Source organism: Schistocerca piceifrons, chromosome 8 (genome assembly GCF_021461385.2).
Source record: "Schistocerca piceifrons isolate TAMUIC-IGC-003096 chromosome 8, iqSchPice1.1, whole genome shotgun sequence".
Lineage (NCBI taxonomy): Eukaryota > Metazoa > Arthropoda > Insecta > Orthoptera > Acrididae > Schistocerca > Schistocerca piceifrons.
In genome coordinates this window covers 323,002,624-323,290,981 of record NC_060145.1, presented here as the reverse complement: position 1 = coordinate 323,290,981, position 288,358 = coordinate 323,002,624, and the positions used below count along the sequence as shown (strand labels likewise).

Sequence of the window (288,358 nt, the reverse complement as noted above, 5' to 3'; positions counted from 1 at the left end):
TACGTCTGTTTCTATTGTGACTGTCGGCGTCCTGTCCTTCTAAGAAGTATCGCATTGTTTTCCGCCATCGTTCGAGGTCTCAACATGCTTTTAACTAAGACAGCTCTCATTGCTGCAGCAAGCGTCTGCGAGACAAACGCAGGACGCTATCAGGCAGTCACGATCCATCCCTATCGCATGTCGATCAATTCCTTCCCTTCCCCTTGAAGTTCAAAAATTCACCATCAACCTACTGCACCTTAGCCTGCCTCCACGAACTCAGTGTTGCACCAGTTAACGTCATTTGTGGAGGCTAATTACTAGAACCAATTATTTTACACTCACGTGATTCCGTTTTTCAATGTGCGAATGAATGGTGACAAAGCGTTGTAACTGTTAATATCCACACTTCTTCAACACACTTCAGGAACCTATGAAGAGACTTCAAGTAATGAGCTAAACTTACTTTTCTTAATCTATTGATTTTCGGAATGTGTCTACACGGTCACATAAACACAGGAAATGTTTTATTACAATTGGTTTTGACAATTCATAGTAGACACTATTTTAAGTTGCACTCCGGTAACAAGATACATAGGCTTAACAAAGGACTGATTCGACATAAAACAAGATTTACAATTATAATATACTAAAACGAGTAAACAAGGCGAAAATGGAACAGAGGATAGACAGCTGTAGTATACTATAAAAACTCCACTGGTAACAAAAAGTATTAACGTTACATGAAGTACCGAAGTGTTTCAGCTCTCCTGCTTCTACTCGCATCCTTCCCTCTCGGCCTGTATGACAGGAGCAGTTCACAGGAGCAGACTCACGCGCCGCCCATCCAGGCGGGATACAAAATTGTACATTCACGACTGAATGTATTGCAGCACTCGATTCAGAACATTTAGAAACAGAAAATTTCCGTATTTGAAGTATTAACTGTCTAAATTAAAGTTTTCAAATATCTAAATTCAAGGAAACGTGAATATTTCGCGCCATTAAGTGTAAAAAAAAAAAAACTGCTGAACATGACTTTGATTATCAGTCTCTTAAGGAATTTGACGTATCAGTATTAACATTTCGTGACGCTTCAGTAGACTATTTACATTCGTGGTTACATGGAACATCTGAGGTTTCTATAGTCTCACAGATGCTGCTCACTGAATCTCCAGAATGATCAGTAGGTGAAATTTCTATAATGATGCCAAAATAAAAGTGCATTCTAGTAAATGACAGTCTCATATTTGAGGAAACAGTTCCTATTCAGTCATTTTTAAACCAAGAATAGCAAACAGAGAGTGAGCACTGGAATCAGGTTTGGCACATGAAAAGTAGCATAGGTTTTTCAATTTTTGCAAGTATAATGAACAGAACAGAGAATCGTGTAACATAGCATAATAATTCTATTCACTCCATGCCCACACGTCAGAGTTGAGTTTTCCGCTTACTATGTCGAGATGGGCAGATGAGAGGAATATATTTAGCCTAGTGTGAGGAGTCTTAAGTATATTTTACTAACCTGTTTCAACTGTAAGATGGCAAGAACTATGCCCCTTACATGAAGTCATTAAAGATCACCTAACTCATTTTGAGCGAACAGTAGGGCTGAACAAAAATGACTGACAAGGCACAATGCATATTGTAGAGGGTATAGTATGGACATATTGGAATAATTTATGTCTGCTGATGGTTTTAAAGTAATTCACATGACATGAAAACTTTGTGGAAACGCGTCGATTTACTGGAGGCTAGTTTATCCCAGGGAAGTATTCCAGTGACTGTGGCCGGCGGGGGAGCGGCGAAGGGAAGCGACAATAGGCAGCATAGTGCGGCTCAAGCTCTGAGAAAGCGGTAACGGGGCACGGCCTTCAGCTGCCTTAAGATGAGTGACAGTGAGTGGGTGGTTGACCCCATGCTGGTGTACCAGGAAGCAGACAGAGAACTTGTACACCTGTTGATAAATGTCCGTCATCCCGTTTTCAGTGAAACATGCGAGAAAGCCATGCAAAACTACAGTGGAGCGGTCAGCAGAGGCCAAAATATGCATGTACATGACTATAGCAACTTCATGCTGGGTCCACAGAGTCTGAAGTAAATCAGGTGAAGAGCGACAGAATGAAATACGCCGCCCTCCAATGGGAACGTAAGACCAAGGAATTTGAAGTACTCTCCTGGGAGTCAGAATTACGGAAAAATTGGTGTTTTGTGCAGACGCTAACCTTGATGGGTGGCCTGGGAGGAACTAAATAGCAGAAGTTGAGAGGAAGGGAAATTTTGTGGGAATTTGTTCACTTCCCAGAGCGGGCATTGGTTGGCACTGGGAAGCGACGCATATTTAATGCGACTTGCGCTGCAATTGGCGTAAGTGATTTTGCTGGAGGGGAAACCGAGGCGAAGAGCGGACTGGGAGAAGTATCCGTAGTGGTCATCCGTTCCCAGCTTGCCTAGAGTGCGGACGTGGCGTTCTTTACCCAGCTTGCCTGAGAAAGAGTGAGCATCTCTGCAGTTTAGGACTTAGCAAATGGAACGATTGAGCTTGGAGATAGGAAGTTTTGGTTCAGGTATGTACTGAGCAAGATAGCTAGAAGTGAATACACGAGCGCAGCCTTGCAGCACCACGAGGTCAGCCGATGTCTGCACAACGATGCCGCTCCGCCATGCTGTATTCGGTGATATTGCGCCCGCGCCGGCTACTGATTAATTTGTTGGATCACGTCGGCAAAGTTTCCATGAGGGTTTCATGGGGTGTGTATTGTAGAATTCTTCTCGCACTTTGCATTACATCTGGGTCAGTCGATACGAATTACTTTTGATATATCGCGCTTTACTCCACGCAAACGCAATTTATTACTACTGCCTGTTAGGAGAGTCATGTAATGTGATGATTGAAGGTTATGAGTTAAAATAAATCTGTGCTAATCGACTGCATCTGTTTTCCATCAAGTAGTTGAAATCCCAAATAACTTTCTTAAGTAAATTTATGTTCAACATTTGCATCTGGTGTTCAATAGCTGAATATAACATCAATGTGCACCACTTTTTAATTTAAAGGGATCAATTCTGCCAGCCGCGGTGGTCTAGCGGTTCTAGGCGCTCAGTCCGGAGCCGCGCGACTGATACGGTCACAGGTTCGAATCCTGCCTCAGGCATGGATGTGTGTGATGTCCTTAGGTTAGTTAGGTTTAAGTAGTTCTAAGTTCTAGGGGACTGATGACCACAGATATTAAGTCCCATAGTACTCAGAGCCATTTGAACCATTTTGGATCAATTCTGAATCAATTAATGTCAACACCTCCACCGCAGTTCAATCAGGAGTCAAGGGCGTTATTACTCTCCTTGCATTATCTGACACTGTGGCAGTTTTGCACTCTCTGTTGATCTGTTAGTCAATTACCTGGGGTGAAAACACCAAAACCTGATAAGCGATGGGTGGGGTGTTACACAGTTTCAGCAAGTACTATTTTACTGGTTTATGTTCACACCTATTAGGAAAGCATGAGTTGCTAGATAAAATTTCATCTTGGAACAAATAAGATTAGAGTATGTAATCAACAAGAATATGAACAAATTCCTTATTCTTTCAAAACTTATATTTCGTAATAAGTAAATTTCTGAAAGCTTGAAATGCTCTTCTTTAGAGTTTTTCCATTGCTTAGTTTCTCATATAAAACATGAACATTAATAAAACTGACAAATTGCAGAGACGGATTATTGACTGGAAACGGACGGAAAAGGTCCTATGAACATGTGTCAGGAAACGATTTCTTGCCACTGTAGATGGCGCTGATGAATGAAAGTGTCTCTGACCACGTGCTGCGTCTGTAGCCCACAGATGACGATTATGCGGATTGATGATGCCACTTCTAGTAATGGCTACTTTGTTGGTAAAGAGGAGTGTTGACAGAAATCCCATAATTGTGATGGTCTGGAGCAAAAACTATGGAAAAACTCCTTCCCATAGACGGAAATCCGCAACTGATAATCTCTGCACTAGCAGGCGATAGGAATAGAAGCGGTTATCATGCGGGGTACACATAATCATACTACACCTCCCCCATGCAGATCCTCTACGACCTGATTCCTTTCCCCCATCTGCTCCTTTTCATCGAACATATCCGCGTCCTCTACCCCTCATGCCACCTTGATCCCCCTCATCCCCTGGTTGCTCCTCTCCTCTCCTCTCCAACCCCCACCATCTGCCGCACCTTCACCGTTATGTCCCCCCTATCCTCCAACTCTACACCCTTCATCTCCGTTTCCAAGGTGCCTTCCGTCAACTCCCCCTCCCGGATGATGCCCTCTCTCCCTCCATTTATTCCTTCTATCAACTCTGATCCTCACATTCTACTTCCTTCCTCTGTCCTCTTCCCAGGCTCCCCCTTGCCCCCCTTCCATCCTGTTTTCTCCCCACCTACTCTCTCTCTTTCCTTTTTGCTCTCCCCTCCACTGCCTTTCCCACTCCTTCTACTGTCCGCCCTGCCCCCCCCCACCTCTCCTTTTCTATGTCCCCTCTATCCATCGTCTCCCCCGTTATTCTTTTCCTCTCCTCCCCCCCCCCCTTTCTCTCTCATCGGTGTGGTCCCCCCCTCCCCCCCATCTGCCACCGTGGCGCCTGTATAGTGCTGTTTTAAGTGAGTTTTCAGTGTTGTACATCGCCTGTCAGTGTTGCAAACAGCGACCACACTGTCGCTAGTTGTGTTTTTTATCTCGTGCAAACAGAAACCAGCCTGTCACCTTGTTTTTTTTTTAATTGTGGCGCTCTACTTATTGTGTATCTTCATCCACATCGTCACCGCAGTGTTTTTATATTCTAAATTCCACAACTTTACGCCATTTTACAGTTTTTTATAATGTCACCGTTTTATCGCCTTGTTTCTTGTTTGTTTATATTCTCATTACGTTTTTAACTTTTCTGTAGGCTGTAGAGCAGCATATTACGCCGGTGCCAGCCCGCAATAAAGGAAAAAAAACATAATTGTATTTTGGTCTACACGATGTTGACGTGCCACTTGCCTGGAGCTTGTACTAAGGTTCGTCTCAATAGCCTGTAGAACCCAGTCCTCTAGATCTGGTGTACGCACAGTCCGTCACCTCCTGCACGTTCGACTGTCTGAAAGAACCCATACTCACATAAGCTCCCGAGTAGTGCTAGAAATGTTGTGATGTGTTTGGTGTCTGTGAGGGTACTTGTTTTGGTATGGCCGTCCAGCCTTTCAACAGTTTCCATCTGCTTGGCGACTTGTTCCCGACATGAATACCGGACCATTCTGCTGCTTACAGTACGCTGCGGCAGTCACACAGCCTGCAACAAACAAGAAACAAGAGGTACGTGGTCAGAGGAACTTTTATTCATCAGCGCCATCTACCGTGGCATCGATGCATTTCCGGACTCATATTCATAGGACCTTTCCCCTCCATTTCCAGCCCTGAATCCGTCCCTGCAATTTGTCGGTTTTATTCACGTTCACCCTATACAAGGTGAGTCACCTCACATTACCACTGGAAACACCTCCCAAAGCACAAAAAACACTTAATAACCAATTCCGCAGACCGAAATTGAGGAAAGGGCCTGGTGGAATTGATTAATACAAAACATTGAGAAATGAAAACGCACGGAAGTATGATTTTCAACAGATACTTACGTTTTTTTTTATATTGGAAACCTGTTTTTACTCTTAGCTCAACTAAAAATAGTAATAAATATTTAATCGATACCGTTTCTTACATTGTAAAATGTTAATTATATACAAGAGAAATTTGTAACGTAAAGCTGATGCTTGAGTTCAATCGTGTGTACCGGAGAGAACCGATTTAATTAGGGATACAAAAACAACAGTGATGTGACGTAGGTACAGAAGAGACATGAGCAGCGCCTTACGCCCACATGCTAACATTCTTGTTAGTCTTTTCCTCTAAATAATAGAGTACGGTACTGATTTTGTTAAAAGAAAATGTACATTAACGTGAGAATGTAGTTTAAATTACAAATTTGTTTTTTGTTTTCAATTACAGAGTGTAAAAATGTGTGTCCTGGCATTTCAGGCCAATAAACGTTCAAAGTGGCGCCCATCATTTGCTGCACACATTTGCAATCTACCGCGTAATGAATGTCTTACACGACGCAGGACATCTGGTGTAATGTTGCCACAGGCTGCCTCAATACGATGTTTCATATCCTCTGGAGTTGAAGGCATATCACGGTACACTTTCTCCTTTAACGTACCCCACAGAAAGAAGTCTAAAGGTGTAAGATCAGGAAAACGGGCTGGCCAATTTATGCGTCCGAAACGTCCTATGAAACTCCCGTCGAACATTCTGTCACGCGTCAGCCTAGTGTTCATTGTAGAACTTGCAGGAGCACCATCATGTGGATACCACATACGTCTGCCCGTTTCCAGCGAGACATTTTTTAGCAATGTTGGCAGGTTATTTTATAGAAACTCGATGTATTTTTCAGCTGTTTAGGTGCCTTCAATGAAGTGAGGACCAATGAGATGGTCGCCAATTACTCCGCACCGAACATTTACATTCCACGGTCGGTGTCGCTCTACCTGTCGACGCCAGCGAAGACTGTCCACGGACCAATAATGCATGTTTCGTAAATTCACTGCACCGTTGTTTATGAAACCTGCTTCATCAGTAAACAGGTAGAACTGCAACGCATTCTCTGTTAATGCCCATTGACAAAAAATTCGCCGGCCTGACTGGGCGAGCGGTTCTAGGCGCTACAGTCTGGAACCGCGTGACCGCTACGGTCGTAGGTTCGAATCCTGCCTCGGGCATGGATGTGTGTGATGTCCTTAGGTTAGTTAGGTTTAAGTAGTTCTAAGTTCTAGGGGACTGATGACCTCAGAAGTTAAGTCCCATAGTGCTAAGAGCCATTTGAACCACCATTTTTGAACAGAAATTCACTCGATTATGAATTTATCTCCATGTAATTGCTGATGCAGCGACACACGATACGAATGAAATCTGTGACGATGAAGTGTGCGCATAACACTACTTTGACTCAGTGCACTGCCTCTAGTGATGTCACACGAACTCATGTGTGGGTTCAGGGCAACATCAGCTAACACATCAGCTGCACCTGCTTCTCCTGTGATGGGTTTGTTACGGACCTGTTTGCGTGTTACGACCATACCTGTTGCATACAATTGTTTGAGATGTCTTCAAATGTGCAGCGTGTTCGGTGATCTCTGCCCGGGTACCTTTCTGCATTCAACCTACAGGCAGCAGCTGTATTTTGTCTACACTCGCCATAGATGACTATCATCTCTGCCTTTTCAGTCAGAATAAACCATTTTCACAAATCTTAGAACACTGTACTTGCGACCTTCTCACGTTCGTACTGAGCGTACTTCTGTTCGTACTTGTGTACGATACACTATCACAGACGTCCGGTAACACAGTGTACTACAGTTATTCTGAGTACAAGGACTAATTCAGCCGGACGTGTTGGCCGAGCGGTTCTAGGCGCTTCAGTCCTGAACCGCGCTGCTGCTACGGTCGCAGGTTCGAATCCTGCCTCGGGCATGGATGTGTGTGATGTCCTTAGGTTAGTTAGGTTTAAGTAGTTCTAAGTCTAGGGGACTGATGACCTCAGATGTTAAGTCTCATACTGATAAGAGCCATTTGAGCCATTTTTTGAGGACTAATTCAGCAAGCGCTACATGCAGACGCTGAGACAGCCAAACTCGTAAACATTGTCGACTTCGTAAACGTACCCCTACAGATCTTGTTTGTTACAACACACGACTGAACGTGTGAGGTTTGAAGCGTCAACTTTACGTTATAAATTACTCCGGATTTACTTAATATTTTACAATGCAACAAACAGCATTGGTTAAGTATTTGTTTCTATTTTCAGTTGCGCTAAAAATAATAACAGGTTTCCATTTAAAGAAAACATAAGTATGTGTCGAAAATCATACCTCTGTGCATTTCTCAGTGGTCTGTATTAACCAATTCCACCAGCCCCTCTCCTCAGTTACGGTGTGCAGCATTGGTTATTCAGTTTTTTTTTTTTTTTTTTTTTTTTTTTTTTTTTTTTTTTTTTTTTTTGTGGTTTGGGAGGTGTTTCCAGTGCTAATGTCAGGTGACTCACCCTGTATATGATAGAATGCGACGGGCACATAATTTTGTTGTGTAGTTAACCCTATTAACTTTTGTATCAAGGGAAGTATTGAAGCAAGTGTGTTTTTTAAGGGTTCCTTTCGTCATTGCCGGCCGGAGTGGCCGAGCGGTTCTAGGCGCTGCAGTCGGGAACCGCGCGACCGCTACGGTCGCAGGTTCGAATCCTGCCTCGGGCATGGATGTGTGTGATGTCTTTAGGTTAGTTAGGTTTAAGTAGTTCTAAGTCCTAGGGGACTGATGACCTCAGCAGTTAAGTCCCATAGTGCTCAGAGGCATTTGAACCTTCCGTCATTCGGTAAAAATGGAACCCTCACAGCAGGACTCTGTTGTCTGTCTGACTGTCCATCTGTTAAAACACCTTTTTCATCCAAGGGTAAAGATATCAAGCTGAAATTTGTGTCAGATACTAAGGTCGCTTGGCGATATAAGAAATTTAAGCTTCTAAGTCAACACAGTAAAAAGATACGGCCATTTATGTCGCATATTTTGATACTTGGAAATTAACTCTTCAAAAGCAATAGATAGCTGGAACTCGCAGGGCGCGAGACCTGCTCGAACCTGCCCTTTTTGTTATGGGAAGATGTGGAGCAGGGTACACTTAGCGTCGCAACTGAGGAGTTGCTCGTAGAGAATAGTGACACTGGTACGCAAGTCATCGAACAGTCATCGAGTCTAGTACTTGCAGCACGGCGAGTGCGGTGAAGCGTATTTACCGTAAAGTTTTACTGCATTCTGATTGCGCCCTCCAGTGGAAGTGTGGCTGACAGGCGTGCGAGGATCGCGTGATAGCAGCGGCGCCAGATGGCCGCTCCACACACCAGCCACCGGCAGAGGCCACCGGCCGGAAGCCCACGGCAAGTAGCAAGTGCGCCACAAAAGCGCGCCCCAGCCGCGGCTCAAGAGCGCGTGAAAATATTGTCGGAGGAAACAAGGTTTCCATCGCGCCACTCGGGCCGCGCTCTTCCTTCCTGGGAGGGCCGGCGTTTTGTTATTAATAAGCAGAGCGCGGCGCGGCGCGGCGCGGCCGCTTTGTCGTCGAGTGGCGGCCGGGGTCCAGGGGGCCGGGCCGGTCCCGCGGCGCTTCCAAAGGCACGGGCCTGCGCTTCCTCAGCGCTGCGGCGACCTCGCAGTGACTCACTCGGGACGCCGCGAGCTACTTGACAGTCTGAGAGGCCTTCGTGGCACGAGCCGAGTGCGCATCTGTCGTCCAGCAAGTACTGCACATCGAGGCAGTGTTGTAGGGCCGTCACTGTTTACAATATGTGGCATTATAGATCGAGACGACACGTAACGTGTATCCACAGGACATGTGGCCTGTAATTGAAGAAGTGTCATGATGATCTCTCCATTGGCAAAAGATTCCGGAATAGTCCCCCATTCGGAACTCCGGGAGGGGACTGCCAAGGGGGAGGTTACCATGAGAAAAAGATTGCATAATCTACGAAAGGATAACGTTCTACGAGTGGGGGCGTGGAATGTCAGAAGCTTGAACGTGGTAGGGAAACTAGAAAATCTGAAAAGGGAAATGCAAAGGCTCAATCTAGATATAGTAGGGGTCAGTGAAGTGAAGTGGAAAGAAGACAAGGATTTCTGGTCAGATGAGTATCGGGTAATATCAACAGCAGCAGAAAATGGTATAACAGGTGTAGGATTCGTTATGAATAGGAAGGTAGGGCAGAGGGTGTGTTACTGTGAACAGTTCAGTGACCGGGTTGTTCTAATCAGAACGGACGGCAGACCAACACCGACAGCGATAGTTCAGGTATACATGCCGACGTCGCAAGCTGAAGATGAACAGATAGAGAAAGTGTATGAGGATATTGAAAGGGTAATGCAGTATGTAAAGGGGGACGAAAATCTAATAGTCATGGGCGACTGGAATGCAGTTGTAGGGGAAGGAGTAGAAGAAAAGGTTACAGGAGAATATGGGCTTCGGACAAGGAATGAAAGAAAGACTAATTGAGTTCCGTAACAAGTTCCAGCTAGTAATAGCGAATACCCTGTTCAAGAATCACAAGAGGAGGAGGTATACTTGGAAAAGGCCGGGAGATACGGGAAGATTTCAATTAGATTACATCATGGTCAGACAGAGATTCCGAAATCAGATACTGGATTGTAAGGCGTACCCAAGAGCAGATACAGACTCAGATCACAATATAGTAGTGATGAAGAGTAGGCTGAAGTTCAAGACATTAGTCAGGAAGAATCAATATGCAAAGAAGTGGGATACGAAAGTACTAAGGAATGACGAGATACCTTTAAAGTTCTCTAACGCTATAGATACAGCAATAAGGAATAGCGCAGTAGGCAGTACAGTTGAAGAGGAATGGACATCTCTAAAAAGGGCCATCACAGATGTTGGGAAGGAAAACATAGGTAGCTGTGAAGAAACCATGGGTAACAGAAGAAATACTTCAGTTGATTGATGAAAGGAGGCATTACAAACATGTTCCGGGAAAATCAGGAATACAGAAGTACAAGTCGCTGAGGAATGAAATAAATAGGAAGTGCAGGGAAGCTAAGAAGAAATGGCTGCTGGAAAAATGTGAAGACATCGAAACAGATATGATTGTCGGAAGGACAGACTCAGCACACAGGAAAGTCAAAACAACCTTTGGTGACATTAAAAGCAACGGTGGTAACATTAAGAGTGCAACGGGAATTCCACTGTTAAATGCAGATGAGAGGGCAGATAGGTGGAAAGAATACATTGAAAGCCTCTATGAGGGTGAAGATTTGTCTGATGTGACAGACGAAGAAACAGGAGTCGATTTAGAAGAGATAGGGGATCCAGTATTAGAATCGGAATTTAAAAGAGCTTTGGAGGACTTACGGTCAAATAAGGCAGAAGGGGTAGATAACATTCCATCAGAATTTCTAATATCATTGGGGGAAGTGGCAACAAAACGACTATTCGCGTTGGTGTGTAGAATATATGAGTCTGGCGATACACCATCTGACTTTCGGAGAAGCATCATCCACACAATTCCGAAGACGGCATGAGCTGACAAGTGCGAGAATTATCGCACAATCAGCTTAACAGCTCACGCATCGAAGCTGCTTACAAGAATAATATACAGAAGAATGGAAAAGAAAATTGAGAATGCGCTAGGTGACGATCAGTTTGGCTTTAGGAAAAGCAAAGGGACGAGAGATGCAATTCTGACGTTACGGCTAATAATGGAAGCAAGGCTAAAGAAAAATCAAGACACTTTCATAGGATTTGTCGACCTGGAAAAAGCGTTCGACAATATGAAATGGTGCAAGCTGTTCGAGATTCTGAAAAAAGTAGGGGTAAGCTATAGGGAGAGACGGGTCATATACAATATGTACAACAACCAAGAGGGAATAAGAAGAGTGGACGATCAAGAACGAAGTGCTCGTATTATGAAGGGTGTAAGCCTTTCGCCCCTACTCTTCAATCTGTACATCGAGGAAGCAATGATGGAAATAAAAGAAAGGTTCAGGAGTGGAATTAAAATACAAGGTGAAAGGATATCAATGATAGGATTCGCTGATGACATTGCTCTCCTGAATGAAAGTGAAGAAGAATTAAATGCTCTGCTGAACGGAATGAACAGTCTAATGAGTACACAGTATGGTTTGAGAGTAAATCGGAGAAAGACGAAGGCAATGAGAAGTAATAGAAATGAGAACAGCGAGAAACTTAACATCAGGATTGATGGGCACGAAGTCAATGAAGTTAAGGAATTCTCCTACCTAGGCAGGAAAATAACCAATGACGGACGGAGCAAGGAGGACATCAAAAGCAGACTCGCTATGGCAAAAAAGGCATTTCTGGCCAAGAGAAGTCTACTAATATCAAATACCGGCCTTAATTTGAGGAAGAAATTTCTGAGGATGTACGTCTGGAGTACAGCATTGTATGGTAGTGAAACATGGACTGTGGGAAAACCGGAACAGAAGAGAATTGAAGCATTTGAGATGTGGTGCTATAGACGAATGTTGAAAATTAGGTGGACTGATAAGGTAAGGAATGAGTAGGATCTGCGCAGAATCGGAGAGGAAAGGAATATGTGGAAAACACCGATAAGGAGAAGGGACATGAGGGAATGGCTTCCATGGTACTAGAGGGTGCTGTGGAGGGCAAAAACTGTAGAGGAAGACAGAGATTGGAATACGTCAAACAAATAATTGAGGACGTAGGTTGCAAGTGCTACTCTGAGATGAAGAGGTTAGCACAGGAAAGGAATTCGTGGCGGGCCGCATCAAACCAGTCAGTTGACTGATGACCAAAAAAAAAAAAAAAAATAACGACTACTACCGGCATCTCGCAGTTGGCTACGGAAACGCACGTTTCCGACAAGCCTTTAGCAGTCGCGCAGGGACCCGACGGATCGAATGATGTGCACCCGCTGAGCCACGCTTTCAGCGGGTCCGAGTGCCGGAGGCTGCTACGCGGCTCAGTCGCAGTCTTCAATAGTCTTAGTCAGCCTTCGGCAGTTCGCTCGTGCATTAGTAGTGGGAGACTCACACAGCATAGACTGCTGGACTTGTTCTTTTGTAAAGTTTCTTCGCAATTGTAGTAGTAGTAATACTAGTACACAACACAATATACGTAAATGACCTAGCGGAAAACGTCGGACGGGAGGACGACGGTTCAATCCCGCGTCCGGCCATCTTGATTTAGGTTTTCCGTGATTTCCCTAAATCGTTCTAGGCAAATGCCGGGATGGTTCCTTTGAAAGGGCACGGCCGACTTCCTTCCCCGTCCTTCCCTAATCCGATGATACCGATGACCTCGCTGTTTGGTCTCTGCCCCCAAACAATCCAATCCAGTCCAACACGTCGGAAATTCCATGAGGCTGTCCGTACACAATTTAGATCTCTATAGGATGGTTGCAACTCCAGGATACTGGAGGGAAACACAGGAAGACCTGCAGAGGATCAGTGATTGGTGCAGGTGCTATCAGTCAGACCTTGATGTAAATAAATGTAACAAGCGAAGATGCCCACTACCATCCGATGTACAAACAGCTACTGTACAACCTTTTTGTGCTGGGCTTACCAGCACCCTACGTGAAGCTGCTCTTCAAGATTTACAAAGCCGCGCCGTTGTGGTTCGAGCTGGTGAAGTCACATCAATCGCCCCTGACATCAGACTTGCCATACCTCAGGGGTCTGTGCTGGATCCCATACTCCACTCCCTGTACACATCATGTTTACTGGTGACACTAAGGATCACAAGAGCTATCTGATGTGTTCTTTCCTTCGGTTATATCACATGAGACGTTCACCAGATATGCCAATTAAGCAGATTTATTTGCAACACAAGAAATACTCCACATATTTTGGTATGAATGCAATAACTACCTTCTGAACAACACGAAAATAAAATCTTTCTTAACTGACTGTTCCAATAAACTGAGTTCAAAAAGTGACTGTCATAGGCTGAGACCTTTTAAAGTTTGTACGAATGAAATTTGTAATACTGGCACCAAGTCCCACACTTTGCTCCCCCCTTCAGAGGTTTGAGTCCTCCCTCGGGCATGGGTATGGGTGTGTGTGTGTGTGTGTGTGTGTGTGTGTGTGTGTGTGTGTGTGTGTGTGTTCGTGTGTGTGTTGTCCTCAGTGTAAGTTACATTAATTAGTGTGTAAGCTTAGGGACCGATGACCTCAGCAGTTTGGTCCCATAAGACCTTACCACAAATTTCCAAATTTTCCCACACTTTCCGAGTGTAGGAGATGTTTCAAGACAAAATACCAATTCCTCAGCACTCGGCGACATTCCTTTCTGTAAGTCCCAATGGTGGAGAGCAGAGGAGTCAGCCGTGGTAGCGTGTTGTCCAGACGAGGTCTACCTAACGTGTCTGGCTTGCTGGAACTGCCGGAAGCCAAAGCGGTGCAGATGTAAATAGTCATCTCGAGGACTGACACTTCTGTTTGATTGTCTCAAACTTAGTTTCGGCGTAAGTAGAAAATAGCCCAGCCTGCGCGCACTCTTTAAAGCTGCTGCTGGCCCGGCCACCGGCGTCGCCCTCTGTTGATCTGCTAGTAAGCTGGCCAGACTGAACTGGAGTACCGCCGTCGTGTACGGGTTGCTGTTGGCATCTGTTGCACTTGTCGCCATAGCATTACCTGTGCGAACAACACGGCTCTGTTAATGCGAATCAGATGGCCAGAGGACCTTGCCTCGTCGGCGGTGCGGATCTCTGGCGTCGTCCCCTACGCTCCTCGGAGTATGGGACCTCATCAGCATCATCATCAGATGGCCAGAGACTATATATATATATATATATATATGTTTATGGTGAGGCACTTTCGACAGGCCATCTGAATACCTCAGCCGCTTTTTGTGATAGAAGAGAATCTTTCAAACAAAAGCTGCTCGTCTTGAAGGGGGACACAGTGTGGTGTTTACCAGTTTTCCGTAGGTCGAAGGGTAGAGGAGATTTGATAGTTCAACTTTGTTATGGGTTGATGTGTTGTATTAGTTACCTATTAATAATACTTTGAAAACTCGTACAACGCATTAGGTTCTGTTGGGTTTTGTTATGTGTGAGGGTCAGTTAATTATGGAGAATCAGAGAGAATGGTACACTATGTGATTGCTTTAATGTACAGGATGCTTCGAATGTAAGCAACGTTCCACTCACCGCTGGTTTCGTGTGTTTATCTGTTGTATCAAGACCATTAGTCTGTAGAAAGCTGTCGAAGCGAGTAGACGACGTCTTTATAAAGTTATCAGATCTTCACAATGTTGTATGCAAAAGCTGAGGAAGTTGCTATGGTTTTTATTTACGCCGAATGTCACCAATCCATGATAGATATGCTCAGAGATAGCCTGATCGTGCAACGCCTTCGCGATCTACCTTCGCAAATATAATACAAACATTTCAGGAAACTGGAAACCTCTATGACAGAAAACGTAAAGGCTCAAATCAGCAACCGACTAGCGACATGAACTGACATCTTAACAGCTAAACACAATCCACATGTTAGTACAAGACAACACGAAGGAGAGGGTGGAATCAGTCAACGAAGTGTTCTCCAAGTACTGCATTACAACTGATTTTATTCATACCGAGTATCGCTTCATCATGAGCTACTTTCGACAAAGGGTACAATTATCCGAAAGGGAGCCACGGAAACTGCAAACAGATGAAATTTTCTAGAGCAAGATACTATTTACAGATGAAATATATTTTGCAAACCACAGGCACATTAATCTTCGCAGCATGCACCACTGGACATCTGAAAACCCATAGTGCCTGAGAGAAGTGGAGAAACAAAACCCTTGGCCAGTCAACGTGTGGTGCGTTCTTTTAAATAATCGAATTATTGGTCTCTGTTTTATTGATAGGAACTTAAATAGTGAGAAGTATTTTGATTCATTAACAGAAGTACTATCATTATTACTAGGAGACAACTCACTGGACATTCGACGTGTCATGTGGTACCAACACGACTGATACCCTGTATATTCTGCACGGAGAATCACAGATTTTCGGAGCAACCGATTTGGAGATCGTTGGACTGGTTGATCCGGCAGCACAAAATAACCTGTACATTCGCTAGATCTAACGCCTCTCGAGTTTTACTTGTGGAGTACACTGAAACAACAAGTTTACAATGAAAATGCAACCTATTGCTGCGACATGAAAGACCGTGTAACACGAGCTTGTCCTGCTACCAGGTCGGATGAAATTCAACGTGCACTATTGCCCACACCCGGTAGTTTATAGCATGTATGACCCCCGCCATGAACCATCGACCTTGCCGTTGGTGGGGAGGCTTGGGTGCCTCAGTGATACAGATGGCCGTACCGTAGGTGCAACCACAACGGAGGGGTATCTGTTGAGAGGCCAGACAAACGAGTGGTTCCTGAAGAGGGGCAGCAGCCTTTTCAGTAGTTGCAGGGGCAACAGTCTGGATGATTGACTGATCTGGCCTTGTAACACTAATCAAAACGGCCTTGCTGTTCTGGTACTGCGAACGGCTGAAAGCAAGGGGAAACTACAGCCGTAATTTTTCCCGAGGGCATGCAGCTTTACTGTATGGTTAAATCATGATGGCGTCCTCTTTGGTAAAATATTCCGGAGGTAAAATAGTCCCCCATTCGGATCTCCGGGCGGGGACTACTCAAGAGGATGTCGTTATCAGGAGAAAGAAAACTGGCGTTCTACGGACCAGAGCGTGGAATGTCAGATCCCTTAATCGGGCAGGTAGGTTAGAAAATTTAAAAAGGGAAATGGATAGGTTAAAGTTAGATATAGTGGGAATTAGTGAAGTTCCCGGTGGCAGGATGAACAAGACTTTTGGTCAGGTGAATACAGGGTTATAAATACAAAATCAAATAGAGGTAATGCAGGAGTAGGTTTAATAATGAATAAAAAAAATAGGAGTGCGGGTAAGCTACTACAAACAGCATAGTGAACGCATTATTGTGGCTAAGATAGACACGAAGCCAATGCCTACTACAATAGTACAAGTTTATATGCCAACTAGCTCTGCAGAGGATGAAGAAATTGATGAAATGTATGATGAGATAAAAGAAAGTATTCAGGTAGTGAAGGGAGACGAAAATTTAATAGTCATGGGTGACTGGAATTCGAGAGTAGGAAAAGGGAGAGAAGGAAACATAGTAGGTGAATATGGATTGGGGTTAAGAAATGAAAGAGGAAGCCGTCTGGTAGAATTTTGCACAGAGCATAGCTTAATCATAGCTAACACTTGGTTCAAGAATCATAAAAGAAGGTTGTATACATGGAAGAATCCTGGAGATACTAGTAGGTATCAGATAGATTATATAATGGTAAGACAGAGATTTAGGAACCAGGTTTTAAATTGTAAGACATTTCCAGGGGCAGATGTGGACTCTGACCACAATCTATTGGTTATGAACTGTAGATTAAAACTGAAGAAACTGCAAAAGGTGGGAATTTAAGGAGATGGGACCTGGATAAACTGAAAAAACCTGAGGTTGTACAGAGTTTCAGGGAGAGCATAAGGGAACAATTGACAGGGATGGGGGAAAGAAATACAGTAGAAGAAGAATGGGTAGCTCTGAGGGATGAAGTAGTGAATGCAGCAGAGGATCGAGTAGGTAAAAAGACGAGGGCTAGTAGAAATCCTTGGGTAACAGTAGAAATATTGAATTTAATTGATGAAAGGAGAAAACATAAAAATGCAGTAAATGAAACAGCCAAAAAGGAATACAAACGTCTCAAAAATGAGATCAACAGGAAGTGCAAAATTGCTAAGCAGGGATGGCTAGAGGACAAATGTAAGAATGTAGAGGCTTATCTCAGTAGGGGCAAGATAGATACTGCCTACAGGAAAATTAAAGAGACCTTTGGAGAAAAGAAAGCCACTTGTATGAATGTCAAGACCTCAGATGGAAACCCAGTTTTAAGCAAAGAAGGGACAGCAGAAAGGTGGAAGGAGTACATAGAGGGTCTATACAAGGGCGATGTACTTGAGGACAGTATTATAGAAATGGTAGAGGATGTAGATGAAGATGAAATGGGAGATGCGATACTGCGTGAAGAGTTTGACAGAGCACTGAAAGACCTGAGTCGAAACAAGGCCCCGGGAATAGATAACATTCCATTAGAACTACTGACAGCCTTGGGGGGCCAGTCCTGACAAAACTCTAGTATCTGGTGAGCAAGATGCATGAGACAGGCGAAATACCCTCAGACTTCAAGAAGAATATAATAATTCCAATCCCAAAGAAAGCAGGTGTTGACAGATGAGAAAATTACCGAACTATCAGTTTAATAAGTCACAGCTGCAAAATACTAACGCGGATTCTTTACAGAAGAATGGAAAAACTAGTAGAAGCCGACATTGGGGAAGATCAGTTTGGATTCCGTAGAAATGTTGGAACACGTGAGGCAATACTGATCTTACGACTTATCTTAGAAGAAAGATTAAGGAAAGGCAAACCTACGTTTCTAGCATTTGTAGACTTAGAGAAAGCTTTTGACAATGTTGACTGGAATACTCTCTCTCAAATTCTAAAGGTGGCAGAGGTAAAATACAGGGAGCAAAAGGCTATTTACAATTTGTACAGAAACCAGATGGCAGTTATAAGAGTCCAGGGGCACGAAAGGGAAGCAGTGGTTGGGAAGGGAGTGAGACAAGGTTGTAGCCTCTCCCCAATGTTATTCAATCTGTATATTGAGCAAGCAGTGAAGGAAACAAAAGAAATATTCGGAATAGGTATTAAAATCCATGGAGAAGAAATAAAAACTTTGAGGTTCGCCGATGACATTGTAATTCTGTCAGAGACAGCAAGGGACTTGGAAGAGCAGTTGAACGGGATGGACAGTGTCTTGAAAGGAGGATATAAGATGAACATCAACAAAAGCAAAACAAGGATAATGGAATGTAGTCTAATTAAATCAGGTGATGCTGAGGGAATTAGATTAGGAAATGAGACACTTAAAGTAGTAAAGGAGTTTTGCTATTTGGAGAGCAAAATAACTGATGATGGTCGAAGTAGAGAAGATATAAAATGTAGACTGGCAATGCCAAGGAAAGCGTTTCTGAAGAAGAGAAATTTGTTAACATCGAGTATAGATTTAAATGTCAGGAAGTCGTTTCTGAAAGTATTTGTATGGAGTGTAGCGATGTATGGAAGTGAAGCATGGACGATAAATAGTTTGGACAAGAAGAGAATAGAAGCTTTCGAAATGTGGTGCTACAGAAGGATGCTGAAGATTAGATGGGTAGATCACATAACTAATGAGGAGGTATTGAATAGAATTGGGGAGAATAGAAGTTTGTGACACAACTTATTGGTTTGTTAGGACATGTTCTGAGGCATCAGGGGATCGCAAATTTAGCACTGGAGGGCAGTGTTGGGCGGTAAAAATCGCCGAGGGAGACCAAGAGATGATTACACTAAGCATATTCAGAAGGATGTAGGTTGCAGTAAGTACTCGGAGATGAAGAAGCTTGCACAGGATAGAGTAGTATGGAGAGCTGCATCAAACCAGTCTCAGGACTGAAGACCACAACAACAACATGGCTGGTAATTAGCACAACAACGTTACCTGATGTCATTAAATTGCTTACTGTATATTTCATCCTAGTCACATCGTAAGTTTTTGCAAAAGGACTTGTAAAAAGTCAGCACCACGCTCTGATGTAAGCCAATTCTTGTACAGCTTAATGCACTGTCCGCATCTTCAAAGGCATTAATAAAACGTGTTTGTTTTAAAACGAGACAAGTAAATACCTTGAAAACGACGCTGTAGTCGACAAATATCAAGTGTGCCTGTTTTTGCAATTAAGAAACGACGAATTTGATTCTGCATTTCATTTACGATATGTATATAAATTTGTGTGTTCTAACGGTTGATACTTATGTTCGAGTGTTGAAAATGTGATTGTACAGTACAAATAATATGATTAGACATTGAAATTTATGGCAAATAAGCTACTTGCATGGTAATGTAGTTTTCTCTTCCCTGTGGATTCACTGTGGTGAGTCCCCAAACCATCGGAATACTTAATTTCGGTGACCGTCCTTGGACCCTGTCATTGGATTTCGGTGTGTTTTTTCATCCAACTGCCGTAACTATCGCGCTGACCGCTGCGTGACTATAGGTGGAATGTAAAATGTCCATGAAATGATAGTGACAGGGACACCTGACATGCATACTCAGCGAAATCAAGCACCCCAATGATGAGAAGCAAGAGGACTCAATGAAATCAACCATCCAGATGGGAACAGAAAACTATTACATCCACATAATTATTCCTCTGTTTAACATAGTTTCTAGCCAGTCGCTGAAACGTCTAACCATCGAATTTGTGCAATCAAATTTGCAACACTAAAGTAAATTTCGACCATAAATATCAACTGTTAGGACCCAAAAGTGTACTTTTAAATCGTAAATGAAATGTACAATCAAATGCATCGCTTCTTAATTGGAAGAATAGGCACACTTGGTATTTATCGACTACAGCGCCATCTACCAGAAACGGGAAACAATGGTTTGAGTCAATCATACGTATTTTTTGGCGTAGAATCCGACTATGCAATAAATATGGCGGGGAGGGGGCGAAGGGGCAGGAGTCACAATCCCATTTGAAAATATGAAGTTGATCCCGCCACCGCAAGAGAAGTTGTTAGCAGGCGGCCGGTTGTAGCACAGAGAGGTGGCCACTTTACTAGTATTAACTTTTCACTTGAAACTGTTTTTCTCGTACGATGCATCGTTTTCGAGATATTTAATCGTTCCAAGTGTGTGCCTATATAAACTACTGGCCATTAAAATTGCTACACCAAGAAGAAATGCAGATAATAAACGAGTGTTCATTGCACAAATATATTATACTAGAACTGATATGTCATTACATTTTCACACAATTTCGGTGCATAGATCCTGAGAAATCAGTACCCAGAACAAACACCTCTGGCCGTAATAACGGCCTTGATACGCCTGTACATTGAGTCAAACAGAGCTTGGATGGCGTGTACGGGTACAGCTGCCCATGCAGCTTCAACACGTTACCACAGTTCATCAAGAGTACTGACTGACGTATTGTGACGAGCCAGTTGCTCGGCCACCATTGACCAGACGTTTTCAATTGGTGAGAGATCTGGAGAATGTGCTGGCCAGGGCAGCAGTCGAACATTTCCTGTATCCAGAAAAGCCCGTACAGAACCTGCAACATGCGGTCGTGCATTGTCCTGCTGAAATGTAGAGTTTCGCAGGGATCGAATGAAGGGTAGAGCCACGGATCGTAACACATCTGAAACGTAACATCCACTGTACAAAGTGCCGTCAATGCGAATAAGAGGTGACCGAGACGTGTAACCAATGGCACCCCATACCATCACGCCGGGTGATTTGCCAGTATGGCGATGACGAGTACACGCTTCCAATGTGCGTTCACCGCGATGTCGCCAAACACGGATGCGACCATCATGATGCTGTAAACAGAACCTGGATTCATCCGAAAAAATGACGTTTTGCCATTCTTGCACCCAGGTTCGTCGCTGAGTACACCATCGCAGGCGCTCCTCTCTGTGATGCAGCGTCAAGGGTAACCGCAGCCATGGTCTCCTAGCTGATAGTCCACGCTGCTGCAAACGTCGTCGAAGAACTGTTCGTGCAGGTGGTTGTTGTCTTGCAAACGTCCCCGTCTGTTGACCAGGGATCGAGACGTGGCTGCACGATCCGTTACAGCCATGTGGATAAGATGCCTGTCATCTCGACTGCTAGTGATATGAGGCCGTTGGGACCCAACACGACGTTCCTTATTACCCTCCTGATCCCACCGATTCCATATTCTGCTAACAGTCATTGGACCTCGGCCGACGTGAGCAGAAATGTCGCGATATGATAAACCGCAATCGCAATAGGCTACCATCCGACCTTTATCCAAGTCGGAAACGTGATGGTACGCATTTCTCCTCCTTACACGAGGCATCACAATAACGTTTCACCAGGCAACGCCGGTCAACTGCTGATTGTGTATGAGAAATCGGTAGGAAACTTTTGTCATGTCAGCCACGGGCGCCAACCTTGTGTGAATGCTCTGGAAAGCTAATCATATATATATATATAGTGTGTTTTAACTTGAGACATAGAAGCATGAAACCGGAATTTGGTTGCAATAATTACACTTGTGTTGTTTCAGAATGATATTTTATCCAAAATAATTTCCATTCCTGCTTATACATTTCTCCCACCTCTCCTGCTGTGAGTGCCACATTAAAAAAACAGTTCTTCTTTCGAAGCGAACCCGTCACCGAGCCATTTTCGTAATTTTTTAATATGAATACAAGCGTTGTTCATCGAGAGCATGTCTCAATGATGCGAATAGATGATAATCGAACGGAGCCAACTCTGGAGAACAAGCCGCATGCCCCAGTATTTGGCACCTGAACGCCTCCATCGTTTCCCTGACCCGTTCTGCTGTGTGATTGTGCGTCATCATGGGACAATATGACTTACTGTTGCCTTTTTACATATTCTAATCGTTTTTCACGTAATGCTCGATTTAAATCGATCATTTGCTGTTGGTAGCGACCAGTGTTAACAGTCTGACCAGGTTTTAGCATCTCATAATACATGACACCCTTCTGATCCCACCAAACACAGAGCATTGTCTTCTTTCCAAAGCAATTTCGTCTTGCAGTGGATGTCGATGGTTTACCTGGATTCACTCATGATTTAAGAAGCTTAGGATTCTCAAAGTATATCCATTTTTCGTCATCTGTCTCTTTTCGATGGAGACAACTTTCCTTTTTATCTGGAGAGCAGCATTTCATAAGTGGTCTTTCGATTTACTTTCTGTTTTTCATTCAGTTCATGTGGAACCCATTTCCCATTTTTTGCACCTTTCTCATAGCTTTCAACCGAAGGGAAGCGGCTTTCTGCGTCACATTGAATTGTTCCGCGGGTTCCTGTTGAGTTCGAGTATCGTCTTCATCCAATAATGCCTGGAATTCGTTGTCTTCGTATTTTTTCTGTGGTTTCTTGCGCTCGTCGTTTCTCACGTAAAAATCACAACTTCTGAATTTTTTGAAGCACTCGAAATACTGTATTTTCTCAAGAGCATGTTCGCCGAAAGCTTCGACGGGCATTCGGTGGGATTCTGCAGCAGTTTTCTTGAAGTAACAACAGAAAACCAATGTTGTCCGCAAATCATAATTAGTAAGCACAAAACTTGACATGTTTACGGGTTTGAAGCAGATACCGATGTATGGGAACTTGGGTAACCTTGTGTTGACATTCGTTGTCGGCCGTTACAGGAAGCAGATGGCACTGCAGACGCGGTCTCACGGGCCCTACATTGATGATTAACACCATCTATAGGAAAATTCCGGTTTCGTGCTTCTACACCTGGCATACATATACCCGGGGCGGTTGGTAGACCCGAAAACGGGCGCCTGCCCAGGTGGCGGATAGGGGAATGCCTCCTAGATATAGGTGGTACCGAGGAAATGAAATACTCGGGTTGGACCAAGACAATCAATAGCGTCGGTTTCCATAATGGGCGGCTACAAAAGGCTTCTGTATCACATGTTAGTGGCGGTCTCAACCAACCTCCTGATCTGGCAAATCAGGTTGTACTCGGAAACACGACACAAATCCACCAACTAAACATCATGATGGAACAACGAGAAAAATCTCACTACCCTGGGCCCCAGTCAATAGACTTGAACAGTCGTGAGCGTCGGATTCCGGGAGCTCACGGACATCATGAGATGAGTCGGAGCTTGTCAAATTCCCTCAAGACAGAACAAAAACACTACATCGCAGGCTGGCCGGAGTGGCCGTGCGGGTCTGGGCGCTGCAGTCTGGAGCCGGGCGACCGCTACGGTCGCAGGTTCGAATCCTGCCTCGGGCATGGATGTGTGTGATGTCCTTAGGTTAGTTAGGTTTAATTAGTTCTAAGTTCTAGGCGACTGGTGACCTCAGAAGTTAAGTCACATGGTGCTCAGAGCCATTTGAACCATTTGAACTACATCACAACACTCAACGTGGACACACTACTCGAGATGGGCAAGATGAAACAACTCACAGATACTTTAGACAGGTTCAAGATCAAAATTTGCGCACTACAAAAAACAAGATTCCCAGATGAAGACCATTTCAACACAGAACATACAAGGGAAAACCATCGGTACACAGGAAGAACCTCAGGCTCTATGGCACAGGATTCGCAGTACATAGGACGATCCCAGACGCAGTAATAAACTTCACATCACCTAATGAAAGAATCAGCACACTGACAATTAAGTCGGCAAACAGGGCATACACTATCATAAACGCACACGCATCAACAAATGACCGCAACAGGAAGGACCCAGACGCCATTGAAGACTTTTGGACAATAATGGACGAGAACCAAAACTATTCTAGAAGACTTCCACCCAAAACTAGGAAAAGTACAAAAATACTGACACATATCAGGAAGATACACACCACACTATGACAGAAGCCTAAACGGGAGACCCTGATAGAATTCTGCGAGACCCATGACCTCAAAGTCATGTCAACGAACTTCAAGAAACCATACAAAAATTAGCCACATGGAAACTCCCAAATTGCAAGAGAGAATTACAGATCGACCACGTCATAATACAAAGAGAAGCACAGAGGGAAATCCATAACATCAACACACGAACGGGCTTCTTTAACGCGGATCACCACCTACTACAGATAGAGACACGTCTAGTCCCTAAGAGGAAACAACAGAAATATAAGATCATTAGACCGGACTCAGAATACCTAACACTCAACACAAAGATACTTGGAAAAATTAAGATAGGAACAATGCAAAACTGGGAACAGCTATCAGGAAAGCTTCAGGAAACCATGAAATTAGCAGTAGCACCGAGAGCCAGGGAACACCGCTGGTGGAACCACACATGTGACCTAGCAATCGAAAGACGAATCAACACATGGGAGAACTTCAATTGCAACAGGATACCAGAAACCTGGCAAGAATTTCTCAAAACACAGAAACAGACAAGTAAAAATATCCGTAAAGAAAAACGAAACTACGACAAACAGAAACTAGAAGAGATAGAAACGGACCTCACAAGGAACAACACGAGGAATTTCTAAGGGACGTTAAGAGAAAACACGATAAAATAAGAAACACCGAACCTCTGCTTTAGGTGACCAGACGGCATGCTAGAGACCAATACCAAGAACAACTGTAACCGCCTGGTGAAGTACTTCGAGAAACTCCGAAACGCAGAATCATCAACAGACAAACTGGACACAGAGGAAGCCGCACCAAACCCAGATAGTGAACCGCCATTGATAGAAGAAGTAAGAGAAATCATCAAAAACCTCAAGAACAGTAGAGCATCAGGACAGGATGGAGTCATCACGGAATTCTGGAAGCTACAAGACCCGTATCTCACAGAACACATACACAACATCATGAAACACATATGGGAAACAGAAGAGATACCGAAAGAATGGCGCACAGCACTGATACACCCTTTACACAGGAAAGGGGATAAGTCGGACCCAAACAACTATAAGGACACCTCATTGCTACCTGTTACATATAAGATACTTTCGAAAGCACTGCTAAATAGATAAAAGAAGCAAACAGACCACCTGATTGGCGAATAACAGGCTGGGTTTCGTAAATACAGGTCATGCTCTGAAAATATGTGGAACCTTAAGATTATACTGCAACACAAACAGAACATAACACTAACCTTTGTCGACTTCAGGGCGTACGACTCAACAGACAGAGAAACCCGCTTTTAAAATCTTGAAAGGATACAGAGTAGGTAGGAAGACACTAACCATAATTCAGCAAACACTAACAAACACAACAACTAAAGTGAAATTCTATGGAGAGCTCTCAGAACAATTCGAAATCAGGAGTCAGGCAGGACGACGGACTCACGCCATTGCTGTTCAACATTATATTTTTTTTTTTTTTGGTCATCAGTCTACTGACTGGTTTGATGCGGCCCGCCACGAATTCCTTTCCTGCGCTAACCTCTTCATCTCAGAGTAGCACTTGCAACCTACGTCCTCAATTATTTGCTTGACGTCTTCCAATCTCTGTCTTCCTCTACAGTTTTTGCCCTCTACAGCTCCCTCTAGTACCATGGAAGTCATTCCCTCATGTCTTAGCAGATGTCCTATCATCCTGTCCCTTCTCCTTATCAGTGTTTTCCACATATTCCTTTCCTCTCCGATTCTGCGTAGAACCTCCTTATTCCTTACCTTATCAGTCCACCTAATTTTCAACATTCGTCTATAGCACCGCATCTCAAATGCTTCGATTCTCTTCTGTTCCGGTTTTCCCACAGTCCATGTTTCACTACCATACAATGCTGTACTCCAGACGTACATCCTCAGAAATTTCTTCCTCAAATTAAGGCCGGTATTTGATATTAGTACACTTCTCTTGGCCAGAAATGCCATTTTTGCCATAGCGAGTCTGCTTTTGATGTCCTCATTGCTCCGTCCGTCATTGGTTATTTTACTGCCTAGGTAGCAGAATTCCTTAACTCCATTGACTTCGTGACCATCAATCCTGATGTTAAGTTTCTCGCTGTTCTCATTTCTACTACTTCTCATTACCTTCGTCTTTACTCTCAAACCATACTGTGTACTCATTAGACTGTTCATTCCTTTCAGCAGATCATTTAATTCTTCTTCACTTTCACTCAGGATAGCAATGTCATCAGCGAATCGTATCATTGATATCCTTTCACATTGTATTTTAATTCCACTCCTGAACCTTTCTTTTATTTCCATCATTGCTTCCTCGATGTACAGATTGAAGAGTAGGGGAGAAAGGCTACAAACTTGTCTTACACCCTTCTTAATACGAGCACTTCGTTCTTGATCGTCCACTCTTATTATTCCCTCTTGGTTGTTGTACATATTGTATATGACCCGTCTCTCCCTATAGCTTACCCCTAATTTTTACAGAATCTCGAACAGCTTGCACCATTTTATATTGTCGAACGCTTTTTCCAGGTCGACAAATCCTATGAAAGTGTCTTGATTTTTCTTTAGCCTTGCTTCCATTACTAGCCGTAACGTCAGAATTGCCTCTCTCGTCCCTTTACTTTTCCTAAAGCCAAACTGATCGCCACCTAGCGCATTCTCAATTTCCTTTTCCATTCTTCTGTATATTATTCTTGTAAGCAGCTTCGATTCATGAGCTGTTAAGCTGATTGTGCGATAATTCTCGCACTTGTCAGCTCTTGCCGTCTTCGAAATTGTGTGGATGATGCTTTTCCGAAAGTCAGATGGTATATCGCCAGACTCATATATTCTACACACCAACGTGAATAGTCGTTTTGTTGCCACTTCCCCCAATGAATTTAGAAATTCTGATGGAATGTTATCTATCCCTTCTGCCTTATTTGACCGTAAGTCCTCCAAAGCTCTTTTAAATTCCGATTCTAATACTGGATCCCTTATCTCTTCTAAATCGACTCCTGTTTCTTCTTCTATCACATCAGACAAATCTTCACCCTCATAGAGGATTGCAATGTATTCTTTCCACCTGTCTGCTCTCTCCTCTGCATTTAACAGTGGAATTCCCGTTGCACTCTTAATGTTACCACTGTTGCTTTTAATGTCACCAAAGGTTGTTTTGACTTTCCTGTATGCTGAGTCTGTCCTTCCGACAATCATATCTTTTTCGATCTCTTCACATTTTTCCTGCAGCCATTTCGTCTTAGCTTCCCTGCACATCCTATTTATTTGTATTTCTGTATTCCTGATTTTCCCAGAACATGTTTGTACTTCCTCCTTTCATCAATCAACTGAAGTATTTCTGCTGTTACCCATGGTTTCTTCGCAGCTACCTTCTTTGTACCTATGTTTTCCTTCCCAACTTCTGCGATGGCCCTTTTTAGAGATGTCCATTCCTCTTCAACTGTACTGCCTACTGCGCTATTCCTTATTGCTGTATCTATAGCGTTAGAGAACTTCAAACGTATCTCGTCATTCCTTAGTACTTCCGTATCCCACTTCTTGGCGTATTGATTCTTGCTGACTAATGTCTTGAACTTCAGCCTACTCTTCATCACTACTATATTGTGATCTGAGTCTATATCTGCTCCTGGGTACGCCTTACAATCCAGTATCTGATTTCGGAATCTCTGTCTGACCATGATGTAATCTAATTGACATCTTCCCGTATCTCCCGGCCTTTTCCGGGTATACCTCCTCCTCTTGTGATTCTTGAACAGGGTATTCGCTATTACTAGCTGAAACTTGCTACAGAACTCAATTAGTCTTTCTCCTCTTTCATTCCTTGTCCCAAGCCCACATTTTCATGTAACCTTTTCTTCTACTCTTTCCCCTACAACTGCATTCCAGTCGCCCATGACTATTAGATTTTCGTCCCCCTTTACATACTGCGTTACCATTTCAATATCCTCATACACTTTCTCTATCTGTTCATCTTCAGCTCGCGACGTCGGCATGTATACCCGAACTATCGTTGTCGGTGCTGGTCTGCTGTCGATTCTGATTAGAACAACCTGGTCACTGAACTGTTCACAGTAACACACCCTCTGCCCTACCTTCCTATTCATAACGAATCCTACACCTGTGATACCATTTTCTGCTGCTGTTGATATTACCCGATACTCATCTGACCAGAAATCTTTGTCTTCCTTCCACTTCACTTCACTGACCCCTACTATATCTAGATTGAGCCTTTGCATTTCCCTTTTCAGATTTTCTAGTTTCCCTACCACGTTCAAGCTTCTGACATTCCACGCCCCGACTCGTAGAACGTTATCCTTCCGTTGATTATTCAATCTTTTTCTCATGGTAACCTCCCCCTTGGCAGTCCCCTCCCGGAGATCCGAATGGGGGACTGTTCCGGAATCTTTTGCCAATGGAGAGATCATCATGACACTTCTTCAATTACAGGCCACTTGTCCTGTGGATACACGTTACGTGTCTTTAATGCAGTGGTTTCCATTGCCTTCTGCATCCTCATGTCGTTGATCATTGCTGATTCTTCCGCCTTTAGGGGCAATTTCCCACCCCTAGGACAAGAGAGTGCCCTGAACCTCTATCCGCTCCTCCGCCCTCTTTGACAAGGCCGTTGGCAGAATGAGGCTGACTTCTTATGCCGGAAGTCTTCGGCCGCCAATGCTGATTATTTGATTATGAATCAAAGACGCTACCCCTAGACCACGGGTCACCCTGTTCAACATAGTACTGGACAAAATAGTGAAGGAATGGGAAAAGACACAGAAAGGAGTCCTGTTAGGAAAAGTAAGAGTCAAGTGCCTAGCGTTCGCAGAGAATTTAGCCATCGTAACGGTACGAGAAACAATAAGAGCCATAGAGGAACTACACGAAATCGCAGCCAAGACAGGACAGATATACGAGAGAACACAGTTCATGAGTAACCAAAAACAACCATCACTACACACAAAATATGGGATAATACATAGAACAGAAAATTTCAAGTACCTAAGAGAAAAATTACAGATTACAGGAAGAAATAAGGTATCGAATGAAGAGAGAAGAGCGAAACTAGAGAAGGCCTACAAACTGACTTGGAATCACAATAGTAAGAAAGCTATCTCGCGAAAGACCAAGCTACAACACTACGAGACGTTGGTGCTACCAGAAGCACTATATGCAACCGAGACCACAGTAATAGGACAGACACGAATCATATAGAGAAGACGGAACGAAAAACACTCAGGAAAATATTCGAGGACACGCAAAAAGACAGGATAGGGATAAAGTGGTCAGGTGAAGAACTAACCAACACACAGAGAAAATAACACACCACCTCAGGATACGAAGACTACAGTTTTACGGACACCTCAACAGAATGGCGCCACATAGGATAACGAGACAGATCTGGGACTAGGTTAGCACAAGGAAAAACAACAAATGGATGAATGAAGTAAGAAATGACAGGGAACAACTCAACATCACACAGGAAACGATACAAAACAAAACACTCCTTAGGATCCTGATCAGAAGAAACAAACTACAAGAGACACTATACAAAAAACGAACACAAAGGACCGAACAGAGGCGACAAGAACACAGCCAGAGGATAGGACGAACAGCAAAAAAGAGAAGCCGAAGAGAACACAGGGCCTAAAGAACGGAAGCACAAACACGAATGACGGAAGTTTGGGCAGAACATAAAGAGAAAACAACAGGGAAATAGACATGAAGTTTAGTCTAAATGCTCTCTTCAAGGGCATAACACAAATAATTATATATATGGGGGCGGGGGGGGGGGGGGGAATGAGGTCACTATCCGTGCCTGAGAGGCGGACGCTGCTGCTGTCTGCTCGAGATTGGTCGGCCAGCGCACAGAGATGACAGCTGTTCAAATTATCTGGCTCTGATTGAATCAGCAAACCCCAGAGTACCCTCCCTGCGCTAACTAATCACAAATTAATTAACATTCTCCAGTCACTGGCTAAACAGGGAGGAAGGCTGCATACGAGGTAAGCTTTTTGTGTATACATTCGAGTCCCCGGCGTCTGATCAGTTTCCAGACAAACCGTCTGGGGACAGTCGCCCTAGCACGGACACACAAATAAATTGAAAGCTCAAAAATGGTGACTGCGAGTCGGCCGGCAGGTAAATATTAGTTCTGGGCCAGGGTGCGGATCACCCCTTGCGGTAGATAGCGATCTGCAGGGGTTGTGTGCTGGGTGGGGGGGGGGGGGGGGAGGGTGCGCACCCTCCCCGACGTGACCGCCCCCTGAGAGCGTCGGCAGGGCCTGCCAGATTGCAGGGGATGTGCCGCCCGCATTGTGGCCCATTCGTCCCGGAACCAACTGCGAAACAACTACTTGAACCATACCAATAGGGATAATCTCCACAAAACCTTTTGTCAGGTCCAGAAGATATTTCTCGTCTACCACCAAGAACGGTCCAAATGACTGAAAAAAAAAAGGACAGACTACTTATGTTTGTGGGTTGTTTTTGTGATCTTCAGCTCTTCACGCGAGTCTATTCTGTGCAAATTTATTCATGATTCCGCTTCTGCGTCACCTACAACCACCTATATCCGCCTCGGTACTGCGAGGACAGTACAGCAGATAGCTGTTCGAAGGGGTCCCAGGTTCAATTCACGGCCAGGTCACAGATTTTCTCCAATCGGGGACTGGGTGTTACGTTCGTATCGCCGTAACTGACAAAAAAATCGTCTCGAATGCCCTGTCGTACAGTCTCTCCATTTCAGAGGTGGCTGAATGGGCATGGCCTGAAAGCAAATAAACTGAAATAAATCGGAAAATACAACTACTTAAACGTGCTTACTGTGTTCAAGCCTCAAGCTCCCTCTACAATTTGCACCACGCACTTACCTCCCTTACCAAACTGACAATGCCTTAATACGTGACCTATCAGCCTATCCCTTCTCACTATGAATTTCTTTTCTCTCCACTTCATACTCTCAATTAGTTATGTGGTTAGCAGCCTAGTCTTCATTGTTCTTCTGTAGTACTATTTTCTTTACTTTCTATTGTCTTCTCATTCATATTGCTCATCACTGCCCGAACCCTGGAGCCAAAGAAGACGCCAACAGCAACACAATAGAGGTAATTGTACTTAGCTGCAATCATTTGGACTGTTCGCTGTGTGAGATAATGTTCAGGGTTTCACAAGTCGGACAAAGACCTGCATACATGCTTTACAAATCACTCTGAAGTGCATGCCAGAGGGTCCTTAGCATTGTACTCCATGGTAGGGCTTCTTCCCGTTCTAATCGCGTATAAAGAGCGGGAAGAATGACTGTTTAAATACCTTTGTTTGTGCTGTAGTCAGTGTAATTCTAAAAGAAAGTTATTTCATTCATCTTACAATAAGTGAAACGTCCTGAAAACGTTAATGAGATGCGAGGAATGCAACCTATTTGTGATTTATGGACAAAATATATATAGAGAGAGAAAGAGGCTTTAGAGCGTAGCAGTAAAGGCCGCCGCGGAGATTGCCATCCACAAGATTGTATTCATGACCAACATCAAGGAAGTCCCCTCTACAGTCCCACCGGAAGACACCATTTTAGCATAAGTACCTGCAGCCAAGTAGCTAGCAGAGAGAATCTCTGCAAATCAGAGCGAGAACCTACCCATAGACACCATATGCACCAAGTCTAAAAGGGCTTACCACTCCTTCAGCAGTATCCACTCGTCCAAGTGCCTCTCCAGGAACCTCAAACTCCAACACTGCAAATATCTGATTTGAAAATAAAACCGCCGTTTCTTGTTGAAACTGTAATTCATTTCCTCCAGACACGTTTTGCCTTTTTTTTAGTTTAAGGCATCTTGAGTAGCATCTACAACGACACAGTTTTGGTTTCACATATGTTATTTTCAGGTTGTCAAACAGTTCAAGTCGAGGTTTTTTACTGTTTGTTCGCGACTGCGTGTCCTCTCATCTGGTCTGGAGGTCCCATTACCACATCCATTTCCGAAACATAAGCAAATTTTTGTATTCCTAACTTTATCTTTCACACTGCTCACCATGTTTATCCAACTTTTGCGGTGCACTGCTACTCTTTTGCCACTAGTTCTAGATATTTGTTCGAACAGACAAATATCTATAACTAGTGGCAGAAGAGTAACAGTGCACCGCAAAAGTTGGATAAACATGATGAACAGTATGAAAGAAGAAGTTCAGAATAAAAAATTGTGCTTATGTTTCGGAAATAAAGTAGTGGTGCGACCACCAGGCCGGATGAGAGAAAACGTAGATGCCAGAAAACTGTAAGTAATTACTTATTTACATAAAAAACGCGGTGTGAACTGTTTGATACTCTAAAAATAATCCATGTCAAAACAAAACTGTATCGTTCTAGATCCCGCTGAAGATGCTTGAGAGAAAAAAAAAATGCGAAACTCGTCTGGGAGAAATAAATTACATTTGGAGCAAGGGAAGGTGGTTTTACTTACAAAACAAATATTTCTGTGCTTGCTGCGGAAGATGGTCGTGCAAACGGACTTGAAATCGGATGTGGAACAAATGGAAATCTCGTAAGAGAAAACATAACAAAACTGTGGCTCCAGTAAAAAAACCATAGGGATCAAGTGGAAAACTGACTCACAGCCATAAAATGGAGTAATTGAAGAAGAAAAGAATAAACTCCTTACCAAAGAGTAGACATGAGCCCTCCAGTCCTCTGAACGCCGAAAGGAAGAAGAAAAAGTGAATGTGAAAGTGTGTTTGTGTATGAGTATAGGTAGTAAAGCTTACAACTTGCGCGTCATGGGCAGTATACCTAAGTTGTAGAGGAGTAATGAAATATGTAAGGAATACGTACCTAACACACCCCCTCTAAATCTAGAGCCACAGACGCCTGGTGAAGAAATTGGTTTCTGGGAACAGAAAAACAAATGTAGTGTGTTGTATAGTGGTATATTCACATCTGTCTGTCGCTTGATTCTGGAACGTGCTATGAGTTCCAATATCGAAAGCGGAGAGAGAAAGAGAGAGAGAGACATTAGTATGAATTCAGAAAGCATCACCCATGCGAAACGTGACTCATTAATTTCTAGTATAAATCTCGCAAAACAAACGAATAAGCAGGTCCCGTTTTTATAGATTCTCAATACGTGTTCGATCCTGTGCCACACGGTGGACCGAAGCGAAATCTGTGGTCGTAAGGAATACTTTCTTAGGCAGAATCAAATATATGGTGCAGCAGGATCAGAGCTATTCAGAATCAAAAGCAGTGCCGGGAATCTACCAAACATCCTGTTACAAATGGTTCAAATGGCTCTGAGCACTATGGGACTTAACTTCTGAGGTCATCCGTCCCCTAGAACTTGGAAGTACTTAAACGTAACTAACCGAAGGACATCACACACATCCATACCCGAGGCAGGATTCGAAACTGCGACCGTAGCGGTCACGCGGCTCCAGATTGTAGCGCCTAGAACCGCTAAGCCACTCTGGCCGGCCATCGTGTTAACAGATAAGACTGTAGTACCTATAGGAGTGACAGAGGCTGGAATACATCCAGCAAATAGCTGAGAATATCGACTGTAAGTGCTACTCCGGGATGAAGATTTTAGCGTAGGAGAGGAAGTCGGAATCGCATCAGATAATTCAGTGGCTTCTAGACGCAATTAAAAAAAATCGATAGCCGATACCGTAAAGAATCTGGTTTTAAAACGTCCCTAGTTGTAGCAGGGTGACCCACCACCAAAGGAAAATTGCTCACTCGATTCTGGTAACTCGGTCTCACATCTGGATCTGTTGTGCACAGTTTTAACTTGCCAGGAAGTGAGACTTTGACGTGGTGCACGCTACGTTACGAAGAAGAGAAATTTCGTTGCGAACTTACGGAGGGTTTTGTAGCTCACAGAGGGCGGCGTTTGTGATGATAAGAGGCGTCCGAAGGCAGTGACATCTTGTAAAGTGGCGCTGCCGGTTGATGTTGGCGGGGGAAGCGTGCCCGCCACGGGCGGCTGCGCCCCGTGAATGGAGTGGTGCTGCTCCTGCTCCGCTCTGCCCTGCCCTCGCGGACTGCACAGGGACACGTGGATGACGCGGCGCGGCCGCTAACAGCACCAGCTGCCGCCATTCATTCACCTCGCATACTTCCTCCCCTGGAATCGCTTCTGGGTCATTCTGCACAAGCGGCGTGATTAATAGCCCTTCACTTTCCGTTTTAAAGTGTTAAACTGCGCGATGAACTGCGGGCCACCGTGTGCTCAGTAATAGTCTACTCGCTGCTTTTGAGCGAGCGTAGATGTAGTACAGTACGTTCCAAAACTTTAGGGGCGAAAAGATAACGGCCGTTGACGATCCGAAGTGAGAGTAATAACAATGGTGGGTCAAGAAAAACACATTCTTGTTAAGGAACACGTAAGGCACAATTGCAACTGAACACCGCTGTAGGGATATATGTGCGTATATTAGCCATGCGGGATTAGCCGAGCGGTCTCAGGCGCTGCAGTCGTGGACTGTGCAGCTGGTGCCGGTGGAGGTTCGGGTCCTCCCTCGGGCATGGTTGTGTGTGTTCGTCCTTAGGATAATTTAGGTTAAGTAGTGTGTAAGCTTGGAGACTGGTGACCTTAGCAGTTAAGTCCCATAAGGTTTCACGAATATTTATTTTTTTGTGTATATCAAAAACAGTCCATGTGTGACGTCAGTGGATCAAAATGAACAGATATATTTAACGCTCCGGTATATTCGATGCAATTAAGCCTTTTTTTAATACGTTACATCAACCGAGAGACTCTACTTTCTTAGGCCGGCCGCTGTGGCCGAGCGGTTCTAGGCGCTTCAGTCCGGAACCGCGCGACTGCTACGGTCGCGGGCTCGATTCCTGCCGCGGGGATGGATGTGTGTGATGTCCTTAGGTTAGTTAGGTTCAAGTAGTTCTAATTTCTAGAGATGTTAAGTCCCTTAGTGCTCAGAGCCATTTGAACCATTTGAATTTTACTTTGTTATTTGTCTGGGAGTTTTAAGTCATTGGAATTAGTAGAATGAAAATTGTTTTCATGTTCAGAAATCTGAAGAAATTTTTTCTGTTTAACTTTAAAGCCATTCGAGAACTTCTATGCGAAGAATAAACGAAAATTATAATATATAATTACAAAATATTAGCTGACACACCAGGCATTTCTGGGTACTTATTTTCCCAGTTCCCTATTAGAAATGGAACAAAGAATCAACTGTGTTTCTAGCGTAATGTCGAAAAAATGTCATTCCTATGTACTCGTTAAAAAACTTTTGAAATTATGAAATGGTCACACAATGAAATATGCATCATGCACAAATGTATAAGTACAGTTGCTTTCCGCGTGTGCAATTTTGTAACCGTCTGTGTGACAACGCCCCTTTATAGCTCTACAGACGACTATTTTTTTCGACCCCAGCCTTTTGTGCTTTGCAGTTTAAAGCCGACAAAAGCACTGCCAAGTACGAGGGGTTTCCTTAAGTTGGCTTGACTGGAGGAGCTCTTAGTAGTAAAGAACAGGTGTATTAAAACTTCACGCATCATGGGCCTTGCCAACAGCTCGTGGTCTAGTGGCTAGCGTTGCTGCTTCTGGATCACGGGGTCCCGGGTTCGATTCCCGACCGGGTTGGGAATTCTTCTCTGCCCGAGGACTGGGTGTTTGTGTTGTCCTCCTCCTCCCCATCATCATCATTCGTGACAGTTGCTCTACTGAATCGTGTGAAATATTGGACTGTGTAAAAATTGAGACTTTGTATGGGCGCTGATGACCGAGCAGATGACCACCCCACAAACCAAAAACATCATCACGCGGCATTTTCCCACGCATTTCAATGTTTAAGACGTCATATCTCTTGTACTATCTGTCGAACAGTGATGTATAGGTACATTCAGCAACATATGTGCACACTGTCTCTGAAAAATTTTCCGAATAGAGTTAGCAGTCTGGCAGTTCTTCATGCGTCTCGTTGTTTATGACATCATACACTATGTGATCAAAAGTATCCGGACACCCCCAAAAACAAATGTTTTCCATACTAGATGCATTGTGCTGCCAAGTACTCATATTAGCGACATCTTGAGAGAGCAGAATGGGGCGCTCCCAGGAGCTCACGGACTTCGAACGTGGTCAGGTGATTGGGAGTCACTTGCGTCATACGTCTGTATGCGAGATTTCCACACTCCTAAACTTCCCTAGGTCCACTGTTTCCTACGTGATAGTGAAGTGGAAACGTGAAGGGACACGTACAGCCCAAAAGCGTACAGGCCGACCTCGTCTGTTGACAGACATAGACAGCCGACAGTTGAAGAGGGCCGTAATGTGTAACAGGCAGACGTCTACCCAGACCGTTGTTGTTGTTGTGGTCTTCAGTCCTGAGACTGGTTTGATGCAGCTCTCCATGCTACTCTATCCTGTGCAAGCTTCTTCATCTCCCAGTACCTACTGCAACCTACATCCTTCTGAATCTGCTTAGACTACCCAGACCATCACACAGGAATTCCAACTGCATCAGGATCCACTGCAAGTTCTATGACGGTTAGACGGGAGGTGAGAAACTTCATGGTCGAGCAGCTGCTCATAAGCCACACATCACGCCGGTAAACGCCAAACGACGCCTCTCTTGGTGTAACGAGCGTAAATATTGGACGACTGAACAGTGGAAAAACGTTGTGTGTAGTGACGAATCACGGTACACCATGTGGCAATCCGATGGCAGGGTGTGGATATGGCGAATGCCCGGTAACGTCATCTGCCAGCGTGTGTAGTGCCAACAGTAAAATTCGGAGGCGGTGGTGTTATGGTGTGGTTGTGTTTTTCATGCAGGGGCTTGCACCCCTTGTTGTTTTCCAGCCAAGCCTACATTGATGTTGTAAGTAGGCTGTTTAGGTTTTCTTATTGGTAACGCCACGTAGCGCTCTGTGTGAGAATCACTGGCTGTGTTGTGTGCAGTCTGTGTCTAGTTTGCATTGTTGTCTGCCATTGTAGTGTTGGGCAGCGGCAGCTGGATGTGAACAGCGCGTAGCGTTGCGCAGTTGGAGGTGAGCCGCCAGCAGTGGTGGATGTGGGGAGAGAGATGGCGGAGTTTTGAAATTTGTCATGAACTGCTATATATATTATGACTATTAAGGTAAATACATTGTTTGTTCTCTATTAAAATCTTTCATTTGCTAACTATGCCTATCAGTAGTTAGTGCCTTCCGTAGTTTGAATCTTTTATTTAGCTGGCAGTAGTGGCGCTCGCTGTTTTGCAGTAGTTCGAGTAACGAAGATTAACCTATACGTTTCACAAATCGCTTACCTCACAAAAATCTTGGTTACTCGAACTACTGGAATACAGCAGGCGCCACTACTGCCAGCTTAATATCATCATATATATAGCAGTTCATGACAAATTTCAAAACTCCGCCATCTCTCTCCCCACATTCATCACTGCTGGCGGCTCACCTCCAACTGCGCAACGCTACGCGCTGTTAACATCCAGCTGCCGCTGCCTAACACTACAATGGCAGACAACAATGCAAACTAGCCACAGACTGCACACAGCACAGCCAGTGATTTTCATACAGAGAGCGCTACGAGGCGGCGGCGTTACCAATGTAAGAACCTAAACAGCCTACTTACATAGCCCTCATGCTCCCCACAAAAAATTTTACAAATTGTTTTGGGCAGTGGCCAATAATGATTTGATAAAAATTTTCATAATTACAATAACAAAGATATCAAATGCACACACTTATTGATACAATGTTGGTCAAAAGCTAAACTTTCTCACAGTCCATAAAGACAGTCCTGAACATTCATCACAGTAACATTGCAGTGTTTTTCTCGAAGTCTGAGCAGTAAAAGAAAATGCACACGGAAGTAGTGGATTTCCATGCAATCTTGAAGAAGTAGTGTTGTCCTTCCAACGGAAAGACAATGCTGACTCTCGACCTGCAGACAGGTAATGGGCCACAACAGAGCAAACCCACAGCAGTCACTCGAAGTTTTGAAGAATATTGGTAGGTAGGTCATCACAGAGCAGACCCACTGTAGTCCTGCTCGAGATTATGTTATTGGTGGGCCACCAGAGGTGCAGACCCACTGCAGTCCTTGTAGAAATAATGGTACTGGTGAGACAGCAATGGTGTAGACCCATTGTAGTCCTTGTAGAGATGGCCAGCAGCCATCTGTTGTGACTGTGCAGGCACACAATCACCATTGAAGAGTCTTGCAGATAATATAGCAAGTCCATAACCACCACTTGTGCACTCACAAAGTGTTTGGAATTGTCCTTAGAACCAGCAATGCTGTTATCCAGTCCCTTGCTGAATTATTAACACACGTGCAAACACTATAAGTCCCTACTTCTCACATATTGTCCATATACTATGACCAACAGAAACGTGTGCAGTGAAATGTAACTTACAAGTTACTTAATTTGATGAACTGGTGTCAATTACAATTTTATAACATAAGAATACAATTACAAAGGTACAAAATACACCATTAAAGAACATAACAATACAGATAACATTTGTAGTAATAGGGGCTTTACAAAAGAATAGAAATAAACATATACACCAGTGTTACAGGAATTATGACATGAGTACATAGATAAAAGATCAGAATAACTTTCGGAATATCAACTTCACACATGACATTAAAACAAAACAGAATAAATAATGTCTAAACATCTTTACAAAGAAAATAACATATTATAAATGCAAATTATATTTGAGGATAACAGTATTCCTCATCATAGTGAATGTAGCTTAGTACTAGAAGCGAATAAAAATTCTATGAAACAGTACACAGAGACAAGTAGAAAACAAATACACAAGGGTACACAAACACATAGCATAATAATACAAAAGGAAAGGACAGGGTTTGTTTTACTGCAGTATTTTGCAAATAATACTTTCTTTACTTCTTGGAGATCTCCCTTCATTTATCATTATTCCCAAAAAGTCCTATCTATACCTGCTTTCTGTATTCTATTCATATTTCTTTCAAAATAATTATTTCTCATTGCACAATACTCATTTTTGCCAAATCTGTTTCTTATATCTTCTCAATGCATTTCTTCCAATTCATCATAGTTAGTTTCTTATATAGTCTACCCCCTCTTAAGCTAACTTAAATCTACTGAGCTCAGATGCTAAACTGAGGGACGAGGCAATGCAGCAGCACATAAAACAATTAATACAAACAGCAACGATAAAAAAATGGAAATTTGCAAAGCAAGCTACAGTAAATCTAAATTACCAAACAATTCACATTACAACTAATATGAGGCAATGTGCAGGAAACAAGAAAAATAAATCTGGCTTAGCAGAGTAACACAAATTCAAATTCAGTAACACTATGCCTGGCAAACAGCAGCAGAAAATGAAATACCTAAACATGACATAGCTCAAACAGAAAAAATAGTACACTAAAGATAACAGATAAGGGAAATAAGGGAAATGTATAATCACATCTTAATGTCTAAGTAATTAAAGTGGTGCATCACAAGAAGTTATTCTATCAAAAAAGTTACCAAGTACTTGAAAAGAAAATGATATATGCAGTTACTGTTATTAGTCCCTTCTTATTGTTCTTTCCATTCCAAGAGCTCCTTTTTCGAAGAATGTGGGTCATAAAATAATTATTTAATAGATCTGTTGACAGAAAGTGTTCACATTAGCAAATGCATTTAATTTTATTTTATGAAACCAATGCTGCAAGACAGCTGGAAACCAGATATCAAATGAAATAAGGAACTATGTACAAAGTAAAGCATAAAATAATCATTCAGTAGTCATGATGCATTTCATAAGTCAGTAGAAATTCTCTAAATTCTCGTAGATAGACACTTGTCCTAATCAGGTGTGCAGATGTAAGAATGTTTCCAAGTTATGAGCATGTCGTATTTGCGATGCTTTCTACAAAGGAATGTCAATAGCGAGGATAATGGTCTCCCTTTTTTTTTCTCCACCTGTACCTCTGAAAGGCACACGCTAATGGCTTTTTTTTTTTTCAGGCGACTATCGCCCAGCTGGGTGCCCACGATGCATTACGTGCAGGTGGTCACTTAACTTTCTTACCGAAATATTTACGACACCAGTTTCCACTACAGTGATAGTCTCATATAAAGAAATTCACAGGTTAAGAATTAGCATTACAGACGTGTAGAAACAAAATCTTTTTCATTTGCTAACTATCCCTATCAGTAGTTAGTGCCTTCCGTAGTTTGAATCTTTTATTTAGCTGATTGCATCTTCCAACACGATCGAGCACCTGTTCGTAATGCACGGCCTGTGGCGGAGTGGTTATACGACAATAACATCCCTGTAATGCACTCGCCTGCGCAGAGTCCTGACCTGAATCCTATAGAACACCTTTGGGATGTTTTGGATGCCGACTTCGTGTCAGGCCTCACCGACCGACATCGATACCTCAACTCAGTGCAGCGCTCCGTGAAGAATGGGCTGTCATTCCCCGAGAAATCTTCCAGCGCCTGATTGAAGGTATGCCTGCGAGAGTGTAAGCTGTCATCAAGGTTAAGGGTGGGCCAACACCATATTGAATTCCAGCATTACCGATGGAGGGCGCAACAGACTTGTGAGTTATTTTCAGCCAGATGTCGGGGTACTTTTGATCACATAGAGTATCTCCTAAAGTATGATTGGTCGGCTGCTGTTAGCCCCAGATTGATTGGTCGATTGTTAGCTCGCAGTAAGGGATATATGTAACAAGTGTGTTGAAGTCTGTGTTGTGGTTTAGGAGGAGAACTCGAACACACACACACAAATACATTTTTATAAAATATTTGGGTTCTAAGTGAACCCACGTATTGTTGGTTCTACAATATATTCGATGAATCGATGATTTTTTTATTCGAGGAAGCGACTGGTCGAGACTACTTATATATTTGTTTTGTCATCTCAAATCATTTAAATTAGTAGATCAAAACTGCAAGAAGAATAAATGAAGAGGAGATTCTTCTGATGAACTTTCGATTTATTCGAGAACTCCTGTAGGAAGAATAAATGAAAATTACACAATACAATTTCCAATATTTTATAAACTGTCGTGTAAAGATTTGACATTGGTCGAAACATCTGTTCCATCCCAGAGAATATTCTCACAGGCGGCCTAAGGCTTGGATAAAAAACGAAATCGCTGAAGGACAAAATTTTGCTTGCGCAAAGCATGAAAGAGAATTGTTAGGCCAGCCGGCCGGAGTGGCTGTGCGGTTCTAGGCGCTACAGTCTGAACCGAGCGACCGCTGCGGTCGCCGGTTCGAATCCTGACTCAGGCATGGATGTGTGTGATGTCCTTAGGTTAGTTAGGTTTAATTAGTTCTAAGTTCTCGGCGACTGATGACCTCAGACGTTAAGTCGCATAGTGCTCAGAGCCAGCCAGCGAATTGTTAGGACATTTGAAAAACTGTATTTTTGTTGTAACTGTTTTATTTCATTTCCAATGAAAGGTTTTAGACATTACTAAAGTATCCATTTTGATTCAGTTTCAGGCATATCGGTATCTACATCATATCCATATTCAGTTGAGAAACGGCCCATGTACTGGAAACAATACGATATATATTATCAAAAAAAAATTTTTATGAACTCTTCCATGTCCATTTCTATCAATATGTACTCAGTAATAATCTTCCCACTAATTTATGTTTGTGTAAATGTAAAACGGTACGTCTGTAGGAAGCCTCTCACTTAAAGAGGCAAAATAAACTTCGCAACAAATATGCAGAATAACAAAATTTTTACGATTTATTTAGATTCTCGGCACCTTCCAAATGCGTTCTCACATTGTGTAACTGAGATACCATTACTTTCCTGTGCACGATTGGAAGTTGCCTGAAGAATTTACCAGTGTGGTACAAATAATAAAATAGCGCCGTTGCAGGTTTCGAGCCAACAGGTCCATCATCAGACAGCTTCTACACGTCGAGATACATTTTTGTTATTGTTTACGCTTGTTATTCCCCATGCTGTGAAACTTCCTTGGGATGGTGGTGCCCCTCAGTCGAAATGTGAGTAACTATCTATTTAAGTATGACTGAGCCTCATAACAATTTCAGATGATGTAAACAAAAAATTAAAAATGAAAATGTTTTAGTTACTTAAGTCGTTTGAAATTGTTATCAGGCACAGTTATAGTTAAATAGACAGTTTCTCACGTAATGTTTTGATGTAGGGCACCACCACTCAAAGGTATTTCCACAACTTGGGGAAATAACAAGTAAAACCTAATGTAAACTACAACAAAAATGTATCTCGAATCTGTCAGTTCTAAACCGATAAGGGCGCTATTGATGTGAATATATAGTGTTATAAAAAGTGTCTGGTTTCTGTTATCTTCTTTGCGAGAACCAATCTGTATATTTTACACAGTTACGGTCTCAAAATGTCAGTTTTCCACAAAAGATTAGGTAAATATAATAAAATATTAGTTAAATTGTAACACGCTACCCGTCACTTATCTGGTTTTGGCGTGTGTTCACCCTAGCTAATTGACTAACAGATCAACAGAGAGTGCAAAACTGCCACAATATCAGATAATGCAAAGAAAATAATAAGGCCCTGTGACTCCTGATTGAACTGTGGTGGCAGTGTTGACATTAATTGATTCAGAACTGATCCCTTTTTAATTAAAAAGGGGTACACATTGATGTTATATTCAGCTATTAAACACCAGATGCAAATGTTGAACATAAAATTAATTAAGTAAGTGATTTGGGATTTCAACTACTTGATTGAAAACAGATGCAGTCGATTAGCACAAATTTATTTTAACTCACGACCTTCAGTCATCACATTACATGATTCTCCTAACAGGCAGTGGGAATAAATTGCTTTTACGTGGATTAAAGCGGGATAAATTAAAATTAATTCCTATCGACAGACCCAGGCGCAATGCGAAGTGCAAGAAGAATTCTACAATACACGGCCCATGAAACCCTTGTGGAAACTTTGCCGGCGTGATCTAACAAATTAATCAGTGGCCTAACTCAAGCCGGAGCCATATCACCGGGGCGGCATCGTTGTGCGGACATCGGCTGGCCTCGTGGTGCTGCAAGGCTGCACTCGTCTATTCACTCCAAGCTATCTTGCTCAGTACATAGCTGAACGAAAACTTTCTGTCTCCAAGCTCAATCGTTCCCTTTGCTAAGGCCTAAACTGCAGAGATGCTCTCTCTCTTTCAGGCAAGCTGAGTAAAGAGCGCCACGTCTGCTCTCTAGGCAAACAGGGAACGGAAGACCTCTACGGAGACTTCTGCCAGTCCGCTCTTCACCTCGGTTTCCCCTCCAGCAGAATCACTTACACTAATTGCAGCGCCAGTCGTGTTGATTATGCATCGCTTCCCAGAGCCAACCAATGCCTGCTCTGGGAAGTGAACAAATTCCCACAAAATTTCCCTTCCTCTCAACTTCTGGTATTTAGCTCCTCCCAGGCCACCCATCAAGGTTAGCGTCTGCATAAACACCAATTTTTACGAAATTCCCAGGAGAGTACTTCAAATTCCTTGGTCCTACGTTCCCATCAGAGTCCAGCGTATTTCGTTCTGTCGCTCTTCACCTGATTTACTTCAGACTCTGCGGACCGTGAATTCAGCGTGAAGATGCTATAGTCACGAACAGGCATATTTTGGCCTCTGTTTACAGCTCCACCATAGCTTTGCGTGGCTTTCTCACATGTTTCACTGAAAACAGGATGACGGACATTTATCAACAGGCATACAAGTTACGCCATCTGCTTCCCGGTACACCAGCATGAGGCCAACCACCCCCTCACTGTCACTCATCTTAAGGCAGCTGGAGGCTGCACCCCGTTTCTCAGAGCTTGAGCCACCCTAAGCTGCCTATTGTTGCTTCCCTTCATGCGCCGCCACCCGGCCACAGTCAACTCTGAATACTTCCTTGGGATAAACTAACCTCCAGTAAATCGACACATTTCCACAAAGTTTTCACGTCGCGTGAATTACTTTGAAACCATCATCCAACATTAATTATTCCAATACGTCCATACTATACCCTCTACAAGATGCATTGTGCCTTGTCAGTCATTTTTGTTCAGCCCTACTGTTCGCTCAATGTGAGTTCTGTGATCTTTAATGACTTCATGTAGGGGCATAGTTCTTGCCATCTTACAAAATTTATTACAAGAATTGTGAAAAGATTTGCTTAACTTCATATAAGCCATTGCCCCAAGGATGTGCCGAGTATTTACAACCGTCTATGAATATTAGAGCGTCACTTGATGTACAAGTTTGCTACACTCTTCTCTTGAAGTACAAAGTTCAAAATGACAGTCTAATCAAATATATGACTAAAGAAATGTTCAAAGTAGGCGATGCTGTCTGCTTCATCGGAGGTCTACATCTACATCCATACTCCGCAAGCCACCTGACGGTGTGTGGCGGAGGGTACCCTGAGTACCTCTATCGGTTCTCCCTTCTATTCCAGTCTCGTATTGTTCGTGGAAAGAAGGATTGTCGGTATGCTTCTGTGTGGGCTCTAATCTCTCTGATTTTATCCTCATGGTCTCTTCACGAGATATACGTAGGAGGGAGCAATATACTGCTTGACTCTTCGGTGAAGGTATGTTCTCGAAACTTTAACAAAAGCCCGTACCGAGCTACTGAGCGTCTCTCCTGCAGATTCTTCCACTAGAGTTTATCTATCATCTCCGTAACGCTTTCGCGATTACTAAATGATCCTGTAACGAAGCGCACTGCTCTCCGTTGGATCTTCTCTCTCTCTTCTATCAACCCTATCTGGTACGGATCCCACACTGCTGAGCAGTATTCAAGCAGTGGGCGAACAAGCGTACTGTACCCTACTTCCTTTGTTTTCGGATTGCATTTCCTTAGGATTCTTCCAATGAATCTCAGTCTGGCATCTGCTTTACCGACGATCAACTTTATATGATCATTCCATTTTAAATCACTCCTAATGCGTACTCCTAGATAATTTAGGGAATTAACTGCTTCCAGTTGCTGACCTGCTATTTTGTAGCTAAATGATAAGGGATCTATCTTTCTATGTATTCGCAGCACATTACACTTGTCTACATTGAGATTCAATTGCCATTCCCTCCTGCATTTCAGTACAATTTTACATTGTTACAACCTCTTGATACACCACAGCATCATCTGCAAAAAAACTCAGTGAACTTCCAATGTCATCCACCAGGTCATTTATGTATATTGTGAATAGCAACGGTCCTATGACACTCCCCTGCGGCACACCTGAAATCACTCTTACTTCGGAAGACTTCTCTCCATTGAGAATGACATGCTGCGTTCTGTTATCTAGGAACTCCTCAATCCAAACACACAATTGGTCTGATAGTCCATATGCTCTTACTTTGTTCATTAAACGACTGTGGGGAACTGTGGTCACGATCTGGAGTGAGCGATTCCATGCTTGGCTGTATCTCGGCCTCTGTGCCATGGCCCTGCGGCGCTGGGAGAGAGTGCGTGGCTCCGTCTTTTCCTACCATTCGTCAATGCGGACTACAGCGAGGCTTTGCTAACTTCTGTGGTATTGATGCGACATGCTGACTTTGGTGCGCACCGAGATATTTGGACAATGCCATAGACTATAAATATCTATGGAGTGAACTTTCAGATGCCTTGAACGAGAATTCTGGCCACGACAGCTACTGCAGACAACGGCCTTGCCGCGGTGGTAACACCGGTGCCCATCAGATGACCGAAGTTAAGCGCTGTCAGGCTGGGCTAGCACTTGGATGGGTGACCTTCGGTCTGCCGAGCGCTGTTGGCAAGCGGATTGGACACAGACCTTTTGAGGGAAAATGAGGAGCTACTTGATTGAGAAGTAGCGGCTCCGGTCTCGAAACAGGCATAGGGCCGGGAGAGCAGTGTGCTGACCACATGCCCCTCCATGTCCGCATCCAGTGACGCCTATGAGCTGAGGATGACACGGCGGCCGGTCAGTACCGTTGGGCCGTCATGGCCTGTACGGGAGTTTAGTTTTTTAGTTTTACATCTACTACAGCTCAAGTCACGTGATTTTGGAACTCCGCTTAGCGTATTTTGAGTGTTATTACTTCATGCTACAGACAGATCACCTTCAGAGGTACTGTGAAGCTTTGTACAAGTATTTTACAGACATCTTAACTATTTTATAACAGGAGTTGAAGATGGCCTAAAGATGTGAAGAGCGATAGTATTCTGCTTTTTCGCCACAGTACTATAGCTCAGGTTCCACTTTATTTATGTCCTTTCGGTAACGGGATAAAAACTGACAGCCAACAATATTTTTTACGCTTTCTGTAGCACTTATTCGTACTGTCGAATCTCTTTTCTTATTAATTACGTTACGATGCCACTGTAGATGGCGTTGAACTGTCACGAGAAAACGACGTATTCGCGACTATGAAATTGTTACCGTAAATACGATAAACAATTTACACCACCTGCTTGTAATTAAATACTCTGATTAAATGCTTCGCGCTAAAAAATTGTACAATATGTTTAAGTTGAAAAATTCATATATTAAAATAGGCTTCACATCATACTATCAGTACTTCAAAACACTATTTAACTTGAAATTTGGTCATCCTTAATCTGACTGCTGCTTCGAAAATCAAAATAAAGAACTCGCATTTGAGCGACGCAGCGATGAGAACTACTTCCGGTGAGATAATAGTACGTAAGCCGAGAGCAAAGAAATTTTATAACAGATTAAAGTAGGAGTCTCAAAAGAATGAAAATGGAAATAATGTTCATGCTATTTGCCTAGATTATATGCAAAATTTAACTGTACCAGTAATTCCCGTTCAGGAGACATACTGCTTGCGTCAAATTAATGTCAAAGTTTTTGGCATTCATTGCATGAAACAAAATACTGCCAGATATATCTCTATCATTAAGGAGATGCAAAAATGAAGTGTGTTCATTTCTCATGGACTGTGTGAAAAATAAAGTCCCGCAACTGCTGAAGAATTGCATATTTATTCCGATAATTGCTGGGATCAAAATAAGAATAACGCCCTCGCCAAGTACTTCGTGCACTGACTGATACAGAAAGAGTTTTTTAAAGTTGAACACATTTTCCCAGTGAGAATGTACAGCTTCATGCCATGCGATCGAGATTTCAGCTTCATTAAGAGGTCTCTGAAAAGAGTAGATCGTTTGTACACAATGAGAAATATAATACAGAGAATTATTCCTAGCTCAAATAATCTCAACAACTTGATTGTGAAGTGCATTCAGATTTTTGACGTTTACATTTCAAAAGCTGGTGGCCTTACTTTTTTTGCCAAGACTGCAGTTTCAGAGGAGATTAAGGTTAGAATGATCCAGAAGAAAAAATTCATTTTAACATTCGATCATTTTCACATTTGTCTTACAATTCAGAGTTAAAGGGTGTTATCATTGCTAGGCCATTCACTGATGGCTTGAGCATAAACACTTTCAGCCTAGGTGGCACCAGTTGAATGCCATCATGTTTGCCTATAAGCCCTTCGTACCCAGGAGGAAACGTACCTATTAAGAAGAGGAAAATTGATGATCTGAAGAAACTGGTCGAGTTTATACCTGATGAGTATCGGGAATGCTTCATTGAGCTGACTTCTTCACCTACTGTTACAGGAGGAGAAGAGAATGAAGACCATTGTTAGGGGAGGACACGGAAGACTTCGTCTCATTTAAGTAGCCTTCATCATCCTGAGACTATGAGGTTTATTGTATTCCAATATTCTAATAAATAAAGGCTGCATAGAAACTTCGTGTGGTTAGAGCATCACAGCTACATAGTTATAAATTCATTCATAAAGAAAGGTCATCAGCCATAAAGAAATGTCATCGGTCCACAAGATTTAAACAATCTGTATAATTCAGTTATTGATGATAAATTTATGAAAGAAGAAATCTTAAAGTGCATTCTGCATTTGATGGTAACAATTTTTACACTTCTATTATGATACTAAAAAATCCAGATAGTTTTTCTTGATTTCCCAACATAGAGCTAAAATGGACTGAAGCTCTTTCTTTATGAATCATTCGTGTATGGTACTAATTAAAATTGTGTCGATATCCCAATTATTTTGGCGGAAAGGTATTGAACCGACAGTGTCGGAAGGCACTGATAGCTCTTTATATATTTTGGAAGTAGCATGTTCATTACGCTTTCACTTGAACTAAACTACAGGAGTGGTTAAAGGTCTGGGGGAAGCTATAAAATAGTTAGACAGAGCCTGCAGGGACCACGGTATTATGTACCGGAAGTACTGAAGCATTCAGGATCACTATAACACAGATTTACTTGCAAAACGAAACGAACGTATGGCATCGTTGGCCGGGAGGCCCCCTCCGGGGAAGTTCGACCTCCAAGTGCTATTTCATTCGACACTACATTGGACGACTTGCTCGCCGGTGATGAGGATGCAATGATGATGAGGACAACACAACGCCCAGTCCACGAGCGGAGAAAATCTCCAAGCCGGCCGGGAATCGAAACCGGGCCCGCTTGCATGGGAGACGAGCACATTACCACCCAGCTAAGCAGGCGGACATTTACTTGTAACAAATATGCCACGGGGGAGGATAAAATGTAAAGACAAGGTAGTAATTCAGTGTGTAAAATCATGAACGTTAAATTAAAAACTAGAATAAGAAACAAAGGATCACGAAAAACTGTGAATGCAGCAGTCTACACCCGTCAGTCGTAACAATTATTACATATACAAATGGAATTAAAAATACAAGTGTTACGTATTCCTACAGGAGGTAGCATCTGTCAAAAGTAGGAGGAAGTTCGTATAGTTATGCCGGATGGTTATATTTTTTAAAAAAATGGCTCTGAGCACTACGGGACTTAACTTCTAAGGTCATCAGTCCCCTAGGACTTAGAGCTACTTAAACCTAACTAACCTAAGGACATCACACACATCCATGCCCGAGGCAGGATTCGAGCCTGCGACCGTAGCGGTTGCGCGGTTCTGGACTGTAGCGCCTAGAACAGCGCGAGTAGAACAGCTCGGCCACAACGGCCGACAATGGTGTGTACCCAAACCATCAAGAATGTGCAGACGTTATAGCAGAGAGTACTAGCGTATGAGTTGCAATCCGAATGAAGTCAGGTGTATTTGAAAGAGAGTGATTAGCTGCGAAGAAGGGCTGAAAGACGAGTCACGATGCAAGGCAACTACATGTAGCACTGCCTATAGTGTCTACTTCTACGTAACAGACAGATGAGTATGAAAAGAACTTTTCTTCTAGTTTTGAGCAATACTACCTGCTGTAGGAACATGTGATACTTCTTTTATAATACATTGTGTGTGTGTGGGGGGGGGGGGGGGGGAAGGGGAGGGGGCAGATTTCAGGTTAGATTCCCGGTACTGCCAGGGACTAATCGTTGGTGAGAGCATTGGATCGGAGTGCACTCAGCCTCGTGATACCATTTAATGAACTACTTGAGTGAGAAAGAGCGGTTCCGACGTCAGAAGGCCACAACGACGGAAAGAGCGATTTGTTTACCCATACTGGACTCCAATGTCACCATTGGCAGAGGATGACAGGGAGGTCTCCCAGTACTGCACGAAGCTGGTATGTATATCAATGCACAGTGTCTGTTGTTTAGGACGTGTCCGAAAGTTCTTTCGGACACCACGAATTCATATAACTGATTTGACCCGATAGACAATTAATCCACAACCTTCAGTGACGAATCACATTTACTTTCTACCTCCAACGGGAATCTAAAATTAGCTAGCTGGAGGACATGGACTAAGGATAGGTGGCGCTAGGTGGGAGTCTGAGTCAGCTAGGAAGCACATCTAGGCAGTCTGCGCAAATGGATGTAGATAGAGTGCGGGTGGCGCAGTGGTTAACACAACTGCCCAATAAATAGGACGCTTTGGGTTTCTATTCACGCTCTGGCCAATGCAGCTAATATCATTAATGCCTCCCCTTTCCTTTCCTTCCGTTTCCTTTCCTTTCTCCCCCCCCCCCCCCCCCTCTCCGTCGAATTATTGTCCAGGTAAATACGTTTAGAACGGTAGTTTGTATATTTTTCTGAGTCGATGCGCAAAAGAAGGGTGATTTTTCATCTGCATCATTTCCCTCTTGCCGGCAGTCTCAGGGGAAGTAGGAGTGGGGGGGGGGGGGGGGGGACGGAATCGTCGCTGGAGATGTGAGAAACGCTAGTTTTGGAAAGGTGGCGTTTCCACAATATACTCGCTAGCTGCGCTCGATTGGACGCTCGAATTTGACGCGGAAAAGGCGCGAGTGGCGAATGCTGGAAGGGTGGCCCGCCTCGCTGATCCTGGACGAGCAGCTGCGGCGTGGCGTGTCGTGTCCGGATAGCGATCTATGTGGGCCGCAGCGGCGGGGGGCGGCGCCCGACAGCCATGAATCACTGATCAATAGGCCGGCGGCGGCGCCGGGGGCGGGGGCAGCGGCGGCACATCTGGCGCGTGGCCGGCGCGTGGCGCGACGCCGACAGCCCGCCAAGTCGCAGCCAGCAGGTGGCCGCAGCCGCCGATGGCACCTGTTGGCGCGCCGTGGCGGGCACACCGGCAGTTTCGCCTTCCTAGGGGCAAGTGGCAACGGGGGCTAGACTGAAGAATTGGCCTCGCAACCCTAACGTGGGTAACGGTAGCGCCTGTTCCGGACAATATTGGGTGTTCTCCGAGGGAGTGCCCCGCTTATACTTTCAGCGACATTAGGAACCACATCAGAGTAACACTGGACACTGAGGTGACAAAAATTATGGGATAGTGATATTCACCTATATAGATGGCGCTACCATCGTGTACACAAGCTGTAACTGGGTAACCTCTTTTGATGCTAGTCAATTGTCAGGATGAGCAATACTGCAAAGGGCATTTGATTCTACAGCATTATGTCAGGGTGAAAAACACTAAATAAATTACTTTTTCTCTCTTATCAACATAAGGGCAGGGTGGGTTCTTCCTTGGCCCGGGTATGACGTAGAATGAGACAGCATTTTTACGTAAGAAACACTGGAACACGTGAGGCAATACTGACCTTACGACTTATCTTAGAAGAAAGATTAAGGAAAGGCAAACCTACGTTTCTAGCATTTGTAGACTTAGAGAAAGCTTTTGACAATGTTGACTGGAATACTCTCTTTCAAATTCTAAAGGTGGCAGGGGTAAAATACAGGGAGCGAAAGGCTATTTACAATTTGTACAGAAACCAGATGGCAGTTATAAGAGTCGAGGGACATGAAAGGGAAGCAGTGGTTGGGAAGGGAGTAAGACAGGGTTGTAGCCTCTCCCCGATATTGTTCAATCTGTATATTGAGCAAGCAGTAAAGGAAACAAAAGAAAAATTCGGAGTAGGTATTAAAATTCATGGAGAAGAAATAAAAACTTTGAGGTTCACCGATGACATTGTAATTCTGTCAGAGACAGCAAAGGACTTGGAAGAGCAGTTGAATGGAATGGACAGTGTCTTGAAAGGAGGATATAAGATGAACATCAACAAAAGCAACACAAGGATAATGGAATGTAGTCTAATTAAGTCGGGTGATGCTGAGGGAATTAGATTAGGAAATGAGGCACTTAAAGTAGTAAAGGAGTTTTGCTATTTGGGGAGCAAAATAACTGATGATGGTCGAAGTAGAGAGGATATAAAATGTAGGCTGGCAATGGCGAGGAAAGCGTTTCTGAAGAAGAGAAATTTGTTAACATCCAGTATTGATTTAAGTGTCAGGAAGTCATTTCTGAAAGTATTCGTATGGAGTGTAGCCATGTATGGAAGTGAAACATGGACGATAAATAGTTTGGACAAGAAGAGAATAGAAGCTTTCGAAATGTGGTGCTACAGAAGAATGCTGAAGATTAGATGGGTAGATCACATAACTAATGAGGAAGTATTGAATAGGATTGGGGAGAAGAGAAGTTTGTGGCACAACTTGACCAGAAGAAGGGATCGGTTGGTAGGACATGTTCTGAGGCATCAAGGGATCACCAATTTAGTATTGGAGGGCAGCGTTGGAGGGTAAAAATCGTAGAGGGAGACCAAGAGATGAATACACTAAGCAGATTCAGAAGGATGTAGGTTGCAGTAGGTACTGGGAGATGAAAAAGCTTGCACAGGATAGAGTAGCATGGAGAGCTGCATCAAACAAGTCTCACGACTGAAGACCACAACAACAACAACAACAACTTTTATTGAAAGATTTGTACAACGGTTTTCTTACTGGATTGTTCTGGCTGGGAGAGCGGTAGCTGCGTCGTTTGCGAAGCCTTCTGGTGCGTGAGCGGCGGCGTCTGATAACGCCTGGCGTTGTGTATCTCGTGTCGCTGTTTCGCCCAGTTGACTGCAGACGCGCATCGTGAGGTGGCCCGTTCAATTATCGAGAACGAAGTCGTGAATCGGATGGTGATACCTTGGTTGTGGCGTCCCAGTATTTCTCTTCTCTATGTGGCCGCGTGTGTTGTGCGTCGGCCGGCGGAGTGGCGCGGCGGGGGAAGGCCAGTGTCCCGGACTCGAACGACGGACTCCAGCTTGCCAGTCTTCAGCTGTCAGATCTTCATCACCAGCTCACAGGTGACTGCTGGTGTGAGGGCGTCTCCTTCCCGTCCTCACGAGTCACCCGGGAACATAAAAATCAGTCTTCAAATACCTTCTAACTTCTGTCTTCTGGCGGTGAGGCTGCTGCTTGCTATTCCATTACAGCGGCAAACTTGGTGCTTCTGTGTACGATGTAGTCTCCTCCTGCATGACGGTCTTCTGCACTGACTGAACTGTACTGGAACTGAACTCGAACCGAAACTGAACTGAAAACTACTGTCGGGCCCACTGCGTCTCGCATACTTATTTACTTCATTTCACTGGAGGTGACGAATTCACGGTCATTGCCTCTTCCGTCACGTTGAAAAGCTTCTCGAACAATCTTCTTAACGTGGGTCATTGGCTCTTGGAATGCAGGCGAGGGCCTGTGATCACATATGACAATTGAGAGACACGTGAACCAGTCGGGCAATGCCCTGACGGCTGAATCGACATATTCCACTTATGTGGGGAGGACGATAGCTTCTCCTGAACGTGCTGACTTGCAAGCGCCGGCCGTTGCCACTGCTAGTCTGCCCGCTGTTTGCCAGTGTGTAACTCTTCTAAACTAAACTAAGTTTTTCATTTATTTTCTAATTTCTACTTCACTTCACTTTCATTTCACTAATTTATTTACCTATTTTAAGTATCACTCAACAAAGGTATAAAACGGCAATGCATTGGCGTAGCTGTTAATTGTACTCAGTTGATTCGTGTGAATATGTTTAGGATGTGATTTTGGCCACATGCCGGGAATTAACAGGCTTTGAATGTGGAGTGATAGAGCTAGACACATGTGACATTCAATTACGGAAATCATTAGAGAATTCAATATTCCGAGATCCACAGTGCCAAGTGTTACGGCATAAAAACCAAGCGCCGGCTCGGGAACAATAGAGAAGAGATGGCTGTGAGAAGACGTCAGCCAATCACACGCTGACCAACCCCTCTCCAGGACGACAACGCAACAGCAGCGGCCCCCATGCGAAGGAGACATAAGTGCCGCGTCCGACTGCCGTCGCCCTAGTTGAATGGCAGCTTCAAGATTTGGCACTTGGATAGAAGTGTAAACGCTCAATACTTCGCTTGTACACTATGTAGCACAGACTAGGCATTGAAGAAGATTTAATATTTCGTACATCGCCCTTTGCTTCCGACACATTTGTATAATTACAAAGTTAACTATTGTATCCTTTCCTTTTGTAATAAAACTCATTAACACGATTTGTTTGAATATTGTCTAGCGATCCGTATAAACAGGCTTCCTAGACTCCACATATTTGACGAGTAGGCTGAACGTAACACCAAGAGCGCGCCGAAAATACAAAATTGCAGGTATTGCCTCAGACCAATAACAAAGCAGAAGTCGATGGCCTGTAAGTGACGAAAGAGAGTAGCAACGTTTGCTAACAGCCAAGCAGCACTGCAACAGCAGAAATCACTGTGGGACGTACGTCGAACTTATCTCTTAGAACAGTGCAACGAAATGTTGCGTTAATGGGCTATGGCAGCAGAAGACCGACGAGAACGTCTTCGCTAACAGCACAACATAGTCTGCAGCGCGTGTCCTGGGCTCGTGACCATAGCGACTTGATCCTACACGACTGGAAAACCGTGTCCGTGTTAGATGAGTTCAGATTTCAGTTGGTAAGAGCTGATGGTTCAAATGGCTCTAAGCACTATGGGATCTGATGTCATCAGACCCCTAGACTGAGAACTACTTAAACCTAACTAACTTAAGGACATCACACACATCCATGCCCGAGGCAGGATTCGAACTTGCGACCGTAGCAGTCGCGCGGTTCCGGAATGAAGCACCTAGAACCGCTCGGCCACAGCGGCCGGCTAAGAGCTGACGGTAGGTTTCGAGTGTGGCGCAGACGCCACGAAGCCGTGGACTCAAGCTTTCAACGAGGCAAGCTCCTGGTGCTCCATAATGATGTGAACTATGTTGACTTTCAATGGACTGGGCTCTCTGTTCCAACAAAACCGATCATTGACTGCGAATGGTTAAGTTCGACTGTTCAGAGATCATTTTTAGCTATTAATGGACTTCATGTCCCCAATCAACAATACTATTTTTATGGATGAGAATGCGCCAAGTCACCGGGTCACAATTGTTCGCAATTGGTTTGAAGAACCTTTTGGATAGTTTAAGGGAATCATTCGGTCATCCATCGAACATTTATGTGACATAATCGAGAGGTCAGTTCGTGCCCAAAATCTTTCATCGACAAGAATTTTGCAATTTCGATGGCTTTACCGGCAGCATGGCTCATTATTTCTGCAGGTGACTTCCAACGACTTGTTGAGTCCATGTCACGACGCGTTGCTGCAAAAGGAAGTCCCCCACGTCATTAGGAGTTATCCCATGACTTTTGCCAAATCAGTGTATGTGGTGCTTGAAATATTCCAGACTGATACACTATGTGATCAAAAGTATCCGGACAACCCCAAAAACATACATTTTTCATATTAGGTGCATTGTGCTGCCGCCTACTGCAAGGTACTCCATATCCGCGACTTCAGTAGTCATTAGCCATCGTGAGAGAGCAGAATGGAGCGCTCCGCGAAACGTGGTCATTGGTTGTCACTTCTGTCATACGTCTGTACGCGATTCCACACTCCTAAACATCCCTAGGTATACTGTTTCCGATGTGATAGTGAAGTGGAAACGTGAAGGGGACACGTACAGCACAAAGAAGTACAGGCCGACCTCGTCTGTTAACTGATCACCGACAGTTGAAGAGGATGTGTAATAGGCAGGCATCTATCCAGACCATCACACAGCAATTCCAGACTGCATCAGGATCCACTGTAAGTACTATGACAGTTAGGCGGGAGATCAGAAAACTTGGATTTCATGGTCGACCGGCTGCTCGTAAGCCACACATCACGCTGGTAAATGCAAACGACTGCTCGCTTGTTCTAAGTAGCGTAAAAATTGGACGATTGAACAGTGGTAAAATGTTGTGCGGAGTGACGAATCACGATACACAATGTGGCTATCCGATGGCAGGGTGTGGGTATGGTGAATGCCCAATGAAGGTCACCTGCCAGTCTGTGTAGCGCCAGCAGTAAAATTCGGAGGTGGTGGTGTTATGGCGTGGTCGTGTTTTTCGTGGAGTGGGTTTGTAGTCCTTGTCTTTTGCGTAGCACTGTCACAGCACCGGCCTACCGCTGAAGAGCAATTCGGGGATGGCGGTTGCATCTTTCAATACGATCGAGCATCTGTTCATAACGTACGGCCTGTGGCGGAGTGGTTACACGACAATAACATCCCTGTAATGGAGTGGCCTGCGCAGAGTCCTAATCTGAATGCTATAGAAAACATTTGGGGTGTTTTGGAACGACGACTTCGTGCCAGACCACACTGACCGACATCGATACCTCTCCTCAGTGCAGCCCGCCGTGAAGAATGGGCTGCCATTTTCCAAGAAACCTTCCAGCATCTGATTGAAGGTATGCCTGCGAGAGTGTAAGCTATCATCAAGGCTAAGGGTGGGCCAACACAATATTGAATTCCAGCATTACCGATGGAGGGCTCCACTTACTTGTAGGCAATTTTCCGCCGGTTGTCCGGATACTTTTGATCACATAATGTATTACTATCAGACGTCATGGAGCAACGTACCGGTTAGAGATCTGTACACTAGACCGTGTTAGGATGACAACCGGTGTATCTATTAGCAGCAATCATCATCCTAAAATCTGGCAAAGGAGACCTGTTAACGTGAATGAGAGATCAGCCATAAAGAACGTAGAGTCTGCACGTTGTTCCCTACATCTCGGAGCGATTAAGACTGAAACATACGTATCCCAACCGAGGCGTGGTGAACCTCTTAACCCAACACTGACCTTATCCCATTCACTTAAAGAGATAATCCTTGAAAATTTCAAAAAAATGTGCTTTTTTGGCTTAAAATGTTTTGTGGGATGTCTACTATGGTGTTCAACCCACGTTCGCAGAAACTGCGTTATCCAGTTGCAAGGCGATTTGTCTCCCAAAACTATCCACAGCGGGGAAAAAATAGTCCATATCGCGACCATTGTGGCAGCATGTAGTTTCAGCGGCAGCCCAGTAGGCATTATGGAAATTACGAAAGTGATTGTACTTGAGATCGGACCAGGCTGTTGCAACTTTGGCACTAAAGCGGACCAAAAGCATATCGAGAGAGCAGAGTAACGGCTGACAGAAGCTGACAGAGAGGCCCACAGAGCCGCCACCACCACGAAGAAGGTGGAGAAGGCCATCATTTTGGATCTTGTAGGATTTTATGGTCTAGGGATCGCTAACTAGGCGTATATTTAACTACGGGCGTAACTACAAAAAATGCAACCCAAATCTTTAAACATATTTTTCGCAAAACCGCACTTTCTAAATTGGCGGGAAATATAACACGATAACGGTACATACGATTTTGTTCCGAATGTGACGTCAGCATTCTAAACTGAAGTCACCAGGATTATGCAGAGCCGTATTGCAATATCTTCAAAAGTCTATTTTCAGTACTCGCTTTTGCCTCAATATTTAGGGCGAAAAAAATGACATTTTATTGAATACGTCACTACTTTGTTAGAACTCAATACTTTTCATTTATCCTATATATACCGATAGAAAAAAATGTTGAAAATGACTTATACTGTACCATTTTGCTAGAGGTCCAGTGGAAGGCCTTTGGGAATTCCGCCCTATGACCGATGGTCCGGCTGCAATGAGTCCTTCCACCTCGTACAGCGGTCATAGGGAGCGTCCTATGTGGACAGCGAAATGATTTCTTAAGGAATAAAATATTCACAAAACTTAGCATTACTTTCCATTTTACTCAAAAAATCGCGAAAATCACCGATTTTTTATGCTTTCAAAAAGGACAACTTCCTTGAGTATAAGCCAAATTGCTCATGTGGGGAATTAGAAACCCCGGAACTCACATACGTCATCTGCGGCGTGAATTACAGAAACATCAGAAACACATCACAGATATATGACATAAGCACCGAACGTCAAATATATGAAGCTATTAGGCGCGTTGATTAGAAGTCGCCGAAGTGGCGTCAACTAAAAAGACTTGCACCAGGCGACTGGCCTACCCGACGGGAGGCCCTAGCCACACGCCGTTTCATTTACATCAGTGGATGTTTCAAAACACATTAGCAGACGAAATCTCTAAAACTGGTTATAAGTAATATCTACGCACTAGGCCACACAGGCGCAAGTCGATGTGCAGAGAAACCAGAGAATCCTTAGCATAGCAGGAGAAGAAAGAGAGGAAAACATATACACTGAAAAGCGAAAGAAACTCGTATAGTCATGCGTATTCAAATACAGAGATATGTAAAAAGGCAGAATACGGCGCTGCTGTCGGCAACGTCTATGTAAGACAACAAGAGTCTGGCGCAGTTGTTAGATGAGTTACTGCTGCTACAATTTCAGGTTATCAAGATTTAAGTGAGTTTGAACGTTGTGTTATAGTCATACGAGCGATGGGACACAGCACCGACGAGGTAGCGATGAAGTTGAGACTTTCCCATTCGACCATTTCACGAGTGTAGTGTGAATATCGGAAATCCGGTAAAACGGCAGGAAACCGATCCTGAAAGACGACTGAAGAGAACCGTTCAATGTGACAGAAGTCTAACTCTTCCGCAAATTGCCGCAGATTTCAATGTTGGGTCATCAACAAGTGTCAGCGTGCCAACCATTCAACGAAATATCATCGATATGGGCTTTCAGAGTCGACTGGCACACTCGTGTACCCTTGATGACTGCACGACACAAAGGTTTACGCCTCGCCTGGACCCGTCAACACCAGCATTGGACTGTTGATGACTGGAAACGTGTTGCCTGGTCGGAAGAGTCTCGTTTCAGATTGTCTCGGACGGATAGACGCGTATGGGTATGGAGACAACCTCATGATCCTATGGACCCTGCATGTCAGCAAGGACTGTTCAGGCTGGTGGAGGCTCTGTAATGGTGTGGGGCATGAGTGGTTGGGGTGATATGGGACCCCTGACACGTCTAGATACGACTCTGACAGGCGACACGTGTCTAATCACATGCATCCATTCATGTCCATTGTGCATTCCAACGGGTTTGGGCAATTCCAGCAGGAGAATGCGGCACCCCACACGTCCAGAACTGCTACAGAGTGGATCCAGGAACACTCTTCTGAGTTTAAACACTTCCTCTGGCCACCAAACACCCCAGACATGAACACTAATGAGCTTATCTCGGATGCCTTGCAACGAGTTGTTCAGAAGAGATCTCATACTCTTACGGATTTATAGATATCTGTGCAGGATTCGTGGTTTCATTTCCCTCCAGCACCGCTTCAGACGATAGTCGAGTTCATGCCACGTCATGTTGCGGCACTTCCGCGTGCTCGCGGGGACCCTACACGGTACTTGGCAGGTGTACCAGTTTCTTTGGCTCTTCAGTGTAATTATGAACTGCGTGTGATCTCTACACAATTCGACAACAGATATATAGCATATCGCTACATTAGGTTAAATGGTGATTCGTTACTGCAACTGAAAGTTCACTTTAAAATTATACATAAGCAGAAGGTAGTGTTTTGTCAAGTAAGAGACTAAATCCATACATAACCTTAGTTCTATGCGCATTACGACCAACAAGTTAGACCTAGCTTAATCCAGTCACCCTACCACTAACGTTTAATCAAATATGGTGTCTGGGGGTCAATTGCTAGATGATGAATACCGAGGTGTTCATCCCAGTTATCAAGTGGCGGCTCTAACTTCTATCAACTATCTTGGGCCCTGTTTTCTTTTTTTGTAAATTGTCAAGCAGTTTATTTATATTTACATTTCACGATACTAGTATTTGATTTTAAGCAAGTAAAAGGCAGCTTCAGCAAAAAGGAAAAAAGAAAAATAGGTGCATATGGACTCAGGGATTGGTGGTAGCTCCTCCAAGCTCGGCGGACAGACGATGTGACTAAGAGGCCAAAAACGATCCACAATGAGAAATTAGACTGTGGTCGTTATACTTAGCAGAAGAAGAGATAAAATATTCTTCAAGAACCTTGAAACACGTCTGTTTTCACTTCGACTCGTTTCGTTGACAAGTCAACATGACCCTACATTGTGTTGTGCAAAGAGGCACGAATGTTGACAGCCTGTTATCGATTGCGTACTGCATAGCTGTTTGGCCTGGGCGGACGCGTAACGTGTTTCGCAGGTTGCTCTTTGGCATGCAGTGGCCAATTGGAGAGTTTGCCGCGAAAGACGGTACTGAGCTTGGCATGATGAGGATCTGGAGACGCTCGTAAGTTTGCATCCTACAGACACTCTCAGGTAATTAATCACATGTGCACTTAATGTTCTGTAATTTTCAGAAAAGGCAGCAATTCCAAAGTATTTGTGCCGACATAATATACCTAAGTATCCTCCTGGAAGTTAGAATGCTAACGAAATATGTTTACTAATAACGATCAAAACAAAACAGAAATGGGTCATTGTGTTGATTGATTTTAATCTGTTGCTGAAAAGTTATTAACTATGTACTGAAATTTAGCAAAGATGTAGTTCGTAATGAAATAATACAGTCGCCAGTATGGTTAGCAGCAGAAGTTATGAAACTCACCATATTTGGTAAAAATTTGAAATTATGTAACAGTCTCTGAAATTCGTGTATGCTACAATGTTCAGGGAAAGATACAGTTGAGTTGAAAACGAAAGAGCATATAAAATTTTTTGTAAGCCTATTATCATGATACTGAACACTTTAGAGTCGTTCAAAATGAAAAGTAATTTACTAATCACAACATGTAATAAAGTAACAATTCAGAAACGTGACTTCACTATAATGAACAGTGTACACATCACAGTTAGCAGAGGTTAGGAAAGACAACGTGCTAAATACTAAAGCCAAGATCATACTACATATAAATAGATACACAAAATTATATAACACTGTCGAATTATATTAACAACTTTTACTTTGCGAGACGAAATTTCTTTTCGATACTTCATTAGATTCCTTCTCAAAAAGATGTAGTTAAATTTGCAAAGTCGAAATAATGCTTTCAGTTAAATCGTATAAAATTTTCACTAAAATAGCAGAAGTAAACATTTACTTTGTGACATAATGAATTTTCATATTGGACTTTGTTTCAGTGACGTTAGCTATGCCATTAGCTGCATAAAACTTCAATTTATTTTGGAGACTGCTGTGACACACACACAGTCAAGTGCCTTAGATAGAGCGCAGAAAATACAAGCCAGCGTTGTTTTATTATTCAACATGCAAATGGCATTCTCAGTACAGCAACTCATCAGAAATCCAGATTGGAGTTTACTGACGATATTATTGTTGCCCAGGTGACATACTGTTCTAGAATACATTACATTCTCAAAAAGTTTGGAAAAATGATGTCAGTAGTGAAACAGGTCGGTAATTACTGTCATCTCTACTACCACCTTTCTTAAGTAGAGATTTGACAAGGACATATTTCATTTTCTCTGGAAAAATGCCTTGAGTTAGTGATGCATTACATATTTCCTACAAGACCAGGCATATTATATGAGAACAAATCTTTATTACCCTGTTGGAAAACCGGGGGAGCTTTTATTTTAGAAAGTATACATAAGTTTCTTAATTTCGGAAGTAAAAGTTGGTGATATATTCAAATGTCTGAATTTGAAGAGAGTATCTTTTTCAATATACTGGTGTAATTTTTCTCTTGAACTGTGTTTTTCTATACTTTCTACTATATTTAATAAATTATTATTAACTACATCTGCTACCTGTGATTTATCAATTATAGCCCTTTCATTGGGTTCAGTAATGTGGGCCATACCATCAATTGCTTGTTATGTTCACAGTGCCTTGCTTAAAGTTTTGTCACCACAAAGTTCACACACATATTCTGTGTGCGCTTTCTCTCTTACTCACGTCTTATCTTATATTCTGTTAATTTGCTTCTCTGCGCTACGCAGAGATCGCGTGCCAACAATGTTAATACTGTGTGACAGTATTTTTGGTTAGAGACTGCTATACACTCATACATTTCAAAGATCCTTATTTTACCAGCGTGTGTACTACATTCCTTACAACATTGTTTTAAATAGTTTATAATAAGTATTTGGTGTTGACGAAAAAATAATAAAATCTATACTTTTATAACCTGAAAATAATATGGAAAATGCAAAGTAATGCGATTATTATGAAATACTGTGTACCACTATTGTAAGTTAGTTCTATTTCCACTTCTGGTTTTCGTTCTGCCCTGCCAAGTGGTCGCAGGTTGCTGTTCCACATCATGCTGTTACAAATTTGTTGGTGAGTCATTACAGGTTAATAGTTTAAGCAAAGTGTAGCAAATGTGATTAGCTGCATTCATTTAAGAAGAGTTCGTTTTGTGATGTCGTGGTAAATCTTTTTCCACTACTTGGCAATTCGACTGAAAACGTAACATAGTTTCTTTGTGGGTAGGTTAAGTCAAACTTCGTTAGTTGTTTTGTGACCGGAGCTAAAAAACGCTTCTTAATTCATATTCCTAGGAAACAAGGCACAACCCACACTTTTATTATACCACTGAACACACAAGAAAATGTTAAACAACATTTACCGTGGGGGAAAGTCCGCACCATTCTGAATTCGCAAAAGGAAGAAAAGTTCTTGAAGAAGGCTCTACAGTGGGCTATGAAAGTTCGCTTGCCAATTCAGTCCAACAGGGCACATATCACTGAATCTAAGAAACTGGAAGATCACACAATTTTTACGCCGTGCATATAGATCACAGGCTCACCTGGTTGCAATGGTAAATTTCAAAGCGAGATGGCGCAGTAGTTAGCACACTGGACTCGCATAGGGAGGACGATGTTTCAAACCCGCTTCCGGCCATCCTGATTTATGTTTTCCCCGATATCCCTAAATCGTTTCAAGCAAATGCCGGGATGGTTCCTTTTTAAGGGCACGGCCGATTTCCTTCCCCACCCTTCCATAATCCGATGGGACCAATGACCCCGCTGTTTAATCTCCTCCACCAAATCAACCAAGCAACCAATGGTGAACTGTCACATATAAATTCCAGTGCAATTAGAATAGTTCCTTGACTGTAGTGCCGCCTTGAGTGACGCAGCAACCACAGATGGTGATTCACGTTTCCATAGAACTTTCCGCAGTCTGTCTCGTAAATGTGTTGTAATAGCAGCTTGTGTACGCTGGCCATTGTATTTATTCACAAGCGGTGTATGCTGCCCAGTGTCCTGACATCGTCGATGGCCCCTGCGGGCTGGCAACATGCGTTTCTTGGCTATGCTGACGAGCAGCTACCTGCGACCGAGGCACACGCTTAAAAATCTTTCTTTTTCCGTTAGTCAGTGAGTTTCAAGTGCCATGGATCATTTTCTCGTTAAATCATAATGATGTGAAACGTGTCTTTTCATTTCTTTTCTTTTTCTTTCTTTTTTTTTTTTTAACATCAGTCTTCTCAGCAGGTGGTCTGTACACGTCCCCAAGTTGACTTAACCAGCGCTTCAGTTACGGTTGCAGTGAGCCCAGTATCTCCGGACAGGGATTCTATGGAAACGAGTCACCTCGTCGCATGACTGCCTTTTTGTTGTTAAACTAGGTCCATAATCGTTCCCGGATACCCCGCCCAGGCAAACGGCTGCTCGAAATTCCATGGCACCACTGACGCAGGCCGGTGGGGGCAGTAGCGTACTGTGGAGAAAATTCGTGTAGGCTTCTATGAGACCTATGGTAGTTACAGAAGTACCATGGTAGCTGTGGACTGCAGGAACTTTACTGTGGTGACCTGCATCACTCCATGCTTGATACCTTCCCCAATGGCGAAAGCGCTCTACTGTACGATGTTACATGGCCAAAATCGTGCTACAGTGGTTTGAAGAGAATGAGTGAACTCACGTTCGTGTCTTGGACACTAAATTCGCCTGACTGTACTCGATGGAACACCTTCACACACGTACTCCGCAAGCCACCAGGCGGCGCATGGTAGAGAGTACCTTGTATGACTACGAGCCGTTTGCTTTGCTGTTCCACTCGCAGAGCGAGGGGAAAACGACCTTTTATTTGTCTCGGTATGACCCCTGACTTCTCTTATCGTCGCTGACCTTAGGCGAAATGTACGTCGGCGGCAGTAGAAACGCTCTGCGGTGAGCCTGAAATGTTGGTTCTCTAAATTTTCTCAGTATCCTTCCGCGAAAAAAGCGTCGTCTTCACTCCACTGATTCCCATTTGATTTCACGAAGCATCTCTGTAACACTTACGTGATTATCGAAACTATAGTTTACAAGTCTTTCAGCATGCTTCTGAATTGCTTCTATGTCTTCCTTTCACGTAACCTGGTGGAGATCGCAAACCCAAGAATGTGTCCCGCTACTGTTCTATATGGGGTCTCCGTTACAGGTGAACCACACTCTCCTAAAATGAATCGACCGTCGATGCTCATTCCATTTCACATCGCTTTGCAACTTTAGATGCACTGGTGAGCCAAAACATAATGACCACAGCCCACTGCGCTGAGGGCACAGGACGTGCTAAGAGAAGTATATGAGCAGAGACGAATGGGGAATCATTCTAGCGACGACAAGTGGCACAAATGCGGAAATCCTCCGACTTAAGTGACTTTGACAAAAGGAAGACTGTTGGGGCACAGTGCCTGGGAGCGAGCATCTAGGAAAGGCCAAGCTGGTCGGCTGTTCGCGTGCTACTGTCGTGAGTATCTGTGGAAAGTGGTCGAAGGATGCTGAAACCACGAGGAGGCGACAGGAAATTGGACGTCCATACCTCATCACAGGACATAGGGATCGAGGGCTTGCCCACTCTCTGCAACATGATAGGTGGCGATATCTAGCAGATCTGGCGACATAGTACACTGCTGGCGCAGGTACAAGTGTTTTGAACACATCGTTCAGCGCACAGCTTTGAACAGGGTGTTCCGCAGCGGAGGACCCCTATGTGTTTTCATGTTGACCCAACAACTTCGTTAGTTACGATTACAGTGGGCGTAGGATCATCGAGATTGGACAGCGGATCAGTGGAATCGTGTCCCCTCGTCAGATGAATCCCGTTTATTGTTAAACCAGGTCGATGGTCGTGTCCAGGTACACCGTTATCCAGGATAACGGCTGTTCGAAGTATGTAGCACGCCACGGACACAGGCCGGTGGCAGCAGCGTTGTTATGGGGGACGTTCAGCTGGGCTTCCATAAGATCTGCAGTGGTAACGGAAGGCACCATGACAGTTTTGGACAATGTGAAAGCCGGCCGCTGTGTCCGAGCGGTTCTAGGCGCTTCAGTCCGCAACCGCGCTGCTGCTCCGATCGCAGGTTCGAATCCTGTCTCGGGCATGGACGTGTGTGATGTCCTTCGGTTAATTAGGTTTAAGTCTAGGGGACTGATGACCTCAGAAGTCAAGTCCCAGAGTACTTAGAGCCATCTGAACCATTTTCACTACATGAATATTATTAGAGAGCACATGTAACTTCTTACGCTTGATGGCTTCCTCAGTGGCAAAATGGCTCTGAGCACTATGGGACTTAACTTCTTAGGTCATCAGTCCCCTAGAACTTAGAACTACTTACACCTAAGTAACCTAAGGACATCACACACATCCATGCCCGAGGCAGGATTCGAACCTGCGACCGTACCAGTCGAGCGGTTCCGGACTGAAGCGCCTAGAACCGCTCGCATCGCTGTATTTAATCGACGCGGCTGTTCAAGTAGCACCCCACTAATGCTGTGTAGTCGAACACTACAGGTTTGCTTTTCCTACTCATTTGTATCAACATACATTTATCTAATTTTAGAGGAAATTGCGATACATCAGACCAAGTTGAAGTTTTGTCTGAGTCATTGAGCCGTGCGCGGCTCGCGTTGATGCCGTTTCTTCTTTGGCATTGTTAGTGCATCGACCCAATCGGATAGCAGGTTTAGGCATGTTAGGCTTGGAGGATCGTCATAAAAAATTAACCAACGAATTGGGGTTTTTGGTTAATGCATGCGGTTTAAGCTTTTATCTTGCCAAATTGTTTAATCCTCTGGCGGGATATAACTGAATTAGTTGTTGATCGACTTGAGCAGGTTGAAAACTTATTATGGTTGTTGGTTCGTCTTGAGCAACATGCTGCTGCTTTTCGCGTTCTGCACCAAGTAGTTTTGTCACTATTGTACCCGTTAGCTATAGGTGAGTTGAGGAACCTCGTATCCCAGCCATGACAGAAGGGTTTTCCTTCCAGCAATTTAGGGAGCTTGTGATTGACCAGAGATTGACCACCGGAGTTCAGAAACAGCTTGAGTGTCGTTACCTTTGGAAGATGGAGCAGGATAAAGAGGAGTTACATCAGTAGGTGGACAGAGTTCAGATGGCCTGCTTGGCCTTGTTGATCGGTTTGCCAGAACGGGGGTTGGTGTCTATTGTTCTCAAGGGGATGCGAGCGGCGGATGAGTCGCCCTCTGTTTTTCGTGATCGTCCTTCAAACTGGGAAGAGCTTTGTGCCGCTGTTGTAACGATATCTGCGTTGCCGCTTGCGGACGATGTATGTCGTGAAGTTAAGGGTCAGCCCACGGGCGTTGTCAAGGGAAATTTCGAATTGTCTACATCGGCTGAGGCCGTTAGAGGGAACCACGGCGTTCCTTCAGGTGCGGTAGACGGCTCATTTGGTGCGCTCTTGAGTTCAGCCTCGCGCACCCAGAGCCAATAAATGACTCTTAGCTGGTCAGCGACCTCGGGATCGAGCCTTTAGATCTTGGCGTACCCGTGTTGTCGCTCCCTCATCACCGCCCTTGCCGTATATTTGTTCTAGAGTAGGTGGTGAACTTTTTGTGCTCCTTTGGATTCTGCTAGCTCCTTTATGCTATTGAGCTTGGAATGATTTTTTGAATTTGGTCATCTCACGAAACTTTCGTCGGTCCCTTCTCTAGCCAGGTGTTGCCTCTGCATGGTTGGGTCCGAGGTAGCGTATCGGTTGGGGATTTCTCCTGGCCCTTGTCATTAGCCTTGGTCAAGGAGCTGCCAGTCGATTTAATTTTGGGGTGTGATTTCATCAAAAAAACTGATTTAGTATTGGATTATTCCAGGCACACCTTCTTCTTTAAGTTTGCTCCTGCGGAGAAGTTTAGTTTTTGCGAGTGTGCTAAACGTACTGTGCATCGAAATGCCGGAACCCTGGCTGTTAAGGCTGTGCCTAATGAGTTCGATCTTACCCATCTCTCTCCACATCAGGCTTCTCAATTACAGCATTTGTTACAGAGGTTCCCTGAGCTTCTTTGTGACAGGTTGGACATTACTAATGTTCTTACTATATCCATCCATCGGACGATATTCCTGTCAGGCAGTCCTCATATCGTCTCTCGCCCCCTAAGATGAAGATACTAAGAGCTAAAATATCCAAAATGCTTGAGCAAGGGATTACTTGGCCTTCTACATCTGCCTATGCTTCCCCCATATTCCTTGTCCCTAAGGATCACGGGCGGGATTTTAGGCCTGGTGTTGGCTGTCGACGCATGAACACCAAGGTTGTCCTTCAATCTGTTCCTCTACCTGATCTTCATAACTCCTTTCTTGGTTTGCCGGTGCTAATTGGTTTATTGTACTTGATTTCAAACAAGCCTATTATCAGATTCCCTTAGCTGAAGAATGCAAACATGTTACAGCATTTTGTACTGATTGGAATCTGTTTGAATTTAACAGAGTTCAGTATGATTTGGCTACTGGTGCAGCCGTTCTTACTCCTTTGCTAGATAATATCCTTGGCGGCTTGAAATTAGTCTGTGTTTATAATTATTTGGACGACTTGGTGACTTATGGCCGTTCGTTTCGGGAGCATTTGGATCATATACAGCACGTTTTTACGAGATTGCAGGGGACCGGGTTAACTGCTAAACCCAGTAAATTGATGTTAGCCAGGCAGCAGGTGTCCTTTTTAGGTCATCTACCCCGGCCTCCTTGATCCTTGCCTATCCTGTTAATTCTCCCCTTTCGAACTTAAGGGAAATTCAAGATCTAATTCAAATGGTTCAAATGGCTCTAAGCACTATGGGACGTAACATCTGAGGTCATCAGTCCCCTAGTCTTAGAAGTATTTAAACCTAACTAACCTAAGGACATCACACACACATCAGTGCCCGAGGCAGGATTCTAACCTGCTACCGTAGCAGCAGCGCGGTTCCGGACTGAAGCGCTTAGAACCGCTCGGTCACAGCGGCCAACCAATACCTAATTCCGGCAGATATTACCCCTCAGGTCGTCAAGGAGAACTGGAACCGTGCCAGACGTAATATTCTCAAGGCCCACAATATGCAACTTGGGCGCGCCTTTAGGGGAAAGCCAGGAGATCAGGTCTATGTCCGTAATTTTCCCGGGAGACAGGTGCGTGAGGAGAAAACTTTCTAAATGCACTCCTGTTTTTTTGGGCCCTTGTACCATTTTGCTTATTTTAGGCCCGGTTAACCTTCTGGTTAAGGATAACAGCACCTGTAAGCAGTACCGGGTCTACCTTAGCCAAATTTGGTTAGCCCAATTTTTGAGTTACCCCCGGGTTGGTGTTTGAGGGGGGGAAGTTGAGCCGTGCGCGCCTCATGTTCATGCCGTTTCTTCTTTGGCATCTCATCACATCGAGTGGCGTCGTGTTTCTTCCTTACTTACTGGCATAACGAAGTAGCTGGCTTGCTTCCTTGAGAGGCAGCAGCAGCGCTTATCGTTACTAGTACTATTGTACTATCTTTGGTGTGACTGCTAGCATTTCTGGGTGGTGGTCGTGTGTGTGGTGGTCAGTCGGTTGGGACGGAGCAGTGAGGAAGTCTCCACGGTGCGAGACCAGGCCGGGACTGCTGGTGGCATGCGTGCGCTGTCGGATCGTGAGGTGCTAGCCGCGAGAGCGACAAAGATCGTTGCCCACCAAACCTGGACGCTGAAGTTGAGTGATCAGTTAACCTGTTATGAAGCCTCAACTACTGTGACATCTCTTCGTTCATTTGTGGGTTGTTGCTCCCTGGGCCGTACGGGCTAGCAGCAATACATGATGTGTTGGGGTCAGTGAAATCTTGCAGCCATGTTCCTACATTGTGATTAATTATTAAATTGACTGTTACTTACCAGTTTTTCTTCTTCCGTGTCCGGATGCACCAATTATATCTTCCCTTCCCAGTAATTAGCAACGTAGATTGCTTTGTCGTTGACTTTCAAAATATCATCTTTAGTGCATGTCATAGACATGTCTGGGCAGATCAGTAGGTGGTCCAAGTCCTGTATTGCTCCGCATTCACACCTATCGCTATCACTGTAACCCCATTTAAATAGGTTTGATTTGCACCCAGTTACTCCAGTGCGCAGCCGGTTTAATGACCTCCAAGTTGTAAAAGGTAGTTGAAATCCTGCAGATCCCTCCTCAAGTAGTTCCATTGTGGAGTGTGGCACCATTTCTTCCCAGAGAGATAGCCGCCTTGCGACGGGCTTGGTGGCGAGCTCTTCAGTAGTTTCCATGAAACTCCTGCGGGATTTCAGCCGGACACGTTGTTTTCGGTGCATATACATCGGGTGTCGAGGATCATTCTTTTGTTTTGATCTTTCGATCTCGGCGGCTACTTGTCTGCGGATAGTGGGTGGTGCTATGCCTATGATGGGGTAAATGATGTCTGTGGGAGTTGGTTTGAGGCATCCTGTGGCAATACGTACAGTTTCGTTTACGGCGACGTCAACTTGCTTAGCGTGGGCAGAGTTCCTCCAAACTGGCGCCGCATATTCCGCAGCTGAGATACTCAGCACCAGACCTGTGGTGCGCAAAACATGTGGTTGAGCTCCCCACGATGAACCTGTTAGCTTCCGCAGTATGTTGTTCCTGGCACAGACCTTTTTTTTAGTGTTGTGACAGTGCTGCTTAAAAGTAAGTGCTCTGTCCAATGTTACTCCCAGGTATTTTGGGCTGTTTGTATGTTTCAGCTCTTCCCCTTGCCACATGACTCGGAGTTTCCGTTTGGCTTGTTTGCTCCTAAGATGGAAGGCGGATACTTGTGATTTACTGGGGTTTGGTTTGAGATTATTGCCGTCGTAATAGGTAGCAAGTTCTGTTAAGGCTCCTGTGAGATTCTCCTCCACTTGTTCAAAGGTTTTATCCTGTGTGGCCACTGCTGCATCATCAGCATATATGAACATTCGTGTCTGGTGGCTGATGGGAAGATCATTGGTATAGATGTTAAATAATATTGGAGCCAAAACACTGCCCTGTGCAAGTCCATTTTTCTGTGTCCTCCATCGGCTGTTTACTTACCAGTGAAGTGCACCAGCGGTTTTTTCTGCCCTGTGGCTGTTAACGCCCCAGTTACCTGCCCTGGTCGTTAGCGTAGTTTGTAGGCAGTGTGCTTTTCCTCGTCGTGTTGATGCTGTCCAGCACAGCATGAAGTTCGATAGCCTTTTAAGTTGTTTGGTTCATATTTTGCTTAGGGTAGTTATTGATCCCTTGGAAGTTTTAGACGCCAATTTCTGAAGACATCGTGCTGTTCGTATCCTCGTCCTTCAAATGGTTCAAATGGCTCTGAGCACTATGGGAACTACTTAAACCTAACTAACCTAAGGACATCACACACATCCATGCCCGATGCAGGATTCGAACCTGCGACCGTAGCGGTCACGCGGTTCCAGACTGTAGCGGCCACTTCGGCCGGCTATCCTCGTCCTTAGCCATTATTTTCCATCGATGGCTCATTGGTCAGACGGAATTGGTTAAATTGTTTGTCGGACCTTGCGCCGATCCTCGTTTGGGTTGCCATCCGATTATTTAACTTCAGCTCTTGGCTGCCTGTCTCATCTCACATTAAGTTTGATCTACCTTCTCAGGACGACCCTAGGAACACTTCTGAGCACCCCTTGTTCTGTTTGTTTTAGATTGTGATTTACATTTTAGTTTGAAGTATTGTGCGAGGCCTTCAGCCGTGTATTAATTCAGTTCTTTTTAAATTTCACATAAAGGCCTTAAGCCATGTTAAATTAAAATTTTGAAGATTGAATTTATTTAAAAAGAAATTTCCTTAAAATTTGTTCTATCTGAATTTGTTTGTAAACTAGCCCCTAAGCTGTTAATTGTTCGATGACTTATGTGTGGCCTTCAGCCAAAAGATTTACTTGAACCCCTTTTAATAAGGCCTTCAGCTGTGTGTCTTCTTTAAAGGAAAATTTTTTATAAGAAGGAAGGGGTTTATTTTAAATTGTTTGTCTGAGTTGTTGTTCAGGTCTTCATCTGTTGTTTCAAATTTTTTGAAGCCTTCAGCTGTGCAATAAGTTAATATTTCTTTAATTAGGCTTTTGCCCGTTCTGTTGTAAGTTTAAATAGAAGTTTCTTGGTTAGAAAAAATTGCTTATTAATGTGTTTTAATTATAGTTGTCCTTCAGACATGTAGTGTAGGCCTTCAGTCGCTAATTGTTTTCAATTGCATGTTTTTTTTATTTTTACCTCCTGTTTTTAATTGCTTTTGATTTCTAAGCCAGGCCTTCAGCCATTCTTGTTCTTGGTGTGGTTTTGGGCCTTCAGTCCAGAAAGCATCTCAAGTTTTCTTTAAGTAGGTCTTCAGCCGTATTGTCTAATTGTGATCTTTTAAAGCAATGTGTAAATAAGTGGTTCTTAGAAAAATAAAGTTGTGTGTTTGATTGTGCAACTCACAGTAACTGTTTACGGCCCCATCAGCAATCGTAACCTTAGCCTGTGCACTCTGTGAGTACCTGCCAACCAGGTTTCAGTCATCTTGTATCCTTTTGAAGTCACTCAACGACGACACCTGCCCGTACACCACAGCATCACCAGCAAACAGCCATAGACTGCTGCTCACCCTGTCCGTCACATTACTTACAGGGTGTTTCAAAAATGACCGGTATATTTGAAACGGCAATAAAAACTAAACGAGCAGCGATAGAAATACACCGTTTGTTGCAATATGCTTGGGACAACAGTACATTTTCAGGCGGACAAACTTTAGAAATTACAGTAGTTACAATTTTCAACAACAGATGGCGCTGCAAGTGATGTGAAAGATATAGAAGACAACACAGTCTGTGGGTGCGCCATTCTGCACGTCGTCTTTCTGCTGTAAGTGTGTGCTGTTCACAACGTGCAAGTGTGCTGTAGACAACATGGTTTATTCCTTAGAACAGAGGATTTTTCTGGTGTTGGAATTCCACCGCCTAGATCACAGTGTTGTTGCAACAAGACGAAGTTTTCAATGGTGGTTTAATGTAACCAAAGGACCGAAAAGCGATACAATAAAGGATCTGCTTGAAACATTTCAACAGACTGGGAACGTGACGGATGAACGTGCTGGAAAGGTAGGTCGACCGCGTACGGCAACCACAGAGGGCAACGCGCAGCTAGTGCAGCAGGTGATCCAACAGCGGCCTCGGGTTTCCGTTCGACGTGTTGCAGCTGCGGTCCAAATGACGCCAACGTCCACGTATCGTCTCATGCGCCAGAGTTTACACCTCTATCCATACAAAATTCAAACGCGGTAACCCCTCAGCGCCGCTACCATTGCTGCACGAGACACATTCGCTAACGATATAGTGCACAGGATTGATGACGGCGATATGCATGTGGGCAGCATTTGGTTTACTGACGAAGCTTATTTTTACCTGGACGGCTTCGTCAATAAACAGAACTGGCGCATATGGGGAACCGTAAAGCCCCATGCTGCAGTCCCATCGTCCCTGCATCCTCAAAAAGTACTGGTCTGGGCCGCCATTTCTTCCAAAGGAATCATTGGCCCATTTTTCAGATCCGAAACGATTACTGCATCACGCTATCTGGACATTCTTCGTGAATTTGTGGCGGTACAAACTGCCTTAGACGACACTGCGAACACCTCGTGGTTTATGCAAGATGGTGCCCGGCCACATCGCACGGCCGACGTCTTTAATTTCCTGAATGAATATTTCGATGATCGTGTGATTGCTTTGGGCTATCCGAAACATACAGGAGGCGGCGTGGATTGGCCTCCCTATTCGCCAGACATGAACCCCTGTGACTTCTTTCTGTGGGGACACTTGAAAGACCAGGTGTACCGCCAGAATCCAGAAACAATTGAACAGCTGAAGCAGTACATCTCATCTGCATGTGAAGCCATTCCGCCAGACACGTTGTCAAAGGTTTCGGGTAATTTCATTCAGAGACTACGCCATATTATTGCTACGCATGGTGGATATGTGGAAAATATCGTACTATAGAGTTTCCCAGACCGCAGCGCCATCTGTTGTTGAAAATTGTAACTACTGTAATTTCGAAAGTTTGTCTGCCTGAAAATGTGCTGTTGTCCCAAGCATATTGCAACAAACGGTGTATTTCTATCGCTGCTCGTTTAGTTTTTATTGCCGTTTCAAATATACCGGCCATTTTTGAAACACCCTGTATGTACATACATAATGAGTGCGGTTCTATCGCACTTCAACGAAGCATACCCTCGTCTTGGGCCTTTCGCGCCCCAGCTCCGCTCCCACGAAGCACCGGGCCTCAGCTTACTGGAATTGCTTGATCTCTGGGTAGACTGCCGCGTGAGGTAGTCGTGCAGTTTGAGGCGCCATGCCGTTGATTGCACGGCCCCTCTGCCGGAGGTTGGATGCGTTCAAATGTGTGTGAAATCTTATGGGACTTAACTGCTAAGGTCATCAGTCCCTAAGCTTACACACTACTTAACCTAAATTATCCTAAGGACAAACACACACACCCATGCCTAAGGGAGGACTCGAACCTCCGCCGGAACCAGCCGCACAGTCCATGACTGCAGCGCCCCAGACCGCTCGGCTAATCCCGCGCGGCCGGGAGGTTGGAGTTCTCCCTCGGGCATGGGGTATGTGTGTTGCTCATAGCATAAGTTACTTTAAGTAGTGTGTAAACCTAGGGACCGATGACCTGAGCGGTTTGGTCCTTTACGAATTCACACACTTTCATTTTTGAACGTAAACTTCGGCTGCGACATACCTTCGGGAACTTGCGAAGGACTTGTCGAGTCCATGCCACGCAAGGTCATTCAAGAAGTGAACCAAAACCGTATTAAGCAGGTGGTCACACTGTATTTGGCAACTGTTGCCATACATTAAAAAATCAGTTGACAAAGCTTAGTACATTGATCAAATTACTGCACTGAATATGTGTAGCATCCAGAGTTTATGTAACACTCACATTATTTGATATTATTAATAGGCTTCTACTAAAAAAATAATGAATAGGATTGGAGGAGTTGGCCAGTAGTACAGTCTCTTAAATTGAAAGTTGTTAGCACTGAAATTTCGCAGCTGCTGGGCAATTATTTGACTCCTCTCTGGAAAAAATTAAATGTCTTTAAATCTCTATGAAGATAATTACATCTCCTACTAATTTCATGAATACCATTAAAAATTTATTGGGAACAAGTAGTTAGTATCCCCAGTCACTTCAACAGATCTTTGTAGTACGGTCCTTAGTTCATAAATCAAAAATTCCACATTACTCGTCTGCCGAGTTGAGATCCAAAAAGATATTACATTATGCCCCAAAACATGGAACGTAACCGATAAAGGTAGTGTTCCCGTCATCATGTACTTTACACCCAGTTTTCAACGTACTTCCACCTCACTATGTTAATTTAAATTACTGCTGTGACTGAGTTGCTGCTTCGGCTGACCATCAGCGGCGCTAGCAGCGCGTATCGGTGTATTCCCTCTCGTAGTATCTTTTCCCGATTGCTATTACTTCCCGGTCGTTGTCTGTCGTAAGGGAGTTCAGTGTTGCGCGTTCGTGTCTGCCAGTCAGTTGGAATGCGTGTGGAGCGCAGTCCAGACCTGCCAGTCGCTGAGTTGCAATGCGGCACTAGTGCAGTCGGGTTGGACAAGCAGTGAGGTCTGCGTCGACATGGCTAGCCCGACCATTGCCGCCACGCATCAGTTGAGCCGGGCCACGGTCTTGGTGGGTCGTCGGTCGGTCGTCCAACCGGACGACGCTTTTTGACTCGCCGATCGTTCATGAGTCATTTGTGTGTGTGTGTACATCGACTCCCGACTTGTCTACGTGCGTGCTTAGGTCAGGTCTTCGTGCAAGTGTTTGTCAGGTTGTGGTGTAGTTTCTGTGATTTTGATTGGCAAGTTATTTTAAATGTCGTTGTCATACTGTCTCTGACAGGTAGGTCGTCTCATCGGGCGACGTGTAACTGGTTCTCCGAGCGCTTCTGGGCCTCTTCAGTTACCATCTTGTGGAACTTGGGTCGGTCTCTTCCTGGGGCAGGGGTGTCGGGTAGCCAGTGGGCGTGTCTGCTCTGCATGGTTGGGTCCGAGCCAGTATTTCCGCCGTCGTGTGGAAGTGAGTGGGAGACGCACCAGCAGTGCAGGTGCGACGGAGCAGCAGTCGCGGGCGGAGCAGCGGTCAGTCGGTCGGTTGATGCGGACGTGGGAAGTTATCTTCGCGCGGTGCATTCGGTTGGACCCGCTGGAAGCCCCTGCGCAGTGTCGGAGCGTGTGTGGAGCTGTCCGATCGCTACGAGATTCGTGGTTCAGCGACCAAGGACGTCAAAGTTGAGTAGTAGTTTCAGCTACCCAAGCCACGTGCATTCGTTTCTGTGGTTTCCTGTTCGGGAGGTTTCCTACTGCTGAAATTTAGCCGCGATGAGGTGCAATTAACTATTCTGGCTGACTACAATTCGAGTGCACCAGCGGAATTTTCTGCCTTGTGGCCGTTAGTGTTCCGGTTACCTGCCCTGGCCACAAACATAATTTCAGGCAGCGTCTGTTCCTCACCTGTTGTCGCTGTCCAACATGGAGTGTAATTTTGACAACTAATACATACTCCATTGTGGATTATCACGTTTGTAACCTTTTCTGTGTGAGTTCTCACGTACTGATTGACGGGAAGCAAGTCGTTGTGGCTGTCCCCTGGTTGTTGCGACGGATCAAGTGTAGTTGGGCTCACCACCTGTCTCGCCTAAGTGAACGACGGCAGACCGACTTCCCTGGAGGCTTCTGAGTGCCACCGGTGTTTAATTATCTGTTTTCAGCTACTTTAAATTTAAGACTTATGGTTATTTTTTCTTAAAAATTTTGCAAAATTAATTTTTAAATTTATCTTTCAAGCTTAAACACTGCGGCCTTCTGCCTTTAAAAGATTATAGTAATATATTTTAAAATTTTGAAACTTAATTGTGGCCTTCAGCCATTGGTATTGCACCTTGCATATGTCTGTTCTATTTGCTGAGCCTTAAGGCTTTCCACGTAGCCATGATATGTTATTATATTTATTTGATTTGCCTCTTTAATTGCATTTTAATCTTGTTGATTTTTAAGATTTTTTGTTTTTAAACATTCTGGCCTTCTGCCTTTAAAAGTCTATGGTAATATATTCTAAAATTCTGAAATTTAATTCTGGCCCTCAGCCATTTGTATTGCACCTTGCATATGTTTGTTCTATCTACTGTGCTGTGATTTTTTTAAAGTTATTTTATTGCTATCTTAATTGGATTCTATCTTGTTGATTTCTTAAGATTTCTTGTTTGGAGGCCTTCGGCCGTGAAAGACTTGCATTCGGTAAAGGTGCGGCTATGTGCCGCTTTGGTTGTAAAAGTTATTAAATTACAATAAATCACAATTAGAAGGTGAAACTGACCTTAACCTATTTGGCCCTTTCCACAATCCTATTACCTGTTCTGCCCAGCGGCAAACAATGACAATATTGATCCGAGTCCACTGATAAAAGGGTTCCTTCATGGACAGAGGCCAATTATGACGCTTGCGTCACTCGTCGACCGGACAATGTCGAGACTGCAGTGCCTCCTTCGACGACTACGTGGAGTGTGCTGCAACTGATTATGTTGTAGAACAAGCTGGCGAGACAGTTCTTTTTGTGCCCTGGTTTGTAATCCTGGGTATGAAAGCGCGTCATGACTGGAGTGACAGCGGCCGACACGAGAGCTTAGTTGGGGGCACCACGGCGAACGCGCCGTCCCCCCGCTCTTATTTACCATAACCATAACCGGGACGTGTCACTCACCGTGCGCGACGCGACACGCGGCCCGTGTAACATAATCATAACGCGCCCCAGCGGCGGCCGCGGTGCGCGCGGATTACGCGCAAAGTACAAAATTAGATTTGAGAGCGCGCGGGAAAGCCGGGCTGGGAAGCCGCGTTGCTCGCCGGATGGGATTTCACGCTCCATATAGACGGGGGGACCGGATTAGAGCCGCCACAGCCCCCAACAGCGGAGGCTGCGTCTGCAGCTTGTTTGCCCTGTGGCTTCGGCTGGTACGCCACGCTACACGCCAGTCTTGTACAAGGAACCCCTTCAGTGCGAGGTGGCAACTTCAGTCTTTAGTAAGACACATTTGGAAGTGTTGTGTTAACAAATGGTTCAAATAGCCCTAAGCACTACGGGACAACATCTGAGGTCATCAGTCCCCTAGACTTACAACTACTTAAACCTAACTAGCCTCCCGCTCGGGATTAGCCGAACGGTCTAAGGCCCTGCAGTCACGGACTGTGCGGCTGGTCTCGGCGGAGGTTCGAGTCCTCCCTCGGACATGGGTGGGTGTGTTTGTCCTTCGGATGATTTAGGTTAAGTAGCGTCTAAGCTTAGGGACTGGTGACCTTAGCAGTTAAGTTCCATAAGATTTCAAACACATTTTTCTAACTAGCCTAAGGACATCAGACACGTCCATGCCCGAGGCAGGATTCGAACCTGCGACCGTAGCAGCAGCGCGGTGCCGGACTGAAGTGCCTAGAACCGTTCGGCCACAGCGTCCAGCTTGTGTTAACAATTACGTCAGGTAAAATACAGGGTGTTTATAAATGAATACCGGGGTTTTAACGCTTTATAATATTTATTACATTAAAGTTACAGTTATAAATGAAAGAGCAACTCAAACAGTTGTGTTTGGCACCAGTGCGCATGCGCAGCGCGCAATGTCTTTGCCGCAATCCGCTAGACAGCGGTAGTAGCGAAGATGGCGACTAGTGAACAGAAAGCGATTTGTGTTTTGCAGTTTGCAAAGACCGAATTTGTAGTCACTGTGCAACATGCGTTCCGGCTGAAGTTCGGTTGTGATCCTCCAAGTGATAATAACGTTCGTTGATGGTATCATCAATTTGAAAAGGGAAGGGCACAGGACGAACAAGAGTTAGTGAAGAGACTGTTGAGCGAATGAGAGAATCGTTCACTCGTAACCCAAAGAAATAAGTCCGGAAGGCTAGTCGTGAATTACAAGTTCCTTTGTCGACTGTTTGGAAAGTTTTAAGAACGTTACCGTTTACAGTTATTACAAGCTCTAAAGCCGGCATGGATTACGTGCCAACTTCGCAAACGAAATGTTGTTTCATGACGATGAAGATTTTCTGGATCATGTTGTCTTCAGTGATGAATCGACCTTTCACCTTAGTGGACATGTTAACACTCACAATGTGCGCATCTGAGGCTCAGAACATCCTCACGAGGTGGTACAAATGCAACGAGGTTCCCCTAAAGTGACTGTTTTTTGTGCCGTATCCCGGCGGAAAGTTTATGGGCCTTTCTTTTTTGGTGAACCTACTGTAACTGGAACTTCTTACCTTGATACACTAGAGCAATGGCTCTTGCCTCAGTTATAAGAAGATGAGCCAGAGAACTTCATTTTCCAGCAAGATGGTGCGCCACCTCACTGGCATGATTGGTTGAACTTCACTGTACCCAATCGCTGGATAGGCTGCAAGGGGCCCAATGACAGGTCTTCCTTTCATGGCCTCCACGTGCACCCGACCTAACGCCATGCGATTTTTTCCTTTGGGGCTTCATCAAGGATCTTGTGTACGTGCCTCCACTACCAGCAGACCTCATTGAATTAAGAAACCGGATTGAAGCAGCTGTTGCTACAATCACTGAAGACACACTTATCAACATTTGGGAAGAGCGCGGCTATAGACTTGATGTGTGCTGTGTGACAAATGGTGCTCACATTGCACATTTATAAGGTTCGGTAAAACTGTTTGAGTTTCTCTTTCATTTGACATATCATTTATAACTGTATGTTCACTTTAATAAATATTACAAAGCGTTAAAATCCCGATATTCGTTTATAAACACCCTGTATTAGCTGCTAATGACTTACCATGTGCATCAGAAGGACGGCAGAAGATGAGTCTCCGGAAGGTGTAGAGATCAATCTTCTGTGGGATGTATGTATTACACTTCACAAAACAGACATCGTCGAAATTCAAGAAATGTTCAAAACAAACCATTAACCCGCACCGTGAACGCTGCGCCACAGTGATCTCAAAGATTCGCACCATCAAAATCGAAGGCGAACTTCTTGGAACTTAAAAGCCGCGCAGTACTTTCAGCTAGGCATCCACTCTTAAAGACTGCAACAAGGTAATGAGAACTTATCGAATGTGATGACACGCCGCCGAATTTCACATAGTTTGTCGTGGGCTTATTGTGAAACTGTGTGTCCTTTAAAACGTAGCTGCAGATAGTGTGATAATATGTTTCATAGGCACAGAAAAATAAACCATTCAGAGGCTGAATTTGTCTAGTATTTCCAAGTGGTATGAACTGTAACGTCACACACTTTTCAGGAGGGATAGTTTGTTCCAAAGTAGTATGATTTTTATACGCAGACCAAGAAAGCAAAAGCAAGTTATTTTGACCAGCTATTAACCAAAAGCAGAGCTCACACCATAGTTCTAGTTATCCTACGCCCATTTTCCCACTCTTGCTTGCTGTGACGTAAATATTAAATACTGTCCTTGCAAGGTTATCCACGGGAGAAAGAATCGTTGGGAGACAGAGCACCTGCAACTTCTCGCAGCACAACAAATAATGTTCCAACCATTTTGCCATCCAGATTAACAATCGGCATAACTGTATAAGAATGCTTTAAGGGCCTGATGTTAGTTAATCCTGATACAGCTCTCTTGGTACTTGTAATTTCCAGGGTTTTTTTGATATGGATTTCTTCTTCAAATCCAGATTAGTTGGAGCTGAAAACAAATTTCTTACTGAACGATAAGTTTGTTTATCTCATCTACTGATCTTCGGAGCCGGCCGCTGTGGCCGAGCGGTTCTAGGCTCTTCAGTCCGGAACAGCGCTGCTGCTACGGTCTCAGGTTGGAATCCTGCCTCGGGCATGGATGTGTGTAATGTCCTAAGGTTAGTTAGGCTTAAGTAGTTCTAAGTCTAGGGGACTGATGACATCAGATGTTAAGTCCCATAGTACTGAGAGCCATTTTTTAACTAATATTAGGGCCGATTCTGCAGTTTGCTGTGCATCGTAAAGTTGATGCTTTGTTTGAAATTTCGATATCTTATGTCTTCGAATTCTGCAGCACTCTTTGAAGATATGCAAGCATCCACTGCTTCCGTTGAAATCACTGTAATCTATATCGTGGGCAACTTGTGCGTAACGTAGAACGCACATCCTGTAAATTATATCGAGCATCGTTGAAACGCGCAAATATCAGTTTTTATATAAGTGCGCCTTGTCCTCCCTTGAATATTCGTTGTTTTTCTTATGCCCTACACAGTCATATTGCTATGGACGTGTACCAAATCCGTTCATAATTGTTTTTTACTATGTTGCCGATGATCTTCCACGTACGTAATTATGTTTAGTGCCCGCTGCTTGGACACAGATTGTCCTTTACTGTGTTTCACTGGAGACGGGGTTTGTGGCTCCCTCTCCCATAAGGATGACGAACTACGTGGCTAGACACCTGTTTCAGTATAACTTTCACTTATTAAGCACGTATCGTCATCGTTGTACTCCTTATGTTCATTGTCCGCATAGTTGATACTACACATTCCACTGGCTCATCTTGTAGAAACACTAATATTTCATCTGCCACTTCTTTCTCACTCTGTAAAATTCCTTCGGTTCCTTTCTGACGAAATACCAACTTCGGCAACTGTTGCTGTAGATACAATTCAAGGTTTGCTTTGTTTATTCTTACCAATTCCCTGATTTGTATCACCACTACTAACACTGTAGCACTGTTGTGAGTTACTCGTCGACCAAGTAATTCAACTAAGCTCCATAACCTCAATGCTGTACTCTCCATTGGATACCTCCAATCCCGCCCCCTGTTGCCATTAGCACCCAATATTGTGGTTACATGGTAGACTATGTGAGGCATCCAATGCCGTAAATATGACTGGCCCATTGCGACTTCGCACTCAAGGGCTTCCTTGTTAGCATTTCTTCCTACCTTTAGCTCTCCTCTGCTATGATGCACGTACACCAAAGTGAACACAAGCGAACGATTATCGACGAACGAAATTTCTCTCTGGTGTAAGCGGAAGACGAGCGCGAGCAAACTGTATTCGTTAATCTTCGGTTCGTATCCACTTGTCTTCGCTCATGGTCCACTCGCTGTCGATCTTTCACCGAACCACTAAACGAAATTCGCTTCTCCTCTACCTCGGCTCTAGCAACACACAAAGCTTTCGTCTGCTATTTTGTCTGCTTGTGTCTTCGACACGAGTAGCGTTAAGTGACAGAAACATTCACTGGTGCACAGTTATCACGCCATGTAGTCCTTAATCAAAATTTGGCCACTTCCAGCCCATTTTCTGTCGCTTGGTGGAGATCTCCTGCAGTATGGGAGGCTCGACACAGTCGACACTGAAGCGTGAGCTGGATAGTCTGGATCTCTCCACGACCACACTTAATATTGTTTTCTGTACTACAGCTCCATCTTGCCAGATTAATCTTTGATCCATCCACTCCCGATGTCAGCGTATTCAAAGACTTCCAGTCATCCATTCCTCGCCATGCCCTGGAGGCGGAGTTTCAAAGACTCTTTTCCAACCAAAGGGAAGGGATGTCTTATCCCTCTAAAGCTGCACTTTGGCATTTTCAGCAGTGGTAGTAAATACCTTTGATGTTGTAAGGAAACTCTTCCTTGACTTCAATCGCTGCGAATTGGATGCCCATACAGGAGATGCGTCTGTTCTTGTTCCACTTTTCTTTCGTTCCTTATTAGCTGCAGTTTCTCTTAGAATGGGAGGTGGTGCTATTCCTGCAGGGTGGTAAATTCATTCGACAGGAGTAGATTTCAAACAACTTGTTAAATTCAGCTGGTATCGTTGATAGCTACGTGTACGTGTTTGGCGTATGGTGGTTGACAGTATCATAGGCCGCTGATAAATCGACAAATACCACCCCTGTCACATTACGAGCTTCAAACGGTTCAAATGGCTGTAAGTACTATGGGGCTTAACATCTGAGGTCATCAGTCCCCTAGACTTAGAACTACTTAAGCCTAACTAACCTAAGGACATCACACACATCCGTGCCCGAGGCAGGATTCGAACCTGCGACCGTAGCAGCAGCGCGGTTCCGGACTGAAGCGCCTAGAACCGCTCGGTCACAGCGGCCGGCCTTACGAGCTTCAAACCCATCTTTTATGAACTGCACAAGATTCAGCAGTTGTCTAGCGCAGCTTTTACCAGGACGAAGTTCAGCTTGTTGAGATATTAGCAGGGTGTCATCTACAGGTAGGAGGCGATTTAAGATCATTCGTTCCAGTAGTTTGTATAGATGACAGAGTAATGAAATTGTTCTAAATTCTTTGGATTGTTCCCTTTTTTACCAGGTTTCAGCAAAGCAATCACTCGGCTCTTCCGTCATATTTTTTTGGATTTGACATCTGCTCACACAATTATTAAGGAGTTGCAGAATCCATTTCATTGATGTTACGCAAAAGTGCTTAATTTTCTCTGTTCGTAATCATATAAGCCAGCTGATTTTCCATTCTTTCTTTGTTTAATACCCTTACCTAATTCTTCCATGCAAATTGTTCTCCTCTTGCTCTTCTCTTTGCAGTTTTGACTTTTTCGATTTGAGTTGCCTTCCCGTTCAGCAGTAGATGATGTGCTATTTTATTGGCTGTAATGTAATGGTGTATAGCGGTCGAAGATGGATCATTACTTAGATGTTTCAGGAGTCACCGAGCTTTATGACTGTTTCTTTTTAGGCAAGTTTTCTATCGTTTTAATTTACTGAACCCGTTTTATGGGTGATGTGAAGAAAATGCAGTGTTGCTGCTAAAAGAATGTAAATATGATTGGTGCTCCTGGAATCCAAAGATCCCCAGCACAAACGCCAACGGAAAAGGAATATGAACGGATATGTATCTTAGTCGCTGACGAGCCTTCCGAGTTGTATGATCGAAGAAACATTTCGGCTTCTCACGATTCGTCCAGAGCTGTGCTGGACGTCTTCGGAGGCCCCCCTGGAGCTGCTGAGTCTTGCCGATTGACGAGTCGGACGCGGAAAACGACATAAACACTGTGTCATGTGCGCGTGATGGCGTTTACTCGTGATCGGCAGAGATGATCTACGTATGTCTGAGACAAAGCTGTTGATTGTCGTTTGTCAAGGCCAAAACTTATCTGTCGATTCTTCAGAGTCAATGCCCCACGTATCATTGAGTTTCATAGCTTCTTCTTGTCGGTTAAAATTATCGCTGTGCTTGTACAGTTCGATGGCTCCTCTACATAGCCGTGGATAATAGACATAGTAGATAAAATTTTTGTTTGGAAAACTTCATGATTTCCTGACTGAAGAGCATGCTTTGCTACAAGTGATTTGTTTTCGCTGGTCGGCAAAATCCTCTACGTTCTTTCAGTCTTTTATTCACGCTTGTTTTGGTAGTTCCAATGTTGTCCTACCCACAACTACGCGAAACCTTATATACTCCACTTGCTGACAGAAGAAGGCGTTTGTCTGTTACAGATCGGAATTCAGACATGCAGCCATGAAACTCAATGATGTATGGACAGTGGCTCTGCAGAATCGATAGATGAGGTTTTATCCTTGACGGGCGACAATCGACAGTTAAATTTTATCATCGACAAAGATTATATCGGCTAATCAGGTGTTAACATGACCACGCCCATGTTACATAGTATTTATGTGGTTTTCCGACGTCCGACTCGTCAGTTGGCAAGACAGCTTCGACCGGAGTGCCTCTGGAGATGTCCAGCGCAATCCTGGTTGAAACTTTAGGAAACGTAAATTTTCTACGACCACCGCCATACAGCCCGGAAGGCTCATTTGGTCGTAAAAGCCTTCGTTGTATGAATATGAATCTAATACACTGCTAAAAACTGAAAATATACAATAGACCGAATAATTGTGATTGCTTACCTTCACGGTAAATTAATAAACATGGTTTACCCGGAGACACGCTAGGTGCTCTCTAATAACTATGTAGCAGATTTTTACTAACTAGCCTGTGTGACAGATCGTAAGTATAGGGTGATTCCATGATGATGTTATTCTGAGATCAGTTAGTATGGGCCAAAACATGAGAAAATTGTCCAATAATCATGAGCTCTCAAATACAAACCGTAAGAGTTGTGAGCACTTGTTCAGTAGGAGAGATATGTTTCACAGTACCGAAGATTCACAAGTGCTCATAGTTCTTAAGGTATGCACTTTAGAGCTCATGAACTGTTTTTCCTTGTTTTGATCCAACTAGCATCTCTTTGGAAAGCAAAGAGCTTGCAGTAGAAGAGATATGTATCATAGTATCGAAGGTGAAGAAGTGTTTATAGCTCTTAAGGAGTGCATTTTAGAAACCAATGTTTGCTAGGTTTTTTGCTCTGAATGAACGTTCCTGTTATATCCTCTTGAGACACCGTGTATAATAGATTTATGCCACACAGACGACTTGACGGAGAGGTCTTAAGTACAGGGTGCCGCACGAAATGTGTTACCAATTGTTTCTTTCACAATTTACGACGCACATTAGATATCCAGCTGGGATCTCTACAGCAGTACCAGCAGAACTTGGAAAAGCAAATGAGTTACGAAATGACGTGTAATTCACGATACTGCCGCTAGGAGCCTAGTAAGCAGCAGTGCCTGACAATGGAAGACTGGCGACACAGCAACGATCGGCAATTGTGTTACTTTTTCATGAAACGAAAAGCCTTGTTGTGACTCAGAGGCGTTTTCGACAACAGTTTAACACGCGATGGGTCCCTTGCAAGAAGACCATCCATAGATTGTACGATAAATTTGTACAGGAAGGAACAGTACTGGAAGCGGAGCGACCTCGGCCTAAGCCTGTTTGTTCGCCAGAGAATATTGAAGCGGTACGAGTTGCTGCACAGAGAAGTCCCGGGAAATCGTGTAGAAAGGCAGCCAGCAGTGCAACTGGGAATATCCAAACGCTCCGTTCAACGCATTCTTAAAAGTGACCTCCATATGTACCTATCCAAGATGACCTGTGCACAGAAGCTCACTGAAGAACACAAGCAGCAGAGACTACTGTTTTCTCAGTGGGCGGAGGATAGGGAAGAAACTTCCAACAACGTTTGGTTTTCAGACGAGGCGCATTTTCATTTAGACGGTGTGGTTAACAAACAAAATGTACGCTTTTGGGCCACTGAAAACCCACAAGTGCTTCATGAACGACAACATTATGCTCCGAGGATTACAGCGTGGGCAGCAATTTCCAGTCACGGACTTATTGGACTCTATTTCTTTGAAGAAACTGTGAACAGCGAGCGTTATTTGAGCATGCTTCGCAATAGCTTCATTCCACAGCTTCTTGCTACTGCCTTGCCCTTCAACACGCAGTGGTTCATGCAAGATGGAGCAAGGCCACATTCTGCAAACACTGTGTTGGAGTTTTTACACGAGCATTTCGACATGCGGATCATTTCGCTCAGGTTTCCAGGTCGTTTCAATGACGGACAAAATTGGCCCCCCAATAGTCCAGACCTCAATCCATGTGACTTTTTTCTTTGGGGGTACCTTAAGGAAAAAAATTTCCCGAAACGTCCACGTGATTCAATGGAGCTCAGAAGACATTCTTCAAGCTTGCAGTGAAATTACGGAAGACATGTGCCGTAGGGTAATCACTAACTTCAGTGTCCGTTTGAAGGAAGTTAGGAAATGAAATGGTGGCCATATTGATCATGTGCTGAGTTAGAACAAATCTCCATGGACGGCTCTTCATTGTAGTATATGTTCCTTTCAGATTGTATGGACAATTAAGTTTATATTCAAAAACAAAATGGTAACACATTTCGTGGGCCACCCTGTATATTTCACTTTTCAATAATCATGTTTTATAGACATTATGCTTACACATACTTCAATAAAATCCTTGAAGTGCTTCGCATATGTCACCACAGACATCAGAAATCATCTGGTGCACAGCAACTATTAAATATGCGAAACCATCATTAAAGAAATTGCCTCCAATTGCCAATAGCCACAACATAAAAGTCAGCTTTTTTTCAAGTTGTATTGGTATTCGGTAATTAACGTCCAGATTTTAAATTTCCTCCTTAGTTGTAATGAGAAGCCAGCGAAAAGCGACAGTCGACATATGTGCAGAACTGTATAAATCTACAGCTGCAGTTCAATGATACCTCCACATATTTCACTCTTACGTAGAAATTCAGATACCAAAATTCTTCCATTCCTACCCCACTTTGCTTACTTCTTCCAAAAACAAGCTCTCGCCATGTAAAATATCCTCTCTGAACATCGAAGATCTGCAGTGCAGTTCGAACTACACAGTGTTGCATCGTGTGTACCGGTTACTAGCGTCGAAAAAACAGTAATGGCTCTGAGCACTATGCGACTAAACTTCTGAGGTCATCAGTCGCCTAGAACTTAGAATTAATTAAACCTAACTAACCTAAGGACATCACACACATCCATGCCCGAGGCAGGATTCGAACCTGCGACCGTAGCGGTCGCTCGGTTCCAGACTGTAGGGCCCAGAACCGCACGGCCACTCCGGCCGGCCAAAAACAGTAACACATCGTTCATAGGCTAAGCTCGTCCCCTCATGTTGTCTTCCGTTTCCTCTACACTAAACGCTTGTTGGCTGGTACATGTGACTGGCACTGAATACCGGCAAATTTTCTGCAAATGTTTATTTTCTTGTCTTCACTTCCGTTCGCTCCGGTGTAGGCTAGGCTTAAGAAAGCGGGTGGTGAGACTTTGCAAGAAACAAGTGTACCATGTGGCGTATCTGCCAGTAGTATCATTCTGTCGCGTCTACCTGTTGCGCTCGCTTCGGAATGCGGATAGAAGATTTAGTGTTGACTTTCATCTTAGTTTAGCTATGGTGACTATATGTAGCCACTGTAGATTTTGTCATAGGTCTCAATATAACGCTGATATTTCGTTCCCGAGTCTCCGAACGCATTTGCTACAATCCTACTATCTAGTTTCCTGCGCCAATTATAGTAAAGCCTAAGCCAACTAGCCTGTTCTTGGATATAATTAATCGCGCAGAACAGTATAATGGTGCTTAGTCAGAAACGCTGTTGTCCCCACCAAGCATATGATCTATCAAAGTACTGTTTCACTTCCTTTCCGTCAGTTTAGTAATTCTTGTCTGCGTGTTTAACTGAAATCATCGGGGTTCGTACATCTTATGATGGTCAATATGTCACCGCCAACACTATATCTGAAAGTCAGCGGAAAGCAGAGCTCATGCATCCAAATCGGCACCGTGCAGCTGCCCTGTCGAATGGGAGTTAAGCGTATTAACCCGCGTGTGTGCACCCCATGGACGGTGACTGAACAGAACTGAAGAAGGATAAACTGCGACCAGTGAACTCCACTATCGTTTCTCTTTCCAGACACAAAGACGAAATGATGCTTCTCATTCTCCTCCAGACTGGACACTCCAGCTAGATAAACGGTTTCTTGCTCCAGCGGGAGGAACAATTCGTGTTCTGTGTTTGTAAAAAAAATGTTCAAATGTGTGTGAATTTCTAAGGGACCAAACTGCTGAGGCCATCGGCCCCTAGACTTACGCACTACTCAAACTATCTTATGCTAAGAACAACACACACACCCATGCCCGAGGGAGGACTCGAACCTCCGACGGGAGGGGCCGAGCAGTCAGTGACTTGGCGCCTCTAACCGCGCGACCACTCCGCGTGGCTTTGTGTTTGTAAAGTACGATTAGCTGCCATATTTTAGACGAACGTTCCTAGTTTGTACATGACAAAGCAGTAAACACTCTGGACAGATACTTGCTTTTCACTTCAAGTAACGACTCATAGAGTGCAAAAGCCACTTAAATATTTGTCCATCTACCTAGTCTTTTGCATGGAATTTAAATTGCGCCAACCTTTGAGTAAATGAACCATCACCTATTGTTAGCATGGTCACCTCCTCCTCAAACACCTGGTGCTTAGAATCTGCGTGGTACACATCAAGCTGCAGTCTGCAAGGAGAGACACTCCATGTCCGTGCCGGACAGGGCCAATCATCTCGTCGCCAGAGTCCCACAAGGATCTATTCTGGGCCTTCTTTGTGTCTAATTTACTGAGGATGAGGCATTGGCGTTATATTCGGACGACAATGCGCTACTAAGCAAGTATAGGAACCCACATATGCCACAACGCCAACTTCAACCTGGGCCACCGCTAGTCAATGTGCCTACAACCCTCAGAAGACTCCAGTTTCCATTCTCGCTCGGCGACCTCTCCCAAACATCCTCTCACATGTCGAGGTCCAAGGCATACCAGCCCTGTGGATGAAGCACGAGAAATGCTTCGGAATCACGTTCGATACGCGACTGGTGTGGTGCCTCTACATTGAGGATGTCCGCTGCATGGCAATGGGGCGCCTGTACCACCTCTACACGGTCTTAATCCGCGGTCAACACCGAAATGGACTTTGGGCTGACCATCCATAGACATTATGCAGTCGTCATATTGGGTCATACAGGAAGACTTCAGCGCATTTAGAATTGCGTTTTAAATCTAGCTCTAAACCTTCCTCCAGATTACTGACAGTACGCCAGATGGGAGCGATCTGTATTTTAAGAACTGCTTTCTTCGGTAAGGCAGAAAGTTCGCACAATGGAGATATGCGAGAGTTGGGGCATAATGAGCACCAGTGCACCAATACTCATTGACTGACTTGCTATGCTATCGTTTCCTCAACGATCGTTTCAGATTCCTAGCTTCAAAATTACTCCAGGGTGAAACAGAACGTTGGGAAGTTAGATATAACGCTTTCTTCAGGTTAATTTAATCATCCTATTATGGATGTCTTCGACATTTTGAGATCCCAGTTTACTATTCAATTTATAAACCTTTTCTTTATTTTTTACATTCCAGTTTACCAGCTTACACACACTGACTTGACATACACCGGCGCCATGCGCTCCATCCTGTTTCATAATTTCATATACTTGAAGCAAACGCGTCCAGCGCGAGTCGCTTGTTTGCAAAGTTTCGCGTGCTCCGACCGCTTGCCCGGCCAGATGGAGATACATTTGCTCCGCTTTGTGTGTCATATCTCGGTCAGTTCAGAAACTCTGACAGGCGCGGGCCAGTGAGTGTGCAGACCGCTAAATTTTGGTTGAAGCAACATGCAGCTTCTGAGCCTTGGTTGGGTGTAGTTTAAAAGTTCTGGCGGAAGATTGTGGTGTTTTAGTTGTTGAGCGTGTGTGGTACAACCGGTTGACATTGTTGCCTCATGTAAATTCTAAACGTAGAGTTCATTTTCGTTCCCTTCATGGTTTTAGTGTTTTAAATAAATTTTCAAGTAATGTTTATTTAGAATAACTTGTCGTACTCTGTATCAGTCGATCTGCAGCAGGACTTCAATAGGGCTACTTCTTTGTGACCCATTCAAACCCACGTGCATAATCCATTATCCATTTATAATTAATCCGTCTGTGCATATAAATGGCTTGCAGTCTCCCTCTCTCTCTCTCTCTCTCTCTCTCTCTCTCTCTCTCTCTCTCTATCTATCTATCTATCTATCTGTCTCAAAAAGCAAGGGAAACATTTTGTAGCTTTCATTATCGGCTTCATCTACTGACTGTGTGATCTGTGAACTTGTGAGTCACTTGTACTCATGATTGATATTTTCTATGTGGGACTACCATTTCTGTATCATTATTTCGATCACTATGATACTCTGAGACGCCCTGCTAAACCTGCAGGACAGGACAGGTAGTTTAAGTTGTGGAAAGGGGCCAAAATAAGCGGCTGTCAGTTACACTCGAACATACAACCTTTTATTTGATCAAATATTGCAAGAGCCAAGAAAAAATTTAAAAAAACACACACAGCTTTAGTTTTGGAAATTAATTAGCGGCTGAATGCGCAGTACAGTCTCATGCCTTAAGGGCAAGACCACTTTAATTTAAAAACGGCAGGAAGCCAGTAGCTTAAAGTTCAACCAAAATCAAAAATTTAAAAGGCAAAGCCTTATCTTAAAACAGTTCCTGAATTAGGCTGAAGGCTCAAAGAATCTGACACTTTAAGAGCAAAAAATTAAGTTTAAAAATCGGCTAGAAGTACAAACAACAAGAACCAACAAGAAAAGGCAGTACACCCAAGGGCGCACAGAAGCTCCGAGGATTGGCCTGGAATTCGAACACTAATGCTCGCTTAGGTGAGAATGGCCGTCGGCCCAACTATTGTCGATCCGACGACAACCTAATCGACAGACGGTCAACGGACTCACCGACAAGATAACCTGCACTTCACCCGGCCAGCACACAACGGAGTTCAGTGGAACAACGTACAAGTTATTGGCGCCCATAACCAATTATTCATTGAGCTGTCAAACTAAACGCCGTGTTGGACAGCGACAACACGATGAGGAAAATCAGTGCCTGAATTTACATCAACGGCCAGGGCAGGTTACCAGAACGTTAACGGCCACAAGGTAGAAGATTCCTCTGGTGCACTTCAATTCAAATAGCCAAGTACAGTTAAACTCCACTGGAGGGTGGCTAAAATTTGACAACTTGAAATCACGCGTTGTTGCTCACGAGAATATCCCAACAGCCGACAATGAACAAACGACACAATGTGAACAGTCGTGACTTGCTGGTAGATTAAGTCAAAACCCAACTTTCATGTCCAGGATCGGTGAGCCACGAACCTCGTAGCGATGGGAGCAGCACCAGACACGCCGACACAGCATAGAGGCCGACTGTGGGCCCGGCTAAACTACGTGCTGCGGAGATTTCCTCGCTGCTCCACGCCAACTGACGAACTGTCCAGGCCCGGAAACGGTGAAAGGACCAAATATACGTCGGCCGATGAGACTACCAACCAACGGTCGTCCCGCTCCAATCTCCCTCCGTCGGACAGTTCATGTGTGTCGCCAGCGGTCGGCGAGCACTGGCTGTCGGCGCCTTATCGGCACTCCGTCCCCCGACTTCATTGCTGCTGCGTCCCAATTACACTGCTGGTCCGTCCCGAATTAACTAGTCAGACAGAAGATGACCCGGAAATACTATCAGTCGCTCCAGAGATGGTACGACAGTGCACTTATCGATACGTGCTGCTGCTGCCGCTCACGGGCAAGTAAGGCAAGAAGTTAGTGACACCAGTAAATGGAATAAGAAAACGAGGTGGCAGTACCGTAATAGAAGATGACAAACAATAAATGGGATAACCGCGAGCCGTACACGGCTGATATTCGTTACTGAAATTGAGGCTCACATATTTATTTCAATGAAATATACGAGTATATGTAAACACGTGTCTTTGTCCATTTATATTGATACTATGTTGTCTCATACAGCCTAGCTCCATTTTCCTCGTGGTTTGTTTTGAACGAAAAGCAACTGTTCACTTTGTACTGAATGCTCCAGCTATACTGCGTAGTCCTTTTTCCAGAAATCGGCTAAGGATGCAGTGATGCATTTCCTGAGAAACAGAGAGGAGTAGTAGCTTGATAATAGTCAAAGAAGCCGGTTAGAGCAATGGGGGAATCACTGTGCGATTGAATAGAGCGACGCCACTATTCGACTATGCTGGCAGGGATGGGTGAACCGTGACGAACACACCGTCGGGAAGGAAGCGGTCGACCTGGAGAGAAGACACAACGTGAGGACCGAGCAGTCGTCAGAGAGACACTGACAGCTCCTGATTCGTCAGTATCGTCAATCCGATGTGCAACTGGAGCTTCAGTGAGCACAAGGACCATTACCAGACGGTTCACAGATGGGAAGCTGAGCTCACGGTGCCCCTTACGCCGACTACCATTGCCGTCTGTACATCAACAAGCCCATTTGCAACAGTGTAGCTCACTTTCGGCTTAAAAACTCATTGACTGGAGTAGAACTGAAGTGAGCCCCGACTGAGCGAAGACGTGTCTGGAGACGCTTCGGACGAAAGTGGGATGCCAACCTGACTGCCGCCCGGCATACGGTCCGACAAGCAGGAGTGATGGTCTGGGGTACCGTCTCTTTTCATAGCAGAACCGCTTTGGTTCTCATCTGCGACAATCTTATAGCACAGCTGTGCGTCAACAACACTCTATGCTTCATTTTGCTGCCTTCCACGGCAAGCCATCCTGCGATTTCAACCATTCCTTCGCCAAAAAGGTCGCCAGACCTCTTCCCCACTGAGAACGTTTAGAGCATTATGGACCCGGCCCTCCAACAAATTCGGGATTTAGACGATCTAACTCGCCAATTGGACAGAATTTAGCACGATATGTGCACAAAATGGAGCAAGATGTTCGATATTCTGAAAAAAATAGGGGTAAGCTATAGGGAGAGATGGGTAATTTGCAATATATATAAGAGCCAAGAGGGAATAATAAGAGTGCGCGACCAAGAACGAAGTGCTCGGATTACAGAGAGTGTAAGACAGGGACGTAGTCTTTCACCCCTACTGTTCAATCTGTACATCGAAGAAGCAGTGATGTAAATAAAAGAAAGGTTCAACAGTGGAATTAAAATTCGAGGTGAAAGGATATCAATGATAGGATTCGCTGATGACATTGCTATAGAGAATGAAAGCGAAGAAGAATTATATGATCTGGTGAATGGAATGGACAATCTAATGACTACAGAATATGGATTGATTGTATGAGAAGTAGCAGAAATGAGAACAGCGAGAAACTTAACATCAGGACTGATGGTCACCAATTAGATAAAGTTAAGGAATTGTGCTACCTAGGCAGTAAAATAACCAATGACGGACGGAGTAAGGAGGACATAAAAGCAGACTAGCAATGGCAAAAATAGCATTCCTCGCCAAGAGGTCTACTAGAGGAAGAAATTTCTGGAAATGTAAGTCTGGTGTCGCGCGGTCTCAGGCGTCTTGTCACGGTTCGCGCGGCTCCCCCCGTCGGAGGTTTGAGTCCTCCCTCGGGCATGGGTGTGTGTTGTCCTTAGCGTAAGTTAGTTTAAGTTAGATCAAGTAGTGTGTAGGCTTAGGGATCGATGACCTCAGCAGTTTGGTCCCATAAGACCTTACCACTAATTTCCAAATTTGTACGTCTGGAGCACAGCATTGTATGGTAATGAAACATGGACCGTGAGAAAACCCGGAATAGAAGTGAATCGAAGCATTTGAGATTTGGTGCTACAGACGAATGTTGAAAATTAGGTGGGCTGGTAGGGTAAGGAAAGAGAAGGTTCTGCGCAGAGTCGAAGAAGAAAAGAATATGTGGAAAACACTAATAAGGGACAATATGATAGGACATAAGACGTGAGGGAATGACTTCCATGGTACTAGAGGGAGCCGTAGAGGGAAAAAACTGTAGAGGAAGACAGAGACTGGAATACATCCACCAAATAATTGAGGACGTGGGTTACAAGTGCTACTCTAAGATGAAGAGGTTAGCACAGGGGAGGAATTCGTGGCGGGCCACATCAAACCAGTCAGAAGACTGATAACAAAAAAAGCCCGTCAGGAGTACATCAAACAACTCTGTCTGTCAATGCCAAGGTGAATAACTGCTTGCATAAGGGTCAGAGGTGGGTCAACGCGTTATTTACTTGCTCAATTTCTGAAGGTCTTTCTCTTCAATAATCCACCCAGTTTTTCTGAAATTGTGATCTTTTGTTGTCTGTACATACGCATCATATCTACCGATTTCTGTCGCATTCGGATAATGCCTTCGCAGTGCGTCATTTCCATTTTTTTATCTTATAACATATAAAACTCAATCTGTGCTAATTAGAAATGCAGCACAAAAAAACCCTACTGCGAAAGCACTCTCTCGTTGGCAACTAATTTCTGAGTCAGATTCCATTTCCGTGTTTTAAAATATAGTATAAGAATCATGATGAAAATTATTATAAACTTCGATTGAACATTGATGATATGTATTCAGGTTGTATATTAGCTGTTTCCGCGAGAGGAGGCAAGAGCGAGAGCATCGCAGAGATGCTGAACAAACTCCAGTGGTAGACGCTACAGGAGGAGGAGCAGATTACTGTTTAGTGTCCCATCGACAAGGAGGTCATTACAGACGGAGCGTAAGCTCGGATTGGGGAAGGATGGAGAAAGAAAGCGGTCGTGGCCTTTCGGATGGGCCATCCCAGAATTTACCTTAAGTGATTTAGGCAAATCACGGTAAACCTAAATCAGGATGGTCGGACGCGTGTTTGAACCATCGCCCTCTCGAATGCGAATCCCCGCTCGGTGCGCTGCAAGAGACACAGAGGTTTGGTGTTCAAATACCGAGAGCTTGCGTTGCAGGGAGAGTCGGACATAATATTATTTACGATATAGCAGTGCCTGGGTTATTCTGATTACGATGCAAAGTTCTTTGAACAGGCTCTGCGGCGATTACAATCGTTATGAAATACATTCGCAGTTGTCAATGTGGACAATCATCAGCTGTAGAATGGAATGACGACAGTGAAAATTTGTGGCGCGCCGGGACCAGAACCCGGATTTCCCGCTTATCGCGAGCAGTCGCCTTACCATTTGGCTATCCGTGTACGACTCAGACCAGACTCAAACTCCAATGTGTCGTCGTCCACGTGTCTGCGACCTGTACTCGAACATCCAATATTCCCGCACAGGTCAGACGTTATATATGAAAGTCGCTTGCCCGGTATCGTACAAGCCGTAGACGCATGGCGGGGCACAAATTTTCACTGTCGTCGTTCCATTCTACAGCTGATGGTTGTCCTTATTCGCGATTACGAGTACATTTAATGTAAGACATTATTTATCCTCCCAGATACACCTGGCGAAATGCGAGCGACGAGACAGTCAGAGAACTCAGAACTCATACGGAGGTTAATCGACAATCGTTCTTCCAGCGAACTATTCACGAGTGGAATATTAGAAGGGGAAAGTAACAGAGGTGTAGAAATTGCTCTCCCCCACATGCCATAAGATGAGTTGCGTAGATCTCCAGTCACATCTATACTTCGTAAGCCATCTGGTGTAGAGTACTTAGTATATAGCATACCAGTGTCATTTCCCTTTCTCCTGTCCCACTGGCGAATGACTTGCGGGAAGAAGACTACTCTAAAGCCTCCCTGTCGACTCGAATTGCCCTATATTTACTTCATGATCTTTTCGCAAGATATATGTAGGAGGAATCAATGTAGTGATTGACTCTTCTAGAAACGAATGCTCTCAAAACTTTAACATTAAAGTAAAACGTGATATGGAACGCCTCTCTTGTAGCGTATGCCACTGGACTTGACTGAGCGCCATCACGGAGATTTCGCTCTTGATAAATGAACCTCTAACGAAACGTGCTGCTCTTCTTTGATTCTTCTCTGTCTCCTCAATCAGTTTTTTCTAAGTACGGATCACAGACTGATATGCAATATTGAATTAACGACCGAACGAGGGTTTTGCAAGCTACTTCCTTTGTGGGTGGACAACATTTCCTGAGGATCCTTCCAATGAATCTCAGTCTTATATCTGCCTCACCTACCAGTAGTTTTAAGCTATTCGCACCAGCGATTGTTTTGCAATCGTATAATCATACAGTAATGGGTATTTCTACTTGTTTATGCGTCACACTCGTTTACACTGAGGGTCAATTGTCACTCCCTTCACCAAGCGAGGATCCTCTGCACCTTTTTACTGGATTTCGCTAGAGTCTTCTAGCGTTAAGATTTCTCTGTTTACAAAAGTGTCACTGCGGATAGCCTGTTGTGTTTGCTGGAAACTCTTCAAATCAATCGTACAGTTGGCCTGGTATTCCGTACGCTCGTATTAATTATGCTGATTTTTACTTAGCAGCTTGTCATTTGCACACAATTCGTGTAAATGTTGTTCGTTATTCTACATCTACATCATCACTCTGCAATTCACACTTAAGTGCCTACCATTCAACTCTCGAATGGCGCGTTAGAAAAAGGAACACCTAAATCTTTCCATTCGAGCTCTGATTTCTCTTATTTTATTATGATGATCATTTCTCCCTACGTAGATGGGTGTCAACAAAATATTTTCGCAATCGGAAGAGAAAGTTGGTGATTGAAATTTCGTAAATATAACTCGCCGCAAAGAAAACCGACTTTTGTTTCAGTGACACTCTCACCCCTATTGCGCGATAACACGAAACAAGCTGCCCTTCTTTGCACTTTTTCGATGTCCTCCGTCAATCCTACCCGGTAAGGATCCCACTCCGCGCAGCAGTATTCCAGCAGAGGACAGACAAGTGTAATGTAGCCTGTCTTTCTAGTGGGTTTGTCGCATCTTCTAAGTGTTCTGCCGACAACGGACTTATTAACGTTTCTGATGTTAATTTTATGCACTGACTCGTTCCGTGGGTGTAGAGATTTGCTCCTGAATTTCATTTTGCCCGCATCTCGTGGTCGTGCGGTAGCGTTCTCGCTTCCCACGCCCGGGTTCCCGGGTTCGATTCCCGGCGGGGTCAGGGATTTTCTCTGCCTCGTGATGGCTGGGTGTTGTGTGCTGTCCTTAGGTTAGTTAGGTTTAAGTAGTTCTAAGTTCTAGGGGACTGATGACCATAGATGTTAAGTCCCATAGTGCTCAGACCCATTTGATCCATTTTTTGTTTCATTTTGTTCTTCACCTAAAACTTCCCGACTGATAGGTCGTGGTCGAAGTATAAAACTCTCTCCTGACGTTTCGTCTCCGACTGCGGGAGACATCCTCGGAGGTAAAGCGGCGAACTGCGAAGAGAACTCGACGAAGCGCTGATTATATAGGCAGTACAGAGGGCGCCACAGTCGATCACGTGGCGTCGGCTATGAGATTGTCTCTGGTAATGCCAACATTCTCGATTGAAAGTAATCGATCGTCACGCTTGCGGTGCAACGCTGACATCCAAATTTTATCCAGTTTAACACCTTCGTCTTTCCTGTTAAAATTATTACGATGTTTATCAATCTCGATAGCCTCTCTACACAAGCGCGCATAATAATGTGAGGTTTTTGATATGACGCTCGTCTCGCTGAATTTTATTTCATGATCACCTTCCTGGTAAACATGTTCCGCTACGGCCGATTTATCCGTGTGACCGAGGCGGCAATTCCTCTTATGTTCAACAAGACGGGTGTTCACACTTCTCTTTGTGGTGCCGATGTACACCTGTCCACAACTACAAGGAATTTTATATACCCCCGGTGTAGCCAAAGGGTCTCGTGCATCTTTTGCCGACCTTAAAAATTCTTTTATTTTTCTGGTGGATCTGAAAATAGTTTCCACCCCATACTTGCCTAAAACTTTCCCAGTGCGGTCTGTGACCTTACTAATGAACGGAAGAAAAACTTTGCCCTTGGACGACTGTTGTTCGTCGTTACTCCTGATTCTCTGCCTAGAGCGAAGTGCTCGTTCTATATCCTTGCTAGAATGGCCATTCTTGACGAACGGTGACCGTAGATGTTCAATCTCATCTTTTAAATAAACAGGTTCACAAAGTTTGTACGCCCTGTCTACCAAAGTTTTCATTACACCTCTTTTTTGTCTAGGGTGGTGGTTTGATTCTTTGTGTAGATAACGATCAGTATGTGTGGGCTTTCTATGCACCTTACGGCCCAACGTTCCGTCCCGTCTTTTAATCACAGACACAGCCAGGAAGTTCAATTGCCCATTCCTTTCCGTCTCCATAGTGAATTGGATTTTAGGATTAATGCTGTTTAAATGTGTTAGGAAGGCATCCAACTCCTCTGCTCCGTGTGTCCATACTACGAACGTGTCATCGACGTAGCGATGCCATCTGGCTGGTCTCTTACTGGCAGTCTGCAACGCCCGTTGTTCAAAAGTCTCCATAAATAAGTTAGCCACAGCAGGACTGAGAGGACTGCCCATAGCCGCCCCGTCAATCCGTTCATAAAAGTTATTATTGTATTGAAAGTAGGTTGTGGTGAGGCAGTGTCGGAATAATGCCACAATATCGGTAGGAAAAATATCCGCTATGCATAAGATAGCCTTATGTTGGTAGGACGGACAGTCATATTAAAAATTCAGCTCATTTCATTGACAAGTTAAAGGAAATGAGCGTGGGCCCGGATGATATCCTCGTCAGTTTTGACGTTGTGTCGTTATTTACCATGATTCCGGTAAACGAAAGTATCTTATGCATAGCGGATATTTTTCCTACCGATATTGTGGCATTATTCCGACACTGCCTCACCACAACCTACCTTCAATACAATAGTAACTTTTATGAACAGATTGACGGGGCGGCTATGGGCAGTCCTCTCAGTCCTGCTGTGGCTAACTTATTTATGGAGACTTTTGAACAACGGGCGTTGCAGACTGCCAGTAAGAGACCAGCCAGATGGCATCGCTATGTCGATGACACGTTCGTAGTATGGACACACGGAGCAGAGGAGTTGGATGCCTTCCTAACACATTTAAACAGCATTAATCCGAAAATCCAATTCACTATGGAGACGGAAAGGAATGGGCAATTGAACTTCCTGGCTGTGTCTGTGATTAAAAGACGGGACGGAACGTTGGGCCATAAGGTGCATAGAAATCCCACACATACTGATCGTTATCTACACAAAGAATCAAACCACCACCCTAGACAAAAAAGAGGTGTAATGAAAACTTTGGTAGACAGGGCGTACAAACTTTGTGAACCTGTTTATTTAAAAGATGAGATTGAACATCTACGGTCACCGTTCGTCAAGAATGGCTATTCTAGCAAGGATATAGAACGAGCACTTCGCTCTAGGCAGAGAATCAGGAGTAACGACGAACAACAGTCGTCCAAGGGCAAAGTTTTTCTTCCGTTCATTAGTAAGGTCGCAGACCGCATTGGGAAAGTTTTAGGCAAGTATGGGGTGGAAACTATTTTCAGACCCACCAGAAAAATAAAAGAATTTTTAAGGTCGGCAAAAGATGCACGAGACCCTTTGGCTACACCGGGGGTATATAAAATTCCTTGTAGTTGTGGACAGGTTTACATCGGCACCACAAAGAGAAGTGTGAACACCCGTCTTGTTGAACATAAGAGGAATTGCCGCCTCGGTCACACGGATAAATCGGCCGTAGCGGAACATGTTTACCAGGAAGGTGATCATGAAATAAAATTCAGCGAGACGAGCGTCATATCAAAAACCTCACATTATTATGCGCGCTTGTGTAGAGAGGCTATCGAGATTGATAAACATCGTAATAATTTTAACAGGAAAGACGAAGGTGTTAAACTGGATAAAATTTGGATGTCAGCGTTGCACCGCAAGCGTGACGATCGATTACTTTCAATCGAGAATGTTGGCATTACTAGAGACAATCTCATAGCCGACGCCACGTGATCGACTGTGGCGCCCTCTGTACTGCCTTTATAATCAGCGCTTCGTCGAGTTCTCTTCGCAGTTCGCCGCTTTACCTCCGAGGATGTCTCCCGCAGTCGGAGACGAAACGTCAGGAGAGAGTTTTATACTTCGACCACGGCCTATCAGCCCGGAAGTTTTAAGTGAAGACAATACCGGCCGTGTAAGCTTACATTGTATGTTCATTTTGTTCATTCATCATGTAGATATAAGTGCACGTTGACTTAGATGAATTTGTGTTAATCAGCAGATTATCACTTATATGGACGAGGAAACCAGTACAGCCGTTGTCATAATGCGGAAATGGAGCGATTTATCTGACGTCAAAAAAGGCATGACCATTTGCTTTCTGGCCAAGAGTGGAAGCATTTCTGAAATGGCTAAGTTTGCAAACCCTTCGCTTGCCGCCATGGGTAAAGTGAACCACGCTTGGCAGTATTTTTTTTTCATCAGTCAACTGACTGGTTTGATGCGGCCCGCCACGAATTCATTTCCTGTGCTAACCTCTTCATCTCAGAGTAGCACTTGCAACCTACGTCCTTAATTATTTGCTTGACGTATTCCAATCTCTGTCTTCCTCTACAGTTTTTGCCCTCTACAGCTCCCTCTAGTACCATGGAAGTCATTCCCTCATGTCTTAGCAGATGACCTATCATCCTGTCCCTTTCCTCTCCGATTCTGCGTAGAACCTCCTCATTCCTTATCAGTCCACCTAATTTTCAACATTCGTCTATAACACCACATCTCAAATGCTTCGATTCTCTTCTGTTCCGGTTTTCCCACAGTCCATGTTTCACTACCATGCAACGCTGTACCCCAGAAGTACATCCTCAGAAATTTCTTCCTCAAATTAAGGCCGGTATTTGATATTAGTAGACTTCTCTTGGCCAGAAATGCCTTTCTTGCCGTAGCGAGTCTGCTTTTGATGTCCTCCTTGCTCCGTCCGTCATTGGTTATTTTACTACCTAGGCAGCAGAATTCCTTAGCTTCATTGACTTCGTGACCCTCAATCGTGATGTTAAGTTTCTCGCTGTTCTCATTTCTATTACATCTCATTACCTTCGTCTTTCTCCGATTTACTCTCAAACCATACTGTGTACTCATTAGACTGTTCATTCCGTTCAGCAGATCATTTAATTCTTCTTCACTTTCACCCAGGATAGCAATGTCATCAGCGAATCGTATCATTGATATCCTTTCACCTTGTATTTTAATTCCACTCCTGAACCTTTCTTTTATTTCCATCATTGCTTCCTCGATGTACAGATTGAAGAGTAGGGGCGAAAGGCTACAGCCTTGTCTTACACCCTTCTTAATACCAGCACTTCGTTCTTGATCGTCCACTCTTATTATTCCCTCTTGGTTGTTGTACATATTGTATATGACCCGTCTCTCCCTATAGCTTACTCCTACTTTTTTCTGAATGTCGAACAGCTTGCACCATTTTATATTGTCGAACGCTTTTTCCAGGTCGACAAATCCTATGAAAGTGTCTTGATTTTTTTTTAGCCTTGCTTCCATTATTAGCCGTAACGTCAGAATTGCCTCTCTCGTCCCTTTACTTTTCCTAAAGCCAAACTGATCGTCACCTAGCGCATTATCAATTTTCTTTTCCATTCTTCTGTATATTATTCTTGTAAGCAGCTTCGATTCATGAGCTGCTCAGCTGATTGTGCGATAATTCTCGCACTTGTCAGCTCATGCCGTCTTCGGAATTGTGTGGATGATGCTTTTCCGAAAGTCAGATGGTATATCGCCAGACTCATATATTCTACACACCAACGTGAATAGTCGTTTTGTTGCCACTTCCCCCAATGATTTTAGAAATTCTGATGGAATGTTATCTATCCCTTCTGCCTTATTTGACCGTAAGTCCTCCAAAGCTCTTTTAAATTCCGATTCTAATTCTTGATCCCCTCTCTCTTCTAAATCGACTCCTGTTTCTTCTTCTATCACATCAGACAAATCTTCACCCTCATAGAGGCTTTGAATGTATTCTTTCCACCTATCTGCTCTCCTCTGCATTTAACAGTTGAATTCCCGTTGTACTCTTAATGTTACCACCGTTGCTATTAATGTCACCAAAGGTTGTTTTGATTTTCCTGTATACTGAGCCTGTCCTTCCGACAATCATATCTTTTTCGATGTCTTCACATTTTTCCTGCAGCCATTTCGTCTTAGCTTCCCTGCACTTCCTATTTATTTCATTCCTCAGCGACTTGTATTTCTGTAGTCCTGATTTTCCCGGAACATGTTTGTACTTCCTTCTTTCATCAATCAACTGAAGTATTTCTTCTGTTACCCATGGTTTCTTCGCAGCTACCTTCTTTGTACCTATGTTTTCCATCCCAACTTCTGTGATGGCCCTTTTTAGAGATGTCCATTCCTCTTCAACTGTACTGCCTACTGCGCTATTCCTTATTGCTGTATCTATAGCGATAGAGAACTTCAAACTTATCTCGTCCTTCCTTAGTACTTCCGTATCCCACTTCTTTGCGTATTGATTCTTCCTGACTAATGTCTTGAACTTCAGCCTACTCCTCATCACTACTATATTGTGATCTGAGTATATATCTGCTCCTGGGTACGCCTTATAATCCAGTATCTGATTTCGGAATCTTTGTCTGACCATGATGTAGTCTAATTGAAATCTTCCCATATCTCCCGCCCTTTTCCAAGTATACCTCCTCCTCTTGTGATTCTTGAACAGGGTATTCGCTGCTACTAGCTGAAACTTGTTACAGAACTCAATTAGTCTTTCTCCTCTTTCATTCCTTGTCCCAAGCCCATATTCTCCTGTAACCTTTTCTTCTACTCCTTCCCCTACACCTGCATTCCAGTCGCCCATGACTATTAGATTTTCGTCCCCCTTTACATACTGCATTACCCTTTCAATATCCTCATACACTTTCTCTATCTGTTCATCTTCAGCTTGCGACGTCGGCATGTATACCTGAACTATCGTTGTCGGTGTTGGTCTGCTGTCGATTCTGATTAGAACAACCCGGTCACTGAACTGTTCACAGTAACACACCCTCTGCCCTACCTTCCTATTCATAACGAATCCTACACCTGTTATACCATTTTCTGCTGCTGTTGATATTACCCGATACTCATCTGACCAGAAATCCTTGTCTTCCTTCCACTTCACTTCACTGACCCCTACTATATCTAGATTGAGCCTTTGCATTTCCCTTTTCAGATTTTCTAGTTTTCCTACCACGTTCAAGCTTCTGATATTCCACGCCCCGACTCGTAGAACGTTATCCTTTCGTTGATTATTCAATCTTTTTCTCATGGTAACCTCCCCCTTGGCAGTCCCCTCCCGGAGATCCGAATGGGGAACTATTCCGGAATCTTTTGCCAATGGAGAGATCATCATGACAATTCTTCAAATACAGGCCACATGTCCTGTGGATACACGTTACGTGTCTTTAATGCAGTGGTTTCCATTGCCTTCTGCATCCTCATGTCGTTGATCATTGATGATTCTTCCGCCTTTAGGGGCAATTTCCCACCCCTAGGACCAGATAGTACCCTGAACCTCTATCCGCTCCTCCGCCCTCTTTGATAAGGCCGTTGGCTGAATGAGGCTGACGTCTTATGCCGGAAGTCTTCGGCCGCCAATGCTGATTATTTATCAAAATTTAGGCAGTGGCGGGGATCGAACCCGATGACGTTTTGATTATGAATCAAAGACGCTACCCCTAGACCACGGGGTATAGTATTACCGAAAACGAGCGCCAAGGCAACTGTGGAGCACCACGGACCGTGAATGACACGGGTGAACGGCGGCTGCGGAAACACTACTAGCGAATAGACGTGCAACTGTTGAGCAACTGACCGCCCAGATGAACCAACGGACTGTCAATAGTGTCTGCTCAACGACCATTCAGCTAACATTGCTGCATATGGGGCTCCGTAACAATCGTCTGCTTCATGCACCCGTGGCGACTGCTGTTAATCGGCGGCGAAGGCTGGAATTTCCACTCCAGTACAGCAACTGTATGTCCACTGCGTGCCTTTCCGGACGCATCACGTTTTATGGTTCACCTTACAGATGGCCGCTGGCGTGTACGATCTGAACCATCTGAAAGCAAGGGCTCCAGGACGGTTATGGGAGCGTTATGACCTGCGGAATGTTTTTGTGCCATTCTGTGGAACATCTCATCGTTTCGGAAGGCACGATGGATCAACACAAGTATGCACATATCTTTGGGGACCATATCTAACCTAACATGCAGTTTGTTTTTCCTGGGTACGATGGCATGTACTAACAGCACAATGCAACATGTCACGCAGATCACAGTGTACGTGCGTGGTTCTAAAAGCAGCGGGATGAGTTTACTGTACTCCCCTGACCAACAAACTCCCCGTATTTAAACCGAGTCGAGAATCTGCGGCACCATCTCGATCGAACTGTTCGCACCACGGATCTCAACGAAGAAACCTAGCGCAGCTGGCGGCGGAGCTGGAGTGGGGATAGCTCCACATTCCTACCGGTACCTTCCAGAGCCTCAATAACTCTCTGGTAGCGGTCCGCGCTGAAAAAGGTGGCCATTCAGGCCTTTCAGAGGAGGTATGACTGCACAGTGTATTACCTAAGGAAGTGCGAATGGAGAGGATGGCAATATTTCATCTTTTGTGTGTGTCTTTTTGTCCTATTATATCAATATTCGGTTTCTTTGGGTTTCCGAAGCTTCTCTCTGAATAGGTGATCATTTTAACGTCTCTCGTGACACACTTTTGCACGCGAACGGCTCATGCCATTGTTTTGGGGATGAGCGATTTATACTCGTATCTAAACATATTTTCGTGCCGTTCTGACCGAAATCACGGACTTCCCTTGATAGATGAGTTTGTGTTAGTCGTCATACTGCCAGTTACATAGTACAGAGCTGGCTGCTTAGTTACATACACGAAACGCAAATACGAAAAAGGAAGGAGGGGGGGGGGGGGGTAGGGGGTAGGGAAGAGAGCAGATCGAATGCTGATCACGGCGTTGCCTTGGTCCCCTCAAACACCAATCTTCTAACGGTAATTACAGCAGTCCTCATTAATCGCAGGTGTTAGACAGTTATAACGCGAGACTATCTTCAACAGGTGTCCTAGCAGTTATGGCTGTTGATAAAAAATCTATATACCGATCTTTTTCCATAATATACATCGGCCATTTTTTTACCAGGACATATCGACATTGAAAGGGCTATTCCGAGGGACGATATTTTTATTTTCTTTTATATTTTTTCGCAATTTTCGGTAAATATTTGAAATTGTTCTTCTGAAATTGTAGTAGAGTATAATTTCACTTTGAATGTGTGAAGGAGTCTGGGCCGTGCTGCGGCTCGCTTTGGTGCTGTTTGTAGGTTTCCACCCTTTGTTGCAGGCCAGACGGTATCGTTTAGTTGGCATGGTTGCGGTTGTTGGTCTTCGTCTCGTGCTGACTGGCTCCACTCGGTTTTTTAAGCGTTGCCTATCCGCTAGCGGCAGCAGCGGCGGTTATCGATGTGTAGTACTGTTCCCCTATCTTTGGGGCGACGTCGTTGTTTTTCCGGGTCGTGTTAGTGGGCAAGTTAGGTTAGGGACTCAGGAGGAGTCAGGTCCGCTCAGTGGCAGAACACGCCGGGACCGCTGGCAGCACGCATGGACTGCCGGATGGAAGGGCTGTGGTCACGAGGGTGCACGATCTCGTCGTAAACCGGATCCAGGACGCTTTAAGATGAGTGCATTTCAATCCAAGTAGAGAAACCTCCGCCATTCTGATATCTCGCGATTCTCCAGTGACTTGGGTTCGTGTTGCTGCTCGTAGTGTCACCGAGGTGAAGAGCAACGAGTGGAGTGCTTGGGGAAGGCGGATCTGATTAGATTTTGTTGTTCCATCGTTGCATTTGGTTTATCGGACGTCAGGTAGCTTCAGCAAGATTATCATGAGTCATTCGTTAGACTGACACTACTCTGAGTTACCATCTTGTGAAGTGAATGCAACTCTTGGCTGCCTATCTCATTGCGCGCGAAAATGTTTGTTGCTGGACCTTCTCAGAAGTCGATTCCTGGAGCACCATCTGTGGCCCCTTGGTTCTTGTAAGACATGTGTGTTCTAAAGGAGGTCTGACGGCCAATGCTTCAGTGTAATGCGCCTTCAGTCCATGCGTTGTGCTGTGTTTGTGGCGACTTAGCCTTAAAATATTTCAATACCTGTAAGTTGTAAATTGCAGCGAGTTCTTAAACAATTCTTGATTTATTGCCAAACACGGATGCGACCATCACGATGCTGTAAACAGAACCTGGATTCATCCGAAAAAATTACGTTTTGCCATTCGTGCACCCAGGTTCGTCGTTGAGTACACCATCGCAGGCGCTCCTGTCTGTGATGCAGCGTCAAGGGTAACCGCAGCCATAGTCTCCGAGCTGATAGTCCATCCTGCTGCAAACGCCGTCGAACTGTTCGTGCAGATGGTTGTCGTCTTGCAAACGTCCCCATCTCTTGACTCAGGGATCGTGACCTGGCTGCACGATCCGTAACAGCCATGCGGATAAGATGCCTGTCATCTCGACTCATAGTGATACGAGGCCGTTGGGATCCAGCGCGGCGTTCCGTATTACCATCCTGAATCCACCGATTCCATATTCTGCTAACAGTCATTGCATCTCGGGCAACGCGGGCAGCAATATCGCGATACGATAAACCGCATTCGCGATAGGCTACAATCAAACATTTATCAAAGTCGGAAACGTGATGGTACGAATTTCTCCTCCTTACACGAGGCACCACAACAACGTTTCAGCAGGCAACGCCGGTCAACTGCTGTTTGTGTATTAGAAATCGGTTGGAAACTTTCCTCATGTCAGCACGTTGTAGGTGTCGCCACAGGCGTCAACTTTGTGTGAATGCTCTGAAAAGCTAATCATTTGCATATCACAGCATCTTCTTCTCTCGGCTAAATTTCGCGTCTGTAGCACGTCATATTCGTGGTGTGGCAATTTTAATGGGCAGTAGGGCAGCTCTAAAAACGGCAGTATACTTACAATGTGCACTCGATGTTTTTATAGCCGAGTACATCGCTTTTTTTTCCGTTGATGTATCGATTTATCTGTTCTTTTTTCGATATATTGAGAGCATTTAGAGATACTTTTTAAGTATCGATATATTGGATTCCCGATGTTTTTGAAAATGACAACATCCGTACCAGGAGTACGTGGATGTGGTTGGGAGACGCGATGGACGCTGGCGGAATTGAGCGAACTGCCGGCGGTAAGCGGCCGGTGGCTGGACTGGATGCTGTGTTTGTCGCGTGCTCCTCGTGGCGAGTGCTGGCGCCAGGTGGCTGGTTGCGCCCCCTCCCCTGACCCCCCCCCCCCCCCCTCATCCAGCAGCGACTACAATGCGAGTCCTCCGGCTGCGGCCCACTGCCGCGAAACAATGGCCGCCATTTAGCGCACCCCCCGCCGAGGCCAACCCCTGGTTCCGCTGCTGGGGTCTACGTCGGCGGGGCTCGGTGGCTGCCCGGGCAGCCGCGCTAATTAAACACCGAGACCCGCGAGCTGACGAGGCGGCCGCAGCGAGACTCATTTGCCGTCCTATCAAATCAGAACCCAGCCGGGCCAACAGCGGGCGAGTGCTTCAGCGTCCGAGAAGAAGCCGACTTCATTGATCAGAGGCTCGTGTCACAATTAACGAGTCACTAGTTAGAAAATCCAATAGGAGCTTAAGTTTCACCCGTTTTTCCCGGACTGAGTACATGACAGCGGGTTGTGACGACAGCGTATCTAAAAGCTGGGAATTTTTGTATTTCGATGGAACTTCAGAAAGTTAAGTCACACATGTCTTCCCATGTTCAACGTCATTACGTAGCAGGAGTGGCGTATTGTCAGCAGAGAGTTCATGTTCCCGGTTTCATGCCGACACATTTATGATTGCAGTACAGATAAGTGGGGGTAAAGTCCCGCGCTAGGTAAAAAACCGCACCGATTTTTTGAACTGACTGTCATCGATTCGGAAGCTGACTACCAGGTAGCAACTCTGTCTTATTGAAAATTACTGTTCCATGACATTTTTTTCAAGGCTTCAGAGGTGCGTTTTTTAATACTGGTATGTAATTTTTCTGATGTCTTACTTCAACATTATATAATATTGGGTTTGAAAAGAAGACTCAACGAATTACTCGATGATATACATTTAAGCTTCACTTTCATGTAGAAATAATTGCTCCAGTTGGTCCCCAAAACCAACGACGCATTTTCAGAAAATCGTGAAATGGGGCAAATCACCTCTAGTGTTTTGGGGTAAAATCTCGGAGTCCAAATAAGTGACGACAAGTTTTCAATGACAATCAACGTGAAAGGTGACATTCAAAACACAATGCGTCACATTATCTCCACTGAAGATATAATTCCGCTGTCTAAAATAAAGATTTAGAGGAAACTCCGGCAAAGCGTTGAAACTTGTGCTTCTAATGTCTACACCTAATAAAGAACGAATGGGATGAGAATTCATAGGAAAATAAAAGCTTGCTGCTGATAAGGAAAGACGTACCAAAAAAAGAAAAAGGTGTTCTGTAGAAGAAAAACGTAAGCTACATTTCATTACATCAGTGCCACAAAAAGGTACAAAACAGATGAAACAGTCAGTTTATTAGTCATTAGAGCCAGGTTCAGATTTCTCGTACGATGACAGTAACGCAGATGCAGACATGGACTTACTATTTCGTAGCCGAAGAAGAAGAAGAAGAAGAGCTTGGGAGCCTGGAACTTGACAAAATAACCAGAGAACCTAAGAAAGTAGACTACTTGCTAGGTGCTTAGCCTCAGTAACTGAACTGTTTCTGCTGGCCGCTGTGACCGAGCGGTTCTAGGCGCTTCAGTACAGAACCACGCGGCTGCTACGGTCGCAGGTTCGAGTCTTGCCCCGTGCATCGATGTCTGTGATGTCCTTACCTTAGTTAGGTTTAATTAGTTCTAAGTTTAAGGGGCTGATGACTTCAGCTGTTAAGTCCCATAGTGCTTAGAGTCATTTGAACCATTTTTTTGGATTGTTTCTCGTTGCCCAACTAATCTCCCTTTCGTGAAAAGAAGTATTATTTTCGTATACAAATTTTTAAGTATTATGTTCAAATTTACGAAGCGTCTCAGGACAATTACGTGTCGGGTAAATTGGCTGCAATACAACCATGTTAGAAAGGATTGTTTCAAGTGTTTTTATTATGCAGTCACCCATTTTCTCCACGTTTATGACAAATGAGGTATGCTCCGCAATTTTTGTTTTACCTAAATTGTAAATTTCTCTGTATAATTAGTAGTCAGACAGAGCTGGAATATCTCTGCATCTTCATCTTTATACTAATGGTTGCAGGACCTCGGTTGTTCAATACAGAATCTCGAGTCAAAACACATTTCAACCATCAAAATTATCAAATTGTTATTTTATTGGGCAGCCAATTTCGGCGTTATATTACGCCATCTTGAGGTCCCCCGACCGATGTGTAGAAAGATTTGCACCTCCGGATCGGTCAAAACAGGCGCCAGTTTTTAGTGACTGGTAAGCGTACGTTTTTGCACAGCGATCCCTTCGATCATATCCTGTCTCGGATATGGATGTGTGTGATGTCCTTAGGTTAGTTAGGTTTAACTAGTCCTAAGTTCTAGGGAACTGATGACAGAAGTTAGGTCCCATAGTGCTCAGAGCCATTTGAACCTTCGATCATCATTTCAACCTAGTCAGTGAACGCTGGCTCCTATTTTGACTGGACACGAGGTGGGAATCTCCTTACACGTCGGCCAGCAGGCCTGAAGATGGCGTAGTATATCGCTGAATCTGGCTTCTCAATAAAATAATAATCTGGAAATTTAGACAGCTGATCAGGTATTTTGATTCAATATTCTGAGCTGAAATATGATTGTGTTAGAGATGACAACGCAGCCTTCAATTTGAAATCGTGGGAAAATCTACCCCTCATTGATTACAGTACAAGAAAAACTGAAAATTACAGGGCTTTACTCTCACCTACCCTACACCACAGCGTGAGAGCGAAATGGCGCGGCAACTGGAAGCTGAAGAACGCGGGACACTACGATTCTTCTGGGCAAAACATCCAAATTTCATGTAGATTCACAGTGAAATTCTGGCGGTATATGGACCAAATGCATTGTCGCCTCCAGCTGTGGTGAAATGGTGCCAACTATTTGACCAACACCGCACAGAAGTGTATATCAATCCGCCGAGAATTCCAGATCTTGCACCAGGGGATTTCCATCTTTCCGGTAAGCTGGAAGAACATCTGGGAGAAAGATTTTCCAACGATGTCGACGTTCTCTCAGCTGTTCTGTAATGACTCTCTGACCAAGGAGCGGCTTTCTACCCTCGAGAAACCGAGCCACTGGTAGAAGGCACGATCGTTGTTTACGGAGACTCATTAACTACAATGAAAGAATAATGGCATGTACCTGTGTCACTCTGAAGCGCAGTACAGCATTCAATAAAGGTTACTTGACCTGTCGTGAAAATGCGAAACATATTTCTTCTTTCAAATACCTGGGTGCAAATACGCCTGCGAATGTAAGGACTGTAGAACAGTGGTTCCCAGATTGGGGTAATTACCCATTTAGGGGTAAAACGTAATTTTCTGGGAGATAAAAGCAAAGCGATTCAATTTTGTTTCGGTCGCGAAACTAAATTACGACTATTTTCAAAAAAGCCTTACTATTATCACAATTTTAGAAAGCGTTTTGTGATTGGAGCTGATCGATCGGTATAAAAATCTAAAAATCAAATAAAAACAGTCTCAATCGCGCTTTCAGATTTTTGTTTGTTAGCAAGCGTGCTCAGCAGTGACAAGCGAACTTCTATGGATCTCGCTCCGTCTGCGGCCACCAGCAGCCATAAGGGCGGTCAAAAGCCTGAAGAGGGTCTGAGGAAAGGGCCGAAACCGGTTGCTAACAAATAAAAAGTCTGAAAACGCAATAGAAACAATTTTTATTTGATTTTTAGTATTTCGTAAGACTGTAACACTAATTATAAAAGTTACCAATATTCCCATTATTTTTTATTTCATATACTAACATTAACGCGTGACACTAGGTGAAGATTACAGCTTGTGAAACAAGAGTATGAACATCATCTTCCTCCTATAGACCACCCCCTACAAATAGACTCCGTGGTTTGTACTATGCATCTAAGAAGGTGATGGCGCTCACTCATCAACACGTCGTCCAAATTTGTGGCTTATGCAGGGTCTGGCCAGAAATGAAAGTGATAGAAGTGGCAGTTCCAGATGCCAAAGGGTTTATAAAAAATAACATTGTTGGCGGGACTAGGGCGAGGAGGCATCAGCCATTCAGGTGAGCATAATTTCCAGAGAGCGTTTGGCTCACCGGGAATAATGCGAAACGGTAATCCGAGCGTCGTGGAGTCGAGTCCTTACGCGAAAATATTTTATTATCTTTTTCAATTTTTACTTCAGTTACACTGCAAATAAACCGAAGTAATGCTGAATCTGTTGTGCTTATTAGCATTTTCATAAAAGGCATGTAAAGGAAAGACACAGGAAAATTTGGAATTGCAAATAAATTTCCAAGAACTTACAGCGTTCGCTGGAGCTCTGCAAATAACATTTCAAGAAGCGATTATAATTGTAGCTTACAGCCGGCCGGAGTGGCCGAGCGGTTCTAGGCGCTTCAGTCTGGAACCGCGCGACCGCTACGGTTGCAGGTTCGAATCCTGCCTCGGGCATGGATGTGTGTGATGTCCTTAGGTTAGTTAGGTTTAAGTAGTTCTAAGTTCTAGGGGACTGATGACCTGAGAAGTTAAGTCCCATAGCGCTCAGAGCCATTTGAACCATTTTTGAAGCTTGCAGCACCTCGTATTCCGGTAATTCCGTTTTGATCTTGAAGAATACTGCGTCAAAATACATTCCATTATACATCACCGGCTTACCTGGCCAATAACTGCTGAAATGATATATTTTGCGTAGCTGCCTCCAAAACTGTGCGATGAGAGAGAACATTTTTTGGATGTAAAACAGGCTTTTTTTACACAGAAACTTTTTAAAAAAACATGTAATTGTAAAAATGCGGCGTTTATAACGTGTGCAAGATGCCGAGAACGTTATTACGCCTTCTCCTGCTTTTACAGTGAATATCACCCTAGCACGTGTAAATTATCAACTCTAAAATAATACAATTATTTAGTTTTACAAACGAACTTCTTATCTGCTCATTATAATCTCTTTGTGGAAATGTATTTGCGGTCCCAAGTTTTCCTTTACCTTTCCTTTTTCTGTGTTTTATGTAAATATTAATAAATACACAATATTCAACATTATTTCGGTTTATTTTGAGTGGATGAACAGTAAAAATTGAGTACAAAAAAGTAAAAATCTTTCCGTGTAAGTACTGGACTCCAAGACCCTCGGATTACCGTTGTGTAATCTTTCTAATGCGTCAGCCGCTGTCTGAAAGCTGTACTAACATAAACGGCCCATGCATTACCCGACCCGTGCGAAAAGTGCTACTTTTTCGACACAGTTGACCATCTGGAGCTCCTACTGCTGTCACTTTCATTTCCACCCACTCCCTGCATTTACTACGTATCTGGACGAAATTGATGATGAGTAGTAGGCGCGGTCCTGTTGAAAGACAGTAAAATTGAGACACACGAGTACGCATCATAGATGCGTAAATACCCCACGAAAATGCCTGCTACGATTGTAGTTAGTTCCAGCAACAGACCATAAATTGCTCCATTATTTTCTTTGCAACAACGTGAGAATACAACGGTAACTGTGTAATGGCTACGACATTGCTGTATGCTCTACACAGTATTATTATTGTTATTGTCATTATTATTATTATTATTATTATTATTATTATTATTATTATTAGTGGCACAGGTCAAACACTAAACAATGTCAGCCTGAACTCTTCCAGTTTGCCGGCCGAAGTGGCCGTGCGGTTAAAGGCGCTGCAGTCTGGAACCGCAAGTCCGCTACGGTCGCAGGTTCGAGTCCTGCCTCGGGCATGGATGTTTGTGATGTCCTTACGTTAGTTAGGTTTAACTAGTTCTAAGTTCTAGGGGACTGGTGACCTCAGCAGTTGAGTCCCATAGTGCTCAGAGCCATTTCTTCCAATTTCTGGCATTTCAGAAGTAAGGTCCTGCAATCAAGTAATTCATAAACGGTAAGGGTAGGTATAATTCACACGTTTTAATTTCGTTGATTTTAAATGGGGGTGCTGGGTATGAATGAAGCGAGTGTCACTAGGAAGAGGAATGGTTAGAGGAAGCCTGTTCTGTAACGAGTCTTAACTTCAATGTGGATAATCAGCTTTCTTTTCTGGGAAGGACTTGCAAGCAGCACTAGCAATGCACTTAAAAATTGCTTCATAATTTTGTAAGAAAAGGACTATCAGAAATGATCAGTACGAATTGTCTCTATGACTCATTAGACAATGGGTTAATAAAACACCGACAAAACTAAATGTCATTTATCTTTGACTATTTTAAAAATGGAAGCGTTTAAAGAAAACTGTTTTTCATTCTAAAGTTTAGTTAGCAACTCATGTTGATAACGGTGTGGGGGTGGTGAGTAGTACCTAATATCTAATTGCACCCAGGGATAATGGTTTCACAAAATTTGGGAACAATGCAGTAGAAAATATAGAACGAGATATTTGACGATTAAACTCAATCCTTTGGAGTAGTAAGATCACAAATTAAACCAAACCGATTATATACAAAAGCAGTAGTAGAAAGGTCAGGATCTGTAGTTAGGAAAATAAAGAGAGAAAAATATCAACTGGCGTCCATGAAAGTGGGTTACTGCAGACGAAGTACTTGAGTCTCAGGATTAGACCACGTCAGAACTGAAGAAATGAAGAAAATTATGGAAGTAGAATGGAACAGTAAAGCAACCTACTGAAAAGAATGTTGCTATGGCATGGCTGTTCGTAATGAATGAATGGCGAAAGAAGATATTTAGATGGACCCAAGAGAGAAAAAAGTAAATACCATTGCCTAGAATGGGGATGACTAACCTTTTATCTTATCTGGGCCACACTGATAGGAGCATAGGAGTATTTCTGGGTCGCACGTAATATACTTATCAGTAACAATAAGTGAAGAACAAAAAGGAGAAAAGGGGAGGACGGACCAATGAGATAATACCGTCGTATGGCTGGAGTTTCAAATTGAAAGTATTCAGTTTACATAAACGGAATTATATGGCTCTTTTAACAGCTGGTGTGATACGTGTTCTCGTCCGGGGCGGCATTAATACTTGGATTTGGGCCACATGTGGCCGCCGGCCGCGGTTTTTTACTCTCTTGGCGTAGAATATGGGTGACAGACGTGAAGGAAGCTATGGACTCCAGGACTTTGCAGGAGGGGTCCCATAGAAAGTTCAGCTTGGAGCCAGTTGTGAGTTGCAGGTTCATGCGATCGACGAGAGAGTCCAGCTGGTGCAGCTAGCTGACTCGCTCAGTCATTGCCCAATGTCAGCCGAATAGAAATGGCGACAAAACAGCAAGAAAAAGCATTGTGCGTTCTCCGTTCAAAAGTCACAATTACGTTACAGCGGTACGGCGTGATATTCGTCGAAACTACGGCACTGCATGTCCTACAGGATATGGGGTAGGCGAATCGCCTTTTGCGCTGTTGCCCTCCTAGGTGGCCTAATCGCATGGTATGTGATTTCTTGTTCTTGGGGGATTGGTGACTCGAAAGACGCTGTGAGTCCATCTGCCTTCCCTTCCCAAAATATTGGGTGAACTGCGAAACCGTAGACCAACTTTGTAATCAGCAATTCCAGACATGTTTGCAAAAACGTGGGACGAGTTTGAACATCGTCCAGATGTTGGTCAGCGTCCGGTGGAGGCAAAATAGAGCCCGGTGAAAAGAAAGCAAAATTTTCATTCTGAACATGATTGTAAGTAGTTTGTCACTGCTGCATTTGCTTGCATGCAAAAGATTCATCTTTGTAAGATCGATAGTTCTTTCTAAAATTTTGTAATCGAATGCATAAGTTAAAATTCACTTCAAGTTCCTATTTTCATTCTTGTAAAACATCAATCTCTTGAAACACCCTGTACGTTACAGTGAGTATAAACAGAAGCTGCGTGTATCATTTTGTACTGGCTAAACAAGTGCAGACTAAGAATTGAAAGAGAAACAACTGAATATTTTAGCCTTTTAAATTTGGCAAAATCAAGATATACTCACTCCAGTAAATAGAGAAAGTCGAAATAGAACGTTAACAACAGCAGTTGCACAAGGCAGGGGATTTTAACAATAAAGGTCAACACAAGGATACATACTCTGAACGTAAACTGTGTACGATTAATACTTTCAAATAAGCAACATAAACTCAACAATCTGTTTAAAGCAGTCGTCTTCGTTTCTTGATGATTTTGAAATTTTATTCTCTCGAATATTATTTTATTTCTTGACCCCACCTTCGTTTACTTTCTCAAAATGTTTTTTGCAGCGTATTTGTTGTCTCTAATAAGCATCCAAAAAGTTTAGTTTTCCTTTTTGGAATAGTATCAATGACGCTAATTCGGCTACAGATTTCTCTCAAAACATTGCTATTGAACTTTCTTTCTGTCCAGCTGGACCCAGTTATCGCTCTGCGAAGCAAGATTACTATCACAATTAATGTTTTTCTGTCTGTCATCAGCAGCGCCCAGAGAAGCACACTCGTGATGCTTTATTTTTTATATTTTTTAATTTTTATTTTATTTATTTTTATTTTTTTTTTGTTTCTCTTGTCTACATTAAACAACTTGTTCACTAACAATTGTCCTCTTCAAATGAAAGCGCTTTTGCTTTTGCAATTCTTTTTATGGTTTCCAAGCAACATCGGTTTTCTTCTGTGATTGAGCTGCGTAAATAATAATTTTCATTAATTTTTTTAAAATTTCGATTCTTTCCATTTTAACGTCAGGTGTCAACCGACAGTTGGTCCGAAGCCCGGTTGCGAAATGAAGAGAGAGATGCTAGAGTCCCCATCTACGGCCACAGACGATGAAGAGCGACTTTAGTGGCGGATGAAGGTAACAAGGTAGGCGGTAGAGAAGTCGGAAATCCGTTTCATCCAGACGGCGGCAGCAGCCTCACCAAAACCAGCCCAGAGCACACGAGACGAGGACTGCCGCTTCCTGAATTCTGACGGAACGCCTGCCGGCACAGTGGGGGCGGCTGGTCCTCTCCCACCGGCGCTGCCGCGGAAGCGGCTTATTTGTGCAGAGCACAGATTAATTGCGGGGGGCGGACCCATCTCGCTGGCTGAGGTCCGTGAGTCAGCTGAGCGCCGGTCCGGCCTCCCCACAGCTTCCGCCGTGATCGCCCCCCACGCTGCCACAGGGCACTCAGCGAGACTTCCCAAATACACTAGACTCTGCGCTGCAGTGTGATCACTGTAAGATTAGGAATACAGTAAAACATGACCTATCGTGTTTTTATTAATCGCTACCTGAGTACCCGTCGTTGCTCCAGTATGTATTTACTCCAATCTTCTATCAGCCCATCTCCTCTTCCCTTTCTCTCACTCTGTATCCTCTTCCCCCCTCTTTCTCTTCATCTCCTCCTCTTTCCTTTCATCTTCTCTTCTCTGTCCAGTTTCTCTGTCCATTTCCTCCTCCATCTCTCCCTGTTCATCTCCTCCTAGCCCCTCTTCTTGCCTATCACTTCTTCCTCCTGTCTCTCTCCTTTATTTGTCATTCCTTTCTCAACCCGTTTCCTCCTCTCCCCTCTACCTGTCCGTTTTCTGCTTCCCTTCTCCCTGTCCGTCTCCACCTACCGCCTATCTGCGACCATTTTCTTCTTCCCCCTCACAACCTGTCCATCTCTACCTTCACTCCCTCCCCCCCCCCCCCAATCCGTCTTCTCTCTTACTCCCACCCTATTTCCTTACAGATCGTAACTGATATGTGTACCGGGGATCTAGACTGAACTTTTTACCTGCGGCTTTTTACCTCAAATATACACAGGTCAAACATGTTCCACATATATTCAACATATTTCACCTTTAATTGTGCACGTATTTCACCCCGAATCTCCAGCGTATTTCGTCCTGCAGTTCCACTTTCACGCAGCTTAATGTTTATGACGTATCTGCTGAACGGTGTGCTGTACAATGAGTACAGTTATTAGTAACGAAGTAACGAATTAAAACGTAAATCTGCACTCGGAAGTTTCACTGCGTGAACAGCGAAAATGTAGTAAGCGATAAACTTTTATCCTTTCTTCATTTTTGGAGGGCTGTCAGAGAGAAAAAGTTTCACAAATATTTGAAATTATGTGTAAAGTTTGTTCCAAGTCAAGAAGTCCTCACATTCTCAAATAGTGAACGACTACACTACGGTTATTCGTCTGTCATGGGCTTCACTGATTTTTTACCCCCCACCCTTTTGATAGGTAAGTGTTCCGTACGCCCACAATGATGATCCCCAGAAAGTAAGTGATATTTGTACCAAGTTTAGTTGCTGTCGGTCCAGTGGTTTAGGAGGACATGTGGAATATACACGTACACCCGTTTCTATAAAATGTATGAAACTGATTCAATTTACCAGTATACCAGTATACTAAATACGGCACACATATGAAGACGTCTTTATTCACCAGATACATGTGAATAACACAAGGTATACACTCTTATTACTAGTGCGCCGTACTCCCCGAGAGGAGCATACAGGGGCGCCGGTTACAGGTGGTCGTGTAACCGCCAATACCTTAAATTATTACACAAGTACAAACAAACAAATATAATTTACAAATTAAAGAATAAAAGACGGTATTGCTCCCGATGTTGAAGCCCCAGGAGTCAGGGCAAACTAACCTAAGGAAATGCGACTGACTAACCCACGCCCTCCCTGTACTTCGGCCTAACAGACGTCATTTTTTCGAATACGCCGACGGTCCATGCAGTTCCACCCAGCACCCAGCACGCTTAGCTCCCACCTGCAGAAACCCAGTTGTAGGAGCTGGCGGGCAGATGTAGGTGCCCAGGTGCCCCTCCAATTCAACGTCACTCTCTTGAATTGCACGCTGCCGGCTGCGGGTCGGAGAGCGCCGATAGCACGCCGCACCGACGGGACATCATATTTCGCCGCCTTCTGCCGGTGACACCAGTCGGTGTCGAGGTGGTCGCCGACGATTTGCGCATCGATGACCTGCGCCACGCCGTCCTTCGACGCTACGATGTCGGGCTTGCGGACTCCCTCTGGCGTTCGGAGGTGCGGCTCGACAGACACGTCGAACCCTCGTCGAGCCAGCCCGCGCGCGACGTATTTCACTACCGCGTCGTGACGCCGCACCCGGGCTCGGCTGGTGAGCCCGCAACCCTGGACGACGTGATTCGCGGTCTCGACGGCGTTGCACCTCGCACGACACATCTTCTCCTTGTCACGGCCACGACTCCTACGCGCTTTAGATGGTAGCGCGTTGATCCTCGTGCGGATACACGCCACATAGTCGCGGCCTGACAGGAAACGACTGGTGTCCTCAACCCAGCTGTGTTGTCCCGATGTCCTGGCTGACGACGAAAGGGCTGCCCCCTCGAAGGTAACGTGCAGGCGCGCCGCCCACATCTCTCCAACCTTCGCAGCCGACTGCAGCAGGTGGCCCTCCCACGTGAGGTGTCGTTCCAGCGCCGCCACTTCGTGCCGTGCCTCCCCCAGGTCCGCTCCGGTGGTGGAGTTCTTGAGCTGCAACAGGGTGAGGAGCCTGCCCCAAATCAGGGTTGGCCCCATCCAGCGGGCAGATGGAATGCCGAGACCCCCGTGGGCTATTGGAGCATGAAAGTAGCCCAAGGGAGTGTCTGCTGCGAGGCGGAACCATCTCCTCACCGCAGCCCGAACGCAGTTGTCCATGGCCTTCAGCGCACCGATGCGGGTGCGGCTCAGGGCTAGGCCATGGTACAGGCCCGGGAGAAGTACTTAACGAATCGCGTAATGGACGATTTAATACGTCAATTCAGGGAAGCATACAGAGAATTTGTTTTTATGCCAAATGGAATAAGGTGTGCTCACAGATACTACGATTTTCGACAGGGACGGTACAAGCCTTTATGGTATAATTATTAGAACCTCAGTCAATACAAACCTCAAAGTCCCGCTCAGACGCACAGCCGAAGGCCATCCTGGAAAATGGCCTCACGGTCAGTGAGGTCTCCCAATCAGGGTAGAACAACATATAGGCTTGTTCACAAGTTGTCGAAGGAAAAAGAGCGGTGGCGGTGTACCTGTCAATATGATTATTGTTTACATTTTAGGTGGTAAGCATTGGCAAGGTTGTATTATGTGTTGGACATTTCAGGATGGCGTACAACCTGCGTACCGCTCTGGGATTCAGAAGAAGCCAGTATGAAAATGCTACCAGTAGTAGTCAACAAGCCCAAGATATCCAACATAACATAGCTACTAATTCAACGGAGCACGGGACACGTGAAGACGCTACACAACATCACTTTGACGACGGATGGGAGATGCCGCTGTCGCGCATGCCAGCGCACTTACTCGGAGCTGCAGGACCATCCGCTGCGGGTGACAACCTATTGGGGGCCCCATTAGAAAGCGAATCGCGCCCGCGTAATGGTCGACAGCTGATCCTCTATGTGGCGCCTCGGATGGAAGAGGCACCGCCCGGAGGAGGAAAACTGCAGTCCGAGGTAGCGGAAGGTCTCACCCACTCCAAGCGCCGGCATGGTGGTGTCGCCGGCAGTGAAGGTGACGCTAGCGTCAACCTCCACTTTCTTCTCGCGGCCGGACGCCACGAGTGCGAGGGTGAGACACTTCCGCGGGTTCACCCGCAGCCCCAGTTGGTCGAGGGCTGCCACTGCTCGTTGGTGAGAGACTGTAGGCCCCCCCTCGTAGAGGCGAAGAGCAGGATGTCGTCGGCGAAGGCCGCCGCGTTGACCTGGCGGCCCAACATCTTGACACCTATGTGAGAGGGCAGCTGGTCTAGAACATAATCGATGGCAAAGTTGAAAAGGAGAGGTGACAAAGGATCCCCCTGCCAAACACCTCTCGCTGGCCGCACGGCCGGGGACTCGCCGCCACCCCCCCCGCAATTACCGTCGCGCTGTCCACATAGCAGCCCTCGATGTAGTCGACAAATTTGTCCGGAGACCATGGGCTTTAAGCACAGCGCGGAGGGCCGCATGGTCTAACTGATTCAATTTACCAGTATACCAGTATACTAAATACGGGATACATATTTAGTCATGTCAAATGAACTTGTACATCTCCATAGACACTTCGCAAGTCCGCTTACGGTGCGCGGTGGAGGGTACCCTGAACACTACTAGTCATTTCCTTTCCTGCTCCACTCGCAAATACAGCGACGGAAAAACGAATATCAATATGGCTCCGTAGGAGTCCATATTTCTCGTGGTGCTTAAGCGAAATCAATGTTAGCAGCAGTAGAATCGGTCTGTAATCAGCTCCAAATGCCGCTTCTCTAAATTTTCTCGATAGTATTCCTCGGGAAAGACATCGCCTTCCCTCCAGGGATTCCCATTTGAGTTCCCGAAGCATCTCCGCAATATTTGTGTGTTGTTTGAAAATATCGGTAACAAATGTAGCAGCCCGCCTCTGAATTGCTTCGATGTGTTCCTTTACCCAGCCTGGTGCGGGTCCCAAACACTCGAGCAGTACTCAAGTACAGATCGCACTAACGTCCTACATAGTGTTTCCCATACAGATGAACCACACTTTGTCAAAATTCCCAGAATTAACTAAAGTCGACCATTCATCTTCCCTACCACAGTCCAAACATCAAACTTGGTGGAACTACTGTGCTTCCCATTAAAAGCTGGCAGTTCCCCTTTGTTGATACATTCTACTGAGTACTATGTCGTATGAAGTCAGCAATAAAACATAATGGTAACCGATCGTATGACTTATTCTGAAAATGGCAACGAAATCTAACTAAAGGCTTCAGTACGACGAATCAGAGGATGAATTTCACTGATTTACAACAACATTTCTCAGTCAAGAACAGTTATTCTCATTAATCACAGAAAGGGGGTAGGAGCAATCGACTTTATGTAGGCGAAAAGGCTAGCGAACAACGCTCCACGAAAAGGACATTTACGAAAACAAGGCATTGTCTCCTTGAAGGTCAACAATCATTTAATAAATGGCTCTGAGCACTATGAGACTTAACATCTCTGGTCATCAGTCCCCTAGAACTTAGAACTACTTAAACCTAACCAACCTAAGGACATCACACACATCCATGCCCGAGGCAGGATTCGAACCTGCGACCGTAGCAGTCGCGCGGTTCCGGACTGAGCGCCTGAACCGCTAGACCACCGCGGCCGGCCCAATCATTTAATAGGCAAGATTCACATTAACTTTATGGTTAATGCTAGGAGTTGATTTCTCAATTAACAGGGTGGTGGTGCTTCTGGAATTGTCAGAAAATTACATTTTATCTGGAAAAATCTGAAGGAATTTTGTGAAATACCATAGAATTCTGTGTTTTTAACTTAACGTTGGAATTTTATTATATTGGGCTTTATAAATCACAAATTTTAAACTACTAAATACTTTAAAGTGTGTTAATTATTTTAATGTTAGTCCACATAAATTATCGATGTATGAAGACTGCGATTTAACTATAGCCGAGAGGAAAGAAAAGTCTTTACTTGGGATTCTCAACACTCTCCGCCCCCCCCCCCCCCCCAAGGTTTACCGTTAATTTCTCAGCAGCTTATTATGGCTTCTTATGATATCTTCTTCCCCTACCTGGGATTCTCAGACAATTTTTTTTTTCACTTTCCAGTAGCCAGCCTAATAAACTGTCATCCGTAAAAATTCCGTCGTTGCATGGGATCATGAAGCCCACGAATGGCTGCAAATGGTCTCCAAGTAGCCCAGCTTAACCACTTCCAGTTAATGATCGGTTCAGTTGCACCAGAGGACCGAGTTCATTTCACGTGTACACAGCGCACACCATTATGGAGCCACCACAAGCTTGCACAGCGCCTTGTTGACGTATTGGGTGCATTGCTTTGTGGGGTCTGTGTCACACTCGAACCCTACCATCGCTCTTACCAACTTAAACTGGGACTAACCAGGTTACGGTTTTCCAGTATTCTAGGGTTCCCAGGAGAGGCGCCGCAGGCCACGTTCTGCTGTTAGCAAAGCGTCGGTCGTCTGCTGCCATAGACCAATAAGGGCTACGGTCGTCGTGCATCTCACATTGATTTCTGCGGTTATTTCACGTAATGTCGCTTGTCCGTTAGTACTGACAACTCTACGCCAAGGCTGCTGCTCTCGGTCGTTAAGTGAAGGCCGTAGGTTACTGTGTTTCCGTGGTGAGAGGTGATGCCTTAAATTTGCGCTCTCTTGTCACTGCGGATCTCGGAGTATTGAATTCCCTAACAATTTCCGAAATGGAATCTCCCATGCGACTACCTCCAACTACTATTCCGCGATTGAAGTCTGCTAATTCTCGTCGTGTGGTCGTAATCACGTCGAAAACCTTTTCACATGAATCACCTGAGTACAGGTGACAGCTCTGTCAATGCATTGCCCTTTTATACCTTCTGTACGCGATGCTATCGCCATATCTACACTCCCGGAAATTGAAATAAGAACACCGTGAGTTCATTGTCCCAGGAAGGGGAAACTTTATTGACACATTCCTGGGGTCAGATACATCACATGATCACACTGACAGAACCACAGGCACATAGACACAGGCAACAGAGCATGCACAATGTCGGCACTAGTACAGTGTATATCCACCTTTCGCAGCAATGCAGGCTGCTATTCTCCCATGGAGACGATCGTAGAGATGCTGGATGTAGTCCTGTGGAACGGCTTGCCATGCCATTTCCACCTGGCGCCTCAGTTGGACCAGCGTTCGTGCTGGACGTGCAGACCGCGTGAGACGACGCTTCATCCAGTCCCAAACATGCTCAATGGGGGACAGATCCGGAGATCTTGCTGGCCAGGGTAGTTGACTTACACCTTCTAGAGTACGTTGGGTGGCACGGGATACATGCGGACGTGCATTGTCCTGTTGGAACAGCAAGTTCCCTTGCCGGTCTAGGAATGGTAGAACGATGGGTTCGATGACGGTTTGGATGTACCGTGCACTATTCAGTGTCCCCTCGACGATCACCAGTGGTGTACGGCCAGTGTAGGAGATCGCTCCCCACACCATGATCCCGGGTGTTGGCCCTGTGTGCCTCGGTCGTATGCAGTCCTGATTGCGGCGCTCACCTGCACGGCGTCAAACACGCATACGACCATCATTGGCACCAAGGCCGAAGCGACTCTCATCGCTGAAGACGACACGTCTCCATTCGTCCCTCCATTCACGCCTGTCGCGACACCACTGGAGGCGGGCTGCACGATGTTGGGGCGTGAGCGGAAGACGGCCTAACGGCGTGCGGGACCGTAGCCTAGCTTCATGGAGACGGTTGCGAATGGTCCTCGCCGATACTCCAGGAGCAACAGTGTCCCTAATTTGCTGGGAAGTGGCGGTGCGGTCCCCTACGGCACTGCGTAGGATCCTACGGTCTTGGCGTGCATCCGTGCGTCGCTGCGGTCCGGTCCCAGGTCGACGGGCACGTGCACCTTCCGCCGACCACTGGCGACAACATCGATGTACTGTGGAGACCTCACGCCCCACGTGTTGAGCAATTCGGCGGTACGTCCACCCGGCCTCCCGCATGCCCACTATACGCCCTCCCTCAAAGTCCGTCAACTGCACATACGGTTCACGTCCACGCTGTCGCGGCATGCTACCAGTGTTAAAGACTGCGATGGAGCTCCGTATGCCACGGCAAACTGGCTGACACTGACGGCGGCGGTGCACAAATGCTGCACAGCCAGCGCTATTCGACGGCCAACACCGCGGTTCCTGGTGTGTCCGCTGTGCCGTGCGTGTGATCATTGCTTGTACAGCCCTCTCGCAGTGTCCGGAGCAAGTATGGTGGGTCTGACACACCGGTGTCAACGTGTTCTTTTTTCCATTTCCAGGAGTGTATTTTCCAATATCGCTATCCCGTGACTTCTGGCATCTCAATGTACTTTCTAAAACGTCCAGAATGGGGGTGGCTGCGCGACGCTCAACACTATGCCGAGTTGTGTGGATGCTAGAAATGCCAGCGTCCCTTACTCTATCTCCCACCAGTTTACCGGACAAAATGTCGAACGAGAGTTTGTTTGAATATTCCACTGTCCGCGCTTTGGTCTGACCAACCAATCGCGAGGCATAAAAAGAGCAGGACAAGTTATCTCCTCTCCCGCCACGCCATGAACCAGCTCTGAAAGCTACAATTTATGAAGGTTCCAATGTTTCTACCACAAGAACCAAGAAAGTTACGATCGCACTTGCACTCATAATTAACCACAGCTTCATACATCAAGAAGCTAGCCGTTTTAGGTAATGGATAAAGGGTAACGCAGGATGCAGGGACGAACACAGCAGTCAGTCATGTATCAGCCTGTATACTTCAGTGGAAGTCTAGTTATATTTCAGCTACACTGCGTTTAGCAGCGAGTCATATAGACCCAGACATTTTGTATAAGCTCAAGTTGTTAAAACGACCTTAAGCTGTACATGCTCTATGGACAAAAGAGAATAACTCTTTCTCTTTTATCTTTTTACATTTACGTAAATACTCCGCAAGCCACCATGCGGTGCCTGACGAAGGGTTTCTTGTACCGCACAATGTAATTCCCTTTCCCATTCCACTCGTAAACGCAATGAGTCCTCCTTAGTCTTATCCTGTCTTTCTGGTCCTTACGCGTGATGTATTATGATGGCAACAGAATCGGTCTGCATTCTGTCCCAAATGCCTGTTCTCTTTCTCAAAATGTTTTGTGACAAGGATGCTGTCTTTCCTCCAGGGATCCCCATTTGAGTTGTCGTTAATGGGCTGTGGCAGCAGACGACCGACGTGAGTGCCTTTGCAAACAGCACGACACCGCCTCAGCTGGGCTCGTGACCATGTCGGTTGGACCCTATACGATTGGAAAATCCTGGACTGGTCAGTAAGTCCCGATTTCAGTTGGTAGAAGCTGATGGTAGAGTTCAAGTATTGCGCAGACACCACGAAGCCATGGACCCAAGTTGTCAAGAAGGCACTGTGCAGTCTACTATTGTCTCTGTAATGGTGTAGGCCATGTTTACATGCAATGGATTACGCCCTCTGGTAAAACGTAACCGGTCGTTGACTGTAAATGGCTCTGTTCGGCTACTCGGAGACCATTTTCAGCCATTTATGGACTTCATGTTCCCAAACAATGATGTATTTGTTTGTGGATGATACTGCGCCATGTCACCGGCCACAGTTGTTCGTGATTGGTTTGAAGAACATTGTGGACAGTTCGAGCGAATGATTTGGCCACCCAGATCAAGTGGCATGTATCCCATCGGGCATTTACGGGACAGAATCGAGAGACCGGCCGTTGTGACTGAGCGGTTCTAGGCGCTTCAGTCCGGAACCACCCGGCTGATAAGGTCGCAGGTTCGAATCATGCCTCGGGCATGGATGTGTGTGATGTCCTTAGGTTTGTTAGGTTTAAGTAGTTCTGAGTCTAGGGGACTGATGTCCTCAGATGTTAAGTCCCATAGTGCTTAGAGCCATTTGAACCATTTTTGAACATAATCGAGAATTTTAGTTCGCGCAGAAGATCTTGCACCTGCAGCACTCTCGCAATTATGGACAGCTGTAGATGCAGCATTGCTCGATATTTCTTCAATGTACAACCAACGGCTTGTTGAGTCCATACCACGTCGGGTCGGCGATGTTAGAGGATATCTGACACGATATTAGAAGATATGCGACGACCTTTGTCACATCATTGCATGTATGGGGTTTAGATAGGCTAAGTTCTACTCTACTGGAATGTCGTCCAAGGCCACATATATTTATTAAATCGCTTGCTTATATATTCATACAGGACGCTTAGCCCGTACCTCACTAACTATACTGCTCAATTTCTAGGTCCTCATGATTTCATAGTTTTCACTTGTGGAGCCGCCTTTTGTAGCACTACACCCAATTCATTTCCTTGTACTCTGTCCTTTCTTGCGTTAATAGGCCTTTAAAATGCTTCTCTCATTCTACCATATCGATAATTGACAGACTTGCTATTTTCTTTTATTTCTTTCCTCAGCCCTGCAATCATTTACCATGTTGCCACCACTTTTGTTCCCCCATGCATTGACCGACTTCTTCCCATTTATCCTCCCAGATTTCATTTTTCCTTTTGCAGCCGTCCTTTTTTACTTCTCCATTCTTTCTGACGTACAAGACTGTATCATGTTTGTCCCGCGTTCTAAACCAATTAATATAGAACATCTTCTTTAGGATTACTTTTTCTTCAGTGCTGTGAGAATACCATTGTAGGGGCCGCTCTCTTTTTCTTCTTGCTGACCCAGTGCTTCAAATGTTTTTTGTTCCATGTGTGCATTTTTAATTCTTGGTACAAATGTTCCACCTTTCCTTCTTGTAGGTGCGTTGGTTTGTGTGACAATATTAATTTATAAAGGATTTGTACTTACTCTTGTTCTAAGTTACCTAAGTAGTATTTCATAGTATCCGCTGACCTCGTGGGAATGTTTTCCTCTTTAATTTATCCTTGGCCCTTGGATGTTAGTATCATCTTTGCACGTAACAGGAAGTGGTCTGAGCCACATTTTAAACCCATGTGGACTCTAAAATCATTAGTTCTTACGTTGGAATTTTTATTTTGAACATACTGTCTATTATTGACCTAATATTTATGGAAGGACACTCCCATGTATATTTGTGGGTCTGTTCGTAAGGAAAGAGCCAATTTAAAACTTTAAAGGACAATGTCTTAGACATAAGTTTAATTCAAAACTACAGTGTAAAGTAAGAGGAGCTGCCATATTTGATTATCTTAAAAGAAATTGTCAAAGAACTATAGTAGTTATAATATTAACTATATACCTGTTAATTAATAATCTTCCTCACCTGAACGTTCATAAGTACTATTTGATAAGATAAATCAGAAGAACGTTAACCACGAGCAGTTATTAAAGTCAGCGAGCCTATGAAACTTGATAAGGTCATAGTTATTAATCAACCTTCGAGCATCAGAGGAATCAGCAGTTGAATGCTTAAATCAACTTGATGAAAACATATGCTCCTGATAGACTTACGAATAATTAGAAATGATTAAAATTTATCGCTGAATAAGGCATAACGTTTATTACATAAAAATAACACACTCTCCTGCCTGCAGTGAAACGCCAGCATGAATCACATTACCAATGTGCCTCTACGCTAGGCACTGGAAGTGAAATATGAACCAAAAATTTTATTATTTTGACTGAAAACGCCAAAATTACAAACATACTGAATAACAAAAACCAAAAGCAAATAAATAAAGAAAACGAAGAGGATTAGTAAAATCTTAAACCATACTAATCTTAAACAAAAGCAACAACATAAGAAGATAGGGCTAAATATAGCAACACGTGAATGGAACGCAAAGGAACCCTAATAACAATTAGAAGTGCCCTACGTCTATCAAAGTCGTTCGCAGAGCATAAATATAGATGTAGGCGTAAATTATCGCTTAGGTTCAAAATGGTTCAAATGGCTCTGAGCACTATGGGACTTAACATCTGAGGTCATCAGTCCCCTATAACTTAGAACTACTTAAACCTAAGTAACCTAAGGACATCACACGCATCCATGCCCAAGGCAGGATTCGAACCTGCGACCGTAGCGGTCCCGCGGTTCCAGACTGAAGCGCCTAGAAGCGCACGGCCACACCGGCACAGTTGTTAGATCACTTACTGCTGCCACAATGGATATCGACGTCTTGCCCTTACTTGCAAAAATGGCTCTGAACACTATGGGACTTAACTGCTGAGGTCATTAGTCCCCTAGAACTTAGAACTACTTAAACCTAAGTAACCTAAGGACATCACACACATCCATGCCCGAGGCAGGATTCGAACCTGCGACCGTAGCGGTCGCGCGGTTCCGAACTGTAGCGCCTAGAACCGCACGGCCACCACGGCCGGCTATTGCTTAGGGTTCTTCAGATTAAAGCAAAGATGATTGAGAAGATTGCGAAGATACACGCACAGTCATTTGTCGATCGTTGCACATGCTCATGGAATGGGGCACGTAGTGGCTGGTACGGGTGGAACGGATGATCAAGTGCCTGAGTAGTCGCGAAACGTTCAGAGTTTGAGACGTATTATACCCTTACTCTTTCAAGCATCGCTCTATCCATCTCCTCCATTCCACTACTCTCGCCCAGTCTCTTCATTTCCCCGATTATTTGTCGATGCCTTTGTCTCAGTTTCTCGACCCCGTCTTCCCACGTGATTAGGTTCTTCATCTTAGGACTTAAAATCGACCAGAAGTTGGAAACAGTGCGAAACAAGACTAATCCGACAACATGACTTTCTTTCATTGCTCTATAGCCCAGGTTTGATGGCTTCGGCGCCACGTTTTGCAGTTATGGGTATTTATATCACTGATGAGTGGTTTTAGAATTCCATCTCGACCTGAAATTTCCAGCTTATGGAGCTCTCTTCGTGTTGTTTTGCTGCTGACAGGATTTGCTAGTGCGACATTGAGTTCATCAGTGACTTTTGTTGCTGACGTTCTCTTATTTTTCGTCACAATTCTCTTCAATGAATGTCTCTCACGTTCACTCAACGCACAATTGCGTCCGCACTGTGACTCAGTGGATTATCTTTTACAGTTTTCCCTTTATGCAGTATATATCGTCGATGCGGTGCCTCTTGAAACACCAAACACTTTGGTTAACTTGGTTACGGACACTTGCTACATACTGAGGACATCGCAAAAAAATGGTTCAAATGGCTCTAAGCACTATTGGACTTAACATCTGAGGTCATCAGTCCCCTAGAACTTAGAACTATTTAAACCTAACTAACCTAAGGACAACACACACATCCGTGCCCGAGGGAGGATTCGAACCTGCGACCGTAGCAGCAGCGCGGTTCCGGACTGAAGCGCCTAGAACTGCACGGTCACAGCGGCCGGCAGGACATCGCACAGCTACCGTTCATCGTCAAATACCGCAGTGTAACTCGCGGTGTACCATTTTTTTGTTCGACCCCTGTATTTGTCAGGCATCAGCTACTGCGTTTTTGGAGTGCCACATGGTACTCACCCAGCCGCGTCAGACACAGTGGCGTCACAAAGCGGCTGTCAGAACCTCCCAGCCAGGTCAACGCGGAGCCCAAGTCGCCGCTATTCTCCAGAAATGACGACTAATTAAACGCCGCTGCACTTCAGTTGGAGCCGCGTTCAGCCTGCTCTCAGGCTATTCACGTATCGCTCTTCTCGCTGCCAAAAAAGGTACCGGAGAGAAGTGGACACAAAGCGGTGGTCAACAGGTAATGTGATGCTAATGAGAGTTGAACACCCGTGACTGCACACAAAGCGGCGAGGTCGCCGGCACGGCAAACACGCGGTAGGCGCCGGTGTCGGTGTTTGCAGACGAGGAGCAGGCGGCCGGCCACCCGCGAGCTGACGCTGGACGCGGCGCACTCAGGGAGAACATTGGCGCGAGCGTCTGGGCCTCTAGACTGTTGTTTTTCGTTTCCCTGTCGCGGCGAGCTGGCAGCAGCTAAATGGCCCCTTCTTCAGTCGTACCGATTTCATATACACCAGACTGAAAAATATAAACATTAAAAAGTGAAAAAGCAATGTAGATTTTGCTAGTAGATATAATTGTGTATAAACTACTTCTTAAAATATAACAGAACAAAACGTATGAAATAAAAAGTGTATATATGTAAATTATCTGTAACATACCGAGTGAACACAGTGTGTGCTGATGAGTGCTCGTGGTTCACCACTATGATTAGCTTTGTCCTAGGGTGGTACAGACGCCCCTGTGCTAACCACCATGTGGGTGCCTCATCTGCCGTCATAGCAGTTCACTGTGGGCAGCATGCCATCCGGACCATGTCTGGCCACCCTCCCAATGTGGTCTCTGGCTCCTTCGCCAGTGGACTGGTCCCCACAAGCTGCAGTGGCTTCTCTCATTAGAGGGGACACCGAAGTTTCATTGACGTGCCTGCAGGTGCCTCCTACAGTGATGCATTGCCTCCTACACTGAGGCCGGTGGCTGCCATCCACCTGCTGGCACCACCTACATTACCTCCAGACACTGCAGCTTTCCAGTTCACAGCGCCGAGAGAAGTCCAACGTGGACATGACCCCTGCCTACGTGATGCTAGGGTCTTCCACTTTCGTGGGGGAGGCCAGAAGGTGTGCGTCTCCGCACTCACACGTATTTTACAAACATTTTTGCATGTATGGCTACGAAGTCTTTCGCGACGTATTTCTTGAATAAAAATCTCTCGGTGTACATGCCGCGTCAATTCAGTATAAAAACTCCAAGCTTTCGACCACTACCTCTACGGTCGTCGTCAGGACTAAAACTGAATATCGTAAACCAGCGAGGCTCCCACTTTTATCTGCAAAGGACGGTTTCTGATTGGCTGGGATATGTCATAGTAACGGTGGTATGATTCAAGGGATGGCGCTGCAAGCAACGAGGGATATAGAAACTACATGTATGGAAGTAGAGGGCCCCACTTCACTACACGCTATATCGCTGTTGCTGTGACGTATTCCAGCCAATCAGAAGCCGTCCTTTGCATATAAAAGTGAGAGCCTCGCTAGTTTACGACAGTCAGTTTTAGCCCTGACGACGGCCATGGAGGTAACGGTCGAAAGCTTGGAGCCGGCCGTTGTGGCCGAGCGGTTCTAGGCGCTTCAGCCTGAAACCGCGCGACCGCTACGGTCGCAGGTTCGAATCCTGCCTCGGCCATGGATGTGTGTGATGTCCTTAGGTTAGTTAGGTTTAAGTAGTTCTAAGTTCTAGGGGACTGATGAACTTAGATGTTAAGTCCCATAGTGCTCAGAGCTATTTGAACCATTTGAAAACTTGGAGTTGATGCAGCATGTACACCGAGAGATTTGTATTCATTTTTGCATGTATATCTAAAACATAGCCTTCAAATAGCAAAATTATGAATGTAACATTTGTAGAGACATTAAAATGCTATTCAGATCACTAATCAGTGTTCCCGAGGCGTCAAAAAGTCATGGGATAGCGAGATGCACAAACACAAATGGCGGTAGTATCGCGAACGCAAGGCGTGAAAGGGCAGCGCATCGGTGGAACCCTTATATGTGCCCAGATGATTCATGTGAAAAGGTGTCCGACGTGAGTATGGCCGCGGGACGGGAATTAACAGACTTTGAACGCGGAATTGTAGTTGGAGCTGAATGCATGGGACATTTCATTTCGGAAATCGTTAGGGAATTCAATATTCCGCTATCCAAAATCGCAAGAGTGTGCCGAGAGTACTAAATTTCAGGCACTACCTCTCCCTACGAACAACGCACTGGCCGACGGTATCCGCTGAACGACCCTGAGCAGCGGCGTTTGCGTAGGTTTGTCAGTGCTAACAAACAACAACATCGTGTGAAATAACCTCAGAAATCTGTGTGGGACGTACGACGACCGTATCCGTTTGGACCGTGAGGCGGAATCTGGAGCTAATGGGTTATCATAGCAGATTGTAATGCGTACGTGCATTCCCTTCATGTGTTTGGGCCAAGATTACGTACATTTATGCGATCGGGAATGCTATGTAGCAGCCAGGCTACATGTACATCTGACAATTATGCGTCAGCTAGGAGCATTAATGATAACATCATAGGAGGCAATGTTGTGCAACATTAGTATGGACAAGATCCGACTATTCGGGAGTAGGATCTTACAATCTGAGACAGTGTTCCGAGACAAACTTCCGTCACAATGTCCGCAAACGTGACGTCAGATCCGCCTAGTAACAGCGATCTGAACGCCCATTGGCTGTAAGTTTGGGTATATATATATATATATATATATATATATATATATATAAATTAGTGAAGTGCCCTTATTGGCTGAGGGAGAAAGGTTGGGTGGTTTTTCATGTCCTTCGGGAAGACAGGGCGAGTTAGCAGCAAGGCGCCACTCAAAACGCACGGTCGAGTAACATGGGCGGCTCTAAAAGGCCGGTTGCGAGTAAATATTTCAGCTGTTAAACAAAATATAAAGTGAAGGTATTAGTTATCAGAACGCCATGTGTCGTGGGCACTGTATATCAAGAGTATGGAAAGGGAGAACTGTATTAATGTTTTGTAAAGGGTTGAATATAACGGCGTATCCCAGAGCCGTCGTATTGACAATTTTGTGACGTGTGTGCCAAAGTATTTTCTTTATTAAAAAGAGTATAGTACAAACGTTGTTAACAATTAACAACTGGCATCCCTAAACACACCAAACCAGCAGCATCACGACCTACATGGAAGCTGGCGCCTGACTGTTACTACTGTGCGACGAGGGACTACCGAAGCAGCAACACACCAGGTTAGTGATATCGCGACCGGAGAAGTACTTACTTCTCGCTACAATGCCACTGAGGGCATTGTAAGACGATCTTTACTAACGGCACGTCGTCGCCTGTAGCGCCTCTCCTTGGCTCGTATGTGTCGGTTGGACCCTAGACATGTGGAAAACCGTGACCTGTTCAGATTAGTCCCTGATTTCTGTTAGTAAAAGGTTCGGGTGTGATGCAGACCCCACGAAGCCATGGACCCAAGTTGTCAGCAAGGCGTTGTGCAATCTGGTGGTGACTGCTGGTGTGGGCTGTTTTTATATAAAATTAACTTGGTCCTCTGGTCAAACTGAACCGTTCATTTAATGGAAATGGATACGTTCAGCTACTTGGAAGCCACTTGCAGCAGTTCATGGTCTTAATGTTCCCAAACAACGATGGAATTTTTATGGATGACAATGCACCATATCACTGGGCCAAATTGTTCCCGATTCGTTTGAAAAACAGCGCGTGATTTGGCGCACACCGGCAACAACTCCAGCTATAATAGATGGCTGTAAGGCCAGCACGTCAGTATTTCTGCAGGGAACTTCCAACGACCTGCTGAGTCCATGCATGCCACGTCACATTGCTGCACTGCATGAGGCGAAAGGAGGTCCGGCACGATATTACGAGGTATCTTCATGGCTTTTGCCATCTGAGTTTATTCAGCAGCAATCTCACTGAATTTCATAAAATCATTCTGAGTCCACAACCTGGTAGCGTTCACGAACAGGCATTCAGTAAGTGCTCTACAGTCTTGAATTTCACTACGTTCACGCTTATCGTTGACTACGTAACTCCATTTGCTCGCAAGTTGTTTTGACCACCTTATGCCAGTACGAAATCGGTTCACGGTTCTCCGTTGTCATCCCTCCAGATGAGAATTTGAGGTTAGAACGTCCATTTTGTTAAAGATGTTTGGACGTTGTTGTTGCTAGAGTGACTCTATAAACACCTCATCCGGATGCACTGAAATTATAAAACTTTGCCTTGATTCAAGTGGTCCGGGCAGGTGTTGAGATTGTATAGCGGGTGACGCTTGGCATTTATCTGTATGTTCTACTCATTTGAGAGCAGTAATGATCTTCCGATATATGTTGGAGCAATATCCGGTAGTGAATACAGATCACGTACTCTAGTTGGTTTCTGACAACTAGTTACTTTTCTGCAGGTATCATTAAGGACCATATCAATTTTTTTGGCGTGTTTAGATCTTTCCATAACCGAACATCCATATTCGGCGACCGTCGAATTGATGGCAACTGCTGTTGCGTTTAGTACGGTCCTGTTGGCCGACCACTTTGCAAATGTTAATTTGTCTAGTATGCAATTCGCAGTTCGGATTTTTGTTTTGGTTTTCAGACACAAGAGATACAAATGGAGAAACCAGACGGGCTTGCTGCAAGGTAGTGTGCTGTCGCCATTGCTGTGTAACACGAGGGGAATTCAGTAAGTAATGTAACACTTTTTTTCTTGGCCAATTTTGTTTGAAAAATGCGGTATTTAATGTTTGACATTGTGGAATATTCAGGTTTCAGTCCGTATAGTTTTATGAAGTTCTGATAGGTGACGGTGCTATACGCAGCCTTCAAAACGGGGCGTTTGTAACGGTGGTGCGTTCCAAGCAGAAATCTGTCATTGAGTTTCTTTTGGCGGAAAACCAGAGCACCGCAGAAATCCATAGCCTTCTGCAGAATCTCTACGGAGACGTGGTAGTGAACAAAATCACGGTGAGTCGGTGGACGAGTTTTCTATCATCAACGTAATAAGGTTGCTCAAACCTGTCCGATCTCGCGAGTGCCGGCCGGTCGCACTCAGCTGTGACTCCTGCAATGCTGGAACGTGCGGACACTCTCATACAACATGATCGACGGATCACTATCTAACACCTCACTGCACAGCTTTTCTCTGTTGGTAGTGCTGACACACTCTTCGACCAGTTGGGATACTCAAAGGTATGTGCCTGCTGGGTTCCTCGACGCCTAACAGAAGGCCATAAACAACACCGAAGGACCTTCTGTGCGGAACTGCTTGCACCCTGATCGTGACAATTTTTTGTCGAACATCGTCACCGGCAATGAAACATGGGTTCAACATTTCGAACAGGAAACAAATGGACTGGCGCCACATCACCTTTCATCCGAAGAAAAAGTTCAAAGTCGCAACCTCAGCTGATAAAATAATGGCGACGGTCTTCACATACTTTGAAGGCGTTATTCCGGTTGATGTCATCACTCGTGGCGCAACGATCAACTCCGAAATGCATTGAGCTCCCCCCAGGAAACTGAAGAAACGACTTCAGCGTGTTCGCCGCCACAAAAATGAAAACGAACTTCTCCTTCTCTGTCACGACTCAAGGCCTCACACAAGCCTGTGCACCTGAGAGGATCTCAGGAAACTCTACTGGACAGTCCTCCCTCATCCACCTTACAACCCGGGTCTCGCATCCGTTTGGCCCAATGAAGGATGGCTCCGACATCGACCAGAATTATTCCATGCGGGCATACCAACCCTCCCAGTAAGGCGGCGAAAGGCCGTCGCATTCAACGGAGATTATGTTGAAAAATACTGTTTTACGACCCAAAGACTAAATATGGTGTATAGGGATCCTGAATAAAACCAACCTGCTTTCAGGAAAAATGTGTTGCATTACTTATTGAAAGCCTCTAGTGTATGCACGAATAACTAACCTGCTGGGAAAAAGACAAAAACTGTTACTTACACAGATGACACGGCAACCGAATGCCATGCAAAATATCATAATGAAATTTAGAATAGCCTAAGCAATGATCTCGAGATCCTCACAAATTACTACAGGTTAAATCAATTAAGACTAAACTCTAGCAAGACAGAGATGCGCCATTTCCATCATAACAGCTAGAAGGTAAGATAAAAGCTAAATATGATTGTAACACCCCACCCATCACTTATCTGGTTTTGGCATGTGTTCACTCCAGCTAATTGACTAATAGATCAACAGAGAGTACAAAACTGCCGCAAAGAAAGTAATAAGGCCCTGTGACTCCTGATTGAACTGCAGTGGCAATGTTGACATTAATTGATTCAGAATTGATCCCTTTTAATTAAAAAGGGGTGCACATTGATGTTATATTCAGCTATTGAACACTAGATGCAAATGTTGAACATAAAATTAATTAAGAAAGTGACTTGGGATTTCAAGTACTTGATTGAAAACAGATGCAGTCGATTAGCACTAATTTATTTTACTCACAACCTTCAATCATCACATTACATGACTCTCCTAACAGGCAGTGGGAATAAATTGCGTTTACGTGGAGTAAAGCGCGATAAATCAAAATTATTTCCTATCGACTGACCCAGGCATAATGCGAAGTGCGGGAAGAATTCTACAAGACACGGCCCATGAAACCCTCGTGGAAACATTGCCGACGTGATCCAACAAATTAATCAGTAGCCAAATTCAAGCTGGAGCGGGCGCAATATCACCGAATTCAGCTTGGTGGGGCGGCGGCGTTGTGCGGACGTCGGCCGGCCTCATGGTGCTGCAAGGCTGCGCTCGTCTATTCACTCCTAGCTATCTTGCTCAGTACATAGCTGAATGAAAACTTTCTATCTCCAAGCTCAATCGTTCCGTTTGCTAAGTCCTAAACTGCAAAGATGGTCACTCTCTCAGGCAAGCTGAGTAAAGAGGGCGACGTCCACACTCTAGGCAAGCTGGGAACAGAAAAAACCTATGAGGAGACTTCTGCCAGTCCAGTCTTCGCCTCGGTTTCCCCTCCAGCAAAATCACCTACGCCAATTGCAGCACAAGTCGCATTAATTATGCGTCGCTTCCCAGCGCCGACCAGTGCCTGCTCTGGGAAGTGAACAAATTCCCACAAAATTTCCCTTCCTCCCAACTTCTACTATTTAGCCCCTCCCAGACCACCCATCAAGGTTAGAATCTGCATAAAACACCAATTTTTCCGAAATTCTGACTCCCAGAAGAGTACTTCAAATTCCTTGGGTCTACATTCCCATAGGAGGCCGGCGTATTTCATTCTGTCGCTCTTCACCTGATTTACTTCAGACTCTGCGGACCGTGAACTCAGCGTGAAGTTGCTATAGTCACGAACACGCATATTTCGGCCTCTGTTGACCGCTCCACTGTAGCTTTGCGCGGCTTTCTCGCATGTTTCACTGAAAATGGGACGACGGATATTTAATGACAGGCATACAAGTTCTCCGTCTGCTTCCCAGTACACCAGCATGGGTTCAACCACCCCCTCACTGTCACTCATCTTAAGACACCTGAAGGCCGCGCCCCGTTACCACTTTCTCAGAGCTTGAGCCGCCCTAAGCTGCCTATTGTCGCTTCCCTTCGCCGCTCGCCAAACCGCGCACCGCCACCCGGCCGCAGTCAATGCTGAATACTTGCCTGGGATAAACTAGCCTCCAGTAAATCGACGCATTTCCACAAAGTTTTCATGTCGTGTGAATTACTTTAAAATCATCAGCCAATATTAATTATTACAATACGTCCATACTATATCCTCTAGAAGATGCATTGTGCCTTATCAGTCATTTTTGTTCAGCCCTACTGTTCGCTCAATGTGAGTTCGGTGATCTTTAATGACTTCATGTAAGGGGCATAGATCATGCCACCTTACATGATCAGGACTGGTACGGGTCTGGATTTCATTAGTTAAAGTCTGATTATAGTGATGAATGACTGTAATGATGATGTATCGTTATGGTAATCTACTTTTCTGGAAATTGTCTTCAGTGGTTTGATAATCAATTTTGGTTACAAATTACTGGAATGGCATAAGAGCCAAGGAATATGAAGTTTGAATGTAGGTGATGAGCTGCCGAGGGTGTGTGGAATGGAGTGGAATGTGAGTATCTCCAGGACCTGACCAGTTCGACAAGACTTGACTGTGCTTATCGTGGGGAAGGCGTGCGGTAGCACTGGTAATGTTGGACAGGACGGGATGGGTTTGAGATTAAAGAAGGTTATGTGCGTGGGAGAACGTGAAATGGGAGCAGTTGTTTGGACACATCATGTTGGCGTTCAGGTGGTTTACGAAATTGCCGACCAATATATTTTTTCATTTTTTTTAGGATTCGTAGTTACTAAGAGAGATTGCTGAAAAGAAATGCCTCCGACTTTTTTGTGTAAACTCTTAAAGCTTTTTACATAAAACAAACGTTATTAACGTTCTACATCTTTATTCTTCATGGCTACATGTTTGCAGCCCTCTGCTGCTAGAGTGCTCCGAATTGTAGCTTGTAGCATCGTGGTGCTTAATGCAACTACGTCGGTACGCGAGAGACTGCGCGCTATAATCGAGTCTCGACTTCAGAGAGAACCTCCACACATGGAGCGCCCTCGACTTCGGCATGACAGTGCTGGAACACACTCGAGCGCTGCAACGTCTGCAATAGTGCGACCACTTGGGTTCACTGTCAACGACCATTCCCAAAAGATTTTCATCTGTTTCCAAAACTTAAAGAACTTCTTCGAGCACTTCGCTTTCATACTGACGAAGTGGTGCAGGCAGAACTGAGGTTGTGGCTCCGTCAACAGTCATACATTCGACAGCAACGTTATCAACAAAGTGGTCTCTCGTTCGGAGAAATGTGTTCGTTGATAGGGTGATTATTTTGAGAAACAAATATGAAGACCTGAAGAATAAAGATGTAGAATGTTAATAGGCCGCGCGGGGTAGCCGCGCGGTCTAGGGCCCCTTGTCGCGGCCCGCGTGGCTCCCCCCGTCGGAGGTTAGAGACCTCCCTCGGGCATGGGTGTGTGTGTGTTGTTCTTAGCGTAAGTTGGTTTGAGTTAGATTAAGTAGTGCGTAAGCTTTGGGACCGATGACCTCTGCAGTTTGGTCCAATAAGACCTTACCACAAATTTCCAAATGTTAATAACGATTGCTCCAAAAAGCCTTAAGAGTTTTCAGATAAAACATTAGGAGGCATTACTTCTCAGCATCGCTTTGTGAAAGCACTAATGTTTTGTAGGAGATTGCTTCAGTGGCGGGGTGGAGTCCTGTTAATTCTGGACTTTTTAGAAGAATCTTTGACATAGATTTGTCGAGAGAGGGAAACACTTGGTTAATGAAATTGTTGAAATAAACATCCTGGTTCATGTGGGCAGCAACCTGATTGAGATGTCCCCTGTTATGGCACGATTCTCACAAAGCATCATGGAACCATCTCAAGCCTAAACCACAGCCTCCGCACACTGCGAGTTGTACGCATCTTTGGACTGGCAGCGCTTTAGACGTCTTCCACTGACTTGAAAGGAGGCAAAACTGTGACTCGTCTAAACTCAGTGCACCCCTCCAGTCAGTTACTAGCTAGTTTATGCGTTCTTCCACGCAATGAGTAGAGCGCCAAACTTTTCGACGCACTGCGTTCCTTGAGAGCTGATTGACGTTAGACAAGGGCGTGTCGGGCCTGGTGGTCTAACGGTACCACCACTTTCTGCCCACCACCGTCCCTCGACGTTGTGTCAAGTGTGTCAAGACACCAGCAGAAGATATACGACGAGACATCGGCTCCACGCTATAAGATTAACAGATTCTGCCCTTTGCTCTGACTGTTCCCTCTGATCACCGGTGGACATCGCTTCAGGTGCGTGTCGTAGTCCGGTGTTTGGCGGCTGACACAGAAGGTCTTAGCTTGCTACCTCCGCGTCACACCTGTCGTGAGTGGACCTCGGATACTCCTCTGTCCGCATTGCTATTACTTTCCCAATCGAAAAATATGCGCTTACGTAGTTCAAGAGAATGACAATTGACAATGTCTTCGGTGAATGGGAGCAAGTGGAGGTTGATTACTGGTGGTACCTACAAACGCTCACAAAGTCCTCTAACGCACACCGAGGTACCGTACGCTATTCCCAAATTATTTACACAGTGTTTTCGTTAATTCCCCTATCTGGGGAGTGCCAGGCTCAGTTTGACGTGCTGCTCAGTATCACAAGGAACAAAGAAACTTCTGAATTGTAAGCATTGGGGAAGGAAAGAGAGTGGTTGATGTGTCAAAATTCCCTTTACACGCTTTGGTGTCTTGCAGTTGAGACGCCTAGATACTGTTTCGAATACGAAATCATCTGCAGAAACACACGACAGCAGAAACACTCTACAGCAGGAAATTTCTGAGCGAGAGGGCAATTTGCCGAGACTCTGGGTAGTTTACTATGTTTGTAAGAAACTAATCCCGTTCAATTGCTCAGGGCTAAGGTACACAGGAAATGCACAGTAGCCACGTATCACATTTCACGTTTGGCGTCTGATCATTCGCTAACCCACCGCATCAGGTATTACTACGTCAGCAGCTGTTAGCTTTGAGCATCGTTACCACGTGAGTCAGTTGGTTACAAATGTAATTGCTGCCGGAGGAACAGGGAATTACTGTCCACGTTTGATCCACGGGAGAGTGCAGTACGCATGTTTTTCAGTGTTTGAAAATGGTTCAAATCGCTCTGAGCACTATGAGACAACATCTGGGGTCGTCAGTCCCCTAGAACTTAGAACTACTTAAACCTAACTAACCTAAGGGCATCACACACATCCATGCCCGAGCCGTAATTCGAACCTGCGACCGTAGCGGTCGCGCGGTTTCAGACTGAAGCGCCTGGAACCGCTCAGCCACAGGGGTCGGCTTTGCGTGTTTGAATGTGTAGGAACTGGAAAGGGAGAAGATTACGTTTTTACGCCTCGTCGACGACAAACTCACCAAAAGGAAGAAAAAGAGGGAATACTAGGGTCTGATGTCCGTGAGCGACGAGGTCATTGGGGAAGGGCATGGTAGGAAATCAGGCATACCGTGTCGTCGTCAAAGGAATCATCCTGACATTTATGGTAAGTCATTTAGAGAGACCACTACAAACCTCAGTCTGGATAGCCAGACAACTATTTGAACTCTAATGCTATCTGGTGACATTAGTCTGAGATGATACACTCCCGGACTTGGGTTCCTGTTGAGAACAATAATTACTGTTTTCCCACTGTCAGTCACCTCACTGTGCAGTGAGGATTTAGAAACAGCAATTTAACGAAAATTTGGGCACCTCCAGAAGACGTCACAGTAACATCTCTAACAGTCTTGACAGTGGCCACAATTCGGCGAGGAAGAAAACCAACAAGTTTCTTCAGGCATATCACATCCAGCTTAAGTCACTCCTTGCGCATAGAGGTGTCAAATTGCGGGAATGTTGATTTCTACTTTTCATTCGCTGCTCCTAATAGCTGCAGACGTTTACTGTGTCATTCAGATCGAGTAATTCAGTAGAGCCGACTACCTGTGATAGGCTTCTTGAGTATTCATCAGGTAGGAACGTATTGCTACGCAGCAGCTTTTTTACAAAACCGTCACACAACACACATGATGGTATAAGTCATTCCCTTTGGTCAGTGTAGTAGGACTCCTACGCTGCATCACAACTGCGAACAATATTCAGGACTGCCAGTGACTCCCCACCTAACTGCTTCTCTTCCCTTGTTCTATTAAGGTGAGGGACTGTTATTTTTCTGAAGAGCTGAGAGCTTCCATGCTGGCTGGGACGATATAGGAGTTTACTTAAAGGCAACAGGGAGAAGCATCATAAATGTAACAGTACTGTTCGCATCTGGGAAAAACCTCTTTAGAAGTATAAAAATCTAAGCTAGGTGCATCCTATCAGAGACATGACAGCATGAGAAACGCCGTTTGCCTTGGCAGCCACTTAAACTTTTGGGACAGGCTTCTTCATAGGTACGTAGTGTTATTTTATGTAGAGAGCGCACTTTTTCATGCGTGTCGATTAATCAGCTTTAGAATCGTACCATAAAGTAGAAGAGGTTTCTTGGCCTCCTCCGCATGCCACAGCACTACCGGCTAACAGCAAGGAAATCGACAGGAGCAGCAGTTTGTTTAATCTACTACAAAATTATTACTGGACGGAACTCGCAATGTCTGCCACTGTTGGCCAGCAAGATTCTTGGTCTCGCAGAAATAGCTAAGATTCGGGGTTTGAAGAAAGAGAACCATTATGAACCGACAAAGAGCAGACACTTGCTGTTCAGTGATGGAAGAGAACACTTTTGGGCCGATGATTGAAGAGTAAAGACTTGCTGGCAGAAAAGCCTTGCTGTCGTGTTGAAGGATGTCTCCACTTCAGTACTGAATACAGAGGGCGAGCTGAACTAAGAACCTCCAGCCGTTCACATTGCACAAGCGTAGGAAGAATAGGCCAGCGTTGCAGTCACTGTTTCGGTAGGTATGTGATGTTAGTTAACTGGAATCATCAGCCAGTTGTACAGTTTCAGTTGCAGCCAGTTAGTTGCTTCGATCACGCTCTTTGGCGATCTTACCTGCGATTCTACTTACGGTGTTCTTTCAGTAACCTACAAACCATTCTTCCGAAATTTATTCTCACCATTATGTTTTTATTCGGCTCATCCATCTGTGCCAAGGTTAGATTTCACAACTGTAATCCCTTGATCGTTTATTTAATGTTCATTTGTTTATCTGAATGGGTAATTCATATGTTGTTTATTTCTGTCTTAGATAGATGATCTCTTCTCTCATTAATATATCTATATGTAGTGTGGTACCCGTATTTTGATGCTTCATTGGGCCACTGCTCTTAATTATTATTGCAATAAGATGTTGCTGTTGCGAAATGTTTCCGTTTCCTTAAAATTTGTATGAATTATTAAGGGCCTCCCTTCTCTGAAGCGTTCTTCGTATAAACATTACTGACTTTCTATTCGCCACAGTGTGACAGAACATCGTTTAACTCCATTATCTAATTCTCGAAATCTCCACCTGGGACATACGGTGAACAAGCAAAAACGTTAAACAGCTTTTCTTGAATATTGGTTCTCCAAATTTAATCAGCGTGGTTTCGCGTGACCTATTTTCCCGTTCATCGAAAAATGCCCGTTTAAGTTCTCTGAGGATCTCTGTAGTACTATAAAATCGACTCCATGTGTCTCTTGCTATCCTGCCTGTTTGTTCGAGGTCTGAGATCCGATCGCAATATCGTCATGTATTTGATTTCCTTTACAGAAGCAGTGCACGTCGCCAGAACCATCCGAACAAATCTGAGTCTTCCATACAGCACATTTCGCAGTGTCCATCTAGCTACATATCGTCTCTGCCTAATCCACCAGCTATTTAAACAACATGACAGGATACACAAGTTTCCCACTGATCCTAGTAATTGATACCTCTGAATTCATACTCCTTTTTATAAGAAATGTCGTGTTCTTATACTCAACAACAGTTAACTGCAAATAAGGTGTACCTCTTTTTTCTAACTATCAGATAGTGACAACAACATCGTCACCGAACCACATGACAAGGAACTCTTTGAGGACACAAAAGGCCCATATTGTTTACGGCATTCGACGACCCACGCATTGTCTACCATGCCACCACAATTTTTTTTTTTTTTTTGGTCATCAGTCTACTGACTGGTTTGATGCGGCCCGCCACGAATTCCTTTCCTGTGCTAACCTCTTCATCTCAGAGTAGCACTTGCAACCTACGTCCTCAATTATTTGCTTGACATATTCCAATCTCTGTCTTCCTCTGCAGTTTTTGCCCTCTACAGCTCCCTCTAGTACCACGGAAGTCATTCCCTCATGTCTTAGCAGATGTCGTATCATCCTGTCCCTTCTCCTTATCAGTGTTTTCCACATATTCCTTTCCTCTCCGATTCTGCGTAGAACCTCCTCATTCCTTACCTTATCAGTGCATCTAATTTTCAACATTCGTCTATAGCACCACATCTAAATGCTTCGATTCTCTTCTGTTCCGGTTTTCCCACAGTCCATGTTTCACTACCATACAACACTGTACTCCAGACGTACATTCTCAGAAATTTCTTCCTCAAATTAAGGCCGGTATTTGATATTAGTAGACTTCTCTTGGCCAGAAATGCCTTTTTTGCCATAGCGAGTCTGCTTTTGATGTCCTCCTTGCTCCGTCCGTCATTGGTTATTTTACTGCCTAGGTAGCAGAATTCCTTAACTTCATTGACTTCGTGACCATCCATCCCGATGTTAAGTTTCTCGCTGTTCTCATTTTTACTACTTCTCATTACCTTCGTCTTTCTCCGATTTACTCTCAAACCATACTGTGTACTCATTAGACTGCTCATTCCGTTCAGCAGATCATTTAATTCTTCTTCACTTTCACTCAGGATAGCAATGTCATCAGCGAATCGTATCATTGATATCCTTTCACCGGCCGGCCGGAGTGGCCGTGCAGTTCTAGGCGCTGCAGTCTGGAACCAAGCGACTGCTACGGTCGCAGGTTCGAATCCTGCCTCGAGCATGGATGTGTGTGATGTCCTTAGGTTAGTTAGGAAAAATTAGTTCTAAGTTCTAGGTGACTGATGACCTCAGAAGGTAAGTCGCATAGTGCTCAGAGCCATATCCTTTCACCTTGTATTTTAATTCCACTCCTGAACCTTTCTTTTATTTCCATCATTGCTTCCTCGATGTACAGATTGAAGAGTAGGGGCGAAAGGCTACAGCCTTGTCTTACACCCTTCTTAATACCAGCACTTCGTTCTTGATCGTCCACTCTTATTATCCCCTCTTGGTTCTTGTACATATTGTATATGACCCGTCCCTCCCTATAGCTTACCCCTACTTTTTTCAGAATCTCGAAAAGCTTGCACCATTTTATATTGTCGAACGCTTTTTCCAAGGTCGACAAATCCTATGAAAGTGTCTTGATTTTTCTTTAGCCTTGCTTCCATTATTAGCCGTAAGGTCAGAATTGCCTCTATCGTCCCTTTACTTTTCCTAAAGCCAAACTGATCGTCACCTAGCGTATTCTCAATTTTTTTTCCATTCTTCTGTATATTATTCTTGTAAGCAGCTTCGATGCATGAGCTGTTAAGCTGATTGTGCGATAATTCTCGCACTTGTCAGCTCATGCCGTCTTCGGAATTGTGTGGATGATGCTTTTCCGAAAGTCAGATGGTATATCGCCAGACATATATTCTACACACCAACGTGAATAGTCGTTTTGTTGCCACTTCCCCCAATGATTTTAGAAATTATGGTGGAATGTTATCTACCCCTTCTGCCTTATTTGATCGTAAGTCCTCCAAAGCTCTTTTAAATTCCGATTCTAATACTGGATCCCTTATCTCTTCTAAATCGACTCCTGTTTCTTCTTCTATCACATCAGACAAATCTTCACCCTCATAGAGGTTTTCAATGTATTCTTTCCACCTATCTGCTCTCTCCTCTGCATTTAACAGTGGAATTCCCGTTGCACTCTTAATGTTACCACCATTGCTTTTAATGTCACCAAAGGTTGTTTTGACTTTCCTGCATGCTGAGTCTGTCCTTCCGACAATCATATCTTTTTCGATGTCTTCACATTTTTCCTGCAGCCATTTCGATCTTAGCTTCCCTGCACTTCCTATTTATTTCATTCCTCAGTGACTTGTATTTCTGTATTCCTCATTTTCCCGGGACATGTTTGTACTTCCTCCTTTCATTAATCAACTGAAGTATTTCTTCTGTTACCCATGGTTTCTTCGCAGCTACCTTCTTTGTACCAATGTTTTCCTTCCCAACTTCTGTGATGGCCCTTTTTAGAGATGTCCATTCCTCTTCAAAAGTACTGCCTACTGAGCTATTCCTTATTGCTGTATCTATAGCGTTAGAGAACTTCAAACGTATCTCGTCATTCCTTAGTACTTCCGTATCCCACTTTTTTGCGTATTGATTCTTGCTGACTAATGTCTTGAACTTCAGCCTACTCTTCATCACTACTATATCGTGATCTGAGTCTATATCTGCTCCTGGGTACGCCTTACAATCCAGTATCTGATTTCGGAATCTCTGTCTGACCATGATGTAATCTAATTGAAATCTTCCCGTATCTCCCGGCCTTTTCCAAGTATACCTCCTCCTCTTGTGATTCTTGAACAGGGTATTCGCTATTACTAGCTGAAACTTGTTACAGAACTCAATTAGTCTTTCTCCTCTTTCATTCTTTGTCCCAAGCCCATATTCTCCTGTAACCTTTCCTTCTACTCCTTCCCCTACAACTGCATTCCAGTCGCCCATGACTATCACATTTTCGTCCCCTTTTACATACTGCATTACCCTTTCAATATCCTCATACACTTTCTCTATCTGTTCATCTTCAGCTTGCGACGTCGGCATGTGCACCTGAACTATCGTTGTCGGTGTTGGTCTGCTGTCGATTCTGGTTAGAACAACCCGGTCACTGAACTGTTCACTGTAACACACCCTCTGCCCTACCTTCCTATTCATAACGAATCCTACACCTGTTATACCATTTTCTGCTGCTGTTGATGCTAATAGCACAGCCTGATGCTACGGAGCGTATTTGAACTGCTTATTCGACGAGTAACTCACGACAGTGTTACAGTGCTAGTGGTGTTGACATAAAGCAGAGTAATGCCAATGATAAATAACACAGACATTGCATAATTTCTACAAAAAAGTTGCCGAAGTTGACATCTATTAGCAAGGAACGCAAAGAATTTCGCTGAGTGAGAAAGAAATGGCAGATGAAATATTAGCGTTTCTGACAAGTCAGTGGAATGTGTGGTATCGTACTTTATACACTCGGCTAGGCGGACAATGTATATGAGGAGTACCATGATAAAGATACGTGCTTAACAGGTGAAAGTGAGGTGTCGAACCATGCAGTTCATCATCCTTATCGCACACGGAGTCACAAATCCCGTCTACAGTGAAATTATTCGAGGAAAACCAATAGAAATGACCTTCAAACGTGTTTATCTAAAATAACTCGAAAATCTCGGCCTCCAGCGAAAACATAACCCAGTACAAAATTTAACCATATTAAATTTACTACAAAGAGGTCCTGCTCATTATTTGCATGGGTCTAATAGCGGGCGAGAGACTATGGAAATCTCACATATAGTGTTTCAAGGCGTTAGGGGTTGCATAATACCCATAGGTAGGGGCAACTGAGTCACCCTGCATTTCATTCGTTTCTGTTGAACGTTCACCATCCTATATAACTTGCTTGGTTCTATTAGCCAAAAAGTCTTGAAGCCAATCGCACACTTCTGAAGATACTCGCACAGTTGCATCTTCTTAGTCGACAGTGTGGTACAGTGTCGAACGCCCTACGGAAATGTGTGAAGGCGAAATGCGCCATCTACAGTACGCAAATAACTTACATTAAAAACGCGTGCTGCATATTAAATGGATATTCTCCAGCATCTGTGATCATTCTTTGAGATAAGATTACATTATTTAAGAAATATCATAATGTACAAGTTTATAATACGCCATAAGTAACTGAGATACGTGGTCATTGCAAATGCAGGTCTATAATTCTGCCTATCCCTTCTGATGAAGCCGGCCGGAGTGGCCGAGCAGTTCTTGGCGCTACAGATTGGAACCGCGCGACCGCTACGATTCCAGGTTCGAATCCTGCCTTGGGCATGGATGTGTGTAATGTCCTTAGGTTAGTTAGGTTTAAGTAGTTCTAAGTTCTAGGGGACTGATGACCTCACATGTTAAGTCCGATAGTGCTCAGAGCCATTTGAACCATTTTGAGCCTTCTGATAGAATGTTTGTAAACAGGTTTAATCTACACTCCCTTCCAGGAGTCTGATGGCTGAGCGAGAGATTCTGCATAAATCTGATCTATTTCGCTGCCCATGCTATGTAAAATCCAAAAGATATTCCACCAGGATCTATGGTCTTGTTTGAGTTAAGTGGCTGTAACTGTACTTTGATACCGAGAGTACTAATTTCAACTTATCTTGTTTTTGATTGGGTACGAGCATAACGGTCGAACGTCGGTATGCTTGAGAACATTTTGAAACCCAAATATCATTCTTAGATTGCTTTCAGTTATGTGTTGTATTTGACGACCACGAAGAGCGAACATTCCTTTAGTGAAAACGTTCTTCTGATACGGTTATTGACATCGAATACACTGTGCTTTGACTCTAGCCGCACAACTCTGCCGTTGATTTCACGACACCGTATTCTGTTTGAAACATGATAGCTGAATAACAAGCACTAAGAGGCTCGCCGTGAATAAAAGGCAGTGACGAGCAGAGTAATCAGTCGCCTGCGGCCTACAAAAGAGCGGGCTTTAATCCTCTTAGGTTCCTCCCTCGCCAGACAGGCAACGTAGCCAATAGGTCGATCAGCGGGGCCGGGGGGGACATGACGTGTTACACGCCGAGCGCGGCCGTCAAGTGCAGAACTGCCTTTTGAAAGTTTCATTCGGCTAACGCCGGTCAGCGCGATCGGGGGAGTGCGGTGCCACAGCGCATGCGCACCGGACTGACGCTCCGCAGTGGCGCAGTATCGTCGGTGTGGGCGGAGCCTCGGTTGCGTAGCCATGGTAACGGCGGCCGCCGTGGAGGGGAGGCCGACGCACCTATATACACAACGGTGGCGGCTCGCTTGTGGGCACAGCGTCCTGACGCTCGGGGAAGGCAGGGCGTCGTTGCGTGTGCGTCGTGGCGCGGGCTGCGTGAGTGCGTGTTCTGTGACAGGGCGGGTCAGCGGGGTGACGGCGCGTCGGGCAGTCCAGCCAGAGCTGCGGCCGCTGATCAACGTCTGTAGTCGCATCCCTTCAGCACCATTCATCTCGCTCAGTCAGGTGGGTACCAACAGAGAACTTGTGTTTTGCACTTTATTGTACTGCCGACTGCGTCTTTCATTGTTCTTATTGTTTTGTCCTGTCTGTGGTGGGGACTGTCCAGTAGACGAATGGCTGAATAAGAGCGCTATACGTTAACACATCTATTAGTAATTATAAACATTGCACGTCAATTCGTATTTGCATGATCATGTACATTTTCGCATTAGTGATCTTCATCTGTTCCAAAACCAAGCAGTTTAAAGCTGATCGCACCATCTTCTTCTTGGTCGTCCTATCCTTCTTCTAGCCTTGGCCTAGTAGTTATAGGTTTTCCTTGGTATCTGCCTTTGATCCAAACGTAGCAGCTTTCCTGCCTACACTGTTGGATCTTTTCTACTATTCCTATCACACGGAAGTCCTCTCTTTTTTCACTGTCCCTTTTATAACCTTCTAATTTATATCCAGCCAAAGGTCTTAGAGGCCTCTGTCTCTTCAATTCTAAAAATTGCTTGATCGTTAAAGACTATATTTTGGATCCATGGAGCAGTATGGTAGAGCAATAGTATCATTGAATTTGAGTACTATCTTCAGCCTGAATGAGAATTTTCAATCTGCAGTGGAGTGTCCGCTGATATGAAACTTCCTGGCAGATTAAAACTGTGAGCCGGACCGAGACTCGAACTCGGGACCTTTGCCTTTCACGGGCGCTGAGCTACCCAAGCACGACTCACGCCCCACTCTTACAGCTTTACTTCTGCCAATACCTCGTCTCCTACCTTCCAAACTTTACAGAAGTTCTCCTGGTAGAGCACTTGCCCGCGAAAGGCAAAGGTCCCGAGTTCGAGTCTCGCTCCGGCACACAGTTTTAATCTGCCAGGAAGTTTCATATCTTCATCCTGTTTCTGTTCAGGAGAGTCCTTTCAATCGCACTTAACATGTTTGTGCCTTTGTAGGTTCTTTTCAGGATAACTATCATAAGCATATCGCAGCCCAGGTTCTTGAATATATGGACTTGTTCCAATAAATTGATCTCGATTATAATTCTAAGACGTTTTTCTCAGCACTGGTACATAATTATAGCTTCCGTTGAGGATACGGTTAAATTATATTGCTTTGCTGTTATATGGAGATACAGCGCATTGTCCATCGTTTTCCGTATCCACGAATATATGGCTTGGTTCAAATGGCTCTGAACACTATGGGACTCAACATCTGTGGTCATCAGTCCCCTAGAACTTAGAACTACTTAAACTTAACTAACCTAAGGACATCACACACATCCATGGCCGAGGCAGGATTCGAACCTGCGACCGTAACGGTCTCGCGGTTCCAGACTGCAGCGCCTAGAACCGCACGGCCACTTCGGCCGGCTCCACGAATATAACCTGGCCATCTGCAAAAAGGGATGAGTGAAACACTGTACGTCTTGGTGGGAATCTTCCATTTTCTTTTGCTATTCATTGAGAATGTCACTTATATACAGTATATGTTAAATAGTGTGGACGATAAAACACACTCTTGTCTTACACATTTTGTGATTCTTCTCATTCTAATACTAATAGTTGAGTCGACACGTGTCTTGATGTTATCAGCTTACAAACTCTGAACTGAACTTATTAAATGCCGAGGAATGCCATACTCTCCTTAAGTTTCTTATGACTTTGATCTCACCACGAAGTCGAAGGCCTCTTCATAAATCACGGAACTTATATACGTTTGGAGATTAAATTCTTTATCTTTTTTTTTATTATCTTGGTTTCGAGACAAGCAAAGATGTGTAAGCCGAAAATGTACATAACGATGACGAAATCCTACTTGCGAAAACAGATAAGCTAATGGAGCACGTTTATTGTCAACATTCGCGTCGAATTGTAACAAACTTGATCACTCGATATCTGAGGGACGTGTTTTGCAATGTATGTAGATATTTCATTAACGCTGGACGTTATCAGATACTGAAGATCACTCGCGCGAAGGCTTTTTACGATAGTGACACGTATACCTTGTACACTTCTATCCAACAACATTCAAAGAATTGTACGACCCAGCGTTGCATTTGATAATAATTGCAAAGAGAAAGTTTGAAGTCGCCTGACCCGTATCACTGTTACAGCTTTGACCAATTTAAGAGCTGTCGTCCAGTGTTGAAGGTGTTACTGCCGTACTGCTATGTGGCCTGTTCTAACACGTGATGCAAAGCCTATCTGTCGCTAGTTTTCACAACACTTAACATGTGCTTAGAAACGGACCGTTTTCCAAGTGCCTCTCCACCTTTTCTATAATGCCTTCCAAACAGTTAGAAAAGACGTTTGTCGCAATGTTAGCGAAGAATTAGCTTCTGAAACGACCTTTTTTATTTTGTTGCATCGCTCTGGAAAACTGATGGCTAAATAACGCACTTCGAAGGATTTTTATGAGACTGACGTTGATTTTGGAATTCTAAACCCAAGGAACAGTTTCTGAGAGATGTAGCAAACTTGGTATTGGTCAAAGCCTTAGCACTGCGTGGACGACTTGAGAGGAATGGGGTGCCACCATTTCCGTGTTTCCTGTGATTCGGCTCGCAGTCTACGTTGTAAACAAAATTTCTGGAAACTACATGGAAACATCTCCTTGGCCCACTACTAGCTCGATAAAATGTTTGCCAATACTAAGAAAATTATATACTTACCACATAGAATATGGCAGCGCAGCTAATTCGAGTGATATTGATACGCTTATCTACTTCAATGTTTGTTCTTTCTTAATTTTATTACTTCAGGAACGGCTTCCAACATGACCTTCACTTTCTGTTATACCGTCTTCATTGTGTGTTTAACCATATTTTAATAGTGTTGAATGTGAGAGTATAAATATAAATCATCCTTCATGCTTGCTCTATTAATGTTTACTTCTCTCTCTGTATGTCAGCACACTCAAAATATTACTTGGTAAAAGTGCAGTCTTACGTCATTGCCTGTTATAACAATGACTTGAAATTTGGGAACTATGGTTTAAATTAGAGTCGACATGTTAATAAATAACTTAGACCTAACAGAGGCAACCTTTGATGGACATTGCTGCTGCAGGACGTATTTATAGGTGCGCATAACACACTTCACATCTGGACCACAGAAATCGTTATTTCATACATTCATAATTGTGTTTGTGATCGAGAGATTATCTCAAACGCGGGGTGCCTCTCTTGGGGTTTAGAAGTTGCTGATTTCGTCTTGGACAGTTTCTGCTATTATTGCAGTAGGCCTGTCTGCTATCTGCACTGGTACTCAAATATTCACACCAAATTCCACTGAACTGGCACAGCCCACAATCCACTACGATTCATCTGCAATAATAAGGATCGGTAGAAGATCAAATGGTTCAAATGGCTCTGAGCACTATGGGACTCAACTGCTGTGGTCATCAGTCCCCTAGAACTTAGAACTACTTAAACCTAACTAACCTAAGGACATCACACACATCCATGCCCGAGGCAGGATTCGAACCTGCGACCGTAGCAGTCGCACGGTTCCGGACTGCGCGCCTAGAACCGCGAGACCACCGCGGCCGGCGATCGGTAAAAGAAAAGTTGTTTTTATCCACATCACTGACGTATTAATACACTCGTATACTTTTGTCATTAAACTTAAATTATAATGATGTAAGTACATGTCATGCTTTCTATTAAGATTGAAATTGTAAATATATCGTACAGTCGTAACTCACTTTGCTACCTTCATAGCGATAGGATGGTTTTGTTCTAGCAGTGTACCGTCTCCTAAGGAATTTGAAATATTTATAGCCGTTAATGATATGTGAATTTTTGCTCAAAGATTGTTCAAGTTACATCAAACACAGCACGGTACAGAGCGATAAGTGAGATTGTCGTGGGTAGATCTGATAAGTGTGATGAGAAAATCGAATGTGCAGTGGTTTAAATTGCTCTACGCACTATGGAACTTAACTTCTGAGGTCATCAGTCCCCTAGAACTTAGAACCACTTAAACCTAACTAACCTAAGGACACCACACACATCCATGGCCGAGGCAGGATTCGAACCTGCGGCCGTAGCAGCAGCGCAGTTCCGGACTGAAGCGCCTAGAACCGCTCGGTCACAGAAGCCTGTGCAGTGGTCCTACTCAAGGAAAGTCTCGTGTCTTTCCTAAGAAGAGTTTTAACAAAGTAACGGAAGATCTCATAGGAGTAGTGTGTATTGGGGAACGATCATCTTCAACAGTATATTTTTTTATAGGTGGGGAAGACGGACGGTGTAGAGACTTCGCCTGTATCGCATGTAATGGGAAAAAGGAACCCACTTCTTTAGCAAAAACGGTACTGAAAGTATAGTTCAGCCGAACATCTATATCTTCTCCGCAAGCCACTTGATAGTGTGTGGACTAGGGTGCTTCTGGTACTTATAACTGAGCCCTCTTCCCCTGTTCAATTCTCGAACGCGGCGCGGGAAGAGTGATTCTAGGTAAGCACTGTATTAGCTCCAACTTCTCGATTTTTTTCATTGTGGCTGGATTTGTTGAGCATCTCTGCAAAGCTCTCGCGCCGAGTAAACGGTCCCGTGATGAATGGCGCCGCTATCCCTTGCGTCTTCTCTACCTCTTATATCGGTCCTACCTGGTAAGGGTCCACATTGATGATATTCTAGATTGATACATACACTTAGCTGCTGAGATAACTTGTTCGTAATTATATACATTGCTGGTTATAGAAATTGTAACTCCAGAAAAGTTAGAAAAAAATTAAATTTTACTTATCGTGCATACACAGTGCGGTAGGGTGGATACAAATCAAATCTGAGGTGGTGTGGGGGTACACGAGTTGTGAAATGTAGTACATACAGAGCGACACCTGCGACAGCAACAGTGACTTTAACGTGGAATCTGGACCACGTATCGGGTTTCGGACTGAACCGCCTAGAACCACTCGGTCACAGTAACCGGCTAAGTGTAGGTTAACAACAACTGAAATATTCCGCGATCCGACTGGAATTCGATCCCGAGATCTTTCGATTTCCAGTCATGCGCTTTACCACTAGACCACAAACTTTGATATATAGCGAATAATATCATTGAGATAGTGTGAATTTATTAAAAATTATATGAGAAAAATGTTCTGCTTGTAGCGTTATTTTTGCGATAAAGTGAGTTCGGATTTCCGTACTAAAGCGTGTGTAAATTATTTCTGTTGATTATTTGCAACCAAACATAAATCTGGAAGGATACTGACGGAAAAAAATTGTTCGAGGATGACAATTACTTTGCGGGAAGTGCTGTTCGTTACGCCATAAGCACTCTAAATGTGACTATGTGACTCCACACGTAAAAGGCATACTTAATACGTGCTATAGGTCAGTTGCTATGTTGTGATAAACGGTGTGTCAGAGTGTTTACCAGGGAATAGGAACTTCCTTCCTCGTTGCGGAGGCCCTGCAGCTGTCGCCGAATGCCATATCTCTGTCGCCAAATGCCTGCATCTCGCCGTTCTTCCTCATCGGCCTGCGACCTTCTTCTCTCCATCGCTTATTGGATACCACCTAGTCACACTTTCCGTGATCTTCCTCTTCTCCTCATTCCAGGAGGTTGTCATGAAAGTACTCACTTGGGCTATCTGTCTTCATCTGTCACGGACCTCTTGAGATGCAGAATTTCCCGGCTTGACCACGTAAGAAATGAGGGATTAAGGAAGAGGACACAGACACATTATACTACTAGGAAACAGAAGATGCGTTCTGCAAAGTGACTGTGAGTGATGGGCAAGTACGAATCGGTCCGAATCCGTTATTCCATATTTAAGAACTAATAATAAAACAGTATTGACTGGAATACTCTCTTTCAAATTCTAAAGGTGGCAGGGGTAAAATAGAGGGAGCGAAAGGCTATTTACAATTTGTACAGAAACCAGATGGCAGTTATAAGAGTCGAGGGACATGAAAGGGAAGCAGTGGTTGGGAAGGGAGTAAGACAGGGTTGTAGCCTCTCCCCGATGTTGTTCAATCTGTATATTGAGCAAGCAGTAAAGGAAACAAAAGAAAAATTCGGAGTAGGTATTAAAATCCATGGAGAAGAAATAAAAACTTTGAGGTTCGCCGATGACATTGTAATTCTGTCAGAGACAGCAAAGGACTTGGAAGAGCAGTTGAATGGAATGGACAGTGTCTTGAAAGGAGGATATAAGATGAACATCAACAAAAGCAAAACGAGGATAATGGAATGTAGTCGAATTAAGTCGGGTGATGCTGAAGGAATTAGATTAGGAAATGAGACACTTAAAGTAGTAAAGGAGTTTTGCTATTTGGGGAGCAAAATAACTGATGATGGTCGAAGTAGAGAGGATATAAAATGTAGACTGGCAATGGCAAGGAAAGCTTTTCTGAAGAAGAGAAATTTGTTAACATCGAGTATAGATTTAAGTGTCAGGAAGTCATTTCTGAAAGTATTTGTATGGAGTGTAGCCATGTATGGAAGTGAAACATGGACGATAAATAGTTTGGACAAGAAGAGAATAGAAGCATTCGAAATGTGGTGCTACAGAAGAATGCTGAAGATTAGATGGGTAGATCACGTAACTAATGAGGAAGTATTGAACAGGATTGGGGAGAAGAGAAGTTTGTGGCACAACTTGACCAGAAGAAGGGATCGGTTGGTAGGACACGTTCTGAGGCATCAAGGGATCACCAATTTAGTATTTGAGGGCAGCGTGGAGGGTAAAAATCGTAGAGGGAGACCAAGAGATGAATACACTAAGCAGATTCAGAAGGATGTAGATTGCAGTAGGTACTGGGAGATGAAGAAGCTTGCACAGGATAGAGTAGCATGGAGAGCTGCATCAAACCAGTCTCAGGACTGAAGACCACAACAACAACAATAAAACAGTACTCACTTTCAGGTGGATGAGGATGCGCTAAGAGGACTTGAGATGTACAGTGGAATAATAAACAAACATTTTTGGTGCATGTGGAGAATTTTTGTCAGTCAACTGACAAAAGTAAATAGCGACTGCTTCTGTTACTGGATATCCATTAACCACCTGAGAAACTGAGAATGGAGTGCAGTTACTTGTTTCGCCCGCAGCCTCTCTTACGGCCGGCGTCACGCTTCCCACGGCGGCCCGCGCGCCTCGCAGCTTGGGCGCAGAGCACACGGGTCCCGCTTATCGCTCGGCGCTTCGTGGTGCCGCACTGAGGCACATATGGCGCGCTGATACGGGACTCGCAGAGTCACGCAGCGGAGGAAGCCCCCTCACGACGGCCTCAGGTCTGATGCCGGCCTGCCGGCGTTTCCACCGCCACGTAATCACTGGCGTAAAGAACGGAAAGCTAAAGTACACGATTAAACATGAGTGATTATATTTTTTCATTTTTTACAATCAGATGCTTTTATTTAAAATTTGTACCAGTTGGAACATTTTCTTCGCCGTTCGCCATGAATTGAACAGCATTACTGGGCTTCAACTGCTGCGGTGGTGCATTTCAATCCAAGAAATTTATTGCGGAGGACACCCATCGTGTTTATTATTGAGACAATAGTTTTACCACCGTATATCTATGTCCAATTCTTATCAAAAAATGGTTCAAAATGGCTCTGAGCACTATGGGACTTAATATCTGAGGTCATCAGTCCACTAGAATGTAGAACTACTTGAACCTAACTAACCTAAGGACATCACACACATTCATTCCCGAGGCAGGATTCGAACCTGCGACCGTAGCAGCAGCGCGGTTCCGGACTGAAGCGCCTAGAACCGTTCGGCCACAGCGGCCGGCCCAATTCTTATTCGGATCAGCAACCTTGATGTCTTTTTTATAATAATTACTCTAGAAACTTGTTGAAAAATACCACTTTCAGACCATTACACCATTTCCTTTAAATTTCTTTTTGTTGGACAAAGAACAGCAGACTAGAAAATTACAGTATGCAAAATGCTACTTAACTACTTCAGTGCTGGCTTCCTTGTCACATAATAATTCAGTAATTAAACGGCAGTCAAAGTATTTCATTCCGAACAGACATACAGTGTATGCACTAATACGACCTATTATTGAGTACTGTTCGAGCGTTTGGGATCCCTACCAGGTCGAATTGAAGGAGGACATAGAAGCAATTCAGAGGCAGGCTGCTAGATTTGTTACTGGTAGGTTTGATCATCACGCGAGTGTTACAGAAATGCTTCAGGAACTCGGGTGGGAGTCTCTGGAGGAAAGGAGGCGTTCTTTTCGTGAATTGCTTCTGAGGAAATTTAGAGAACCAGCATTTGAGGCTGACTGCAGTACAATTTTACTGCCACCAACTTATATTTCGCGGAAAGACCACAAAGATAAGATAAGAGAGATTAGGGCTCGTACAGAGGCATATAGGCAGTCATTTTTCCCTCGTTCTGTATGGGGGTGGAGAGGAGATGCCAGTTGTGGTACGAGGTACCCTCCGTCACGCACCGTATGGTGGATTGCGGAGTACGTTTGTAGATGTAGATGTATCCGCATTCTGATCAATACACTCACCTGCACCATAATACTGCCGTACTTTTTATCGTGTTGCAATTTAATTTTTTGTGGGTATTGCAATTACTTTCATAATAGCGTAATTTTAGGAACACGATGACTCATATTGCTGTAAGTTTCATTACCTACTCTTTCTAACTCATAGTGTTACAGAAGATCTAATTTCTAGAAATACTACTCACAAAAAAAGACTGTAAGCCATAATTTTGTTTTATACGAAAAGGCCCTTTATAGGCCCTTCATTTTAAACGAAAGCTGTATTTACAGTTACTTATTTGAATTATTACTTGCACTACTCGCATATCGCCCGTATTTCATAAAAGAATGTCCTGTGGCAAACCTCACGTTAACCATTTCAGTGATTTCACTACCTTACTCAGTGGCATTCTATAGCTCAGACGCCGCTTGTGTACTCAAAAGACCGAAGCAAGTATAGTTCAAACAGCAGAAATCCTTTCCTTTTTTTCTTTCAAAGAGAAGGAGAAAATCTGGTTCAAGTAATGCTGGTATACTGTTTGTTTTCCTTCTTAAAGGCACTGCAAGTCGCGTTCAGTTTGCTACTACGTGACGGAGCACCGACTCAGTTTCTTGACAGCTAGGCCCTACCATGAGTAGCATGCTGTCGTTGGCTTCGATTTTCCTCATAACGCTGTAGTGACATCTGTACTCGATAGAACTATTGATAGATAACGAGTATGGTTTCAAAATTATCGTCCTCGTGAAACAGAACTTTATTCACACGGAGAAATGAGTGCTACAGACAGAGAATCTCAATTTTATTCCGTATTTACGGATTTCTAAGGCGCTTTTTCCAACAGTTCCTCAGAAGCAGCCTCTAATCAATTTGCGTATCTACGAAGTATTGTCGTCTCGGCTGTGAGATCGAATTCATGATCGGTCACCAGAAAGTTCAAATGGTTCAAATGGCTCTGAGCACTATGGGACTTAACATCTGAGGTCATCAGTCCCCTAGAACTTAGAACTACTTAAACCTAACTAACCTAAGGACATCACACACATCCATGCCCGAGGCAGGATTCGAGCCTGCGACCGTAGCAGTCGCGCGGGTCCAGACTGACGCGCCTCGAACCGCTCGGCCACACCGGCCGGCGGTTACCAGAAAGGCCATAGTTCATAGTAATTTACTGGAAGTCATACAGCGAAACCAAAGTGATATCTGAGGTTCCTCAACGAAGCTGTTCTTAATCTATGTAAACGATTTAAGAGATAATCTGAGCAGCCCCCCTCAGACTGTTTGCCGATGATGATGTCGTTTACCGTCTTGAAAAGTCATCACAAGATTAAAATGAATTACGAAATTATTTAGACAAGGTCTCTGCATAGTGGAAAAGTGTAAATGAGCCTGAAAAAAATTGAGGGTTTCAACAAGTCGTAAGAAAACTACCACAAAATTTCGGTTGCACCATAAATCGCACAAATTTGAAGGCTGCCGATGCAACTTGTGATTACAATTACAAGTAACTCGAACTGGCAGCTTCACAAAGAAAATGTCGCGGAAAGTTGAACGCTTTATAGGCAGAATACTTACCATGTGCAACAAATCTATTACAGAAACTGCCTACATACGCCTGTCCGTTCTCTTCGGAAGTTCTGCTGCGCAATATAGGCTCCTTAACATATACTACTGATGGAGGAGATCAAACAAGTTGAAAGAAGGGCAGCTTGTTTTGTATTATCGAGAACTATGAGAAACTGGGTCATGGTCATGATAAGCGAATTACGCTAGCAATAAAACAATATCGTTTCTTATTGGGGAAAGATCTTTTGACGAAATTACAATCGCCAATTTTCTCCTTCGAATACCAAAATGTGTTGTTGACTCTCACCTTGATGGGGCGACGTGACCACCGTGATACAATGAGGGAACGTAGAGTTCAAACGGAAAGATTTCAGTGTACGTTTTACCCATGTACCGTTCCAGAGTAAGCCGCGTGGAGTGGCCGCGTGGTTTGAGGCGCTATGTCACGGACTGCGCGGCGACTCCAGCCGGAGGTTCGAGTCCTCCTTCGGGCATGTGTGTGTGTTGTTCCTAGCATAAGTTAATTTATTTTAAGTATTGTGTAAGTCTAGGGACTAATGACCTGAGGAGTTTGGTCCCTTAGGAATTCACACACATTTGAACAAGAGCTTCGGTCAGTAAAGATCGTAGCCGCGTTGCCTGGACGCTAAGTGTGTTGCATACCTATTGGGCATTGGGCCATCTACGTACGCAGTCAATGTCTTACTAGATTCCTCTAAAAATCGGAAATGGTGAACTGTCTAGAACAGACTGAGGACATATAAAGGACGGCGTAACCTACGGAACATTTTTGTTCTACATAGTTACCATCCTATCTGATAATTAAAACTAAACAGCATTTATAGCAAAACTGAAACTGTCAATGATTAATTCAGATTTTATTCGAAAAGTGTTGATTTGAAAAGTGAAATAGAGCGACGTTGCAGTAAAAATATAAAAAATAGAAAGACAGATTTATCATATAGCTCTAGAAAATAAAATTTCCTCAAAAAAGGTACACGTAAAAAAAACGCAGAATGGAAACATATCGAACATTGCATCAATACGTGAGTGAGCTTATATAAACATACTCCTACTATTCACAAATAACTTTCACGTCATCCCTACTGTCTATTCTAGCAACTGTTGTAAGTTTTCTAAATGTAGTTTTTCTCTGCCTGTGCTCAGGTGTAAATACTCAGCTTTATATAGATAGGGGTGAGTGTAATTTTTAAAAAGAAAGTTATTACTTTTACTTTTCAATGAAACATTTAGACTTTAATCGGATTGTGCACGTTATGTAACTTTATGTTCACTAGAGATGTCCGACGTCATTATTTGTATTGGATATGAAGCATCTGTGACAAAAGGACTCTCGTGCATAATTACGTATACTGTGTGCAGTCCTCATTAACAACATGTATGTGACCTACCACACGCAATAACTGCAATGCTGTGGAAATTTTATACTTTATCTCAATGGTTGAATGTCCAGTGGAAAACAGTTACACAGCCACTGAGTTAAACAACATCAGAATGTTATTGTAGTTTGAATAGGCAATCACATTGTCCTAACTGTGCAACGCAATATTTAATTCTGGCTCTAATGATCACTTTGGCTTACCTGTACCTGCTTTGTCTCCATTTAAATAATTTTGGAATGTGCAGTGCAAGATATTGCGCCAACTTAACATAAACTTAAGAGCCGGATCTGGCAAACTGCAATGTGAGGTCGAAATGCTTTTCTTTCGAAACTTCTGAATAACAAATTAGATGTGAGGGCTTAATGTAAGTGACTTGAAAAATAATTTCACTGCGAGCTAGTACTGATAGTGGAAACCAAATATGAACATATCTACATCACTGGACATCGTTATTAACAAACAGCTGAAATTTGGAATTAAACAGCCAATTTATAAAGTCAGCATTTAAAAGTGAAAAGAGGTAAAGAATGATATATTTCTTTCGTGATTTCATGGATTTACTGGATAACGAAACAACCCTATCATAATACCCAAACAAATCAAATTACGAAACTTTACAAACCAAAACATAAAACGTTGTCTAAACGCGACAGCCAAATTCCTGCGAAGCTAGCGCACGTAGCTGGACATTATCGTCTTAAATACATTTCACGTTACACGAACAGTATTCCAAAATTAGGCCTCCTCACTATTACACCCGTCTGCTTCCAACCACACCCTCAACAACCAGGTCTCCCTTTCTCATGTGGACTGAGTATAAAATGGTTCAAATGGCTCTGAGCACTATGCGACTTAACTTCTGAGGTCATCAGTCGCCTAGAACTTAGAACTACTTAAACCTAAGTAACCTAAGGACATCACACACATCCATGCCCGAGGCAGGATTCGAACCTGCGACCGTAGCGGTCGCTCGGTTCCAAACTGTAGCGCCTAGAACCGCACGGCCACTCTGGCCGGCTGGACTGAGTACTTGAGAATAACGTAACTAGTGAAATCTAAAGAGTCTTCTCTGTACATGCACTCAGAAGAAGTGCTTACTCTGAACAACATCGTAGACAAAACTGCCACTTAAGGTTTTTAAGCTACCGTGGGTTAGTGTACTATCGTAAGGAAGTGTAGACTAAGGTAGTTTTCGTAGTAGCTTTGGTGAGCAGCCTCTCCCGCTGGAGGGTCGAGTCCTCCGTCGGGCATGGTCGTTTGTATTGTTCTTAGCATAAGATAGTTTAAGTAGTGTGTAAGCCTAAGGATCGATGACCTCAGCAGTTTGGTCCCTTAGGAATTCACACACATTTGAACAGTAGCTTTGGTCAGTAAAGAACGTAGCCGCATTGCCTGGACGCTAAGTGTGTTGCATACCTATTGGCCGTTAGGCCACTTGGGTATGGAATCAATGTCTTACTAGATTCCTCTAAAAATAGGAAATGGTGAACTGTCTAGAACTGAGTGAGGATATATAAAGGACGTCGTAGCCTACGGAACACTTTTGTTCTGCATAGTTACCATCCTATCTGATAATTAAAAATAAACAGCGTTTATAGCAAAACTGAAACTCTCAACGTTTAATTCAGGTTTTATTCGAAAACTGTTGATTTGCAGAGTGAAGCAGAGCGAAGTTGCAGGAAAAATATAAAAAAACAGAAAGACAGATTTATCACACAGCTCTAGAAAAAGAAATTTCCTCAAAAAAGGTACACATAAAAAAGGCAAAATAGAAACATATAGAACATTGCATCAATACGTGGGTGAGCTTATATAAAACATGCTCCTGTTATTTATAAATAACTTTCACGTTTATCAATAAAATAAGAAACGCTTGTCTTTCATGAAAAGTACAAAATATCAGCAATTGTACAGAAGTTTTTGTGTTTCTCCATGAAAACTGTACTTGCATTTAAAAGTAAATCCTTTGGTTACGTAAAAATGTAGAATTTATGCGAGCAGCTAATTTTTATTGCTTAAAAAGTGCAATTTATATTTTATAAGAATATAAAATACGCAATGGACTAACACTAAACGATGTGTGGGTCTAATTATCTTCAAAACAGAGATAAAAACAAAGAGAATTCGTCGGCTCCTAGTTCCTCTCTCACATATCAGTTATGCTTATTTTCATATGAATGTTACGAATACTGCTGGTAAGCCTACCATTCACTAAGTCATTTATGTAGTAAATTGAAACTACAGAACCATAGCTTAGGTAGCGCAACTTTACTGTCACTTTTTAAACTGTAACAATATTTCGGTGCGCTATCCTCAAACAACTGCTATGTAGTGTTCATCATGGTAAAAATGTTGTGCAACTGTCAACATTGAGGTCCGTTGATGCCAGTGCGCCTTGTGGCTAATCGCTGTGTGGCTGTAGAGTGCCCCACATGCAGGTAGTGGCGCCCAGTGCGAACAGAGGTGTGAATGGGATGAGTTGCATGTACATGTTGAGGAAGTGGCGTGCAACCTACACGTGTGCCTCTACTTGCATGTGGCACGCATGTAGGCGATTAGGTGAAAGGCGCACGGGTTTGAAAACAGCTTTACATCAGCACTACATGTCGCCACTTGTCGTGTGCTGCAGGCCTGGAGATGACCGCCGAGCAGCTGTCGGGCGGCTGCGGTGTGTCGGAGGCGCGGCCGGAGACGTCTCGCGGCTACCCTCCCTATGGAGACGGCGACGACCTGGATCTGGAACTGGAGCTGGCCAGCCTGGAAGATGACGACGACGAGGAGGAGGACTGCGACGGCGACAGCGAAGGCAGCCGGCCGCGTCACCACCAGCAGCAGAAGTCACAGCAGCAGCAGCAGCAGCTGCTGCAGCAGACGCAGCAGCAGCAGGTGTCCAGGCCCAGGGGACGCAGGGGCGCCTCCAGCAAACCCAGGGCCGGCCGCGCGCGCAGCCCCACACAGGTAGGCACGCAGCAGCACACCACGACGCTCTCGCTCACTACTTTCGGAAGGCGAAAACCTAATTTATGAAGGAAATTCTATAAGTAATGCAACACTTGCCCGCCCGGTTAGCCGTGCAGTCTAACGCACGGCTTTCCGGATTGGGAAGGAGCGCCTGGTCCCCGGCACGAATCCGCCCGGCGGACTTGTGTCGAGGTCTGGTGAGCTGGCCAGTTTGTGGATTGTTTTTAGGCGGTTTTCCATCTGCGAATGCGGGCTGGTCCCCCTTATTCCGCCTCAACGTACGTGTAAATCACCATTACCCTACCATGCAAACATAGGCGTTACACTCGTCTGGTGTGAGACGTTCCCGGGGGTGGAGGGGGGCAGGCAATGGGGGCCTAACCGCACAATAACCCTCAAAGAGTGGTTCGGAGTGGGGCAGCGGAGTGGTGAGTGGACTGCAGTAGTCATCATGGGGTTGTGAACCATTGTAAATGACTCATCATTAACTGGAAATGGTGGTATTTGGCTACTTGGAGACCATTCACAGCTAATTATGAACTTTGTGTTCCTAAACAACTATGGAATATTTATGGATGACAGTCCACCATGTCAACAGGCACAGCTTCTTGCTGCTGATTTGAACAACATTCTGGACAATTCGAGCGAATAATTTGGCCACCCAGATCGCCCAATTCGAATCCCATAGAACATTTATGGAACATACACGAAAGGAGAATTCGTGCACAAATTCCTGCACCGGCAACACTTTCGCAGTAATGGACACTTATTGACGCAGCATGGCTCAGTATCTCTGCAGAGGACTGCCAATGACTTGCTGAGTCCGTTCCATGTCGAGCTCCTGCACTATGCCAGGAAAAAGGAGGTCTCACACGATGTTAGGAGGTATACCATGGCTTTTATCATGTACGCAACCTTCAAAATGGCGTCTGTAACTGCATGTGTTCGAAGCAGATATTCGTAGGCACTTGCAGAATGTCTTCAGCGACCTCCCAGTGAACAAAGCACGGCGAGTTGTTCAGTGAGGCATCTGTCATCATCGCAAGAAGGTCGCACAAACCTGTCCGATCTGCCGCGTGCCGGCCGCTGCACAGACCGGCGAGTCCTGCAATGTTGGAAGGTGCGGACACTCTCATTCGAGGTGATCGAAGGATCACTGTCGAACCGTCTCTGTTGGTAGTACTGACTCATCCACCAGTTGGGGTACAGAAAAGAGTTTTCCCGCTTCGTTCCTCGACGCCAAACACTAGATTTTTATCTGTTTAGCCCAACGAAGGATGCACTCGGCGGGAGCAATACGTTCATGATGGGGAGGTTGTTGATGCAGCAAGACGCTGGCTCCGACGCCGACCAGTAGAGTGGTAACATGTGCGCATACAGGCACTCTCCACAGTTTTGTTGGCAACAGAGTGCAGAATAACGAGGCGTATTGGAATCCTAAATAAAACCATCCTGCTTTCAGAAAGAAATCAACGGGCATCCAGAACACATTTTACGCTGTTTCCGCCGCCGCTCGGCTGGCCTCTGTTTGCAGCTCGTGACACAATCAATGGAAGTTTTACTTAATCTGGGTGTGCGCAGCGCCATTCCTCCACCACTCGATCTGAACAACAAAGAGAGGCACGTTTCCAGTCCTAGCGAGAAGTTATCGCCTATGTGGTCATGTCCATAAATACTGAATGTCGCCAATTCTAGAAGCACTAGACGGAGGATTATTTCTTTACTGTGTACAGAGGTAAACATCTTTGCTCGTTGTGTAGGGAACCACTACCAGTTGTGAAGTAACGTAATATGAAAAAGCACTTTTCTGCGGAACACGTTCCTCAACAACAGGTCACGGGGCAATTCCAGAAAGACAAAATTAATATATTTCTTTCCTATTTGCGAAACCGAGAGCACAGTGCGACAGTTCGGTAAATGCTAGTTTTATAGCGAGTAGAAAAATTGACACATAGTTACAGCCTTTTGCTGAAGAGGAATCCTAGAGGCATGCCTCTTGGACATTGCAGCCATACAATGCCCCGATAACAAACAAGTTCGAATAAATAAGTTTATCGAGGCAAACAGTTATTTTCCGAATTGGTATGATGGCTCATGACATTAAAAACAGTTTGTATGATCGTGCTGCCACATTCGGAACATTCGTGTCCGTTTTTGACAAGAGAACTGATTTGTTAGACAGAGCTCAGTTAGTAATGTTTGTTTCTTGGTGTAGCTGTGGAGAAAGCATTAGCATTACAGGCATTAAAAGGAACATATCCCTTTTTATTGGTGTTGCAGAGTTTTGCAACATAAGTATTTGAGGGAGCTATTGAAAGACATCGTAAGTAAAGAAACAATGTTTACGACGCGCAAATAAATGTAAGCATATGAAGACAGGGTAAGAATAAAATTAATGTACTCCCAGAAATAAGTGTTTTGAAGAGTGTTTAGAAGGATAATTTGGTGGCATAACAAGTCGTGAAAGGGGTGCCATTCATATGGGCGTGTTATTCCGTAAACATTAACGTCATGGACGCTGTAGTTATGACGTCATACATTCAGAGCGCTGTTGTCACGTCACGTGACGAAGTGCCCCGTGAGCTTAAGTATGCGGATGAGGCCGCAGGTCACCGAAGGTTGCCCATGCTTGTGCTAGGCCATAATTCATTGTGCTGATTCGGTCTAATATCGCTTATCTGGGCGTCAGGTGTCATACTACAGATAGTCGTAGAGTTTCAGTTACCACCTCGGAAACATCTCGCTACTATCATGAAACTTTGTTACCATATTTGCTCTACATTTCCCACCACGGTTGTTATACAGTCACTGTCATATCACGATCAGCTGATTTCGTCTGTATACCATTTTTAAGTGCGTTCTCGTATACTCGTACTTTTACACCATCATCATTTATTTACGGGACCTGTCATTTACGAGACCGTTGTACTAAACACAAGCAAGGCCAAACTTCCATATAGTCAACTCTTTAAAAGTAACATTACTGCCTTACGTAAGCATGAAAACTTTAAATACGGTATAGCCGGCCGGGATGGCCGGGCGGTTCTAGGCGCTACGGTCGCAGGTTCGAATCCTGCCTCGGGCATGGATGTGTGTGACGTCTTAGGTTACTTAGGTTTAAGTAGTTCTAAGTTCTAGGGGACTGATGACTTCAGCAGTTAAGTCCCATAGTGCTCAGAGCCATTTATAAATATGGTATATCTCTCGCAGCATTGTTCTCAATAGTCCTAAATAACAAGCAAATATGTGCATAAAATGTAATAAATTTGTATGAAAAGTATGTATTAACCCAGTGCTTTCATTTTGAGACCAATCATAAAGCAGTGGTATAAACTCAAACTTACGTTACAATAGCTCTTGATACACTTACTTTCATTGTTACTCAGCTCCTCAGTATGGTGAGTACAAAGAAAGCACATGTTACAATGTCCTACAGCCACGTAGCACTATCTTCACGTCGATTGTTGCTGAGAACTCTGTAAATCCTGCTACAATGCACTACATTTGTAGAAGTACCTCAGTGTACTACTAGGTGTCTCCCTCTTGCAACGGGATAAGTGATTTCATGCTAAAGGCACTGGTGATTCAAAACAAAATTAATAAAATGATGCTTTCAGGCAAAAACCACTGGGGTTCAAAGAGCTGAAGCACTGCTCCATACACTCGTCAACACAAATTGGTGAGAGCTGGATGTGGCCATTGTGTGCAGCGCTTTTTGCTTTCTCCCCTTTTAGGTTCTGTACCTCTTCGCTAGTTATCCAATCTTCGGCATTCTTCTGTAGCACCACATTCGAAAAGCTTCAACTCTCTACTTGTCTCAACTGTTTATCATCCACTTTTGCCTTCCATGTAATGCTACACTTCAGAAAAATGGTTCAAATGGCTCTGAGCACTATGGGACTTAACTTCTTTGGTCATCAGTCCCCTAGAACTTAGAACTACTTAAACCTAACTAACCTAAGGACATCACACACATCGATGCCCGAAGCAGGATTCGAACCTGCGACTGTAGCGCTACACTTCAGACAAATACCTTCAGAAAAGACTTCCTAGCACTTGCATTTATGTCAGATGTTGACGAATTTCTCCGTTTGAGAAACGCTTTTCTTGGTATTGGCAGTCCTCATTTAATATCCTCCCTACTACCGCCATTTTTTCCCCAAACAACAAAGTTCGATTCAAACTGTCCCATTTCCTAATTTAGTTGCTTCAGAATAGCCTGATTTAATTCAACTACATTCTTTTACTCTTGTTTTACTTTTATTGATCATCAACTTATAACTCCTTTTGAAGAGACTATCAATTCCGTTCAACTGTTCTTTCGTGTCCCTTGCCATCTCTCACAGAACAACAGTTTCATTGGCAAGCCTCATAGTTTTTGTATTTTCTTCTTGAACTTTTATTTCCTCACCAAATTTCTTCGTTATTTCCTTTACTGTTTGCAAAATGTATAGATTGAATACATCGGTGATATGCTACAACCCTTTCTCACTTCCCTCTCAATTACGGCTGTCCCTCCATGTCTTACGACTCTAATAACTGCAGTCTGGTTTCTGAAGAATTTGCAGTTAAATTTTCGCCTCCCGTATTTTATCTGTTAAACTTATTATAATTTTTTTACATTAGGCTTCAGCCAGTATGGACTCTGAATCAGAAATTAATATCGATTTCCAATTCTAACTGTTATTCGTCTGCCATTTTTGATGTCCTGCCAGTATCTCTTGAGGCCATGACTCAATGCTTTCTTCCTGTCTTCTGACAGAGGTCCTCTTTGTCTTTTGATTTCTTTTCGCAGCTTAAAACCCTGCAGTTTTTCATAGTTTGTCTGAATTCATGTCTATCCACGATTCTGTCCTGTGGGTTACCGATTTCTAAGATCTTTATCGCATTCTTGGAACTATCTCAATCTTTTCGCCTCTTTGGCCTTGAGAAATTCTGGTTGTCTTTGTCAGGCGATTATCGAACATTCTTAAGATGTGCTCACAGAGCAACAACCTTTTCTTTTTAAACTACAGTATACGGTTCTAGCTTTATGTAGTCGAATAGTTCTGCATTTGATCTCAAACATATGTGCGAATTAATTCATATGTTGCCTAAACTATGCCTTTATATCCTGAATTCTTGTTTGACTAATATATCGACTAGTCCGTGTCTATCACAGTTTCCAAATCGCATAATCCTTCTCGTCTGAGAACTGTACCATAATGTCTTACGTTGCTTCAGTACTCAGCGAGTTATTACACAAGTGGAGATCAAAAAGTTTCCGTTAGAAGGCCCTACAATCCAGAATCGGTAACCCAACCAGACAAAATCTCCGTGAACATAAGGCAGTCATCCCCAGGTTGAAGACATTCGTTACTTTGGTAAAACCTTATGTCATGCTCCGTAAAGAAGTTCGTAGTTGCGTGCTGCACTTTCTCTTCTGACAGGAATCGTCGACTCTTCAAGGCTTTTCCTAGGGGAAGGAAGGCGTGATAATCGCATGGGGAGAGATCAGGGCTGTAGGGCTGATGTTTAAGTGTCTCCCACTTCAGTTGGCGTAACTTATGCATTATGATATTCGCGATATGGAGACGTGCATTGTCATGAAGCAGCAGCACCCCTTGTCGCACATCATCCCACTGACGTGCTACTCATACATGTTCTTTATTATTCAATGTTCAGTAGCTGAGAAAAGAACTGCAGCACCTTGATGCTGTTTGGAAGCAACTGGTCATAACGTCGCCATAGTTTACATTTCCGCATTTACTGCACTCACATGGGAAAGACATGAATGCTATACTGATCCCTTGCCTGCATTTTGGTGGTTGTATAACCGAATCGGAGTCGCATCGCATTGAATATACGCTTCACCAACGCCCTCAAATAGAAATTTTTTGTTCGCCCTTATAGAAATTTTTCGTCACGTAGTATGCTTGGTCCACTGGTATTTTAACATTAAAAAAGATTTTGTTTCAAGAGTAATATCGTTCCAGCTATTGGCTAAGTTGTTGTGACGGCTGGTACAGTGGAGACCGGTGTTCTGTGCGTGCAGCTGCTGCGGCTGAAGCGGCACCGGCGCATGAAGGCGAACGACCGCGAGCGCCACCGCATGCACCTGCTGAACGAGGCGCTGGACCGGCTGCGCTGCGTGCTGCCCACCTTCCCCGAGGACACCAAGCTCACCAAGATCGAGACGCTGCGCTTCGCGCACAACTACATCTGGGCGCTGAGCCAGACGGTGCGCATGATCCACAGCCAGCAGCAGCAGCAGCCGGACGACCCCGCGTCCGCGGTCGCGCTCGAGCCGGCGGCCGACCTGCTGCAGGCGGCAGGCGCGCACGCGCGGGCGCAAGCGCAGGCCCAGGCGCATGCGCAGACGGCGCCGCCGCCCGTGACGCTGAGCGTGGGCAGCGTGACCGTGAGCATCGGCGGCGAGCGCGGCAACCTCATCACCTCGAGCAGCGGCAGCTGCGCCGTCGCGCAGCAGCGCAGGCTCCAGGGCCAGCAGCTGTTCGCCGCCTCCAGCGCTCCAGCCTGCGCCAGCCTGCACGACGACACCTGCTCCAGCTACAGCGACCTCTCCGAGTGCTACGGCAGTCCGCCCTCCTACCACCCGCACCACTCAATGTACCAGTGCATGTGAGCCCAGAACGACCGTTTACCAAAGTGCCCAATGTTACCGGTTCTGTAGCCACGTTACCACACCATACAACTACGTGGTATGCACACTAACTTTACATCCTACTAGAGCTGCCGCAGACATCACGGCTCACCAGCAATACACGCATGCGGTTGATTTACCTCATTGGTTCTTCCTAGATTTACTTCTTATTGCTTAGCCAAAGAAACATTTATGATATCTAAGACAGCTGATATACAGGGCGGAAAATCCCTTTCCAATTTCTAGGACTTGTAGAGGGGAGTGACAACATAATATTTTGAACAGGAACCCATGTCTGGAAACATCTCGTTTCCGTTCTACAGTGATTTCAATTCAGATGTGTAATGCGTCCACATCAGCTTAGGGAAAGACAAAAATCTCTGAGTTGTGTGCCCTGGTGTGCAATAGGATAGACAGGATGACGTGTACTATGTAAGACGGTCCCCTAATGTCAGTTAACTGTCTCCTGTAGAGACCGAGGAAGATCTGCTGGCATGAACTCATGCCTTTGCAATAGAAATTGAATAGACGCCAGTTGGGATGGAGACTGCGTACAAGAACATGCTTCGGAGGTTCAATGTCTGTAACAACGTTTGCGGGCGCCATATAGAGCCGCTGTTGTTTTGTTCTGTACCTACAGTATGCTGTATTCTCTTTTGTTTCGGAATGATGTAAACACATAATGTTCAAGTGTTAATACAGACTAATGTGCTTCAGTGACAAATGAATATTTCGTTACGTTTACTTTCGAACTGTTACCTCATAACAGTACTGCGTTGCGACTAATTCACTTTCTCAAGCAGAAGTGGATGAGTTAACATCTAAATTGAAATCGACTTGGAACGGAAACGATACGTTCCCGAACATGGGTTCGTGCTCAAAATATTATAAACTCACTCCCCTTTACAAGTCCTAGAAGTTTCTAACGGCAATTCCTAAACACCTAGTATTACATCAGTTATGCTGTCGTCAGATCTTACCCGCTGTTGTGCACACTATATACTGATTATTTTTGCGATATAATAATAAAACACTGCACCAGGTACAATTTTTTTCGTGTATATCACGACACGTTTTAGGGTTTTATTCTCATTACGAAGTGCACATATTTGCGTTACTATTTTATGTGATGTTTGCGTGTGTGTGTTCTGCTTCTCTTGCCCCGCAGACATGCTTTTGTGGTTCTACAATCTATCGGACAATATAAGTCTTGTGCTTTTTTTCTAAGAGCTAGTGTTACAAAATAATATGTGTGTCTATCTAGTTACATGTACCGCGCCTCCTTCATTGTGCAGAAATACGCACTTCACTTAAAGTTTTAAAAAATTTACATAAAATTCTTTGTATATTTGCACTTGATAATGAGATTAAGTTCCGAAACGCGTTGTACTATGCTTGAAGAAGTTGTAACTGGCGCAGTGTTTTATTATTTAAATCATGAATGGCACAGCTGCAGGCTTTGTAAAAAAATCCCTTACAATGAACTAAATGAAGATTATTTTTGTACAAAAGGAAGAGTAAACTTTTTCGAAAAATTGCGAACAGATACCTTACAATAGTGTCTTATGAGTGTTAGAATGATTTGAGAACTTCGTGGATTTACTTTTACTAACATTGTTTAATGTCGATGTTATGACCGGATGCAAACTACCATCTCATATGTTTGATAGTATACCTCTTTAGCAGGTTATTTATAGATAATACCGCAGCTAAAGGGAACATATGTTCAAATATCAGTTACCTAATTATAGTCTGAGTGTTAATGAAACACAAAGGTGCAAAATACACCACGCAAGTGAATATTTACCGGCACGATACGCTCAGTGGTGCAGATTGAGAAAGTGGAAGTGTGACGTCGGCCTTCAAATGATTACCTTCAAGGCGATCACGGTACTCAAATAATTAGAACTATAAAGCGTGTGGTGACATCACCTACATGCTTACAGTTTTCACGAGGCTTTAATCTTAAATATAAAACGTTGTTTTTTAAACGGTTGGTTTTGCCGATCGAGGGCCGAAACAAAACTGACGATCGACCTCCCTTTCTTCTAATGACCAAACTGAGAGTATCTTTTCTTCATGAGATGTTAGACTTATACCACGCAACAGAAACTTTTCCTTTTTTAGGCTATGGTCACATAATAACTCAGTACTATCTTAGTATGAACCGTTACCAGGAAAGAGATTATTCATTTCCTATGACACAGTTGGCGTCCGATTCCACAAAGTCATGATTAGTAATGGCCTGACGTTCTTCCTCAACGATGTCATAGCCACGTCTTGACTGTTTAAGCTACGTCGCACTCTCATATGTGTAGGATCATAAAGAACAATAATGACTGCTATAGTATGTCCTTTCGGAACTAATTGCTCTGGTAAATTGTTAAGTATAAGTCAAAGAAAGCACAAAGGCTTTAGTTTCTGTAATTAACCGTTACTTTCATTTGAGAATTTGCACAAAATATAGCCTTGACCTTCAGTTTTTCTTGCGTGGGTGGTCAGTTCCGACAACTTGCAAGTGCCGCTGTTGAATAATGACTTAAGTGTTAAAAAGAGCAGCCTAAGAAATCATGCTTACACATGTACACGCTGAATATGTCACTGCCATTCAAGCGCTCTTTATATTGTCAACTTACATATCAAGAGCATTATCAGATTATATAGAAATGGAAATACCGCATCTCCCACTTTGTGTTACCAGACGGTGTAACCATATATTAAGTTCCTTTTTAAGTTTAATATTTTTTGCCATAAATACGCTAGTCTGTGATTGTTTCACCCAATGATTTATTTGTTGTAGATATACAACGCGTAGAATTATGATAATTTTTGCGAGATTTTTAAGATTTTATTTATGTACTTTCTTATTTATTGTATTTATTAATATTTTGTGTCTCTTGTACATAGTGTAAATATGCCGTCCAAAGCGTCCAGGGAAAGAAAGTATTCTAAATTTTTAGATAAATGAGAAAAGTGGGAATATACATATTTTCATATTTGTCGAAGCCAATCTCTCCTCGAGCTGAAATAAATCGTGCTGCCTTTCAGAAGTATGTATACGATACTACTCGAGTATTTTTGTATGTTAACTGAAGAACGAAATTAATATCTAAAATAAAGAATATTTTAGGTATGAGAATTTGTATTTTTGTATTGTGAAGGAATGAGTAAACGTGAATAAACAGTTCTGTCAAATATATAGTTTGTCTTTCTTTCATTCTCTGCGTGTACCACAGCATCCTTCTCTCCCTCTCTCTCTCTCTCTCTCTCTCTCTCTCTCTCTCTCCCCTCCCATCCCCCCCTCTTCTCTCTATTTCTCTCTCTCTCTGTCTCTCCCCTCGTTCTTTCTGTGTGTGTGTGTGTGTGTGTGTGTGTGTGTGTGTGTGCGTGTGCGTGTGTGTGTGTGTGTGTGTGTGTGTGCGTCTGTGTTTGAGTGAGGGAAAAAGAAAGAAAGGCTGAGGCACCAATTGTCGATTGTTATCTTCGCATTGGCACTCGGAGTGAATGTGCTGAATAATATCTCTACAGTATGATTTACAACTCACACTGCAAAGCCTGAACTGCTGTTCCATACCTCAAATCGCAACACATTACATCAGAGTTCAGTGAGAGAGGAGTTGCTGTTTCGGCTGTGTTCCTGGCCGACAACTCGTTTCTAGCTGTGCTCAAAGTTCTGACTCCATTTAAGCGGGCTCTGCTTTCGACCTCATTGCCGCTACAGAGACCATGTCCGTTGTCTAAATGAACCTTTTATAAATTATAGGTTGCAGCGATCAGTCGTCCTTCTATAAAATTTTGTTGTGCAGATCTAGAGTTCGGCTAGGAGCTAGCCATTCTCAATGCACTATCATTTTCGCCCAATGCATGTAATGCCTGTTTATCGGCCTTCATCCACAGTTCATTGAATACTCGATAGACAGTTCATACTCAATGAACTGTGGATGAAGGCCAACCAACAGGCATTACATGCACTGAGCGAAAATAATAGTACATTGAGAATGGCTAGCCTCTAGCCGATATCTAGATCTGCACAATAAAATTTTAAAAAAGGACGACTGATCGCTGCAATCTATAATTTACAAGTCGATATAACAGTCGCTGAGTGCAACAGCTTTCTGAATGGAAGGTAACCTCGTAGATGAACCTTTGCTGTTCCGGTTGGAAAAGCAGACTTTTTTTGCATGAAACCATACGATTCGATCTACTTGTTTATCAGCAATGTTGCAATGGCTACTAAAATTTCAGAAAGTTACAGGTCGAACTGTGTAAGACATCCATAACACCAGAAAACAGATAACTGCCCATTTACAGAAAAATAAACTTGATATCATACTTCCTCCTCTTAAATGCATTGAAATGGCCGAGAAACTCTATCTCAAGGAAATAAACTCGAGAAAATAGTCAGTCGTGATAAGTCAGTAGTTGCCTGCGTGAACACAGCTACTTGGTAGCCATCGCAACATTCGTTCCATGTTTAAGCTTTTTGTGTGTTGTTGTAGTCTTCAGTTCGAGAGACTGGTTTGATACAGCTCTCTACGCTACTCTAACTGTGCAACCCTCTTTATCTATGAATAACTACGGCAAACCCCTTCTCTCCTACCTCACACACACTTCCCTCCAGTATAAACGGATGATGCCTTGATGTCTGAGAATGTCCTATCAGGTTGTGCCACAAATTTCTTGTTTCCCCAGTTCTATTCAGTACCTCCTCACTAGTTACGTGGCCTACCCATCTAATCGTCAGTACTTTTACCAAGCGGCGTAACGCGGTGATTAGCACACTGGACTTGCATTCGGGAGATCGACGGTTCAAACACGCGTTCGGAGATCCTGATTTAAGTTTTCACTGATTTCCCCAAAATCGCTTAATCCAAATGCCAGGATGGCTCCTTCGAAAAGGCGTTGCCGATTTCCTTCATCACCCTTCCCTAATCAGAGCTTGTGCTCCGTCTCTAATGACGTTGTTGTCAACGGGACGTTAAACACTAATCTCATCCTCCTCTTCAGCATTCTTCTGTAGCACGATATTTCAAAAGCCTCTATTCTCTTGTTGTCTAAAATGTTTATCGTCCATGTTTCACTTCCAAACATGTCTACACACCAAACAAATTCCTTCAGAAAAGGCTTCCTAACACTTAACTCTGTATTCGATGTTAATAAATTTGTCTTCTTCATAAACGCTTTTCATTGCCATTCCCATTCTACATGTTATATCTTCTCTACTTCGGCCATCATCAGTTATTTTGCTGCCTAAATAGCAAAACTCATCTACAGCTTTTAGTGTCTCGTTTTCTAATCTATTTTCCTCAGCATCATCGGATTTAATAAGACAACATTCCATTGTCCTTGTTTTGCTTTCTTTAAGTTCATCTCATATCCTCCTTTCAGAACGCTGTTCATTCCGTTCAAGTGCTCTTTCAACTCCTTTTCTGTCTCTGATATAATCACAATGTCATCGGCGAACTTCAAAGATTTCCGCTAACTTGGATTCCTACTCAAAACTTTTTGTTTGATTTCCTCTACTTCTTGCTCAATGCAAAGATTGAATAAGATCTGGGATAGGCGACAACCTTTCTCACTCCCTTCTCAACCACTGCTTTCCCTTCATATCCCACGACTCTTATAACGGTCGTCTAGCTTCACTGGTGGTTATGTAACAGAAGGAGGTGCAGTTGCTGGGGCAGAGGTATACACACAACTTTGATACTGAAGTAGAGGCTGTAAATATTGTATCGCACCAACTTGGTATCTGAACAAACGTGTATCAGAAAGCAGTGATACTGTATGGTTCAGCAGCAGTTCTTCAAACTGTACCTTCAGAGGACTATCCAAAAATGTTAGGCATCGTCAGTATTATATTTAGTGTAAACTCGTTGCGAAAGAAAGGATAGGAAGAAATGTTTCTACGGGTATCACCCCATCTCGAATTACATAGTAACGGAGCGACAGACCACTGAGGCTAGAAAAGTTCTTTAAAACGAGAAACCATTCATTGAACACCGTCACTGTACTGTATAAAAATTACTAACTGCATAAAGTCCACACCAACTCGCAATAGTGCCCCATCATTATGAAGCTGACTGGCTCTCACAAAAAAAAAAAGCTGCCCAATCGAAAGTAACCAAACCTGAAGATCAATATAAATAACAATTTACAATGTCATATCATATTTCATCCCAGTATTAGCAACGAAATATTCTCTTCAGGGACTCAAACACAGTGCACTTGCCAAAACATCAAATAAAAACCGCAGTTTCCCATCAGATGAACCACAGGGTCACTATTTACTTTGCCAGCCGAAGTGGCCGTGCGGTTAAAGGCGCTTCAGTCTGGAACCGTAACACCGCTACGGTCGCAGGTTCGAATCGTGCCTCGGGCATGGATGTTTGTGATGTCCTTAGGTTAGTTAGGTTTAATTAGTTCTAAGCTCTAGGGGACTAATGACCTCAGCAGTTGAGTCCCATAGTGCTCTGAGCCATTTCAACTATTTACTTTCAATAAATGTCTGGAAAAACACAGAGACAAATCTGCTGTATGGTGCATCGCTTCAGTTCCCTAATTTTGATATGTTTTGTTGACCGTAGTCACAAAAAAAGAATTATTCAGATATAATAAAATGGTTGTAAGTATTTACTTTCAAGAACGCAGGGAACATTTGTATAAGCATTGTCGAAAGCTTTTCGAGAAGGGTAAGCAATCCGTTATTCGTTATTTTGTTCTTGAAAAATAATCTATCACTCTCTTATTTAAATTGTGTACAGCGTTAAGAAAGCTTTAGACAGACTTATACTTAATTTTTCTACCTTTCGTCTTCAGGGTACGTGTGCCCTTTTTTACGGTCTCAGATAGGAACATAATAACATTTGTTCTAACTAAGAAGTAAATATCGCCCCACTGAAAGCGCGAAGCACAATGAAAGACTGAATTTGATTAAACGAATACAGCATTTCAATGAATAACATAGGCAGATACCACTTTGAATTTGCAACGAACCTAGCAGACAACGGCTTCTACGTTCTTCCAACTAATAAGAAATATTTAATCACTGAGCATGCACGCCTTGAACCTAACTAACAGCCGGCACAATTCCTCGAAGTGCAGTCGAGTAGAAAATATATTTACAGCTTAACACTCATCTGAGCTGAAATGGTTGGAAAGCCCAGTGTGCTTAAACTTGAACTAAAATAGTGATATTCACTTTCCTGAGGCACAACCTTGGTACTGTGCCACGCTTTTTAGGGTCGACGCTGTTGTCGCGCAGTGCGTTTCATCGACAAGAAAGGTTTCTGCTTTTAATGACGCATCAGGTGCCAAGTATGAGAGTGCTACACTATCTGTCTTCATACAAACCATATACTGTTACGTATTTCTCGTTTCTGATGAATTTTTTTTTAATTGAAAGACTTTTACTGCCAACACACCTACATTTATATCTTACAACACAATGCCATCAAATAAGCAAATAATACGAGTAATAATAATAATGCCGTGTGGCTAGGGCCTCCCGTCGGGTAGACTGTTCGCCTGGTGCAAGTCTTTCGAGTTGACGCCACTTCGGCGACTTGCATGTCGATGGGGGTGAAATAATAATGATAAGGACAACACAACACCCAGTCCCTGAGCGGAGAAAATGTCCGACCCAGTCGGAGATCGAACCCGGACCGTTAGGTATGACATTCCGTCGCGCTGACCACTCAGCTGTCAGAGGCGGACAATAAGCAGTTTACATCTTGTTATCAGTTTCTAAAACATTGTATGACTATCACAAGTAACTTCCTACTGAATCTGGAGGTCCGAGTCAGGTAAAATTAGATACAATATTTTTTGTATATCTCGTAGTATTTCTCCAATAATTATGTTGTTATTGATTTTTGGTAGGACTGTTGCCTAGCAACGGCCGTTGTATAGCTGTCTCTATCGAAGTTTGCTGCTCTAATCGTCTTGAACAATCCGCGAAAATTCGTGGAGTGCTCAAATGCGGTCCGCTAGCTACGTAGCTTCGAGTCACAGTAAGTTGTGTTCCTTTGCATCAAAATGTAGGTGGTGGTGGTACTACGTCGGTAAGTTAATATTCCCTCCCCGTCAGCAATCCTCCACATTTTCTGGCATTTATAGAAACTATGGGTGGGATTCCAGCGCTCTGCGAAAACGACTACAATACAGCAACAATCGTCAGCGTGAGGTACTGGAAACTCTGCAACAGAATTATAATATTGTCCATGTTACGAACTGACACGGCTGTAACAGAAGAATCGGACGAAACCCAGCAGGTTGTCAACCAGCTGGAGTGCATAAGACAAAGCAGTGTCACATTGAATGACATCTCCGCGACCGACTCAATGCAAGAATATAAGTGCGGAAAAGAATAAAGTGAGGATGCTGTCGAGCAAAGCAAGCAAAATCAACAAACTCGAAGGTAAGAGAAGACTCACGAATTCTGTGCAGCAACATCTTAACCAATGACCGGGACGTAATGGCGACCGGTGTCTATAAGAGCAGTGGAAGTGGGGTCATTTCAAATTTTCGTAGAATAAATGGGTTAAGAAGTTAGAGAAAATTCGCCCCATAATCATAAATAATGTTCTTTATGTCACAAAGTCGCTATTCACGGACGATACTGTTAACATTTTTAATGCTTATAGTAAAAGAATTCAATTGAAATTGAAATAAGAGTTAGGTACCAGTTTGTTAGGGGACGCAAGTGCATGTCAGAAAAAGTATTAAATACTTTTATTACTGTGCATGTGGTTGATAGTCAAGGAGTCGTCAGAAATATCCATAGGCATACAACTGACGTCGTAACTGATCATTTGAAGAGAGAGTTACGACAAATTTATGATTTCAAGTAATAGCTATACTTGTTCTCCACAGGGGCTTGGTATCATATACATTTACATGTGCATGCTTGGTAATCACTTTGGCTAATGTTTTACCCTGTTGTAAAATCGGATTTGACTGTCATCAATGCCAAAATATCAATAAATAAACTGATGCAAGGTAACTAGACCGTGTTGTTGGCTGTCAGAATCCTTGCTGACATTCGATTCTCAACATTTACGTACTTGTATTACCATTCACGGAATACGACGACAGGTGTTACTACATGTTCCCGCTGCTACCCAGTGGTATAATTTCCCCTCTATTCTGGATGCATCAGCATACAAAGCAAGAGCCAAACCAGGTGTTTTTATTTTGGCTGAACCCAACAAGTCCACTCATAGTAAATGCAACATTGCCAATGTAATAATATTAACAGTTCCTGTTACCTGTTGGTACACAGTAGAATTACTTCTTTCGCTTTATCAAAGGTTTCAGAAGAGTAAGTTCCCATCGCGAATTCGGTAGTATGAAGATCAGTTCTACCATCCTCGGTACTATGCTGTGAGTTCTAATATTAGAACAATAATTAACGCTGCAACCGAAAGATTTTGTTTGCTATTGGCAGTGGGATCCCAGTACGCGCCCCCGTATCCTTCTTCGCTCAGCGAGGCACCAGCATGCAGGGCGAACTCGAACTGCAGTTACAAAATTCCGGAGGACATTCATTGATATTTTCTGAGTTTCTTGTTATAGGTACCAGTGGTCTCTGGTAGCTCTTTGCGAGTAATTCCGTTTGTTTTCATTTATAATATCCAGCTTTCTGCAAAGCACAATGAATTTCTTTTTTTCTGTTATGTTTCGACACCTCTGTGTCTTCCATAGTGGGTCTCGATTCATTTCTGTACCTTTATTTTTTTAAGTGGAATTTTACGACTTAGCCTGCTTTTATCTGTTTTAGGGCTGGTCAGCCCCTCTTGTTTCCTCTCGTATTGTACATCCTACTTGATATTCTTTGGGTACTGTAATATTATACACTGTTTCCTGCATCACTCTCACGTAGTATTACAAATTTTCATATATAAAAACGAAATTCACGAAAAAACACACTGATCGAGAGATGTATTTCTGTCGTTACAGTATCTCTCGACGACTATGGGGCACATGTTTTTTTAAAATCTCGTTTTTGTGTATGAAAACTTGTGATACTAGATGAGGGTAAAGTGCAAAACATTGCGTAGGATAACGTCCCACAAGGAAACTCGCCAAGGATGAACACCGTGACGGGAAAAATGATATGCTATCATCCGTAAAATATAAAAACAGGCCAACCTGTACAATTCCACTTCCAAAATTAATGTAGTTTCAGAAATGAGATGAGACTCACTGAAAACGACATATAGGTGTCAAAACATGTTCAGCCAAAGAATTGAAAAAGATAATTACAGTGTGGTTTGCAGAAACTAGATTTTAAAAAAAGTCGAAATTTAATTGACAAACACGATAAAAACGTCAACAGGAATTTCGAACTGCAATAACATCTTTATTTGTTATCCGTGCTTGTCTTTGTAGCTGTGCTGGTATACAACGTTGCTGGTAAAACAATCTGAAATGTATCCACCAATAAAAAAAAATCTTCTGAAATAGGGACTGCCATAGGAATGACAGATTACACACATATACACTCAGACTAACCATTCATCACAAGACAGAAGTCTTTCAATAATTTAATAAGGGAAACAAGATATAAATTGGGTTAGAGAGAGACTACCATCGATGGTGGAATACTTTAACACAAAATTATTCCAAAATTTATCTAAAAAATCTGTGTGAGATTGCAATTAAGAACAATCAATACAACCATGTCCTGTGAACAACTCTTCCAGATGGTAGGACCTGCCGAAAATTGCTAATAACCACGTGGTTACCCACTACAAAAAAACCGAGAAAAGATAACAAAACTCATAACAAGACAGATCACGAAATGAAACAATAAAATTCGAGAATTTACATATGCAAGGAAACCGTTTCAATTACTAGCATGGAATACTAAAGCACAATCTCACGAACAAAACTTGTGGTAAAGGCTAACAAACACGCTCAAAGAAAACTCACTCGAATCTGCATATCACAATGGCTTTTTCTTGACATGACCACTTGTAAGGTGTCAGGCAAATCCAACACCTTCCATGAAAACCCTGACTTGATAAGCAAATCCAGTAGTATGTCACATAGCTCCGAATAAATCGTGACATTAAATTAACCAAAGTAATACGAGTAACGAGTGAGCAAATGGAATACCACAGATTAACACAAGAATGCCTAAATGCATGTTATACCTTCCCACCGTGAGACAGACGCAGTTCCGAGGGGAGAAACGAGAACAGAAGCCGAGAGCAGAACTGTGTTAAGCTGGAAGGCCCTACGATAAGGGACGGACACCCACGTCGCCAGCTAACCGCTAGGACCACCCCCCAGCCCATGTTAAAAGCTAGAGCCCTCCAGAAGAACAGTATAGATCCTACGATAACACTAAAAGGACCACACCAGCTGCAAGTTTTAGCGTGAGACTTTTTTGCGTCTCTGTTACGTTGCAGACTTTAAAACCATTGCCCCACCACGAAAAGTATAACGTTTCTCATTGGATAGACAGAATTTTTGTAGGAGGAGATTAAGGTTAACATTGAGACCCTGATTGGTCAGATGAAAACACAGCCAGATAGTTTTTTTAAACCAACTTCGGTAAATTGTAGTAAGGAGAAGTTAGGAGAGAGTTGCTTCCGAGACGGCGAGGTGAGCGAAGCTGTGCTGCCCGCCGCCCCCTGACGAACACCGACATGGTAATGAACACCGACAAGGTATGAACGCACGCGATGCCGCATTTTTGAGCGCATAAAGCTTCACTCAGAACTGCAGAAGTCTCATCTGTTACACCCCCTTTTTGCGTAATATTAGTGTCGATCGTCAATTGAAGCTCATGGTGTTCACATTTGCCACTTGAAGTAAAAATCTGAAATGCGATGATTTTTCTGTTATATAGTTATTGAGAAGCCACATCAGCCACTGTAATTTACGACAAGTTAGATAAGTAATTAAAGATAATTGAGGGTCACTGTAGACCATTTTGATAGTTTTCTCTCTTGTGAAACTTAATTTAAACCTAGATTATAGATGTGATATGGCATTGGTCATCCTTCGATCCATTGTAGAACTTGGAAACCCACTCAGGGAATATTCGTTCACATTTTTGTTGAACGCAGTTGGTTTTTATCATCCTGTATTAAAACATTTCCTTTTATCAATAGTGCAATTTATAAACAATGTTTTGTGAGTAGAATAAAATTTCCAATGGTAAACTTAACTGCTTTTTCGACGTTATTTTACCAGCTAAGTAAAAATAGGAAAGCCTTGAACCCCTTCCACTAAATTTAGTTAGTATTAAGATGCTTTTACAGGGAGCGCAGTGGAGCTGACGCTGAAATCATTAAGTATTTGGTTATATCATCGCTAGTCTCACTGAACTCTTCTGTACTCTACATGTCATGTGTGGTCTGGCGTCTCCTTACCAGCAACAGGTCCCAGGTTCAAACTAGTCAATTCCCTAAAAAACACGCTCAGAGCGTCGTTGCGTGAAAGTGGTAGGGAGACACGATATAGAACAAACAGACACCACGCTGAATGTTAGACACTGAAAGTTAAAACATAAGTACTGCTCACAAACAGATACACGATTTATTCAGGAATCTAGTGACACTGATAGGTACACATGGTCTCATGCCTCAAAATCTCAAAGTTACAGGACACAAAGAAAACACTGCTATAAATTCCAAAAATCGCTATTTATTCTCAATTCTTGTCAGTATGCCGAGTTGTTATATAATACCTGAAACCCATTATAAAATGAATTAACGACTCAGTTAAGATGAAGCTTACACATTCATAAAATTATAACACTAAGGACTAAAACTGCATGTAACATTTTCTACGCTTCCCAGAGCAGTGATGCTGCTTACTACTCTGCCAGTCCCACCGGCGGACCGGAAGCCAGCGCATACAGAACATGTATTTTCTACTTATGCGATCTTAATCAATGCGATGGTGTCTCTCTGACCTACAAGAATTTCCCTTTGGCAAACACAAAAGTTGGATAAGGTGTCGTCGTCGTCCTCCGCCCCTCCCTCCCCTCCTCCCCCCCCTTCCCCCCCATGAACCATGGACTTTGCCGTTGGTGGGAAGGCTTGCGTGCCTCGGCGATACAGGTGGCCGTACCGTAGGTGCAGAAACAACGGAGGGGTATAGCAGCCTTTTCAGTAGTTGCAGGGGCAACAGTCTGGATGATTGACTGATCTGGCCTTGTAACACTAACCAACACGGGCTTGCTGTGCTGGTACTACGAATGGCTGAAAGCAAGAGGAAACTACAGCCGTAAATTTTCCCGAGGGCATGCAGCTTTACTGTATGGTTACATGATGATGGCGTCCTCTTGGGTAAAATATTCCATAGGTAAAATAATCCCCCATTCGGATCTTCGGGCGGGGACTACTCAAGAGGACGTCGTTATCAGGAGAAAGTGTTTCTGAAGAAGAGAAATTCGTTAACATCGAGTATAGATTTAAGTGTGAGGAAGTCGTTTCTGAAAGTATTTGTATGGAGTGTAGCCATCTATGGAAGTGAAACATGGACGATAGATGGGTAGATCACATAACAAATGAGGAGGTATTGAATAGAATTGGGGAGAAGAGGAGTTTGTGGCACAACTTGACTAGAAGAAGGGATCGGTTGGTAGGACATGTTCTGAGGCATCAAGGGATCACAAATTTAGCATTGGAGGGCAGCGTCGAGGGTAAAAATCGTAGAGGGAGACCAAGAGATGTATACATTAAACAGATTCAGAAGGACGTAGGTCGCAGTAAGTACTGGGAGATGAAGAAGCTTGCACAGGATAGAGTAGCACGGAGAGCTGCATCAAACCAGTCTCAGGACTGAAGATCACAACAACAACAGCATCTTCAGAGAAACTTATCACAAGTCCAAAGACATTTACAAACTCCAGCAGACGACAAACATGCTTCCAAGCAGACAACCAGGTGGATAGAACAAAGAAAACTTAGGGTGACGACGCATGTATCTGATGGTTGCTTTTCTGTCTAGAATTAAACTCTAATGTGGAAAATGATTTACATATGAAATACAATTCAGCTATGGTAATTTAGCATTGAAATATCACCATCGCTGCATGGCTGCCAAATATAGCAGCCAGCTGATCATTCTGTCAGTTTGAATTTCTAGGAGCACCGACACCTAAGTGATGCTGTTCAGAAATGTACAAGTAGGTATGAAATGTTGTGGGGAAGCCAATTCAAAGACTGTGTTTTATTCGCAGAACACTTACGAAATATAACAGATGTACTAAGGAGACTGCTAAACAAAGCCTGTCTGCCCTCCTTTGCAGTGCTGCTGCGAGATCTGGGATCCTTGCCAATCCAAATTAAAACTGTATGGTCAGTCGTAAGGGAAGCGGCGGGTCAGCATCACAAGTTCGACAATGTAAAGTCAGTTCGTAGTAAAAATAATTCTGTTACTGATAAGTCTCCGAGCATTTCTGGTGAATTAAATAAATACTTGGTTTCAACAGGGAATCACATAACACTCTTGTAGTTCGGTGCACAGACATGCTCCTTGGAGAGAGTGTATCAGAACATCCTTCGTTGGTACAATCTCTGCAACAACGTTGGTGGTCGCCGCGTCAAGCCTCTGTTATAATGCATCAGTACTGTTCTGTACGTACAGTATGCTCGGTTGGTTTTTATTTTGGAGTAATGTAAACATGTAATGTTTAACTGTTAATACAAACAAACCTACTTGAGAGATAAAATGACGTTTCGTAATATATCCTTTCGAATTGTTACCTAATAATTGTACTTCGTCACGCCTAATTCAGTTCCGCATGCAGAAGTGGATGGGTTAAACAGTTGAATTAAAAGCTTCGTAGAACGGAAACAGTAGGTTTTCGGACATGGGTTCCTATTCAAAATATTATGTATCCACTCCCCTCTACAAGTCCTAGAACTTTGTAATGGAAATTTCTGAGCGCCCTGCGTACATACATTCGATTATCGTTACAGATTCTATGTTAGTTGCAGGAAATGAGAAATTAAAACGTTGGAGGATGGTACACTACTGGCCATTAAAACTGCTACACCAAGAAGAAATGCAGATGATAAACGGGTATTCATTGGACAAATTCATTATACTAGACCTGACGTGTGATTACATTTTCACGCAATTTGGGTGCATAGATCCTGAGAAATCAGTACCCAGAACAACCACCTCTGGCCGTAATAACGGCCTTGATACGCCTGGGCATTGAGTCAAACAGAGCTTGGATGCCGTGTACAGGAACATCTGCCCATGCAGCTTCAACAGAATACCACACGCGCGACCGCTACGGTCGCAGGTTCGAATCTTGCCTCGGGCATGGATGTTTGTGATGTCCTAGGTTTAAGTAGTTCTAAGTTCTAGGGGACTGATGACCTCAGATGTTAAGTCCCATAGTGCTCAGAGCCATTTGAACCACGATACCACAGTTCATCAAGAGTAGTGACTGGCGTATCGAGACGAGCCAGTTGCTCGGCCTCCATTGACCAGACGTTTTCAGTTGGTGAGAGATCTCAAGAATGTGCTGGCCAGGGTAGCAGTCGAACATTTTCTGTATCCAGAAAGGCCCGTACAGGACCTGCAACATGCGGTCGTGCATTATCCTGCTGAAATGTAGGGTTTCGCAGGGATCGAATGAACGGTAGAGCCACGGGTCGTAACACATCTGAAATGTAACGTCCACTGTTCAAAGTGCCGTCAATGCGAACAAGAGGTGACCGAAACGTGTAACCGATGGCCCCCTATACTATCACGCCAGTATGGTGATGACGAATACACGCTTCCAATGTGCGTTCACCGCGATGTCGCCAAACACGGATGCGACCATCATGATGCTGTAAAGAGAACCTGGATTCTTCCGAAAAAAATGGCGTTTGCCATTCGTGCACCCAGATTCGTCGTTGAGTACACCATCGCAGGCGCGCCTGTCTGTGATGCAGCGTCAAGGGTAACCGCAGCCACGGTCTCCGAGCTGATAGTCCATACTGCTGCAAACGTCGTCGAACTTTTCGTGCAGATGGTTGTTGTCTTGCAAACGTCCCCATCTCTTGGCGCAGGAATCGAGACGTGGCTGCACTATCCGCTACAGCCATGCGGATTAGATGCCTGTCATCTCTACTGCTAGTGATATGAGGCCGTTGGGATCCAGCACGGCGTTCCATATTACCCTCCTGAATCCACCGATTCCATATTCTGCTAAAACTCATTGGATCTCGACCAACGCGATTAGCAATGTCGCGATACGATAAACCGCAATCGCGATAGGCTACAACCCGACCATTATCAAAGTCGGAAACGTGATGGTACGCATTTCTCCTCCTTACACGAGGCATCACAACAATGTTTCACCAGGTAACGCCGGTCAACTGCTGTTTGTGAATGAGAAATCGGTTGGAAACTTTCCTCATGTCAGCACGTTGTAGGTGTCGCCACCGGCGCCAACCTTGTGTGAATGCTCTGAAAAGCTAATCATTTGCATATCACAGCATCTTCTTCCTGACGGTTAAATTTCGCGTCTGTACCACGGCATCTTCGTGGTGTAGCAATTTTAATGGCCAGTAGTGTACGAGAGCAACACTTTTCTTCACCATGGCAGTTTATATTCATGTAATTTTACACTGGTATCTTAAACACGTTCTTTATCATTTATCAGTTGGTTTTAAAGTCTTTCTTCAAAATTTACGATGACAAATACATGAAAAAATAACAAAAACAATTTGTCACATTCTCTTTGAATAAAAACTTTACTGTCAGACTGAAAGAGGCCCACGGTCTTGCCGCCGTGGTAAAACCTGTTCCCGTCAGATCACCGAAGTTCAGTGCTGTCGGTCTTGGCTAGCACTTGTGTGGGTCACCGTCCGGATCTGCCAAAGTGCTGTTGGCAAACGATGTGCACTCAGCTCTTGGGAGGCGAACTGAGGAGCTGCTTGTGTGAGGAGTAGCGGCACCGGTCACCCCAACTGATGGCGGCCGCGAGAGCACTGTGGTTCAAATGGCTCTGAGCACTATGGCACTTAACATCTGAGGTCATCAGTCCCCTAGAACTAAGAACTACGTAAACCTAACTAACCTAAGGACATCACACACATCGATGACCGAGGCAGGATTCGAACCTGACACCGCAGCAGCAGACTAAAGTGCCTAGAACCGCTCGGCCACAGCGGCCGGCCAGAACAGTGTGCTGACCAGTGAGCATCCCTATTGTCATACGGTAGCGCCTAAGGCCTGAGGGTGACACAGCGACCGCTCGGTACGGTTGGGCCTTCAAGGCCTGTTAGGACGTTGTTTGCTAGAAGGGAAACATCGTCTGTTATTAACATGTTGCACTTTGCACATGCCACAACTCATCCTTGTTCTGTTTACATGCTTGGTCAATTACAAATGAATGATAATTTGTATCTTTGTTTAATGAGAATCTTTTCATTGTAAACAAGAACATCAAGTGCACACTCAACACTGAGATGATTTTTATTATGGTGTGTGCCACAGTACTTTATTTACAATATGTCTGCTGTGTGGAATTCAGCAACATACAGACTGACATGGAAAACCACATGACCACAACAAAGCAAATCGCCATCTGCCGGAACTTAACTAAGTGAACACAGCTATTTCGCATTATATCTAAATAAATGCAAGCACTTTATCGTGTTTTCTTTATTAAGTGGCTCTAAATACTAAAATATTTTTGTGCAGTGTAGGAGTAAACAACATCCTGTTCATCAAATCAGCTATGAAACCGTACCTATTAGCCACCTGAAGGTGAGAAAGGTAGCTCGAGACCGGTTATGGTACTAAAATAAAATATTTAAAAATTATTTGTGCCTGGTTATGTCATTCACCAACTATCATCAACAGCCACGAACAGCCACGATCTGGATAAAGAAATAAAAGTACAAATGGTTCAACAACTCTGGCTCCACCCTAATGTGGAGTTCTCTAGTTAATAAGCTCTCTAGTTAATACAATGGCGGTAATTATTCAAGAAAAGAGAGGAAGAGACTGATAATTTACGATGTCGGAGTAGGTCCATGTTAGGAAATGAGGACGCTCTTGAGTAACAGCAGAGAGTGGTGAAGAAAAGGAGCTGTTGACAACCAGCCTTCGGATTGAGACCTACGAAGAGAATATATAGCTTTCCACTTTTGGGATATTTTACGCCTGTAAAACAGAAACGCATTAGTGTGGATGACTTGTGGGCGAAACGGAGTCGACAGTTATCGATAAATGGTACACAGCGAGGGAGAAATTGAGGGGGAACGGTTGCCCCGAGAGATACGCGGAATTGCTCACTCTGAAGGGAACAGAATGGGGAGTCCTATATTTGGGGAGGGTACCGAAAGAGCCGGCGGCATTTCCCATTCTGCGCGAGTCGCCGGCAAAGCGCATATTCATGAGGCGCGGCCAATCGCCGGGTGGAACGACAGCTGGGCACCGGACTCGCGAGCAAACAGCCGCGGGTGTGTGCGGGGGTGGGGGTGGGGGTGGGGTAGAGGCGCTGCCGGGGCGGCACTGAGGCAGGCGGAGCGGGTGGGTGTAGCCCCGGGCTGGAGACCGGCTCAGCGGCGGCTAAGCCGCGCTGTCTGCGGAGGCTCTGCGGGATTACCCGCCAGGGGCAGGTGCTGCGCCGGGCTGGGCTGTTTGTCGCGTGCCCCGCACGTGACCACAGCCGCACACCGAGAGGTGGAGCACGGGCCCATTAGGACAGTTCAGGACCTCCGCAGCAGTCGCTGCAACCGAAGGTTCGCTGTACTGGACGGCCAATAGTCATAAAGTTTCAATTATCACTTAGCACACCGTCTACAGGTCACGAGTGGCCTACCGGGACCGTCCGAACGCCGTGTCATCCTCAGTGGAGGATGCGGATAGGAGGGGCGTGGGGTCAGCACACCGCTCTCCCGGTCGTTACGATGGTATTCTTGAGCGAAGCCGCTACTATTCGGTCGAGTAGCTCCTCAATTGGCATCACGAGGCTGAGTGCACCCCGAAAAATGGCCACGGCGGATGGGGGCCTGGATGGTCACCCATCCAAGTGCCGACCACGCCCCACAGCGCTTAACTTCGGTGATCTCACGGGAACCGGTGTAGCCACTGGGGCAACACCGTTTCCCTTCAATTATCACATACAACGGAATTGAGCTCTGGCCTAAAATACATTTAATTACACTGAAGAGCCAAAAAAACTTGTATAGACATGAGTATTCATATACACAGATTTGTAATCGGTAGAATACGGCGATGCAGCTGGAAACACCTATATAAGATAAGTGTCTGGCGCATTGTTAGGCAGGTCAGTCTTGCTACAATTGCAAGTTCTCAAGATTAAGTGAATTTGAATGTGGTGTTACATTCGGCACACGAGCTATGGGACACAGCATCTCCGAGGTAGCGATACAGTGGGGATTTTCTGGTACGAACCGGCCCTAGTGGCCGAGCGGTTCTAGGCGCTACCGTCTGAAACCACACGACCGCTACTGTCACAAGTTAGAGTCCTGCCTCGGGCATGGATGTGTGTGATGTCCTTAGGTTAGTTAGGTTTAAATAGTTCTAAGTTCTAGGGGACTGATGACCAAAGCAGTTAAGTCTCATAGTGCTCAGAGCCATTTGAACCATTTTTTTCTGGTATGAACATTTCAGGAGTGTACCGTGAATATCAAGAATCCGGTAAAACACCAAATCTCTGACGTCGCTGCGACCGGAAAAAGATCCTGCCAGAACGGGAAAAACGACGACTAAAGAGAATCGTTCATCGTGACAGAAGTGCAACCCTTGCTCAAAATGCTGCAGATTTCAATGTTCGGCCATAAACAAGTGTCAGCGTGCGAATCATTCAACGAAACATCGTCTAAATGGGTTTCAGAGTCAAAGGCCACTCGTGTATCCTTCGTGGCTGCACTACACAAAGTTTAACATCTCGCCTGGGACCGTCAACACCGACATTTGACTGCTGATGAATGGAAACATGTTGCCTGGTCGGACGAGTCTCGTTTCAAATTGTATCGAGCGGATGGACGTGTACGAGCATGGAGACAACCTCATGAACCCATGGACCCTGTATTTCAGACTCTTCAAGCTGGTGGGGGCTCTGTAACGGTGTGGGGCGTGTGCAGTTCGAGTGATATGGGACTCCTGATACATCTGATACGACTCTGATAGGTAACACGTACGTAAGCGTTCCTGTGTGATCACCTGCGTCTATTCATGTTCATTGTGCATTCCGACGGAGTTGGACAATTCCAGCAGGACAGTGCGACACCCCTCACTTCCAGGATTGCTACAGAGTGGCTCCAGGAACACTCTTCTGAATTTAAACAGTTCCGCTGGCCACCAAACTCCTCAGACATGAACATTATAGAGAATATCTGGGAAGCCTCGCAACACGCTGTTCAGAAGAGACCTCCGCTCCCTAATACTCTTACGGATTTATGGACAGCCCAGCACGATTCATGGTGTCATTTCCCTCCAGCAGAGTATCAGATATTAGTCGAGTCTATGGCACGTCTTGTTGCGGCACTCCTACGCGTTCGCGGGGGCGTTACACGATATTAGGCAGGTGTAGCAGTTTGTTTGGCTCTTCGGTGTATTAGGTTGGTACATAAGTTCATAGCGCTTTTGTTTTGCATTTTGGAATTCCGTTTGTTATGGATTTATTTATCGATTGTCATTTTTTATTTGAAACTTGCTGTTGCTCTTAGAGTTTACATATTGTCTTTTCGTCATTTGGAGATACTTCAAAATGGCTCAAATGGCTCTGAGCACTATGGGACTCAACTGCTGAGGTCATTAGTCCCCTAGAACTTAGAACTAGTTAAACCTAACTAACCTAAGGACATCACAAACATCCATGCCCGAGGCAGGATTCGAACCTGCGACCGTAGCGGTCTTGCGGTTCCAGACTGCAGCGCCTTTAACCGCACGGCCACTTCGGCCGGCCTTGGAGATACTGAGTGGAGTTGTGGAAGCCAGAAGATGGAGTGCCAAAAGGAGAAATCGGAACGATTTTCAAACATTCCTCTGTTCAGTTCAGTACTGGAGTGACAGCAGAGGAGGCAGCCAGAAACATCTGCACAGTGTATGGGGATAACGCCACTGGAGCGAGCACGGTAAGAAAATGATTTACTCTTTTTACGGAGAATCGTTTTAACATTTGTGACTCTCCATATTCATGGTGTTCCTCGTGTCTGATGAAGATCGTTTAAACGCACTAATCCACAATCATCCACGTCAGTGTACACGAAAACTACACTCCTGGAAATGGAAAAAAGAACACATTGACACCGGTGTGTCAGACCCACCATACTTGCTCCGGACACTGTGAGAGGGCTGTACAAGCAATGATCACACGCACGGCACAGCGGACACACCAGGAACCGCGGTGTTGGCCGTCGAATGGCGCTAGCTGCGCAGCATTTGTGCACCGCCCCCGTCAGTGTCAGCCAGTTTGCCGTGGCATACGGAGCTCCATCGCAGTCTTTAACACTGGTAGCATGCCGCGACAGCGTGGACGTGAACCGTATGTGCAGTTGGCGGACTTTGAGCGAGGGCGTATAGCGGGCACGCGGGAGGCCGGGTGGACGTACCGCCGAATTGCTCAACACGTGGGGCGTGAGGTCTCCACAGTACATCGATGTTGTCGCCAGTGGTCGGCGGAAGGTGCACGTGCCCGTCGACCTGGGACCGGACCGCAGCGACGCACGGATGCACGCCAAGACCGTAGGATCCTACGCAGTGCCGTAGGGGACCGCACCGCCACTTTCCAGCAAATTAGCGACACTGTTGCTCCTGGGGTATCGGCGAGGACCATTCGCAACCGTCTCCATGTAGCTGGGCCACGGTCCCGCACATCGTTAGGCCGTCTTCCGCTCACGCCCCAACATCGTGCAGCCCGCCTCCAGTGGTGTCGCGACAGGCGTGAATGGAGGGACGAATGGAGACGTGTCGTCTTCAGCGATGAGAGTCGCTTCTGCCTTGGTGCCAATGATGGTCGTATGCGTGTTTGGCGCCGTGCAGATGAGCGCCACAATCAGGACTGCATACGACCGAGGCACACAGGGCCAACACCCGGCATCATGGTGTGGGGAGCGATCTCCTACACTGGCCGTACACCACTGGTGATCGTCGAGGGGACACTGAATAGTGCACGGTACATCCAAACCGTCATCGAACCCATCGTTCTACCATTCCTAGACCGGCAAGGGAACTTGCTGTTCCAACAGGACAATGCACGTCCGCATGTATCCCGTGCCACCCAACGTGCTCTAGAAGGTGTAAGTCAACTACCCTGGCCAGCAAGATCTCCGGATCTGTCCCCCATTGAGCATGTTTGGGACTGGATGAAGCGTCGTCTCTCGCGGTCTGCACGTCCAGCACGAACACTGGTCCAACTGAGGCGCCAGGTGGAAATGGCATGGCAAGCCGTTCCACAGTACTACATCCAGCATCTCTACGATCGTCTCCATGGGAGAATAGCAGCCTGCATTGCTGCGAAAGGTGGATTTAAACTGTACTAGTGCCGACATTGTGCATGCTCTGTTGCCTGTGTCTATGTGCCTGTGGTTCTGTCAGTGTGATCATGTGATGTATCTGACCCCAGGAATGTGTCAATAAAGTTTCCCCTTCCTGGGACAATGAATTCACGGTGTTCTTATTTCAATTTTCAGGAGTGTAGCAGATGTGATGAATTGTGATCATTCCACCATGGTGGAATGTCTACCACGCAGTCGTTGGTTGCCGGCCCTCAACTGGCCTCCTTCTAACCCACATACAGCCATCATTGGCACTGAGGAAGAGCCTGCTTTCATCAGGAACGCAACAGATCTCCATCCTGCCCTCCAATCAGCTCTCACTTGATACCACTGAAGTCGCAAATGGTAGTGGTTTGGGGTCAGTGGAACGCACGCTGCCGGCCGGAGTGACCGAGCGGTTCTAGGCGCTACAGGCTGGAACGTCCGACCGCTACGGTCGCAGGTTCGGATCCTGCCTCGGGCATGGATGTGTGTGATGTCCTTAGGTTAGTTAGCTTTAAGTAGTTCTACGTTCTAGGGGACTGATGACCTCAGAAGTTAAGTCCCATAGTGCTCAGAGCCATTTCAATTTGGGAGACTTAGATATGTTGAAAGGGAATGTATCTGCAGGATGCCAGTGCTACTCAATCTACAGTGTTGTTCATGTGTTTGGAGGCAATAGCAGGTAGGGGACTCGAGGCAGAATGGAACAGCGTGGCACTACGAGACTGTGCTGTTTTCTAGTTTGGTGAGTGCTGAAACTTGTTATAGTGACATGTATCTAAGTCTCTGAATGGAAGCGAAGTTGCGTCAGCCATTTTGAATTGGTTTGGTGCGCGACTTACAAGTGGACGATCGTCCTTCCCGTTTCCAGTGTCGTTTTTATAACTTTTGGTGAATTTCAAAGTAAGATAAGACGTTAATTGTTAATTGTACGCCTATAAATGGCCTGTGATCCTAAAGTGCATGCCGTTTGCTGTATGTTAGTTATATAATACATTTAAATGCGTCAGATACTACACACGATAAAAGTTGTTAACCGGGAAAGTGCGCCTGCGGCAGAACGGGACGGGGCAGAATGGAATAGTGCTCCGTTCTGCCCAGTCATTTTTTGATGATAGTATATTTCAAACTACATATTTCTGATCTTGCTTGCTTTTCCAGATGGTGTGAACTTACGTTAGACAGACTGATAGACAGCAGTGAAATATTTAAATTAATAGGAACGGCAGTTTCAGCCTTTTTATCTTGGGATTTCTAAAAGCATATAAGTCAGTGGTAGTCAACCCGATCTCTATCGCTTACAAGTGGGCGTTCAAGGTTTCATGGTAGGCGGTAGGAGGCAGGGGTTTTAAAAACATTTTCATTAGATTTTCATAAAATTTTAACATAAAATATTTGGTAAGTAATTGTTAGCATAAGCTTTAACTTGTTATAACTCCGCTTTATAAATTTTATTAGAAAAGATACTTCCCTAGTTTGTAACTCATCACTATTGCGGAACCTGTGGTCGGTCAGAAAATTTTAGTGGTAATAGAATTACAAAACTCGGCATTAGATAGAAAAGGTTGACTACCTCCCGCCCCCTCATGTAACTACACTCAATTAGATCAAAATCTTCAGTGTAACAATGAAACATTTCACTGCTAAATTTTTAGCCTATCACCTAGCAGAAAGAAATAGCTTCTCACAACGAAGCTTGTCTAGTTGGGAAGGACTGGGTTATAGGATTTATTACTAGGCACCATAAGTTGTCTATTCGCATGCCAGTAAACTAATTTGGTGCACGAGCGATGAGATTTAATAACGTAACTGTATTTTGATATTAAGCATTAAAAATAACCGTACAGTTTTCAAAATAACGTTACAATATTGCAAACGATTTTTTAAGATACCATATTCCGCAGCTTAAATTGTTCATTAAACAACTTAATATCAGTTTTAAGATGATAGTCCTAATAATTTCACAAAAAATTGCGTTATCCCAGTCTGTCCAGAGGGTGGGGCATAGAGGGAAATATGCAAGCATTTCTTTGATACAATGTAAGGAATGTGTTCTACACAGTTTTAAATGACTTCTAAGTACGGTACATTAGTGGTCATAACTGGTAGGTACAGCTTGTAGATAGCGTAACAGAAATTCTCGGGAAATGTAATTGGGAATCTTGAAACATAAATGGGAATCTTTGGAATAAAAAGACTTTGTTCTCACGAATTTCTGTCGGGTAAATTTCAAGAAGCTCTATTTGTAAAACACTATGCAACCAAAATGCTATCACCATCATATACCTCACGTATGGGTAATGAGAATAAGGTAAGAGAGATTATGGTATGTACAGAGGAACATACATTCTTCCATCACTCAGTACTCAAATGGAACATGAAAGAAGATCGTAAATATTGGTTCGATGTGCACTTCGCCACTCTCGCGGAGTATTCAAGGTGATGCAGAAATGTTGCGACCAACTTTGAGACGTTGTAAAGGGTGTCTTGAGGAACAAATCGAGAATGGAAACCTGTGTCCCGAAACGTCATCCAGCGAAACTACAAAGCGTCGAAGTTACAGGCCCCAGCGCCTGCAAGTATGCCACCCCTTCAGCAGCAAAAGTGACTCTGTGAGCTGACGGACCACAGCCGGAACGTCTCGCAGTGTTGTTTGTTGCTCAGTGGCCGCGACGGATTGCCACGATCACTAGTCGAGAAGATGGAGTTAGCTGCTGTGTATACAGGCCTTGTCTCCTATGAATGCGTTGCTGTGTTGCTTCTGTGTATTTAATAACATGCTACACCAGGAAACTGACTGGTTCTCAGGCCGGCCGGGGTGGCCGAGCGATTCTAGGCGCTACAGTCTGGAACCGCGCGGCCGCTACGGTCGCAGGTTCGAATCCTCCCTCGGGCATGGATGTGTGTGATGTCCGTAGGTTAGTTAGGTTTAAGTAGTTCTAAGTTCTACGGGACTGATGACCTCAGAAGTTAAGTCCCATAGTGCTCAGAGCCATTTTGACTTGTTCTCAATGACAATAAGAATGTTTTTACAAGTTGCTTCTTGCAAAGACAAAAAACAGCAATCAGCCACTGTTGAAAAAGCAATTCCTTTAATCAAATAAAGCCGTTACTACTTTAGAACCGAAAGGTTCGTCCCCAGACGGCTGTACACGTTTACATTACATTTGTTGTGGTTGTTTGCAGGAGTTGCTGGCTGCCATTTTTTTTAACAACTGATATAAACAGCAAAAAATGTAATGTAAACGTGAACAGCTGTCTGAAGATAATCTTGTCAGTTCGAAATCGGTAACGGCGCTGTTTCGGTAAATATATATAATTATTAACAGTGGCCGGAAATGGCTCTGAGCACTATGGGACTTAACATCTGAGGTCATCAGTCCCCTAGAACTCAGAACTACTTAAACCTAACTAACCTAAGGACATCACACACATCCATGTCCGAGGCAGGATTCGAACCTGCGACCGTAGCGGTCGCGTGTTTCCGGACTGAAACGCCTAGAACCGCTCGGTCGCAGAGGCCGGCTATTAACAGTGGCCTGTTGCTGGTTTCTTCTTTTTAGCCAGACGCTGTGGCGGAGCGGTTCTAGGCGCTACAGTCCGGAACCACGCGGCTGCTACAGTCGCAAGTTCGAATCCTGCCTCGGGCTTGGATGTGTGTGATGTTTAAAATGGCTGTGAGCACTATGGGACTTAACATATATGGTCCCCTAGAACTTAGAACTACTTAAACCTAACTAACCTAAGGACATCAAACAACACCCAGTCATCACGAGGCAGAGAAAATCCCTGACCCGCCGGGAATCGAACCCGGGAGCCCGGGCGCGGGAAGCGAGAACACTACCGCACGACCACGAGCTGCGGACTGTGTGTGTGATGTCCTTAGGTTAGTTAGGTTTACGCAGTTCTAAGTCTAGGGGACTGATGGCTTCAGATGTTAATTCCCATAGTGCTTAGAGCCATTTGAACCATCTTCTTTAACTTGTATTTCTTGTATAGCCGCGGCCTCAGAAACGTCAGTTTTCAGAAAAAATATCGAGGCGGTATGTTTTCTTTCTGATAACACAACTACAGAAATACAGCTTTAAGTTTTTAGCTAGTGGAACTGCAGTTAACAAAAATTAAGATATTAATCTTATAAATTTTGGAACCCCAGGGGGAAACCCAGCTTGGCTTTAAGGTCACGCGTTGTACACTAATGTACGTTTGAAAAACATAGCATTTTGTGAGGAAATAACAGTACATTTTCCCTTTTTCACTCTTCGTATGTAAAAGTAGATCTGTTTCTTAGTAGCGTATGGAGCAGGGACACCACGAAACTGTTTCCAGAATTGCTCTGGTTGAAATACAACTATCAGTAAAAGATACGTTAGTGAAAATAAATGTATTTCGCCTGATGTAGTTTATGAACTAGTCCAGCTAATGAAAACGGGACTTTGTTTGGTGTTTGCTTCGAAAATATACGGAGTCATTAATACGGCGCAGCTACCTGATGTTCCTGAACACTCTGTTCGTGGAAAGAAAGTGTAGGCAAAGATTGTGGGGTACATTTTCCTCTCGCGTACACTGTATGCTCTACACAGATTTCTATTTTTGTTTTCTTTAGCGAATTTCTGTGTTGTTCACAAATTGCAAAATCTTCTCAGCTTTTCATTTTACTTAAGGCCACAGAAGCATGGTTTTGCGGATGTACTTCTGACGAAAATCTATTCTGGTAAATGGAATCGGAGGTATTTGTTAACTCTTTTTTTTTGTTCTTGTGATATCCATAGAAATCCATAGAAACTTTCATCCCCTAACATATATTTGTTTAGAAGACGAATATAAATGTGCAGAGATTTATATTTAAAAATGTTTTAATATAACGAACAGTTTTCATCCTCTCTTTCGCGCCATTAGAGGTTGAACTTCCAGAAACGCTGAAATACGTATTTTTTAATTTCCAACCAAGAACTCAAATTCCAAGTTTCGGAGATATAGATTTTAAATGCTTCAGTAGTTCTCTGATAATGATTTATTCGCAAAATAAAATCATTCATCCATTGTTTCACCCCCTTAAGAGCTAAATTTCCAAAACTGCTGAAACACGTTTTTCTTTATTTCTGATCGAGAAACCAAGTACCGATTTCCGTAGTTCTAGCTTCAAAGTTGCCTAAATAGCCAAACATTTTCAAAAAACTTTTCATCCCCTATTTCAGCCTCTTAGGGGTGGAATTTCGAAAAAGAATCCCTTCTTAGACGATGCCCACAGCATAAGGTCAACGCCCTCTCCAAATTTCGAGTTTTTATTCTTAGTGGTTTGGGCTGGGAAACGATGTCTCAATAATTCAGAACATTTCCTTTTATACAGCAGTGGATATCAATAAATCCAGGGTTCCTATGGAAGTAACAGCATAATGTCTGAAGCATATATGTACCGAATTTATTTTGACAGTAGTAGAAACATATAAAACATAAACAATTATCTCGGAATTATGTAGTTTCGCCCGCATCTCGTGGTCGTGCGGTAGCGTTCTCGCTTCCCACGCCCGGGTTCCCGGGTTCGATTCCCGGCGGGGTCTGGGATTTTCTCTGCCTCGTGATGGCTGGGTGTTGTGTGATGTCCTTAGGTTAGTTAGGTTTAAGTAGTTCTAAGTTCCAGGGGACTGATGACCTAAGATGTTAAGTCCTATAGTGCTCAGAGCCATTTGAACCATTTTTTGTAGTTTCTTTCATTACAGTGCCACCGCACAGTGCAACCTCCGTTGTACCTAATTACCTACAAAATTATCTTTGGCATTGTTTTTGTTAGGGTTTGTAGTTCTTCCATGAAATTGTCGCCTACTCTTCTCTTATCACTCTTTTTAGCTGACATCCGGGCTCATATTGCTTTCCATTACGTTAAAGACATCTTAGAAGGTTTTACGCGGGGTTCAAATTCGGGCTACGTGCAAGTAAGGGCAAGACGTCGATATCTTTATCTCTCAGAAAACTGTTTGGTTGTAGCAGAAATATACACAGATGTATTATCTTGTTGGAACATTAGACTTTCGTCCCCTAGGTCTTTATACATTCTTCTCAATTCTGTCTCTAGCATCTCAGTGTACAGCTTAGAGTTCATTCTAATGTTCAGTCAAGCAGTGCGTGATTTACCTATAGCGCAGAAGGCTGCCAAAATCATGACACTTCCAAAACCAAAGTTTCTGTTCATTCTTACCTACTGCTCTGTTCTCCGGCTCATCTAAGTTAAACTTATTCTCATCACTGAAGATCACTTTCCCGACTCTGAAATAAATGACGTATGTTCCTCCCCAAACTCCGATCTAGCCTGAAACTTCCTGACAGATTAAAACTGTGTGCCCGACCGAGACTCTAACTCGGGACCTTTGACGTTCTTTGGCAAGTGCTCTATTTCTGTGCAATTTTGAAGGTAGGAGACGAGGTACCGGCGGAAGTAAAGCTGTATCGTCCGCTACGACCAAATACAACGAACAATAATGAAAAAAAAAAGTTGACAGAGCACTTGATCGCGAAAGGAAAAGGTCCCGAGTTCGAGTCTGCGTCCGGCACACAATTTTAATCTACCGGGAAGGTTCATATCAGCGCACACTCTGCTGCAGAGTAAAAGTCTCATTCTGTATGCAATCTAGCCTGTTTATGTTTCGGTGCAGGAGCAGGTTTCTGCAGTTGTTTCTTGAACGTAAGGTTTTGTCATATGACAATATTTGTCGTACACATATGGCAGTTACTCGAAATGTCAGTCAGCAACGAGATCAGAAGAATAATGTTTTGTGGTCCTTACTTTGCGCAAAAGTAACCGTTTCGGTGCTTCAGATGTTCTGTCCATATCGTGCATCCAATGTAATAAGATAATCAGTCTCTCTATCTGAACTATTCAACTTCTTGGTGATTTGACTATTAGAGAGGCTCATTCCTTTTAGACACCGATTTTTCAATTTTTCATTACATGATAACACTTTTCCGCGTGGCACTGTCGGAGTCGTGCTTTATGTACACTACACGCGCTGTCACAAATAGTGTCGTCGGTTTCGTATCTCCAGTAAATGCATGCACTATCATCGCACAGAGCCGGCAGCGTTTATACGGAGTTCCGTCCTCTACCACCTGAATCGTTGATGTTTTATATTGTACTACTGACATCAAATGCAATACCATGTGACTGCATTTGTCCGTATACTGGATCTCATACTATTGCGTATACACCATGCACAACTATTCCGACCGACAATGTTAATTTTCCTACAAATATCTGATTCTTTATACTGATTTCCACTACTTTATATAGAGATATGTTAGCTATTTTTCAGATCTGACGCTCTGTCCTTTAATATCGCGTCGAGTGGAGAGAACCTGTTCAAGGTCGAAAAATGTTTGACAGAAAAAGAAAGACGTTTATTCCAGAGAACTTGGAACAGTGTTTGGTAATCTATTCTAACAGACGCGAATACTTGTCGTTAGCAGGGTCTAATTATCATCTCTGATATTAGGAATTGCCTGTATAGTGTTTTTAACAGCACCTTTGATTTTTAATGTACCTTCGTTTCATTGTAGTGCATAGGTCGGATGTTTACTGTTTATTTCTGGCACATTAGTGCATAAATGTAATCATATGTTGGGTATTTTACTTCAAAACAATCTCTCCTCTAGTTAGGACATATCCGGTATTCACGTTGACGCGTCTTCTCACGCGAAATTACAAAAATTCGGTTTTAAGTAGAAACCAACCGGAATTAACCACTGCAAAGAAAACTGTTAAAATTAACTGGAGCAGACGACCGTTGGTGATGGGTTAGTGGCCAGATTGATTTCTGGAAAAATGCTGTAAAATGAAGAGAAGATTACATCTTTTAATACCACCATCAATTTTTGCGGGGCCGGTATCTGTTATTTACGGGCAAAACCGAATCGTAGCTTGGAGACAGTAGTCAGATCATTTAAGGTTCCGTGCTTGCATTCAAGTTTGCAAAACGCTTCGTGATGATCGGCAGTTAATCTCAGGGACGCTGTAGCAAGATGCAAATGAATGAATGGCAGAATACTAATTGTATTCGGCCGTTGCGTCTCCACGCCACCATCCTTTAAGCTCTAATTGGTCATTTGCTGTGATAACAAAACATTAAAACAATTCCTGTTTCTTATATCGGTTAGGAAAACTGTTAAAACGAGAACTTACGAGGCTTAACTAATATATATTAATTTAATTGCAAATGATTCTGAAAATAATACATGACACTTGCATCAGATTTGTCCACACAGAAGTTATTGATACGTAAGGAACGCATCTGTAGTGATATAAAAGCTAACAGGCAAGAAAGAGAAATCCGAGCAGGATCGCTCTTCACTTACTTCCTAAAACAAAACAAAAAAAAAGAAAAACGTATTACAATCGATCGCAACCAGCCACAGGCTGATTGCTACTACATCTTTGAAATATTACTTATGAAGTAATAATTTCGTTTCACAAAATTAATTGCCATAAGTTATTTAATTGATAAGAGCATATTTTTGTGCTTCCCGTGGTTTTTGCGACGTTAAATTTACATATAGTTACGTGGGTCTGTGCATGTAATGCTTCAACGTGTGTATCCTATTTGCCAGGCACGATTTGTTCCATATACTGCAACAGAGAGCAGAACTAATTAGGAAATCCCTCATTTACGCTTGTCAGCACACGTTTATGTAATCCGTCATTCTGCCGTTCGCTCTCCGTTGCTGATATCGATCCGCCTTCTGCCCCCATCATCTAATTTGCAAACAGATGTCGTTTGTATTTTGGTTTCTGTTGTGATATCTAAAACATTCTGTAGTTCACATCAGCTCCTCCTGTGTTTCTACTGGCAAGTCAGAATACTTTGAGTAATCATTCAGCGCCAGTGTGGGACACCGTCATATGCGAAATTTCTACGAGTCGCAGCCCTCGTTACATCAAGCCCACGACACCGGCCACAATACGTCACCGTCCATCTCAAAGATAAGCAGTCATGCGGCAACAAACAGTGAGGCTCCTGGCAAATGTCAAATCTGGTGAATGAAATGTTTACCGCGCAAGGATGTCGGAGATTACCAATCACGTTGACGTGGTGCAGAACTTGACTGATGGCATCCGAAACAACTGTGTGACCTCTTTTATATTATTTTGCCGCCAATGGTATCAGTGTGCAAAATTATGAATCAACATGTCCGCAGTTCGTGGTCGTGCGGTAGCGTTCTCGCTTCCCACGCCCGGGTTCCCGGGTTCGATTCCCGGCGGGGTCAGGGATTTTCCCTGCATCGTGATGACTGGGTGTTGTGTGCTGTCCTTAGGTTAGTTAGGTTTAAGTAGTTCTAAGTTCTAGGGGACTGATGACCATAGATGTTAAGTCCCAAAGTGCTCAGAGACATTTGAATCAACATGCTCTCATAGCAGAGGCCGAACACTGGCACTACAATGGGCAATATATAACAGACGAATCTAAAATGCTGATTTTTTTCTTACATTTTTTTAGAGAAGCAGCTCTGGACTTGCGGCCGCTATATTCCTAGGGTAATATAATCTGTTTAGAAACTGACGTTACAAAGATCTGGATGAGAATATATTTCTGTTAGGTATGTGTGTCCGTATCCGTTGCGTTGTAATTTAAATTGCGAGCTAACAAATCAGTTAATTCATTTCCAAGAGCTTTCTGACATGTTGATATTTTCGTAGATGAATGGAACGACATCGGCTATAATCTAATCAGTGCTGATTTAAAGGGCGCGCGCGTCCGCGCGTCCTTATGTATGTATGTGTGTGTGTTTGTGCGTCGTGGTTCACACGTGTGATCCATTTAGGGTTGTCAAGAAAGTATTTACCTAGCTATAACTCAATTTTTTTTTAGAGAAACATGCTTCTAACCTGATTGATTCGGAACTTCGAGTCAACGCAATACTTGGTAATGCGAGGGTAATCCCAAAGGTAAGGTCTCCCATTTCTTTATAAGTACAAAACCTGTTTATTTCTACAATGTTTTACATCAGTTTAGAGCTTGAACATTTAGCTATTTTTCGACATAATCACCATTTCTGTCAATGAATTTATGTAGACGCTGTGGCAGTTTTTGTATGCCCATGTCATACCAGCTCGCCGCCATGCTGTTCAGAAAGTTATGAACCTCCTCTTTCACCTCATTGTCGGAGCTGAATTGCTTTTCGGCCAAACGTTCTTTTAACTTAGGGAACAGGTGATAGGCACTGGGCGCCAAGTCGGGACTATAGGGTGGGTGGGTGATTATGTTCCGCTGAAACTGTCGCAGGAGAGCAACGCATGGCCGAGCGATGTGTGAGCGAGCGTTGTCATGGAGAATGTGTACGCCCTTGCTCAACATTCCTCTTCTCCGGTTCTGAATTGTCCGTTTGAGTTTTTTCAGAGTCTCACAGTACCTGTCAGCGTTAATTGTGGTCCCACCGATTCAGCTCCGACGACGAGGTGAAAGAAGAGGTTCATAACTTTCTGAACAGCCACAGCTTCTACAAAAATGCATCGACAGAAAGAGTGATTATGTCGAAAAATAGCTAAATGTTCAAGCTGTAAACTGAGGTAAACCACTGTAGAAATAAACAGGTCTATGTACTTATAAAAAAATAGGAGACCTTGCTTTTGGGATTACCCTCGTATGTAGCGTCTACAGCTTGTTCCGTAAACAATACGTTACTTGTTTAGCGATGCTGCAATTATGGAAGTGACAGAACAATGTTCTAAATCATTATAACCAACGAGACGTACTGTTTTGGTTACATCCAAGGACAATCGTAAAAAAAGAAATCAATCAATCAGTCAGTTCAGAAGAATTGTCAGAGACGATAAAAGTGCAGTTATTTTTGTTGTAATAAATCTCGACCTATGTCCTCGTGCAAGTAAATACCACGGGATTTCTGGGTGAGCAGAACTTCTGTCTGGAGAATCCTACACAGCATTTGTTTACGACCGTATCACATCCATGTTCGTCAAGCATTAAGCAGCAATGATTTACAGACAAGAATCGCCTTCTGTACCTGGTTTATAAATAAAAACCTGGGCTTCGCCACTCTCGTGCTGTATACCTCCCAATATAGCAGGCAAACGGAAACGAGGAAGTGTAAATATGCATAATGGCCACTACTTCTCATCAGAAGGAAACTTCTGGTTTGAGGCAGTTCCCCACTCTAATGTATTCTGTATCGGCTTCTTTATCTATGCTTAACTACTCCACCCTGCACCCATTTCGATCTTCTTAACGTATGGTCACGGCTTGGTTCCTCACTGCAATTATTAACCACCCTCCTACCCCTCCCCAATTCCCCCCCCCCCCCCCACCTCCCCGCACGCACACACCAACCACACTTTCACCCATAATCAAACTGATGAATTCCTAATGCGTCAGTCAAGTTGTGCCACAAATTTGTTTTTTTTAGCCAGTTCTCCCTCACTTATCCGATCCACCCACCTAATCTTAAACATTGTTCTGTGGCACCATATTTCAAATGCTTCTTTTCTCTTCTTGTCCACACTTCAATTCCGTTCAAGACTACACTCCAGACAAATACTTTAACTTCTGTTAGAATTGCAAATATACTGTACTTAAAAGAAAAGTGTAAAAGAAAGATTTCCCTGTCAGTAACAATGAAAAGTACATCTATTATCCTACAAACTTCCCGTTCCTTTCCTTCGGAGTTGTGATACAGCCAAAACATCTGAAAATACAATAGAATATCCGGTTTTGAGAGCTCTTTTCAGTTTCATGAATTCTTCTCCATTTGAAATTATAGAGTTCATTTTGTCCATTTTTAAATAGCTTCAAGGCATCGTTACGTTCGTCATTCTGTTGGCCTTTAACGCTTTGCCTAAATAGCTTTTCACACCAAAAAGATCTGATGCACTGTTTCCAAGAATAACTGCCAATACGATAAGGTCTGATGGAGGCCTTCGTGATGCTACTGGTATGTCTGTAACTTCAGTGACGTTATGAGCGCCGGCTCAGCGTTCTGCCGAAAGCAAAGTACGACTCAATTTTTTCTGCCAAAATGAAATTTTTAGCGAAATGTATTATATGAATGTAAATTAAGCTCTGCTGTTACCTTTTATACCTACCATAACTACGTGGTCTAGGGGTAAAAACGCCTTCGGTCGCGGGTTCGATCCCCACCACTGCCTAAATTTTGATAAATAATCAGCATTGGCGGTCGAAGACTTCCGGCATAAGAAGTCAGCCTCATTCTGCCAACGGCCTTGTCAAAGAGGGCGGAGGAGTGGATAGAGGTTCAGGGCACTCTCTTGTCCTAGGGGTGGGAAATTGCCCCTAAAGGCGGAAGAATCAGCAATGATCTGACATGAGGATGCAGAAGGCAATGGAAACCACTGCATTAAAGACACGTAACGTGTATCCACAGGACATGTGGCCTGTAATTGAAGAAGTGTCATGATGATCTCTCCATTGGCAAAAGATTCCGGAATAGTCCCCCATTCGGATCTCCGGCAGGGGACTGCCAAGGGGGAGGTTACCATGAGAAAAAGATTGAATAATCAACGGAAGGATAACGTTCTACGAGTCGGGGCGTGGAATGTCAGAAGCTTGAACGTGGTAGGGAAACTAGAAAATCTGAAAAGGGAAATGCAAAGGCTCAATCTAGATATAGTAGGGGTCAGTGAAGTGAAGTGGAAGGAAGACAAGGATTTCTGGTCAGATGAGTATCGGGTAATATCAACAGCAGCAGAAAATGGTATAACAGGTGTAGGATTCCTTACGAATTGGAAGGTAGGGCAGAGGGTGTGTTACTGTGAACAGTTCAGTGACCGGGTTGCTCTAATCAGAATCGACAGCAGACCAACACCGACAACGATAGTTCAGGTGTACATGCCGACGTCGCAAGATGAAGATGAACAGATAGAGAAAGTGTATGAGGATATTGAAAGGGTCATGCAGTATGTAAAGGGGGACGAAAATCTAATAGTCATGGGCGACTGGAATGCAGTTGTAGGGGAAGGACTAGAAGAAAAGGTTACAGGAAAATATGGTCTTGGGACAAGGAATGAAAGAGGAGAAAGACTAATTGAGTTCTGTAACAAGTTTCAGCTAGTAATAGAGAATACCCTGTTCAAGAATCACAAGAGGAGGAGGTATACTTGGAAAAGGCCGGGAGATACGGGAAGATTTCAATTAGATTACATCATGGTCAGACAGAGATTCCGAAATCAGATACTGGATTGTAAGGCGTACCCAGGAGCAGATATAGACTCAGATCACAATATAGCAGTGATGAAGAGTAGGCTGAAGTTCAAGACATTAGTCAGGAAGAATCAATACGCAAAGAAGTGGGATACGGAAGTACTAAGGAATGATGAGATACGCTTGAAGTTCTCTAACGCTATAGATACAGCAATAAGGAATAGCGCAGTAGGCAGTACAGTTGAAGAGGAATGGACATCTCTAAAAAGGGCCATCACGGAAGTTGGGAAGGAAAACATAGGTACAAAGTAGGTAGCTGCGAAGAAACCATGGGTAACAGAAGAAATACTTCAGTTGATTGATGAAAGGAGGAAGTACAAACATGTTCCGGGAAAATCAGGAATACAGAAATACAAGTCGCTGAGGAATGAAATAAATAGGAAGTGCAGGGAAGCTAAGACGAAATGGCTGCAGGAAAAATGTGAAGACATCGAAAAAGATATGATTGTCGGAAGGACAGACTCAGCATACAGCAAAGTCAAAAACAACCTTTGGTGACATTAAAAGCTACGGTGGTAACATTAAGAGTGCAACGGGAATTCCACTGTTAAATGCAGAGGAGAGAGCAGATAGGTGGAAAGAATACATTGAAAGCCTCTATGAGGGTGAAGATTTGTCTGATGTGATAGAAGAAGAAACAGGAGTCGATTTAGAACATATAGGGGATACGGTATTAGAATCGGAATTTAAAAGAGCTTTGGAGGACTTACGGTCAAATAAGGCAGAAGGGATAGATAACATTCCATCAGAATTTCTAAAATCATTGGAGGAAGTGGCAACAAAACGACTATTCACGTTGGTGTGTAGAATATATGAGTCTGGCGATATACCATCTGACTTTCGGAAAAGCATCATCCACACAATTCCGAAGACGGCAAGAGCTGACAAGTGCGAGAATTATCGCACAATCAGCTTAACAGCTCGTGCATCGAAGCTGCTTACAAGAATAATATACAGAAGAATGGAAAAGAAAATTGAGAATGCGCTAGGTGGCGATCAGTTTGGCTTTAGGAAAAGTAAAGGGACGAGAGAGGCAATTCTGACGTTACGGCTAATAATAGAAGCAAGGCTAAAGAAAAATCAAGACACTTTCATAGGATTTGTCGACCTGGAAAAAGCGATCGACAATATAAAATGGTGCAAGCTGTTCGAGATTCTGAAAAAAGTAGGGGTAAGCTGTAGGGAGAGACGGGTCATATACAATATGTACAACAACCAAGAGGGAATAATAAGAGTGGACGATCAAGAACGAAGTGCTCGTATTAAGAAGGGTGTAAGACAAGGCTGTAGCCTTTCACCCCTACTCTTCAATCTGTACATCGAGGAAGCAATGATGGAAATAAAAGAAAGGTTCAGGAGTGGAATTAAAATACAAGGTGAAAGGATATCAATGATACGATTCGCTGATGACATTGCTATCCTGAGTGAAAGTGAAGAAGAATTAAATGATCTGCTGAACGGAATGAACAGTCTAATGAGTAAACAGTATGGTTTGAGAGTAAATCGGAGAAAGACGAAGGTAATGAGAAGTAGTAGAATTGAGAACAGCGAGAAACTTAACATCAGGGTTGATGGTCACGAAGCCAGTGAAGTTAAGGAATTCTGCTACCTAGGCAGTAAAATAACCAATGACGGACGGAGCAAGGAGGACATCAAAAGCAGACTCGCTATGGCAAAGAAGGCATTTCTGGCCAAGAGAAGTCTACTAATATCAAAATACCGGCCTTAATTTGAGGAAGAAATTTCTGAGGATGTACGTCTGGAGTACAGCATTGTATGGTAGTGAAACATGGACTGTGGGAAAACCGGAACAGAAGAGAATCGAAGCATTTGAGATGTGGCGCTATAGACGAATGTTGAAAATTTGGTGGTCTGATAAGGTAAGGAATGAGGAGGTTCTATGCAGAATCGGAGAGGAAAGGAATATGAGGAAAACACTGATAAGGAGAAGGGACAGGATGATAGGACCAGTCAGTAGACTGATGACCAAAAAAAAAACTACGTCTATTCAGAATACCTTATTATTTAACCCGTATGGTTATGCTGAAGCTGAGCAATTCTACGTTTCCAGATGCATATGTAAAGGCTATTTGGTACTAAGCTATTGTGTATGAGATAACTCAGTTCTTTATTCTTGTTTGTTTTCTTCTCCCAGTATATTAATGTGATAGTGTAAGACCTGTAGGCTTGTAATCACTGTTCATTTCATCACTCAATTTGTACAGCTGTGTTGCAATGGAGTAGCTCTGACGTGCCCAAGTGTGTATAAAGACTTCTCCAACGCATCACCTAATATAATGTTTCGTCATGAGGTCCTTACCAATAACAGAACTACCAAAATAAGAGAGTTAACAAACAAGTTACACCATACCTCAAATCCATATGCTTCCAAACGTTATGGCACCGCACTGGACGTGCAGATAAGAATGTAAATCTATTAAGAGCACTATTCAAAACTGTTAAAAAAGAAATTGTAGACTCAGTTGAATAATAGAATGACGATCAGCACAATCAAGACGTAAGTGTAGCTTACATTGCATTTTTCAGTTTTCTGTGTGGTATTTGATTAGACACAACTTATAATGCACACAATTATCAGTTAATGCTTGCTGTTTTATCCATGTAAAAGAGAATATGCTGAACATAAACAGCAAGGGCGTAAAGTCTTCAAAGATTTTGACTGATGCAAGAGTTTTCGGTAAACATTCGGCAAACCTCACGTTTATAATGAAACGAAAGCATCTTCAACGAAGTGTTGTATCTTTGAGGAACATGAGTAGAATAAACTGCGGTGCTAAAGACTGAATGTTATGTTTCGTCGCTAATGCACCACTTCCGAACTGTAATTTGTCTCTGTGTTCTTATTCCTGTCAACGTACATCACTGTATTTCCTGTTCTTTGGCAGCTCGACACTCAGACTGAATGGATCAGATACTCATATCGGCGGTTTTCGAGGTAACACATGTTCACAGCCCTCTTCATTCTGTGTTCTCGAATAATATCGTTTTGTGTTAAATGCTTTGTGCAAACTGCTGCTTTGGGACCTGGTTCTAAATCACTCCTGTCACGGGAAAAAAGCCATTACGTTATGGAAACAGAAAGAAGTGGCATACTCTTTCTGCATACTCTTTCTTCGATGTGTAGCTGGAAGTGCAGCAAGGCGCACAGTATTCGCTTGTCCTCTGAACAAGCCGTTAATATCTTCCGAGGATAAGTGCCACTACCAGGTGTGCTGAATTTGCGGTGATACCTACACAGATTCTAAGTGAAAGATTTCAGTTACTCGAAACATGTTTTAGCATCAATTCCCTGTCTAATTACAATAATGAATAGCAGTTACTTTAGGAGGCAACATGTGATGCCTCTTAGATCGTTTGCAGATGACACTGTCACTTACCTTTTCCAAAAATTATCAAAAGATCACAAGAACTTGCAAAATGATTTACACGACATATCTGTATGGTGCGAGAAAGTAACTGTAGGTAAACAATAAAAAAATGCCACATACTCCACATGAATATGTTGTGAGGAAGGAAGAAAAAAGATGGCGTTTTATTGGCAAAACACTTCGAAGGTGCAACAGATCTAAAGATACGCCTACAACATGCTTGTCCAGCATCTTCTGTAATATTGCTGCAGGTTATGGTATCCATACCAGAAAGGGTTAATGGAAGACATCGAAAAACTTCAAAGAAGGGCAACTTGTTTTGTATGATGACGAAATAGGAGAGGAATTATCATTGATTGGCGTGATATTCATTGAAAAAACGCTTTGAAGTTGGAGCAAGATCTTCCCACGAAATTTCACCGGTGTCTGGAGATTTGCGGACACCGGGGATTGGACAACACTCCCGTCTCCCCACTCCTCCCTTCGCTGCCGTCCCATTCTTTCAAAAGATATGTGAACGCACGCTGCTGGAAAAGCATATCCCTTTGCTTACTTTGTTCCCGGAACAAGGACAGGACATTGTGGTATTTCACATCAAAAAGGAAAATTGTTCGAATAATAGTCCATGTTTTCAAATCTACAAACAAGCAAAAAGCACTTTATTACTCAAACATGCATCCACGCATGTAATCCCCCTCCCCCCCCCCCCAAAAAAAAGAAAAGGGGGATACCTAGATTTTTAGATTGAACTTTTTGAATAGTATTTTAATAAGAAATTGTAAGTTTGTGCAATAATAATTATACCAGAATGAAAAATGCTCGTATCGCAGCACAAAAAAATGAATATATCTTTGGGGGGGGGGAGGGGGGGGGGTGTAGAGTTAGGGATGTAAAAGAAGGGAACTAGTTTTTCGCTTTACCTAGTAGCTTCAAAGATATTTAAATCACAACATCTTGACATATTCGTGCTTTTAATCCTCGCCATGAAACATGCTACCAGAAAAACTTTTTTAGGTATTACACGTATGCTCTCAAGCCATTTGATATTGTACACGATGTCCGAAGAAAACACCGATAACATTTATTATGTTATGGGGCAACGCACACTGATCGGTTTTCAACTGGAAACCCATATCTGGAAACATAACGTGGGTGCTGGAGAGCGTCGAAGTCTGAGGTGAATGTGCATTCCACATTATGACGATGAACACATCAGAAGCACATTGTACTGTCTAGATTCCAAACAGGCTTCGAACTTCGTACCTCCTACGTCAATGCAAAGCCTACATCGGGGGTGCTAAGCCTCGCATATATGATCCAGTACGTGCGGTTGTCTTTGAAGAATTTCTGTGAAGTCTTTTGCTGACGTTACGAATGTGCCATACGTCGTACCCTTCATACTACCCTATAGAAAATAGTCGAGAGGTGTCAGACCTGGCGACCGTGCTGGCTGTAGAACTGATCCACCTTTACGAATCCATTGATTGGGATATGCGACATTGCAGTGATTCCGAACATCGACATCGAATCTGCTGGAGCTCCGTCGAACTACATCCACTTGTCCATGCGAATATTTAATGGCACTGGATCCCATAGAGTAGACAAACGTCTCTAAGAAATGTGAGGTAGATCGGTCCTGATTGTCTGTTTGGAGGTAGATGTGGCTCAATGATGTGGTCAACAATTAAAGAAAATGGTTCAAATTGCTCTGAGCACTATGGGACTTAACATCTGAGGTCATCAGTCCCCTAAAACTTAGAACTACTTAAACCTAAATAACCTAAGGACATCACACACATCCATGTCCGAGGCAGGATTCGAACCTGCGACCGTAGCAGCAACGCGGTTCCGGACTGAAGCGCCTAGAACCGCTCGGCCACAACGGCCGGCGCGGTCAACAATTATCCCGACACAGATATCAATACCGACTCAGCATTGGTGATTTTGAATCGCCTGCACTCGCGAATTTTCGTCCGCCCGAAGTGCATGCTGTGCAAGTTTAGTATGCCGTCTCTAGTAGACAAACATTCGTCTGTGAATAGCACCATGCTCGAGAATTGCGGCTGGTGTATGCATTGTTGTAAATACCACTGCGCAAAATGTACTCGTCGTCGGTAGTCCTCCTGCCGCAATGCCTAGTTATTCTGCGCATGATGTGGTTGGAGCCGGTGTCCATGGACAACACGCACACACGTCACATTTAGCTGTGTGCAGCGTTTGTGCCACCTGGCGAGTGCTGGTGCCTGGGTTCTCTCCGAACACTGTCAGCACTTCCTCCTCCAACTGTGGTGTTCGAGCCGAGCCTGACTGATCCACATCACGTTTTGGCATTTGTCATAGGACAAACAGTGGACAGTGGATAACATCCGCAGGTAGCAAGCGCAAAGTGCTACTGCTTTGCTGCACAGTGTACACACTGAGGCGTCTCTCGGTAGGCGCAAACGTGAAATGATGTGCGTGTGTTTGTTTGGAGAACAGTCTTGCAGCAGCCCTCCCATTGCAATCCGCTTTGCCGTATGCAGGCACCATCTCGCTCAGTGCCGAAGCTCTGCACTGCTACATGTCGCACAGCTGTCAACAATGCCACTGCACCGGCAGACCACACTAAGTCCGCAGTAGCATGCGCACAAGGCCTCTATGTGTGAAATCTTATGGGACTTAACTGCTAAGGTCATCAGTCCCTAAGCTTACACACTACTTAACCTAAATTATCCTAAGGACAAACACACACACCCATGCCCGAGGGGGACTCGGAACCTCCGCCGGGACCAACAAGGGCTGTATGGAGGAATGTAGCGCATGCGCAGGAATGTTATTAGGCTCAGGTCGTCCATCTGCAGTACACAGACTGCTAATAGGTTGCATACGTTCTGTATTCGGACACCAAAACGAATCGGGATAAATCGTCACAACTGTTCGCCCTCAGACTTCCACGCTTTCCACTGACCAAGCCGAGCTTTTACGGATATGGGTTCCTCCTTGAAAAGAGAGAGCTCACTGTGCAGGGTAAGTAGCGTTAAGTCGTAAAACGGCGCTAATATGTCAAGATGTTTTCATTAAAATATCTTTGAAGCTGTCGTTTAAGTAGAAAATCTGGTTGCCTTCTTTCACATGCCTAACCCTGCCCAGGATGTATTCGCCTTTTTGCGTTATGACATGAGCATGTTTCATTCTGATTATCAAGTTTTACTCTCCCATAATTTTGATATTAGACCGCCATAGATTGGTAATCGATGTAAATTTTTGTGGACTTGGGCGACGACTGATCCGGTATATGCTTTTTTCTTTATCTTTCCAAAAATGTTGCTTATGTTGTGACAACGCACAAAATGTGGTGTCACCGCCAGACACCACACTTGCTAGGTGGTAGCTTTAAATCGGCCGCGGTCCATCAGTACATGTCGGACCCGCGTGTCGCCACTTTCAGTGACAGCAGACCGAGCGCCACCACACGGCAGGTCTAGAGAGACTTGCTAGCACTCGCCCCAGTTGTACGGACGACGTAGCTAGCGATACACACTGACGAAGCCTCGCTCATTTGCAGAGCAGATAGTTAGAATAGCCTTCAGCTAAGTCAATGGCTACGACCCAGCAAGGCGCCATTAGCAGTATATTGTCTGAAACTATAGTCTCACTTGTATCGTATGAAGCATGTCTCATCAAGAACGTTGTATACAAAGGATGGATTAAAGTTAAGTATTCCAGAAGCTACGTACTTTTCTTTATAGCATTCATTACGTATCCTGTTTCAGACCTCACTCCATCCTTCGTGAGTTAGCGCGTGCATCTTGGCCGCCTCTTTCAATTAGTGTGCGTAGTGTTGCCAAGTCTGCCGACACTACACAAAGTATTCACAAAACAGCACGACCATTAATTACATGTATTTTTCATAGAAGCGATGTGTGTAAGAACGCAAAAAACGTGTTTTTTTATTGTAAAATCCGAATGAAGCTACATTTTTCAACGCGAGGGTTCAGTTTTATCCTAAAATTGCATTTTCTGTTAATTGATTCACTGTAAACGGTTTCCACGCATACAGTTCACGTAAGAACTAATTTTACAGACTTCAAACCATCGTATTTCGACAACGGATAAAGATTATTGGACAAAAAAATTCGTCGTGACTTTATCCGTTTATCTACCTTCGTTCAAAGTTTGAACCGATTCCTGCAAGTTTACAGTATAGAAGTGGTGCGCTTCAAAACCTCCCGCAAAAACATTTTTTTCTTCTTTTCTGCACGTAAAATCCAAACAAAGGAAATATTTTTCAAATGGGTAAAACTTACGTTAGACCTTGGTCTAACGCACCAAGAACCAACAGTCTCTCTTCAGTCCCGAGTTACTTAAGGGTAGATGTTTCTGCACGTAAAATCCTAATTGTGCACATGCAATTGATGCCAATAGCTAAGTATTAATTCCAGTCCAGTTAAAATCTTTTGCAATAGGAATTAATCGATTCGCACAACTTGCCTGGGCTCCATATCCGATTCGACATTCAAACCTTGCTTAATATACTGTAACATGGCTACTACAAGACAAATGTTCGAATGACTATATAAATGGTCACTGGGATGGGCTAAACCAAAAACTTTTCATCCCATGATCCTAGCTCACATAGGAACCGAGCACCAGAACTCTCTCAAAACGCGGTTCAGCGAACGGCCTTTCTATACCTACATGTTACAACGCTTCCGCGCTGTTGCGTATGTTAACAAATGCTGAACGTGTGGTGGCCCTTTTAAGTATTGGGAGCGTCGGGGAAGACGACGGCTTGAAAGCGAAGATTTGCGGAAACCGCAAACTACCTGTTGCAGATGGTCTCAACGAATCTCCTGCAAACCACGCTGCCTGCAGATCTATGTTTACGCGTTTTTCCGGCATTCATATCATTTACCCCATATTTGTCCCCCTCGTGCGGAGAAAATTTATTAATTTCCACTAGTATACTGCGTAATGTTGAACGTAATTAAATAAGGGAAACCAGAGCTAGTGTGGAAAGATTTAGGTGTTCATTTTCCCAAGTGCTATTTCAAAGACTCTGCCAAAGACTTATGTGTGAATTGCAGATAGTCGTGTAAATGCTGGTACAGAACTGTTACTGGTGGAAGCAGTACGGTCTACGTAATAACACTCAATAAGTGCACATATAATAAATGACAATCAATAAATGACAAACGAGAGGCAGCAAACACTTCTCGCAAGTACGTAAACTGGTCGTCATATGACATTTGGAAGTGAATCTTGTAAGTTAGCTGTTAATCGTTTTATTATGTTTCGTGCAACTGGCCTATTTCGGGAGCATTGCCATTGTCAGATACACCTGCGAATATTATAGTCGGTAAGTTTCATTTACTTTTGCGATATTTTTATATGGAGTTAAACGTACATGTATACCTACGTCTGGCTGGGCGAGACGTACGTGTTGAATCATTGATGAATCCTTTCGTCAATTGTCGCTGTTTTTTATGGTAAAGTAAAGTCTCGTAGAAATTTGACAGATACTCGACAATTCTCAATGCTGCTGCATGTTTACAAAGCGGCTACAGCTAGTCAGTGATATTGTATTTTATCCCTTATCATAATCTACAACGTCAATAAAATTTTCTAGGTAATATTTGTTTTAAACGTGTCTGTTCATTTAATACGTTGTGCAGATAATTTTTCATTTGTATATAAATTTACAGTTCTCTTAGTATGTTCATGGAAAGTCCTTTTGCCGTCGTGTATAAGATTTGAAGTGTAGTTTCACTTTAGCCGCCATTATGGTTTCGAGTTTTTAAATGCAGAAAGAGACTCGATTGATTTCTACCACTATCTCTAGTATGTTCTGTAAATCTGATGTTAAAATATCGTCCTATTTGTTCAATGTAAAATTTGTTACAATTGTGACACGTAGTTTTGTATATGCCTGTATTAGCATATTCTGGTATTTTGGTTCTACCAGAGCGGAGTTTCGTGTTTAGGTTGTCGCTAACTACGAATGCTAGTTTTATTGGTGTATTTTTTAGTATATTGTTTATTTTGTACGACAGTTTTACTACGTAGACAGCTGGTAGGAATCAGTTGTTTTGTTGGGCTGGGGTTTCTCTTGCTATTGCACATACTGCGTATTGGTTGGGTTGTAGGTTGTGTTTTTCTCTTTATGTAATGCTGTCGTCAACAAAAACTATTTCAATCCAAACATTGTACAAAACGAATACGAAGAAAAACAGAGGATCACTTACGTACCGTCTACTAACTAATACTGTCAAAGAAGATGAACAAAGTACAAAAAAAATCGCATAAAGCTAGCATTCAGAACAAATAGCAACCTAAAGACGAAATTCTGCTGTGGGAGAACCAAAATGCCAGAATACGCTAATACAGCCATATGGAAATGGAAATGAGCGTTTGGCGTCATTGGCCGTGAAGCCCCATACGGGGCAGGTCTGGCCGCCTTGGTGCAGGTCTTCTTACATTCGACGTCACATTGAGCGGCCTGAGCGCCGGATGAGGATGAAATGATGATGAAGGAAAAACAACAGCGTCCCTGAGCGGAGAAAATCCCTGACCCAGCCGGGAATCGAACACGGAGCCGTAGGACGGCAATCCGTCACGCTGACCACTTTTTTCTTTTTAAATCTCATTTTGTTCGCTTTCGTTCGTTGCATGTGCTCGGGGAGGACGTCGTACGACACCCGTTTACGTTCGTCGTTGATCGGTTAATTCAGTTTTTTTGTTACAAAGGGCAGCTACCCCTCTGACCGGACACGCTGAGCTACCGTGCCGGCATAATCAATCTGGCGTCTTCATGCATTTAAAAACCATAATCATAAAGACGACAAAATCGGAACTGCACCTCACAGATAATAACAAATGAACTTGCATGAACATACTGGAAGATATGGAACTTTGTCTACAAATGAAAAATTATCCGCATGACACATGAAACAAACGGACCGACTTCAAACATAAATATTACCTACAAAATTTTATTGACATTGTGAGGCTGACTAACAACAACCATTTTGTAAACATACTGTATCATTAAGAACTGTCAACTAGCTGTCAAATTAATATGTGACTTTATTTTTGCCGGCCAGAGTGGCCGAGCGGTTCTAGGCGCTACAGTCTGGAACCGCGCAGCCGCTACGGTCGTAGGTTCGAATCCTGCCTCGGGCATGGATGTGTGTAATGTCCTTAGGTTAGTTAGGTTTAAGTAATTCTAAGTTCTAGGGGACTGATGACCACAGCAGTTAAGTCCCATAGTGCTCAGAGCCATTTGAACCATTTAGCCACTTTATTTTTCTATCATAAAACCGGCGAAAATTAGCAAAAGAATTCATCAATGATGCAATTCGTATATCTCACCCTGCTAGAGGTAAGTACACATATACAATTAACTCCATTTACGAATATTACGAAAACAAATGAAATGCACCGACTGTAATATTCGCAAGTGTACTTAATATGGCAACACTGCCGAAATAGATCTGTTTTAGGAAACATTATACAACTATTGGTAGCTAACTTGAAAGATTCAGTTTAAAATGTCATGTTACGACGCTTTTCATGCTGCAGGCCCAACTACACAAAAAATATGTAAAGTGACTGTACCCGGCCACCGGCTGTGAGATCATGCTATAATTCTTCTGTGATCAGGGACGTCGTACCCATAGCTCAGGCAGCCAGACTAATAGTTTCGCGTAAGGCCTCGGTCTACTGTAGGGTGCCGGCACGATCAGCCCCGTGGTGAGGCGCACAGCGGCATAGCTACATCGGTGACCAGGTCGGTGTTTTTGCCGTGGCGCCTGTCGGCCCCAGATAGCGCCTGTCGGGCTGTCCCCAGTATGGCTGACGCGGCTCTGGCCATTACTTAACACGCCTGTCCGCTGTCTCCCGACCTGTCTGCAGCTGCGGCACGGACGGCGGCGCGACACAGAGAACTCCCGTTTGTAAGTCAGCGCTTACTTATCGCCTCGAGATCCACCGTTTCCACTCACCCCACTGGCACATTAAGCACATAGCCTCCATCTCGGCTCTCCTGCAGTCGTTCTTGCTACTTCCACATCTACCAGATGACTGATATCACGTTCATAACTTATGCACTGATATGACAAAAATAGTGGGCTACCTCCTAACATCGTGTCGGACTTCCTCTTGCGAGGCGTCGTGCAGCACCTCGACGTGCTATGGACTCAACAAGTGGTTGGAAGTCCTCTGCAGAAATATTGAGCCATGCTATAGCCGTCCGCAATTGCGAAAGTGTTGCAGTGCAGCATTTTGCGCACGAACTGGCCTCTCGATTATGTCCGATAAATGTTCGATGGGATTCATGTAGGGTGGTCTGGGTGGCCAAATCATTCGCTCGAATTATCCACAATGTTCTTCAGACCAATCGCGCCCGGTGACATGGAGCATTGCCATCCATAAAAATTCTATCGTTGTTAGGGAACATGAAGTTCCCGAATTACTGCAAATGGTCTTCAAGTAGCCTTGCATAGCCAATTCCAGTCAATAAGTAGTCCATTCCAATGAAAAGCAGCCGGAACATTATGGACTCACCTCCACCTTGCACAGTGCCTCGGACTTCATGGGGTCTGCACCACACTCCAACACTATTATCAGTTCTTACCAACTGAAATCGGAACTCGTCTGACTATACCACGGTCTTTCAGTTGTCACTAGCCCAAGAGACGCATTGCAGGTAATGTCGTGCTGTTGTAAACTCACTGGCATCTGGCGTCTGCTACCTTAGCTTTAACGCCTAATTTTGTCACACTATAGCAATGCATACGTTAGTCGTACGCCCCAAATTGATTTCGAACGTCGCATACTAATTTCAGCGATTATTTCACGCTGTATTGCTTGTCTGTTATACTGACATCCCTACGAAACCACCGCTGATCTCGGTCGTTTAAGTGAACCCCGTCTGTCACTACGTTGTCGCCTTTTTATTTTATTTTATTTATTTATTTTTTTCATCAGAGTTCTGACTGGTTTGATGCGGCCTGCGACGTATTCCTCTCCTGTGTCAACCTCTTCATCTCAGAGCAGCACTTGCAATTCACTTTCTCAATTATTTGCTGGATATATCCCAATCTCTGTCTTCCTCTAGAGTTTTTGCCCTCTGCAGCTCCCTCTAGTACCATGGAAGTCATTCCCTCATGTCTTAACAGATGTCCTATCATATTGCCCCTTATCAGTGTTTTCCACCTATTCTTTTCTTCTTCGACTCTGCGTAGAACTTCCTCATTCCTTACCTTACCAGTCCACCTAATTTTCAACATTCGTCTGTAGCAGCACATCTCAAATGCTTCGACTCTCTTCTGTTTCGGTTTTCCCACAGTCCATGTTTTTACTACCATACAATGCTGTACTCCAGACGTACAGTCTCAGAAATTTCTTCCCCAAAGTAAGGCCGATATTTGATACTAGTAGACTTCTCTTGGCCAGGAATGCTCTTTTTGCCAGTGCTAGACTGTTTTTTACGTCCTCCTTGCTCCGTCCGTCATTGGTTATTTTCTGCCCAGATAGCAGAATTCCATAACTTCATCTACTTTGTGACTACCAATCATAATGTTAAGTTTCTCGCTGTTCTCATTTCTACTACTTGTCATTACTTTCGTCTTTCTTCGATTTGCCCTCAGTCCATACTGTGTACTCATTAGACTGTTCATTCCGTTCAGCAGCTCACGTAATTTTTCTTCACTTTCGCTCAGGACAGCAATGTCATCAGCGAATCGTATCATTGATATCCTTTCACCTTGAATTTTAATTCCACTCCAGAACGTTTCTTTTATTTCCATCATTGCTTCCTCGATATACAGATTGAAGAGTAGAGGAGAAATCCTACACCCATGTCTTACAACATTTTTAATACCAGCACTTCGTTCTTGGTCGTCCACTCGTATTAGCCCCTCTTGGCTGTTGTACATTTTGTACCTGACCCGTCTCTCCCTATAGTTTACCCCAACTTTTTTTAGAATTTCGAACATCTTGCACCATTTTACAATGTGGAACGCTTTTTCCAGGTCGACAAATCCTATGAACGTGTCTTGATTTTTCTGTAGTCTTGCTTCCATTATTAACCGCAACCTCAGAATTTCCTCTCTCGTGCCTTTACCTTTTCTAAAGCCAAAGTTATCGTCATCTAGCGGATTCTCAATTTTCTTTTCCATTCTTCTGTATACTTTCTTGTAATCAACTTCGATGCATGAGGTGTTAAGCTGATTGTGCGATAATTCTCGCACTTGTCAGCTCTTGCCGTCTTCGGAACTGCGTGGATGACGCTTTTCCGAAAGTCAAATGGTATGTCGCCAGGCTCATACATTCTGCACACTATAATATAATAAAATAATGGAATAGATGATAATAAAATGTTGAAATGCGTGGCTTTTTAAAATGTATTGAATTAATGAGATTAATTTTTCGGCATGAATGACAAGCACAATAAGCTGAGCTATGCCTGGAAATAAGTTCGTATTAGTTCATATTATTTTGCAGGGCGAAGTAGTTTCTTTCTCCGCTGTAGATTTGTGTTTACCATTCTTTATAATGCTACGTTTGGTCGCCGTGTTCACCTTTGAAGTCTTGACCGTGTTCCCATTTTCCAAAGTACACAGGTGGGCTTCAGTTCTTGTAATTATTGTACTATTTGAAATAACAACTCACACGACCTTTCTGTTAATAAAACAATACTGTATTTTTCTAAACGGTGCACATATGAAATACATACTCCTCACCTATTCATAGCTACCCCAAAATGGCGGTCTACAATTACTCGCTAAAAATGGCGTGCTTCTCACTCGTTCACTAGCTGAGCGCGAATCCTTCCTTCCTCCTACCGGTACCAGAAAAAATGCTCTGTTTTTTAACAACTGAAAGTCAAAAAATACATGACGGTAGGCATAGGCTCTATGATGGGCTACCGCTTCATCTTCCCTCTTTGCCTTTAAAGAAGACGAAAACATAAAGAAAATGCAAAAGGCTTATCACAAATGTCCCCTACTGTATACTGTCGGAAATAAGTCTCTTTATTTAGGGAGACAGTATACAGTAGCCTTATCAACCTTGGGGCTAATAGTTCAGTCACTTGGTGCACGTCAATGGAGTTTTAATACCCTTATGCTACTACAAGTATATCTACAAAGCTCATTTTCTCGGCCATTACAAATTCATACATATAAATACATTCACATATACTTATATCACGTAATTACATTCACATATATTCATATTACATATCGCACGTCCATGGCGTGCTAACGTCGTAGTCTCTTATTTCTCCTTACATTTGTTAAGCAGTATTACCAGGGGGAAATGTTACATTTCTTAAATTGTCCTTTCACTATATTTTAAAAAGTGTTTTTCTCCTTGGCTTTTGGTTCATTAGCCATTCTGAGAAGCTGTCCTTTCGGCACACGTTATCTCATTGTTCGCTGCACTTATGGCCAGCAGCAGCTCATTGTTTAACGCGCCCGACGCAGTGACGCAAGCGCCACGTGAGCGGTAGCACTGCCCGCGCACACACTGTAATTTCGCTCCAGGCTCATGAAGTCGGTGTTGTATATGCCCTCCAGTCCGGAGACTGGATACGACGGATTCAGCTCCAACGCTCAACCCGAAAAACACCAATACCTCGTCTCGCGCCTGGGCGAGGTTTTCGGCCAGTGACATTGAAGGTAAGAGGGAAGATGAAGTGGTAGCCCATCATAGAGCCTATGCCTACCGTCATGTATTTTTTGACTTTCAGTTGTTAAAAAACAGAGCATTTTTTCTGGTACCAGTTGGAGGAAGGAAGGATTCGCGCTCAGCTAGTGAACGAGTGAGAAGCGCGCCATTTTAGCGAGTAATTGTAGACCGCCATTTTGGGGTCGCTATGAATAAGAGAGGAGTATGTATTTCATATGTGCACCGTTTAGAAAAATACAGTATTGTTTTATTAACAGAAAGGTCGTGTGAGTTATTTCAAATAGTACAATAATTACAAGAACTGAAGCCCACCTGTGTACTTTGGAAAATGGGAACACGGTCAAGACTTCAAAGGTGAACACGGCGACCAAACGTAGCATTATAAAGAATGGTAAGCACAAATCTACAGCGGAGAAAGAAACTACTTCGCCCTGCAAAATAATATGAACTAATACGAACTTATTTCCAGGCATAGCTCAGCTTATTGTGCTTGTCATTCATGCCGAAAAATTAATCTCATTAATTCAATACATTTTAAAAAGCCATGCATTTCAACATTTTATCATCTATTCCATTATATTATTATATTATAACACCAATATGCATAGTCGTTTTGTTGCCACTTCCCCCAATGATTTTAGAAACTCTGATTGTATGTCATCTAGCCCTTCTGCCTCATTTGACCTTAAGTCCTCCAAAGCCCTTTTAAACTCTGCTTCTAATACTGGATCCCCTATCTCTTCTAAATCTACTCGTCTTTCTTCTTCTATCACATAAGACAAATCTTCCCCGTCATAGACGCTTTCAATGTATTCCCTCCACCTATCCGCTCTCTCCTCTGAATTTAACAGTGGAATTCCCGTTGCACTCTTAATGTTACCACCCTTGCTTTTAATGTCACCGAAGGTTGTTTTGACTTTCCTGTATGCTGTGTCCTTTCTTCCGACAATCATTTATTTTTCGATGTCTTCACATTTTTCCTGCAGCCATTTCATCGTAGCTTCCCTGCAATTCCTATTTATTTCATTCCTCAGCGACTTGTATTTCTGTATACCTGAGTTTCCCGGAACGTTTTTGAACTTCCTCCTTTCACAATCAACTGAAGTATTTCTTCTGTTACCCACGGTTTCTTCACAGTTACCTTCTTTGTACCTATGTTTTCCTTCCCAACTTCTGTGATGGCCGTTTTTAGAGATATCTCCTCCTCAACTGTACTGCCTACTGAGCTATTCCTTTTTTGCTGTATCTATAGCCTTAGAGAACTTCAAGCGTATCTCATCATTCCTTAGTACTTCCGTATCCCACTTCTTTGCGTATTGATTCTTCCTGACTAATGTCTCAAACTTCAGCCTACTCTTCATCACTACTATATTGTGATCTGAGTGTATATCTGCTCCTTGGTACGCCTTACAGTTCAGTATCTGATTTCGGAATCTCTGTCTGACCATTATATAATCTAACTGAAATCTTCCCGTATCACCCGGCCTTTTCCAAGTATATCTCCTTCTCTTGTCATTCTTGAACAGGGTATTCGCTATAACTAGCTGAAACGTGTTACAGAACTCAATTAGTCTTTCTCCTCTCTCATTCCTTGTCCCAAGACCACATTCTCCTGTAACGTTTTCTTCTACTCCTTCCCCTACAACTGCTTTCCAGTTCCCCATGACTACTCGATTTTCGTTCCCCTTTAAATATCCACCTTTAAATATCCTCATACACTTTCTCTATCTCTTTACCTTCAGCTTGCGACGTCGGCATGAATACCTGAACCATCGTTGTCAGTGTAGGAGTGCTGTCGATTCTCGTAAGAACGACCCTCTCACTGAACTGTTCACAGAAACACACTCTCTGCCCTTCCGTCCTTTTCATAACGAATCCTAATCCCGTTATACCATTTTCTGCTACATCACCCTATACTCATCTGACCAGAAGTCCTTATATTCTTTCCACTTCACTTCATTGACCTCTACTATATCTAGATTGAGCCTTTGCATTTCCCTTCTCAGATTTTCTAGTTTCCCTACCACGTTCAAGCTTCTGATATTCCAAGCCCCGACTAGTAGAACGTTATACTTCCGTAGATTATTCAATCTTTTCTTTCTCATGGTAACCTCCTTCTTCGCAGTCCCCTCCCGGAGATCCGAATGGGTTGTCCGTAGTGAGAGCTAATTCCTGAAATTTAGTACTCTCGGCACACTAATGAATTCCTTACCAATTTCCGAAATGAAATGTCCCGTGCTTCTAGGTCCAACTATCATTCCGTGTTCAAAGTCTATTAATTCACGTCGTGCGGCCACAATCACGTCGGAAACCTTTTTACATGAATCAGCTGAGTACAAATGACAAATCCACCGCCCTTTTATACCTCCTGTACGCGATACTATCGCAATCTGTATACGTGCATTTCGCTATCCCGTGACTTTTATCACCTCATTGTATTCTCTTTACCAGTTTCTCAAACAAACAACTTCAACCGCGCGGAATTAGCCGAGCGGTCTAAGATGCTGCAGTCATGGACTGTGCGGCCGGTCCCGGCGGAGGTTCGTCCTCCCTTGGGCATGGGTGTGTGTGTTCGTCCTTAGGATAATTTAGGCTAAGTAATGTGTATACTTAGGGACTGATGACCTTAGCAGTTAAGTCCCATAAGATTTCACACACAATTTTTTGAAACAACTTCTCCCCAACTCTCGTCACAAATGAGAAACTTATCTGATCTCATATGCTTAACACACTGGCTAGACCTGTTGAAAGTGACTCCGTAGAACTTGAATTTAGGATTTAGACTGAATCCACTGAGCGTATTCCTTGATGAAAAGACTCAATTATTGTATGAATTTATCAACAAAACTATGCCCTTAAAAGCAAACCATTTTAGTTGGGTTTGTAATTAAGCGCACTAGACGTTGTCCGTGCTATGTCTGCTTTTTCATTAAATCTACACGAGAAAGAAACAAGCGTTTTGACGTTGGGTGACATGATAGACTTCTTGTTTTAAAAAGCCCTATGTAAGTGTATTTCTGACATAAATATGGGTATACAAACTGAAATTAACTAGTATTCCTTCTCTCAGGAGCCACGCGATCTCAAAAAGTGTCAAGGATGAATCCTCCAATGACTGAGTAACGACGCATTGTGCCACCGACAAGTTCTGTAGCAGACAACTGCTCGAGACAAAACTGAATGGGCTACACAATGTTGCGAACAATCCGCGACGTCAACCAAAGATTCTGCATTCCTAGGCTTCACAAATCGAATTTCTCTACCAGTTTTCTACAGCTGTTCATTTTTATTAGAATTATTTTATTTGTTTATTCATTTTTCGTTTAGCTTCTGCGTGATCATGTGAACCAAAGGGTACTCTCTGTAGAATGTGTCACTAATAATTCAGACAATGCTAACAGAAGCATTATTTAAAATTAGGGAACTCAAAAAATGGATTACCAGGAAAATCAGATAGAGGATAGAGTATAAAGGAATATGTAAAATGGTTCTAATCTTTGCATTTTGTTTAACGTGAAAATAACAATAGGGCAAATGTGACGGTATGCGCTGTATAACTCGTTTGGAAACAAACCGCTGCCACTCAAGCTTGCATTCACTTCCGCTAGATGCTATCTCGGGTTTGTGATTCTCGACCTGTTAGTCTCTTGCACGATAACACAACGAACGACGCTATTCAGAGCTGTTCCGAAACTGTCGGCAAGCACGTCATAGTGCAAGGTGCCCGTAAAGTTACGGTATAATTTCAAAAAGATCATACTTGGAAACTATGAGAGACAAAAAGTTATGGTTTACCGGAAGACTTTTAGCAGCTCTCAAAGTTTTTGTCCTTGTCGTTTATTGCGGATTTGACTCGGAGGGCCTCAAACTGGCAGCAGAGCAGAAGAAGGCGCAGTGCGTCATCTGGTGCGCAGAATTCAAACCCGTAAAAACTGCTCTGCGGCATTATCGACACCAGTATGAGAGGCTAGTGTCTGCAAACACAAGCATAGAGTGGAGGTACGAAAACTTTAAAAAGACAAGCTGTGTCAAATCGCTTTCTCCAACTGGATGCCCCCTGTGTCTCATGCACGTGTCGACAGAGAGCAAGCTGTATTTGTACGCAGCCCTCAGATGTTAACATGCTAATTCCAGGACTCAACATAAACGATATTTAATGTGTTATATAAACGGTTACATAATTTTGCGTACAAAACGCAAATGGTTCAAGCACTGCAGCCAGACGATCGTCCTCTATGGTGCATACTCGCGTGTACCTTTCTGACCTCTGCAGATACTGACAATGATTACCCGAAAAATTTCTGTTTTCAGATGATGGACAGGGTGGGCAGCAATCTGCGGTTCTTCGCTGATGATGCTGTGTTTTACAGTAAAGTATCGAAATGAGTGACTCTAGGAGTATACAAGATGACAGCTCTGAATGTAGAAATATGTACGTTAATGCGGATGGGTAGGAAAAACAAACCCGTAGAATCCGGATACAGCATTAGTAGCCTAGTGTCCTGCTTGACGCAGTTAAGACGTCTACATATCTGGTCCTGCGGTTCCAAAACGATGTGGAATGGAACGAGCAAGTGAGGGCTGGGGTTGGGAAAGCGAATGGTCGACTTCGGTTTACTGGGAGAATTTTAATGAAGTGTCGTTCATCTGTAGGCAAGACGGCATATAGGACGCTAGCGAGACCTAATCTTGAGTACTGCTCAAGTGTTTGGGATTTCCACCAGCTCGGATTAAAAGCAACTTAGCGGTGGGCTGCTAGATTTGTTACCGGTAGGTTCGAGCAACACCGAAGTATTACGGAAATGCCTTGGGAACTCGATGGGAATTCCTGGAGGAAAGACGACGTTCTTTACGACAACACAACTCAGAAAATTTAAACAACCGGTATTCGAAACTGACTTGAACGATTCTACTGCAGCCAACATACATTTCTCACAAGGATCACGAAGATAAGATACGAGAAATTAGGGCTCATACAGAGGCATATAGACTGTCGTTTTTCCTTCGTTCGATTTGCGATGGAACAGGAAAGAAAACGGCTAATAGTAGTAGTGGCCACTCTCTGGCACGCACCATACAGTGTGTTGCGGAGTATGTACCCAGATGTAGGTATAGAAGCAACGTTCCATGTTTATCGACATGTGAAACTCCTTAGGAAGAGTATTTTGAGCTTCAGAATGCAGGACAACACACGTGAACACATCCGCGATAGGCTGCTGCTTAATAATGCACGATTGGATGGTAGTCCCGTTGTTCAAGAGGAAACCATAATGGGAAATGTTTGCCTGGACATGCTCGAACAGTTCCTGCTACCATAGATCTAAAAGTTGGAGCCGCCCATCATCATCCAGCATGATGACGCACACCCACTGTTGGTTTTAAACATGCGGGATGCGGTGGACGACGTGGGCTGTGGATGGGCAGTGACAGTCTCATTGCATGGCCGCCGCGCTCTCCCGATTTCACGTCATTAAACTTCTGTTTGTGGGTCTGCGTCAAGGATTGAGTGAACGCAGCGCCAGTCGGTGGAACTGCTAACGTTCGTGCACGAATAAATGAAGCAATCAGATGTGCTGATGCTGCAATGCTGACCCAAACGTGGGAGGAAACGGAGCGAGGTAGCGCAGTAGTTAGCACACTGGACTCGCATTCGGGAGGACGACAGTTCAAACCCGCGTCCGGCCAACCTGATTTAGGTTTTCCATGATTTCTCTAAATCGCTTCAGCCAAATGCCGGGATGGTTCCTTTGAAAGAGCGCGGCCGACTTCCTTTCCCGTCCTTTCCTAGTCCGATGGGACCGATGACCTCGCTGTTTATTCCCCTCCGCCAAATCAACCAACCATGGGAGGAACTCGAATACCGGCTTGATGTTCTATGAGCGGTGAGTGGGGCGCTCATCGAAATTCTGGCATAACGCAAAAAAACTTTAAGAGCTACTAAACGTTTTGCAACCAATCACGGTGCTCTGATAGTTATGCTCTGTCTCTAATAGTTATAATGTAGAAACCATCCCTCGTAAGAATCTCAGCTTTCCCTGTTCTGATGTTATATCCTGCAAACCATAGATGGAGGGAAACCGGCAGATTCCATATTCCTATCAGTCAGGAACCGCGCGACTGCTACGGTCGCAGGTTCGAATCCTGCCTCGGTCATGGATGTGTGTGATGTCCTTAGGTTAGTTAGGTTTAAGTAGTTCTAAGTTCTAGGGGACTGATGACCACAGATGTTAAGTCCCATAGTGCTCAGAGCCATTTTAACCATTCCACATTCCCAGATTTCCGGAAAGCACGGAGCCCCACTGCAGATTGTTGACAAAGGTCTGAGCATACGGTTTAAGCTCCCAAATATGTGAGTGGCTTGTAGACTTCTTAAGTAATAGGACCTAGAAGGTGGCCCTCCATAACAAGTGCTCATCAGAGATGAGGGTATCGTCAGGAATGCCACAAGGAAGTATGATAGGACCACATTTATTTTCAGTATACATAAATGACCTGACGGATAGAGTGAACAGCAAATTCTGGCTAATTTGGTATACAGGGAAGCGGTCGCCGTTGAATGACTCAAGGAATATTCGTAAGAACTAACACAAAATGTCTAGTTGGTGTGATGCATGGCAGCTTGCTATAACTGTGGAAAAATGTAAGTTAATGCGGATAGGTAGGAAGAACAAACCTGTAACGTTCGCATGCAGCATTTACTTGGTGGAGCTTGATACAACTACCTCAATTAAATACCCATAGGTGAGTCGACATAAGTTGATCCCCTATAGCTGGTAATGCTGTTGCCAGCTTTCAACTACGAAGTGGAAACGGTTGCGGGTGGAAACAGTAGCTGTCTTTAAAGCTGCGGCAACGAAAAAGATTTTCTACAGAAACGTTGCAAAACCTCGTAACGTGATTGGTTCCAGTAGGCACGCGGAGCTGCTGCGCCCAGCAGGCTGCAACTGTCAGGGGTCTTCAAATGTTCAAATGGCTCTGAGCACTATTGGACTTAACATCTGAGGTCATCAGTCCCCTACTTAAACTACTTAAACCTCACTAACCTAAGGACATCACACACATCCATGCCCGAGGCAGGATTCGAACCTGCGACCACAGCAGCTGCGCGGTTCTGAACTGAAGCACCTAGAACCGCTCGGCCACAGCTGCCGGCTGTCAGGGGTCTTCTTACAGAGACTCGGCTGTAGACGTAATGTTGCAGAGTGACGTGAAGTGGAATGAGCATGTCAGGTTGGTAGTACGAAACGTGAATGGTTGACTTCACTTTAGTGGGAGAATTATTTGACACTGTATCCGTAAAGAAAATGTCGTATAGAACGCTAGTTCGACCTGTTCTCGAGTACTGTCCGACTGTTTGGTATCCCCACCAGGGCAGATTAAAGAAAGGAATCGAAGCAGTTCAGAGGTGGGCAGCTAAATTTGAAACAGCTAGGCTGGATCAGCACGCACGGGTTGAGGAGATGCTTCTCGAACTCAAATGGGAATCACTGAAAGCGAGGCGACGGTCTTTCCGCAAGGTACTATTCCGCAAATGTAGAGAAACGGTGTTTAAGGCCGACTGCAGAACGATTCTCTAGTCGCCAACGTACATTTCACGTAAGGACAATGAAGATAAGATTTGAGAAATTAGGGTTCGTACGGAGACTTTTTTACACAGTCGTTTTTCCATCGCTCTGTTTGCGAGTGGAACAGGATAGGTATGACCGTGTGGTAGTTTGCAGAGAACGTATGTAGATGTAAACGTTTTTCAAATGATGGCGGCACTTCATGGATACAATGTACTTTTGCATTGTCAGAGGTTTGTCGCATAGCTCTGTGTTTCGCATTGTATAATACAGTTTAGCCATTGCGTATCACAAGCTTTATGACTGTTATTAATGTATCTTCACAGAAACAAAGGTAATTGGGGTAATAAACCAAATAAATCATAATTCCTGAATTATTTTGTAACCAGCCGGCGCAGATACGGATCCCTTGCACAAAAATTCTCAGAAAAAAACCCTGGTCGGCCTCCGAAACTTTTTAGGTGGAGTGTGGATTCACTCCGTATAAAGAAGGAATCACACAAGAGCGCTTGTCTGTGTACATAGAAAAAAAGAAGCGACATGCATATGACAGATGAATGTTTAGTAGCAGATGCAGACCTTAAAAACCGAGCGAGGTGGCGCAGTGGTTAGACACTGGACTCGCATTCGGAAGGACGACGGTTCAATCCCGCGTCCGGCCATCCTGATTTAGGTTTTCCGTGATTTCCCTAAATCGCTCCAGGCACATGCCGGGATGGTTCCTTTCAAAGGGCACGGCCGACTTCCTTCCCCGTCCTTCCCTAATCCGGTGAGACCGATGACCTCGCTGTCTGGTCTCCTTCCCCAAAACAACCAACCAACCAACCAACCTAGTGAGTGATAAGCCTTAAAATACAATGCTGACAATCATAACAAAGAATATTCTTTGCGACTGCTGGATGTGGAACAAAACGATGAGGCAATAGGAGATAATAAATAATTAGTAAAAATGGCATAGTGTGCAATCCTGTGTGTTGCGCTCCAGGATTAGTCTTGTATTGAACAGCGCAGCACTTACTTTCTAATCAGAATTTTAGTCTACCTTCATTCCTAAGAAATTAAAATGTTTAACTGGTGACGAAAGTGTCTGACAACTTTTGAACAAGGATAATTTGTTTTTTCTATTGTGCAGGGAGCTGTTTTGGGAAAAAATAGAAGAAAACATATATAAAATGCGCTAAAATGAAGCTACGTGAGAATATGAAAAAAAGGAAAGCAGGCTGAATTTTGGTAGTTATCCACCGGCTATAAAACAATGATTGCTTCCATCTTGAATCAAAAATCATCTCTGCATGAGCTGAATCTCAGATTACTCGTTCAGTACAGGAAGTATTTACGAGCTGATGAGAGCAACGCATGTCGATGCTAGATTACTGTTGGCCACATGTCTTGTCTGTGAAACTCGGCCGGCAGTTTGGGGAGATCGAGTATCTTTGGCGATAGCCAACAGAGGAAGACGATCTTGGAGCGTGCCACGCGAACAATGGCGCATCTCCCCAGCGGTTCCCCCGCAGCACACGCCGCCGGCGCCAACGTCTAAGGGTATTAGATTACCGCCGCCTTAGCGCTGCCTTTTTCCGTTTGTAACATTTATACGCACCACGAGACTGTTGAAAGCTTTATTGGCCTCCAAATTCCTTTTTGCTTCATTTAGACGTCTTATAAATTTTCTTCTCGTGAATCATAAAGACTGTTTACCTTGTGCGCATTCGCCAGTGCGGACGCGCCGTTATACAGCTTTTTAGTAAATGCGCAACGTATAGTAGGTTGTTTTCTGCTAAACGCCCACAGGATTTGCCAATGCGTGAAGTTTACCGTACACAGCTGAATAAACACCCCTCTTTATAGGTGTGTGTATGTTAGAAGGAAAGAGACAGTGGGAGAGGAGCAACTCACTTTACTTCATGGATGATTAAAGAAACGTAAGAGAGCAACAGGGAACCGTTATCCAAGATACCGCAACAAATGCGTGGCGCTCGATTAAGTCTGTATTGAAGTCCGATTACAAAAAGTGCTCCAGCTGTGAGAAAATTCAGTGAGGACAATCAGCAACTCAACTCAGTAAACCACATAACGGGACTAGTCCCAGCCTCCTGTTATGCCAAAGAGTTTCATATTCGCTGTAGTGTTGACGATTACTAAGGGAGCGTTTTGATTTGTTGCAAGCCTAAACACTTTGATTTTTATTTTTTGTTTTTATTGCTTTTCTCTCACAATCTGCAACACTTTCCTGGGTTTTCCTGTTTCGTAAATAGACCTAAAATCATTGTTCATTAACTTATTAGCCTCACATTTATTAATAGCCCAATCATCTGCACTTCTGTCAATTTCAAGAAGGCAAATGTCTCGGTCGAGTGACAGTCTCGGTTTGATATCCTGGAAGGTCAGGGACTAGACGCAAAGACAGTAGCCTCACCAAGCAAACACTCACAGAACAGAGTCGAGAATAAACATTATGAAACAAATATCATAGCCGTTTGCAATTACACACATCAAAAAACGTTTTGCATTACCCCGGTTCCCAGGACTCGTGAAGACAGACGTTGACTGTGGATATCGTATCACAAACTCAGTCCCTTTGACTGTTCAGAGATGTCACTAAACCCACCCAAAGATATAGACAAACGTGCATGAGCAGCGCCCATTAGACAAAGGGGGTCCGACAGCCGATCAGTTCCAGTCATTCCACCAGGAAGGAGATACACGGCTTGTGTTGTCTGTCGTTCAACGATGCCTAGACGATCAATACCGCGGTTTGATCGGATTCGCATTGTTACTTTGTGCCAGGAAGGGCTCTCAACAAGGGAAGTGTCCAGGCGTCTCGGAGTGAACCAAAGCGATGTTGTTCGGACATAGAGGAGATACAGAGGACAGTAACTGTCGATGACATGCCTCCCTCAGGCCGCCCAAGTGCAGTGGATGACCTCTACATACGGATAATGGCTTGGAGCAACCCTGACAGCAACGCCACCATGTTGAATAATGCTTTTCGTGCAGCCACAGGACGTCGTGTTACGACTCAAACTGTGCGCAATAGGCTGCAAGAGGACTTGTTACTGGGTATCGGGGGTATCGGTGTATACAGGAATCTGGACCACCACCCCTGAACTTCTAGCTGTATGCTGTTACAACATGCAATGTGTGGTTTTCATCAGCAATAAAAAGGGCGGAAATAACGTTTATGTTGATCTCTATTCCATTTTTCTGTTCAGGTTCCAGAACTCTCGGAACCGAGGTGATGCAAAACATTTTTTGAAGTGTGTAAAACCGGTGTTCGCTAAGGAAAACGGAATGTTACTACTGCTCTTCAATCTCATCTTAGGTAAAGTCAGTAGGAATGTAAAAAGAGGACTAAAAAAAAAAGAAATTCCTTGAAGCCTAGTCGACTTGGACGCACTGAAGATATTAGGATCACTTGCTTAGCTTTTGCAGACGATATAGCGATACTAGCGAACAGTTAAATCTCAGCAATCACATATATGGATATCCTCAAAAAATGCGCTGAAAAAGCTGGTCTACGAGATTCTTTTCAAAAAAATTAAGTTCATTTGTACTATCTTTAACTTTCAGAAATTGAACACGAAATATGGGCACCTCAGAATGGTGAGATACTCCAAGTATCTCGGTGAGATCATAGAGCCGACAGAGCTAGAAACGGAAGCACGGAGAGTTCGATCATAGAATTCGGCAGAGCGAACGCAGAAGGCGTGACATATGCAAGAAGAAGTATATGTCCATACATGCCAAGTTTAGACGTTACGAGAATGTGATCGTAGCTGAAGCTCTGTACGCATGCGAAACTCTAATTCCCAACAGAAAAGGCAATCTGGAAAACAACCCAAAGGGAGAGCGAAGCACTGTGAGGAAAATCCTTGGCCTACAGAAAACGCAGGATGGATACAGACTGAAATCCGTAAAGTAACAGAGAAATTATCAAACCTGGCAGCAGACATTAGAAAACGACGTCTAAAACTTTACGCGCATGTTCAAAGACTCACAGCAGTGAAGCTTACACACAAAATTCTGACTTATGTAGTAAAATTAAAGAATATACCATGGATGGAACAAGTTATAAAGGGCTTCGAGAGAGTACATATAGAAGTAGTGACAGTAGCTAGATAGAATGAAAGCAGTTAGATAGAATGAGAGTCATATGGACTATCAAGAAAATAGATCTAAAAGCACTGTGTGATCCGGCAGAGTCCATACTCTATTATTAATAATAATAATAATAATAATAATAATAATAAGTCCCACATCGACGACTTAATGGCCCATTAAAACTACGGGTATGTTCTTTGCTGTTTTTCTTTCTTTTGTAACAATTAACCTGTACATTCATAATTATTCCTCAAAAGAATAATAAATTTCAACCTAATGTAAGCAGAGGCCTGTTGCAGCCTCATCGTTACACTACCAGTATTTGATACATTTAAAGGTAGCTTAATAACTAAAAAGACGAAGTGATCAATAGGAAATAAATTTGAAAATTCCACAGCCCATAACGGACAATGTTTTCATTGAAAAATTGTGCCAGTGTATTCGTCGTTCAAGAGATTGCCATTAAAAGAGGTACGCCGTATCATTTTTAAGAAATCAGGGTAAGTGCGAGTAATACTCTCGCTCTGAGGATTCTGTACAAACTTAATTATGTATATAAATAGTTCACCCATGAGTGCTTGAGTATTGTCCTGCAAAATGATAGTCAGGTACAGCAGAAAGTGTCATCACTTCTGTCTCGAAGCTGTTCATTTTTGGAACAAATCCTACGACCAGCTTAGAGACAGAAGTGCTGGACCTGACCATTATTTTGCAGGACAATGCTCAAGCACGTACAGTGCAAGCTGTTACTGATTTGTTTGACTGATGGGGCTGCTAAGTGCTGTACCACCTACTGCACTCCGCTGACTTACGCCCTCGTGAGTTCAACTCGATTTACAAACTGAAGGAAACACTTCACGGCATTCGCTTCAGAACTGCTACAAATTCGTCAGGCAATAGACCGCGCCGCTCGAACTGTCAACACAACTGGCTCTGCTAAGAGTATCCTACGACTTCCACATCGCTGGCAACGGGTTATACACAATGCTGGTGACTACTTTGAAGGTCAGTAAAACTTTGAAACACGTATATATTTTGTACGAGCTGTAAATAAATAGTTACCACTATTAAAGTTCCAACCCTCGAATGATATCAGTTAACCCCTGATTCTTTACAGACTCAAATTCCAATGTATAAATCAGCTCTTTAAAGGTCTGATTATCTTATAAGTGGGTAATTAAGGGTAATTTGTGCACCGTTTCAGAAAAGCTGATTTTTCACACATCTCAATGTTTATGGTGTCAAATATCTCGATCTGTATGTAATACAGTGATATAAATCTGCAGGTACATTCAGTGTTATGTGTGGATGCTGTTTGCAAACTGCGTTTTGAATAGAGCCAGTAGTAAAGAAGCAATAAATTAAAATGTCATGTCTGATGCTGAAGTTTTACTGCATGGACGGCGAAAATGTAGTGAAGGATAAACTTTTCTCCTCTCATCATTCAGTGGGAGGTATCGGGGAAAAGAAATTCGGAAAGGTTTGAAATTACGTGTCAAGTTTGTTACAAGTCGGTAAGTGCACTCTTTCTCAAATACTGAATGAATAAATTTCGATTGTTTGCGCGCAGTGAGTTATGTTGGTTCAGGACAAACACACAGTATACAAATGTAATACTTATCTTACTGCATTAAACTTTCAATATCAGATTATACCTCCTACGGAGTACATTATGCCAGCATTTTAAATTTTTAAATTCGGTCAATAACAACGCAAAATATTGAAAATGAAATTTTTTGCGCCTGGAAGACCTTAGATAGGCAACCTGCAACTGGTATTTTACTAGTTCTGGAACAGTCACTTACAAGGTAACCTCCTCATTATTCCCCTCAGATTTAATAGTAAGATCGCCCATTGGATAGCCCGCTAAAACCGAATATAGATGAAGCATGGGAACAGGAAGAAGGTGTAACTGTGAAAAAAGAACCAAAGTCGAAGCAGTGAACGGTCCAAGCTCAAGATGAGCGACATCTAGGAAAGGTGAAGAGATCCGGTGTCGTGGTTATGTTGTCACGATGCTGGACTGCGAAGGGAGGGGTTCGTATTCAAATCTTCCCCATGTCCAATAATTGTTTTCACAAAATTGTGAACTGACCGTCTGGTCATTGACGTGTCTGTTCGCTATATCCAAAATTGGATCTGTATCGTGGTGTAATGTCCGTCTGCAACAGCCAGGTATAAGGAAGGGACCTTCAGACGTACGTGCCTCCTATTTCTTCTACACGAGTACCACATGTTATGACTCTTGCTTTCTGTTTCTGAAGTTTTATCTCTTGAATTCCTTTGTTGTAACATAGTTCACATCCGTCACGACGCCTTTCTTGCAATGTCTTCGATGTTGCACATCCTGAGCCTGGACCTATCACTATTTCCATTTTGCTTCATTTTTCACAGTTCAATACACCTTCTTCCAGTTCTCATGCTTGATCTGTGTTCTGTTTTTGACAGGCTATCCACTGGACCACTTTACCACAAAATCCGAAGGGGATGCGATGGGGAATTTCCCTCGTTAGTAATACGGACCTGCGTCTTTTGCCAAATGACCACCGCCTGCTCTGGTAGCATTGCTGGTGTCTTGTGACTAGGCCCTCCCGTCAGGTAGACCGTTCGCCAGGTGCAAGTCTTTCGATTTGACGCCACTTCTGTGACTTGTGTGTCGATGGGGATGAAATGATAATGATTAGGACAAAACAACACCCATTCCCTGAGCGGAGAAAGTCTCCGACCCAGCCGGGAATCGAACCCGCCGCTATCCTTCTCAGAACTGGTATAATTAAGATCATTTAAGTCTCACCTGGTTGCCCGACCAAAAACATGCACTCGTCTTCTCCACCTCAAGTAAACGCTTGCATCTAGCTACAATCGAATTCAGCATTATAACCACTGTCAACCCTGACTAATAATCTCATTGTCCATTGCAGATCAGTAGACACTCCGGACCGCGTTGTTTCCCGCATGCACATGTGTTGATTAGACCATGTCCCATGACGTCAGAAACTGTCACAGTGGACGCCTGTCAAAGAACTGGGACACAAAGAACAGTTTTTCGCTTTTTATGGAGGGCGGCCGCTCGGTACGCGAATTGATGCGCAACTGGCGCAAAAGTGTTTCTACATCTACATCTACATTTATACTCCGCAAGCCACCCAACGGTGTGTGGCGGAGGGCACTTTCCTTGCCACTGTCATTACCTCCTTTTTCTGTTCCAGTCGCGTATAGTTCGCGGGAAGAACGACTGTCTGAAAGCCTCCGTGCGCGCTCTAATCTCTCTAATTTTACATTCCTGATCTCCTCGGGAGGTATAAGTAGGGGGAAGCAATATATTCGATACCTCATGCAGAAACGAACCCTCTCGAAACCTGGACAGCAAGCTACGCCGCAATGCAGAGCGCCTCTCTTGCAGAGTCTGCCACTTGAGTTTGCTAAACATCTCCGTAACGCTATCACGGTTACCAAATAACCCGGTGACGAAACGCGCCGCTCTTCTTTGGAACTTCTCTATCTCCTCCGTCAACCCGATCTGGTACGGATCCCACACTGATGAGCAATACTCAAGTATAGGTCGAACGACTGTTTTGTAAGCCACCACCTTTGTTGATGGACTACATTTTCTAAGGACTCTCCCAATTAATCTCAACCTGGTACCCGCCTTACCAACAATTAATTTTATATGATCATTCCACTTCAAATCGTTCCGCACGCATACTCCCAGATATTTTACAGAAGTAGCTGCCACCAGTGTTTGTTCCGCTATCATATAATCATACAATAAAGGATCCTTCTTTCTATGTATTCGCAATATATTACGTTTGTCTATGTTAAGGGTCAGTTGCCACTCACTGCACCATGTGCTTATGCGCTGCAGATCTTCCTGCATTTCGCTACAATTTTCTAATGCTGCAACTTCTCTGTATACTACAGCATCATCCGCGAAAAGCCGCATGGAACTTCCGACACTACCTACTAGGTCATTTATATATATTGTGAAAAGCAATGGTCCCATAACACTCCCCTGTGGCACGCCAGAGGTTACTTTAACGTCTGTAGACGTCTCTCCATTGATAACAACATGCTGTGTTCTGTTTGCTAAAAACTCTTCAATCCAGCCACACAGCTGGTCTGATATTCCGTAGGCTCTTACTTTATTTATAAGGCGACAGTGCGGAACTGTATCGAACGCCTTCCGGAAGTCAAGGAAAATAGCACCTACCTGGGACCCTGTATCTAATATATTCTGGGTCTCATGAACAAATAAAGCGAATTGGGTCTCACACGATCGCTGTTTCCGGAATCCATGTTGATTCCTACAGAGTAGATTCTGGGTTTCCAAAAACGACATGATACTCGAGCAAAAAACATGTTCTATAATTCTACAACAGATCGACATCAGAGATATAGGTCTATAGTTTTGCGCATCTGCTCGACGACCCTTCTTGAAGACTGGGACTACCTGTGCTCTTTTCCAATCATTTGGAACCTTCCGTTCCTCTAGAGACTTGCGGTACACGGCTGTTAGAAGGGGGGCAAGTTCTTTCGCGTACTCTGTGTAGAATCGAATTGGTATCCCGTCAGGTCCAGTGGACTTTCCTCTGTTGAGTGATTCCAGTTGCTTTTCTATTCCTTGGACACTTATTTCGATGTCAGCCATTTTTACGTTTGTGCGAGGATTTAGAGAAGGAACTGCTGTGCGGTCTTCCTCTGTGAAACAGCTTTGGAAAAAGGTGTTTAGTATTTCAGCTTTACGCGTGTCATCCTCTGTTTCAATGCGATCATCATCCCGGAGTGTCGGGATATGCTGTTTCGAGCCACTTACTGATTTAACGTAAGACCAGAACTTCCTAGGATTTTCTGTCAAGTCGGTACATACAATTTCACTTTCTTGCTAAACAGATAAACCTTCCTCCCTTTTTTTTATATTCCTATTAACTTCCATATTCAGGGATGCTGCAACGGCCTTATGATCACTGGTTTCCTGTTCTGCACTTACAGAGTCGAAAAGTTCGGGTCTGTTTGTTATTAGTAGGTCCAAGATGTTATCTCCACGAGTCGGTTCTCTGTTTAATTGCTCGAGGTAATTTTCGGATGTGCACTCAGTAAATGTCACTCGATGCTCTGTCCCTACCACCCATCCTAAACATCTGAGTGTCCCAGTCTATATCTGGTAAATTGAAATCTCCACCTAAGACTATAATATGCTGATAAAATTTATGTGAAATGTATTCCAAATTTTCTCTCAGTTGTTCTGCCACTAATGCTGCTGAGTCGGGAGGTCGGTAAAAGAAGCCAATTATTAGCCCAGCTCGGTTGTTGAGTGTAACCTCCACCCATAATAATTCACAGGAACTATCCACTTCTACTTCACTACAGGATAAACTACTACTAACAGCGACAAACACGCCACCTCCGGTTGCATGCAATCTATCCTTTCTAAACACCGTTTGTGCCTTTGTAAAAATTTCGGCAGAATTTATCTCTGGCTTCAGCCACCTTTCTGTACCTATAACGATTTCAGCTTCGGTGCTTTCTATCAGCGCTTGAAGTTCCGGTACTTTACCAATGCAGCTTCGACAGTTTACAATTACAATACCGATTGCTGCTTGGTCCCCGCACGTCCTGACTTTGTCCCGCACCCTTTGAAGCTGATGCCCTTTCTGTACTTGCCCGAGGCCATCTAACCTAAAAAACCGCCCAGTCCACGCCACACAACCCCTGCTACCCGTGTGGCCGCTTGCTGCGTGTAGTGGAGTCCTGACCTATCCAGCGGAACCCGAAACCCCACTACCCTATGGCGCAAGTCGAGGAATCTGCAATCCACACGGTCGCAGAACCGTCTCAGCCTCTGATTCAGACCCTCCACTCGGCTCTGTACCAAAGGTCCGCAGTCAGTCCTGTCGACGATGCTGCAGATGGTGAGCTCTGCTTTCATCCCGCTAGCGAGACTGGCCGTCTTCACCAAATCAGATAGCCGCCGGAAGCCAGAGAGGATTTCCTCCGATCCATAGCGACACACATCATTGGTGCCGACATGAGCGACCACCTGCAGATGGGTGCACCCTGTACCCTTCATGGCATCCGGAAGGACCCTTTCCACAGCTGGAATGACTCCCCCCGGTATGCACACGGAGTGCACATTGGTCTTCTTCCCCTATCTTGCTGCCATATCCCTAAGGGGCCCCATTACGTGCCTGACGTTGGAGCTCCCAACTACCAGTAAGCCCACCCTCTGCGACTGCCCGAATCTTGCAGACTGAGGGGCGACCTCTGGAACAGGACAAGCAGCTATGTCCGGCCGAAGATCAGTATCAGCCTGAGACAGAGCCTGAAACCGGTTAGTCAGACAAACTGGAGAAAACTGGAGAGGCCTTCCGTTCAGCCCTCCGGAATGTCTTTCACCCCCTGCCACACCTCGAGACGACCTCCCACTCTACCACAGGTGAGGGATCAGCCTCAATGTGGGCAGTATCCCGGGCAGCCACAGCCGTAGTCCGATCGGGGGATGCGTGGAACGAGCTGGCCGTCCCAGACAAACCCCCATCCGGACCCCCACAGTGATGCCCATTGGCAACAGCCTCAAGCTGTGTGACCGAAGCCAACACTGCCTGAAGCTGGGAGCGAAGGGATGCCAACTCAGCCTGCATCCGAACACAGCAGTTGCAGTCCCTATCCATGCTAAAAACTGTTGTGCAAAGAACGTCTGAACTAATCTACAGGGAGCACAAACAAATTGACACAAAATTTAAACGGTTATTAAAATACAAGATCGCCTAGTAAATGCAGTAATGCTGCTACTTGCGCACTGCTGACACACTGCTCGGCGGCGGAAGGAGACTACGCGATTTTACACTATTCAGGTACTAAAACGCGATGCTACGACTCTCAAATACTATAATACGCCCGAAATTTATGAATTAAACAATGCAAGTACCATAAACACGCAAATAAATTAAGAATTAAACTATGTAACAAATAAGTGAGCTAGGAGTATTCGACTTTCTACTGGCAGCTGCTTATCCAACGGCGGCAGGGAGCACACTGGCTGTGATCAACCGAATTTTCAATTGGCGGTTTTAGTTTTCTTGGCGGAAACTCCACACGGAGCTTCTCGCGGCCTGGCTGGTAGTATCAGGAGCAGAAGATATCGTGGCGAGCCGTGGACATGTGTGGACGTGATTCGGTCGCGTCCCACGGAGGAGATCTGCTTTTGGACTTTGAGTCTGCGCCCGAAGATGTAGACGAACGAGATGAGGTGACGGAGATCCACCGTCTGACTCAACGCCGAGGTGCACTGGGTACTCCGTCTCGAGTTTCCTACCAGTGTATGGTGAGCATTTCGCAGCACTGTCATTACGAATCTTCAGAATGAATTCTCTTACTTGACTGCAGGCCCACGCCAGCAGCAATTGTAGTCCGATTCAGGTGCACTGTAGTTTTTTGTTTCCATGTTCAGTTCACAATCGCAGACTATTCGTCTTAATCAGTCAGATCGCGTTATCCATTTAAAGTCGCAATTAAAGTCGAGTTATCACTCTTGATTCAACTACTTCAACTGCCAGTCAGGTCACGTTAAAAATACGAGACAGAGTACAGGGTGGGGCAAATAAAACTTTCCCGGGTGAGTGGATACGACTGGACGTGGATGCATGCATATAACTACCCCCTGTGATCTAAAGTTACTTCCAACAGGATGGAGTAACTGCTCATACAGCCAGCCTAGCCTTAGAGCCGATTTACATAACCTTCACGCCTGACAGAGTTTTTAGCAGAGGTCAGTCTGTTTGCGGCCCTAGCTGGGAACCCTGGTCTCATGATCTGCCAGCGTGCGGTTCCTTTGTGCGGGGAGCCCTCAAGTCTGAGGTATATCGCAACAACCTTCACAGTCTTCAAGAACTCCAGCAGAACATTTCGGATGAGACTGCAGCAATTCCAGCAGTCCAACTTCGATCCACTTCCAGTAGCTTGTTGACCAGGCCCCAAAAGTGCCAAGAGATGAATGGTGGTCACTTTCAACATCTCCTACAGTCAGCTTAGTACTGTATTTCCTGTCCTCTGCTGTGTTCCTTTGCCCCTTGAACTCTGTTTTCCGGGCCACTTCTATTTGCCCCACCCTGTATAATCAGTGTATTACGTTGACGCACATTCAATTTAACTCATGTTTTTTACGAATAAATGTGTCGTGATATTTTAATTCTATCTATCATACTTATGTGGCAGACAATAGGAATAGTCTTGCAGCGAGAAATACGATGCGTCGTCTTCAATTTCGTTACACAAGGCTATATCTTCTAGTCATTTGCGTTAAAATCCGTTGCGTTTTATTTTCGTGATAGTGGCCTTGTGTTTTAAAGTTATTGAGAAACAGAGGTTCATTACAGGTATCCCTTTACTGCCCATCAGAGAGACACGTTGTAAAACTCAGGTTTGATTTATATTTCAAGATCCTTTAAATAGTCTTATAATTTTTCCATGGTTAAGTGGCTGATTAATAAAAAATATAACCTGGTGCACACCAATGCTAGTTGTCCTCGCTGTGAGGAAAGTATCTTTGTGTACAATGGAAAAACACAAGGATCATTATCTTATTGCTAAGTGAATTTACGAGCATTGCACTCGATCGTCTAATCTGATTATCTGTTTATTGACTAATGAAAGCTGTGTCGATTTCCCCTAAGATTATACGTTTGCTGTGTTTTGCTTCTTGCCTGTTTGGCTAACAATCTTGCAGTATTCGGACGTAATAAGCAGTAACTTTTCATACAAACGTCGATCATTCATGAATTACACCTGTCTCATTCCCTTTCCAACCAGTGAGTCATTCTCATGTCCTTCGACTTCCGTTACTACAGTCTCCTTTGTATAGAAGTTGTAGATAACTGTGGCTCTTAGTATTTGATCCGTGCTACGTTTACGATTTCAAAGAGCGTATTTCAAACAAAAGCTTTCTCTAAATCTACACATGCTGTAAACGTCTGCTTGTCTTTCTCAAATCTCTCTTCTAACATACATCCTAGGGTCAAAAACAGGAAGGAAGATTAGAGCTTAAACTACCATCGACAACCTGGTCTTTTGAGACGGAGCACAAGCTCGGATGACGAAAAGACGGGGAAGGAAATGGGCCGTGCCGTTTCAAAGGAATCAATGCAACATTTGTCTTGAGCGATTTAGGGAAATATTGGCGAACGTAAATCGGGATGTGCAGTGTGCTAAACACTACGTCACTTCGCTCGGTCATAGAGTGAGTACTGCCTCGTGTGTTCATACAGATCGCAAACTGATCATCCCCGAGGTCGGTTTCTGCCTTTGTTTCCATTCTTCTGTAAATAATTTGTATAAGTATTTTGCAACCATGACGTGTTAATCTAATTTTGGAGTAATATTCCCACCAGTCAGCAACTGTTTTCATGGGATTGAATTTACTACGTCGTTCTTCAAATCTGACGGGATTCCATAATCTCAATTATCTTGTATACCACGTGGAATTGTTTTGTCATGATATGTTCTCCCACAGACATTAAGAAATCTGTGGAAATGTGCACTCCATGCGCCTTGTTCCTACTAAGGTTTTTTAGTACTCTGTGAAATTATTCTCGCAATAAAACGCCTCCCATCTTATCTTAATCCACTTACTCTTCTGTTTCCACAATACTGTCTTCCAGTTTGCTTTTTCACACGGCCCTTCTACACATTCCTTCCATCTCTTAGTCTTTCCATTCTTGCTTCCAGTGCCTTGATGTTCATCATACGGGTGCTTCTACTTCCTCCAAAGGTCTCTTTAATTCTCCTATAGCCGGCATCTTTTTTTTCCTAGTGATGCACGCTTCTATAGCTTTGTAATGCTACTTCTTAATTCCTGCTTCACCATTTTGCACTTCCTGTCAGCCTAATTAAGAAAACCGTAGACGAAAAATATTAAGTGGCTAGTGATATCCATGGGTCTAGAGGTACCTTTCCACCAATTTTGCAAATCGTTTCATAAAGAAGTTAGTGATTTTCGCGAAGATGGTATTTTCCGTCAAACGTATGCCCTTCTGTAATCGTGAACGGTACCTCTTGTATGTATACAGCAGAGAGGCGGCTTGATTCCTTAGGAGACGACAGTGTCTGGCAACCTAACATGTACAAGCAGTTTTCCAAAACATTTCAAAATACGCATACTTAAGTCGGCTGTAAAAACTAGCACCTCTCTGGACAGTTGACTGATTTGTTTGAGAGCCAAGGTTTTTAATAGCACCCAAAGCTAGCGGCTGCTCTCAATGTGTCAACTGATCTTCTACTGGAGACGTGCGACTTCCCGGTCTTAGTATATTAAGCCTGCAGGCTGCAGTGATGTAGAGCTTAAGCATCAAGTTGCGGTAGCTTACCTGTGTGCCTAAAGCCTGACACGTGGTACTACAGAAGAATGTTGAAAATTAGATCGACTGGTAACGTAAAGAATGAGGAGGATCTCCACAGAATGGGCAAGGAAAAGAATTTGGTAAACAGTGGCGAGAAGAAGAGACAGAATGATAGGAAATCTTTTAATACATCAGTGAATAAGTTCAATGATACTAGAAGGAACTATAGTGGGTAAAAATTGTAGCAATAATCGAGGACGTTGGTTCCAACCTCTACTCTGACACTAAAAGATTGGCACAGGAGAGGAATTCATGGATAAGCTGCCAGTTTTATCGAGAAAAACAGTTTACGATCAATTTGATGGCTACACGTGGCAGATAGCTCATAATTACCATGGTCCCTCGAAATTACGACTGCATCCAGACGACAAACGCGAAGATGTTCTACTGTCCTGTGCCCTCACTAGAGACAGTTTCTCCTCTTGACCCGTTTTCATGTTTTATTTCAAGATTCATCTACGTTCCATAATTTCTTGTGTGTGTGGTTTCTCTTCACTGACGGAGCGCCTATTGCGCACAGTTTGAGTCGTAACACGATGTCCTGTGGCTGCACGAAAATCACTATTCAACATGGTGGCGTTGCTGTCAGGGATCCTCCGCGCCATAATCCTTAGTAGCGGTCATCCACTGCAGTAGTAGCCCTTGAGCGGCCTGAGCGAGGCATGTCATCTACAGTTCCTGTCTCTCTGTATCTCCCCTATGTCCGAACAACATCGCTTTGCTTCACTCCGATAAGTCTGGACACTTCCCTTGTTGAGAGCCCTTCCTGACAACAAAGTAACAATGCGGAAGCGATCGAACCGCGGTATTGACCGTCTAGGCATGGTTGAACTACAGACAACACAAGCCGTGTACCTCCTTCCTGCTGGAATGACTGAAACTAACCGTCTGTTGGACCCCCTCCGTCTAATAGGCGCTGCTCATGCATGGTTGTTTACATCTTTGGGCGAGTTTAGTGACACCTCTGAACAAGGGGACTGTGTCTGTGATACAATCAGTGGTGTACATGTTCCGCTTTTAACCCGCCCATGCTTGCCTGGTGGCCAGGCGGGCAGGCCGCCGCGCGTTGTCAACAGAACGGGCAGGCTGCTTCACTCCCAGCCAAGCCAGGCAGAACCCAACCCGGGCAGGCTGCGGGAAACTTGCTTGCCTGCCCATATTACTGCTGAGCTGCGCTACGCAGCCGTTTAGTCTGCGCGCGTCATTGTCGTATTATGAACGTTAATTAAAAGTTTTTATTTTACCTGAGCACCAAAAGACAAACCCCAGCGTTATATAATTATATATATATATATATTAATTTCAGGTCAAAAAAAATGTTGGGTTTTATTTGTACATTCTTCCTTTACGAGTATATTTCGGGCTTATTATCTATATAAATAAAAATGAATTGCCAAATGTGTTGATAAGCGTAAAACTCGAGAACGGCTGGACCAATTCGGCTATTTTTTTTTTTTTTTTTTGCTGTGTTCGTAATTCTCAGGACAAGGTTTTTATGAAATAAAATTTTGGAAAATCGACCGAAAAATCGGAAAATTTGAGAAAACCTGAAAGTGCGTTTTCATTGTGTCCGTGTGTTTGTATTGGATATAATCTTCACGAAATTTTGCACACTGTACCTTGAAACCAAGAGGAAGGTCACAGTCTACATAAAATTTCGTCGGGTGCATGGCAGGGGTTACTTTACCTAACGGAATTCGACAAATTGTACGTTTTTATTCCTATCTTGATGAAATTTGTCACACTTGATATTCAAAGCAGGATGAAGGGCGCTGTCTGCTTAAAATTCTGAATGGTGCATGGGGGAGGGTACTTTACTTACACACTTCTACACCAACCTACAGTTTTATTCGAATCTCGAAGAAATTTTGCACGCTTGACCATCAAGAGGAACATCACTGTCTACATAATATTTCGGACAGTGCATGGAATAGAGCACCTTACAAAAGATTATGACATCGTTTGCGGCCTCATAAACACGCGAAAACGTTTCCCATGCGGCACTTGAGCTCTGCTTCGTTCAAATGGTTCAAATGGCTCTGAGCACTATGCGACTTAACTTCTGAGGTCATCAGTCGCCTAGAACTTAGAACTAATTAAACCTAACTAACCTAAGGACATCATACACATCCATGCCCGAGCCAGGATTCGAACCTGCGACCGTAGCGGACGCTCGGTTCCGGACTGTAGCGCCTAGAACCCCACGGCCACTCCGGCCGGCTCTCTGTTTCGTTACCAGCATGTCTTCGCCAGTTGTCAATTTTTTTCAATCTCACTAAAGTTCGACCTATTCATTGTGCTGCCCCCACCGTTGCGATAAATGAACTGCGGGATAACTACCTGGCTACTCCAGTCACGGTAGCTTGACAGCGCAACCTGTTGTCAGACGCAGCAAGCTGAACGGGTCCCGAGAAGCTTCGCAGGCCTGCGGGAACCCAAGTAGCCAGGGCTTGCGGGAGCCCAAGTCGGCCGCATTACCCACTATGCCTCAGTACACGCGCACTCTTGTGTTTACGTTGCGGCAGGCTGACCTGCATGAATGGTTGCAGAGGAGCTAGGGGCAAGCTGGCTGCAAGGGGAATTTGTACACCTCTAGATACAATATCCACAGTCAACGTCTATCTTCAGGAGTTCTGAGAACCGGGGTGATGCAAAACTTTTTTTGATGTGTGTATGACGTTTCAAATTTCACGGCCCTAATTCCCCATACATCCTGTATAATTGTAAAATCCTGTATAATTCTTTAAAATTCTGTATTGTCTTAAACATTGTTTGACGCCTTTGTAAGTACACATTTTCTCGAAGAGATAAATGAAGATAGTTATCAATTCTTGAACGACACATTTCTCATTTTTGTTGCAGTTTTCCGGTGTGTGTAATCGCAGAATTTGCCATAGGACCTTTGACAAGAACACGCACTATGTATTTCGGTTTCGTCAAAAACAAAGTCTGTTATCATTTTATCATTGCCCCTTCCTACATTCTGTTATAATATTTCCTTCCTATATACTGTTACCATATTTCGATTTTTTCGTAAAAAGGATAGTCCCTCACAACCTCACGTTCATCGTTTATGTAACAAACTGCACAGCAGACAGTTCTTTGACTGATGAGCCAAAACATTATCACCTTCTGCTTAATAGCTTGTTTGTCCGCTTTTAGAGCGAAATAAATCGCTGATTCTGCGTATCAGGGATCCGACAGTTTGTTGGTGGGTTTGTAGAGGTATGTTGCATTAGATGTCTACGCACAGGTCATGTAATTCGCGTAAATAACGGGCCTCTGCTTTGTGGACGCGGTGACGGCGCCCAATAGCGACCCACATGGGCTCCATAGGATTTACATCAGGCGAATTTGGTCGCAGAGACATCAACTCAAGTTCACTATAGTGGTCCTCAAACCACAGTAGCACGGTTCTGGTTCCGAGACACGGACAATTATACTGCTGAGAGGTAACGTCGCCGTCGGGGAAGAGCCGGCCGGAGTGACAGAGCGGTTCTAGGCGCTACAGTCTGGAACCGCGCGACCGCTGCGGTCGCATGTTCGAATCCTGCCTCGGGCATGGATGTGTGTGATGTCCTTAGGTTAGTTAGGTTTAAGTAGTTCTAAGTTCTAGGGGAAATTAAGTGCCATAGTGCTCACAGCCATTTGAAGCCGTCGGGGAAGACATCAAGCGTGAAGGGATGTAAGGGGTTCGCAGCTGTCAGCGTGCCTTCGATTACTACCACAGGTCCGATGCAAATGCAGGACAATGTCTCCCGTAGCATAATACTGCTCCCACCAGCCCGCGTCCGTGGCACGCTGCACGTTTCCAGCCGCTGTTCGCTTCGATGATGGGTTTTGTGGAGACGACCATCGGCCTAATGTAGAAAAATTGTGATACATGTGAAGAGCCGACACATTTCCATTGATTGACGGTCAAATCACGATGGTCCCGACCCCAATGCAATCGTAACTGACGGTGTCGTTGGGTCGACATGTGGACACATAGGGGTGGTCTTCTACGGAGCTCCATGTTCAACAGTGCACGATTAATGGTGAAACTTCCTGGCAGATTAAAACTGTGCCTGACCGAGAATCGAACTCGGAACCTTTGCCTTTCACGGGCAAGTGCTCTACCATCTGAGCTACCGAAGCACGACTCACGCCCGGTCCTCACAGCTTTACTTCTGCCAGTATCTCGTCTCATACCTTCCAAACTTTACAGAAGCTCTCCTGCTGACCTTGCAGAACCAGCACTCCTGAAAGAAAGGATACTGCAGAGACATGGCTTAGCCACAGCCTGGGGGATGTTTCCAGAATGAGATTTTCACTCTGCAGCGGAGTGTGCGCTGATATAAAAGGCAGAGGTCCCGAGTTCGATTCTCGGTCGGGCACGCAGTTTTAAACTGCCAGGAAGTTTCAAATCAGCGCACACTCCGCTGCAGAGTGAAAATCTCATTCTGGCACGATTAATGGTGTCCTTCGAAACACTTGTGAGTGCACCAGCATTGTGCTTTTTCGGCAGAGATGTTACAGATCACCATCTATCCTACTTTACAGAGCAGACAACCTCACGTTCTGTGAAGAGTCGTGAACGTCCAACCATTTAGCACCTAGTGGTAGTTTCACTGTCCTTCTACCACTTTCTCCCACGCCCGGGTTCCCGGGTTCGATTCTCGGCGGGGTCAGGGATTTTCTCTGCCTCGTGATGACTGGGTGTTGTGTGCTGTCCTTAGGTTAGTTAGGTTTAAGTAGTTCTAAGTTCTAGGGGACTGATGACCATAGATGTTAAGTCCCATAGTGCTCAGAGCCATTTTTCTACCACTTTCCATAAATTCTCACGACGGTAGCACGTGAACATTCGACCAGCTTCGACGTTTTCGAGATACTTTTTCACAGGCTCTGCGTAATTATGATCAGCCCTTTATCAATGTCACTTATCTCAATGTATTTCCCCATTTGCAGTCCATATCTTCGCTATGGTGATCCCCGTTCGTACCTCCTCCGCCTGCATACTCTTGTTACCGCGTCACGTGCCAGCAACGCCACCAGGTGGCATCCAACGTCGCGGTGGGCAGTCGTCGTAATGTTTTGTCTCATCAGTGTACAACACGCACAGTTTCTGTGACAAATGACACTCAGCACAGGGATAAAACGCCAGGGATGATGCCGTAGAGCCGCGAGTAGTCAGTTGAGACAAGGAAGCCGATCTTGTGTAAAGGAGCTTTAATTGTTCGTTTCAATTCACGCCGGTGGACGCAGACCTCGCTTCCACTGTGCGACCCTACAGCAGACGTAGCGCTGGGGAGGCTGACCGGGCGCTCTGCGCTCGCCGCCCCCGACGCTACCCCGCGGCCCGGTACGCGCTGCGCCGTTCGCGATGCGATGCGCGCCGACCGCCGGCTGCGCGGCAAAAACAACAAACAGCGGGGGTGCCGCCACAGCAGCGGCCGCCCAACATCTCCACTCTTCTGTTCTCTCCTTCTGTTACTCTCAAGGAGGACGGCATCCTCCGCGGCGCGGCCGTAACGCGCCACCCCTCTCCGTAACAAAGCTGTCCCGCCCCAGCCCGCCGCGAACAACTTACGCCACTTAAACACGCTACCTGCGCCTGCCAAACTGTTCCTCCCACGGCACTCTCAAATGATTCCCTGCCGCTTCAGTCCTCACGCTAAACACGGGGAAAACTGCCGACTCCCGGTCTTTCCGCTGCAGATGTTCCAGCCTGCCTCCGAGAGGCGGCTCCATCGAGGTAATGTGGCAACGCTCTGCACAAATTCGAGAAACAGCAGAAACACCAATCCTCCGATATCAGCCGGCCGAAGTGGCCGTGCGGTTCTAGGCGCTGCAGTCTGGAACCGCGAGACCGCTACGGTCGCAGGTTCGAATCCTGCCTCGGGCATGGATGTGTGTGATGTCCCTAGGTTTAACTAGTTCTAAGTTCTAGGGGACTAATGACCTCAGAAGTTGAGTCCCATAGTGCTCAGAGCCATTTGAACCATTTGAACCTCCGATATCAGCCGGCAACAACACGTGCTGCCGTGACGTACACATGTCGATTGCCCATTGCAGCTGTCTACAGGGTGATCCAGAACTCCACCGATGAAATATCAGAGTTTGTCCAGAGATAGCTTCTGAGTATTATGGTATAAGGGATCCAAGGACTCCGGCTCGTTACAATGTATTGCGTTTAATTTTGTTTCCTGCCCCAATTAGCCTTGTATCTGTATTGCGTGTCGATGGGTATGAAACCACGATGATAAGGACAACACAACACCCAGTCCCTGAGCGGAGAAAATTTCCGACCCAGCCGGGAATCGAACCCGTGCCGTTAGGTATGACATTCCTCAGCGCTGACCACTCAGTTACCAGAGGCGGACGAATAAACATCGGTGATATTTTCTTTCCCGATATATCAACATAGGAATGGCAATATCGGGTGCCGATACTTTTATTTTATATTATATCTTTTCCGAATTTTCGGTAAATATTTGAAATTGTTCTTTTGACATTGTAATACAACATAATTTTACTTTCTCTGCGAGAAGTAGTCTTACTACTTTTTGAGCTTTCATCACGTCCAGTCTTTCTCCTTGACTGTGTGAAGCAAGTATAGGTCCGACTGCACTGTGCGGTGAGGGTGTGAAGAAACAGCCCACCATTTCCGTTAAAAAAAAAAAAAAAAAAAAAAAAAAAAAAAAAAAGAGCTTGGCGATAACCATAATTTTTAAACGCAATTTTTAACGCAACTAGCGTGCTAGTTCTTCACATTGGTGTTCTACAAAAGCAGTTACTGAAAATTATGAACAAAACTCTAAGTGACAAGATTGGTCTATGTGGCGAGCTGAGACGTGTGTGGGTAAATGTTGTCATAATAGGCGCTCGGCGCTAGTAACAAAAACTGCAATGCTTAACTTCACTACGAAATTTTGACACAACTGCCAGGTCGCTGGCATTTTCCGGCCGTCCCCATCCTCTTGTTGCCCGAAGTTGGATTATTAATGTTTGGAGTAAGTTAGTAATTTGTGTGGCCGATCACATTTTCACAACACTTGCCACGCTGAGATAGTGATACACTGCAGCGAGTGACAGAGACAGTCGAATTTAAATAACCAGTTCCGTTAATAATAGAAATCCTCATTTTATTGCTCTTCTTTGTTCTATATTGATGGCTCCTTATACATTTTCTTCCTGCGGTTTATGTTTCTGTAATCGTCTAGAGGATGATCGGGTTAATGTCGCAATAATAATATGATTTCTGGTGGACTTTCTGCAGAACTATACATATATTTTCAGGCACTTCACTTCACAGTACAAGTCAATAAAACACACATAACTCGTTCTCCATCGTTACACTTCAAACTCGTACAACCGACTGCCCAAAAGAACAAAGTTTTACCTCTAACAACATGTAGCAAAGAAACTACTACCATATGTCGATATATTTATCCAAAACAATCTTTGGAACATATATTTCATAAATAAAATACAATTAACTGTCTATCTTCTTTGAGAAGCCCATAATCATCGTTGTAACTACATTAAGTATTTATACACGTTGACCTTTAAACATTTTCGCATAGCCATGTAATAGTGGATTTTTGGTTTTTATGTCTTCGATGCAGTATCCTTCACTTCATATGATCCAAGATCGGGTACTACATTTATCTCACAGTAATCAGTTTTATCACAGTTTGCAGACATGAAGTCGCCTTGAAATGCTCCAGACAAATCCGATACGTGATGAAACCGAACGACGGACCCATCGGACACCTTTTATTGTGCCACCTACATGCAGTTACCACTGTTGGAAAAGTGGTTATCTCCAAGCGTTAACGTGCATCGTTTTCCTTTCAATTTTTTCTCTAAGTGGATAAACAGGCTACTAGCTTGTTGATGTACAGAATATCTAATAACAAATCATCACTTAAATATACAGCTCTAAAACCGGTAGTATATTTACAATGTGCTGGCTATTTTTACACTCTGGTAATTCGATATTTTTTCCGTCGGTTTATCAGCTATCTTTTCAATTATCGATGTATCAGTTTCCCGATATTTTTTAAAATATTAACAGTCCTAGTTGCCATCGGGTCAGGCGTAGCGCTCCACTAATAAATACAGAGGGAGAACACATTCTAGGTTGAAGGTCCCACCAGTACAAAACAAGTTAAAGGGTAAAGTTCTTCACAGTGAAACACTCGAAGGGGCTGCAAATGTCTACTAGTTTAAGAAGAAAGAAGCTGTGGCAGGTGCCCCATTAAAATTGAAATCCACACTGAACGAGTAGACGAAGCTGTATCGTTTACTTCCGTTAGGCGAATCAAAGGAGACTTGAAAGAGTTCAGGCAGGGGAATCCACGACAATTTCAGCACCTCCTGAGGAAAAGCCCACAGGGCCATTTTAGACAATTTCAATGAGCAAGTCGTCCGCCGGAAGATAAATATTTTCAACATTACAGATAAAAGAAGTCCCACTTTAAAGCAAATTCATAAAAAAGTTAGAGTTTAGTAAATTTTGGGAAATGTATGAACACACTTCGTAAAAATAGTTCGCTCTGTAGGGTTTAGGTGGAAGAAGAGCGCGAGTAACGAAAAGTTCTCCAGGAACAAAATGGTATCAGGGAAAAACAAACGGCTTACTTAAAAAGTATCTGAGAATACAGACACGAGTGTCACCCAATTGTCTATGTGGACGAGATATATGTTCACACTTGTCACACAGCATTCTGTGGATGGAGTGACAATCCACTTGTATAGTCTGTTGAGATCTGTTTTGAAACGAAGTAGTATCGTCTTCCACGATGTAAAGGAGGATAATTTTTACCGAACGCCTATGCAAGGTTTAAATTTGACCAGAAAACAGGGGATTATCACAACGACATGAACTTGTCAAATGATGAAATTTCGTTCAGGGAGAGGTTAATACCTAATCACGACCTCATCAGATAACACACCTTGCCACAATAAGCAACTGAGTCGTGCTCCAACACGAACTCCACTTGGACAGAGATGATGTCTTGTTTAACAGAAAATGGAATTTCTTTCCAGAAGGAGATGCTAAGATCCCAGCTGCATTCATTGATCAAAAAGAACAAACCACGCTACATCACAAATAAAACAGACAGTATTTTACTAGAACACAGTCATACTGTGTTACCACTTCCTGCGTACCACCCAGCATTGAATCCTATACAGCTGATATGGGCAAGAGTTTCTGAGTGTAATGAGACACTCAGAGCGGACACGTTATTGACAATTACGTATGAACAAAATGCTTCCATAACAACAGAAGACTGGAATAAATGCTGTGAGCACGTAAATAAAGTTCTAGAGAAATATATTTCAAGGGAAGGTTTACTGGGCCAAGCGCTGGAGGTGATCATGAATGTGGGAAGTGGTACATACTCGAATAGTTATAGTCATAGTGATGGAAGTAATACTGATTCCGCATGTGAAGACGAAAGTGAATCAGCTGAAACTTCAGTGGAAGTGAAACATACATGGCTACTGAAAATGAGGAAAAGTTTGTTGAAGATACGTTTGTATGTGGAAATAGTGATTGTAAAAGTTCCATAGTATTATGCCAAAAGACGAAGTGTACTATTTGTGACGTGCAATGTATCTGCAATTGCTTTAGAGATATGCAAACGTCTTATTAACAGTGAAGCTGCTGTTTCCGATGAAATTGTAAATTTCACTTCGTCATGATTGTAAAATAACGCCGCTTACATATTGTTATGAAATCCTATACTCGTACCGTCTGTAGCTCCTTTGCTCGTCCGCTACACCGCAAGTCTCTTGCCCTGCCTTGCATTTCTCCTCCTGCACATGCGAGTGTCCTCTGCTTGCTTGAAGTAGTACGTTAACAGTGCCGTACACAGCTGTACTATGGCTAGTTTTACTGGCGAATAGTTGGTCGATATAGGACTTGTATATGGGTTCTCTGATCACAATGAAATAGCGACACAATGCCGCTTGCTGAGCTGTAACCGCACCGACGGCAAATAAGGCCTATGAGAAACTTCATCCTTCTGCTTAACGGTAATTTAGTATTACAGGTTTTATCATTGCTATTATGGTATTTTAACGGCAAAAAGGGTGAGTGCGGTAACAAACCGAATAAATCATAGTTACATTTCCGTATTACCCCGTAACGAACTGCCGGACACAATAGGTCTGTTACAAAATATTAAAAATGTATTCCTGAACAATCCCTGAAAGTTTGTCGATGGATTTCTGGTTCACCCCGTAATTACAGAACGGCTAAATTTGTCACCCAAATAGCCGGCCGGAGTGGACGAGCGGTTCTGGGCGCTACAGTCTGGAACCGCGCGACCGCTATGGTCGCAGGCTCATGGATGTGTGTGATGTCCTTAGGTTAGTTCGGTTTAAGTAGTTCTAAGTTCTAGGGGACTGATGACCTCAGAAGTTAAGTCCCATAGTGCTCAGAGCCATCTGAGACAATTTTGTCACCCAAATACAATTGCAGGTTGCCTATCTACAGGCTTCCAGGGGCACCAAAAATTTAATCTGCAGTATTTCATACAATTATAGACGGAATTTAGAAATTATAAGAGATATAACCTTACATTAAAGCCATAACACAATAAGTCGACTAATAAAGTGAGAAACTGTACACGCCTTAATGTAGCGTAACTCACGTGGCCCAAACTGCCCGGCTAATTAACCCAGTATTTGAGAATCAGAGCACTTAGCGACTCCCAACAAACTTTACACATCATTAAAGGTTTCTTGAAATTGCTGCAACCGGTCGGCTTTTGTTTGGTTCTTTAATTCTTTTATTTTCACATTACCGGTTTGGAACCGCCTAGTGATTCATCATCAGATGGTAAATGTTTTCTGATTGCTGCAGTAGCGTGGGAGACTTGTAACTGCGGCAAGAAGTATAAACGCCGCATTCACTGCTTACATGTTTCGCTTATACATCTTGCCACAGCTACACTACTACCACACTGCTGCAGACAATCAGTAAACGTGTACCATCTGATGACGAATCGGTAGGCGGTTCGAAAGCGGTAAGGGGAAATTAAAGAACTGAAGAACAAAACGAAAGGCGACTGGTTGCAGTAGTTTCAAGAAACTTTTATTCATCACCGTGGTAGTGTTCCTCATCCTTATCGGACTAAATTTCTGCACATCATTTCGAATTTTCGAATAAAATAAAGAAAGGATAAAAGTTTATCGCTTCCTACATTTCCGCTGTTCATGCAGTAAAATACACTACTGGTCATTAAAATTGCTACTCCAAGAAGAAATGCAGATGATAAACGGGTATTCATTGGACAAAAATATTATACTAGAACTGACACGTCATCACATTTTCACGCAATTTGGGTGCATAGATCCTGAGAAATCAGTACCCAGAACAACCACCTCTGGCCGTAATAAAGCCTTGATACGCCGGGTCATTGAGTCTAACAGAGCTTGGATAGCGTGTACAGGTACAGCTGCCCATGCAGCTTCAACACGATACCACAGTTCATCAAGAGTAGTGATTGGCGTATTGTGACGAGCCAGTTGCTCGGCCACCACTGGCCAGACGTTTTCAGTTGGTGAGAGATCTGGAGAATGTGCTGGCCAGGGCAGTAGTCGAACATTTTCTGTATCCAGAAAGGCCCGTACAGGAACTGCAACATACGGTCGTGCATTATCTTGCTGAAATGTAGGGTTTCGCAGGGGTTGAATGAAGGGTAGAGCCACGGGTCTTAACACATCTGAAATCTAACGTCCACTGTTCAATGTGCCGTCAATGCAAACAAGAGGTGACCGAGACGTGTAGCCAATGGCACCCCACACCATCACGCCGGGTGATACGCCAGTATGGCGATGACGAATACACGCTTCCAATGTGCATTCACCGCGATGTCGCCAAACAGGGATGCGACCATTATGATGCTGTAAACAGAACCTGGATTCATCCGAAAAAATGACGTTTTGCCATTTGTGCACCCAGGTTCGTCGTTGAGTACACCATCCCATCGCTCCTGCCTGTGATGCAGTGTCAAGGGTAGCCGCAGCCATGGTCGCCGAGCTGATAGTCCATGCTGCTGCCTACGTTGTCTAACTGTTCGTGTAGATGGTTGTTGTCTTGAAAACGTCCCCATCTGTTGGCTAAATGGTTCAAATGGCTCTGAGCACTATGGGACTTAACATCTGTGGTCATCAGTCCCCTAGAACTTAGAACTACTTAAACCGAACTAACCTAAGGACATCACACACATCCATGCCCGAGGCAGGATTCGAACCTGCGACCGTAGCAGTCACGCGGTTCCGGACTGAGCGCCTAGAACCGCTAGACCACCGCGGCCGGCCCCCATCTGTTGACTCAGGGATCGAGACGTTGCTGCACGATCCGTTACAGCCATGTGGATAAGATGCCTGTCATCTCGACTGCTAGTGATACGAGGCCGTTGGGATCCAGCATGGCGTTCCGTATTACCCTCCTGAACCCACCGATTCAATATTCCGCCAGCAGTCATTGGATCTCGACCAACGCGATCAGCAATGTCGCGATACGATGAACCGCAATCGCGATAGACTACAATCCGACCTTTATCAAAGGCGGAAACGTGATGGTACGCATTTCTCCTCCTTACACGAGGCATCACAAACAACGTTTCACCCTTTCTAAATTTTTTTTCGTTCACGGCCTCCACAAAATTATGAGGAGGATCGGTATAACTTTGTGAAACGCCCTGTATTTGCTTCTTATGACGCAGTGGGGTAGGTTAAGACTCCTATAATCTAAGCTGAACTCTCCGCCACGTTTTCCCCAAAGTGTAGAATATTCGTACTTGTTTACATATGAGTGTGGATGCGAGTGGAGATTTCTAATTGAATTTACCGAAGAATTTACTGTAAATATGAGTGCCTGCTCAGCTGTGAGCTGCGCTATCCACAGCAAAAACGGTTTTCACACGTTTAGATTTCCAAGTGACCCCAAACGAAGAAAAAGACGGGCCATAAATTGCCGCGGAGACATCTGGGAACCAGCACCATAGAGCTCAATGGTGTACTGTAACCATATTTTAGTAAAAGTAGTTATAAACATGAAACCACCTGTATACATCTGCGTGTCTTTCCCCAGTTGAAAACTATACTGAAGCAGTTAGCCTCAAAAACTTTCTCGATTGTGAGATTTTATCGCAATTAGCAAAGTGGAGAGGAATATTTATTGTGATGTATTTACATGTCGTTATCATGAACATAGGTTCAAATCCTGCCTCTGAAGATGGCCGGCCGCTGTGGCCAAGCGGTTCTAGGCGCTTCAGTCGGGAAGCGCGCTGCTGCTACGATCGCAAGTTCGAATCCTGCCTCGGGTATGGATGTGTGTGATGTCATTAGATTAGTTAGGTTTAAGTAATTCTAAGTTCTAGGGGACTGATGACCTCAGAAGTTAAGTGCCATAGTGCTCAGAGCCATTTGAGCCAATTTTGTCACCCAAATACAATTGCAGGTTGCCTATCTACAGGCTTCCAGGGGTGCCATAAATTTAATCTGCAGTATTTCATACAATTATTGACGGAATTTAGAAATTATAAGAGACATAAACTTACATCAAAGGCGTAACACAATAAGTCGAGTAATAAAGTGAGAAACTGTGTACACGCCTTAATGTAGCGTAACTCACGTGGCCCAAACTGCCCGGCCTTTATTAATCCAGTATTTGAGAATCAGAGTACTTAGCGATTTCCAACAAACTTTACACATCATTAACTGAATGTCGAGTTCTAAGAATCCAGGACTCTGTTCTCAGTTCAGAAAAAACTATGTTTGCTCTAAGGTGGTGCAGACCATTGTGAGTCTGCAGGATATGTAAAGGGATGAAATGATGCTGTCCATCGAAAAAAATTGGATGGCTTTCGTCTCTCGGTAATTCCGCGAACTGAAGACGTTACTGACAAGAATAAGACCATTATCAAAGAACGGGTTGAAACGAGCTAAATTATAATTTCATGACAGAGACATATTGTTATACAGAACATGCATTTCAACCGAAAAATGTTGTTGTTGAACGTATTGAATCCTGCGCCTTGTGCTTCGTGCAAGTATGGTGTTGTCAGTTCTCCAGATTCCCTGTTTTCTTCCATCAAGTTTCGTTTGAAGCGAAATACTGTAAATCTTAACTCAGTGGTAGTTAATAAACAGCGTAAACTTGCACTTTTAAACTTATCGTTTTAAAATATTTGTTTAGTTCGGTTTTTCATGTTTACAGATCTGAAAATGAAGGTAGCTCTCAGCCGAAACCAGTTAATGTATGAGTAAAGCCTGCGATATTGTCTGGATAAATAAAAGAAAAAAGTATAGCATAGTCAGTCAACTGTCTGCTGTATTCATATGCGTATCACAAACACACAAATGCGTCATAGTGGTTTCTTGATGTGTGACGCAGCAAGTAAAAGCAATCCGCCATAAAGAAACCTTTCCGCGCACGGGGCAAAAAGGGTCGCCCGTATCATCAAGTCATATTTTTGGACACGTGTTTCTCGTCTTCCCGAATCTACAAATGATACGAGAGCTGCGTAAATTCGAGCTAATACCCTTCCCAGACGGGGGCTGTCCCGGTCGCTATCTAGGTGGCGGCAGCAACCAACTTGCTGGCGGCGCGAGCCCAGATAACCCCTAGCGCGGTGGCTAAGTGGAGGCGACAGATACCGCCTTACAGCTGCGACCCACGAGCTTTCATCAAAGGACGCAGCCTGTCCGCTACAGCTGCGCCGCGCTACTTGAAAGAGAGAGGCAGACTTACTGCAAGCTCACCGAATCAGGGCACATTTTGACAGGACGTCCACGTAGCTGAGCGTGATGGACTGACTTTCTGGAAAACAGCCATAAAGTCTTTTATTAGTTACGTGAAAAAAAAACGTACAGGGTACGAACCCGTGACGGAATTGCGATGAGATTTCATGTTGAATATGGTGAAACTTCTAGGAGATGTGGAACGGACTGACAAGGGGAACTACCATCGCATCCCCCCGCCCCCCCCCCTCTCCCAGATTTAGTGGTAAGATGGCCCTGTCAAAAACTTAACACAGATCAGGCACGAAAACAGGAAGAAGGTGTACGGGACTATGAAAAAAAAAATAGTAAAATATTTGAAATTATTACCACAGGCCCATTTTGAAGAAAACCAGTTTGAGAAAAACTCGTCAGGTTGCTTTAGTTTTATTGGTTCAAATGGCTCTGAGCACTATGGGACTTAACTTCTGAGGTCATCAGTCCCCTAGAACTTAGAACTACTTAAACCTAACTAACCTAAGGACATCACACACACATCCATGCCTGACGCAGGGTTCGAACCTGCGACCGTTGTAGTCGCGCGGTTCCAGACTGTAGCGCCTAGAACCGCTCGGCCACCCCGTCCGGCTTTTAGTTTTATTCCCAGGTTTCCAACGTTTGTCGTTTCCCAGTTTTTTACATTTTACTTTTTAAATAACTTGTGACACATTCCTTTAAAGCTTTTGAAGTAGTTACTAAAATTTTGAACAATTATAGACTGAGTACTCTTGCAATTCCCTCTTGTGCCGGCACGAAATTTTTATGCCTGTTGTGTTCCATTTTAACATTATTCCGTAATTGTTTACGACTGCAACTCTTACTTACTATAAACTTAAGTGGCTGTACCACATGTAAACGAGAAAATACGATACTGGTAACGCATTTTTACCGTAGTTGGTAAACATTTAGAACAGCAATGTATGATTTACGTGAAACGTAAGTGAATGTATCATATCTCGTAATACTGCTCTGATCACCTACTTTAATTTGCTTGCCTCTGAAAGTCAAATGGAAGCCAATACACTTCCTACGCTGTAATATTATCTGCGCAAGGAATTACATTTGATGGTCTTAAAAGCATAGGAAAAAGCGCGAGTGTCCCGTAGAGTTTAAACGAGTGCCTTCAACGTGGGATTCAAAATAGCGAATTGTTCAACTTGTACTATACGCTATTCTAGCGACGGCCTGTTTTTCTCGTGGTACTCCTATGTTCTCCTTGTGACGTGAAACGACGTCGCATCTCGTGTTCGTCTCCACGAGGCAAAAATCTAATCTCTTTTGAAGCTCTGCACTGCAGTGGAACGTGGAATTCAATGCCGTCACGTCACTAGCTCCTAGTCCACTAGCGTTTCCACGGCCGGTGTGAGCGTGGCTTGCAAGTCTCGTAGCGGGCAGTGGCGCGACGTCAGATGCTACCGCTGCACGAGCAGAGGGGCACATCGCGTGTGCGGCGGACGGGCGGGGTTTGCTTTGCTTTGCTTTGCTTCGCGTTCGCCGTTAGCGCGTGTCCCCCACCCCTGGCAGGCGGGGCGCAAACAAATGGAGCGCGGGGAGCGGGTCCGCGCGCTGAATAGCCGCTAACGCCGCACAAAGACCGCCTATTTGGACGGACGGCCGACCCGGCTGCCGCGACGTCGCGTGATTAATACGCGACGCCAGTGGCAGGTTAAAATAAAGTGCCGGCCAAGGACCGTCGGCTACACGCTCGCTAAACGGTACGGCTCGTCCCGCAAAAGCAATGACAAAGTTACCTCTGCGTTTTGGGATGCGCCGGCCAGCAAGAAGGGTGCATGCAGAAAAGGCCACCGAGCGAGGTGGCACAGTGGTTAGCACACTGGACTTGCACTCGGGAAGACGACGGTTAAAACATGCGTCCGGCCATCCTGATTTACGTTTTCCATGATTTCCCGAAATCGCTTCGGGGAGATGTCGGGATGGTTTGTTTGAAAAGGCGCAGCCGACTTCCTTCCTCATCCTTCCCTAATCCGATGCTACCGATGGCAACCACAAAAGGTTGGTTTTCACGCTTTCTCAAAGTGCAGAGGCTGCTATGTCCACGATACTAGAATCGATAGTGGTCTGATATAGTTGATCGTCGGTTCTCTGGAATTTCGGCGGGAGGCATTATTTTACTGTTTCACTTAACAATAACAAAACGCTACCGTTCACGCGTCTTAATGCGAGGCAAGGACACTCACGATAGGTGTTTGGTTAAGCGTCGATTAATTAGCCGTTCCGATTATTTAAGGGGGGTTGGAATGGACATTTTTTTCACATTTTCAGATTTTTTCTCATTATAAAATTGCACATATATATATAAATATATATATATATATATTCGCATTAAGACGCCTGAACGGTAGCGTTTGATATATATATAGGGGAATGTATTACACTAAGTTCTTAGGTGATGGAGACTCAAAAGCATATAAAAGTGTAGTAGCCGCTCAGTCTTATGGTGAGAAAATTATAAACTCACATGGGAAGTGTTTTATTTTATATTTTAAATATAATCTACACTGATTGAAAATGTTAAAATTTTTACGTACATTACTTCAAGATCTAATAAAATCGGTAATTTTTTATATAGAAGGCTGTGGATTGCTGTGTTATAAACGTTAAATTACGTATTTGTATTGGTAGCACTGTCAAAAACAGTATCGTATCGTTTCATAATATAAACACGCGTTGTATATCGAAGCGCTAACGTTCTTCCTAGAAAAGTGACGAATAGATTGGTAAATCTCTCAAAAAGTAAAATATGACGCCAAAACGAAGTGTTTTCAAGAAACGTGGGTTTACTGGTAATAGATTTTCAAATAAGGAGAAACATTGCGCTCTACTTGTGGCATGTGAAGTTACAGACAATGAAATACAGGCAAACTCGTCAGTATCTAGAGAAACACCCATTAGTGCTTCGAAGATCAAAATAAAACATTGTGATACACGGTTTTCTCGAAACGGAAGTGATGTAAATGGTAGTTTAGGTTACGTTCTGATAGACTTACACATCCTAACAAGGGTGTTAGGTGAATGTGTGTGTTGTAAAGTATGTGGAGTGCCAGTTAGTTTACATGAAGACAGTGAGGTATCAAATTGACTAGCCATGAAACTTATCATTAGTTGTGCTAGCTGTAAATATTTTGGAATTCTGATAAGTGTAAAAATAATTATTTTGAAGCAAATGTTAGGTGGTTTTATGGATTGAGACCTATTGGTAAAGGACACACTGCAGCAGAAACCATGTGTGCCGTGATGAATATGCCACGCCCACCTTGTAAAATCGACAAGTATACAGGATTTATTGGAGCTGTTGTGGAATGCGTTGTATATGAGCCAATGAAGGGTGCTGCATCGGAAACTGTTGAAATAAATCATGGTATGACTGACATACCAGTAGCTTTTGATGGCACTTGGCAGAAGTGCGGCTACAGTTCTAAGAATTCTATTGCTACAGTGACCAGTGAGGATACTGGAAAGGTAATAGATTTCCAGATGGATACCATAAAACCTATTTACAGAGTCCTGGCAAACCCTGAATTACTGGAGAAGTATCTGCATGGTCAGACTAAAAATCCCAATGAGTCGTTCAATAATCTTATATGGACTCGCTTTCTCCAAAAAATGTTTTTGTTGGAATGAAGACACTAAGGTGGGGGGTCAGTGATGTTGTTATTGCTTTTAACGATGGCAACATTGGTAGGGTGAAAGGACTACAGCATATGGGAATTAATCCTGGAGTAAACTGCATCAGAGAACTTGAACGGATGGCCAAGGTTCGCATTGATAAAGCAAAATATGCAGCACAGTTGGCAACTAAGGAGTCCAGAAAGAAGGAAAGAAGAAAAAATTTGGAAAAAGATCAAGAGGATAATATACAGTACGGTGCAGGGTGCTTCTGAATGATTAAAAATAAAAATAAAAATAAGCATGTATGAAGTGAGCTACAGTCTTTTGAAACTTTAGAAGCCGTTCCTGAAAATTTCATTTTCTGTTGCATTTTTCCCTAAATCTCAGAAACCACTTCGAGTTTAGTATTCAAATTTTCCGGAAGTAATAACATACATACCCTGAGTCCACTGAACTAAAAGAAGAACATAAGGTTATGTATAATTACAATTATATAGGATAACGTACAAAAAAGTACACAAAATTTTAACTTTGTAATTAAAAATTGTATTTCCGAAAGCAGTGGCTGAAATGCAGTTATTGTAGTTCAGTAAATTCAGAACATACAGTGTAATGTCCTGTAAAAGTTTCATGTCAATGACTACAGTGGTTCCTGAAATCAGGGAGGCCAATTCACTAAATTTAACACTGTCGGGATGAGGCGTTCCAACTCCCCTTAAATGAATCGCTTAATGTTAAGAACTGCGTTATACGATATGCAGCTGTGACGGTATAGTTTATTAGAGATGACTGATCTCGGTCTAGGATCAGACTATCATCGGGTCCACAGTTCCAAATAAGAACAAAAAGATACATATCAAAGCATGTGACATTAAAGTAATGCAGCTGATTACGTGAAACAACACTAAATTCATCACATCTTACATCACTTACAAAACCATTTCAGCTATCTCTTTGCATAATTGGCGTAACAGTTATCAGAGGTACATTGTTTCACCATTGCTACTTGGCGTAAATATGTAATATTCTGTCTATTTAACCTCATTAAACGTATTTGCGTGGCATACTCATTCTCTGAGCAAATTAATTCAAATATTATTCAATGAACCGTTTAAGGCAGTGAAAAGATGTACCAACAATTGACTAGGTCGATTTTCAATACCTCACTGAAGTTAACATTGTTATTATGTGTAAAGTTAACTTCAGTGAGATATCGATAATCGATCGATCTGTTCAGTTGTCGGTACATCTTTGCACTGCCCCAAATGCTTGACTGAATAATCCTTGCCCTACTTTGCTCAGAGAATGAGTATACCAAACAAATACGTCTAGGAGGTTAAATGGACAGAGGTGTCAGGTATTCACCTCTAATATCAGTGATGGAACAATGTACATCTGGTAACTGTTATGCCAGTTACGAGAAGGCATCGTTGGTATGGTTTTGTAAGTGAAGTACGCTACGTGATCAAAAGTATCCGAACACCCCCAAGAGCATACGCTTTTCATATTAGGTGCATTTTGCTGCCATCTACTGCCAGGTACTCCATATTAGTGACCTAAGTAGTCATTAGACATCGTGAGACAGCAGAATATGGAGCTCCGCGGAACTGACGGACTTCGAACGTGGTCAGGTAATTGAGTGTCACTTGTGTCGTACGTCTGTACGCGAGATTTTCACTCTCCTAAACATCCCTAGGTCCGCTGTTTCCGATGTGACAGGCAAGTGGAAACGTGAAGGGACACGTACAGCACAAAAGCGTACAGGTGTGTAATAGGGAGACATCTATCCCGACCATCGCACAGGAATTCCAAACTGCATCAGGATCCACTGCAAATACTATGACAATTAGGTGGGAGGTGAGAAAACGGATTTCATGGTCGAGAGGCTGCTCATAAGCCACACATCACGCCGGTAAATGCCAAACGACGCCTCACTTGGTGCACGGAGCTTACACGTTGGGCGGTTGAACAGTGGAAAAACGTTGTGTGTAGTGACGAATCACGGTACACAATGTGGCGATCCGATGGCAAGGTGCTGGTATGGCCAATGCCCGGTGAACGTCATCTGCCAGCGTGTGTAGTGCCAATAGTAAAATTCGGAGGCTGTTGTGTTATGGCGTCGTCTTGTTTTTCTTGGAGGGGGCTTGCACAACTTGTTGTCTTGCGTGGCACTATCACAGCACAGTCCTACATTGATGTTTTAAGCACCTTGTTGCTTCCCACGGTTGAAGAGCAATTCGGGGATGGCGATTGCGTCTTTCAACACGATCGAGCACCTGTTCATAATACACGGCCTGTGGTGGAGTGGTTACACGACAGTAACATCCCTGTAATGGCCTGGCCTGCACAGAGTCCTCACCTGAATCCTATAGAACACCTTTGGGTTGCCTTGGAACGCCGACTTCGTGTCAGACCTCACCGACCGACATCGATACCTCTCGTCAGTGCAGCACTCCATGAACAATGGGCTGCCATTCCCCAAGAAACATTATAGCACCTGATTGAACGTATCCCTGCGAGAGTGGAAGCTGTCATCAAGGCTAAGGGTGAGCCAACACTATACTGAACTCCAGCATTACCGATGGAGGCTGCCACGAACTTGTAAGTCATTTTCAGCCAGGTGTCCGGATACTTTTGATCACATAGTGTATGATGTGTTGTATTCAGTATTGCTTCACGTAATATCAGCTACGTTACTTTAATGTTACACACTCTTCATATTTCTGTTTTTTTTATTTTATTTATTTATTTATTTATTTTTTTTTTTTTTTTGAGGCTTGCTTTACAGGGTGTCCCATTTATCTTGACCACTCCAAATAATAACTGTTTGTCCAGATGCAAATTAAAAAATGTTTAGCCGTGAGGGGGACATCAATCAGCATGATTGCCTTCGTTGTAGCTTTGTTTTTTTACAGAAATATGAACAGAAGTATGATTTTTGTAAATGGCACCCTGTATCTCATTTCCTCTCCTAAATATCTATTCAAAAATGTATCGCAGTGTACCATTTACTGAAACAGAACGTTTTTAATTCCATAAATCAACTTTGACTTTGACCGCGGGATCACAAACTCGTCCAATTGCTGGAGTTGTCAGGAAACAAATGAAAACCAAGTAAAAACATAACACAAAATTGACTTTGACTCTCCTGTACCATTCCCCAGGAGTAGAACATTCAAAGGTGCTCAAAGTGGTGACCCTGGACACCGATACACTGGTGCAAACATTGAATGAAAGTATTATTTACTGCTTCCAGTATTACCTGCTGAAGAGAATTACAAGCAAGCACGATACGTTCTTGCATATCCTCTGGAGTTATTGGAATATCGCGATAGACAACGTCTTTAATGCATCCCCAAAGAAAAAAGTCCAGAGGATTTAAATCAGGAGACCTAGCAGGCCAAGTAACTGTTCCTCCTCGACCAATCCATCTGGCAGGATACCTTCGGTTCAGAACACGACGTGCACGAAAGGCATTATGTGCTGGACATCCATCGTGTTGGTACCACATAAGCCTTCTGGTTCTTAGCGGCACTTCATAGAGTAGGAAGAATTCGTCTGAGGAAGTTGGGATAGGCTATGCCGTTTAGTCTACTATTGGTGAAATAAGGGCCAATAATTGTAGTACCAGGCATCCCACAGCAGACGTAACTCCCCACTGACGTTGATGTTCCACCTGTAAAAGCCATCGTGGGTTGTCACTGGACCTATAATGCATGTTCCTTGTATTTACCTGTCCTTTGTTTGAGAAGGAACGTTAATCGGTAAATAGAACAGTGGAGAAGTAGTTCGGGCTGGCGAGAACTTGCTGCTGTGCCCACTGACAGAATTGTACACGGTTCTGGAAATGATTCTCATGCAATTCTTGATGTAGGTGTACATGGTAAGGATGGAACCGGTGACGCGTAAGAATACGATGTACAGTGGTTTTAGGAATGCCAATCTCGTGTCCAAGCTGTAGTGTGCTCACCTGTGGAGTCATAGCAAAGACAGCGAGAACAGTAACTTTGGCAGCTTCGTCTGCGTGAGTGCTACGACCATTGCGTTGTCGTGGGTTGAAACTTCCCGTTTCCTGAAGTGCAGCAACAAGACGAGAAAACATCCGTCGGGAAGGTGAGTTCTTGTCAGGATATCGCTCTCTGTACAGTTCTGCCGCCTGCGTAGCATTTCGCCTACCATCAACAACAACAATAAGAGAAACGTTATGTCGATGCAGTTTGTAGGAAGGAGAGCCTTTACTGTATGCCTACTCTACACAACAGTATTTAAAGGAACTAAACTACTGTACTAAATGTAGCCGTACATAAAAAAAACGATATTGCAATTACTGTTCTACTAACTTACATTCCCCATAGATGAGTAGCATTTCTACCTTCTCTTCGTTGGTGTACATTCTGCTCACACAACTCTTCAGCTGACGATGGTTGGCGGAATAACGGGTATGCAATCTACTTATGATTACATTTGTTCTCTGCCAACGTCAGCACGCGAATGTGTTCCATTACCCCGACTATCTGCACTAAGCGCTGGGAGCGTCAGCGTCGATATTGTGTTAAAATAATTAATAACATTGTGTTTCAGTGAATGGTACACTGTGATAATTTTTGAATAGGTCTTTAGGAGAGGAAATGAATTACCGAATAAAAAATACAGGGTGCCATTTAAAAAAGTCACACCTCTGTCCTTATCTTTGTAAAAAACAAAGCTACAACGAAGACAATCATGCTGATTTATGTCCCCCTGACGGTTAAAGAACATTTACTTGAAACATTTTGTAATTTGCATCTGGACAAATAGTTATCTAGGATGGTCAAGATAAATGGGACACCCTGTATACTCTGCGCCCCAGTGTGCCCTCCGTTGTCCTGTATACTTCGACCTCTAGAAATGGAATTCCACCATTCTTCTCTACTTCTAGCGTAAACTGTATCTTCCCGTGCATGTTGTTCAAATATTCGTGAAACTTGTGTAGCTCCTTTTCACCATGAGGCGATATAGCGAATATCGTCCACGTATCTGAACCAGCAACGTGTGCGTAAAGGAGCTGAACCAAGGACCGTTGCTTCAAGGCTTCCATGAATATGTCGGCTGCCAGTGGAGATAGGGGAGACCCCACTGCTACGCCGTCTGTCTGCTCGTAGTATTTTCCTTACCTAATCTGCAAATTCTGTACACAGTCTTATAAGGATTTCACTGGACCTCACAACCTTCTACACTCTACAGTAATAATGTCATCGCCTGTCAAAAGCATGGATATTTACCTTTTGCAGTGCAGACCGCAGCGAGATGTACAGGAAGAGTGTAAGTGAGGTTCTGTAAAACACCGATAGGGACGTGGAGCCATGTGGACTGATGTGCTGTGGGCATCTGCAGTAGGTTTCTTGGTTGAGGATCCACGACGCCAACAGCTCCGTAGAAGTGGTCTCACAGATTATCAAATGGTTCAAATGGCTCTGAGCACTATGGGACTTGACATCTATGGTCATCAGTCCCCTAGACCTTAGAACTACTTGAACCTAACTAACCTAAAGACATCACACACATCCATGCCCGAGGCAGGATTCGAACCTGCGACCGTAGCAGTCGCGCGGTTCCGGACTGAGCGCCTAGAACCGCTAGACCACCGCGGCCGGCCACAGATTATCGATTGGATTTAAATCCAGGGAGTTTTGTGGCCAGGGGAGTACAGAAATGCTCATCCTGGTTGTGTTTGAACCACACACCTGCACTGTGTGACACTTTGCATTGTCCTGCTAGAAGATGCCACTGTCCGAGGAAAAAGAAACTGCATGGAGGGTTGGGCATGGTCCCCAAGGAGAGATACATACTTGTGTTGATCAGTTGTTTCTTGCAGAATGACGAAATCACCCAGGAACTGCCACAGAAATATTCCGCAGACCATAATGCATGCACGGTGTTTGCTCTCAGACGTTTCACGCCGTACAAGCCAATGTCCATCTGTCCGATGGAGCGTAAAACGTGATTCATCTGAAAAGAGCCACCTTTCGCCACTCAGTGGATGTCCATTTGCAGTGTTGGCGTGCGAATTCCAGCCTTCATCTCCGATGAACAGCAGTCAGCGTAGATGTTGAAAGGGTCCTGTAGTCCTCTTTCATCATCATTTTATTTACTTACCAGTGCTACAAAATTCTCTGGCAGGCGTGAGTGAATGAATGTGGGTGTGTTTCATGTTGCTATACGGTGGTTTAGTCTGCTGCAGAGAATCAGCGGTAGTCGTACAGAATGGTCAACCCCTGTAGTTTTCAGGTAGGCAAAGAGGTTTGCTCTCCTTGCGTGAAAGTTACCGGTGTTAGGTTGGTGGCGGAAGCCTCATCTCTGTGTTTTCCTGGCCACGGAATCGCGTGGGAGACGTTGGAGTGTGTGAGACGTTCAGTCTGCTTCCAGCGCGCCGAGGGTCTGCAGCCGAACTCTCTTCGAAGGACGGTGAGTTGGTTTAATCGCGTGGCGCGTTGTCTCGATGCGAGAGGGGAGTTTTTAGGTTTTGGTCTCGCGTCTCGTCTTATAAAGATTGTTTAACCTTGTCGCAGCAGGGAATGCAAAGCTTCTGCAGACTTTCAGTTTGATTCCTAATGCAGACTTTCAGTTTGATTCCTAATGCAGACTTTGATCCGTAGGAAGAACGTAACAAAAGGTGTTGCATATGTAAGAAGAGCGCCCTCGGTTCAGTGTGAATATTTGTCTGCCTGCAACTGCGTCTGTATACGTTCTAATCTTTCCTGAACCTTACTAATTTTGCCTCTTTCGTGAATTTTCTTTGTCTCTTTTACCTTATGTCTGTTGGAAGCCATCCACTTGGTTTAATATTAGAGTTTGTAGGCCCACTGCCTATTCAAATGTGCCTTCTGAAAAATGTTAATTGTTCGCGGCTGCGTGGTTTAATGTGGTTAAAACTTGGCCACGGTATGTAGAAATTGTGTGGGCATACGAGTGTGTTGGGAATCGTGTACTGTTTTACAAGAAATTTTAATTAGTTATCAGGCAATAGCAGTTGTGCAGACGCATTATATCAGTGTTTTAAGGAATAAATAATTTTGTCACCAATCTTATACTGTGTACCCATGTTATGTGTCTATTAGCTACGCCATTTACCTTTTAGTTTCCTCGCTAGCCCATCCATAGCGTTTCCATGCGCACAGGTCCAATAATTAGTGTTCCCTTTTTATTTAAAACAAATTCTTTAGAATAGATTTTCTTTTCAGGAGTGCTGCCGGAAGCTGCTCTTATGCACAGTGTTTACGCATTATTTACTTTATTTTAATATTTGATTCACGTGAACAAAGCCTGGAACAAACTAGTAATTACATCCATTCTTTACGAGTGATAGTAGAATGAATGTTCTGTTTTGAGTCTTTTTTCTTATGATTAAATTAATTAATTTTCCGATTCAGCCAAACCTTATATTTGTCGTGTGGCTAGAGTTGGTGGCGACCCAATTTTTTACGTTGATTTCAATGTCAGATAGCATTTTCTTATTCAAAGTAAACCTCACGCAACTTACACATAACACCATTTTTTCTGCGGAACTTACACATGGTGACCATAACGCAAGCTAACTTACAATGTATGAACCGGGCTCCTACTGTGGATGCCCACACACTGCAATGTTCGCTGAACTGTCGTCGTGCAGACTCATTTGATAGCCCTTCGGTTTATCTGGACGGCCTGTTGCTCAACAGTTACACGTCCCTTCCCCCGCACACATCTCCACAGCCGTCGTTCACACCTGTCATCTGTCGCCTGTGATGCATCACAGCTGCCTCGTTGCCGGTTTTGGATAGCGCCGTTTTCCTACGCAAGGTATACATAACCACGGCAGCACGGAAACAGTTTACAAACTTAACCGTTTCGGAAATGCTTCCGCCGGTGGCCCGAAAGCCAATGATTATGCCCTTTTCGCTCCGTTTTTGCATAGTGACGACGACTGCACTGTTTTCGGCGTCCCCCGACACAGTTTATGTACACTCCACTGCTAGTGCTGCCATCAGTCGTCTGTGAATGGTTACTCCACATTGAAATCACATTAATGTGAAACTTCCCGGCAGATTAAAACTGTGTGCCGGACCGAGACTCGAACTCGGGACCGTTGCCTTTCGCGGGCAAGTGCTCTACCAACTGAGCTACCCAAGCACGCCTCACGCCCCGTCCTCACACCTTTACTTCTGCCAGTACCTCGTCTCCTACTTTCCAAACTTTACAGAAGCTCTCCTGCGAACCTTGCAAAACTAGCACTCCTGAAAGAAAGGATATTGCGGAGATATGGCTTAGCCACAGCCTGGGGGATGTTTCCAGATTGAGATTTTTACTCTGAAGCGGGGTGTGTGCTGATATGAAACTTCCTGGCAGATTTAAACTGTGTCCCGGACCGAGAGTGTGCGCTGATATGAAAATGAAATGATTCAAATAGTTCAAAAGGCTCTGAGCTCTATGGGACTTAACATCTGAGGTCATCAGTCCCCTAGAACTTAGAACTACTTAAACCTAACTAACCTAGGGACATCACACACATCCATGCCCGAGGCAGGATTCGAACCTGCAACCGGAGCGGTCACACGGTTCCAGACTGAAGCGCCTAGAACCGCACGGCCACACCGGCCGGGTGAAATGGTTCGCAGGAGAGTTTCTGTAAAGTTTGGAAGGTAGGAGACTAGGTACTGGCAGAAGTAGAGCTGTGAGTACCGGGCGGGAGTCGTGCTTCGGTAGCTCAGTTGTTAGAGCACTTGCCTGCGAAAGGCAAAGGTCCCGAGTTCGAGTCTCGGTCCGGCACACAGTTTTAATCTGCCAGGAAGTTTCATATCAGCGCACACTCCGCTGCAGAGTGAAAATCTCATTCTGGCCACATTAATGTGACTGGACAGCGTATGAACAGGACGGAGAGTGACACCCAGGTGAAGCGATGTAGTTGGGGAAAAGGGGAGCAGCACTGGTGGAAGAGGTGGGAGCGGGGAGAGGAGAAAGTGTACAGAGCGTGCAGATGCGGCTACTGTTGACACAGTGACCATTACGGGCGCCGGGGTCAGCGGCCGGCTAGTGGTCAGCCGCGGGCGTGTCCGCTGCAACGCTACACCTCCCGGTACATCCGAGCCAGGCGCATTTTTCTCAAAGTTCTTAAACCGACCGGGAACTAGCAAAATAAACACCGCGCGGCGCGTGCCCTGGTGTCACCCGCCAGCGCCCTCTGTCGCCCCATATGCGCGCTTTTTGAAAACTGGCGCCGCCTCGCGCTATCCGGTGACCGCCTCCCGGGACGACAGCTGCCGCAGCGCCGCACGCCGCCGGCCTCTCGGCTGCTCGTGTGTCCGGACTCTGGAAACCAGAGTGCACCTCCTATTGTCGCTCGCCAGCGCACAGTTTAGAAAACAAATACGGCGCTACAGCCGCTCCGCTCAAGTTGCGACATACAGTGCATCTGATGCGGTGCGGTGACATTACCGGTGACAGATGGTCGCATGCTTAATCTGCTAAACCCGTGTGCTTCAGTCTGCACGTCAAAAACCTGGCAAAGTCTCTTGTATTCCTTAGCATGAAAATCCCGTTGCATAACACTTTATTTATCTACACAGTTACAGCCTGTTAAGTAAGATCGTGGTCGGGTCAATCAGTAGAAAAATGTATTTTACATCAGACTGTAAGTAGGCTGTTTAGATTTTTATGTTGGTAACGCCACGTAGTGCTCTGTATGAAAATCATTGGCTGTGCTGTGTTCAGTCTGCTGGTTGGCATTGTTGGAAGATTCGCTTGTGTAGTGTTGGGCAGTTGGTGTGAACAGCGCGTAGCGTTTCGCAGTCGGTGACCCGCCAGCAGTGGTGGATATGGGGAGAGAAATGCCAGAGTTTTGAGAGGTCACTATAAGCGGACGACCTGGACGAGTGTCCGCCAGAAAAAGGAAATTTGTAAAGATGGATGTCATATATATATATATATATATATATATATATATAATATATATATATATATGTGTGTGTGTGTGTGTGTGTGTGTGTGTGTGTGTGATGACTTTTGAAGATTATTAAGGTAAATACATTGTTCGTTCTCTATCAAAATCTTTCTATGCCTATCAGCAGTTAGTGCCTTCAGTAGTTAGAATCTTTTATTTAGCTGGCAGCATTGGCGCTCGCTGTATTGCAGTAGTTCAAGTAACGAAGATTTTTGTGAGGTAAGTGATTCATGAAAGGTATAGGTTATTGTTAGTCAGGGCCATTCTTTTGTAGGGATTATTGAAAGTCAGATTTCGTTGCGGTAAAAATATTGTGTGTCAGTTTAGTGATGATCAGAATAAGTAAAGAGAAAACTGTCTGAGTACGTTGATTTTTGCTCAGCTGTTTGAAAATCAAATAATATAGAAGTTTACTAGCACAGTCATTCATAATTTTTCTAAGGGGACATTTCGAAACTAAAATATATCGATAAATCATATATGCACAAAAGAGAGCTGCTATTACAATTAATAATACGTCCATTCACTCGTAGCGTCGGTAACTGCTTGGCATCTCCAAGGCATGCTTGAAACCAGGTTTTCCACGTATTCACGTGGAAGAGACCTCCAAATTAGTCGAATTTGCGTTGACAGCTGTTTCAATGTGAAGATCTTTTTTTCTTGCAACTTCTTTTTGGTGTAAGACCGCAAATTTTCAATAGACGAGTGTGAGGGGCAATCCAGTACGTGCACACCTTTCACCTTTTTCCAGTCGCTGTACAGCCTGCTGCGGTGCTTCGTGGTGTGTCGTCGGAACAGGACATAGTCAGGGCAAAAGTACCACACAAGCAAAGATGCGAGCTGGAGCCAGTGCCGTAGAGACTTGCCACTTGCGCGACTCCCACCAGCGCCACGGCCGACGCTGATGATGACGACATCGACTTCGTCTCGGCCAATTGCCCGTCGAGTATAATCCGCCAATGACCGGACGACAACGGACAGAAGACAACTCGGAAGACAGAAGAGCAGCTCTCGCCCACTTGGTTGCAGATCATCATCTATGGCTGACTTTGACAGGGAACTGTTAGAAGTGAACAGAAAGTCGTTCTAAATTTCATTTGCTACGCGCTGTGAAATTTACCTATGATTATTTGCAGTTAGCCATTGAGGGCCTTTTTTGTGTTATTTACGTGCAGTGTTGCAAACTTAATAATTCAACCAGTCACAAAGATAAGTAAACGTTTTTAACACGTTTGTGTTGAAAGGGTACGTCGCCCGACATTGAAAATAGGTACAACATTCTTTGTTATTCTTGTCAGTACAACATATTCTTTCTAATAATAATTCAATTTCAATTAATACACCGAAGCTGGATACCAGTATAGGAAAGAATGACAATTTATTTATTCAATTGATCACATGTGTACTCCCACAAAATAAATCCCTACATCCAATTTGGTGAGATCTGTGAAATGAATGAATGTATGGTCGTCTGCTAACCACAGATAGTGAATGTGAATATATGATCATCTTTGAGACGGTCCTCTGGCCACTTTTGGTGGAACCAAAGAGATGAAATTTACCTGAGCTTTGAGTGCCTGAAATGTGGCTGACCTATACGGTAGCAAGGTGCTCCCCCACCTTGACGGAGGTGCGAGCTGACCTGAAGAACGGCCATGTTTCACCACTCTGCCGCTGGATCTAGTGTTGGTAAGACCTGTCTTAGGTGTGCTCCGTAAAGACAAAAGAGTGGAGACATGGTATGCATGTGAGATACTTAAGAGTAGTTTAGAATAATTTCTCTATTTCAGGAACTTTTCTGGGGAGAATTAAATGTCAGGCAGGTAATATTAATGGGATCGTAGTAATCTTCGGAAGTGACCAACGGTCACAATGAAACCACGTGTAGCAATAAGTTGAAATACTTACGAGTGCTTAAGTTAAGCTGAATTACTAGCGTGTGTACTATAAGTTGGAAATATTGAAGAAATGGCGTGTGCAGGACTTGAAATTAGAGGCGAGTACTTCCACGTGGTGAGTACTGTGTGAGTCTCAATCTGTGTATGAGACAAAGGATAAAGAGAAGTACTCGTCCATGGTATCAGTTGAGGACTCGTGTGTGTGATGAATATGTTCTTAATATTACTTTGCGGGATATGTTTCCGTGTGACGCTTGATTCAAACTACAATACTCTCAGAGAGAAGCAAGGTGAGTCAGCCGTCTATCCAGCAACGCCACTTGGCTTGCATTGCACAGGAAGACGTGCATATATCTCCAGAGTTCATAGTAGGTTCAAAAATGGCTCTGAGCACTATGTGACTTAACATCTGTGGTCATCAGTCCCCTAGAACTTAGAACTACTTAAACCTAACCAACCTAAGGACGTCACACACATCCATGCCCGAGGCAGGATTCGAACCTGCGACCGTAGCAGTCTCGCGGTTCCGGACTGCGCGCCTAGAACCGCCAGACCACCGCGGCCGGCAGTTCATAGTAGGAAAGTAGAATTACGAAGTGGGGCAGTGTCGTGTGGAACTGGGATAAATATTAACTGAAGTGGGAAAGCTGAAAGTGATAATGTTGTGACTATTCCCTGTGTTGTATTTCATGTTGTAGTGTGGTGTATGTCATGTAATTTAAGTATGTGTGGTTTGCATGGGAGAGTAGCAAGGTAGTTTCAGAGGTAGTGGGTTATGCGTGTTCCTTTTGTACCGCTCGGTCTGGAGGAAAGTTTCGTGATGATGGTTGTGAGAGTCGAAGTGTGAGATATAGCAAAAGATCCACCATCCTATCCAGAAAGTGCACGGTAGCGTTAAATAATTACGAGACCATAAGATAGAGAATCACCAATGTAAAGCCATGCCCACTGGGCGGAATTTCTCATCTGTTATTGTTGTAGGTTATAGAATTTGTGTGTTTAGGTTATAGAATTTATCGGAATAAATAAGATAGTCAAAAGAAAAAGATTGGTGGCCTTTTCCTTCGAATTGTATGTTGTCATGATATCCAGAATATGTAATGTGTGCGCCATTCATATTCAGTGCGATGGCCACGTGTTGACCAAAGCCGTTAAATAAGAAAGAAAATGTGGTATTGCCAGTGCGTAGTGAACCGTCAGAGTTGTGTAAATTACTAATAGTCAGATGTGCGTTTCCGTTGCGTAATATTCAAACAGGAGAATAACCTGTAACTTAATTGTGACTACTAGAGTTCATGTTACTCGATAAATAAGAATGAATCCACTCGCTTGGCAGACCACTCATCTTGCAGGCCTGACTGCTTGATGCCGCAGTATGAGCAAGGCATGTGGGTGCCTCTCAGTGTGACTTTGTTACTAATTTCTTGCAGTGTTGTAGAAACCTCGTTCTCCTATCCTGTTATCTGGCCCTGGGGCACAGCTCTGTAATAGTGGCAGGGAGAAACTGTCTTTGCGGTGTACTGCACGAGAAGCGCTGCACTCAGAGACTGTGCGGCTGGTCCCGGCGGAGCTTCAAGTCCTCCCTCGGGCATGGGTGTGTGTGTTTGTCCTTAGGATAATTTAGGTTAAGTAGTGTGTAAGCTTAGGGACTGACGACCTTAGCAGTTGAGTCCCATAAGATTTCACACACATTTGAACATTTAGGAACTCACGGGTCCGGCCTCCACAGCAGTCGCGACGAGGCCTTTACAAAACTGGCGACGAGGGTTTGCAAAACATCGGATCATTGTTCTCTTGCAGTATCCAATCTTCATTTTTGGCCATGAACAGACGTTTGGCAGTTGGCATCAAACTTCTTTGACAAACGCAACGCGTAAGCTGCATCGAGTCTCTTCTTACGTATGTCTGTCAAGATTTCAAAGTAAGCTATTGCTTTATGAACATTGCATGGAGGACAAAAGGTTCCCTCTGTTGAGCTGTGAAACAAGTAACGCGATCTCTTTTACCATTTGTGTACAACTCCGACCACGGTCTTACTTAACAGACTGTATTTCACGTGGCAATACTTTGCCTTCAGGCCACTTCTTACACCTAATCAGACATCCTTAGTGAGTAAACACAGTAATTTGTACACGGAATGAGCGATAAATAATAATGATAAGACTCGTAATAAGCTCCGTCACTTTAACCAAGGACGGATCAAGCGGGGCCGACCGACCGCCATGTCATCCTCACAGTGGCGTCACCTGGCTGCCCTATGGAGCAGCGTGAGATCAACACATCGCTCTCCTTGCACCCGCTCATTTACATCCAAGCAGCTCCTCACTTGGTATCACGATGGTGAGTCCTCCCACCAAGGAAAGATCCTTGGTAGTACCGGAAATTAAAACCGTCTCCTCAGCAATGGACCCAATTACACTGACTTCTCAGCCACGGAGGCGGATAATAATGATAATAATACCACGGTAATAATATTAATATCAGGCCATTTTGACAAGAAACTACCGGAAGTGCAGGAAATAGACTACAGGTGCAGGATGTGTGATGATGGAAAGATCATAACCATAATTACCTCTAGATAAAAACCTTAGTATTCAGGAAATATCTGAAAGGGTATGATGAGGTAGCAAAAAATTCCAGCAGAATTTAGGACAGCAGTATCAGTTAATGTAAGACTTCTTCCATAATCAAAAATGATCCTCTCAGTTTTGTAGAAAAAGAAAATTTCAAAATTTTCTGGAAGCGCAGAGCAATAATCGACAGAAAAATCCGTTGCAACAGATTTGAGATATCAGTGGTTAATAAAGATAAGCAACACATTTTACTTATCGTTCTACCGAACACCTTTATTCTGCAAACCATCTGCAGTGACAACGTTGCCAAATACAGCAACTTGACACAGGAGATAAAAGACACGAGAAGTCAAAACTCAGTGCACATCGCCCACGCGGCATTGTCGGACACCATCGTTCTTCAAAAACCGACTGCGACTGAATCATAGTAAAGGTGGACAATAGTTTTGTCTTGGGGGCCACTTTGTGGAGGCAGAGGTTAGCGGAGTGCTGCACCTTTTAAAATGATTGTCTGCATTAGTTAATTTTGCATTTTAGGAAGGGTAGAAATTGTTACATAGAAATACTGTCTTGACGGATCGCACAAAATCATTAGCAGGCCGCTGTTTGCCCACACTTAGTCTACAGTTGTTAAAAGTACACCGCTCGCTCTGCTCGAACATCTGCAGCAAACAGTCCAGCTGAATGCATGCCGAAAAGTTCTTCGGTTCTTCGATAACATAGTTAATTTAGCGATACCTTGTTATTTAAACCGTTATCATTGAGAAGTACCTTGTAAAAGTGAATGACACAATAAATGATTATAGCAATAATAATAATAATACAGTGGTTTGGAAAAACTGAGGATGCAAGCAACTTTCACATGAGACATCAAAGCAAATTAACATAGCTCAATGAAACCTAGACCACACACAGAAACAACTGCTGCATTATTGAACAGAACTTAACTAAAAGAAATACGCAGTGAGTCAAACATAAATGACGCTTTTATACAAGGCAATGATTACGCTGAAGTGTCCGCGATTTATGGTGGACCCTTATAGAAGGAAGGACATGGTTCTTAATAGGATGTGTAATTACGACAGCAAGCTTTGTAAACTTTGCAGCGCGCTCCCCGTGCTGGCCACAGGACGGATGAGGAGTTCTCGTGGCAGGGAGTGCCATTCCTCCACCGGTGCGGCTCACAACTGTTGGATGGTCGTCGGTGCATGTGGACGTGCCGCCATACCTCTCCCTACCGCGTCCCATATTTGCGTGAATTTAAGTCGGGGTACGACCAGGCCAGTACATTCGACGAGCATCCCACATCCCAAGCTGCGCTCCATCTGTGCTGTTCCATGCGGTCGTGCATTATCATCCATAAAAATGAAGTCACGGCCGAATGCATCCCTGAAAAGACGCAGATGGGTAAGGAATTCAGAGTCACAATAACGTTAATTGGCCACTGTACCGCGTTCAAAGATTTGTTGGTCAATACAGCCATCCAACATTATGCATCCCTTAACCATAACACCTGGACCAGCGGAGGGATTACATTCGACAATGTTCCAGCGTGCATTTCGTTTTCCCATCTCTCAGCATATCAGGCTACGTCCAGAATCACTATTCAGACTGAATCTCTTCTCATCTGAGAACAGCACGCGATCCCACTCCTCGTTGATCCTGTCCATGAAATAAATAAATTAATAAAAATCTAGGTGGTGGCAGTAATGTTAGCGACGTTTTTTTGTAACTGTAACAGTTGCATAGATTGCTGTTGTGTCTTGGAACAGTGGCAACAGGAGTAGGCATATAACCATAACTGTAAATTAGTCACGACAATTTGAAATAGCGGAAACTATGTCTCTCTTTTTGTCACAGTAAAAGAAAACCTGACTTAGGGTGAACAGAGATTCCGTACGAAAGTGATAGGTAGCCATCTAAATGTTAGAGTAACAGTAGTAGAAAAAAATAAAGACAAGGATAAATAGTAAAATATGCAACGTAAACTCTTGAAGAAAGAAGGGATGCAGGTGGTCCTCAGTTATCGCTGAAACAAAAAGTTTTGGTTTAAACCGGATTTCTTTCCATTTCCAGTTTAACCTATTAATACTTCTCAAAATAAGCTGTTTCTGAAGTAACCGCTTTTTGGTTCTTTATTCCCATTATGTAGAACAATATTCTTAAACATCGCACAAAGGTCGAAAAATTCTGCAATCCCCTAAGTTTTCTGTGCTATAGATTTCGAGATACAAAGAATCAACATATCGAATAAAACAGGTAAGTAAAAGACACCTTAGCCCATTCACCGTTCGTTGCTTTTCTCAAAAAATAATCAGAGTTTAAATACTACAAACAGTTCATCAATATTCTTTTACTAATTATAATTTTTTAAGTCTCTATTAGAAATCACATTGTAATGCAGGATAATATCACTATTTGGTCACTACGAAGAGTCACTGCTAGAGTGTGAAAACTTAGTTTGGACAATTCTACCCGTTTCTAAGAATTGCATGCAGATAAAGGCGTGTCATGTAGATACAGACGGCAAAACAGCTAAGTTCTATTTTTATTATAAACTGTGAATGAATCGTTAAGTTTTCAATCGTCTTGTGTTGCTTGTCGGCAAACTTGATGCTCTCGTTGCTAATGACAAATGGGTGGTAGGGGACCAAAGGATCTGTCCCCTTAGGAATCTCGACAGGCAAGCAAAAGATTAGTAGACACAAATGCAGTCTGAATAATTGTATCGTTCTCAAGTTATTCTGAAGAACTGCTACGATGCTGACAAGTTTTTACAGTCGTGGCTACAGATAAGCAGGGGTGTGCGTCTATATACATTGAATGTTTGCCGGTAGAGCTAACTATCAACAATTTGGAGTAATGTTCGGCACCAATTAGCAACACTACAAGTACGGAACTATAAGTAGGAGCAGAAGACTTGTGCCCAGGTGTCAGCCGCTTACACAAATAACATCGTCCTGATGGTCTTAATTGGTTGGCGGCCTGGAGGGAGCTGCGCGAATTGTGGCAAGGTGACTACAACAGCAACATCATCTTTATGTCTCTGAACATAGGCTATTAAGGTTTTCTAAATGTCACCAAAAGTTCAATTCTCGGGCCACACGACATGGCTGATAAGAAACCCTCCATCTATAACAAAGAATTCCAATCTAATATTGTCAATATTCCTTTCAGTTACTTAATTGAAAAGATTGTATAGCGACGTCTTTTTTGTTTTCCTCTTCAATCCACTGCTGTCAAACAAAGACATTGGTACACTCGACAATTTGTACTTGAAGTAATCCTTTAAATCATCAAGTGAATGATACGTGCACAGTATTCTCTGAAATCTCTGCGTTGTACCTACTTCACTTATATTTTTTTCAAGCATAACACTTGACATGCACATTGTCTTAACCATGCTGGACAGTAACTATTATTCGAAGAGCTCCTTCACCAACACACAGCTATGTAGCAGTTTACTTCCTGAGAAGCTTCTAATACGGATCCTGGTGAATACAGTTGCTCCTTATAAACAAATGGAGTGTGTTGTTGCAACTATAGCTGAAAAATTCTACGAATTTTCTGTTCAATTTCTACCCTCCCACTCCTCAGTTCAATAAGTTGATCACTCGAAACCCAATGTAAATTCCAGAACTGTTCCATAGCTTCACATATTCGATGGGCTATTGGTATACCGCAAATCCATCGGTTCAACACATTATCGGTGAAACCTCTTTCGTGTGAAACACCTCCAACACTCTTCAGGTTCTTCAGAAGCGTTTGTTCTATCGTAATGTCGGTCCATACTTCACACCAACACTTATCAGAGCATCGAACTGTGAAGAAGCTGTCGTTGGTGAATTTATCGATCTCCGCGAGTTTCTGGTTTCTTTCAGTTTTTCATGTCGTGGATGTACAAATGACACGCCTTAGCATAAGGAAAGTGTCCAGTTGCGTGGAATATTGGGAGCATAGCTCTCACACATTCTATATTGAGCTCCCAATTCCCCATATCCTCTGCCTGGATGAAATGCAATGCCAAGATGACAAGCTGAATATATTGTATCCATGACTGGGAAGTTTGCCCTCTTTGCTTCGTATCATTCATTATGTTGACAAATTTATTTTTCAGTTTTTCAATCACCCTCCAGTATTATGTTGGAAAGAACACACACGACTGCAGAGTGAACCTGAATTGCCCTCATGTATGCACGACCAAAAAGTATATGGCGAACTGAAGCTGCAGCGTACACAGTCTCCAAAAGTTGAGAGAGTCCACTGTCTCATTAAGAATCCTATTGCTCCTAGAAAAGACATTAGCAAGTGAGAGCCTCCTAATCGATTAACCGCATTAGTGAATAGCTCATTCCCTCCATTAGCCTCCACTGCAACTATATCTTTAGCTTTCATGTAGAATGGTTGATCAAACGTCACGATACATGTTTGCTGTGTGGTCTTCTTATTCTCTGTGATGGCATAAGTTAAAGCAGTTAAATTAGTACTATAATCTGTGGGCGGCTTGTTGATGAATGGAAGCGCTAATACATTTGATTGCGTATAAAGTTCTCCAGTTGTGATTTTCTCCATAAAACCTTTCCATGCAGGAATAGAAAGCTGTAAAACCTTTCCCATCATCCAAGTAAAATCGTGATCTGTAGGCACTGTTTCTTGGCATTGTGGCAAACAAGACCCCACCACCGAAATGTTCAGTCAATTTGTTTTTCAGAGTTTTTATAGTCATTGTCTCTCCTTCTGGGAGACATTCATTAACTTTCTCGAACAAATGGAGCAGTGAAAACTGACACTCCTCTTAACTATCTATAGATAAATTTGGATAATTCTTGAAAAGCGGCATCAACGTTGGTATCTTGAGCGCGGCCTCTCTTTAGAACAGAGGAGGGGTTCGACACTAATTTAGCATAGCAATCTTGATGATAATGGGCTTCTGTAGCTATTAAACACAAAACACTGTTGATGCGTTCGGCAACCTTTCTACCGAAACCATCATCGCGTTTCTCTGGTTTCTAAAGCAGCGTATGTTTTACTGTTAAAGAACGAACTTCGAACACTGGAGTGGTTTATCTGTTTCCACCTCTACGTCACACTTTGCAGCACATACGAAACAGTCTTTTTAAAATTGAATGGATAAGAGGAAGAGGATCTCAAGCTTTTATCAACTGCTTGTGCAACATTCTGAATAATTAGTTTATTTAGATTTCATTCCTTAATATATCCACGTCGACATACCTTATGAACTTCACTCAGTCCAGCTTTCTGTAGAAGATTATGAGCCCCATCCTTCCGTTCCTTGTTGACGCGTATCAGAGATTCCAATCCCTTCGCCACTATTGATATCTCTCCTTCCGAAAGAAATTCACCACAAGTAAAACACGTAGTAGGATCCAGCATTATCGTTTTCCCAGTCCACACAAAATAAATGATACTAAGAAGGAACACTTCATAGCACCGCAAACTGATAAATACTGTCACAAAACAGAACTCTCTGGCGCTACTCTGACAGTTCACAACATTAACTCAATTGAACTGGACGCTGGGTAAGAAGAAATAGACAATAGTGGTAGAAGAGCGTTGAGTGAATGGGAAGGACAACTCGACGTTTTCATTGTTGGCACGTACTCCTGATTTCAATAATACTGATCACACAAGAAATATCATCAAGTAGAATATATAGCCTACGAAATATTTCCATACACTTAATTACGCTTTTCATTTAAATACTTTGCTAAGTAACAAAACCTGCCTACTATTACGATAATAGAATTCTGTTCCATTCTTATAGCTCAAATACCATTCGTATAAATGAGAAGATGCACAAGATCTTTTTGGTGTATAATTTTGAGGGGCATATGTTTACTAATAAGCTGTGATCGAAAAATGAGCGTTTTTGGGTATAAATTTAAAATATGGAACAAATTGAGTTTTGGAGGAGATTAAAGGGGGGACGCGCTCCCCCCTACGAAGGGGAACTTTTCTATTTCTTAATACTACACCTCATCTGAATATTTTCCTGAAGTTTCAAAATTTTCTACATTTTCCCTCATTTGCTGATTTTCTTACTAATTTACTTGAGGTAAAGACGAAGTAAATATTCCAAAATTCAGATCAAGAACAACTGCCAACATCAGTAACTTAGGAGTAGACGTCCATGATGTTGCAAAGCGGCTTAAAAAAGTTAAAAGGCAAGGCCTCCGGTGCAGGTTATATACCAGTCAGGTTCCTTTCCGAGTACGCAGATACAATAGCCACATACCCATCAATCATATACAACCACTCACTTATAGGAAGATCCGTAACGCCGGCCGTTGTGGCCGAGAGGTTCTAGGCGCTTCAGTCCGGAACCGCGCTACTGCTACGGTCGCAGGTTCGAATCCTGCCTCGGGCATGGATGTGTGTGATGTACTTAGGTTAGTTAGGTTTAAGTAGTTCTAAGTCTAGGGGACTAATGACGTAAGATGTTAAGTCCCATAGTGCTCAGAGCCAGTTGCACCATTTTCATGAAGATCCATAGCCAGAGACTCGACAGTTGCAAAAGTCACACCAATAACAAAGAGAGGAAACAGGAGAAATCCGCTGAATTTCAGACCCATACGACTAACGTCGATTTGCAGTAGGATTTTGGAACACATACTGTACTCAAACATTATGAATCATCTCTGCATGGACCCTTCTGTAGTGGCACCTCTGTAGGGGTGGTGCACGTGTTGTGATGTCATAGGTGGTGCATAGGGAGTGGAGAAGCTGTAGACAATTTAACAAGATAATTTTATTATATCTTCAGTACTACATGAGAAAGGCATGCCTCTCCTCGTGAGCTGCCGCCGACTGCTAGGACGGTGCCTGGCGATGCTGCGTTAGGACTCGAGGCCGGCGGTGAAGGCAAGGCCGCGGCCACTCACGGCAGCGGCGTCTCCCTGCGGAGCGATTCGCCACACCCCGGCCACGCTGCTCTTTGCCCTGCGGTGGCGGAGCCGGGTGCGCACGGGGCTCGACCACGCCCTTCGGGTAGGTGGCTGCTGGCGTTGCGACGTCGATTTCCCCCCCTGGGCCTCAGCGTCGGCGGCAGCAGCCACGGGCAACACAGCGGCACCAAGTCCCGTGAATGACCCAGTGCGGCGGCAGACGTTGCCTGGTCTCGAACAGGAGACTTCCGCCGGCGCTGCCCAGTCGTTTCACGGTCCGGCGGTGATCCGGTGTCGTGATACAGTTCCTCAGCAATGACCAAGTCCCCGAATCGAATACTGACCTCAAATTCAGCCCCACTTATACCCCGTTACTGTCCATTTGTTTCTCTAAAATCTGGTGTCTAGTCACGTTGCCCACAATAGAGAGACTCGCTCGAGTACGGTGGCAACGACTCGCTTACTACAAAGTTCTTTGCTGCACGAGGCAGTTTACTGCTACGCACAGCTATCATCGCTTCATGGCTCACACCCAGCGCTGTCACCGCTATACTGTGCGGCTGCCTGCAAGCTACCTTCAGTCACTTACACTAAAGATTTAATACTTTTACCTAAATACTGTCCAGTGCCACTACACTCGGAAAATACCATTTATTGACAAATAGCCAACACGAATTCAGAAAAGATTATTCTTGTGAAACGCTACTGACTTTATTCTCACGAAGTGCAAACGGTGTAAATGGCTCTAAGCACTATGGGACTTAACATCTGCGGTCATCAGTCCCCTAGACTTAGAACTACTTAAAACTAACTAAGCTAAGGACATCACACACACCCATGCCCGAGGCAGGATTCTAACCTGCGACCGTAGCAGCAGCGCGGTTCCAGACTAAGCGCCTAGAACCTTTCGACCACAGCGGCCGGCTCTCACGAAGTAATGAGTGCCGTCGACATGAGGTGTCAAACTGTTTCAAAATTTTTAGATTTCGAGAAAGATTTTGACACCGTTTCTCACAAACGACTTCCAATTAAATTGCTTGTAATGGAATATCGTCTCAATTGTGTGACTGGGTTCGTGACTTCCTACCAGAAAGGTCACAGTTCGTAATAACTGGCGAAAAGACATGGAGTAAAACAGAAGTATTATCTGGCGTTCCCCACGTAAGTGTTATAGGCTATCTGCTGTTCCTGATTTACATGTTTTGCAGATAATGCTGTCATTTACCGTCATGTTATCGCATCAGAAGGTCGAAAGGAATTGCAAAATGGTTTAGGCAAGACATCTGTATGGTGCAAAAAGTGGCAGTTGACTCTAAATTGTAAAAGTGTGAAGTCATCCACGTGAGCATTGAAGAGAACACGCTAAATTCAACTTCACGATAAAACCCAGAAATGTGTAGTCTGTAAACTCAACTAAATACTTAGGGATTACAATTACGAGTAACTCAAACTCGAACGATCATATAGGTAATGTTCTGAAGAAAGAAAACCAAAGACTGCGATTTAGTGGCAGAACATTTAGGAAATGTAACAAGTTTACTAAGGAGACTGCTTTCAGCACGCTTATCCACGCTCTTCTGGAGTACTGAGCGGTGTGGGATCCTCGACAGATAGGATTGACGGAAGACAGCGAAAAAGTTCAGAGAAGTACAGTTCGTTTTGCATTATTGCGAAATAGAGGAGAGAGTGCCTCGAATGTGATACACGAAGTGGGGCCGCAGTCACTAAAAAAAAGGCGTTTCTCGCTGCGATAGGACCTTCTCTTGAAGTTTCAATCACAAACTTTCTCCTCACAAGTTCGTGACGGAGAAATTATCATCATAATAAAATAAGAGAAATCAGACCTCGGACGGAAAGATTGAAGTGTTCATTTTTCCCGCGCGCTGTTCGAGAGTGGAACGGTACAGACGTTGGTTAAATATCGTCCGACGAACCCTCTGCTAGGCACTTAACTGTGAATTGCAGAATAATCATGTAGCTGTAAATGTAGATACAGATGAAGACTGCCACGTCAGGACAATAGGTTCTTTCTTCAAAGCTCTTTGCGGATGAAACTACCTTTAGAAATAATGGAAAGCTGAGTGTAGTAAATATGCGTTATGGGGTCCCTGAGAAGAAGCGCGTTGAACAGCAGACGCAGTGCAGTGTGTAAGTTTGGTACGGGATTATTGGGGAGTACGTGATTGATCCTTACTTCATTGAAGAACCTTAACGGTAAATATACGCAGACCGAAACGACGAATGAAAATTTGTACCAAGACTGGGATTCATTTCTTACCGGTACTCCTAAACGGAAGGATAACTTGAAAAGCGTAGGTGTATGTGGCAGCAGGACGATGGGTTGCCGGCTCACTACTCCCTTGAGGCTAAGAAAGTGCTCATTCCGTTCTTTCCTGGTGGCCGGGTTGGACGTGAAGGCGTTACAAGTTGACCTGCAAGTTTACCTCACTAGACGACACAGGACATTTTCTCTGGGATACACTGAAAAATGAAGTCTTCGCGTAAGATCACACGACCCAAGAGGATTTAAAACGTCGCACTGTTGCATCATATGCAGCGAAATCGACGAAATCTGTTCAGTCTGTCCAGAAGTCTTTGCACCAGTTATGAAAAATGAAATGAAATGGGCGTATGGCATCGTTGGCCGGGGGGCCCCATCCGGGTAAGTTCGGCCGCCAAGTGCAAGTCTTATTCCAGGGCGACTGATGAGGATGAAATGATGCTGAGGACAGCACAATACGCAGTCCCCGAGCGGAGAAAATCTTCAACCCGGCCGCTCGTATGGGAGGCGAGGACGTTGCCACCCAGCTAATCAGGCGGACGCACCAGTTATCAAACGTGTATTGTAGCAGACAGTGGACATTCCGAACACTTGATCACGTAACGAAATTTTAAGAAGATTTTATGAATACAGTCTTTTGTGACTTACACTTGTTGCTGTCACTGATGTGATGTTGCAGTGTGCATCTTGATATTAAACTCATGGAACGAAACTATTACGTAACAGTCTTTACACCTCAACACCCTGTTTTCCAAATGCATTCATTTTTGAAATTACTTATCTTTTAAGGCTGCGATAGAAACAAGAGCAGAACTGTTACAGGAACTGATGAATTATTCAAGTGTGATTAGTATCAGTTTTAAATTAAGCTTTTCTCCAGTCTGTCAGTTTTGCAAGTATACAAGTGACACTAGTATTAACTCCAAAACAAACTTTTCTCCACTTTGTGGTTTTCTAATCTTAATATAGGTTTTCTACAGAATTCTTGAACATATTCTCAATTCGAATATAATAAATTTCCTGGAGTCGAGAAAGCTTCTGCCCGCGAAACAGCACGGATTTAGAACGCATCGCTCGTGCGAAAGTCTGCGTGCGCTATTCTCACATGGTATCCTGAAAACCATGGATAAAGGGCAAAAGGCGTACTCCATATACCTAGATTTAGAGAAAGAGCTTGACATGGTGCCCCACTGCAGACGATTAACGAAGGTCCGAGCATACGGGAGAGGATCCCAGATATGTGAGTGGCCTGAAGACATCTTAAGTGATAGAAGCCAGTACGTTGTCCTCGATGGCGTGTGTTCATCAGAGACAAGGGCAGCATCAGCGATGCCCCAAAGAAGTGTGACAGAACCACCCTTATTCTCTAAACACATAAACGCCCTGACGGACGAACTGAGCAGCAATCTGCAGCTGTTTGCTGACGATGCCGTGATGTAGGATACGGTGTCGTCATTGAGTAACTGTAGGAGGATATAAAATAAGTTTGAAAAAATTTCTAGTTGGGGTGACGAATGACAACTTCTTCTATATATAAAAAATGTAAGTTCATGGAGATAAGTAGGAAAAACAACCCCACAGGATTAGAATTCAGCATTAGTAGCGTACAGCTTCAAACACCTACGTCGATTAAAGCGACGTGAAATGGAGAGAGCACGTAAGCACTACAGGTGGGAAAGCGAATGGTCGAGAATTGAGAGAATTTTACGAACGTGTGGGTGTCTGTAAAGGAGACAGCGTATAGAACAGTAGTGTGCTCCATTTTTGAGAAAAATCGAATGTTTGGGATGCCCACCAAATAAGATCTACATCTACATCTACATCTACATGTACACTCTGTAAATCACATTCAAGTGCCTGCCAGGGGGTTCATCGACACAGCTTCACAATTCTCTATTATTCCAATCTCGTTTAGCGCGCGGAAATAATGAACACCTATATCTTTCCGTACGAGCTCTGATTTCCCTTATTTTATCGTGGTGATCGTTTCTCCCTATGTAGGTCGGTGTCAACAAAATATTTTCGCCTTCGGAGGAGAAAGTTGGTGATTGGAATCTCGCGAGAAGATTCCGTCCTTTCTTTTAACGATTTCCAGTCCAAATCCTGTATCATTTCCGTGACACTCTCTCCCATATTTCGCGATAATACAAAACGTGCTGCCTTTCTTTGTACTTTTTCGATGTACTCCGTCAGTCCCATCTGGTAAGGATCCCACACCGTGCAGCAGTATTCTAAAAGAGGACGGACAAGCGCAGTGTAGGCAGTCTCCCTAGCAGATCCGTTACATTTTCTACGTGTTCTGCCAATGAAACGCAGTCTTTGTTAGCCTTTCCCACAATATTTTCTATGTGTTCCTTCCAGTTTAAGTTGTTCGTAATTGTAATACCTAGGTATTTAGTTGAATTTATGGCTTTTAGATTAGACTGATTTATCGTGTAACCGAAATTTAACGAGTTCCTTTTAACTCTCATGTGGACGACCTCACACTTTTCGTTATTTAGGGTCAACTGTCACTTTTCGCACCATTCAGATATTTCTTCTAAATCGTTTTGTAGTTTGTTTTGATCTTCTGATGACTTAATTAGTCGATAAACGACAGCGTCATCTGCAAACAACGGAAGACGGTTGCCCAGATTGTCTCCCAAATAGTTTATATAGATAGAACAGTAAAAGGTCTATAACACTACCTTGGGGAAAGCCAGCAATCACTTCTGTTTTACTCGACGACTTTCCGTCAGTTACTGCGAACTGTGACCTCTCTGACAGGAAATCGCAAATCCAGTCACATAACTGAGACGATATTCCATAAGCACGCAATTTCACTACGAGCAGCTTGTGTGGTACAGTGTCAAAAGCCTTCCGGAAATCCAGAAATACGGAATCGATCTGAAATCGCTTCTCAATAGCACTCAAGACTTCGTGTGAATAAAGAGCTAGTTGTGATTTAAGGAAGACATCGAAGCAAATCAAAGGCAGGCTGCTAGATTCGTTACCGGCAATTTCGATTAACACGTCAGTATTACGGAAATACTTCTTGACGTCGAGTGGCAATCTCTGGAGAGAAGACGACGTTCTTTTCCAGGAACATTATTGAGCAAATTTATTGAACCGTCATTTGAAGCTGATTGCAAAACAGTTGTACTGCTGCCAACGTACATTTGGCGTAAGGACCACGAAGACAAGAGAAATTAGGGCTTGTGTGGAGGAATATACACTGTCATTTTGCCTTGCTCTATTTGCAAGTACAATACGACAGTATCGAATAGTAATGGTACAAAGCACCCTCCGCCACGCACCAGGTGGTGGCATGCGGAATATGTATCTAGATGTAGATGTCGACTCAGATTTTCTCATATCTTCGCCGAACTCGATCTCCCCATCATTCTGTCATATGAGTTCCACAAAAAATGGTTCAAATGGTTCTGAGCACTATGCGACTTAACTTCTGAGGTCATCAGTCGCCTAGAACTTAGAACTAATTATACCTAACTAACCTAAGGACATCACACACATCCATGCCCGAGGCAGGATTCGAACCTGCGACCGTAGCGGTCACGCGGTTCCAGACTGAAGCGCCTTTAACCGCACGGCCACACCGGCCGGCCTGAGTTCCACAACACGAACATCCACATAAGGCAGACCATTGGGTTTCGTGTTCAAAACTGATATACATTAAGTTCTAAATATCGTTATTTCTCCGAAAGTACAAAACGGATTTTGAAGAGTGAGACGCGTTGACAGCGTCTCTTTCTGACCTACGACACTAACACCAGGAATTACTACAGTTCTATTTTAAAAAGCCAAGTTGATACCAATATCTCTGTAATTAATGTAACTATGAAAGGAGACAATATGTCGTTTAGTGAGCACTTTCATAGTTAATTTGGATGGAAAAAATATCTTTAACAGGTTCAGGAAATATGACGTGAACGGCTTAGTTGAATTACCGTGTACTTATAGGATGACAATTGTTGAACTACGTGATACAATCGCCATAACTTCTGTATGGTTTGCGTTAGGACGTTCAAACTGCACAGCTGGCCGTGGGACGTGATAGGAATTAGTATGTGAACGTGGTTTGGTTTAGCGACGAAGCCCACTTTCATTTGGATGGGTTCGTGAATAAGCAAAACTGGTTCATTTGGGGACTGAGAATCCTCTTCACCCTCATTGGGTGACTTGTGTGGTGTGCAATGTCCTGTCACGGAATAATCGGTAAGATATTCCTTAATGGCACGATGACTACCGGAAGGTAAGTGAAGGTTTTGGAAGATGATTTCATCCCCATTATCCAAAGTTACCCTGATTTCCACAAGATGTGGTTTATGCAAGACAGAGCTGAGTCTGTCTAAGTAGGAAAGTGTTTGATGTCCTGAAGGATCACTTTGGGGACCGCATTCTGGCTCTGGGTACCCAGAGGCTACTGGGAAGGGTGCGATTGGCCGCCATATTCTCCGGATCTGAACACATGTGACTCCGTTTTGTAGGGCTGCATTAAAGACAAAGTGTACAGCAATAACCCCAAAACCATTGCTGAGATGAAAACACTCATACAGGAGGTCATCGACAGCATCAATGTTCCGACACTTAGGCGGGTCATGCAGAATTTCGCTATTCGTCTGCGCCACGTCGTCACCAATGATGGCTAGCATGTAGACCATGTCATAACCTAAATCCGAATATCTGTAGTGATGTTTACAAGTTGAATAAAATGTGTTCCCGCCGTACTTTGTAGCTCATTTACTTTTTTTTCATATAGTTCAATAATTGTTACCCTGTAAAAGATGTTCAACAATTCTTATTGCAGGCCATTAGGGGCTTAGACGAGACTTAGTAGATAAAGTTTTGATAAGGAACCAATTTCCGGAATGTACCAATTTGATATAAAATAAGTTTGAAAATCAGATCACGTTAGAATGTCCCGCTTCACGATACGGACACAAACGGTGAAGAGGACGCTGTCGTCAGTCTCATTGTAGTTATGACGTCACATAATTTTTTACCGACTCGAACAACGTCTGCCAGAAACTGGTCCATTCGCATCTACGAGGAGTGACTGAGGTCTCCACTCACGTCCTCCGTCTGGTAGAAGAGGATAAGTATCCGAAACACTGCCCATGCCGTGGGCTCCTCTAGAGTACACACAAGTCAGAGCTCATTGTACATGGATTCCTTATCAAAACTTTAATCTACAAAGTCCCCTATGCAACTCCTAGAAGCCGGTAGTAAGAGTTACGAAACACGCTGTACACATTGTGATTTAGTTGCCCTTACTGATGTCGTTTATGCGACCCACGATGTTATATCTGGCTTTCAAAAACCACGCGCAAAATTCTCGTATTCTCTATACGTCCCATAGAAAAAGGAACAGGATCTTTTTGTAGGAAATGTAGTTGTTTTTATACTGGGAAAGGTTTTAGCTAGAGGCCGTAGTTTTAGAGTTATTCGAGAAAAACGTACAAAGGTAAACTTCA

At 43.9% G+C, this 288,358-nt stretch overlaps 1 protein-coding gene across 1 annotated transcript; it reads left to right on the top strand.

Moving 5' to 3' along the window:
- Positions 1-161,198: 161,198 nt before the first annotated feature.
- Positions 161,199-168,020, top strand: LOC124712321 (neurogenin-3-like). The gene is made up of 4 exons (XM_047242615.1): positions 161,199-161,240; positions 161,306-161,392; positions 167,430-167,669; positions 167,754-168,020. The coding sequence occupies exons 1-4, from the start codon at positions 161,199-161,201 to the stop codon at positions 168,018-168,020; spliced, it is 636 nt and encodes a 211-aa protein (XP_047098571.1).
- Positions 168,021-288,358: the final 120,338 nt, after the last annotated feature.

Bases quoted from the DNA above. Each gene is read 5' to 3' on its own strand.
- LOC124712321 (XM_047242615.1), top strand. From the start codon at position 161,199: ATGACGACGACGAGGAGGAGGACTGCGACGGCGACAGCGAAG. The intron at 161,241-161,305 runs GCAGCCGGCCGC...CTGCTGCAGCAG, and splicing joins CTGCGACGGCGACAGCGAAG to ACGCAGCAGCAGCAGGTGTC. The intron at 161,393-167,429 runs GTAGGCACGCAG...CTGTGCGTGCAG, and splicing joins GCGCGCGCAGCCCCACACAG to CTGCTGCGGCTGAAGCGGCA.